General features: G+C 38.8%; 9 protein-coding genes and 1 pseudogene across 10 annotated transcripts; 4 read left to right on the forward strand and 6 right to left on the reverse strand.

Moving 5' to 3' along the window:
- Positions 1-4,533: 4,533 nt before the first annotated feature.
- On the reverse strand, positions 4,534-145,266 carry LOC134746643 (apoptosis-resistant E3 ubiquitin protein ligase 1). The gene is made up of 19 exons (XM_063681134.1): positions 144,989-145,266; positions 91,806-91,971; positions 31,206-31,414; positions 30,425-30,564; positions 30,070-30,210; positions 27,166-27,274; positions 26,840-27,018; positions 25,536-25,658; positions 25,106-25,184; positions 24,347-24,543; positions 23,723-23,884; positions 23,026-23,203; positions 22,411-22,556; positions 8,183-8,326; positions 6,967-7,140; positions 6,636-6,788; positions 6,049-6,243; positions 5,557-5,736; positions 4,534-4,731 (listed from the first exon to the last, which is right to left on the reverse strand). The coding sequence occupies exons 1-18, from the start codon at positions 145,152-145,154 to the stop codon at positions 5,566-5,568; spliced, it is 2,832 nt and encodes a 943-aa protein (XP_063537204.1). The 5' UTR covers positions 145,155-145,266; the 3' UTR covers positions 4,534-4,731; positions 5,557-5,565.
- On the reverse strand, positions 129,126-131,283 carry LOC134747828 (NADH-ubiquinone oxidoreductase chain 5-like; annotated as a pseudogene).
- Positions 145,267-150,103: 4,837 nt separating the features above from the next.
- LOC134741534 (peroxiredoxin-5, mitochondrial) lies at positions 150,104-153,315 on the reverse strand. Its single transcript, XM_063674358.1, has 3 exons — positions 153,109-153,315; positions 152,773-153,039; positions 150,104-150,528 (listed from the first exon to the last, which is right to left on the reverse strand). Exons 1-3 carry the CDS (start codon positions 153,208-153,210, stop codon positions 150,331-150,333), a joined length of 567 nt encoding a protein of 188 aa, XP_063530428.1. The 5' UTR covers positions 153,211-153,315; the 3' UTR covers positions 150,104-150,330.
- Positions 153,316-153,992: 677 nt separating this feature from the next.
- LOC134746019 (chromatin assembly factor 1 subunit B) lies at positions 153,993-167,068 on the forward strand. The gene is made up of 7 exons (XM_063680190.1): positions 153,993-154,221; positions 154,297-154,527; positions 155,064-155,272; positions 156,124-156,390; positions 164,210-164,413; positions 164,688-164,833; positions 166,245-167,068. The coding sequence occupies exons 1-7, from the start codon at positions 154,093-154,095 to the stop codon at positions 166,826-166,828; spliced, it is 1,770 nt and encodes a 589-aa protein (XP_063536260.1). The 5' UTR covers positions 153,993-154,092; the 3' UTR covers positions 166,829-167,068.
- A 6,820-nt stretch (positions 167,069-173,888) lies between these two features.
- On the reverse strand, positions 173,889-190,148 carry LOC134745678 (transportin-3). The gene is made up of 11 exons (XM_063679796.1): positions 189,870-190,148; positions 188,841-189,731; positions 182,065-182,244; positions 181,589-181,752; positions 180,921-181,134; positions 180,469-180,624; positions 178,089-178,291; positions 177,327-177,647; positions 176,753-176,931; positions 174,779-175,019; positions 173,889-174,473 (listed from the first exon to the last, which is right to left on the reverse strand). The coding sequence occupies exons 1-11, from the start codon at positions 189,990-189,992 to the stop codon at positions 174,413-174,415; spliced, it is 2,733 nt and encodes a 910-aa protein (XP_063535866.1). The 5' UTR covers positions 189,993-190,148; the 3' UTR covers positions 173,889-174,412.
- A 5,287-nt stretch (positions 190,149-195,435) lies between these two features.
- LOC134746603 (large ribosomal subunit protein eL42) lies at positions 195,436-203,134 on the forward strand. Its single transcript, XM_063681033.1, has 3 exons — positions 195,436-195,563; positions 195,705-195,878; positions 202,971-203,134. The coding sequence occupies exons 1-3, from the start codon at positions 195,474-195,476 to the stop codon at positions 203,106-203,108; spliced, it is 402 nt and encodes a 133-aa protein (XP_063537103.1). The 5' UTR covers positions 195,436-195,473; the 3' UTR covers positions 203,109-203,134.
- Positions 203,135-204,558: 1,424 nt separating this feature from the next.
- On the forward strand, positions 204,559-207,509 carry LOC134746613 (uncharacterized). Its single transcript, XM_063681043.1, has 3 exons — positions 204,559-204,709; positions 206,563-206,673; positions 207,230-207,509. The coding sequence occupies exons 1-3, from the start codon at positions 204,630-204,632 to the stop codon at positions 207,426-207,428; spliced, it is 390 nt and encodes a 129-aa protein (XP_063537113.1). The 5' UTR covers positions 204,559-204,629; the 3' UTR covers positions 207,429-207,509.
- A 241-nt stretch (positions 207,510-207,750) lies between these two features.
- Positions 207,751-218,974, reverse strand: LOC134746498 (gamma-secretase subunit Aph-1). The gene is made up of 3 exons (XM_063680911.1): positions 218,279-218,974; positions 217,794-217,967; positions 207,751-208,780 (listed from the first exon to the last, which is right to left on the reverse strand). Exons 1-3 carry the CDS (start codon positions 218,498-218,500, stop codon positions 208,454-208,456), a joined length of 723 nt encoding a protein of 240 aa, XP_063536981.1. The 5' UTR covers positions 218,501-218,974; the 3' UTR covers positions 207,751-208,453.
- A 379-nt stretch (positions 218,975-219,353) lies between these two features.
- On the forward strand, positions 219,354-233,459 carry LOC134741543 (ATPase family gene 2 protein homolog A). Its single transcript, XM_063674370.1, has 2 exons — positions 219,354-219,835; positions 231,146-233,459. The coding sequence occupies exons 1-2, from the start codon at positions 219,478-219,480 to the stop codon at positions 233,035-233,037; spliced, it is 2,250 nt and encodes a 749-aa protein (XP_063530440.1). The 5' UTR covers positions 219,354-219,477; the 3' UTR covers positions 233,038-233,459.
- Positions 233,460-233,526: 67 nt separating this feature from the next.
- LOC134741553 (DDB1- and CUL4-associated factor 7) lies at positions 233,527-242,609 on the reverse strand. Of its 2 annotated transcripts, none has more exons than XM_063674382.1 (8): positions 242,460-242,609; positions 242,128-242,213; positions 241,810-241,912; positions 241,002-241,137; positions 240,280-240,530; positions 239,887-240,012; positions 239,587-239,768; positions 233,527-235,822 (listed from the first exon to the last, which is right to left on the reverse strand). In XM_063674382.1, exons 2-8 carry the CDS (start codon positions 242,190-242,192, stop codon positions 235,624-235,626), a joined length of 1,062 nt encoding a protein of 353 aa, XP_063530452.1. In that variant the 5' UTR covers positions 242,193-242,213; positions 242,460-242,609; the 3' UTR covers positions 233,527-235,623. The 2 variants fall into 2 exon arrangements, with proteins under 2 accessions (XP_063530452.1, XP_063530459.1); XM_063674389.1 differs by having other exon boundaries at positions 242,128-242,206; positions 242,460-242,566.
- Between the last annotated feature and the right edge of the window lie 45,749 nt (positions 242,610-288,358).

The following is a 288,358-nucleotide window of genomic DNA, read 5'->3' on the forward strand; positions in this document are numbered from 1 at the left end:
ATACTGTTAAAACTACTGGTATGATCATCATCGGTCAGTAACAGAAGTGACGTACACGCCTAAATCGGCTAATATTTTTGTCTTAAGAATTCTGTTGAAGATTTAGTAAAAATAATATTCTGTATTACAGCAGTAGGTAAATAAATTCTATTGTTGTGTCGTTACTACATCATAAAAAATAAATAATTTCCATCGTACCAGATCGTACATAATACTTTAAACGCAGTTCTTACATAGGCAAGTATAATAACAAAATTCATGTTCCTCTGTATTCTAATAGTATTTTTTCTACTCGTCGAGTATAATCTGTGTATTACAACTTCATATGCAACACTACGACCTTACTCTTTTCAGCGTTGTATAGTCTATGGCACTTCCGACTCAAGCATAAGAATTTTAACGATACGGTTTAGTGAAATATAAAAATTTTGAAAATAGAACTTCATACATTTAGATAAAACACAAAACCAGTTCGGGTTTATGCCGGGGAGAGGTACAACAGACGCCATTTTTGCACTTCGCCAAATGTGCGAAAAATACAGACATGCCAAAAAGAACCTGCATATGGTGTTTGTTGACCTCGAAAAAGCATACGATCGAGTACCCCGAGAGGTTTTGTGGTGGGCTCTGAAAGAGAAATGCGTGCCTGGGAAGTATGTGGAGCTAAACCGGTCAATGTACAACCGATGTTGTACACGCGTCCGGTCAGCCGCTGGTACCACCGACAGGTTCAGTGTCACGGTAGGCTTGCACCAGGGATCGGCTTTAAGCCCTTACCTCTTCCTGCTAGTTATGGACGCTCTGTCGTCGGACATACAGGAGGAGGCACCTTGGTGTATGCTGTTTGCTGATGACATTGTGCTTGTAGGTGAAAACGAACTAGAGGTGCAGAGCAGACTTGAGAAATGGCGGCAAAAATTGGAGAATGTTGGCCTAAAGATCAGCAGATCTAAAACAGAACACATGTTCTGCGATTTTGGCGGTCTCTCTCTCCTGTTTTGCTGCCATAGAACTCGATAGCGTTACATTGCCGGTCTGCTCCGACTTCAAGTACCTCGGTTCGCTCGTACAGTGCGATGGCGATATTGACCGTGACGTGAAAAACCGGATTAGCACAGGATGGATGAAATGGCGACAGGTTACGGGAACCATTTGTGACGCCCGTATGCCCCTTCGGTTGAAGGGTAAAATTTATAAAACGATCATAAGACCTGTCGTCATGTATGGATCAGAGTGTTGGGCCCTAAAGATGACGGATGAAAAGAGATTGCATGTAGCGGAGATGAGAATGTTAAGGTGGATGTGTGGCGTGACGAGAATGGATAGGATAAGGAATGAGTATATAAGAGGAAGCCTGAAAGTTGCACCCATAACAGAAAAAGTAAGGGCAAATCGCCTAGCATGGTACGGGCATGTGATGCGGAGGGATGACAGTCATGTGACGAGAAAGGTATTAAGAATGAATGTGGAGGGAAGTACGAGGAGAGGAAAACCGAGGAAAAGGTGGATGGACTGTGTGAAAGATGATATGAAACTAACGCAAGTGAATGATGAGATGACGGGTGACAGAGATGTAAGGAAGAAAAAGACATGCTGCGCCGACCCCAAGTGAATGGGACAAGGGCAAGCGAATGATGATGACATTTAGATAAAATATTTTTTGTTTAAGGAGACTCGATTCAATGCATATGCGTCGCATCTGCTTTGTGATTGGTTGACCAACAAAAACATTTTATTTTATGTTGTAGTAGTAGTAGTAGTAGTAGTAAATCACTTTATTGTACAAAACAAAAATTGATAACATGAAATTCATATAAATAGTAGAAACAATAGCTTCATAAGTCAGAAACGCGCATGTGACATCCTTCATATAGCAACAACCATACCCTACGAATTTAGCAAGGAGCAGGTACCAGGGCCTCATGAGTTACGAGGAGGTGTCGTTGGCCAACCCGCCGGGGGCTCCGGGTCCGGCGGCCGTGCCGCGAGGTATCGCGGGCTGCGGCAGCTCGCGTATCTTAGCTGTATACTTTTGGTTTGTTTACTTATATGATTCTACTAGTTGAAAGTATTATTTTTTTATCTCGTAGAAAAAGTATTGTATACAATAGTGATATAATCAAGCTTTTCAATCTCGTACCTTAACTTAAGCAACTCAGCAAGCTTCGTTGCTTAAACACGGTACTCGACTGAAAAGCTCTCTATTATATCACGATTGTATAAAATACTATTATTAAATGCGTATAAGATCGCATAGGTATTAGGTACATTCGTTACCCATTTTAAGAAGACCACTGGGCTCACAGGGCTAAGTAGGGCTAAGTCGATTTTAAATAAAAATGATAATAATAATATCGTTACTGTAAATAAGTATTCGTTACTAAATACGCACATAACGCTGTGTGCACACACGCACACAGGACGGACACTTGACAGATTAAATTGTCACTGCTTTATTGCATTATTCCCATAACTTTCGACGAATATTACCAATAAATCGATATTTTTCTTTCAGTTTCAAGAAATAATGTACACTAAGTATATAGATTTCTAAAATGTAATTTAACAACATTTACTGTTCATATATGTACATTATACATTCCATGAACTAAGATGACAATATGGCGTGGTTACTTTATTGTCACTTACTTATCAATTCCTTGCAATGCTTTAATAATAATAACAATAATAAGCCCGCAGGGCAGCTTGTGGCGAGCTGTTGGGGAGTGACGACCCCACGGACCCGAGCGCTCCAGAGAGTCGGTCAGGGTCTCCGTCTTCGGCGAGTCTTCGTCGGTCGGAGTGGACCCCAAGGGGACCCGCAGGACTCTCAGCTCTGGCTTGCCTTCATTGGCCGTCCAGAGGGGAGTCGTAAGAGCTATATGCTCCAGGGGTGGAAGTGAAAGATGCATAAGACGCGAGTTGGCACAGTGGCTGGTAACAGCCACTGGGTAGAAAGCGGCGCACACCTCTCGACACCCCTGAGCCGCTCACACCGGTGTTGCTCCTGGTCGTCTTTACGACGGCAGTTTCAGGGGCCCATCTAGTCAGCGGCGTGTCACCGCCTGCCTCGATAACGTGTACAGACATTGTTATGGCAGGTGTCCGGACCTCTCAGCAATAGCCCAATCTTTTGACCAGCCAAACTTCAATCCATAAACCGGTATACTGTTCACTTTTTCTACAATAGTCCCAATGCCTGCTGCGACCGGTTCATGGGTGTCTATTGTTGCACCTGTGAACGGGTTCCAGCAGGCATTCTACATGACATTAAAGCTCTTCAAGGGGGCCTCTACGTGTTGGATCTATATCCCCAGGCAAGCCTATCAAAAGACCGGGATTTATAGGCCCGTGAAATCCAGAAGGAGATACAAATAATAATAATAATAATAGTTCTTTATTTACAGGTAAACACCCAATTTAAATACATGTACAGTGTAAAAACCTTTACACTGTACCTTTACACACAGCGCTTTAGGCAGGACTCGCGTTGTGTACCTTATATTAAATTGGGGTTTGCCTCTTGGCTTATTGAAGATAAAAAATAAATAATGCACAAACTTTGGTTTAGGCTGCAGTACGTATACATAATAATTTACTACATAAAAGTGCTAACTAGTGACAAAAGCATGAAGCATAAAAAAAAACCGTAACTTACGACTAGAGGCGGTGTACCTAAGTATAACAACCCGCTATGTCTTAGTAATCTATATAATATTGCACTTGGGTCTTTAAGACGCAATCAAGAATATTACGTAGACAACAACCTTACTAGAGATAACATATAAGTATCTAGCATAAATTTAATGTACCTAATATTGTGGGTAACATCGGTCGATCGAAATCTGTATGTTCAAATTTTGTTTTCTTAAATAATTGGTCTAATTGTATACTTCAGAACCTGGAACCTACCGGGCTAGCACATGATTGGCGCGAGAGTATCTCGCCGCGACATAGACTACCCGTCCCTCTTTAATTCATACAGTTAGTAAAAGATGGGTAGTCTATCTCGCGGCGAGATACTGTCGCGCCAATCATGTGCTCGGCCTACTGAGACTTCTTACATTCGGTTCGGTACAACCTTAGAGTATTTAATAACTGGAATCGCCTTTAAGAGCTTACCCCTTTGCCGAAAACCTTGCACAATTGGTCATACTTTTGTATGGACTGATGTTTATCTGACACGGTTATTTGTACGTTACGTACATTTGTACGTGTAACCATACATACATTTGACGTGCCCCTCCCTCGCAAAAATCGGCAGTCTGTTTTGTACAGAAAATGACAGACAAGGCGTCTCCAGTTACCAAATGCTCTAATGTAGGTACAATATATAACTCAGGCTGTAACATTAGACGGGAACTTTGTGCTTTTTGTAATTCTCAGAAACTGCACTAGTTTTTATTACCTTTTCACAACCTACGTTATTTACAACAGCGCAACCACACACAACTAGCAATTGCATATTTACGTAAAATACGTATCTATAAAATAAAGAATACTGAGTGAAAAGGGAAAACTTAAATCGTAATAGTTAATATAAAATGTTTCTTAGGTTGCCTTTGGTGCCAAACATATCTAAACATAAAATACGCAAAAATAAAAGTCTTTGAGACGTGACTAGAAGTAAATACAAGGTGGCAAAGCAGCACTACTCCCCGCTTCGCTCGCTCTTCTCCTCAATATCCAGTAACATCCGTGTTATATAGCTTCAATGTCCTCAAAATTATCCTGGAAATACAAGAGAGACATTTTAAGTTTTAATGTTGTTCATACGATACGGGGTTATTGCATCGGTGACGTAATTAGAATTTTATACGGTCTAACCAATTGACTCCAAACCACAGATCATATAATACTAGTCTCCAAACAATATAAAAGTCAGAAATTAGAGTCAACGTTGCACATTCCAATCGCGCTCTTAAAACACCCAGTGACAATAGTGGATGTCACCGATTGTCGTTTAACATGTTCAACATAAGTGTCGCAAATTCAAACTCGGATAAATCCACTCGACCCTCTCAGCAAATATCTACCATATTACCTTTTCTTAATACCAAAATAGCATAATCTGACAGATGGAGTTATCCGAGTTTGAAGTTAAGCGACTAAGGAAAATAAGTAAATTGCCATTTTTACCATATATTGCCACTAAGTATATAGTTGTTGGACACTTTATTTTTTATACATTTTTGTCCATGTAATAAATCGAATAATGCAAATATAGCCGGTCAAACAACAGTAATAAGGCGCGAAATTCAAATTTTCTATGGGACGATAACCCTTCGCGTCTACATTTTTTAAATCTGTCGCTCTTTTCTACTGACGGAAATGGCTTGACAGACTATATATACTGATATAGAAGTTATTTCATTTTAGTTTTACACACTAAGTAAATCTTAAAAATTCAAGAATAAGATTATTTTAATTTTTTGGTACCTATTTTTTCTACATTCCCATTTTGTTGCAAAAGATTGCTCATTTTCTTTCATTAGTTTGATTTTGGTATAAAATTAAAGATAAGTTTAAAACCTTTATATCTTTAATTGTAGCTACCTGACTCGCTCAGATCATGCCGAAGCCTTCGCCGCCCTCGTTGATGGCCCACAGCAGCGCGTGCACGAGCTGCTCGTACGAGTCGTAGTCGGGCAGGCACAGCTGGTTGAAGCACGTGTGCGCCGTGGGCAGCGCGCCGAACGTCGGCGCGGCCGTTATTTGGAAGCGAGGGTTCAGCTCCTGCGGAAAAACGAGAAAAATGTTCATATAACGTTAAAGACACTACATGATCGCAGGATTTGCAGCATAGAAAAACAGCGTGAGTAAAACCGGGCTAATCCCAATAAGGGATTCCCTTATGCTAAGGGATTAGTTGCTCCCCAGCCTCCCATGAACGAACGCATAAAGCTGGAATAACGCAAGAACATGATGAACGCTGGATTTTCGTCGCTGGAATACTTTGAAGCGCTCGCTCTTGTATAGGCACTTACAATAATTATAAAATATGTAGATGGCCGCCTATGTAACGTGTTACTAGGACGGGAGTTGTACCTGGAACCCGGCAGGCGGCAGCTGCGAGCAGCCCGTGGTGAACTGCAGCAGCCGCGCGCGCTCCTCCGCGCTGAAGTTGGCGACGGCGGCCCAGAACCAGCCGAGCAGCCGCTCCCAGCCGCGCCCCGAGCCCGCCACCAGCGCGTGCGCGCGCCAGTCCGCCACCGACACCTCGCCCGTGCCGCACACCAGCAGCTGGAAATTGTCACACATCCATAACTATCGTTATTAGCATGAGGCCGCGCAGGAAAACGTCGGTTTCGAGCCGACAGATTTGACTCAACCGAGTGCTTGTGTCGTGTGTAGATTGATTACCTCGAGCTCGATACCATCGAAGATGGCAAGCAGGTTGTCGGCCACGAACGGCGACAGCCCACGCAGGAACGCGTCAGCTTAAAGCCTACAGTTCTGACTCACACCCGAGTCCTTGTGCCGTTTGTAGAGTGGTTATCTCTAGCTCGTTCTCGTCGAAGATGGCGAGCAGGTTGTCGGGCACGAGCAGCATGAGGCCACGCAGAAAGGCGTCAGTTTCGAGCCTACAGCTCTGACTCACAACCGAATAGTTGTGTCGTTTGTAGAGTGGTTACCTCGAGTTCGTTCTCATCGAAGATGGCGAGCAGGTTGTCGGGCACGAGTAGTGTTAGGCCTCGCAGGAAGGCGTCAGTTTCTAGCCGACAACGCGTTGCCAGCCGCCATTGTGCCAGTGCGTCCAGGTATTTCATTTTTGTGCTGTTCGTTACCTGCCAACCAAAACACAGTTGAGTCCCATTAGTAAAAAGAAACAAAGCGGCTCATTTACTATTTTAAAAGCAAATAAAGACATAGTAGTCTTAAGCAATCAGAAGTTTATCTATATTTTGATAAAGTTTGCAACAGGTACTTGATCTTGGACAGGTATATAGCTCGTGATAAACTCACCCGTATCGTCGAGCCGTTGGGTATTAGATCGTGCGTCTCCACCAAGTGGCCGGACGAGTCGTACACGTCCTCCGCAAAGTATATCTCCGGCACGGACTCGGCCGAGTCCAGGTCCGTTTCCAACAGGTACTTGATCTTGGACAGGTACAGTTCAGGGTCGTCTTGCTCGAAGTACTGTAGAAATAACATGTGTGGTTCCACTTTATGTTTTATGACATAAGGCCTGAGTGAATACTGTCAATTTACTTAGTATTTATTGTAAATTGTGTCACTAAAATTAAATAAATAAACAGTTTTCTTCCTAAAACACGAGTTATCGGGTGTATTCACATTCGAGGAATTTCCGGAAACAAATATTAGGTACTGTCAGTCAGCTGCAGAGAAAAGGCACCCCCCCTGCATACAAAGTTCTGTAAATTAGTATGGACGTGGGGTACACCAGTTATCGTGAAATCGTATTTTAAATGTAGGTAACTTATAACTTTCGTGATGATGAGCATTTGGTTTGAGAAATTAATTCCTGGAAGGTCTACGTTCTGGTGACTCGACTGGCAACTTATTGGGCATCGTGCGACACGTATTGATGCACTACATAAATAGCGCGACCTCCGGAGCCAGTTTTATAAAACCTGTATCTTGAAATACCTACCTATATACGCGGAAGTCTCATTTTATCATATAAAGAAAAACCGGCCAAAAGTATGTCGGGCCACGCTCAGTATAGGATTCCGTAGTTACCCGTCCGTCAAAATATTAGACTTTCTTACAACTACTAAGCTTTACTTTCACGATTTATTTTCATATTATTTGGACCCATGGTTATGGTTTTTTTTCTTTTGGAGCGATAAGCTTTATCAAAAAATAAAACTATCAAAAAATGGTTCTTGAAGATCCTTATTGGTTTTTAAAGACCTATCCAACGACACTCCACACTATAGGATTAAAGCGAAAAAAAAATGTTATGCCCACTTTTCGTTTAGCCACTCTAAAAAAACATTTTTCTAGTTTTTAATTCACGACTTTGTCGGCGTAACTGATTTATATACCTATACGTGCCAAATTTCAGCTTTCTAGCACTAACGATCACAGAGCAAAGCCGCGGACGGACAGACAGACAGGCGGACATGACGAAACTATAACCTTGTTGACTACGGAACCCTAGAAAGTCTAGAAACGAATTGAACCCAGGTACTCTAGCTCGTACACATTAGATCACCTTGTAGTGCACGCGCAGGCCGATGATCTGCGCGAGGAAGGAGCGCGAGAGGCGCGCGCGCACCAGCTGGCGGTAGCTGCCGCCCAGCGCGCTCTCGTACAGGCACTTGCCCACCAGCTTGCCCGCCAGCTCGAAGTGCTTCAGCTGAGACAACGATAATCATATGTGTAATACCATTATATAAACAGAAAGCGTCGTAGAACAATGCGTCGAACAGCGTAACCACAAAGCAAGAGAACAACTTCAACCGTACTCCCCAGTTCACTATTGACAAATACTTACACATATTCATATTCATATTCATATTTTTTTATTTGTATTAATCATACATTGTCATGGATGCGTAATTTACATTATTAATATTATTATTTACAATAGATATGTCAGAAATATATACAATTAAAATTGGGTTTCATTGTAAACATTGGAATAATAATAATAACAAAATAATAATGCTTGTGGCGAGCTGTTGGGGAGTGACGTCCCCACGGACCCGAGTGCTCCAGAGAGTCGGTCAGGGTCTCCGTCTCCGGCGTGTCTTCGTCGGTCGGAGTGGACCCCAAGGGGACCCGCAGGACTCTCAGCTCTGACTTGCCTTCATTGGCCGTCCAGAGGGGAGTCGTAAGAGCTATATGCTCCAGTAGTGGAAGTGTTAAAGGGCATAACGCCGCGAGTAACTTCGGAGAAAGCGCAGCACACCTCTCGACACCCCTGAGCCGCTCACGCCGGTGTTGCGCCTGGCCGTCTTTACGATGGCGCATCAGGTGCCCATCTTGCGAGTGGCGAGTCACCACCTGCCTCGATAGCACTGTATAGCACAATGTTATGGCAGGTGTCCGGAACTCTTAGCAATAGCCCAGTATTATATTCCACCCAAATTTAAGCCAGACCAGGACTCTTTCCACTTTTCTATAATAGCTCCCAATGCCTGCTGAAACCGGTTTACGGGTATCTATTTATGTACCCGTGAATGGGTTCTAGCAGGCGTTCTACATGACATCAAAACTCTCCAAACGGCCTCTACGTGTTGGATCTATATCCCCACGCACGCCTTATAAATGACCGGGCCTGAAAACCCGAGAGTTTGTAACGGAGATACAAATAATAATAATTAAATTGTCAATAAAATTATCATACCCCGTTCCAACACGTTAGGAGTGATCCTAATTAGCCTTCCAGAAATTCCTTAACTGAGTAATACGCCTTTTGGATCAGGAAACACTTGAGTTTTCTTATAATATTTTTTAAGAAAAATTAAACTGACTTCAATGGGGCATGCCGTTGAGAGGTTACTTATTGTTAATGGTGCACTTCAGACAATGAAATGAAAAAGACAGCATCTTTTGCGTAACTAAAAGGACGTAAAACCACTCACTTTTCTAGTAGCATTTCGTTACTGTAAGGGTCACAGTTCAAACTTTTTTTTTTAGGGGGAAAAAATGCAATTACGCATACCACTCGGGCGCGGGGACGAACCCGAGTGGTTATGTGGGACTCCTTGGTTTGGGCTGATGGGACCCCAAGTCTACCCACTAAACAACCCCCCCGTCTGTCGCCTCGGTGCTGTAAGACGGGGCCACGGGAACACCAAGTGACCTCGCAGCAGCGGCCGGCTGCCAAGCCCCATCTCCGGGAAATTGATTTCCCAACCGGCATTTGGGGCGTGCCTACATTTTTTTTTTGACACACCCTTCGCCTCGAGGGCCTAGTTTTAGTTAGATGGCTGTCGTCCCCGTGACTGCCACCCCTAGGCCCTCGTTAAGGCGGCAGGCGGCGGTCATGGGCGACCCGCCTCCGCCCTGCTCTTTTGTGCCGCAGCGGGTGAGCTTCCGCAGCCTTTTCCCGCGCGCGCTCCGCTGCTTCACAAGGGTCACAGTTCTAACCTAACCTAACCCAATGTTCTGATAGCATTTCGTTTCTGTAAGGGTCACAGTTCTAACCTAACCTAACCCACTTTTCTGATAGCAGTTCGGTTCTGTAAGGATCGCAGTTCAAAAAAAAGTCCAGGTCCAAGTTTTAGTCTGGGTCCATAACGAAGAGAATAAATCGCCAAACGTGAACTATGTGTCGTTGAAGAGTTCCATTCTGATCATCATCAGCAATTCCACTTCATCAAATGTCACTTTTTTATGTAAATGCTGGATTTGTTGATGAAAATACAAAAATCACTATATGTATGCCTTTCACATTTAAATAAATAAATAATAAATTCATTTATTAAGGACCAACTTGGATCAATTTGTGTTAGTGACAGTTTTATCTTAAGGCTAATGTTAGTATATACATAATTATTTACTGACTAGCTAACTATATAAAATTCTAGTTTCTAAAATAAATAAGTAAGCAGATTTTCTCAAAAACCACTTTAAAGAAAATCTGCCCACCTACCCATTCCTGCGCACATGAATCATGCAGCAGTTATTTATATACAGGCTATCAACCCTGTCCGCAATCATGGTCAGGATGCTGTTGGAGCTGGCCCGTACTCTGCGCACCAGGGATGTGGCTCGTTTGCGCATCGTGGTGTAGAAGCAGTCTACCCGCGCTTCCGCGAACATCCCTGACGCGCTACAGAATCTGGGCAGCCCCATCAGCACCCTGTACGCGTTGTTATATTGAACGCGCAGAGCGTTGTACCGTTTATACGTATAGTCCGCCCACAGGCTGCTTGTGTAGAAACTAGTACAGTAGGCTCTGAACAAACAGATTTTGACTTCCTTAGAGCACTGAGCAAACCTGCGGGCTATCATATTCGCTCTGACGGACAACGCTCTGCGCTCGCGCTCAATATCGGCATCATCCTTAAGGTCAGCGTTCACCAAATGTCCTAGGTATTTAAATTGGTTAACGATGTTTAGCGGTTGCCCATTCAATTTAACCGATGGAAACGCTGGCGGGCATTTACCCTTGACCTTAAAAATAGCATTTGAGGAGTTCCCTCGGTTTCTTATGGATTCCATCATCAGAACTCGAGCTTGATAAAAATGTGTCTTGAAAACTTAACTTGCTTAACAAACATAAAAAAGAAGATAAATCGCCAAACGTGAAATATGCGTTATATGCGTCATTAAAGAGTTCCATTCTAATATTTCTGATCATCATCAGCAGCTCCACTTCTTCAAATGTCACTTTTTTTTTATGTAAATGCTGGATTTGTTGATGAAAATACAAAAATCACTATATGTATGCCTTTCACATTTGAGGAGTTCCCTCGATTCCTCATGGATCCCATCATCAGAACTCGAGCTTAACAAAAATGTGTCTTGAAAATCTAACTTGCTTAACAAACATAACGAAGAGGACAAATCGCCAAACGTGAACTATGCGTCATTGAAGAGTTCCGTTCTGATCATGATCAGCAGCTCCACTTCATCAAATGTCACTTTTTTAAATGTGTTCATCCTCACACCCTAGCACCTAAATGGTCGCGTACTGTGCGGTTTAAGAGGAATTTCCTCCCGCGTACGCTTCGGCTGTGGAATGAGCTCCCTGCCGAGGTTTTCTCGAGGGGCTACAGTATGGGGTTCTTCAAAAAAGGAGTGTACAGGTTTTTAAAGGGTCGGCAACGCGCGTGTAATATATCCGGTGTTGCAGGCGTCCATAGGCTACGGTAACTGCTTACTATCAGGCGGGCCGTATGCTTGATTGCCACCGACGTGGTATAAAAAAAAAGCTTGATTTGTTGATGAAAATACTAAAATCACTATAGGTATGCCTTAAACATTTATTTTTATTTTATTTTATTAAGGTTTGCCAACAGGTGTAATACATATACATATAAACTTATTGAAAACGTGACAATAAAAACAAATTGCTCGAGTATTCACCCAATAACAGGCAAACACAACATGCATATGAAAGTAATTGCTTACATAAATCTTAAACTAAGTAGTTTACAAACCAATTCTTGCTTCCATTATAAGCAGTAAATTTAATTACTAAAGTTACATTACATATATTAAGTAGCTAGAAAATCGCAAATCTAAGTTAATTAACAAACTGCATAGAAATTTTTGAAAGAAATGTTTAACGAATTTAAAATTATGAAGATGTTGATACATTATTTTAAAACTAACAATTGGCCTTGAGTTTGTGCAAACAAGTTTTAAATTGGTTATGTGACATTTTTAATAAGTCTACCCGATTGAGTTTAAATAATAAATTGTGCTGTTTACATATTCTTGGTATAATGCTATGAGATCTAACATTGGTTCTATATGTTTTATACGAGAATGGCCGAAGTTTGCTATCCGAGAGTGCGGGTGAGGAACTATCCAATTGATTGCCTGCAGAAGTTGTGGGTTGTCTAGCGTGCCAGACACAATTTTATGTAGCAACACCTGGTCAGCGATCCAACGACGGTCCTCGAGGGTTATCATGTTAAAATGTTTTAAACGCGCATTGTACGAATTTAACATTCGAAGCTTGCCCTGATGTGCTGAGAGGAAAAACAGGAAACGTTTTTGTATTTTTTCGATTCTCTCAATGTGACATTTATAGAATGGATTCCAGATCTGTGAACAGTACTCGAGCAAAGTTTTCAGCGCAGAGATACCCTTGAATTGCTTACAGTTTCGCCAAATAAAACCGAGGAGTTTATTAGACTGCTTTATAATGTTGTCAAGATGTGTGTTAAAGGACAATTATTTGTCCAGGGTTACCCCGAGATCTCTTATTTATGAAACTTCCTGCAAAAAAAAGGCAGTACAAGCTGCTATATTCAAGTCAAAAAACTCTGCTAAAGCCATCTGGAAAGTTGTAAATAAACAAAGGAATAAAAACACTCTAAAAGCACAGCCGAAACTAATGCTAAAGACAGACGACAAATTAATAGATGAAGCGCAGGATACTGTGGAGTTTTTTTTCGTCTTACTTTAATAGTAGCAAATGTCATATGCCTAATGGTGGTTTAAGCGGGGCGTAAGAGATTCTACAGGACTGTGCTTCACCTGTATTGAATGATATGTCGTGGGAATATGTAACTCCTGTCGAAAGAAAATGGAGATGAAGAAATCAACAGGTGTAGACGATCTTCCAATCTCTTTAATTAAAGATAATATTGATATACTGTCAGTACCATTATCAGTCTTTTTTAATAATTGCTACGAGGAAGGAATATTTCCTGAGCAGTTAAAGGTGGCCAAAGTAGTACCGGTTTATAAAAAAGGCTTGAAGAGCGATCCAAAAAACTATAGACCTATTTCACTCTTACCAATTTTGTCAAAAATATTTGAAAAGTTGATTAAAGTTAGACTTGTTAAGCATTTGGATTGTAATAGAGTTATTAAGAGGCCGGTGTCGATTTTAGTCGCAAAAATGTAAAATTGATAGATTTAGTCCGTGAAATTTTACACCTTTTGTTACCTAATTGAAATAACAAGTACTGGTTTCTATTAGCACGTCTTCTTATCTTACCTTTTATCAGATCAGTTTTTTGAAAACAGAATCACTAAATTAGTAATGTTTGCTTTTCTGATGGACGTTTAGGTAAACGCGCGTAAAACACTGATTTTGTCGCTCTTATTTGTAAATTTCGTAAAGTTTGGACTGCTAAACATGGTAATTTTGTATTACACATATCCTGTACTTGACGTTTATCAGACTACATTTTTATTATTATGACCTTGAAGTAGTGTAAATGAAAGTTAGACGAAATCAATTTTCTCCAGAAATTACTTCAAAGCAAGTGACAATTTCTCTGAAAATCGACTTAATTTCAACGTAATTTTGATACTTAAACAATCTACAACATTTGCTGAAACTATACTTATACATCAATTTGTATAATTTACCACCATGATTTTTTGATGAATTTTTAAAAACTGCCCCTTTTCTTCATGCATTACCGGTGACGCACGCTCGCGACCTCATTATTAAAAGGCAAGATGAGAAGACGTGCTAATAGAAATCAATACTTGTTATTTAGATATTACGTAACAAAACGTGTATAATTTCAACAACTAAATCTATCAATTTTACATTTTTGCTCTAAAATCGACTACGGCCTCTTAATAAAAGACAATATGGCTACCAAAAGAATAAAGGTACTAGTGATGCAATTGAGAGGCTTATTGATGACGTGGTTATTAACTTAAATAATAAATTCAAGGTCGCTGGTGTGTTTCTTGATCTGACGTCTGCATTTGATACAGTTGATCATGAAATACTACTGTACAAGCTGAATTACTGTGGCGTACGGGGCAAGGAATTAAAACTTTTCGCATCATACCTATACTTGTTAAATAGAAAAATGGTAGTAGAAATGAAATCGATAGAAGATGGTTGTCAAAAAGTATACCGGTCCAGGTTAGCTAAAATTAATAAAGGGGTGCCGCAGGGCTCTATTCTGGGGCCTATTCTTTTTGTAATATTTGTCAATGATTTAATTGATTGCATTTGTAAACAGTTTAGCGATGTTGGAGTAGTAGTTTTCGCAGATGACACAAATGCAATAGTTTCCTCAACTAATACAGAGGAACTGAACAATAAAGTAAATGCACTCCTTAGAAACTTTCAGACGTGGTTCAGTAGCAATAACCTAATCTTGAACATGACTAAAACAAAAGCTATGCTATTTAGAACAACGTCTAGGAATAGAGAGCCTCCATGTGAACTTGGAAGGTTCTGATGTGGCTACTGAAGATTGTGTTAGATTCCTTGGTATACATCTAGATAGGGATCTTAACTGGAAAGAAGAACTCAAGTCACTGGATAATAGCATCAGCTCAGCTTGCTATGCACTTAGGAGCTTACGCGATGAAGTAACTATAAAGCAACTAACGTCTGTATATTACGCATTAGTAGAGTCTCGGTTGCGATACAGCATTAAGTTTTGGGGTCAAAGCTACAAATATTAATATGATAAATATGATTTCGTATGCCATAAGCGACTACTTGCCAAATTATACAGATATGGTATACGAGGTCCCTCACTCGATTGGATTAAGGACTACCTTGATAACAGAAAGCAATGTGTAGAGATTCTCAAGTACTGTAACAATTCTCGAACTATAGAGTCTTATAGATCTTCCTATATGAATAATGGTTACGGAGTTCCTCAAGGGAGTATACTGGGACCTTTACTATTTTTAATGTATATAAATGACTTGCCGAATTACTTATCCCACAAATGTATTCTATTTGCAGATGACACATCTATTATAATTAAATGTAATGATTTGCTGACATATAATAATGATATAAATTTAACATTAACTCAAACAATTCAGTGGCTTGAAGTAAATAATTTAAAGGTTAATATTAAAAAAACTAATTATATTCAATTTCATACAGAACGAGCTACGCCGCCTAACTTAAATGTACACTATAATAACGATCCTATAGAAGAAGTTAAATGTACGAAATTTTTGGGAATAATGGTGGACTGTCTGTGCAAATGGCGAGAACATGTAGATAAGGTCTATTCAAAACTCAACAGTTTTGTGTTTGCCTTGAGACGAACAAGACAAACAGTTTCCACAGAAGCGGCTTTAATGGCATACCATGGTTACGTTAGCTCAACAATAAGGTATGGTTTAGTCATTTGGGGTAATTGTACACTAATAAATCAAATATTTTTGGCTCAAAAGCGGTGTGTCAGGGCTGTTTTTAATTTAGACCGAAGTGCATCGTGTCGGCCTTTCTTCATACAGCACAATATTCTAACTGTTGCTTGCGTGTATATAGCTGAGGTCTGTATGTTTGTTCATAAATATAAAGATGAATTCATAGAAGCACAACAGATGAGCTCTCGTAATGTCAGACAACAATATAAACATAAATTACACAAACCAGCTACAAAACTAGAATTAGCATCTAAAAATTCATACATCATGTGCATTACAATTTATAATAAGTTACCGGATGAATTTAAAAGGGAAAAGAATACAACATTTAAGAAAATGATGAAAGCTTGGCTGTGTGGGAAATGTTTCTACAGTGTGGGCGAGTTCCTTAATAGTTAAGTTAATATAATATGCATGGACTTAGGCTAGTTTAATCTAATTTGTATGCCAGTTTGTAGGCACAATGTGGAGATCCTATGTAATTACATATTGTAAATAGTTTTAAGACCTCTGTAACCCATATTGACAAATAAATGATCAATCAATCAATCAATCAATATAATATAAATAAAGCGTTTGTAGCCCAAAAACGTGCCATCAGAATCATGGTCCGTATCCCGTGGTGGCAGTCGTGTAGGGAACACTTTGTTCGGCTCAAAATCCTAACGGTACCGTGTCTCTATATTCTAGTTATACTGACTGGTGACCGAGGAAGAAAGAATCTCTAGAATGAACACACGCAGGAAGGACTTGGATAACTTGTTAGCGCCTAAATTGAAAGTTGTTCACCATTGTGTGCGATATCAACTAGTAAAACTGTATAATTGCCTCCCCACTGAGCTCAAAACAATACATAATGTGAACAACTTTAAATGCCGGCTAAGGGACCATTTAATCAGTAAATGCTATTACGAAATCAACGATTTTATCTGTAATCTGTAATTTATTCTTCGATATGTTCTTAAATTTGACTAAACTAAAAAAAAAACAGTCTTATACTGTGATTGTTTTTATCTTGTATATTTTAATTTAATCTATAATATGCATGTTATTTATAAAATTGTAATTTATTTTAGTAGCTTGTAAGATATTTCCGACATGATTGTAAAATTGTTATGGAATAAATTATCTTATCTTATCTTATCTTATCTAAAGGAACATCGTCCACAAAAGATACTGTGTTTAAAGGTAATCGTTTTTTCGTGAATTTGATGTGTTTGCACTTCTCTTTGTTTAAAGGTAGTTTATTATCTTTAGACCAATTTGTAATACGTGTCAAGTCGTATTGGAGCTGCCGGGAGTCTGTTGAATTTTCTATGACTTTGGTTATTTTTAAGTCGTCTGCAAAAAAGGAAAAATTTGAATGGTGAATCTCTTTTGCCAGATCGTTTACAAATATCAAAAATAATGTAGGTCCTAAGTGGGATCCCTGAGGCACTCCGGAAGTTGCCTCAAAACTCCTGGATTCGTGCCCACAAATTACAACTTTTTGTGGTCTAGATTTAAGATAGGAGGAAAACCAATCCAAAAGTTTTCCGTGCACTCCTGTGTTGAAAATTTTACTGATTAGTATGCCATGATTTACTCGATCGAACGCTTTACTTATATCAGTATAAACAGCATCAATTTGAGAACCCTTGTCCAAGGCTTCTGCTAGAGAGGAAACGTGAACTGCTAGATTAGATACGGTGGACATATTTCTACGGAAACCGTGTTGTTCAGGAACAATGAGAGATTTGACGTGGTTGGTCAATACAGAATTTACTAATGACTCAAAAACTTTACCGAGGATAGACAGCAAGGAAATCGGTCGATAATTTTGGACGTCAGTTTTATCACCACCTTTAGGGATAGGAATGACATTCGCTTGCTTCCAAATTAAGGGGAAAACCCCGGTCAAAATAGAAGTATTATAAATAATGTAGAGGGGATATGATAGACTTTTGGCAAAGTTTCCGATAAAGACTAGAAGAATAGTATTTTGACAGAAGAGAGGTCTTTTGTCTGGCCCCGGCCCCTTCTTTTTATCGAGCTTCATGAGTGACGATTCAATTGAGCAACGGGTAAGAGACAGAGAACTCAAAGTATTAATGTATGGATAACCCTCTGTTGGGGTTTGATCAGAAGTTGGAACATCATTGTAAACAGTAGCGTATACAGAAGAAAAGCTTTCGGCGAATGCTTCGCAAATTAATGCTGGTGACGACAATTTTGATCCTTGAAACACCATTTCGCTTGGCATTGTTCCTTCTGTTTTTTGCTTCGCTCTAATGAAAGACCAAAATGCTTACATGTTGTTTGTGGATATAGATGACTCAATAGATTTCATATAATTCGAGTAGCAAATCTCTATTTGTAACTCATCAAGGGGGTTTTTAAATCGTTTCATTTCATTCGCAATTTGTCTTTTTCTTTTATAAAGCTTAATTAATTTGTTTGTGTACCACACTGGATAGCGCGTGCTACTTGCTGATTTCGTAATAGGTACATGTTTGTTAATGATTTCTTGCAATATCCTATAAAATATAAAAGTAATTTCGTTTACATCGATCGAAGAACCCAAGGTAGAATCCCAATTTATTTTGTTTATTTCAGCATTTATTGACAACATTTGAGGGGTTCCCTCGATTCCTCATGGATCCCATCATCAGAACTGCGTTTTGACAAAAACGGGACCAATCTGTATGTATATACTTACAATTAAAAAAAGAATTTTCAAAATCGGCCCAGAAATGACGGAGTTATGGAGTAACAAAAAAAAACAACCGAATTGAGAACCTCCTCCTTTTGAAATCTATAATTTGGAAGAAGTTACCTGTTTTTGCAAGCCTGTGCCTAGGTATTACTCGTACCTGCGTTCGTCTTGACGACTAACGCGTAGTAGAGGTAGAAAAGTGTTTCCTGCTCCGTCGGATAAGTTTTCCCACCTCAAATATGAAGAGCGAGGGAACCGTTAGGATGCGTAATTTAATAAAAAGCTCTCTTGCTAGTTCGTCAGGTGGTACTCTGCACATAGACCGGACGACTTTTTTTTAAATAATAAAAGGGCGATCACGGTCTGCAGCTAAACCCCAAAGATCGATTCCATAGGAAAGATGGGAGTGAAAATAAGCGTAGTAGGCGGCTAGTAGATTCTTTTGAGACAAGGAGTCTTTGAGTCTGGTTACGGCATAATAAGCAGAGTTTAACCTAGCACAGAGCGAATCAATATGCTCCTGCCACTGCAGTCTACCGTCTAGAGTGAATCCCACGAATCTTGCGGAGCTCACGGCTTCAATGTTTGTGTTTTTTTTTTTTTTTTTTTTTTATGTGATGTTCAGCAAACGAGCAGACGAGCCGCCTGATGGGAAGCAGTCATCGTCGCCCATGGACGTAAGCAACATCACAGGAGCCACTTAAGCATTGCCGACCCTTGAGAACCCTAAATACCCGCTTCTTGAAGAATCCCATGTCGTAGCACAAAGGAAATACCTCAGGAGGCAACTCATTCCACATTCTGCACGTTCTGGGAAGAAACGAGCGGGATGCCCGCTTATTCATGGTGTGCCATGTGTCTAAGAAGTGAGGATGAGCTTTGCTCCTTTGGCGGGAGGTGCGGTGATAGAAACGAGACGATGGCACCAGATCAAAAAGTTCTTCGGAACATTCCCCATTGTACAGACGGTAGAACATGCAAAGAGAGCCAACGTCTCTCCGAAGACTAAGAGGTTCTAAGCCGTCAGTAAGTTCGGAATTGCCGACAATACGAACTGCCCGACGTTGGATGGAGTCAAGGGGAAGGAGCTGGTATTGTGGAGCGCCAGACCAGAGATGAGAACATTACTCCATATGGGGTCGAACCTGCGCTTTATATAACAAAAGTCGGTGACCCGGTGTGAAGTACTGTTTGGCTCTGTTAAGCACCCCAAGCTTTTTGGAGGCCAGTTTGGCTTTTTGTTCCAGATGACTACGAAACTGGACTTCATTCGTAATGTCGACACCAAGTATCCCGATACTTTTAGCGGTGGTAAGGGGAATGCCCTGAAACTTTGGCGCCGTGACAAATGGGGTTTTGTATTACTACAGGGTTTAAGTTTGTGGTCTTACTTGTAGCCAATGAGAAGTCCAGAATATTCGTTTTTTCGAGGTTGAGCTGCATGCCGTTCGCAGTAAACTAGTGCAAGAGGCTCACTATTACTGTTTCGACATTGATACGGAGCTCAACCTCACAGTCCCCACTCACTACGGCGCAGATATCGTCTGCATACATAATAAGCTGCGTGTGAGAAGATAAAAATGGCAAGTAATTCATCAGCACCAGAAATATCGTGTTACCAACATTGGACCCCTGAGGGGTCAGTACCTCAATCAGTCACCAATATCACCTGGTTCCGAAGCATCACCACATCACCAGCCACTTCTGTTCTTTGGGAGCGGTTGCTAAGGAAGAAAATAATGAAATCTAGGGTCAACCCACGTACGCTATAGTGTTCAAGTTTAGCTGCCATCAGTTTGTGATCAACAAGGTCGAATGCGCGAGATAGGTCGAAAAGTATAGTAGTCTAACCCGTTCGTATAAAAAGCAATTTTGAAAATAATTTCATTTAGATTTTTTTTTAAATTTCTCAATATTGTAATATTGAAAAATTATACACATGAAAAATATTTAAAAAAAAATTGTTATTGGTATTATTTTCAAAAATATTTTTTTTTTTATACTACGTCGGTGGCAAACAAGCATACGGCCCGCCTGATGTTAAGCAGTCTCCGTAGCCTATGTACGCCTGCAACTCCAGAGGAGTTACATGCGCGTTGCCGACCCTAACACCTCCTCTCCCTCGAGCTCTGGCAACCTTACTCACCGGCAGGAACACAACACTATGAGTAGGGTCTAGTGTTATTTGGCTGCGGTTTTCTGTATGGTGGAGGTACCTCCCCAGTTAGGCTCTGCTCTAGATCTGGAATGACATCCGCTGTCCTGTGCCCTACCACACAAAGCGAGATGTCATTCACAGTGCCCATACCTCTCTTTTGGACGTAGTTTAAGGACCTACCCCCGGGTCCGGACGTAGTTTAAGGACATACCCGGGTCCAAATTGCTTTCTTGGGGTTCGATATCAAGATATTACGTATCATTCGTGGTGTATTGTACAAAAAAAATCAGTAAGGTATATCGTAGCTGGAGGATACAACCTTGATATTTTGTGTCAATAACTAAACAAATTATACCAACTGATGAAAAGGCGCAGTTAAAGGGTTAAAGAGGTATTTCCCGTTGGATATATGGTTATTACGTATCATTTTATGATTAATATGTACCGTATCTGCAGTATAGTTCCATAAGTCTCGTGAAATAGATATTAAAGTAGAACTGTGTCACTTTGTAAAATTGAAAAAAAAAAAAAAATTGCTAATGATATTATTTTCAAAATTGCTTTCTTTGGGTTAGACATCAGGATATCACGTATCATTTGTGGTATATTGTACAAAAAAAAGTCTGCCATATCGTGTCTGGAGGAGCCCAAACTTGGTATGTTTCGAAAATTCTTTTTATTTTAATTAAAAAAAAAAACCAAATTTAATGATGTGATATATTTTTAGAATCGCCTCAAAAAGCCCTTTCGTATGATACCACACTCGATAGGTTTTGGAAAAAAAATTTTTTTTTTCCCATACAAAAAAAAAAAAATTACCCCCCCCCCGCAGCGAAATTTTTTTAGGAACTGCGGGTCAAAAATTTTGTTTTGGCCTCTAGTATGTGTGTGCCAAACGGCTAACCTGTACATCGATTTGCGGTATTCCTTTGAAATTGGGGTCGAGCGGCTTCCGCGATAGCGGCGACTCGTTTTTTGGATTCTAGCCTGCCTAGTACGTTCTTTACCACATCACGCGCTGCCTCAATCGTCGACCAGCCTGATAAGCACATACTGCTGAGAGCATAACGATTCATTCGACCTAAAGAAGCTCATCAGCCTATCACAAATTCCCGTCTCAAATATTTTTGAGATGGCGGGCACCAACGATATCGGACGATAGTTTTTGAATTCCTTCTTGCTACCTTTACCCTTATACACAGGTGTTACTTTTATACTTTTTAAAGTGTCAGGATAAGAACCGTTCGCTATTGAGGTATTAAGATGGTTGCATAGCAGATTTAGGAAAATGTAAGGTAGTTTACGCAGTGCAGATGTGGGGAACCCATAAACGTCTTTGGTGGCCTTCGATTTAATATTTTTAATAATTTTAACCAGCTCCGGTGCCGTAAATGGGGTCATAAACATAGTGTTCAGTACGGGTGGTCTTGAGGTGCGCAACAGTTTCAGAGCCTCGGGTATGTTGGGTCTGGTAGGTGTATCGCGCACCACCGCCAGGTAGTGCTGGTTGAGCGCGTCCGCCAGCTCGCGACTGGAGCCCTGCGATCCACACACAGCATGCCTAAGCACACAAAAGTCGTCTCCTGACAGTCTACCTTTATTTATTTCTAGTTTAATCGAGTTCCATAAGGCGCTACTTTTATTCTCACTGGATTCTATATTTTTATTTATAAACGACCGTCTAGTTTTAGTAAGTAGACTATTATGTTTGCATTTATGAGCGTTAATTAATCGATTTAGGTCAGCATTTAAGGGATGTAAGCGCTTGAGCATTCCGAGAAAGAAAATAAACATACACAGTTACGAGTACCTTGAGGTGCTTGGGTCGTTCGGGGTTCGGGTGCACAAGGCCGGTGGGTGAGTCGTGGAAGGGCGCGAACAGGCCGAAACGGGCGTCAAACAGCGTACCGCACAGTAGCGAGAACCACTCCCGCCTCACTCCGCCCCAGTCCACTCCTAACAAATGCACCAAAATAACATGATAGGTATGTAGTTAGTTTGCATTGGCGCTGTAATGTTAATTTAGGTTTAACTATTGTGACCATTTTTGGCAAAAAAAATACAAATAATAATTTTTGCGTTTTAGAAGTGTTTTAGGGCAAATGAAAAATAAAATTTTAAGTGATTCCCATCTAGATAACTGCCGTTATAGTGAACATGACACTATAAAACACAAATTATGCAATAATATTACCAATTATTTGTTTTTATTGTTCTATAGAACTGTGATGTGTGAGGTGATATAGCAAAATGACCTTGTTTCCGGTGGAAGGTGACTTCGAAGGTCTTGCACCAGTCGGCGACGGTGAAGTGTCTCGTGGCCTTGAGGCTGGTGGCGACGCGCTGATCTGCACTCAACACTCGGATGACCAGCTTCTCGTGCGGTTGCCGCGCGTGCACCATGTGGACGTATGTTGTGAGCTACCTTGTTCCCCTTGAAAGGTGACGTCGAAGTTCTTGCACCAGTCGGCGACGGTGAAGTGTCGCGTGGCCTTGAGGCTGGTGGCCACGAGGTCTGCCCTCAACACTCGGATAGCTAGCTTGTCGTGCGGGTGCCGCGCGTGCGCCTTGCGGACCTCGCTGTAGAAGAAGTCCTGCTTGTTCTGCCAGCAATAACCAACGCAATTAGTAGTAAGCTTAGCAAGCATAGCTAGCTAAACGGCCATAGAACTAGTAAATATGTCCTATGATAACGAATACTAGAAAATACTTATGATTCCAAATTGCAAATATCTCATTGGCGTTGTACAATATTTCTATCTTTCATTCTTGTAAATTTAACATCCCATCAAAAACATTACATGTAAAAAAGGTGCTAGTCACGCAACGCAATTCTTCTACTAAAAAAAAGTTTTAAGATGTAATGTGAAACCAAGTCGGACATTTTAGTTGTTAGGGGGATGTTAAAATAAAACCATATCAATATTAGATACCGTTAACCCGTGTCAAATTGTACTGGTAACTATGGTAACTGTAGGTTTAACCGGTTAACCCCGGGTTAGTCAATGGTGCAAGTGGCGCTTAATATCTTAAAAGTGAAAGACGAGCATCTAAGCTGCGCTGACAATGCTACTACATAATCCAAGGTTCATTCTCTCTCTCTTTCACACACACACACACACCTTGAAGGTGTCCTCGCCGCCGCAGTTGGCGACGAGCAGCTGCGCGAAGGTGGCAGCGATGAGGTCGCGCTGCGCTGATACTAGTTCTACTCGCGGCTGCACTCCATCGTCTAACGCGAACGCGCCTTCTTCCGCGCTGTCTTCACTTGGTTTGAGGATTAACTGGAAATATATTTATAAAAAATAAATAATAAATAAATATTACGGGATTTTACAGAATAGGGATGTTGACAATTTTTTAGAACTGTTTTCATTTTATAGATAGACACGTAATTATTACAAAAAAAAACATATTTACATTTTTTATTTATTAATTTTAAATAAATGTTTAAATTTCGCGCCTAAACGCTCCAAGCTGTCACGTGATCTTGATGACGTCACGATGTGATAAATAAACAAACTGCTGTCAAACTGTCGGTCATAGCGTAGATCAAAAGCTAGTATTTAATTTCTCTCTCTTTTTAAAAGATATTACGTACATATATAAGCTAAAATAACGAATAACAAGTTTTACAAGGTGTTATGCAGTGTAAAAGAACAACAATCAAGACACTAGAGTAGGTACATACACTTGTAGGGAAACATGTGTATGGCCGGCGCGGCGTTGTACCACACGTCACCAACCTTGGTGGAGGGGCACAGACGGAAGGCCGTGGAGCGGCGCGGGATGAAGCCGAGGATGTAGTCCTTGACGACGAGCTGCTTGCGGCTGAGGCAGCACAACACGCGGCGCGGCTTAGCGGGTGGCGGCGCGCGGCACGCGTAACACCACATGTGGCGTTTCGATGACATGTTGCGTTGAAGTGTTGCGGTGTCCGATGCTATAATTAAATCATAATGCAGAAAAATCATTCAATTACTAACCATGCGCGAGCGCTACTTTCAAACCGTAGTAGCTAGGACATAGGTTAGTGTAGATAGCAATCAGTTTCTTGGAACGTTTGGAATTGACATTTGTACAAATTACATTTGTACAAAATTGTTCATAGGTTAAGAAAAACATCGTGGTTTCCAGTGGTTTCACACCGAACTAATTATAATAAGTCAGATAACAGTCAGGCGCAGAACCCACGTAGCGGCGTGGCGGTGGTGCGGCGCAAAGATTTGTATCGCGGTGTTGGTGGCGCGCCACCGGTGCGCGCAGACGAGGCGGTTTACCCACACCGGCTACACCGCCATCCGCCGTACAAGGTTCCCGCCGCGCCGCCGCGGCGGAGACACGCCGCTATGTGGGTTTTGCGCCACACTTTTGAAAAAACCGGTAAGTACCTTTGCTCATTCTTGGATTAACTAAAAGGAACCGGGATATTTTAAGATACTACCAGAAAAGTGCTAAGATGAGGAAAACCGTGTGAAAAAGTCATCATTTACTAAGTTGCTTACCAGTTAGGACGATACAGTCGAATTCACCGTTGTGCAGCAATACAGATTCGTAATAGATGCCAGCTCTGTACAATCCCGCCTTGAAAACAATATAATTCAAAAATTAGTACATGCGAAGAACATGCGCATAGGCATGTTCTTCAAAGAAAGTCCTTCAAAATCACGAGAAAATAATTTAGTTATCAGATTCGGGAGTTGGTGAACTTGGTTTGGCACTTCATATTCATATACATTCAGGCTATAGATATTTATGACGACAACCTGTGAAAACCCTTTGACTGTTCGCTTTTAAAGAAATTAACCTTAGCCTTCCAAATGGGTGAAAAAGTGCAGGTGGCTTAAACGACACCTTCTACAGTTAAACAAATGCAAACCTTTCGATCCACCGTACGTATCAGATCTGGTATTTATGACAATGACGTCATATTACCTGCGGGAAGCACAGAGTCATGGAGACGCGCTGGTTTACAGCATCGTACTGGAAGGCGGCCGATGAGGAGAGTTGCTCATCCACCGTGCCGCCCAGCGGGCTGATCCGGATTGAGAAGCCTTCCTGCAAATATAACGAACTTCAACCGTTGTCGTCTCAAACATATATACACAACGATAAATAAATATTATAGGGACATTCTTACACAAATTGACTAAGTCCCACGGTAAGCTCAATAAGGCTTGTGATACCCAACCTATATATAAATAATATACAAACACTTAAGAGGCCGTAGTCGATTTTGGAGCAAAAATTTTAAATTGATAGATTTAGTCGTTGAAATTATACACGTTTTGTTACGTAATATCTAAATAACAAGTATTGGTTACTATTAGCACGTCTTCTCATCTTGCCTTTTAATAATGAGGTCGCAAGCGTGCGTCACCGGTAATATATGAAAAGAAGGGGCAGTTTTTAAAAATTCATCAAAATTTATGGTGGTAAATTATACAAATTGATGTATAAGAGTAGTTTCAACAAATGTTGTAGATTGTTTACGTATCAAAAGTACGTTGAAATTAAGTCGATTTTCAGAGAAATTGTCACTTGTTTTGAAGTAATTTCTGGAGAAAATTGATTTCGTCTAACTTTCATTTACACTACTTCAAAGTCATAATAATAAAAATGTAGTCTGATAAATGTTAAGTACAGGATATGTGTAATACAAAATTACCATGTTTAGCCGTCCAAACTTTACGAAATTTACAAATAAGAGCGACAAAATCAGTGCTTTACGCGCGTTTACCTAAACGTCCATCAGAAAAGCAAACATTACTAATTTAGTGAGTCTGTTTTCAACAAATTGATCTGATAAAAAGTAAGATAAGAAGATGCGCTAATAGAAACCAGTACTTGTTATTTCAATTAGGTAACAAAAGGTGTACAATTTCACCGACTAAATCTATCAATTTTACATTTTTGCGACTAAAATCGACACCGGCCTCTTAAATACATAGAAAACATGTATGACTGATCCACAATCAATTAGACGAGCTCTCATAGGCCTCTGATACCTACAACTCTACTCAACTTACTCAAGTCTTCTGCTGTTGAATAACATCTTTATCCAAATAAAATTCCTAGGCGATTTTTAACGTACGATTACTTCAAAAGGAAAAATATAAGAATCTTAAGTCGGCGTGCAGGCATTTGTTAGTGTTTTCTGCGTATCTGTCTGGCCGCAGTTAAACCTGAGTTGTAGCTTGACCCTTCGTGCTCACTGTTGACTGTACTGTTACACTCACCGCCGGCTGCGGGTGCGTGGGGTTGTCGAACTGGTCGCGCGGGTGCACGTGCAGCGCGCGCGCGTGGCCGGCGCACCACACCAGCGCGGCGCCGGCGCGCGCCACACGCGACCTGCGCGCCTCGACGCGCCCCGCCGTGAACCAGCGCCGGTACGGGCTGCCGCTGATGTTGACGCCGCCTGTCGAATTAAAAATATAACAACATTTTTACAAATATAGTCCGACCAGCATTAGTCGAATTACACGCGCGCTTTGTGCGCTGGTCACCGGGTTCCCAACTAGACACCTAATGTCATCTAAGTTGTACTGATAGAAGAGAGTCTCACCGATGGTGACAGCGATGATGTAGACGCCGGCAGTCCGGACGGTGAATTTGACGCGCGCTGTGTGCGCTTGTGCTGGGTCGCCAGACCCTAACTCGATGACTGCTGTCATCTGAAAACGGTGTTATTTCTTTTAGTAAATCGGCTATCTCGCAAACATATGAAAATATTTTTTCTTGCAAATCCTTGTCAGTAAATTCCTATATATCATTCACTTGCAAATTTTGTATTGCTGACAAAATTTAACACAAATACTCATTACCTATTATGTAATATTTGTTATTGTTGTTATCCTACGGCACCCCAGAGGTGCAAAGGGCCTTCACAAGCTCGCGCCACGCCTTCCTATCTTCAGCGACCCTTCTGGCCGCGCTCCAGCTCAACCCGACCGCTCGTAGCTCACGGAGTACATGACGGAGCGTTGCCAAGAGTGTACAGGGCGCCCGACGCCACGGCTTCCGTCCGGCGGTTTCCGGCATATTCTCCGTGGGTCTTCATTCCGAATGAGGGCTATCGTTTTTTTGCTCACCAGTTGGCGCCTCTGTTGATGGTGGTCCAAAAGACTAAAGAACAGCTGTCAGTCATTGAAGTGACAAGTGACATTTGACATTTCGAACTATGGAAAAGACCACCATCTACACTAGCGCCCCTAGCGGCGAATTCATACGGGTTAGCCCTCATTGTTTTTGTCCAGAAAACGCGAAGGATCGACCTGAGGGACCAGAGGCGTATTTAAAAATTTGGCGCCCCGGGCCATTGGGTCCCTGCCGCCCCCCATGACCCATGAAGCACCCATGAAGTAAACACAAAAGCATAATTTTTTCTTAGTGCCTTTCTGCAAAGCTTGGAATCGAACCTCTAGCCAATTGTGAGCGAGGCCGACGGCCGAGCTCTGCATAAGGGTGAAGGCCTGGAGCGTCCGATTGCGGTGTGCTGCCCTGTGAGGCTGAAGGCCGAACTGTAGAAGAAAGAGCTTAAAGCACTGGTCATGTCTAAGGGAGGCTGAAGGCTACGAATATGATTAAAGTTTTCTGCGGGCCCAAGAGACCGCCGGAGAGAGAGGCCGGGCGGAGGGCGAGCTTCAGTGGAGTTGAGCTGGGACAAAAATCTATGTCCAAGTAGACGAGCTCTGCATAGTGCTAAAGTCCCGGATCGTCCAATTGCGGCGCTCTTCCGTGCAAAGCCAAAGGTCGATGTGGAAAAAAATCTATGTTGGGATTGGAACAATGACCATGTGACACGTGACATCAAAGGCCGAGCTATGCAAGGCCGAAGACAGAGCTGGAGGAGGGGAGAGTTTGGAATTGGCTTGGAGCTTGGAACTAATGTGATCTCGGCTCTCCTGCTACTCGACCTTTGGCGTTCCCTCAAATTAAAGCGAAGGCGCGACTTGCTGGAAATGCTGGAATGCTTCGGGTCTTCTGGAAGGCGCGACTTTTAAGCTTTTCAGGGCTCGCAACCTGACCTTTTAGTTCGCCATTCTTATTATGACCGAAGCGTCAGCGAAGGTCTCCGTTTTAACTCGGGCATTTTGCTTTCGTATGTCCAGGTGTTTTCCTCTACAGGTCGCAAATCTTAACCGATTCTCGTGAAATTTTGTGACCTGATTCTATGATAAAATATTTTTTTTTGTCGATCCAGTTTTAGGAAATTTTTCAAAATACGTAAATTGGCATAAAGGACTTAGGGTCTCCCCAGATAAAGATATCTGATATCTCGACGCGCATTGAGCAAAAGCCGATAGGAAAAAGCTTTATGTCCGCGCAATAGGAGCGAAAAAGCAGGCGCCGGCCGATGCGAACCGAGCCGAATGACGACTTTTTCGCTCTTATTGCGCAGACATAAAGCTTTTTGCTATCGGATTTTGCCGATTCCGCATCGACATACGTGGGGAACCCTTAAGCGCTAAAAGCTTCTATATGGCGCTTAAGACCATTGTGAGTTCACTGTGATAACGACTCAACTAACTAAATATTTTTCAATTTTACATTTTCTAAGCTAATTAATATATATAGTGTACGGTTTCCGGTTGACGTCGGCAACAGCGTCTGGACGCTGTGCGCCACAGAGGTACGGACGTCGTACACAATATAGCGGCTGCTGACGCAATGGCCGGCGCCTAGACGTCGCTCACGGCGTTTATGCCGTCAAGCATGCAGCGCTAAAAAGCATTAACTGGAGCCCGCGGCCTTAAGGCGATGTGAAGAGCGACGTCACAGGGCGACATCATGAGAACTCGACGACAATCCGACGTGGGTAAAGATGGTAGAAAGCAAAGGGGCGTAAACGCACTGTAAAAATTGTAATGTCTACTGGAAGTAGACAACGAATAAGACAAGTAGTTACTTATTAAATTATGTCTAGTACCAGTAACACCACAAAAAATAAATTGGGGCGCCACAGAGGCACCCAAAATTGAAAGCAACTGAAAGGCAGCGGCGGCCTGCGCCGCCCCCCGCAGCCTGCCGCCCCGGGCCATGGCCCCCTTGGCCCTAGGGTAAATACGCCCCTGTGAGGGACTTGTTGACGAAGACTTGCAGTTTATTCGTTAGGCCCTGAGTCACTCTCCACGTTTCGCAGCCAAAAAGCAACACTGATTTCACAATTGATTCGAAGAGGGAAAGTTTAACACGTCGCGTGAGCACATTCGACTCCCAAACAGCCTTTAACTGAGCGAAAGCAGCCTTCGCCTTCTTTATCCTGTTGTCGATGTTTTCGTCCGCTCCACCTTTGCAGGATAATAATATTTACCTACCTATGATTTATAGCTGAGAATGCTACGTTCACCTCGTATTCTTTCATTCTGGTGCCTTTCACACTGACAGTTGCGCTTCAAACACTGGACTGCGAAACACCACATGAGGTGTCTTTTGACCCTTTCCACCCAAAACAACTGTCTCTCTGTACCTTCCTGGTCCCGAGCGAGATGGTGACGGCCAGCTCATCCGTATCACAGACTGGGTAGGGTTGTCCATTGCGCTGGTAGCACTGGACTGTGAAGCACATCGTATCTCCGACAGGGTGAGGCTCCTCCCAGCCCCATTCCACCTGAATCCAAAAAATAAGATTACTAATTGTCTCGTCTTCAGACGGACCTTACGGTCAGGTGCCTACGGCAGATAATTACCTTACATATTAAATCACATTTAGAAACGGGTCTATCGCGAATTTATTTTGTAACAAAATAAATTCGCGATAGACCCGTTTCTAAATGTGATTTCATATGTGTTCAAACCGCGAAAGTTTTAAATGTTATAATTACCTTACAGCTAGGCGGGTGCAAGTACTTCCCGGTGACGTACTGCAGCAAGGAATGCTTGGCCTCAGGCGCCAGCGAAGGCTGCGTCATGGCGGCCAGCGTGACCAGCCCACACACCGACACTGATACCACCAGCATGCCGCCTAAAATGCACACGTGTATTTTAATCCAGGCACATATCAGACGTATCTGACTACAGAATTCAGAACAAAAAACAATTGGAAGTAACAAGGTGTTGATAGTCTACTTTTAAAAGGTTTTGGCATCAAGTTCATATTTTTTGTTGTTTAGGGCATAGTATCTATAAAAACTTCCTAGGTTCAACTCGCAATGCGAGGTCAAACTAGCGTGTCGTATGTACGTGCGACGTAATGAACGTATGACTTATACTTCCACGACATGACGGTAGGTACTTTAAAATTATTCAGCACGTGTTCCGTGATGATGATGATGCTCTCCTGATCGATTTCGGCCACAGCGACTGTGTGCTCTGGAGTTGGCAATTATTTATTCGCGTTATTAGCGTGTGGCTGATCCGCTATCTGGTGCGCCCTTAGGTGGCTCACGTGCCCTATCTGTGCCGTAATGCTAATTAAGCAGTTGTTACGTAATTCCAGGGACTGATTCTCTCTCACTAAACCTTCAAAATTCGAAGAACTTTTTCATCACCCGTGCACGATAGGTTATTTTAGGGACAAATAGTTATAGAGGCGATTAATGTACCTACTAAGATAAAGTTGTAATGTAGATACTAAGTACTAAGGTTCGTTGTATTGTTAGTTACCCCAGGTCCAGGCATCCTGGTGTTTACTGTTCTTAACGACCGCGCTCCAGAGGTCCGATTTGAGGGTCTGTAGCTGGTCCTTGCCGGTGGGCAGACTCTGGCGCGCCGCCGACCAGGCGCCGAAGTCCTTGGGGTCCAGCACATGGCGCGCGGTGCTGTCTTCTAGCCAGTATACGTCTTCCAGAGAAGACACGTCTAGGCTCAGCAATCTATGGAAATATATTTTTTATTAAATACATTTTGGGTTATCGTCAAATGACGAGACTGGTATATCGCTATTAGAATGTCCAATAGACTATTTAATATAGTACCTAATTAGGTAGGTACATGTTTCAAATTATCCATTTATATACAAAAATACCTGTACATAACAAGAAACCCGCTGTACATAACAAGAAACTAGATTAAGAGTGAAATACAGGGTGAAATTGTTATCTCTGACCATATACCCTGAGGGGTGGATATGTAGGTAGGTAAAGAGAATAAAGTAGACATGGAGTGCACACTCCATACATCACTTTTGTTAACATAAATATTATTATTTTCGTAGTCGACATCTAGCATCAAGTAGCGGAATTATCAGTACTGCTACTCGAAAAGACGAAAGTGTATTTCTAAACAATTTAGAACTAATATTATAAGCAGAAGAAGTTGAAAATATGGAATATTTATTTGTTGAGGTTAACATTGGTGGGACTAAGGTAGCTTTAGGAGTGGTCTATTGCCCCCCTACCATCGACTATTTTGCGGACCTCGAAACCTTGCTGGCCCCTATAAGCACCGAGTACGCCCATCAGTTAATCATGGGAGATTTTAATACGGACCTTGTCAAAGACAACCTTAGAACTCGCAAATTGTATGCAAACGTAGAGTCAGTTGACTTAGCTGTTCTCCCACTCAGGCCCACTCACCACAATGTAGATACATCAGACTCCTGGTTAGACCTTATTATTGTCTCGTCTATTGATCTTTCGGATGCGGTCGGTCAGTTTCCGGCCCCAGGTTTTTCGCATCATGACCTTATTTACTTAAGCTACCGTGTCCGGCCTCCCAAGCCACAACGCGTCACTGTCCAAATTCGCAGCTTCGCTAAGCTAGACATTGAAGCTTTAAAACGAGACGCGAGCGCGCAGGACTGGTCGACGACCTTTTTGGCAACATCCGTTGACAAGGCTGTGGACACGTTCAACTCGACTGTATTAGAATTATTCAACACACATGCTCCCATCCGTACGGTTAAGTTAAAACGCCCACCTGCTCCGTGGATTACCCAGGTTGTCAGAATGGCTATGGCGAGACGCGATCGGGCATTTAGGAGGTACAAACGAGATCGTTGCGAAGATAAATGGAACATATTTAAAACAGCCAGGAATAAATGCAATCAGACGGTGAGAGCTGCCAAACGGAAATATATCCACGACAGTATTGCATGTTCGTCACCAGCTGAAACATGGAAATTCCTAAAATCGATCGGCATTGTTAAACCTACTTGCTCAACTCCCTCCTCTTTCTCTCTTAATGATTTAAATTTACACTTCGCTAAAACTTTGCCTTTAAATTCCGCTACCTTAACCAAAAGTTTAACCTACATTAGAGCCTTGCCCTGTCTTTCTAATATAACCTTCTCACTCAATCAAGCCACTGACGATGACATTATTAAGGTGATAAAATCGATTAGATCGAATGCTGTAGGCCATGATGAGTTGAGCAGATTAATGATCGTAAGCATCTTGGAATGCGTTCTTCCAGTTCTAACATACATAATTAACTTTTCACTCACTACCGGAGTTTTTCCTTCAGCATGGCGGAAAGCCTATGTCATACCACTTCCAAAAGTTTCGAACCCCATTACACTAAAAGACTTTCGTCCTATTTCCGTTCTTCCGTTTCTGTCAAAGATTTTAGAAGCAATCGTTCATAAGCAACTTTCGTCTCATGTTTATTCCAATCAAATTCTCTCTCCTTTTCAGTCGGGTTTTCGCCCAGGGCATAGTACTTGCACTGCTCTGCTCAAAGTACTCGAAGATGTTAGACAAGGCATGGAGCTGTCTCAGTTAACGTTGTTGGTACTAGTAGATTTCTCAAATGCATTTAATGCGGTTAACCATGACCTTTTACTAGCCTGCCTAAGTCACTTAAATATGTCATCGTCGGCGGTTCAGTGGTTTTCCTCTTATCTTCAAGATCGCCGTCAATCAGTTCGTGCTGACCGAACCTTCTCTGACTGGTGTGATCTTTCTGCTGGAGTTCCACAGGGTGGCATTCTCTCGCCTCTTCTTTTTTCAATTTTTATCAATATGGTCACCCCTAACATTGGCTGCTCCTACCATCTATATGCTGACGATCTGCAGCTTTATACACAAGCAAACGTTAAGGACATGGATCATGCAGTCTCTATCATGAATAGCAATTTAAGCCATCTTTCTGCATGGTCACGTTCTTTTGGGATCGTAGTTAACCCAACCAAATGTCAAGCGATCGTACTTGGGAGCCCACGCATGCTGGCGTTGATGGATTTACATAGTGTAGCACCTATCAGGTTTGAGGATGTCGTGATACCGCTATCACCTAAAGTGAAAAATCTGGGTCTGATTATAGACAGTGGCCTTACGTGGGAACCCCAGGTGTCTGATGTATGTCGCAGAGTGACGTACACGCTGAGATCGCTTTACAGGTACAAAAACTTTTTGCCAATTAGCACAAAGATCCTTCTCGTTCAAGCTCTTGTACTTCCCACTATCGATTATGCTGATGTGTGCTACTCTAATCTAGTTCAAACTTCACTTAACAAACTGGACAGACTGCTCAACAACTGTATTAGGTTTATATTTTGTCTTCGGAAGTACGACCACGTATCAGCTTATCGTAAGCAGCTTAATTGGCTTCCTATTCGTGAGCGAAGATCTTTGAGACTGTTAGGTACACTTTACTCTCTTCTATTTGATCCCAATACACCAGAATATCTCAGATCCAAATTTAAATTTGTTACTGCTCGCCCTGGTGGTGTTCTCCGTCCCTCCCGTAGCCTTAAGCTTTCCATTCCCCCTCATCGCACTGGTTTCCTGACCAACTCCTATACTGTTCAGGCGACACGCCTGTGGAACGACCTTCCACTCAATATCAGAAAAGCTCAAAGTAAATTCACGTTCAAGCGTATGCTGCGCAAGCATTTGTCTGAAAGATGTAAGTAATGTTTCACAGTAGGTACATGTATAAGTATATATGTAGATATGTATGTAAGTGTATCATACAAAGTATATGTTTAAGTTTATGATTTAAATATAATAGGTATACTATAATTAGTATTTAATTTGTAAATAGTAGGTAGTGATATCGTTTAATTATTTTCAAATACAGTACAAAGCCTGCACCAACAAACGTCTCTTTTTGGCCCAGTGGTTGACTGGTAGAGAATGCCTTAAGGCATTAAGTCCACCATTTGTACTTATTTTATGTGCAATAAAGTATAAATAAAAAAAAAATAGAGTCCCGGTTAATCCGGTTATAATATTAGTTGAAAATCGTTGAGCGCGAAAGCGTTTCCGTTCGTCTCGACATCTATTGTCGAGTAGCAGTACTGATAATTCGCTACTTGACGCTAAATGTCGACTACGAAAATAATAGTCTTTTTTGGTAACAAATATAATATAAACAAACAAATATAATAATAATATAAGTGAGCACTCTATATCTACTTAATTCTCTTTGGTCATACTGAACAATTTTTACTATGAGGCATAGAGTAACTTATACTAGAGCGGTACTGTCATAGTAAATTTTGTAACCCCAGTAAATTCACTGCCATCTGTCGACACACTTTAAAACTAAAAATGAAGATTTATAAAAATACGATAGAATGTATTTAAATATAGATAAATGATTTTTTTTATTTGCATTAATTATTTTTATGATTTTGACCCATGTTCTTTCACTGATATGCGTTAAAATTGTTAAATAACAAACGAAACCGTCAACGCCATCTATTCGACCGTAGGCCAAAACTAGTAGCGCCCTCTGAACGAGAATCAAATTTTCTTGATTTTCGAGGCACGTTTTTTCCTTAGACTGTATCTATCTATTACGGAGTTATATCTATCTGTGCTATGAGGCCAACCCTGAAATCGCGAAAAAAAATCTGCTGTTCTATAGAAAACATTGACTGATTCACCGAAATGTACGAAACGGCAGATTTCTTTTCGCGATTTCGGGGTTGGTCCCATAGTAAAAGTTGTTAATTATGACCTACATATTCAGTTCACCACTCAAGTTTGGTCAGAAATAACAATTTCAATAACCTGTATATTTGTCAGACAGAAGTAGTTGCAATAACAACACTTCAAACTATCGGGTACTTTGAAATCGCAAATTGTGTACGTGGTTTCATTATACCTATATGCTAATTTCGTTTTAAGGCGCCATTCATTTATTACGTTAGGCAACTTAGGGGGAGACGGGGTCGACCGAGTCTTTTTAATTTTAAGTTAACAATCTTTTTACGAAAGCATTTTGTTTTATCCTTTTGTGTAAAGTACTATATTTTTTTCTTTGAAACAAATGAATCTATCTATCTACTTTCTACAGACAAATTTAATAATATAACAATATAAACAAAAATATTCGTATGCACCCTCAATAAAGTATAATTTTATTAATTTGAGTAAACTGGGTATCAATATTTGCTGTTTATTTCGTTTATGTGCTATTTTGCTGTACATAATTTAGTTGCCGACTAGTCGCCGACTAATCGCCGACTACAAATGTGGCCGAATAGTCGGCTTTCCCGACTAGTCGGCGACTAGTCGGTACATCCCTAGTAGGTACCTAAGGTACTTAGGCGCCATTCATTTATTACGTAAGACGATTTTTGCCAGACTTTGATCCCCTCCCTCCCCTATGTAAGAAAAAATAAGAATATTCCGAATTCCGACCCCCACCCCTCCCCCCCTGTTTAATATTTATTACGTAAGGGTCGGAGGGAAAAATTATTACACATCGTGTTTGTTTTTATTTCGTTTTTCAAATAAACAATATTAGGTAATTTTGTGTTGGATGATGTTGGACATTCTGAGTATAATATGTTTTGAAAAGATGTGTCCCGCCGAGTTTGTTGCCGGTCCCGTATTGGGATACCCTTCTACAATTTAGGAGGGAATTAAATCTTCTCGGGTCAGAGGTGTAGGGTTGGAGCCGGCGTAGACTTATCGCGTATATACATGAGCGCGTATCTTTACCTGAAAATATTTGTATTGTATAACTAGCCTTATGAACCGATTTTGCATGTACAACCAGCCTTAAAGTTTATAGTTTATGATAGTTCATTATTTTTGTATGTGGGTATTTTTGCACTTTGTAGCTTTTCCTCAGTCACCCGTTGACCACGAACGCTGTAAAGGGTTCGAAACGCCGGGATGTATTATAAATTCAATATACGCGATATAATCCGTTTTCATAGTTATATTTAAATTTTAGGTAATTTTGTATCTGCAAAAGTACAAAAATATATATTTTGGCAATAATTTATTTTGGCTTAAGTTTATAGTTTTTCTTTGTCGGCACTCGCACGGATGCACGCGCTTTTTCGAAGTAAGTATAATCTTTACTTGCGCATTTTTGTGATCTTACGTAATAAGAACTATCAAGACTCCCTCCCACCCCCCTGTAAGAAAAAATAAGACACGGTCGACCCCGAGGCTAGTTTAATCTAATTTGTATGCCAGTTTGTAGGCACAATGTGGAGATCCTATGTAATTACATATTGTAAATAGTTTTAAGACCTCTGTAACCCATATTGACAAATAAATGATCAATCAATCAAAACAGCAATTTATGAAGCAAAATTTTAAAAGAAAAATATTAATAAATAAATTAACAATGTCGAACTAAAAAACAATGTTTACGTATACATAACTAGGGCAAACCTAGGTATTGTCGAAGTAATGTATGTCGTCGCAGTCCGTACAATATTATATAGTTGGTTACAATTGCAAACGTTTATTATGTAAAGCACCTTGGTTTTTTTTAATTTAAATTTTTTTCAAACATCTGTAATTAAATTACTACAAGATGATTGACCTCACAAAACGCGGGACACTTAAGGAAAGTCTACTTTGCTCAAAATGCTCAAAAAGGCTTCATGCATGAAGTCTGTATTTGAACAAAATATTTTTTATTTGGATATTTGTTGCCGTATTATCATGTTACATATATTGTGCATTTCATTTATTAAATCAAATGTACAAAAATTGCGCGCGAAAAGCTTATGTGCGTCACTTTGTTTTTCAAACAAATGTTTCTCAAAGCATCCGAACTTAGACAAAGCTGCTGCAGTGACTATCCGAATGCAAACTTTGAAGAGAGAAAATGATTTATGAATTTGGCCGACTAGCCGACTAGTCGGCCGACTAATCGGCCATCCGAGCGCCGATTAGTCGGCTAGTCGGCCAAATCAATAGTCGGTACATCACTAGTACCTACCTCTTAAGTATAAGTACCTAGTATTTCATAAGGTCTGTTTAGTTGTAAGACTTGTAATAATTCAACATAGGTAATACACACATGCTATTAGTTTTATTTTCTGTAGAATAGTAGAAATTCCTCCTCATGCAACTCATACCTAATAAACTACGAACAGAGTACGAGTTTACCCCAGATTCACAATCACGGAACAATTTATGAAGTTAAACTAAACTCGTGTGTAATTTAACAACAATGGTCATTCTGCGCAAGTGGGGTTTTCAACTCCGCAATAAAGGGCAAGTGGGCCGGGTATTGTGGGCTCGGAACTCAATTGGAACGTATTTTAATGACCCCTGGCGTGATATGGCATTCATAAGACGACATGTGATACCTGAGGATGATAACGAGAAACTGTTAGATTCGAAAAAAGAGAACCTAAAACTACCGCCTTATATGTGACGTTTTCAACCAAAAGGTACCACATTGTCGCTTGTTGATAAGGTTGATTTCTAATTGAATCTATATGGAAATAGCGCCTTACTGAGAAGCGACAATAAGTACCCTTTTGGTTGAAAATGGCACATATCATTCTATGTAAGTGTGGGTACAAATTTTACCGTTCGGCAGCGAAGGGCTAAAATATATGTTTAGGTATTATGTTGTAATTATGGGATTTTTGTCGGACATAAATAATCCGTCGGTCTCTTGCCACCATCAATGTACCCGCTCTTCTTGAGCCGACTGGCATTATCAGGGATGATGGCAAGAGGCCCGATGGGGTGTCCTTGGTTCCTTGGAGCTTGGGACGATGTTGGTGTGGGATGCTACCTGCGTAGACACACTGGCACCGTCCCACCTCTAACGGACTAATGTAAAAGCGGGCGGAGCGGCGGAAAGCGCCGAAATATTAAAACGTAATAAATATATGAGCCTCGGTAGAGAGTATCATTTCGTTCCATTTGGAGTTGAAACGCTAGGTCCATGGGGTCCCAGCGCGCACAAGTTGTTTGCAGAAATCGCGAAGCGTCTGGTTGACGTAACTGGTGACCGAAGAGCTGGCGGCTTTCTCGCACAACGTATCAGCATTGCGATACAGCGAGGAAATGCCGCCAGCATCCTTGGTACAATGCCTCAAGGGCCTATTTTAGATTTAAGCTAGTTATTAATTTCGTTTACGTAGTACCACTGTATATATCATGTATGTAAATAAAATCTAGAAACATATATGAATTAAAAAAAAAATGGAATTTATCTAGCAAATTTATCTTAGCTTGATAAAATAATTGGCAGTGGGTACGTCCGAAGCTCAGCCAAAGCCTCGCAAGTCGCAAAGTCCCTCGTATATTTAATATCGGCCGGAAACGCCGCGTTTTCGCGGGCCATTTATCATCGCGGCGTCGGGCTGTCACAAAAACGCTATTTTTTGTACCTAGTAACTTCATGGTATAGGCCGAGAGATAGAGAAGAATTAATGTACCTGAGTACACTACATAATTCCGATAAATGTTATGCCGAATTTCAGAATGCCGAATTTTATTATTCTGATTTTTAAATGCTCGACCTATCAAAAATTCCGACTGTCGTAATTACGAATGATGAAAATCACGAAGATTTATATTTCCGAAAAGCCGGAAAGACGAATTTTGACAATTCCGAACCACATAATTCCGATTATAACAATTCCGATGGTGACAAACACCGAATTTAACAATTACGATTTTTGAAATCACGAATTCCGAATTGCCATTATTTCGAATTTTTTTCTTCCGAATTCCGAACGTTATTCCTATTTTAAATATCCCAAGTTTTAAATTTCCGAATAACGATATTATACGTAGTCGTTAAAGTAAGTAGAAATGCCTTTTATCATTTCCTATTTTACATAATATAATAGATGGACACTCACAAACACCATTTTTCTACACAATTATGCGCTTTAAACATTAGTAATAAGGTAGCCTTCAAATCCATATCATTTCGTCACACCCATTTTCTGTAAGCAGGTCCCTTTTGTGGCGGGTTGCAGTTCTAACCTAACCTAAACCTACTCCTCTAAAAACAATTCTTTTCAGTGGGGGTCAACGTTCTAACCTTTTTTGTTTGTTTTGTTAGGAGGTAAAAATGCATTACGCATACCACCCGGGTGCGGGGGGTCACCCGAGTGGTTATGTGGGACTCCCGTCTAGGCTAATGAGGCCCACGGTGTACCCACTAAAAACCCCCGATATGCCGCCTCGCCGCCCTATTGGAGGGGTTACAGGAACGCTTGCGCTTGTCATCCGCGACCCCACCGGCGGCAGCCGCCCACGAGCGCGGCTCCTTCGCGAATGCCCGAAGGCCCTTCACTCTAGGCGCGCCAGATGGTAAGACGCGCCTTCCTCCTCGGCTTCCATTCTGTATTGTAGCGGACCCCCCGAGCCCGCCACAAGGAAGCCACGGGCGCCAGGAATTTCCCCGGCGCCCGGCGACAGATCAGGTCTATGGTTCTGCCGCAAAACCACAACTCGGCTGCAGAGGACAGGGAGAACGGCACATCGTAACACCGACACTCCTCTTCCTCTGCAGCCCATCCAACGCCGCTGCAGCGGAACGGCCCCGCCAAGTTCGCAAGGGATAGGGAGAGTGGCGCATCGAAATACCATCACTCCTCTTCCCCTGCGATCCCACCTCGGCCGCCGAGGATAGGGAGAACGGCTTACCGCAATACCGACACTCCTCTTCCTCGACGGTCCACCTACGGCGCATCACAAGCGGGCTTAACCAGCCCACTTGGAGCGTCCTCCTCGGGCCAGCCCCCGCCTCAAACAGGCCGGCCCTGGTTGCCTCTTCGCTTCACCGTGGGTGACCAAGCCACGGTTACTAAGCTCCTCCACCACGACAAGGTGAGCAACCCGCGGGGGGAATAAGCCCCTCCACCACGACAAGGTGAGCAACCCGCGGGGGGCGCCGTTCTAACCTAACCTAACCCATGCACTTTTCTGGCGGCAGTTCGTTTTCTTAGGGTCGCAGTTCTTATCTAACGCACTGTTCTAGCAACAATTCGTTATATTGAGGATCGTAGTTCTAACCTGACCTAACCCACTATTCTGGCAACAGTTCGTTTTCTCGGGGGTTGCAGTTCTAACCTAACCTAACCCACTTCTGGCAACAGTTCGTTTACTTGGAGGTCGCAGTTCCAACCTAACGTAACCCACTTTTCTGGCAACAGTTCGTTATCTTGAGGGTCGCAGTTCTGCCGAATTTATTTATGCCGAATTTTTATGCCAAAAATATTTTATGCCAAATTTTAGAATGCCGAATCTAACGTGATGCGGCACGACAGGCACCCGTAATAATTACTAAAACGTGAGTCTTCATTTGAATATCACGAATTTCATTTTTCCGACCTTACAAAAGACCGAATTTCTGAATACCGAATTACTAAAACGAAACGTGTCTTCATTTGAATATCACGAATTTCATTTTTCCGACGTTACAAAAGACCGAATTTCTGAATTCCGAATTATTTTATTTCCGATCGGACAATGGTTTTTCGGAATTTAAGAATTCGGAAAAACATTTTTTCGGAAAAGTGTTTAATCGGAACTTTAAGTTTTCGGTCAAATGACAATCGTATTTTAAATTTTCGGAAATAGCACATTCGTGATTTTCTTCCATGGTGTTTTTAAAAATCGTAATTTTGATATTTCGGACTTATAAAAAAATCGGGACCATGAAAATCGTGCTTATAAAATTCGGAAAAACATATTTAGGAATATTTGGATGTTCCCCGTATATATAAATTGTAAATGCTCCAATATTTCTGGAAATAAACTATTTGTATTTGTATTAGGTTTCGAATTGGTGACCTTGATGACGGTGATACTGGCGCAGTCGCTACAATCAACTAAGATGCCGCTATGCATGTTCCAATCCAAATAACAATTTTAAACACTTCCTCTGTGCTGAGACAGCTTAGGGAGGGAAGGAGGAGGAGGAGGCCTTTAGATCTCGTAACATCCAGCAACGTCATGATACATTTATATTTGAAATAAAACTTTCGACGTAGTTATTTCATATTATACACAGACTGGTTCTATTTTTGTCAAAACAGGTTCCAGTAGCAGCCTGCAGTGCAGTACTGCACATAAAGACCAGAATGGAAGTCCTCGACTCCACGACAAGTATACCACCTATTACGTATTGAGGCTAATTGTAGTTGTTATGAGAGCATAATGGTATTAATTAATTGTAGTAAATAATTTTAATAACATTTAAAACTGTTTTCTGACATCGGATATTTTCTAAAGATTATCTATATCGAACCGCATCTAATCGAAGGATTAGTCTCTAATATATTTCTTATATACCGCTATAAAATCAGCAGCTAAATCCTGCTCCTTTGTATAGATCTGTATAGTTTCTACAGGGACATCTAGGGTACGACTCGCTCCAGTTGCGGAGGTTGCTCTCTTTGGCGAAATTCACGATCGGTGTTATGAGAAACACAATAGATAGCGTAGCCCCTTGTCGAGGCCTTCATGCGATTATTTGTGCCTATATAACCAGTATATTCGCGCGCGGCGTCACCCGCTGCTGGCGGAGGGCACCACGCGTACGCGGGCGCACGCGCAGGCGCCGGTCGCGCGGGCGCACGCTCTGCTCAACTCCGTGCTCGAGGCACACCCGGAGTGTGATTTGTTTGTAAGTGCAATCGGACGACTGATGATTGAGTGTAAGAGAGTGATAGAGCGAGAGATGCCTGTAAGTAGTATTATATAAGTATAATTAATATTGTTATGTAAATACTTTTGTACCCAATGTGTACTGTCTCCCAATTTGTGCCGGTGTGGCTCTAGCTGTTAAGGTACAATTGTCAACTTAAATAATAATAAACAATAAACAATAGATGGTGAATACTAAAAATCATTAGGTAGTAAAGTGTTATAGGGCTCCTAGTCTATCCTCGTCCGCTCCATTACCATTGACCCGAGGTTGTGCCTCCTTTAGCCGCTTTGAATACTGACTTCCTATAAATAAGTATGTTGGTTTTATCGTGCCCGAGATATCCATTAGCATGGGTTTTTAGCAAATGAGCCGAAAATTACGTTTGATTTAGGATAAAGCGTGTTTCCTTCGATTGCATATTGTTCTAGCGCTTTTAGCTGACCCTTTTCCCGACTCTGCCATTCTTAGTTAGTTATACTCACATACTGGTTGTAATGGCTGCATTTAATATAACTCAAATAGCGATAGGTATGTATAATAATCTTGTTATGTATACTTTAAGATTAATATAATAATATAAGAAAGAAAATAAAATGTATAATCAACCTTCCAAACGCAAATCAGACATATCCATGACACCTAAATTCAAGAGCAACATAAACGGGTCACTTCGTAAGGTTATATTTAATTGCTCTCGAATGTATATCCCATTGTAACGAAACAAAGGCGCGCCGTCAAAGCCCGGCCCCTTATACAATTACATCGGCATTCACTGCAGATATCCAAGCCTCGTCAATGCCATCCGGCGCCGATCCCATCCAAGTTCAGGTTTATCAAAGGCTTTGGCAACGACTGATACTATAGATAGGATAAGCGGTGACCCCTTTGACTTTATATATACTGGATAATTATTCCACAACATTCGACAATGTTACAACTGAAACGGCCTTAATATTGGCAAAAAAGTAGATGTTCATAAGTACACCATTATCCGCTATGACAAATATCATCATCTACATAGCATTGTCCCGGCATTTTGCCACGACTCAGTCAAGTAACTTATAAATAACAGTACTGCTACAGCTATGAAATAATCATAGAACAACATTGAATAGTCGTTACGTCATTAGGTACAAAATGCTTTTAGTCGATTGTGTGGCGACCTCAGAATAATGACTAAAGCAAAGAAGCCGGGCAAAAATAAAAGCTTGGTAAAAGATATCGTATTCACAACACGTTATTACTTTTTGTCTATGAGTGAGTGAGACAACAATCCGCAAGTTCTTTCGTTTTTTTCAGTATTGTCATAAGATAAACTGAGGGAAATGTCAAATGGTCCTATGTGGTTCTATAATATAATCCAGCCAAATAAAATATATGTTCGTTATTTCACAGGTAGGTGACAACTGTAACAACTTGACATAGTCGTATTATTTTAGTTGAAATATTTCGGGATGTTTCAGCGGTCATGTTGGTTTATTTTAATTATATTGTTGCTATTCCTGAAAGATTGTTGGAAAACGTGCTGAGTTTTTATTTGTAATGGTTTGAAGTTCCCTTTGTGATAATGTCTTGTGTGATCGAGGGCTGTAAATCGCATACAGGAAGAAAAGAAAATACGCACGAACCGATAACCTTTAATCGGTGAGTTTTGTTCAATTTTGAAGAAATTAATTTATAGGACCTGACCCTAAACATAGAAATCGATATGTTGTTTATGTAATTATTACTTGCATTCAAGTCTATATAGATTTTTGCATATATTTTCGAACTTTTCTGCTAAGTATGAAAGGTTATATTTTTGGCATAGTGATGTATCGACCTCAGATCAATAACCTATCGACATTTACAGCTTTCTTATAGTTTGGCCCAGGACTGTCTCATTTTAATTGATGAGTACAGTCAAGGGCATAAATATATATACATTCCCAAAGTCTCAAAAATATGTGTACGCTCAGACAATAAAATCGTGTTCACATATTTTTAAGCCAGTTGTCTGGATCGATATTTTTGCCTTCGACTGTACCTATAGTTTTCTTTGTTCTTACTTACTGACAGATTGTGTTTGCCAGACTATAGTTTAATACTAAAAACCGGTCAAGTGCGGGTCGGACGCGCGCACCAAGGGGACCGTACTTTTTAGTATTTGTTGTTATAGCGGCAACAGAAATACATCATCTGTGAAAATTTCAACTGTCTAGCTATCACGGTTCATGAGATACAGCCTGGTGACAGACAGACGGACAGCGAAGTATTAGTAATAGGGTCCCGTTTTTACCCTTTGGGTACGGAACCCTAATAAAAAAGACATTAATGATCATTGATGAATGTTCCTTTTATTAATATTGTTGGTCACAAAACTCAACTTTTTATTTCAGATTTCCAAAGGACGAGGAATAGGGGATATTACTGCAATGTTCTGCCACCAGAGTGCAGCACTAGCTTTTTTAGTGCACCGTAGAGTAACTTATTCATACTGTACCTTTAACAGGTTTTTGACAAGTTTTCAGGGGACCTACCGGAAAACTCGAATCCGAAATTTCGTTATCTAGCTGCCTCTTTATCGCTCGAAAACGCAAGAGTGACAGAGATGTTAGATAACGAAAGTTCGATTTTCTTGTTTCGCGATAGACCCTCAGATTGTGATAGTGGCGCCACCTACGCCGAGTTTCGCGTAATATTCCCTATTATTAAATAAAAAAAAATATATTACACGAACTTTTTTTTTTCATTTCCTATTTGGTACAGTCAGCTGCAGAGAAAAGGTACCCCACGTCCATACTAATTTACAGAACTTTGTATGCAGGGGGGTGCCTTTTCTCTGCAGCTGACTGTACATGACTAGAAACTATACTTAGTCTTTTAGCATTAGAAAAAACGGTAAACCATTTCCACGTGTCTTTTTATTGACAAGTTTTTTTATAAATGTAGCAATATTTTACTTATGAAAGCAAAAGTATGTAAATGATCGTATATTATATTTGTTGTGACTTATTTTCAAAGTGTTTTTCGATAAAACGACACGTTAAGATCGCTCGCCTTCTTTCTAATGATAAAAAAACGAGAGGTATAGTTAGACGGTTCTGAGTGGTAGACTGCAAATGAGATAAAAGCTATATTAGGTACATGCATTATTCCTCATATCAGGCGTCTCTTTGATTCCAAGGATTGCATAATTTTTATACTTTTTAATGATTTTTAGAATATGAAAATTATAAAAAGTATAAAAGTTATGCAATCCTTGTATTCCACGCATTTCATTTCATTTCATTTCAACGAGCCGCCTGCTACAGATTTCTTGAAATTGCCGCGTTTTTTCAGGTTCAACTTTCATTAGCCAGACTATTATCAATTTGCCAATTTCGTGATTATTCTTTTACACGGCACATAAACTTATGCATAATTTATCGATATAAAAAGTCGACACAGTTACATCCCTAACAAATTATCAAACTTATGACACCGTACGTAAATGAGAAATAACAAGCATATATGCATCTCTTTTCGGCATATTATCTAATTCGTAAGGAAGTAAAGTACGGGTATACATATTTGCGAAGCATTTTTGCCCTACTTCTATGCTTTAGTCATTATTCTGAGGTGGCGACGACGCGCGAAAATGGCGGCGTTCCAGAACGCTTGCCCAAGGAAAGCTTTTATCTTTACGTTTTATTAACAATACCGTTTCTCAAGTAGGTACCTATACTCGTACGGACAATATTTGTCTGTACCAAATACTTTTTAGCTTTTAGTTTTTTTTTGCTGGTAGCTGTGTAGCTAGATGTACAAGAGGGGTTATCCCCATATAGCTGTAGTCTCCAGGCGGCTGGCATAAAACGGGTTGGGGATTTTACATTTGCCTTTGAATTGCTATGCGAGTGTATATTAGTATCTTTACCAATAGAAAGCCAGTGGTAAATATCAAAAGACATTTTGACAAGTCATAGAGGTTCAGAACCCTCGACCTCTACATGTAAAGTCGCACACCCGACTCACACGGACAACGCTCTACAGAATATGTTTAACAAACGAGCACAGATATAAGTACCTATGGGTATTTATATGAATATCAAATGTATAAAGGGGCCGAAGTGCAATAGTTATTGGCATACAAAGGCGAATGGCGAGGCGTGAACCTGGCGGCGATCCAAAACGCTTGCCAGCCGAATGGAGGCTTTCACCTTTACGTTTACTAACAATATCGGATATCGTGTAGCTATAGCTATACTCGTTTTTAACTTGGCCAGATTTAGGGCGCGAACGAAAGTTTCACATGCATTGATCACAGAGATCATGTATGCTGACGAACTATGCTTTTTTTTCAGAATCCCCAGATGGCCTGCTACAGCTGATGTCTGTTTTTCACCAAGCCTACTGCAAGTTCGGCCTCAAAATTAGTGTCAAAAAGATGGAGGTGATGTCTTTGGATCATTGTACTTACGTTTCGAAACAATGCCGTAGTTAGCGCAGCCCATGCAGCTTTTGTTTCAATCGTTTGTTGAGCGTGGGCGAGTTGATCGCTCGTGATCGGGTGAACCATTGCAGTACCTACAAGAGTGCCCTCTGCACTGCGCCATTGTCACGGGTCTCAAGGTCACGTTATGCTGGCTGAACTAAGAATTGGAATCACCGCTCTCGCGTAACCAATGGGAATCTATGGCCAGCATCCGCCAGATTTAATGGACCGCCCGCCTTTTTGTCATTCTTCTCGCGTTTAAAAGTATCTGAAAATTCTGAAAGCATTTTATGCGGTGGGCGTTTTTAAAGGTTGTAGTTACCTATTTTAGGATGTATACCTATACTATATGTACTAGTCTATTGTTTTTAACGACTGGTACTAAGCATTCAAACGTCTACGTCATAAACCATACATTTGTTATCAAATGTATGCTTTTGATACAAAGGCGTATGTTTTAACGAGTTAATTATGAACCCCTAGTTATAAGTCATACCTATATTATTTATCATCATCATATCAGCCCTTTATCGCCAACTGCTGAGCATAGGCCTCTCTTCTAGTAGGCCACTTGTCCCGGTCCTGAGCTAATCTCATCCAGAAGTGAGTAAGTGACCCGCAATCTTCCGGATGTCTTCCCCCCAACGAGCCAACGGACGCCAGGGGCTTCTTTCATCCGAAAGCGGCCACCATTCCGTTAATATTACAGTCCACCTGCCATCACTCTGCCTAGCAACATGTCCCGCCCAACTCCATTATAGTTTGGTAATGACGAAACCAACGTCTTACACCTTGGTGCGGCGACGGATCTCGACATTCCTTAATCGATCTTGAAGCTTGATACCGAGCATGCATGGCGCGCTCCATGGCTCTCTGTGCTACGCGGATTTTATGCACAGTCTCTTTAGTGAGCGACCATATCTCGGCACCGTATGTCATGGTGGGCAGGACACATCATTGGTTGAAGAATAGAATAGAATAGAATAAACGAAACGTCGGGATGTATTATAATTTCAATATACGCGATATAATCCGTTTTCATAGTTTTAGAATAGAATAACTGTAGCGCTAAGGGCAGATGCCTGTTAAAACGATGCATTCTGAATAATACGAGTGTAAGTGGGTCTATAGGTCAGTTCATTTTCAGATTGGTAGGTATATACAGATAATAATGAAGTGCATGCACGACGCAGCTGCTCACAATGTGCTACAGTCAGCTTTTACATTTAATTCCTGTAGGGAAGGTAAATAGTCTGAAAATACTAACGTCTGATTCCTATTCAGCCATGATCTTGACGTGTTACTAAGTGTCACTGTCAAAAATGGAGCAAGAGAATTATATGGTGGTTCCTGAAAGATAGAAAAAGAAAACAAGGACCACCAAAAATGAGATGGGAAGACGAAATTGTAAAATTCGCAGGGAGACATTGGACCAGACTGGTGAGAGACAGGGAAAAATGGAAAGGGATGGAAGAGGCCTTTGCCAAACGGCATACAGACCAAACCGAAACCGATGTTGTCTGAAACAGTAATATTATGTTAAATTATATACTTGGATAAGTTGTGTACAATAATATTTAAACTCTCAAATTGTATAAAAAAATGTCTGAATAAAAGGCTTATATTATTATATTATTTATTAAGTGTCACTGCGAAGGGTGTGCTACGCCGTAGCCCGTAGAAGCGTTTTCTCGATATATTTCGTTTTTAGGGTTCCATACCTCAAAAGGAAAAAACGGAACCCTTATAGGATCAATTTGTTGTCCGTCCGTCCGTCTGTATGTCAAGACCCCTTATCTCGGGAATGCGTGGAGGTATCGAGTTGATATTTAAATCATATACTCAGGCAAAGAGGTTATAATAAGATAGAGCGGTACTGTCATTGTCGTGGTCATTGTCATAGTAGATTTTGTAACCACAGTAAATTCACTGCCATCTATCGACACACCTTAAAACATAAAATGAAGATTTATAAAAATACGATAAAATGTATTTAAATATGGATAAATGTTTTTTTTTATTTGCATTAATTATTTTTATGATTTTGACCCATGTTCTTTCATTGATATGCGTTTAAATTGTTAAATAACAAACGAAACCGTCAACGCCATTAATACGACAGTAGGCCAAAGCTATTAGCGCCCTCTGATCGAGAATCAAATTTTCTTAATTTTAGAGGCACGTTTTTTCCTTAGAGTATCCATCTATTACGGAGTTATATCTATCTTTGACTCAGGTCTACGGTCCCTTGAAGCTGTAAAAAAATTGAACTTCTAAGTTAACGTAAAAAAAAGATACCTACGGCTGTTTATGCCGCAAAAAACGTATATTTTGACACTCAAGGGAATCAAAACTTTTATAGGGTACTTCCCGTTGCCCTAGAACTATAAAATTTGGCAAGTAATATCGTCTTACACTACAAGTACAGGGAAATATCTAAAAAAAAAAAAAACATAAATAAAATAAGAATTAAGTTAAATTTGTACGGAACCCTCGGTGGGCGTGTCCGACTCGCACTTGTCCGGTTTTTTAGGATTACTTAGGAGCTCCGCAGAAGGAAGTACGAGGTTCTAAATCGAGCACTTTATACGATATTTTTTTACTAAATAGCTAATGAATTTTTAAACGTACTTATTTAGATTATTTTATCATTATGCCACATAAAGTTGTCAAGACGTTATCTACTATAAATTAAGTTATTATAAATATGTTTACTCAGTATATTACAACCTTACCTTATTAAAAAGCTTAAGAGAAGTTACGAAAGTCAAGAACTTGCTAAAGTGGCAAAAAATTCCAAGGCACTATGGCAAACGATTAAATCCATAACGCATTGTAAGGCTAAAAAAACGCCAAATCAGGACTTGTTAAAATGTAAGGAAACACCACTAGACTCTGTTAACCACCTAAACCTCTACTTTGCAAACGTTGGTAAGAACCTTGCAGAGGACATTATAAATACTCATCCTATGGTACTTGGCAACCACACTCATGGTAACATCATACACCCGTCTTCATTTGTACTACTAGATACAGACGTTTAAGAAGTAGAAAATATCCTTATGTCACTTAAATCTAATAGCGCGCCTGGGTGTGATGAAATTCCTACGCAATTCCTCAAACTGGCTAAAGTCGCAATAGTTCCAGTAATTTCCCACCTGGTGAACTTGTGTTTTCATAAAGGTATATTTCCTGACGTGCTCAAACACTCTATCGTAACCCCTGTGCACAAGAGCGGGAAAAAAAGAGGGACCAAAAACTTAAGACCAATTTCTGTGCTATCTGCTTTGTCCAAAATCTTAGAAAAACTAATTAACAAACGTATAATAAATTACCTTAATAAATGTAACATACTTTCAGACTGCCAATACGGCTTTAGACAAAGCAAATCAACCGAGGACGCAGTGATAGCACTTACTTCTCTAATTACGGACATCGTGGATGAAGGTGAAAAATGTAGTTTTTCTTGACCTCAAAAATGCTTTCGACACGGTATCCCTGTGTCCCCGGTGTTCTTGTCAACAGGCTAGAAAGGATAGGTTTTAGAGATAATACTCTAAGATTACTTGAGGACTATCTACAAAATCGCTTGCAAAAGGTAAAAATTGGAGATCAAGTAAGCGATGATACGCGGGTGCAGTTTGGCGTTCCGCAGGGCAGTGTTCTTGGCCCCACTTTGTTTCTTGTATACATCAACGACTTAACAAACCTCAGTGTAAGAAATGGTCGGATTTTCCCCTATGCTGACGATACCGTGGTTGTGTTCAGGGGCAAATGCTGGGAAACAGTATATAGGGACGCGGAAATAGGACTAGATAAGCTCTCCAACTGGCTTGCATCAAATCTCCTAACTCTTAATACGTCTAAAACTAATTTTATATGCTTCTCTAAATACGATAGAAACCAGCCAGCTGATAAATGTACCTTAAAATACATCACTGTGATCCCAACACAACACTGCGACTGTCCTATACTTGAAAAACAAAATTCTATTAAATACCTTGGAATCCACATTGACCAGAGATTATCCTGGCACCGTCATATCGAGAACATAAATAATAGGATACGTAAACTAATATGGGTGTTTAAAATGCTACGATACGTTACCTCAAAACAATTATTAAGAGGCCGGTGTCGATTTTAGTCGCAAAAATGTAAAATTGATAGATTTAGTCGGTGAAATTGTACACCTTTTGTTACCTAATTGAAATAACAAGTACTGATTTCTATTAGCGCATCTTCCTATCTTACCTTTTATCAGATCAATTTGTTGAAAACAGACTCACCAAATTAGTTATGTTTGCTTTTCTGATGGGCGTTTAGGTAAACGCGCGTAAAGCACTGATTTTGTCGCTCTTATTTGTAAATTTCGTAAAGTTTGGACGGCTAAACATGGTAATTTTGTATTACACATATCCTGTACTTGACGTTTATCAGACTACATTTTTATTATTATGACTTTGAAGTAGTGTAAATGAAAGTTAGACGAAATCAATTAGCTCCAGAAATTACTTCAAAACAAGTGACAATTTCTCTGAAAATCGACTTAATTTCAACGTAATTTTGATACTTAAACAATCTACAACATTTGTTGAAACTATTCTTATACATCAATTTGTATAATTTACCACCATAAATTTTTGATGATTTTTTAAAAACTGCGCCTTCTGTTCATATATTACCGGAGACGCACGCTTGCGACCTCATTATTAAAAGGCAAGATGAGAAGACGTGCTAATAGAAACCAATACTTGTTATTTAGATATTACGTAACAAAATGTGTATAATTTCAACGACTAAATCTATCAATTTAAAACTTTTGCTCCAAAATCGACTACGGCCTCTTAAATCAACTTTATATTTCATTGGCTCAATCAATCATGTCCTATTGCATAACTGTCTGGGGAGGCGCAACGAAAACTAAATGAGTTGAGAGAGGACAGAGGTGTTTGTTAAAGGTTATGTATTTTAAGCACTACAGATATTCTACAAAGGAACTCTATGGTATCTGCGACTTATTAACCATGAGAAAACTTTATATTTTGCATATACTACTGAAGCTACACAAGACACTTAACTACAAACCCGTCACCCAAAACCGTAGAAGAAACACTACTATAGCGCCCTTACCTGCCTGCAAGTCCGTTTTTGCAAAAAGACAGTTCTCATACCATTCCGCTTATCTGTACAATAAAGTTAACGCGAAAACAAATATATACAGTGCAGTGCAGTGGTTGACTGGTAGAGAATGCCTTATGGCATTAAGTCCGCCATTTGTACTTATAATTTTATGTGCAATAAATAAATAATAAAATAAATAAATATACCCGATGTCATTTTTTGATTGTAGAAAATATCTTATGCAGTGGCTAAAAAATAAAAAAAATAAAATAAAAAATAAAAGGACACGCTATATGTTTTTCATGTAATGTGAAGTTGTGATTATATACTATGCAATAAAATTTGCAAATATGTGGTTTATTTCGGAAACAGCTATTGTAGACCGCAAATGGAAGAGCGGGGTTTCCTGACACAGATGTATACATTCATCTACTAGGAAATTCCAGCCATTATATTGTAATTGTAATTTATTTGTTACCCAAATAAACATCTTTTTCATTTTCATTTTCATATGAATTGTAATATTCTTATGAGAAATAATAGTACATTATGATACAAATGTGCTAAGTTGATCATTACACACGAGGCGATATTGTGCGCGCGAGCTGTAAGCGAACGCGCAATAAGAAAGCCGATGTGTGTAATGACCAATGCACACGCCTTTTGATACGACGTTTTTCAACACACTTGCGAGAAAAAAAAAGAAACTTTCATATTAATCAAATTTTAATAGTTAAAACAGTTATTATTGTGTTTCATCTGTCATACTCGTGCCGGCCGGCCCTCGCTCGCCCCATTCGTGCTCGCCCTAGCCGCGGGCGGCGGGCGGGCCGGCCGGGCCGCGCACTGCGCAGGCGGTCGGGCGCGCCGGTGCCCGCCAGTCCGACCAATTAAAGAAGGCTCCCTTTCCATGCATATTATTAGCAATCAGTTAGCTTCTTAACTCACTCGGATAATATAATGAAAAAGCACGGGTGGAGCACGCGTGTGTAGGATTATGACTATTATGAGCCAAAAATTGGTGGAATATTAAAAACGTCGTTTTGAGCAAGTGTGTTGAAAAGATTATTTACACCTAAAGGCCCCAAAAAAGGTTAACCAAAACTCTTGTTGATCCATTTACGCAGGGCAGTAAAGCGGTTTTTCGAAAATGCAAAGTGAAATAATATTCCTTGGTCCTAGTGAGGTCTGCAAGGCAACGGCACAGTGTGATTAGATAAGCGTGCAGGTCGTAATTTATGGCCAGCGCTGGCGCCCAGCCGCGCGAAGATAGCGATTATTACCTTCAGCCAACTTACGAGTGTTACCCACTACTCGTTATCAGCTCTGACCTAGCTCCGTAGAGCCTCTATTCACTTGTGCTAATGCTTGTGTATGTTGTGTAAATAAGAAACGAGGTTTTACAACCTCACTTGGCTGTAATAATCGTTTTACACAAACAATACAGAGTGCGTGTGCGTAACATGCCAATCGCTTACGCTCCATAGCGATCGTAACGCAACTGTCACTGTCGCACTAATATGGAAGAGTGATAGAAAGACACAAAGCATTTCGGATATCGCACTGCTTACTGCTACAGCTGCAGTCAAACTTCTTGATGGACTAGAGAGCTTATTACACTATCCTAATTTAGTGGCTAACAAGAGGGACGCCGCTATACGTGAGAAACGATACGATGTATCTCTTATCGCGTCTCACGTATATCGGCGTCCCTCTTGTTAGTCACTAAATTTAGGAAATTGTAATAAGCCTTTAATGCTAATGTACATGTATTAGATCACATATAAAAACGAATTATCATATTTAACGTGAAAGTGACCAACCAAGACAAGATTAGTCCATGAAATTTTGTAATAATCTAGAATAAATACATATTTATATTTGGTTAAATCACGCCTTATAACAGAAGCAAAAATGACGCGATAAAAACGGTCAATGTGGCCACGGCAATAACAAATGTGTCCCGCGTTATTGCTTCATGGAGCGGCGAAGGACAATGGATGTTACCACTAAATTGACCAAATTTGTGATAGACATTATAATCTCAGTAATATATTAAGTTTCATCCCTTAATGTAAGGATTGGAGTAGGTACTAGTAACAGTTTCTATAACCTATATACAGTGCATAGTTATTAGTTATGTATGCCGCGAACTATACCTCTGTAGGAGCTCTAATAGCACTTGCACCCATGAAATACAGTTTCCTTTATGCGAATGTCCGAATATCGGACCGGGTGACCCAGTTTCCAAGCACCAGGTAGCATTATTGATGAATGCAAATGCCGTGGTTTCCTTTTGGGGATTGCACATCAACTATTTGGCTGTAAGCGCATTAATTACACCCACACCGCGCTTTGTTCGTGGATGGGCGGCGGCGCTGTACTAACAGGAACACATTTAACTGAGCATTTAGAAACCTTATGTCTTGAAGTGAAGTGAAGTGAATGTCGTGAAGTGGCCAGTTAACAGTGTCGATGGTGGTACGGAAGATCGTGGCAAACTTAGAAATTCAGATTACACTGCTTCTATCAAACTTGGGACTACTTACACCGACGTTTTGCGAATTTAAACGTTCCACAAATATCGGTAGGTGTAAGTAATATTGCCAGCTACAAAGTAGCATACGGTTACGGAGCCTGACGTGCAATGTAAGTATATTTATTTATGGTTGTACGTTGTTTCATAGACTACATTTTTATAGAATTTTGCTTCATATAAAAGGATTCAAATATTATTAGTTCATTGAATAATCACTTCGGAGAATACTTACTTCGTAGAACTTTTAATCATAGATTTTTCAAAGAAAATATAAAGTTTCGATATTCATTTCATAGAATTTCTAATCATATATTGTTTATCCTTATATTATTTAGTTCATGTAAATTTTTTACCAACACATACGTTTTATAGAATGATGTTTCTCATAAACAAAATCGCATATTATCATTTCATAGAAAAATTCATTCGCAGAATACTTATTTTGTAGAAATTTTTAAGTATAGATTTTTGTTGCTAAGAAATTCTAATAAATGAAAATATTCATATTATACTATTTCACTAAAACGTGACGTAAGTAATGGAACGGAAATTTTGGGACATCTTTTTTTAATGGCAGGATGGAGAATGCTGTCAATTCTGAGTAGAATGAGCCCAAGAATGTCCAGATTTAAAAAAATCAGCAGACTTCTGGTAGCAGTTCGGTTCTGAAAGGGTTGCAGTACTCGCAGCTCCTTACCTAACCCACTTTTCCAGTAGCAATTCGTTTCTGTGGAGGTCGCAGTTCTAATCTAACCTAACCCACTTTTCTGATAGCTGTTCGGTTTAGTATAAGGATCGCAGTTCTAACCTAACCCACTTTTCTGCTAGCAGCTCGGTTCTGTGATGGTCGCAGTTCTAACATAACCTAACCCACTTTTCTGATAGCTGTTCGTTTTTGTATGAATTTCAGTTCTAACCTAACTCACTTTGTGTGTGCGTTTCTGTGAAATATGTTGCATTGTAGTAAATATATGTAAATTATCCATTTATTATATACAACACATAGTTCATGATCAGCAACGCAGGCTTCGTCAAGTGCTTACAACAATAAATCAGCTACAGGCTTCGTCACCTACTAACAAATGATATAATCCGCAACAGGCTTTGTCAATCTTAAACACTAAATTAAACTGGGCCAAGTCCCCACTTCGGACCGTAGCCGGTTCAAAAGTCACCATGACACTGGCAGCGTTGCCCCGTTGAATTGCCAAGGAGATCTGTTTTTTTTTTTTTTTTTCAATTTATTTAGGTAAACAAACAATCACTACAAGGGAAACTTAAATATAGTAGTTTTAACACTATTTACAGTATGTGTGACCAACACCGTTCACCACTTAATAAATACAATAATTTTGATTATTCGGAGCTTATATACCACTGGAGCTTAAGGCTCCGGGAGACATTGATAAAATAAAATATAAGTATTATTAATACATTATAAATTCATGAAAAAGATAAGAAAAAAAAAATATCCTTAACGCTAACCAGTTAACAGTGAAGTGTATGCAGTATTACGTTATATAAAAAAAATAAAATAATAGGTACTAACTTACGTTTTATATATGTATATAGATATTACATTTAGTTACTATCTCTAAGTACATCTATTACAAGCCAGACCAGTTGTGTGTTGGACCAGATACGATCCGGAGCTAGGATCGCAACCCCTTTACTCTTAGTCGCCGACCCAATTGCCACACAAACTCCTTAGCCTCCGCACCCCAAGATCCTGCAGTCTCCACCGCCACCGGTATGAACCCATACGTTGGTTCCAAGGCAGAGTACTTTATATGCTTCTGTTTGGCCGCATACTCCCCAGCCGAACCAGCAGTACTGATGGTGTGATTCAGATGGGACGGGGCAAAGGTGCTAACACACGTTGCGTCCCATAAGAGGCTCCGGCCCTTCTGCCAAGGAACCAACGTAAGACCATCTGGCCTTTTGCCGTCCGAACGGCACAAACCCGGAGGCTCCAGGACGCAGGGAACGTTGGCTGAGACCAAAGCCCTGCGAACTACCTCATTTATCGCGTGGTGACGCGAAAAACGACCAGCGCACCTCTGGCAGCTAAGCCCATGGTGTCCGTCCTCCTGAACCATGGCTCCACATATACGGCATAGCCATTTCTTATTCTCATACACATGTTGTTGTCAATAATGACATTGTCAAGTACTGCCATAGACAGTAGACAAGATGGCGCTGGTCGCTGCTGCAAAGGCTGCGTTCAGCTTATGGTTGGGCCGTGTCGTACGGCTGCGATCGTGACCCAAAATGGTCCCGCCGGAAGATCAGCGCTGACCTTCGGTTCAGCATTATGCTGAGGCGAGACCATTTCGTGGTAAACTTCAACTCCTACCTATTTTATAAGTTTCTATAGCTTTAGTATACTTTTGTATGTAATTTTAGTTTTAAGTTTATCATGAATAAAACATTTGAATTTGAATTTGAATTTGAATACATCTATGCACCTCGCAAACCTTCGAACCCAACCGTAAGGCAGCCGCAATCCTTAAAGAATCATTATCCAGCAGCGTGCCTAACTGGGGGGAAGGTAATGCATGAAGCCATGCTCCTGACTCACACCTAGATGCGGTCTTGAGGCGCGCTAAATCAGAGCCGACTGCCTCGCTCAGCAAATCCGTAACCACCTTCTTACACAATATGTCATCCCAACCTCTTTGAGTGGCAGGATTGCTTGGCGGCTCAGTACCATGACAAATAGAGGACCACTTGAGATATGCTTCAGCAGCAAAAGGTATTTGGGGATTGCCACCATTGCTAGACAATATACGAGTGACTAGCCCCAAAGTCCCATGCGCTGAGGCAAGGAAAGCCACCACACCGACGGATCCCAAGCCCACCATGACGCACCGGAAGAGCAGCCTGCGTCCACTGCGTCCCATTCAGATGCACATTTAAAATAGACTCTAACGCTAACTTGAGTGTGTCATCCATAGGTGTTGAAACAAGAATATTCAAAATAAAAATACAAGGACCATGAAACAGTTTCTTGTGAGACGAAATTCTGTGAAATTTGTGTCTTTTTTTGTATACCACGTCGGTGGCAATCAAGCATAGGGCCCGCCTGATGGTAAGCAGTTACCGTAGCCTATGGACGCCTGCAACACCGGAGATATTACATGCGCGTTGCCGACCCTTTAAAAACCTGTACAGTCCTTTTTTGAAGAACCCCATACTGTAGCCCCTCGGGAAAACCTCGGCAGGGAGCTCATTCCACAGCCGAAGCGTACGCGGGAGGAAATTCCTCTTAAACCGCACAGTACGCGAGCATTTAGGTGCTAGGGTGTGAGGGTGAACACCCTGCCGATGGCGAGCGGTGCGGTGATAGAAAGCGGCCGTTGGCATCATGTCAAACAGTTCTTCAGAGCACTTCTGCGAAACAAGAATACCCCAAACATAACTCTACTGTTTGATAAGTTTGCTAAATAAAAAAATTTGATTATAAAATTCATTGAATTGTGTTTCTGTGACATTTTTTTTTTTATACCACGTCGGTGGCAATCAAGCATACGGCCCGCCTGATGGTAAGCAGTTACCGTAGCCTATGAACGCCTGCAACACCGGAGATATTACACGCGCGTTGCCGACCCTTTAAAAACCTGTACACTCCTTTTTTGAAGAACCCCATACTGTAGCCCCATACCCATGTACATATGTTTCATTCAAGTAAATAGTCTTTGAAACAAAAATATTCACCGAAAAAAAAATCTGGTTGTTGTAACGAGAATTCGGTAGACCCTACAATTTTTATCGTAGTATATGTGACAACTCTACAGATAGTAAACTCAACTACTAACTATGATATTAACAAATTGAACATTGCCCGTTACAAACGAATTATAATCGCTTCAAATCAAATGGTTGGCTAAACAGAAAAAAATGTTAGGAAAACGCAAAATTAGTTACAAGAACAAATTCCCATTTACTATACATTCTGGTAGTATTGTAAAAAATATTTTTTTCCCTGTTCGACAAACTAAAAATACAAGGACTAAGTATTATACGAAACATTTTATGTGAAACAAAATTATATTAAGTTTCTGTCTGCGAAGCAAGAGATTACCATTTATTTATTTATACCTTTAAACGAGCAATTCTTGTATATATATTTATATATTTCGAGGATCTCGGAAACTTGCTATATGGGGGTTTTCGGGGGCGAAAAATCGATCTAGCTAGATCTTATCGCTTGGGAAAAGCGCATTTTAGAGTTTTTAGGTATATGCTTTACTTTACGAGCAAAGTTCGATCTCCCAGGTACTACCTATAAAATATGACTATATAAATCGCAGCGACTATAATGTTTCATCAAGAAATAAAGTATGGATGAAGAGCGGGGCGCTCATACGAGTAGAACTTTATTCCGACTAACAGCTAGCCTATTTTGTGCCAGTTGAGTAGCTTATATTTTTCATCAGATATGTGTCACTCAAGCGTAGGCTCATGGACATGTGCGTACTTCCAGTTCTCACCTACGGTGCTCAGACCTGCCGGCCTAGCCAAGGTGACAATCGCTATCGCTTCGACAACGAAACGCTTTGTGTCTCTCTATCACTCTTCCATATTAGTGCGACAGTGATAGTTGCGTTTCGATCGCTACGGAGCGTAAGCGATTGGCGTGTTGGCTACGCGGCCTGGTCTTTGACGGAAGCTCAGAAGTCCAAACTCGGGGTTTGCCAGAGAGCGCAGCATATTAGGTGTAAAATTAAGGGATCGAGTCCGAATCACCACGCTGCGCTCTAAGACTCAAATAATAGACGTAGCTCGGAAAGCGGCTAAGTTGAAATGGGACTGGGCTGGTCATGTCTGCCGAATGCCGGACGACTTGTGGGCCAAGTTAACCACGGAGTGGGAGCTCCACGAGTCTAACCGGGGATCCGGCAGACCTCGTCGGCGATGGCGGAATAACGTGGACTCCTTCTTGAGAGGCTGGCCAAATATAATAGACGTAGCTCGGAAAGCGGCTAAGTTGAAATGGGACTGGGCTGGTCATGTCTGCCGAATGCCGGACGACTTGTGGGCCAAGTTAACCACGGAGTGGGAGCTCCACGAGTCTAACCGGGGATCCGGCAGACCTCGTCGGCGATGGCGGAATAACGTGGACTCCTTCTTCAGAGGCTGGCCAGATATAGCACTAAACAGAGACGAGTGGAAAAAGAGGAGGGAGGCCTTTGCCCAGCAGTGGGACACAGTAGGCTCTGAATAATAATAATGTGTTTATGAAACATATTCATATCAATAATGCGCTTGGGTATGTACGTATCTGGGTAAGTACATTTCTGAATACTCAACTAGATTTTTGGCTGTAGGAGAGGAGTTTCCGGCTTTTGCGTGGTCGGATGTCGGGTGCCGCGAAGTTGCGCAACACATCGCGGCCAGAATGTCTGCCTTATTTACATTTCTGCCCCTTTTAGTTTTATATTTATGCGTTGTGATGTGGCTACATAAATGTATACTTACATATTCGTTCATATTTTTTCCTTTTTGTTATATTCGTCATATAAGTTAAATAAATAATTATTATAAACCCAAATTTAAAACTATCAACTAACCTAAGACCCGTTCCGTGGCATGCCTGGTCCAAAAGTCCCCATCACACTCGCAGCGTTGCCGCGCTGTATGGCAATGGAGACTTGTTGGACAAGCCAAGACCCAGATCGGGGATCGCTCCCCCTCTCTCTCAGCCGCCGACCCAGTTCTCTGAACAATTCGGACGCCTCGCTGCACCATGGTCCGGCTGTTTCGACAGCAACGGGCACAAAATCGTACGCCCCCTGTAACCCGGAGTATTTGGCATGCTTATTTTTGGCGGCAATTTCTGCCGCTGAACCTGCCGCTTTTACCGTGTGTCTTAGATGGGACGCAGCAAATGTGCTAACACATGTTGCATCCCATAAAAGACACCGCCCCCTCCGCCAGGGAACTAAGGTGAGCCCGTCGGGTCTTTTACCGTCTGACCGTGACAAGCCTGGTGGTTCCAATATGCACGGGATATTGGCCGACACCATTGCCCGCCGCACAATTTCATTTAAAGAGTGGTGTCTCGGGAGACGACCGGCGCACCTCTGGCAACTCAGCCCGTGGTGACCATTCTCCTCAACCATCATACCACAAATGCATCGGTGCGCGTTGCACACTTTGCATCCCAACCTTAGGGCCACTGCAATTCTCAGAGAGTCGTTGTCCAACAGTGTGCCCAGGTGCGGAGACGGCAAAGCATGCAACCACGCTCCCGACTCAGGCATGGTACCCGCCTTGAGGCGCGCCAAGTCGGTCCCCGAAGCCCCACTCTCCAAACTTGCACGCGCAAGCTTGCAAAGGATGTCATCCCATGCTCTCTGCACCACCACGCTATCAGGACGTTCACCGGTAGGGCATAATGTGGCCCATTTCGCCAAAGCCTCGGAAACGAATGGCACGCACACATCGCTACCCTGGACTCCCAGAATGCGAGCAACGAGACCCGCCGAACCATGCGCCGACGCTAAAAAGGCCACCAAACCGATGTCCTGTACTCGCCGAACACCAAGACCGCCGTATCGAACCGGTAAGGAAGCCTGACGCCACTGAGTTTCGTTCAGACTCACATTCAGCAGCGATTCCAACGCAACCCTGAGCGTGTCGTCCAGAGAAAACATATCCTGTTCAAAAAGCCAAGTGGGGGACGTGCGTAAAGTGTACACCATGCGGGGCAACGCGAAACAGTTCCGCAACAAAATGAGGGAGACATGGGCAGCCAGATGGGCCAAATGCTCGCGTACCCCCGAGAGTGCCTGCCTTTTAAGTTGTAGTACCGAGCTGACACCCTCGGAGAATATGGGAGCACCTAGCAAATGGAAGGAGGATTTATCAATCTGCCTCATTCCAGGCAAAACCGCTTCAAGTTCCGTAAAAGCTTCCCTGGTTATGCCCCCGCAGGTGAAACACTCGCATTTGGATGGATTAATCTCCAGGCCGATCCCTTTTAAAGCTGGTATTAAGGTCTTTAAACTCTCGACGACCACGTCTGGGCTACCTCCAATGACGCCGTCATCCAAATACCAGACATTTAACGGGGCTTTCACCTCCGAGATTATTCTATGGATGGCCAAGCAGAAAATAAGGGGCCCTAGGGGGTCTCCCTGCTGAGCCCCGACTTGCGACTGGATGACATTACCAGAGTAGAACAAGTTACTTGGAGCGGCATAGCATTGGTAAATGAAAGGGTATAAAGAGGGAGCTTTCTCCAGGACTTCCTTCAGAATGATATCTCTTTCCACCGTGTTAAACGCGTTTTTTATATCGAGCTTGATGATGACATTATCAGATGCATGGCGCTCAACAGCATAGTGACGAGTGGCATGAATCGCCGCCTCACAGCCTAGCACAGTGCCAAAACCCATCTGCCTGGGGAGCAAATAGCCCGACATTGGCTCCCTTACTGCTCGACAGCAAAGTTTAGCCGTGAGACGACGGAAAATGCTGCCTACCGCAATTGGTCTGATGCCACCGTCCTTCTTGGATAAAGCACAAAGCGATGCCCCATAGAGGAACGGCCTAACCTCTATATTCAGCATACCTCTCAGTAAAAAATTGCAAAGTTTTGCGAGGGAGTCCAACAAACGGGGACCGTTATCCCCCGCGGAAGGTGAAGTCAGTTCCTTTAGGTGCTGGGGCCTCAAACCATCGAACCCAGAAGCTGACCCGTTATAGAAAGAGGCAATTGCCCCAGCCACGTCCATTGGCGTTACGGACAAAAAAGGGTTTGCACTACCAGGCTCAGGAGGCATACCTACTAACCTCGACGGTGGCGGGTGTTTATCTTTCAAAGCCTGTAGGGTATTATCGTTATCAGGAGCCAGAGCAGAATCCGAGAGAAGCAGTCGAACGGCTCCCCTTAGGTCACCATCATGCACTTTAGTCTCAATAGCCCGGTATACTGAGGCCGGCCTGTTCGAGGACTGTGTGAGTGGAAAGCATTGATTGATGACATTAATGTTATTTTTTACCTTTGTTGTCAGCGATTGGGGTTCAGTGGCATCCGGCACCCTTAAAGCCGAGTAAGAAAAAGAAAGCAAACTGCACCAATCCTCAACACTATTAGTGCGCAAGCAATCATTTATGACCGAGCACAGTTTACCTGCAGCAAGGCACCTAGCTCCCTTAGGTATGTGTCTCAATACCCGAACCTTAGCCTTTAAAGCTGGTATATCAGCAAGGCCCAGTCCCGTTTGCGTTTGAGGCACCTCCCGAGACCCATCGCTTGAAACTCCGGTTGGATTATGATCAGCACGCGATGCATTTGAGCCGTGGACTCGGGTTAAATGAATGTTAAGCCCCTTTTGACCCTTGAAGAAACGAACAGGTGAGCAAAACGGACATGGCACTGGGTCAGCGTCGGCGTTCCCCCGAGGCGAAGGCTGGGGAGGGGTGACATTAGCGGCATTGGCCTCATTCGACATTGAAAGTATAAATAGCAAATAAATAACGTCTATAAATTAAATATGTCACAATTTGAATAAAATAAATTGAATATTATGTCACAATTCCAAAATTCTAAAACTAAAAAAAAAAAAAAAATCCTACCACACAAACAAAAAACAGTACGAATTATTAATTCATCAAAAAGATAGGTGCATGTATAATAATAATTCTGAATACAAAATTTTTTAATCCCTATATCCTAAAAATCGTTAGGTACACAAATAAAATCACGTATATTTTTTTTTTTTTAAACATAGAATTACTTCAAACGTTAAGATTGCAATTTCTACCAAACTAAAAACTGCAGCTTCACAAAGAAAAAAAATAAAGAAACCTAAGAATATATATATAAAAAAACTAAAATTGCAAAACACAAAGGAACAAACAAAATTCAGAAAGAAAAATCAAATAAACACAATAACAAATATCACCGCTACCGCAGGTTTGAACCCGGAACGTTAGTCTGACGTGTATTTTAACCCGACACCGTCTCCACGGGACCAACACAGTTGTTTGACAGCACGCCGAAATACGCCTCCAGCTCCTGTATAGCTTTGTAGTTTTATTTTTTCCTTTTTGCAATTACATTCCTTCAAGCCGTGGTTCCGTCGACGACAATAACTTCTACATTCGTACAGTCTTTAGTAAATAAATACAAAAAGTTCATCGTTGCTGGGGATCGAACTCGGGAAGTTGATGCTTACACAGCCAAAAGGAGTGGCGTAAGCCACTAGACCAAACGGCTCGATATAAGAACTGCGAATTTAAGAGTCTCCTTACTACAGGCTAAAGACGTTGCTCGTTAGCCGTCACGTCACGACCCACGTTTAAGTTCACCCTCAAAATAAGAAGATAAAACGAAATAGCACAAATCACTTTAACCGATAAATTGTAACTTTATTCCTTTTTGTACGCCACAACACAACTTAAACTTCCTGCCTCGCACTGCTGGTGTTGACTTGTATAAATAAATAAAAACTCCGTGTTATGTTCCTCTGCACTTCTTCTGCCTCCGTATCACTCCGGGTTTATTTAAGTTTTTATTACACATATGCGCACTTTCACTGCAAGATACCAATGTCGCCCAGTAGTCAAGCACTATTCTTTAAGTCTAACTCGTGTTTTAGCGCTTAGGCGGCAGCTTTCCATTTTTAACAACGAAAATAACTCGGAGCTGATGTGTTTACGTTGACTGCAGCGCATGTCTTTCGTTCATATTCATTGTGAACTCCAGCCTTATATCGCGTCAATTGGATAAGTAAAATAAGATTTAGGGCAATAATCCATATTATAAAATTAACTTTGTGTGTCACTAGCTTTTGTAGGTTGCAATTTAGAGAACATTGGTGTGGGACGGTACGTACGCGTTCACAGTTTCCATCGTGCAATTGTAATATGTTGTTAGTTACATCGTTTTATTTTTATATTTTTTATTGAAAATCATCACGACAAGAGAAAAATAAATATAGGTCGACATTTTGTCAAGGAATGCATACTTACTTAGGTAAAAAAAAATTATACGTCCTAAATAATCGTTCCCATTTTCATCTTTAGCGGCTGAGATAAAATAAATATAAAGTTATGAATGAAATGAATGTGTGTCCTTGTCCGAGGCTGACCCAGTCGCAGTCGCCAGCACTCAGCAGGGAACCGCGGCAACGTTATCGATACCGATACCGCATACCGGCGCGTCGATGCCCCGCCGACACTTCATTACGGCGTAAACACAAACAAAGGTGTATACCTACATGCGCCAATTAGCCTTTAGCGGTATATTGATTTCAAAATTATTTATTGCAAAACGGAAATTAATATATCGTACAAAAGGCGGACTTAATGCGATAAAGCATTCTCTGCCAGTCGACTTTTAAGCAGAGCAGATGATTTTTACGCGGTGCAATATCATGTTGAATTGATGAAATGATTACTATAAGGAGACCATACATCCAACCATAAATATAAATATATTAGATTAGATTAGATATATTTATTTCTTAAAGAAAAAGGCAGAGTATTTTATAAAAAGGGATAAAACAAAGGCTTTCACTAAAAGATCGTCAACTTAAAATTAGAACAGAAATCAAACAATAGAACATAAAATAAATAAATAAAACAAATGTCACAAAAAAAGAGATGTCAATTTATACAATCTAGGGCCAACCTAGGTATTGTCGAATGTCAAGAACAAGAAAAAAAACAACAAAAACCAAAAATATTTACAAAAAAAATACTAAGTTATAAAATAACTTTATCGGAGTTTATATCAAAAAATAATACACATTAGTACATTACGATACAAGTGCGAAAAGTAGGAAATTCTCAACGAGTTGCGAATTACCTATTCGCACGTGTATCGTACAACGTTTTACAGTTGGCCCTACATATAGCCCTTTAAATTTTCGACATATGCGAAAGTGCTAGTGCGGGAAAGTAGCACCATATGTGTTGTAAATATATGTAGAAAAAGTCCCAATCAATATCCTCCTATTTGTTTACGCCATAGTCGAAGAAAAAGAAGAGGTATCATCTTCTCAATCTTTGTGTAGCTAACATAGACGCCAATACAATTCTGATTTAACAATTTGTTAAGATTTTGATCGTGTTATTTGTATTTATTGGTGCGCGTGTGATGCGAGTCGTGTCAAAAGGTTGTATCAATACAAGATCAAAACAAACAAATTGTTTAACGGAATAGGCACATAGAGTATTATGGAACAGTACATTTCGATGCTAGTGCGGAAAGTACGTCATTACATCACGAGGACCGAGATATCTTGCCACGAGCCGTAGGCGAGTGGCAAGACTCGGGACGAGTGAAGAATGACATTTCCGCACGTGTATCGAACGACGTTTTTTAATACAGTTGCGAAAAAATAAGAAAAGCAACAAGTAAGGAACGGAATTCGAAACTTTTATATTATTAATTCTGTGACATCATTGACATTCACATTATGAAGAAGTGTTTTTCTAGCTTTTATTCGACTAGAATAGATTTTGTTATTATTATTGAACCCACTTCAATGAAAGTTTTTTTTTTTCAAATGCATGTTCTGTAAGACAGAAACAATTGTAAATATTAAAACATTGTACTATTATTACCTTTAGGTATACTTTAGGTAACGATATTTATATCGTTATCTTTGATTATTTGTGTATCGTATATTTATAAAAAACAATATCGAATGTTGCCTTTGGAAACTTAAAACATTCTTGCAGTAAGAAAATACGCCTCTTCTTTGACAGGCGTTCCGTTCCATTCAGACAACTTATTCAGAACGGTTTTTCAACATTAAAAAATAAACGTAACGTAATAATACTTATAATGATGAAGAGGTAAGTAATAAAATATGAAATATGCATATTTTTCGTATTATTACATTAACAGTAGGTTGGCTGCGTTATATCGCACCCAGTGAGTATGGAGGAAGAGGAGACTACTCCGAAAGAGGACGAGTGGCTACAGACACACGAGGTAATCAGCCTGCAGCGCACGCAGTGGGCCATAAACAGCTTTGACTCCTTCAAGTCTTCAGGAATGGACGGGATCTTCCCTGCGCTACTTAAATGGGGCGGGGAACATCTCACCCTGAGGCTGACCACCGTTCTGCGCGCCTGCCTGGCTCACAGATACGTGCCGAAACGATGGAGAGAGGTCAAAGTTATCTTCATACCAAAGCCAGGTAAAAGCGACTACTCAGATCCTAAATCCTTTAGGCCCATCAGCCTGACCTCCTTCATGCTGAAAACCTTGGAGAGGTTGTGTGACAGGTATCTGAGGGAGAGGGTGCTGAGTAATGTGCCCCTACATCCCAACCAACATGCCTACAGCCCTGACAAATCGACAGAGTCGGCACTTCATGCAGTGGTAAGCAAAATCGAGGTGGCGATTAAAAGCAGGTCCATGTGCTTAGGAACCTTCATTGATATAGAGGGAACTTTCGACAGGACCAGGTTCAGCAGCATAACAGCAGCACTGGTAAGGCACGGAGCGAATGCAGTTATGACCAAATGGATAAACAACATGTTGAGCCAGAGAGTCCTCAAACTCGGGACAGGTGAGACACAACAGGCACTAGTGGCAAAGGGATGCCCTCAAGGCGGAGTCCTATCACCACTTCTATGGAACCTAGTGGTGAACGACCTGATCACTACACTAAACAACAATCACTACTACACAATCGGCTATGCCGACGACATAGTGATACTAACGAGCGGCAACCATTCAGGTACGGTATGCGAGGTTACCCGCTCTGCACTAGCCATCGTGGAGCGCTGGTGCAATAACAACGAACTCACAGTCAATCCACGCAAGACGGAGCTGGTTATGTTCACCAACAAACGCAATTTGGGAAACTACCGCCTTCCCAAACTGTTCAATACAGAACTCCAACTATCTGCAGAGGTAAAGTATTTAGGGGTAATACTCGACAGCAAATTAAATTGGAGTAATCACTTAAAGGCCAAAATTGACAAAGCTACAATCGCATTCTGGCAATGTCGTAGAATGGTGGGTAAAACCTGGGGACTAACTCCCAGGATAACTCTATGGCTTTACCAGGCAATCATACGACCAATAATAAGCTACGACGCGATAGTATGGTGGCCACGCACCAAACTATCCACAGTGGAAGCTAGACTACAACGACTCCAGAGGCTGACCTGTATGGCGGCCACGGGCTGCAAGAGGACAACACCAACTGCGGCCCTGGAAGCCCTACTGGGCCTGCCGCCGTTGCACCTCTTCATACAACAGGAAGCGTTAGCTGCGGCGGTACGTCTCAAAAAATCTAATCTCTGGAGACCGCCTAGGGTGCCACAAACCGAGATCCTCTACGAGGCCATAGGTAAGGAAAATTGAGGCGGTGACTGACAGGATACCCAGGCAATTCGTCTTCGACAAAAAGTACAAAATACAATTATACGAAGAACCCCGTGAAGGACTCAACCCAAGGAAGCTGAGAATCTTCACGGATGGATCAAAGACAAGGTCAGGCACTGGCGCTGGGGCATTCTCAGAGGACCTAAACATACACATCTCGTCACCACTTGGTACACATAACACAGTCTTCCAGGCAGAATGTATGGGCATCATAGTGGCAGCACACGCAATCGTCTCAAGGAAAGTACTGGACTACCCCATCCGCATACTCTCCGATAGTCGGTCGGTACTACAAGCCCTGCAAAGTTATACTTTGACCTCAGGGCTAATCTACGAATGCCACAAAGCTCTGTCAGAGGTATGTACCACCAATAGCGTAACTCTGCAGTGGATTAAAGGACACAGCAACTCGCGAGGTAACGATGCAGCCGTCATATTAGCAAGAGGAGGCTCGGAACTAAAGGTGGCAGGACCGGAGCCAATCCTACCTCTGCCATATGCCTGGCTCCGGAGCATGCTGCGACACAACACCAAGGTAAAACACCAACAGTACTGGACTAACCTAGGTACTTGCAGACAGGCGAAGGAAGCCCTCCCGACGATCAACCCAGGTCTGTCACGGAGGCTGCGACTGCTGAAGAGGCCACAGCTCCGGCTATTAACTGGAGCTATAACTGGCCACGCCCCACTAAACAAGCACTTACTAACCATGCGTGTTACAGATGGCCCCCTTTGCAGGGCATGCATGGAGGCAGAAGAGACAGCCGCCCACGTCATCCTCGAATGTCCAGGGGTGGCAGAATACCGGGCACAATACCTCGGCTCGCCGGGGTCTCTCCCAGAAGTCGTCGGCAACATCAAGGGTCTGCTAGGCTTCCTGGAAGAGTTGGGTTGGCAAGAGTAGTGCCGTCAACCCATCACGCAAAATAGGCGCATTATATGACGTCGAGTTGCGGAAACCAAGCCCGCGATAACCTATAACCTATAACAGTAGGTTTTTATGTTGATTACGACGTTTAAATGAAACTAATATTAACACTCATCAATAAGTAGTTATGAATTGGAACAAGTAAAAATTTAAAAAAATTGGAAAAGTAAAAAGCACTAGTTCGCGAAAACCAACTTTCCGCACGCTAAACAGCCACGAAAAGTAGCACTTTTTGAGCAACTGTATTAAAAATAAACTTTTTCGCTACATCTTTTGCTACATGCTACGGCGTAGCACATATTGGCTTAACACATTCACTGCCAACGTTTTCGTAGCGTTACGCTCGTAGCTGATACCAGCGTTTTCCCAGTTTGTAAAGGAAAGCGACTACGAGCAGAGAAGCCGCCGAGCGGGTTCCCGGCAATCAATGTGTTAAGTATTTGTATTTCACAAAAAATATTATTTATAATTAAATAAGTTGTTTTTACGCCACAACATCCTAATTCCTAAGTGACTTCTTTGTAATTTGTGCGATCTCATCGCAACCTAAAAATGAACTGTTGCTAAAGTAGGTACTTGTCTAAATATACTTAAAAAGCCCGCGTAACGGGATAGCCTTTAACGACCGAGAGCAGAACTTTGTACATTAATAAATTAAACTTCAAGATGCTATTAACGAGATCCAATAACTTTGTACAAACTGAAATAAATGTCATATACGAAGAAAAAAATGACCAAAGCCTCCAGTGTCCAGATTTCAGTTTATAGATTAAATAGTAGTGTGTCTTCTTGAAAATTAAAATATTTTCATGGAAAATAATTTAATTTGTTCTTAGAACTTTGTATAACCTAACTTTTATAAAAAGGTGGCTTGGGCTATGTTGTTTGTAGCAACGTAAGTTAGATGAGCACTACTACTAGGTAAGTACCTACCACATAAAATAACATTTTTTTTGTTATCATACATACAACACCACATTGAACACCTCCCTATTACCGCCTTGGCCACCAGTGGATGTGGTCACATTTTCTTTAGTGTATGGTATCTATTTCAGTTTATACTACAGTGAAGTTTATAGAAACGGTAGATTTTACTAATTATAATTATGTTATCCTTATTAAGATGATGATCCACCGTAAGAATATCGCCAAAACTAGGTTCCAAAAAAAAGACAATGTCACAACTCTCCTCTGTCACAACTCACCTCGGTCTCCCCTACTAGAGAAATATTTTGTAATCATGTTACTTGTTTGAAGGAGAGTCTGGTCGCGCCCTTATACATTAGTTTAGTTAGTTTAGATAAGTACATTACATGATTCTGTGTGACTATGACTAACTAATAGGTATAGTAGTTAGTTACCCATAAGAATATAATAATAATAATAACTCCACGGCCGATTCGGCCACGGCGACTGCTGTCAACTCCGTTATTGTTGTCTCTGGTGTGCTCGCAAGTGGCTGACGTAGCCGATTTTGTTTCCAAAAGTTCGCGAGCATTGCGGGCATGTGAGCACACCATTTGAGTAATTATAATGTATTGCCGCAGGTGGTCTGGCCTTTATTTCGTCGCGCTTGGAATCCAGCTCTAAGCGCCGTCGCGATTCGAATTCAGCCACCCGGGCATTTATTGTATCCCGCCATTCTGTTCGTATGGCTGCCCGCTGCCCCCATCGCGAGGGCTCTATACGACACTTTTTCATGTGCCGCTTAAGCACATCTTTGTACCTGAGGAATTGGCCGCCCTGTTTCCGCTTGCCCTCCTCAAGCTCAGAATAAAAGATGCGCTTAGCCACACGCTGGTCGTTCATCCGTGAAACGTGACCACACCACCGAAGCTGACGTCGCATGAGGTATACCTCGATACCACCCACATTTGCTCTACGCAGTACTTCGGTATTCCGAACACGATCAGACCATCGGATCTTCAGTATCTTGCGTAGGCATCTGAGGTGGAACCGATCCAGCATGCGAATATGGCGGCGATAAACGGTCCACGTCTCAGCGGAGTATAGAAGGTTAGGCAGCACGACTGCCACATAAACGGATATCTTAGTGGCCAGTTTTAAGTCATGTGAGCTGAGGACCTAATATAATATAATATAATATAACCTAATAATAATATAATCCATCCAATAAAACCATAGTTCCTGCAAACATGGGGTTAACCTTTAAGTAAACAGCCATTAGCGAGTACGAGTAAGTTAGAAAAGAATAGCATTCAAACGATAGTAATAAAGAAGGGAGAAAACCAATGAATACGAGAACGGAGCTCGAAGGTCATAAAAGCAACGTGTAGCGGATTGTTTCTTTTTAGGGATCCGCTGGAGACATATCGCATAGTACCTATTTAAACTCGACTAAGGACCACTTGCACCATCCCACTAAACCAGGGTTAACCGGTTAAACCTGGAGTTACCATGGTTACCAGTACAATTTGACTGGGTTAACGGTATAACCGGTTAACACCGGGTTAGTGGGATGGTGCAAGTGGAGCTAAGTAAATCCGCGCGCATGCGAATTAACTTAGTGTTATGTCGAAGACATTTATAATAATTTATATATTCCCCTATAAATTCTGGGTTATACCTACCTACTAAAGAACAGAATTTGCTGTTTCGTCATTTTTATGCAGAACATACAAACAAACGGTGTGCCTATTCCCATTTGTCCCCGGCCCACGTGACCGTCACCATAAATGGGAATAATTTATTTGAACCGCCCATATATTCTCATCCGTGCCCGGCGGGGACAAATGGGAATAGGTATACCAAACAAACACCTTCTCCTTGAAAAAAAGAAGCATAGAAAACAAATCCAAATATACAGCCGTAATATGTAAGATATTTCATATTTCATATTTATTTATTGCAACCATGGTTTTATAGGTATTACAAATTCTTGGTAGTTCCACATGGACCCCGTGGGGGCATAGCATATATCATAACATATACTGAACGATCTAAAGTTATTCCTTTTATTTTTAGTTCCTTAATTCGTTTTCACGGTAATAATAGGGTGGTAGATTTACAACCAGGGTGAAAATTCATGAAGCTTGATGATGACTGCTTCGTTGGCAAACCAGTGTAACTGCCTTCCACGTATCGACAGTGGTTACAAATATTATTAGACTAGAAACGAGCTACTAGAAAAAGAGTTTATGAACAGGGTGGCTGGCGGCTCGCCTGTCTAGGCACCATTAACATACACAGCCAACCAAGACCATGCCACCTTGTAACAGTTAATAGTGGCAGTTTTAGCCGCGACTGACAGCATAATGAAGCGACATTGTAATAAGACGCGTCGTGGCGTGTCCGGGTGGGCGCGACTATAAATAATGTTCGCCTTAAACATTATACATACTAGTAAGACTTCGAATTTATATAAAATTGCTATGTATAAAATATTGGATATTGGCTCGCGGCGATGCAAAATGCAGTCATGGAAATGGACGATGAAGTTTTCTCCTCCAATATTAAAAACATTACATATTACGGAACGATGCTTTGATGCCCAGCTCGCGCTTGACTGGTTATCCTCCTATTTACATTTAATAGCCTCCTCGGGCCAGTTGGCGCGGCGATTCAATTTTTAAGCACGGCCCGGATTTGAACCCCGACCCGCTATGGGATTACATTTATGGAGACACGAGTATTTTGCATAGTAATGATTATAAGTTACGTTAAATTTACCGTGGGCCGTGGGCGGCAAGTTTATTCCACAGTATTTCAGCAGTATTTTTGATCAGATAAAAACTTTTATTTTAGCTTCACACAAAATCCTCTTCAATCGATACGGAACACTATTCTGCACAAGTTAAATTTGCATGCATATTGAATCGCTATCCTGCCTAACGCCTTTGTACATATTTTTGACAACGTCGAGAAAACCAATTAAGTTTATAGATAGTTACGTTTTCACATATTAAAAAAATTGGTGTTGAAGAGTTTTTAGAACAAATGACTAGACAGAAAGCGGATAATCCTATTAACATAATATATATAAGATCCATAAGTTATGTACTTTACTACCTATATGTAATAATGAATAAAAAGTTAGCATCTATGTTTAGAGACCTAATTAAAATAGGTTGGAAGCTGTATTTACGCAACTGACATTAAATTTTTTAAAGCGCGACCGAGAACCATATGGACTTTACTAACAAACACTACATATATAACTCAGCCCAAAATTGTATCAGAAGAAATCTGTTCTTGACGCTAACTACTCACAGTCAACGTCAACGTCAACGTTAGACATTTCTTAATACTTAAGCCATGTTAATAAGTGCACGATAGTATGCTATGCACATTGCACATTTAAACTCGACCGTACATTTATTATTTTGCTGCTGTATTCAGCACTTTCCGACGTTTCCTCCCGCAAATTGAATCTTGTGCCGTCATGCCGATCCAACAGGAGTATCGAGCAACATCGGAATATTCGGCTGAATCTACACATCTATATATATATATCTATATATATATATTACGCGAGGCCGATTTTTGTCCATCCCATCAGATCTACAGTTATGGTCCGATTTTAATAAATTATATGTCATTTGATTCGTCTCATGCTACAGATTTGCAATAAGCTCTTAGTTTTTTGATTTTTTCCCGAAAAAGTACTAAAAAGTTAATTTGAAAAAATGTACCACGTGACCTTTGTTCTGACTTGAGATTGAATTGAACTCAAACCTATATTCAATGTATGTAAGGTATCCAATCCATTCAAATATTTGTTTTGAGACTGTAACATGCATACACCACACTAAAAATTATATTAAAACTCCATAAAATTTTATTATTGTGTTTGGTAACATGTCAGACATGTGTCATCCACATCGTACTCATCAAGATGACACATGTTTATTTTATTGTTGCTTTGGCACATAGAAGGTTGGATCCTATAGAAGTGGCTTACCGCGTGTGCCCGTGAGGGACAGAATTTGTAGCCCACCAGCCCACCATAAACCATACAAAACGGTGGGGAAAAGCATCTATATTTACGGATCGGATACGGTCGGATCTTTAAGGTAAACGGTCAGCCAATGGGGTTGGCAACTGTCAAAGGTTTGCAGAGATGGCGCCATCATAGCTTGCCCCTTTTTCTATGAGAATTGGCTTAAAGGGCTGGCATCCAGGGAATTAAAAAAACAAAAATTTGTCTCAATTGTAGGGATTGACAGGGCAAGCTATGCTGGCGCCCTCTGCTAATTATGTCGACTGGCCAACCCCATTTTCCGCATCGGTCCGCGCCCTTGGTGCGGTGCGGCGTATGTGCGATCGTATGTAAAAGCCGTAACAGACTACCGCACCGCACCGCGATCTTGGTGCGCCACACCCATAAGAGCGAGAAAGAGAATATCTCGAAAAGCCGTATTGGTGCGGTAAAAATCTCTTACTCGCTCTAACTTATAGCTGCGTCCTTAACGTATGTACAGTGACAACCTTGCACTCTATCGATACGTGCGCCGCACCGCACCAAGGCCGCGGTGAGGTGTGGTAGTCTCTAACGGCTTTTACGATAGTCTGTTAAATACGGCTATAATATTCCTTTCTCGCTCTAACTTAAAGCTGCGTCCTTAACGTACGTACGGTGACCACCTTGCGCACTATCGATACGTGTGCCGCATCGCACCAAGGTCGCGGTGAGGTGTGGTAGTCTCTAACGGCTTTTACGATAGTCTATTAAATACGGCTATAAAGCGGCTAACACATTACCGCACCGCACCAAGGTCATTGTGTGACTTACTTATGGGTAAGTAAGAGCGAGAAAGCAATATCTCTTTCTCGCTCTTACTTACAGGTGGGGGCCGTACGCCGAGAGCGAGAAAGAGATATTTTGACGGTACCAGTCGTTGTACAGACTTTCAAAAAAGTAAATTTAAAAAAACTAAATTAGGTTCAAGGGCCTGACATTCTTTGATAGAGAAAGATAGTCTTATTGCGATTCCTATAAGAGGAAAGAGAAAATAGTGCCATGCTTTATTTTTATCACCGACCGGGCATTTTTTCATGGTCGGGTTTGCTATGATGGCATAACCCGACCATGAAAAAATGCCGAATGAAATGGAGGCGATGGCGAAATACCTAAATTTATAAGTGAAAGAGAAAAAACCGGCCAAGTGCGAGTCGGACTCGCCCACCGAGGGTTCCGTACTTTTTAGTATTAGTTGTTGTAGCGGCAACATAAATACATCATCTGTGAAAATTTCAACTGCCTAGCTATCACGGTTCGTGAGATACAGCCTGGTGACAGACAGACGGACAGCGGAGTCTTAGTAATAGGGTCCCGTTTTTACCCTTTGGGTACGGAACCCTAAAAAGGATTATGCTGCCATACATGAAACTGTCAATACATGAATATGTCTTTCTCTTACCCCTGGTCCATGGAGACTAGGGCTCGCGGTCGAATCCGTGTTTCGTTTACACGTTTCGAATACCCGTGTCCGAATAATACGTAAACGGTTTTCTGGCCCGTTCCGCACGTTTAATTAAGAAACGTGTAGTTAAGACCCGTGTACACGGATAAACGGGTATTCGAAGATACGTATCTTATTTATCCGTGGCTCCGGACACGTCCTTGACGATAGTAGCGAAGGAACGAACGCCAGCTACAAATGAATAGACAAAAGATTCATGACGAGTTTTTGTCATATTTAACCTTATTCCGAGGGTCATAGAGTCGAAATTCAATAAACGGTTTAGAAAACCCTTTCTTGAGCAGGTAGTTTTTGCTTGCAATAGGTATTATATACGAGTATTCACGCTTCTTATCAAAGTAGTATTTTATATAGCACTTTAAATAGCTACTTTTTTTACGTTGCAGGTTACCAATATAGTAAAAAAAACCTGCTAGTACCTATTTAAAAAAAATATTAGAACCATCGAGTTCAGTATGTAGGCAGGAAGTCAAACTAATGTTCGAAATTGGCATTAAGTAAGTATTTATAAAAAAAATACATTTTTAACTTGCTTCTTTATTTTTAGTTTAATTTGAGAACATGATATGAAATTGTATTTCTTGTCTTGTAGGTACTTACACCTTATAAAACAAAGTCCCCCGCCGCGTCTGTATGTTCGCGATAACCAGACCTCACCTATGAATGAAGTGTTTCTTTGGGAATGTTTATGTGTATATTTTGTTAAGGTTTTGTTTAAATTGGTAGAAATATGACGATGTTTGCTAATGAAGTTAGAATAAATCACGCTGGCTAGGAGCTTAATCGAAAACGCTGCCCAATCTATTTGAGATATAACGACACAATGTATGGTGGAATTGTCTATCTTTCATTGGTCTACAAAAAAGTGCGCGAAGGCTGTCTGTCTATATTTTAAGAATAATTAACCCATTATTAACTTCTAAAAAACCGGACAAGTGCGAGTCGGACTCGCCCACCGAAGGTTCCGTACAAAATTTAATTTTAATTTTTTTTTGTTATGGCGGCAACAGAAATACATCTGTAAAAATTTCAACTGTCTAGATATCACGGTTCATGAGATAAAGCCTAGTGAGTGGTGACAGACTGATGGATAGTGAAGTCTTAGTATTATTAGGCTTCCGAAGTGAATACTTGTTACAGAATGTATTTTATTATGCTTGACTCTCCATGCGAAGCCGGGGCGGGTCGCTAGTTAAACACTTTAAATCAATTTGATAAAATTGCACCTTCTCAATAAATTCTAATTGTTTTTGCTCTAGGTACCTCTTACCATAGTAAAACGCTTTTTAGTGGGGTGCGGCTACAAAACAATGGAAAACATTTTCTTGTGCAGATGTTTTGACCTTATTACAACGACATAAAGCTTATAATTGTCGGTGACACTTGTGATAATAGTTTGGGAACCTACATGTTTTCGACGATGATAAACAAAAGGATATTGGAAAACAATGGATGGATGGACCACCGGTCGGCAACGTGCGCATTTAAGTTTATTACCTGAACTCTAGTGAGAAAGTGACCAAAGTGAATTATGAATGATTACCAATTTAAAGATCTATCTTAATGTAATTAGCAATATTATCGCAAGTTATCCAAGGTAGTATGGGTTTTTATGGTTCTTGGGTAAAATTCTGCCTTTCATTTGAACATGATTACTCGATAATCCCGCTTTTGTGGTCCTAAGTTTTTTGCGCCGTTGGCAGGTTTGTTGTTTTCGCAAAGCAGTAATAGACCCGAGATAAAAATAACCACGAAATCATTAAACTGTTATTTTTAATTAATATTGTATTCTGTCTGCACACCTATTATTAACGAAAATACTATACCATTATGTAATTATAAAAAAAAACTATGATCGATATCAAATTTATGTAATTAGCTTAGAAGCAATCGGTTTTATTAAATGATATAAATAGTTTAAAATAAAAAATATGTATACCTACTATTAAACACAGGAAGATGGCTCAGTACCTATGTTTTATCAATACGGTTAAAAACAATTAAAAAAAAAGTAATTGTGCGGTTTTATGAAACCACGATGCAAGTGAAACTTTTTTCGGATTGTAGGTATTTAACTAAAAAAATTCGGAAATTAATTCGAATTACGGTATTAAAATCGCGGTTTTAATGTTAACTTAATAAATGGGGGCGATAGAATAAAAGTTTCACTTTAAAAATCGTACGACAAACGAATTCATCTGAAGTCAACATAATAATAGTGGAAAGTGGACCTTGTTACTATTGTACATTGGCTCAAACTGGTTCGGAGAATTCGGACCCGTTCGGAACGGTCTTAAGTACCCGTGTAAACGGAGATACGTGTCTGAGATACGTTTCTTGGGAACGTTCCTTCGAAACGTTTTCGAATCCCGGCGGTTCCGTGTAAACCGGGTTCTTAGTACCGCCGGGCTTAAGAACACGGGTATTCGTTTCGGCGTGTAACACGGATACCGGGAGCCCTAATGGAGACTATATAAAGGAGCCAAATCTGTATGTACGAAAAGTGTCCATCAAAAAACAGTAATTAGGCGGCGCCACCATACACCGAAATACTACTAAAAACAACCTACGTAATTTGGTCGGGTTATTTGTTGCCTTATATGGTTCATGTTATACACATGTTCCAGAGCCTAACTAGCGCCACCGGAGAGATTAGGAACTATTATTTATAGCTGAAAGCGGTCACTTTTGCAACAATTCTGCTACTCCTTTCTATACCATCCATACTCTGGTCGCTCGGTTTCATGTCTATAACTACGTGTACATACTATGTCTATTATTAGGTCAGAGGGTCTACCGCGAAAACCGAAATTCGCAAATTGCGGGGATCTTTCTCTTTTACTCCAATGAAGGCGTAATTAGAGTGACAGAAAAAGATGCCCGCAATTTGAACTTCGATTTTCGCGGTATAGCCCAGACACGGAATGTCACGCAATGTTTGTAAAATGTTTGTAAACTTCAGTCTCATGAATAATAGGAAAAAGAGAATTAAATATAAATTATACTCTAGCCCTATGAAATTTTAGGCATGAGAGCCAAATGACAAGAAGGCATCCTATCCACGAAATCTTGATTTACCGTATCATATCGCGGTCGCGTATCATGATTTTTAGTTTAGAAAGATGCGAAAAGATAGACAATAATTATGTCTTTTTTGCATCAAAATTAACGATCACAAAACATGCTGGTAGGTGCTACGCGACCGAATTATAATACGCTAAAATTATACAAACGTGTCGCCATTATATAAGAAATAATTATGTGTAAGATTTCATATTCTGTGGGTATAGTCAGCATCAAATAGATAGTGACAGCCAGTGATTCATCTGAAGACGTCACATTTCCCGATTTCATTAAGCGTTCAGTCTTAGGCTGCCTGTCCACAGGAGCGGAGCGAGGTGGCGGAGCGATGAGCGAGAAAAAAATCCACCGACTGAATGGCATAAAATCTCCGCTCTGAAATTTTAATGAAATTCTATTGCTGGATTTTTTCCCCGCTTACCGCTCCGCTTCAGTGGACAGGCAACCTAACTTTTAGAACCATACTCTAGCGGCGTTTTGACGCCGCAACAGGTCTCTAGTATATATATATTACGCGAGGCCGATTTTTGTTCATCCCATCAGATCTACAGTTATGGTTCGATTTTAATAAATTATATGTCATTAGATTCGTCTTATGCTACAGATTTGCAATAAGCTCTTAGTTTTTTGATTTTTTCCCGAAAAAGTACTAAAAAGTTAATTTGAAAAAATGTACCACGTGACCTTTATTCTGACTTGAGATTGAATTGAACTCAAACCTATATCCAATGTATGTAAGGTATCCAATCCATTCAAATATTTGTTTTGAGACTGTAACATGCATACACCACACTAAAAATTATATTAAAACACCATAAAATTTTATTATTGTGTTTGACAACATGTCAGACATGTGTCATCCACATCAAAGAGCAAATAATCACTACGTTCTAATCCACATCGTACTCATCAAAATGACACATGTTTATTTTATTGTTGCTTTGGCACATAGAAGGTAGGATCCTATAGAAGTAGCGTACCGCGTGCGCCCGTGAGGGACAGAATTTGTAGCCCACCAGGCCACCATAAACCATACAAATCGGTGGGGAAAAGCATCTATATTTACTTCAAAAAGCACGTACGGCGAGGTTTGTTCTTATGAGGATGTTAAATGATGTCGGATCTTTAAGGTAAACGGTCGGCCAATGGGGTTGGCAACTGTCAAAGGTTTGCAGATGTAACCTTCCCCATACGTTAACTCTACTTTAAATCTAAATAAATACTTATATAAACCCTTTACTTACTTACTTACAAATAATTTGGCCATGTGATCGTCTAGATAGAAGTTAGTAGGACCCCTCGAAGTGTACCGCGGTACCCTAGATTCTTTAATGAGTAACAGCTAAATTTTGGACTCTGAATCTATTACTATTATTACCTAAATTTTAAGGAATAAATATTTATGGTATTAAAGATATATTTTATTATGATACTAAGGAATAATTAAAGGAATATTTTAATAGTTACAAGAGTAGAAATAGTATATTGTGACACAAGAAAGCAAAATGACGTATTGACGGCGAGGAAGAACATAGAATCCTGGACAAAGCGAAGGATTCCATAATTGAATGCTGAGCGTAGTGATGCATTCTAAAATGGAATCTCGAGCGTAGTGACGTAAATAATTTTACATTTTTATTAAATCTATTCGTGTAAAGTAAATGCTGTTGAAGGTTTACTACATATGATGTTATTTAGGTATTTGCAGCATATATGGTTAATATGAGGTTAAAAATGTTGTTGGAAAAATGAGTTTAAAATTGTTTTTGGTGAAGTCCCGCTACGCCTATTAAGTTTTCGGGATAACATACAAAGCAGTACTCCTGGGATGAGCCCATTTACACCCTATCTTTTTAGGAAAGTTATAATTATACTATCACCTTCTAAGCCATGTGTGAATCCACACGTACTGCTTCGTATGCTCGATACGGGTCTGAAAACTCTTAGCCCGTTTCAAAACATCATTCGGGTCACCTATCCTAACATTGTAGCCAGACGGGCTATGACCAACGCTTCGCAATCCTATGCATTCCTAGATGATTTGATGAAAGAAGCGCCAAGTATCATCAATCAATCAAAATTACTTATTTATTTTTTTTATGTTCAAAAGCTAGGGATACTGATCCCTTTTTCCCAATCCCCAAAACTAAAAGAATAGACTGTATTTCTAGTCTTTAGACGCACAAACGAAGCACTAAGATCATTTACTATATTTTATGAGACAGAAATATCAAGTCGAGCATTATTCCACTCTGACTCCTCCCATTGGACTGCTCTTGCCTGCCAAGGGTTCCCTAAAACAAACCATTCTTCTATTCCAGAACAGTATGTATACCTAAACCCAGCTTGATATTTTAAGAATTTATTTTGTATATACCTTGGAAACCAGAATGAAATATTCAGTACCTCGTTTTTACATCAGAACACTAGAAATTTTAGCAAGATAAAACAAATAGTATAAGATTTTATATACAACAATACCTTTTTACGCAGATACATTATAAAATAGGAATATCTAGGCAATTAAACCCCTTGCCTATTACACGTACGCTTTTTAGGATAATGAAGCCATATTAAAAGTCTTTAATAGAGAAATATATACCAACCAGATTAGATTTCGATAAATAGTGTGTGATTCTACCCTACACCTACCTGGAGCCCTAGCTAGTACACTCAAAGCACAATCCGTACTTACCATAGGCCTAGTGCTTTGACGTGTACGCAAGTGTATCCCTAACTCTCTGTACAGTTCAGGAGGCGACCCTGAGGTATAGTAACTTATCGGCCAGTGTTGTGTGATTCCCCCCTATACAAGCTCGCAAGCCCGGTGGTATAGAGTAAATCGCTCTATTCCGTGTCTATCAGTGGATCGGCACCCTTAGAACACACCAGCACTACCCACATTGGAAGCTCTGCCGAGACTATGACTGTAAGTGTATGACATCAGTCGCGACAGAATCCTCCCCTGCAGCCAGCACTAGTATGAACCGGAGCACCGAAATATATAAGTATATTTAATAGAAGACCGGGGATCAGTTACTGCCGACTGCAATAAGCTTCGATTACTCGAAATGGCACGCACGTGATGCCCTTACATTCATCGGACAGCTGGACCCTGATACCTGGGAGGTGGTTCATCTCTTATGTAAATATAAACGAGATTCCAAGAGCCTCAAATCTTGGAACAAAGACTCCCAATCATCCACTTCTTAACACCGCAAGGGAACTGGATGTTTGGCTGGACAAACAGTCTGTCCAAACAATGATCTGGCTTATAAAATAGTAAAAGCACTACATAGCAAAACACTAAAATAATTAAGTTCACTTTTATGTAACTAATCTGGACAAATAAACCGAACAGAGAAATGAATTTCCTTCACTGTTATCCAAGCTCGACGTTACGAAAATTGCTTTCCGTAAAATCAAACCAAGACACCATTCTAAGTCCCTGATATGCACGATATTTACTATCTGTGCATAGCTTTACGGCACTATGAACAACACAGCGTAGGAAACCTCACTTCACAATAAAATAAATCAAACAGGTAAGTAAAGATCCTCCATCATGGTCCAGGCTTAATTCCACAAAGACAGGCCCATCTTTGTACAATCAAACACAGATCCAATGTCCTAAGTTTAACTTCGCTTAGATAGCTCTAAGTTAGGCTATACAAATGGACAGAGTGACAGAGTAATTTCACTTACGTAAGTAATGCACGCGCGAAGCCAGAGACACTGCTAGTTTGACGGATAGAAAATTAATGAAACCTACAGGCCCCGCTACAGCTATTTATAACCTTTAGTAGAGACATAGTAGATACTGGATACTGGAGACATAATGGATACTGAATACTTAGTGGGGACATATTCTAAAAGAAAGATCATAAGTCCTGGTTTGTTTACCATTAAGGAAAGGCATATGACCGACACTTTAATGCTTATAATCGCTTAACGCTGGCAAATTAAAATATTCTAATAATATGGTAATAAATCATACGAATTTAATTACTAAGATAAGGATTTAATCCCTGGTTTGTTTACTATGTCTTACGCCCATCATTTTAAAGACCATATTCTTCATAATCCGAGAAAGCAATTATTAAACCATAAAACCATAAAACCAGCGACACACTCCAAAAGGGAATAGTCTTAAATCCTACTTTGTTTGTTAAGTCATCTGTAGTACATATTAAGAATCATAATCTATTAATGCTACCAAAATAACCTACGTAGGCATTTCTGCAGGTGCGATCTTGGAATTGCATTTGTGTGTAAATGTAAAAGCGATGACAAAAGGTTATACCTGTCTTGCTTACTAAACTTTATGTCAAACATATTAAAGCTCCAAATCCATTAATGCTCACTAAGACGTCTTTCACTCACACAAGTTAAACTATCGACCAAAAGTTTCTCACGAACACATGCCTATAATCCCGCCTTGATTACTAAGCTTTATGTCAAACATATTACAGCTCCAAATCCCATAATGCTAACGAAGACGATTTTCACGCACACATGACAACGAAAACGGTATGTTCTAAAATCTGTCAAACTCCATTGTGCTGACAATTTCCCATTTTTAGATGATTTCTTATTTAGCTTGTTATTTCAAAATGATGCCCGTTTTGAAATATTTCATGTTTATTTTTAACATATTGTATTAAAACATATAAAAACTTAAAATTCAATTATGGCAACGTTTTATTTCTATCACACCTTTTCGACTTTATATTTCATAACGATTTTGGAACGTTACGTCACTTACGTCACCCTCAATGTCAACAAACAATCGTAATGTCAATATATTTTCTATTTTCTCAAGCGGATTTCTGCTTGTATTTTGTGTTTTTACTAAGTGAATTAGTAATTTATTTAACCTCAGTTATATGTGATAAAACGTAGGCCGTGAAAGCAGTGTTAGAAATATTATTATTGTTAAACTAATCGATGAAATTACGGAGAAAACCGGCGATGGAAAGGACCGACGAAAACGAACTTTGCTTCAAGGCTAAAAATGTAAGTTTTATATTGATAAGTAAGCTTTTTAGTGTGTAATAGGCTTCTGGCCAGTCACACAGAGATGGCGCCATCATAGCTTGCCTCTTTTTCTATAAGATTTGGCTTAAAGGGCTGGCATCCAGGGCATTAAAAAAACAAAAATTTGACACAATTCTAGGGATTGACAGGGCAAGCTATGCTGGCGCCCTCTGTTAATTATTTCGACCGGCCAACCCCATTTTCCGCATCGGTCCGCGCCCTTGGTGCAGTGCGGCGTATCGTGTGTAAAAGGCGTAACAGACTACCGCACCGCACCGCGATCTTAGTGCGCCACACCCATAAGTGAGAGCGAGAAAGAGAATATCTCAAAAACCCGTATTGGTGCGGTCAAAATATCTCTTTCTCGCTCTAACTTATAGCTGCGTCCTTAACGTATGTACAGTGACAACCTTGCACACTATCGATACGTGCGCCGCACCGCACCAAGGCTGCGGTGAGGTGTGGTAGTCTCTAACGGCTTTTACGATAGTCTGTTAAATACGGCTATAATATTTCTTTCTCGCTCTAACTTATAGCTGCGTCCTTAACGTACGTACGGTGACCACCTTGCGCACTATCGATACGTGCGCCGCATCGCACCAAGGTCGCGGTGAGGTGTGGTAGTCTCTAACGGCTGTTAAATACGGCTATAAAGCGGCTAACACATTACCGCACCGCACCAAGGTCATTGTGTGACGCACCCATAAGTAAGAGCGAGAAAGCAATATCTCTTTCTCGCTCTTACTTATAGGTGCATCGCACAATGACCAGTGCGGTGCGGTAATGTGTTAGGCGCTTAAGGTGGGCCGTCGTACGCCGAGAGCGAGAAAGAGATATTTTGACGGTACCAAGGTCGCGGTCCAGTCGTTGTACATACTTTCAAAAAAGTAAATTTAAAAAAAAACTAAATTAGGTTCAAGGGCCTGACACTCTTTGATAGAAAAAGATAGTCTTATTGAAATTCCTATAAGAGGAAAGAGAAAATAGTGCCATGCTTTATCTTTATCACCGACCGGGCATTTTTAACCGACTTTAAGATTTCAAAGGAGGAGGTTCTCAATTCGGTTGTATAGGTATGTTTTTTTTTCGTTTTTTTTTTAAATGTTTGTTACTCCATAACTCCGTCATTTCTGGACCGATTTTGAAAATTCTTTTTTTGATTGTAAGTATACATATACATACAGATTGGTCCCGTTTTTGTCAAAAAGCAGTTCTGATGATGGGATCCATGAGGAATCGAGGGAACTCCTCAAATGTGAAAGGCATACATATAGTGATTTTTGTATTTTTACAAACAAATCCAGCACTTCCGTTTTAAAAAGTGACATTTGATGAAGTGGAACTGCTGATGATGATCAGAACGGAACTCTTCAATGACGCATAGTTCACGTTTGGCGATTTGTCCTCTTCGTTATGTTTGTTAAGCAAGTTAGGTTTTCAAGAAACATTTTTGTCAAGCTCGAGTTCTGATGATGGGATCCATGAGGAATCGAGGGAACTCCTCAAATGTGAAAGGCATACATATAGTGATTTTTGTATTTTTATAAACAAATCCAGCACTTCCATTTTAAAAAGTGACATTTGATAAAGTGGAACTGCTGATGATGATCAGAACGGAACTCTTCAATGACGCATAGTTCACGTTTGGCGATTTGTCCTCTTCGTTATGTTTGTTAAGCAAGTTAGGTTTTCAAGAAACATTTTTGTCAAGCTCGAGTTCTGATGATGGGATCCATGAGGAATCGAGGGAACTCCTCAAATGTGAAAAGCATACATTTAGTGATTTTTGTTTTTTTATCAACAAATCCAGCATTTACATTTAAAAAGTGACATTTGATGAAATGGAAACTGCTGATAATGATCAGAATGGAACTCTTCCATGACACATAGTTTACGTTTGGCGATTTGTTCTCTTCCTTATGGACCCAGACCTAAACTTGGACCCGGACTCGGACCCGGACCCGGGTCTGAACATGGACCCCAACTCGGACCCGGACCCGGACGCGTATTTACAAAAGCTAAACTATTTCAGTCACGCCTCAGATTAGAATCGGGGAGCTTTTGTTTATGCATATTAGTTAACAATATCTATACCATTTCGGTAAAAAGTAGTCACTCAAATGGATTAGCTTTTTGCTTACATATTTTCAAATATTATTCACGACAAAACCTAGTCGAGTTTAGTAACGTCAGTATCGTTTGAATATGATATCTAAATTTTAATAATACTTATTTACTCAAATGGATTATTCCTAGCCACGGTTGGCAAATGTTTTGTACCTAACTGTCTACAAAATGGGAATCCAAAATTACACTAAATCAGTAGGTAGGTTAGGTTCGTTAGGTAGCTTTAAATGCCCGAAGGGCAAACCGCCCAGAAATAGGAGCCCCGCGAAGCGGGGCTCCGTCTAGTTAGCTGGAGTTCGTTGGACTGTTTCTTAAAAAAAAATTTACTTCACAACGTAACTAGACGGAGCCCCGCTTCGCGGGGCTCCTATTTCTGGGCGGTTTGCCCTTCGGGCATTTGAAGCTACCTAACGAACCTAACCTACCTACCTATTGATTGAATGTAATTTTGGTGTCCCATTTTGTAGCCAGTTACAAAACTTATTTACCAAACAATTCCACTCTGGCCCAATTCGTAACTGGCTACATACAAGGAATTTTAAATTCCTGTTTTGTAGCTAGTTACCAAATTTAGTTACCAAGCGGTAACACGCTGGCCCAATACGTAACCGGCTTCAAATTAACTGGGAATCTTGATTCCCATTCTGTAGCTGGTTACGAAATTTTGGTTACCAAACGGTACTAAATAAAGGCAGTACTCGTACCTATGAACTGAAATAATTCTAAAACTAAAAAAAAATCTTAGGCATTGTTAAGTAATTTGCATGAACGGTAATTTATTTAATACAATCGGAGTCGTTACTAAAATATGATTCAAATTTTAGATCGCAACAGACTAGCATTTGTAGTAACAATATCCGTATGAATTTAGTTAATAAAGTCTATACGATTTCAGTAAATTTCTATACTATAATAGATTAGGGTTTTGTTAAGTTTTGTCCAAACAAAAGCTAATCTAGTTCAGTTCGCATCTGAACCATATCAGTATAGCCTTTGTAAATACGCGACCCGGACCGAACTCTGACCCAAACTTGGACCCGGACAGCCGGACACGGACCCGGACTCTGATCCGGACCCGGAAATGCTACTAGATAATTTTTAAGAAAAAAAAACCGACTTCAATTGGGGATGCCGCTGAAAGTTCACTTATTGTTGATGGTGCACTCTTAGATTCCAGACAATGAAATGAAAAAGACAGCATCCTTTGCCTAATAATGTAGAAATGGAGGTAAAACCACCCACTTTTCTAGTAGCATTTCGTTTCTGTAGGGGTCGCAGTTCTAACCTAACCTAACCTACTTTTCTGATAGCTTTTCGTTTTTGTAAGGGTCACAGCTCTAACCTAATCTACTTTTCTGATAGCAGTTCTGTTCTGTGAGAATCGCAGTTCAAAACCCAACCACCCACCTAACCCACTTTTCTAGTAGCATTTCCGGGTCCGGATCAGAGTCCGGGTCCGTGTCCGGCTGTCCGGGTCCATGATTGGGTCAGAGTTCGGTCCGGGTCCGGGTCCGAGTTGGGGTCCATGTTCAGACCCGGGTCCGGGTCCGAGTCCGGGTCCAAGTTTAGGTCTGGGTCCATAAGGAAGAGAACAAATCGCCAAACGTGAACTATGTGTCATTGAAGAGTTCCATTCTGATCATTATCAGCAGTTTCCATTTCATCAAATGCCACTTTTTTAAATGGAAGTGCTGGATTTGTTTATAAAAATACAAAAATCACTATATGTATGCCTTTCACATTTGAGGAGTTCCCTCGATTCCTCATGGATACCATCATCAGAACTCGAGCTTGACAAAAATGTTTCTTAAAAACCTAACTTGCTTAACAAACATAACAAAGAGGACAAATCGCCAAACGTGAACTATGCGTCATTGAAGAGTTCCGTTCTGATCATCATCAGCAGTTCCACTTCATCAAATGTCACTTTTTAAAATGGAAGTGCTGGATTTGTTTATAAAAATACAAAAATCACTATAGGTATGTATGCCTTTCACATTTAAGGAGTTCCCTGGATTCCTCATGGATCCCATCATCAGAACTCGAGCTTGACAAAAATGTTTCTTGAAACCTAACTTGCTTTACAAACATAACGAAGAGGACAAATCGCCAAACGTGAACTATGCGTCATTGAAGAGTTCCGTTCTGATCATCATCAGCAGTTCCACTTCATCAAATGTCACTTTTTAAAATGTAAGTGGTGGATTTGTTTATAAAAATACAAAAATCACTATATGTATGCCTTTCACATTTAAGGAGTTCCCTCGATTCCTCATGGATCCCATCATCAGAACTCGAGCTTGACAAAAATGTTTCTTGAAAACCTAACTTGCTTAACAAACATAACGAAGAGGACAAATCGCCAAACGTGAACTATGCATCATTGAAGAGTTCCGTTCTGATCATCATCAGCAGTTCCACTTCATCAAATGTCACTTTTTTAAATGTAAGTGCTTGATTTGTTGATGAAAATACTAAAATCACTATATGTATGCCTTTAACATTTGAGGAGTTCCCTCGATTCCTCATGGATCCCATCATCAGAACTGCTTTTTGACGAAAACGGGACCAATCTGTATGTATATACTTACAATCAAAAAAATAATTTTCAAAATCGATCCAGAAATGACGGAGTTATGGAGTAACAAACATTAAAAAAAAAAAAACACAACCGAATTGAGAACCTCCTCCTTTGAAATCTTGAAGTCGGTTAAAAAGTGGGTTAGGTGGGTGGTTAGGTTTTGAACTGCGATTCTCACAGAACAGAACTGCTATCAGAAAAGTAGGTTAGGTTAGAGCTGTGACCCTTACAGAAACGAAATGCTATCAGAAAAGTAGGTTAGGTTAGGTTAGGTTAGAACTGCGACCCCCCGCGGGTTGCTCACCTTGTCGTGGTGGAGGGGCTTAGTAACCGTGGCTTGGTCACCCACGGTGAAGCGAAGAGGCAACCAGGGCCGGCCTGTTTGGGTCGCGGGCTGGCCCGAGGAGGACGCTCCAAGTGGGCTGGTTAAGCCCGCTTGTGATGCGCCGAAGGTGGACCGTCGGGGAAGAGGAGTGTCGGTATTGCGGTAAGCCGTTCTCCCTATCTTCGGCGGCCGAGGTTGGATCGCAGGGGAAGAGGAGTGATGGTATTTCGATGCGCCACTCTCCTTATCCCCTGCGAACTTGGCGGGGCCGTTCCGCTGTAGCGGCGTTGGTGGGGCTGCAGAGGAAGAGGAGTGTCGGTGTTACGTTGTGCCGTTCTCCCTGTCCTCTGCAGCCGAGTTGTGGTTTTGCGGCAGAACCATAGACCTGATCTGTCGCCGGGCGCCGGGGAAATTCCTGGCGCCCGTGGCTTCCTTGTGGCGGGCTCGGGGGGGTCCGCTACAATACAGAATGGAAGCCGAGGAGGAAGGCGCGTCTTACCATCTGGCGCGCCTAGCGTGAAGGGCCTTCGGGCATCCGCGAAGGAGCCGCGCTCGTGGGCGGCTGCCGCCGGTGGGGTCGCAGATGACAAGCGCAAGCGTTCCTGTAACCCCACCAATAGGGCGGCGAGGCGGCATATGGGGGGTTTTTTAGTGGGTACACCGTGGGCCTCATTAGCCTAGACGGGAGTCCCACATAACCACTCGGGTCACCCCCCGCACCCGGGTGGTATGCGTAATGCATTTTTCCCTCCTAACAAAAAAAAAAAAAAGGTTAGAACTGCGACCCCTACAGAAACGAAATGCTACTAGAAAAGTGGGTGGTTTTACCTCCTTTTCTACATTATTAGGCAAAAGATGCTGTCTTTTTCATATCATTGTCTGAGAGTGCACCATCAACAATAAGTGAACTTTCAGCGGCATCCCCCAATGAAGACGGTTTTTTTTTTCTTAAAAATTATTTCATGGTCGGGTTTGCTATGATGGCATAACCCGACCATGAAAAAATGCCGAAAGAAATGGAGGCGATGGCGAAATACCGAAATTTATAAGAGTGAAAGAGAAAAAACCGGCCAAGTGCGAGTCGGACTCGCCCACCGAGGGTTCCATACTTTTTAGTATTTGTTGTTATAGCGGCAACATAAATACATCATCTGTGAAAATTCAACTGTCTAGCTATCACGGTTCGTGAGATACAGCCTGGTGACAGACAGACGGACAGCGGAGTCTTAGTAATAGGGTCCCGTTATTACCCTTTGGGTACGGAACCCTAAAAACAATTATGCTGCCATACATGAAACTGTCAATACATGAATATGTCTTTCTCTTACCCCTGGTCGCTCGGTTTCATGTCTATAACTACGTGTATATACTAAGTCTATTATTAGGTCAGAGGGTCTATTGCGGGGATCTTTCTCTTTTACTCCAATGAAGGCGTAATTAGAGTGACAGAGAAAGATGCCCGCAATTTGAACTTCGATTTTCGCGGTATAGCCCAGACACGGAATGTCACGGAATGTTTGTAAAATGTTTGTAAACTTCAGTCTCATGAATAATAGGAAAAAGAGAATTAAATATAAATTATACTCTAGCCCTATGAAATTTTAGGCATGAGAGCCAAATGACAAGAAGGCATTCTATCCACGAAATCTTGATTTACCGTATCATATCGCGATCGCGTATCATGATTTTTAGTTTAGAAAGATGCGAAAAGATAGACAATAATTATGTCTTTTTTACATCAAAACTAACGATCACAAAATAGGTGCTACGCGACCGAAATATAATACGCTAAAATTATACAAACGTGTCGCCATTTTATAAGAAACTAGCTTTTGCCCTCGACTTCGTCTGCGTGGAATTAGTAATTTGGGTATCTTAATTCTTAAACAAATCTGCTTTTTAATCCATCCTTTTTTCACCCCCAAATTGGTCCACACTATACATTTCCACCCCATTTTTTACACCCTTAAGGGATGATTTCGGGGATATAAGTTATTTTATATCATTTCCCACAGCTCAAACCATCCCCATACCAAGTTTCATCTAAATCGGTTGAGCGGTTATTGATTCCTAATACAAATTTCCACCCCCCTTTTTACCCCCTTGAGGGGTGACTTCTGGGATAAAATGTATCCTATGTCCTTCCCCGGGACTCAAACTATCTGTATACCAAATTTCAACTAAATCGGTTTAGCGGTTTAAGCGTGAAGAGGTAGCACACAGACAGACAGACAGACTTTCGCATTTATAATATTAGTATGGATAATTTTATTATGTATAAGATTTCATATTCTGTGGGTATAGTCAGCATCAAATAGATAGTGACAGCCAGTGATTCATCTGAAGACGTCACATTTCCTGATTTCATTAAGCGTTCAGTCTTAGGCTTCCTGTCCACAGGAGCGGAGCGAGGTGGCGGAGCGATGAGCGAGGAAAAATCTCCGCTCTGAAATTTTAATGAAATTCTATTGCTGGATTTTTTTCCCGCTTACCGCTCCGCTCCAGTGGACAGGCAACCTAACTTTTAGAACCATACTCTAGCGGCGTGTTGACGCCGCAACGGGTCTCTAGTTTACAATATTATTAAATGCTATGCAGAGTTCAATCAAAACAGCTGTGACGGACGATATACTAGCTCCTACCTATTAATATCAAACTCCCAAATTAACTTCTGTAGTTTAATTAACTATTAACCAACAATTTTGTAAACTTAAATCTATAAGTTTTGTAGTTAATTACAGTGACCGTTGACCGCTAGTGTTTGACGTAGATAGAACATTATCAGGAATCAGAAGTTTATGAGTAATAAAAAAGATATATGAACATTATTAATTTTACTTGTTGCTAAGATCTTAGGTGCAAAGTTTAGCAAGGTCGGTCAAACACACGGACATCAGTGTGCTCCGGTGTGCTCTAATCAAATCTGAACTTATGAAGTGCGCAGGTATTTAGAATAAGCGCTGCTGGCCTGATGGTAAGGGGGTGACTTATATCAATGAGTTTCTTCTAACTTATATGTAGGTGTAGGTACAAAAATCATGCGATATTTACCAGTAGCTTTTCGGTGAATGAAAACATCGTGTAAGGAAACCGAACGAAATCCCAAAAAAATCTTGTTTCCTGCGAGCGTATGGTGGCCGAGTTTATCCACATATATGTTAAAACAACTGTAATGTTTTGGCAGACACTGTTTTTTACTTATTAAGGGGGGATTCCACCAGTGTGCGGCACTGGGCGGCACAAGCATTTTTGTACTGAGTATATACTTGTGCCGCACAGTGCCGCACACTAGTGGAATCGATCCCGCCTTCACGCTATCACGTAGACAAGTGTAACAATCACATACGTGTACTATATAGGGCAAAAGCTGGAGTGACTTCAGGATGCCACCTGAAAAGCGCTTAGATGAGTAGGAGGAATATACAATAGTACACACTTGGTATATGCATGCTGGAGGCGGTGCGTGGCCAGCCACTGGCGCAGCACCAGCCGCTGCTGCAGGACCTGGGCGGCGCGGCGCAGGCGCCGCTCCTCCGCTGCCGGTAGCTCCGGCAGCCGCTCGAACTGCTCCGGCGAGCCGCAGCCGGACAGTGTGGAGATGCCTGCAACAAACGGGAACATGTTGAAATATCAGCATTGTTCTGGCTGTTTGCCTCGTATCTTAGGGGCGCCTGTTGTCCCTTAGTTTTTAAGAATAATGTTTTTAAGAATAATAATAACTGCATCAATAAATTGGTCTGATATTTAGATTAAGGTAATATTTGTAAAACTTGACAATTTAAAAGTGCTTGTTGCTAGGCCTATTTGAATAAAGAGTATTTTGACTTTGACTTTGACTAGCACTAGTTTTTACGAAAGAGATTGCCATCTGATCTTTGAATCCTGTGAGTGAAATATTTAAGAATAAGAATAAGAAGAATAAATTTATTATCAATGAAATATATAACAGAGAATGTCAGGGGTCTCCGCACTAGGCTACGCCTGTATCGCGGGGAACCAGGTACAATTAAAATTATTAATAGTTAAAATATAGAGTACTACACAACAAAGTAGGTATTGAAAAACAAACTTAAATGAAGTACTTGAAAGTACGAAAAAAGAAAAAAAAAATATACAATATTGAAAACTAAACTAAAATATTTTAGTTATAATATGTTCTGTCTCGGCATAAGAAAGTGAATGTAAAAATTTAAATAAGAGTATCTTAGCTTCTACAATGGTGCAGTCTTTATGGTTACAATGTTTAAGCAAAGCGTTGTAAGTGGTCACTCGGATTCTTCCCCGAAACGTTTCCCAAAGGCGGAACGGACTTCTGGAATTGGTAAGTTAAAGGTGCGTTTTTTGATTAGAGAACTATAGCAAGGCAACAATTTTGAGAATGTATGTGTGTGTAAAGAGATTTTCATTAAAAATAACTGACGTACGGTCAAGACCTTTGCTTCGGCATAGAGATCTATGGATGGAAATCGAAAGGGTTTTTTAAGTATCACTTTTAAAACAGAGCGTTGAGCCCTTTCAATTTCCAGCATAGAGGTCTTAGCCGCACTTCCCCAAACTGTGATGCAGTAGCTAATCACAGACTGACAGAGCGCGGTGTAAACTAATTTAAGTACAGAATCATCGGCAGTGTTTCGGAGCTTTTTGAAAATATAAATGGATTTCCTTATTCTAGCGGAGAGTTTGTAAATATGGTTTTTGAAATTCAGTTTTTCATCTACTAAAATACCAAGATATTTTATTTCATCAGTATTTTGTATTGAATCACAGTTACAGGAGTTAGAAGTAGGGTAGTCTGTGCATGAATGGATTTTTATAATGGGAGAAAAAGATGGTTTTGACAAGGTGGTTTTATAGAAACAAAGGAATTTAGTTTTGTTGCAGTTCAGGGTTAGAAGGTTGGAGCGGAACCAGTCCGATGCAATTTTCATGCCCCTTTCTGCGGCAGCGACTGTTTCTTCCCAGCTTGTGTCATTAAAAAGTATAACGGTATCATCTGCGTAACAGAGAATTTCGGAATTAGGTATTTTTAGGTTTAGGACATTATTTATGTAAATCGTGAAAAGGGTGGGACCAAGAATACTGCCTTGCGGAACGCCGAAATTAATATTTTCCATAGAACTATTATAGGAACCTACTTTAACAAATTGCCTTCTATCTGTCAAGTAACTTGCGAACCACGACAGTGGGATACCGTGTATCCCCAGATTTTGAAGCTTACGCAGCAAAATCGGTATAGACACGGTATCAAAGGCTTTAGCCAAATCCAGGAAGACGCCAATACATTTAAGATTTTTATCTAAATAAGATGAAATTAGGTTGACGAGAGTTGAGGTGGCATCTTCCGTGGATTTATTCCTCCTAAAACCGAACTGTCGATTCGATAAGAGGTTGTAGCTCTCAAGGTACTTGACTAATCGTTTGTTGACTAATTTTTCTAAAATTTTTTAAAATACACTGAGCAGCGATATCGGCCTGTAATTACTGGGAATGCTTTTTGGCCCTTCTTTGTGTATCGGAGTGACAGATGCTGTTTTCCATTGGTCCGGAAAACAGCCAGAACCAAGGCTTAGGTTGTAGATATGGGTTAAGGGCACAATGATAGTATTTTTGGCAAATTTTAAAAGCTTGTTAGTAACGCCGTCAGGGCCTGGTGCACAGTCAACTTTTAACTGCATTATAATGGTTTCAATTTCACTAAAATCAGTCGGCTGCATAAAAAAGGACTTATCAGTGCAAACGTTTAGTTTAAGATTATTGGCTAATACTTCTTCTGATTTTCCGGATTGTGAAATGATATTATTAGCTAGGTTTTGGCCCACGGAGGAAAAAAATCTATTATAGTTATCAAGAGATTCTTCGGCATTAGTTGTAGATAAGAGTTCTGTAGGTATAGTGTTTTTTTTATTAATATTACATATACTTTTGACAACCTTCCACAGTTTCTTAGTGTCATGATTTAAAAGCTCATTTTTTTCGTATTGTTCTTTCAGTTTTTTAAGGAGATTGTTACAATAGTTTTTGTATCGGTTATATGTTAATTGAAGCTCAGTAACATGTGGATGTTGTTTAGATTTTAAATGCAGCTTATCACGATGTTGAGCACAGCGGAGGAGTCCTGGCGTCATCCAGGGTTTCAGAGTGAATTTGGATCGGGGAATCTTTACTTGCTTCGAGTTAAACTCAATAGCCTTCTTGATAATACTCGTAAAGGTGCTAGTTGCGATGTTCACATCAGATTCACATAACACTTCGCTCCAATCTGTCGCTAAAAGCTCCTGAGCGACGCCTTCGTAATCAGTTACAATTTTAGTTCTGTCTCGCTTTTTAGGTAACGACAATTGAGAAGAGATTTCGATAGCGACTGCTTTGTGATCTGTGATATTAAGTTCACACACCAGACCAGTTACTGACCGTTGAGTTCTTACGAATACATGATCCAGACAGGCTTGTTCACGCGTAGGCAAAGTAATCGCGGGTATGAGGCCATGTTCAGCGAGAAGACAGAGGTATTCTGTTGCGTTAGTGTGCTGTGAATGAGAAGGTAGTATGTCAATATTTATGTCACCTGTAATAATTAATTGAGCTACTTGATGGAGTGTATCAAGAGTGTGTTCTAGGTCAAGAAGGAAATTTGACGTACATCTAAAGGATGGGGATCTGTAGAAACCAAGAATAGTGGCCTGATTTGGGATCTCTACTAATAGACAGCAAGCTTCATTAAAACGGGGTTCTGAAACAGACACGCTAAAATGGTCCCTAACATACACTATGACTCCGCCATTTTGATTTATATTGTGTGTGTGGTATGATACGAGGAATATCCAGGAATATGATCTATCAATTCAGAGTCTTGTAGTCTACACTCAGTTAAAACTAAAATATCAAATTCGACCTGCGTTCGATATAGATTAAGGAGGAATAAGTCAACATTTTACTCCTAATATTATAGGTTAAGACTGTAAAATTCCGCTTTAGCTTAAAAATAGTTTTACAGTAGTCCGGGCTTGGAATTTCATAACAAGGTATATTAGTTACAGAGTCTAAATCTTCTGCAATTTCAGCACGATTCATAATCGAAAAAGAAGAAACTGTCAGTCCATGTAAGAAAAAAGATTTCAGTGTTGTGAATATTTATACATAGATTGCATAGCCCGAATTCCTGGAATAAATGTGTTAATATGGTTTTTGCATTAAGGTGTAATATGTGATTGTAGTTACTATACATACTATTAATACGTATCTGAAACTTGTACCAACACTCATTAAATAGTAACACGACATTGCTGTGAACTGGATTAGTGTACAGTTGGTTTAAAATATAATCGACATTAATTTCGTAATTGAAATTACTATTAGGTAACAGAAGTGTCATATTTTGGCTTACTCTGAAGCATCGTACGTATAGGACTAGGTTAAAAATTTTTAGCGTGATAATTATAAAAGATGTGTGTGTTATGTATAACATCGAGTAAAAAATAGCAACAAACATACAACTAGTTAAAAAGTAAAGGCTTAAAACGTTTCCGAGACGCACGAGACAGATATTTTTGAGATCCATAAGAAAGTAACTTAGTATTTATATAAAAATCTAAATTATAATTAATGACATGTAAAAAAGTGGCGTACATTGCCAATAGGGTTAAACATATTATAAAACCGCAATCAATTATTATTATTAAACAAAAAACACCACGCTGCGCTCAAAAACCGGCATCGCTGACGTAGGCGAGAAAACCGCTAGGCTCAAATGGGACTGGGCCGGTCACGTCCATCGCATGCATCCGGAGAGGTGGGCTAGCTTAGCAACCAAGTGGATGCCGGTAGAGGGACGTGGACGGGGCAGGCCCAAACGGAGATGGCGGGATGACCTGGACAGCTTCCTGAACAACTGGCCGGAGGAAACACCATATCGGGAGTCGTGGAAATCAAGGGGAGAGGCCTTTGCCCAGCAGTGGGACACTTAGTAGGCTAAAAAAATAAAAAAAAAAAAAAAAAAAAAATAAAAAAAAAAACAATTAAAAAAAAAATTAAAAAAAAAAAAAACAATTAGGCAGCCCTTGAAACGGCGCGGGTTGATTATTAGATGCAGGTCCCTTGTATAGTTTTTCTAACACTGCTTCCGACGAAATTCGTACTATTGAGCTAGTTTCGGAGCGACGCATATAAATGGTACCGTTTGAGGTCCAAGTGAATTTAAAGCTTAGTTGAGCTCCTGCGGCTCGGGCTTTACTGAAAAGAACCCTGTTAGCCTTTGTGAGGTGTTCGTTTATGTACACGCGACAAGAGCTTCCTGGAACTTCCAGCATATCAGTGGTGAGCCCGCGGCGTACTCTGCGCATTTGTACATATGTATTACTAGAGACCCGCCCTGGCTTCGCACGGGTTAACAAATTATACACTTAAAACTTCCTCAAGAATCACTCTATCGATAGGTGAAACCCGCATGAAAATCGGCATTTAATAGATAGAGTGATTCAAGAGGAAGGTTTATATGTATAATACATCAGCATTGCACCCGTGCGAAACCGGGGCGGGTCGCTAATACTATATAATACAGTAACTTTATACATTTAGCGTTTGCGTCAAATCCGGTAGTTCTGATGTTTTGCAGACTAGTTTATGATGTTGGCCCAATGAATAATCCAAGTTTGTGAACTCGAGCGCCGAACGCAACTTTGTCAAAAATCGAAAAATCAGGTTTGGTAAAGCATAGGCACCTAGCCTACATATTCTTTAACTAAAACCCTTATGAGATAATCTTAAACAAAACCTAATTTGACTCAGCCATGAGGTTGTCATATTAACGAAAGGGTATAATTATGCAGCATGATTAATATAAAAGTCGGTTTGTTGGCAGCCTGTTGCTCGGCAACTCTTCACCTTGGCCCGGCACTTACCGAGTAATTGAAGACACGCCGTCAACTTGCGACGAAATAGTAGTTTATGTGACTGCTACATAATGAAAGGCATTAAAACTCGAGTGTGGGTTTATGAAACGAACGTAGTGAGTTTCATAAAAGAATCACACGAGTGTTTTAATGCCTAATTATGTACAGTTACATACACTGCTTTATCTACACACATATTATAAACTTTCTATGATATATTCACTAACCTCATATTACAGCCGACATTGAGGCATAGTTGCTTTCTGGCGGAATTCGCGGATATAAGGTGGCGTCTCCGAAATATCTTTATCGCACATTTTACACGAAACTTTTGCTAGTTACTTTAAAAACAACAAAACAAATTATTTTTTACTTACAAACTAATTAAACAAATGCATTAGAAGTCAAATAGACACGTTATATATATAGATAACTAGCGGCCCGCCCCGCCTTCGCACGGGTTATATAAAACCTTAACAAGTTATACACTTAAACCTTCCTCAAGAATCACTCTTGATAGGTGATAACCGCATGAAAATCCGTTCAGTTGTTTTCGAGTTTATCGCGAACATACATACACACAGACAGGACGCGGCACGGCGGGGCATTTTGTTTTATAAGGTGTAGTGATATTAGATACAAAGGCTACTGAATAACGTTCAGTAACAACTCATATTTAATTTCTTACAGACATGAGTTTGTAATACTCAGTGCATAAGCGCTGCTGGCCCGATATTTCGACGCAGTTGCATGCATCTTGTTCACGGGTAAACTGAAGATAGATAGGGTGGGTGTCAAAGATGTGTAGACCGCGCTCGGTATACCCTCATTCGTGCGCGTCGGCTGCGTTCGCTTACAACGTTACCACACCGGTCGCATTCACACTTGTTGGTCTACAAAAGGTAATTACGGTCTATACCCCGGTCAATATAAGTTTAGTGCTAACTGGAGATCGTATCAAAACAAGATGAAAGTCTTAACAAATTGTGAAACAGAATTGGCATCTGAGTAATTGGGTAAACATTTGTGACTAATTGACTATCGATTATTAAAGTACTACCTAGCAAGTGTAAACAAATACGGATGCGAACGCACGCGGGTACTTTATTCAGAACAGAGAAACGAGACTGTGAACTTTTCTACCTATTTATTTGAGCACTTAATAATAACTTGCGACTTGCGAGTATTCTGCGATGAACAACACTTACATTTATAGGTATTAGCTGGGCAATATCTCTGTAAGATATACAGTTGAGTGCCAAATAATAGCAGGGTATTAGTACTATGGTTAGATTGCCATAAGTTACGTACATTTTGCTGTTCACCACGCCCTTAAGTTCTCATGTATTATGTAGGTATTTATATTCGTTATTTTAGGTACGTATGTAGCCCGCTCCAGACTACGCGGCGCGAAGCCGCGAACGCGAGTGTGGAGTCGATTTAGCTGATTAGTGAACTAGACTCCACACTCGCGTTCGCGGCTTCGTGCCGCGATTCGCGCACGAGTGTGGAGGGGGCTTATGACGTATGCTGAGCATGGCATTATGTAAATAACCGGCCAAGTGTGAGTCGGACTCGCGCACCGAGGGTTCCGTACATTAAACAATTTAAACAATGTATTTTTTATGGAAACGTGAGTGAAAGGTAAATTGCGGTTTACGATTTATAACGTATTAAAAAAACCCGCCAAGTGCGAGTCGGACTCGCGCACGAAGGGTTCCGTACCATTACGAAAAAAACAGCAAAAAAATCACGTTGTTGTTGTTGTTGTATGGGAGCCCCATTTAAATATTTATATTATTCTGTTTTTAGTATTTGTTGTTATAGCGGCAACAGAAATACATCATCTGTGAAAATTTCAACTGTCTAGCTATCACGGTTCATGAGATACAGCCTGGTGACAGACGGACAAACGGACAGCGGAGTCTTAGTAATAGGGTCTCGTTTTTACCCTTTGGGTACGGAACCCTAAAAACTACTTACTAGGTCTAATGTTGGTAGGAACTCGAGTCCTTTGAGTCTGAATTTGACTCAAAGGTATCATTATTCTTGCCTGATGAAACTGGATAAACAAGCTCTTGGGAAAATAATAAAACGTCGGAACGTAAGTAGTAATGGAAGTTAAGGTTTTGAAGATTTTATTTTAAATTAAACGTGCGTCGGTAAACATTTCAAATGGTTTTGCACTCATAAAACAACTCGTTTTCTTCAAACATATGTTCTACTTTGTTGTGCATACATATTTTCACCTCAGCAGCTCGAACAAGCCTACTTTCGTCACTCCCTGGAGTAAGGAAAGTGCGACTTTCCTCACTCCAGGGAGTGAAACAATGTAACTTTTTAATTTAGTGAAGGCCATGAACTTCATACTTTTATTACATTTTTTTTTATGGTACGGTACGGTACGGTACGGTACGGTCCGGTCCGGTCCGGTCCGGTCCGGTCCGGTCTCGTCTCGTATCGTATCTTATCGTATCGTACATATTATAATACTTTTTTTTTTTCTGTTTATTCTGTGTAAATCGAAATACATTTTAACCTTTAATATGTTCTCACTACTGAGGTGAAAAATTATGTGTACAACACGAGAGCAAAGTTATTTTACATCTCGTGTTTTTGAGTCCTTCGCTACGCTCAAGATTCTACCTTAGAATCTTGCGCTTTCTCGGGACTCAAAATAAACACTCGCAAGAAAAACCAACTTTCCTCTCTTGTTGCACAAATAACTATTACTGTATTTTTAACCGACTTCAAGATTTCAAAAGGAGGAGGTTATCAATTCGGTTGTTTTTTTTATGTTTGTTACTCCATAACTCCGTCATTTCTGGACCGATTTTGAAAATTCTTTTTTTGATTGTAAGTATATACATACAGATTGTTCCCGTTTCTGCCAAAACGCAGTTCTGATGATGGGATCCATTAGGAATCGAGGGAACTCCTCAAAATTTAAAGGCATACATATAGTGATTTTAGTATTTTCATCAACAAATCAAGCACTTACATTTAAAAAAGTGACATTTGATGAAGTGGAACTGCTGATGATGATCAGAACGGAACTCTTCAATGACGCATAGTTCACGTTTGGCGATTTGTCCTCTTCGTTATGTTTGTTAAGCAAGTTAGGTTTTCAAGAAACATTTTTGTCAAGCTCGAGTTCTGATGATGGTATCCATGAGGAATCGAGGGAACTCCTCAAATGTGAAAGGCATACATATAGTGATTTTTGTATTTTTATCAACAAATCCAGCATTTCCATTTTGAAAAGTGACATTTAATGACGCATAGTTTACGTTTGGCGATTTGTCCTCTTCTTTATGTTTCTTAAGCAACTTAAGTTTTTAAGACATATTTTTGTCAAGCTCTAGTTCTGATGATGAGACCCATGAGGAACCGAGGGAACTCCTCAAATGTGAAAGGCATACATATTGTGATTTATGTATTTTCATCAACAAATCCAGCATTTACTATTAAAAAAGTGACATTTGATGAAGTGGAACTGCTGATGATGATCAGAATGGAACTCTTCAATGACACATAGTTCACGTTTGGCGATTTGTTCTCTTCCTTATGGACCCAGACCCAAACTTGGACCCGGACTCGGACCCGGACCCGGGTCTGGACATGGACCCCAACTCGGATCCGGACCCGGACCGAACTCTGACCCAAAATTAGACCCGGACACGGACCCGGACTCGGATCCGGACCCAGACCCGGACCCGGAAATGCTACTAGAAAAGTGGGTTAGGTTAGGTTAGAACTGTGACCCTTACAGAAACGAAATGCTATCAGAAAAGTAGGTTAGGTTAGAACTGCGACCCTTACAAAAACGAAATGCTACTAGAAAAGTGGGTGGTTTTACCTCCTTTTCTACATTATTAGGCAATATTATAATAATTTAGGACATTAGGCAAAATTAGGCAAAAGATGGATTAGGATAATTAGGCAAAATATGCTGTCTTTTTCATTTCATTGTCTGGAATCTAAGAGTGCACCATCAACAATAAGTAAACTTTCAGCGGCATCCCCCATTGAAGTCGGTTTTTTTTTCTTAAAAATTATTTATCTTAGTGTTAAGCACAACCTAAAATACTCTTGGAAGGCCAGATCAAACTCTTTTATTGGTTACTTAAGGTAAGCGCATGGTAAGCGTGTAGAAGTGCACTAAAACAGCATCTTCTCGTATTTAGCCATTAAAAAGCTAATTTCTACAAATAGGAATCTCGGAGGAGCCGAGCTCGTAAACATAGCGGGCTCGTGCCTCACGCGATGGTGTGCTGTAACCCGCGATTGACCCGCGAATAATGTTGCCAACTTAAATTAGTAATCGTGCCCTACATTATTATATATTTGTCACCAGAAGCTCAGGCAGACAGGACACCCATACATGACTAGCAGTGCTGGTGAGGTGTGCGTAGTAATATAAGTTGTCGATGTTCTTTGAGTTAGTTACATTATAGACGCTCACGAGCAAGCACGTGTGTTTCAATTCTCCTCCGAGTCCCATACTTACCACACTGGGTAATAAATAGCATTAGCAACACAGGACGACCGATAGGGATGTTTCCTGTATTTAAAATAAATTATTTCATACCATGCACGAAATAAAGCACTAGAAAATTATTAGAAAAACGTAGAAAGCAGTTATTTTATTTTTACAATTTATATTTAATAAATCGGATAGAATAGCACTAACAGTAACAACTTCAAAAAAAAATTAAGTATGGTTTTTACATTGAAAAATAATAAATAATACATAACGATTACATTACATTTAAAATAATTTAACTAAAGCTATTTCATACCTTTTTTGGTCGTTTCATACGATAAATTTCGTTCTATTTATGTTCTATTGTTGTTTTTTATTTCTTATTGTTTTAGTTACTTTGTTAATTAGAATTTTATTTTAATTTGACTTTGCAATACTATTATTAATTCTGACATTATATTAACTAGGGTGCCCTAGCAATATATATATTTTGACCGCTTATTTATACTCTGAAGAGATAATTTTAGACATTGTGTTTAGTATAACTATCATTACTTTCTGTCATTTTATCTCACTGTATTTGACTTTTAATTTTTTTATTTTATTATGATTTGTTTGTTTTTATTTTATTTTTTAATATTATTTATTAATTGAATATAATAAATAAAATTACAATATTATAAAATTAAAACTAACCTATTAAACCTAAACTGTATACACTTAGTATATAAAAACTTATTAATCACAAACTAGTCCCGTCAAAAATTTCCTTTTAACACTCTCAGTGCCATAGAAGTTCTAACAAAATCGTTTGTTCTATGATAGAACAAACGATTTTGTTTTTATGGCAGGCCATGTGGGTTGCCGGCCGCCCCAAAAAAATCGAGTCCAGAAGGCCGCTGTGATATTTAGTAACTTTACCGACAGGCCAAGTAGGCCGCCGGCGGCCCACATTGATTTTGTTGTAGCAGACCAGTATGATTTTTTAACAACTTTACCCGCAGGCCATGTGGGTCGCCGGCGTACCAAAAGCAGAAACTCATAATCCTAATACATTTTTAGTCCTTGATAAGTCAAAGTTTTAACACAGCAGGCCAAAATTTCTATTGGCCAATTTTTTGAACCCGGCATTCAAAAATGTTTCACGCGACTGGACGGACACGTGCGTAAACCAACACTGTAAATCCGCGTGGATATACTCGTATGCACAGTTTATAAAAAAAAATACATTTTGTATTCCCCACCCCAGCTCGTAGCATGTAAAGCCAGTGCACACACACACATAGGGGAAACTGGGGAGTACCTATTGAATTTTTTTATAGACCAGAATTAATCTATTCATTCATTGATGTTGTCATTAAATTGATTTATTTGAAAAAATACAAATGTCTTCGCACGTTCTTAGTTTTATTTCTATGAACTCAAATTTGATTCTAGTAGGTATTTACCCACGTCTAACCTGGGCATTGTAAATTCGTAATATATTGGCACCTTGATAATACAAAACTTAGGGCAACGCCATTAAAGAGACCGTCGATTTTGTTAAATGAAAACAAAAGAAATATCTGGTTGAGCTTTAAATGACGGACACACTACATGATTCCGAAAAATATTATTCCGAATTTCAGAATGTCGAATTTCAACATTCCGATTTTTAAATGTTCGACCCATCAAAATTCCGACTGCCGTAATTACGAATGATGAAAATCACGAAGATTTATATTTCCGAAAACCCGAAAAGCCGAATTTTGCAAAGTCCGAACCACATAATTCCGATTATAAGAATTCGGATTTTTTTATCACGAATTCCGAATTGCCATTATACCGAAATTTTAAATTCCGAACTACATAATGCCGATTATAAAAATTCCGACAGTGACAAACGCCGAATTTAACATTTCCGATTTTAAAAATCACGAATTCTGAATTTTATTCCGAATTTTATAATTCCGAATTGACGTGATTCACGTGATTCCTATTTTAAATATCCCAATTTTTAAATTTCCTAATAACGATATTCCGAATATATTGTTTAAGTTCGTTTTCTTGAGGGTCGCAGTTCTAACCTAACCTAACCCACCTTTCTGGCAACAAGTCGTTTTCTTGGGGGTCGCAGTTCTAACCTAACCTAACCCACTTTCCTGGCACAGTTCGTTTTCTTGAGGGTCGCAGTTCTAACCTAACCCACTTTTCTGGCAACAGTTCGTTTTCTTGGAGGTCACAGTTCAAACCTAACGTAACCCACTTTTCTGGCAACAGTTCTTTATGTTGAGGGTCGCAGTTCTGCCGAATTTATTTATGCCGAATTTTTATGCCAAAAATATTTTATGCCGAATTTAACCACCGAAAATCGATGCGGCACGACAGGCACGACCTGTAACCATTACTAAAATGTGAGTCTTCATTTGAATATCACGGATTAAATTTTTCCGACCTTACAAAAAACCGAATTTCTGAATACCAAATTACTAAAACGTGCGTCTTCATTTGAATATCACGAATTTAATTTTTCCAACCTTACAAAAGTCCGAATTTCTGAATACCGAATTATTTTATTTCCGATCGGACAATGATTTTTCGAAATTTAAGAATTCGGAAAACAATATTTTCGGAAAAGTGTAAAATCGGAACTTTAAGCTTTCGGGCAAATGACAATTGGATTTTAAGTTTTCGGAAGTAGCACATTCGTGATTTTATTCGATCGTGTTTTTTAAAATCGTAGTTTTGTTATTTCGGACCTACAAAAAATCGGGATTATGAAAATCGTGGTTATAAAAATCGGAAAAACATTTTTCTGAATATTTGGGTGTTCCCTTAAATGACACAAATAGAATTGCATTATTTCAAAACAGAAGGAAAGTTACCTATTATTGACGCCGTACCACGCGTGTGCCTATTCTGCATCTGCATTATACGAGAAGAGGAGTCGCAAGATGAAAGGATGGTAATTCAATTTTTGTGGGATCATTGCGTACCACGTGGCCTGCCGGTAAAGTTTACACTTTGGCCCGCTGGCCGCCCACATGGCCTGCTGATAAAGCAAATTAAAACTGATGAGAAATCATAGTGGCCTGCGGCACTGGAACTTTTGTGGGCCGCCGGCGTACCATGTGGCCTGCCCGTAAAATCTTTAAAAAAATATAGTGGCCTGCTGCACTCGTATGCTTGTGGGCCGCCGGCGGACGACGTGGCCCGCTGATAAATTTATTCAAAAATCATAGTGGCCTACTGTACTCGAAAATTTGTGGGCCGCCGGCGGCCCACGTGGCGCTGAGAGTGTTAAGTCCCGAACTGTTCCCTACGTGGCCCAAATGTTCCAAATATGCCAGCTGCGTTGCCACGCTGAATGGCTAAGGATATTTGTTGGACCAGGTAAGATCCAGCACGGGGGTCACAGCCTCTGTCCCTCAACCGACGCCCGATCACCCTGACCAGCTTTTTGGCCTCGGCGCACCATGGCCCAGCCGTTTCGACAGCAACCGGAATGAAGTCATACACTGGTCCAAGGTTGGCGTATTTGCTGTGTTTGACCTTAGCAGCGGCCTCAGCCTTATTTTATTTTTTAATTATTTTACTGAATTATTATTTTTTACAATTTGACGATCTTTTTGTGAGTTCGTGTTATTTAGATACATTGTGACATTGTTAAATATCATGTAATTCCCAATAAGAAATAAATTAATCTAATCTAATCGAATCTAATCTAAATATCATTTCGGTTATTAACCGGTTGTTGGGTTCAAAAACCGGTTTTTAACCGAGCATAAAATGTCTCGGTTAACCGGTTTTTCGGTTAACCGGTTTGCATTCCCTAGATGAACTAAAGAAAGTAAGTATGAGACTTGACCGTGACGTCATGTGCTGTTTCATATAAATTCATATTCTGTGCACAGACTAGTGGCTATTCGTTTTGACAGTTCGAAATAAGAAACTGATTTGACTAGCAGGCAAGTACCCTATTAGGACCAAAAAAAACATATTTTGTGAAATTTAACTAAGGCAGAGAAAAATGATAAATTTTATCACAATTATAATGAGCCCACGACCCCAAGCAGAAGGAAACTTTTTTATTCAGATCACAGATGCCTAAAATCGTATATAGGTATCTAAAGTATTGAGCGCAGAAACAAAGTTAGACAAGATATCAAACCTCGTGTATACGTCAGCGTCGAAATGGCAAAGGCCAGAAACTTCGTTGGTATATACAATCTTGAAAAGAAAACTTCCAGCTAGGCCAATTCAATTAATTCCAAATCTTGGAGTTATTTTGAGATATTCCTATAGAAGTTTGTAATAAGTTTTGCCGATAGCCATCTAGTTAGTTAGTGGCATATAGAGTTTAATAAAAACTCAACTCTACATTTGAGAAAAAACTAGTGAACGATATATATATACTTCTCTTCTCTATATTTATAAATCTGATTACTAATACCCTTAGCTGCTCTCACCATATTTGAATGCCGATGACTTGCAACTTTATACGCAAGCAAATACCAAAGACATTGGGTGTGCAGTCGCTAAAATTAGAGACGATCTTAACCGCATCGCTGTTTAGTCCCGTGCGACTTTTGATTGATTTTTTTTTAATTCACCACTCTCCCCTCCCCTCCACCTGACGCTACACCACCCCCCCCCCCCCCACCTTGAAATGTGTCCCCGTTGGTGGATTTTTGACATTCTCACGAAAACTATAATAGATATCAAAAAAGTGTCAAGGACAGAATTAACCCTCATTAAATTTGGAACCAAAAAGGCTTTATGTGTTTTTGTACAAGTTGGACGGTATTCAAGCTATAAGTACTTGTATAACCTTAAAATTACGAAATATCCATAGGGCGGTTAATGGAGGGTTGTATATGTACATTACCCTTCAGAACAATTACCGGTTACACATTCTTTGGCGACTTATTCAGGCATTTGCGCTAATATGGATTGCGCAATATTGCATCTAAGCACTAACGTAGTGTTTAAAGATTTTTAAGCCGTCGGTAACTGCGAGTTACCTCCATTGCCTGATTGTTTACAGATCAAAAGCTTCCTTAGAGATGGTAATTCAGCAAACGGCACTATAACCTTCTAAAGGCTCTCGGCTCGTTAATCGTTAATGTTTTTATTAATGGTATCATCTTGATCAATATTGTTTTGAGGATCAAATGTCTGTCTACATAGGTATAAATGGGACCCAGTGCATTATACAAAAGTCAGGAATGAAAGTAAAAGTCTGACAATCGTACTCTATGCACGAAACACCCTTACTAAACGTACTCGATCATGACATCACGATCAAGTTGAAGCTGTCTTAAAGTACGGAAAACAAGAAAATTCTGATTTTGATACAATTTATTTATTAGTAAAAATGTAAGGAATTTAATGGTAAAATAATTTTACGGTTTGGTCACTCACAGAAACGTGGTTTAGTCACTCGCGCGACATGTTTCGGAGAGCCTGGGTCTAGGTAACCACGCGAGTCTAAACCGTAAAATTATTTTAATGTTAGTATGTCTCACCCAGGGGTCGGAAACCGGTATTTGCTACATACAAAAATACCGGTATTATTACGTTCTTTTTCGTTCTTTTGTTTATAATTTCATTTTTAATGGGACGTTTTAATAATGCAAAATTGTTTCCTAAATACATGATTCAGTCCTACGTAATGAGCATAAAAAAATTCAAAATATTGGGCTATTTCGGGGTTTTTAAAAATACCGGTTCCGAGCCCTGGTCTCACCAGTTTAAATTTAATGGTATCATTTTTATTAATTCGGAAGTTAACATTTTTTTTTATTTTAAATTTTTGAGGTCTTGTATTTTTTTCCGTTCCATTTCTTTGTGCCCAATATGTATATTGTGATAAATTACTCATTATCCATCTATTCAACTAGATTTTGTTGTAAAATTCAACATATGTCTTCATCCCTATTGTTATTAATGCATCCTGCCATATCCCTATTTGTATGATCATTGCATAATTGAAAGATACACTGGTTTCGCAACGAAAGCACGTGCGTGGCAGACATGCAATTAGTTACTTTTTGGTTGACACGCGCCATCTCTGCAACTGTGCAGTGGCGCCCTGCAACCTGTAGGGGCCGGGTCGCACTTCGCCATGTCCGGATCGTTGCAACAAGTGCTGCCCCCAAAATCCATCCGACATCCGTTGATCCGTCGCAACCGCACGCATTAAATCGAGAACCCTATGGAACGAACATTCTAAGCTTGCCAAAGCTACATGTTATTGGCCTTAGCTTCAACACGGTAATACAATAATGACTCTTCCACCGACCAATTCCTAGCGCTGCGCGACCCATAGAGCCGGTAAATCTCCGTCGACTAAAAGCCGAACTACACCGGAATTTACCGGATGTAACCGGCTCCCAGCGTAGTAGAGTCCCTCTAAGCGCCACTTGCACCGTTCACTAAGTCGGGGTTAACCATTTAAACCTGGAGTTACCATGGTTACCAGTACTATTTGACACTGGTTAATGGTTTAACCGCTTAGTGGGATGCCGCAAGTAGCCCTAAGCTTACTTTGCACCGACTTGGATAAAGTGCGAGTGTCATTAAAATTATATTTTCATATAGATTTGACATTAATGATGACATTGCCACACTTTCTCATTGCAAATGCCAAGCAGAGTTAGTTTGGTCCAATTCTATAGTTATCGTATGTTCTCAATACGCTGATTTTCATGTCACCATTTTTTGTTTATCAAATTATCAGACAACGATTCGCCATTAGCGTGGATACGCTCATTCCGGTGATACTTTCTAAAGTAAATCAATCGTCGTCAATAAAGTGCCGTAGGGCCCGTAGGTTCAACCAGAAGTTTAAGAAAAATCGTAGCGCTTTTTTAGATAATACGGTTGCCAAAAAATAAGCAATCTTGAGGCCTTTTTCTAGTAGGTAACTTCATCGATTCAAAACCTGATTTAACAACTTTCGGTCGATAGAAAAAAAATACGACTACATAGGTCTAAAACGGACCATTAAAAATTTGTATCGATTTTTGCACAAAAACTAAAAACATAAAATTTTTTTCTAAAAATGCGCAATTTTATTTTTGATTTTTTGGAACGAAGTTCCTTATCGGACGATTTGCAGATAGGCGAAAAAAAGCGTAAGATTTTGCCGTCACAAGCCATACTAGTGCGATAGATGCAAATGTTTGATATTGGCGTCAACAAAACAAAACAAAACATTAACATGAGCATGAACATGAACACGTATCCAGCCTTCCAACCGAGGGTATCACGACACTCGCCACTTAAAAAACCGGCCAAGTGCGAGTCGGACTCGCGCACGAAGGGTTCCGTGCCATTACGCAAAAAACGGTAATAAAATCACTTTTGTTGTATGGGAGCCCCACTTAAATATTTAATTTAATCTGTTTTTAGCATTTGTTGTTATAGCGGCAACAGAAATACATCATCTGTGATAAACTCAACTGTCTAGCTATCACGGTTCATGAGATACAGCCTGGTGACAGACGGACAGACAGACAGCGGAGTCTTAGTAATAGGGTCGCGTTTTTACCCTTTGGGTACGGAACCCTAAAAAATTACTAAGAAATAACGATTTAATGTATAGCAGGCAGGTTTCAGTACAATCGATCACCTACAGGTAGCAGATCAACTCATCTCTATCTTGGCTTTATTGATTATCAAAAAGCTTTTGACTCTATCGACCACGAAGCAATATGGAACTCTTTGACTGCAGCAAAAGTTCGTCCTACATACATAGACATTATTAAAAACATCTACGAAAATTGCAAAAGTAGAGTCAAGCTTGAACATACCGGCCCTGAAATAAAAATAGAGAGGGGAGTACGACAGGGCGACCGGCTATCTCCGACCTTATTTGTAATCGTCCTAGAACAAACGACTAAGAGCTTAAAATGGAATAATAGAATGTCACTACAGGAGCTTACACATCTCTGCTTCGCCGACGACATCGTGCTAGTGGCCGAAACAGCTAGAAATCTGCAGTACATGATCTCATCACTAAGTACAGCTAGCAGACAAAGTGACCTGGAACTTAATTTACAAATAAAAACTTTTATAAAAAAAAGATAAACCTACTTCAAAAAGGATGAAATAAAATATTATCCTTTTTAGGGTTCCGTGTTTAAGTATATGCGTTACCAACTGATATGTTTGAAGTCGGTGCCAAGCCAAATTTTAAACCAAATATTCATAGTGATTTTGGTGCAATTCGATAAAGATGCGGCTATATAAGTATGTACGTTGGATTACCTAACGCAGCGTACTACGTAGGCGAACAACACGCGAATGCGAAGCGGCGCGGCACGGCGCCTTAATTAATCCTTTGATACCTATATAGAAGTGTCCTACGTGGGCGATCTCGTTGCGAATGCGAACGCCTTGGGCCGGCCGCGCCGTGCCGCGTCGCTTCGCTTCGCATTCGCGAGTGTTCGCCTATGTAAAACGCAGCGTTACACGACGATAATAAACGAACTTTCTGTACACCTCAGAACAGAACACACGGTTGAACCTTCTTGGCGCAGTTCGTACTATGCTTGTCGGCACGTTAGTGTAAATCTAATACGTTTTGTCGTCGTATTTTTTTAAAGAGCATTTCTTACTAATTCTTGAACAGTCCATAGCACGCAAGTGTGGGATTGGGACTGAGTTATTTTCTGTCGCTTATCCAGAGGACTACATTTCAAAATATAAAACAATTCAAGGAACCTTCATGCAAAATTTCAGCTAAAGCGGTTCAGTTGTTTAGCCATGAAAAGGTAGCAAAGAGGCAGACATAAAAGCTTTCACGTTTATAACATTTGTACAGTTGTAATGGGATTTATAGACATAAAGCTGATTATTTTTGACTGGTATTGTTACTACTTGGAGTACTTGGCTTGGCACCGACTTCAAACATATCAGTTGGTAACGCATATACTTAAACACGGAACCCTAAAAAGGATAATATTTTATTTCATCCTTTTTGAAGTCGGTTTATCTTTTTTTTATAAAAGTTTTTATTTTTCCATTTTTAGTTTTAAGACATTGTTAAGAGCGTGACGCATGAATGAAAAACATAATCATGTTTATCTGTAAATTCGTAAACTTTATTAAATAATCAGAATTTTCCTCGAGTCCGTCTGGGAAATCATTCCTGTCAGTAAATCCATTCTCCGCCCCGCCACTGACCCAATCCCTCAAACCCCCCGATCACTCAACCTCACAGCACATCAACCCCTGATCACTGAACCCCTCGACCCTAAACCACCAACCCTTCAACCGCCATTCCCCGACCCCTAACCCCAGACCCCTTAACTCCTAACCCTAACCCCCAATCCCTTAACTCCCAACCCCTCAGTCTCCGACCCATCCACTCACCTCCCCTCAACCCCCAACCTCAAACCCCCCAAACACTAATACCCTCTACCTTCACCTCTCAGTCTCTTTGGTTGTTTCCAACACTACCTACATCAAAAATCATAATACACATACGAGGGAAGTTATCAGTAGCCTTACCACGAGTTTGACATTGATATATTCGCTATCGTGTGCGTAACTTACTGTTTATGCATCTCGCTCGTACTGGCGTATTAGTGTACAAAGTAAGTTACGAAGAATATTTAGTGCCAAACTCGTGGTTAGGCTACAGTTGCACTACATCAAATTGGAGGTATTGGTGAGGAAATGCTTGAGTTACTTTAGAAAACACCGAAATTACCATACACGTGCCTTTAAAAATTGAGGAGTTCCCTCAATTCCTCACGGATTCCATCATCAGATCAAAACCAAAAATATTACGAAAACACCTTGGAGAGGTAACTTCTTTCAAACAGCAAAAGAATAACTCAAATCGGATCATGGGTGCCGGAGTAATCGCTGAAATCATTATCATCAAAACAATCATCATCATCAGCTCCACTTCATGAAATTGGTGGTTTTCTAGAAAAAATGATCAAGTTGCTTAAGCAACTTCCTTTCTTAAGAAAACGACCAAATCACCATACATGTGCCTTTAAAAATTGAGGAGTTCCCTCAATTCCTCATGGATCCCATCATCAGAACAGCACTAGATTAATGTGGAACCACCTTGGTGGTAGTTCCTTTCAAACAAAAAAAGAATTGTTCAAGTCGGACCACGGGTCTCGGAGTAATCGCTGAACATCCTACATTAAAAAAATCATCATCACTATCTTCAAAACAATCATCATCATCAGGTCCACTTCATCAAATTGGTCGTTTTCGAGAGAAAATGCTCAAGTTGCTTATGAAAACACCCAAATCACCATACATGTGCCTTTAAAAATTGAGGAGTTCCCTCAATTCCTCAGGGATCCCATCATCAGATCAGAACCAGATTAATATGGGACCAACTTGGAAGTAGCTCCTTTCGAACAAAAAACTACGGGTCTCGGAATAATCGGTGAACATACATAAAAAAAAAAAAAAAATAAAAAAAAAAAAAAATAAAAAAAAAAAATTGAATTCGGTTAAAAACAAAATTGATGACAAACTTCAAGGAAACCCCGATCATCATAGAAAACACAGAAATTGAATACGTAAAAAGCTTCGTGTACTTAGGCAAACAAATTTCTTTCAACCCATCAAATAACTTAGAAGAGGTAGATCGAATAATTAAGAAAACTTGGAACTACATGTTTATATGAAAGAAGTTCTAAAAAGTAGTCTCCCACTGAAATTGAAAAAGGTAGTAATAGACTTGCCTACTCCCGTCCATGACATACGGCAGCCAAACTTGGAAATATACCGAAGAAGCAAAATTAAAAATAAGAAGTTGCCAAAGGGCTATCGAACGCAATATTATGAAAACAAAACTAAAGGATAAGATAAGACATAGTGATATTAGAGCTAAGACTAGAATAATAGATGCATTAGAATACAGTTTAAAGTCCAAATGGAAATGGGCCGGCCATGTAGCTAGAATGCACGCCAAAAGATGGACAAAAGTGGCCACGCTGTGGAAAGGACCAGACGGCAAAAGAATACACGGCAAACCAAACGCCAGATGGTCAGATGAACTCCGTGACATGGATAATGATTGGCTCAATACTGCGCAAGACAGGAAAAGATGGCAAGAGCTGGAGGAGACCTTTAGGAGTAAGGAAAGTCCGACTTTCCTCACTCCAGGGAGTGAAGAAAGTGCGAATTTCCTCACTCCAGGGAGTGATACAAAAGTAGCTTTTTAATTTAGTGAAGGCCATGAACTGCCACTTCATACTATTATTACAATTTATTTTTTTGTTTATTCTGTGTAATTCGAAATACATTTTTCCCCTCACTAGCTCGGAAAGTTGTCTTTTATCCTTTAAAACAAGCGGGGAAAAACGCATTTTATCCACTAGTGGGGAAAGTAATTTGACCTTGGATGGAGCGTGTTTAAGTAGCTTGACAGATAACAAAACGTAAAACGCTCATAATAATGATTCGTTTGATATTAATTATAATTAAACAAATGGTTTGAGAATCTAATAAAAAATACCAAATTTAGCTTTATTTAATGATTTTATGTCATAAACCTTAAAGTTCCATAAGAAACGTTTGTTTTTTAATAATGATGTTAAATATAATTCTGAACGCACAAGTTGAGTCGATGCAATTTCAAAACGCATCATTGACATTTCATACGTCAGAAATGTCAACATTGTCAACAAAATTTTTACTTAAAATTTCTCACGTAAAAATACAGAATTTCCAGAGTTTTTTGTTATAATATCGTAAAAAATGAGTGATTTCAGTGATGAAGATGATCTAACGCCTGTGGATGTTGTACTTTCCTCGCTATAGTGAGGTAAAAAGTGTTGTGTTACACACGGGTGCAAATGTATTCTACTTCTCGTGTGTTTAACACTTGCTACGCTCAGGATTCTATTTTAGAACCACTCGCTTCGCTCGTGGTTCAACTATAGAATCCTTTCGCTTGCTCGTGTTTCAATTCCACACTCGCGGGTAAAATACAACTTTTCACCCTTGTATAACAAATAACTATTAACCTTTAATATGTTCTCACTACTGAGGTGAAAAATTAAGTGTGCAACACGAGAGCAAAGTTATTTTACATCTCGTGTTTTTGAGTCCCTCGCTACGCTCAAGATTCTAACTTAGAATCACTCGCTTCGCTCGTGATTCAATTATACAATCTTTAGCTTTCTCGGGACTCAAAATAAATACTCGCAAGAAAAACCAACTTTCCTCTCTTGTTGCACAAATAACTATCTTTATTACTAGTTCAGTTATTTTTTCGGCTATGCTAGCTTTATTTGACGTTTACATAAGCGCATTGTAATATGCCTACTTGAATAATAAATTTTCCTTATGTCTTTATCTTTATGAGTTCGGCTAATTATTTTTTTCAGTAATATTGTCTTCGGTTACCGCGATAGTTAGTCATAAAATAAAAATATGAAAACGGATTATATCGCGTATATTGAATTGGGAATATTGGGATGTTTAGTATAAATTTAATATACGCGATATAATCCGTTTTCATAGTTTTATTTTATTATTTTCAGTGTTTTAATAATTATTGAAATTAATACCAAATAGTCACCAAGCCCATGTTCTCGAAATTCGAAACAAGGCAGATAAAGTAATTAATAACTTTAATAAGGTTTAAATAGATATTGCGGTAACTATAGTCAAATATACCTACTGCAAAAGAGAAAAATGGCACATACCAAATGCTATCGTTCCGCTTGGCGAAAGCGAACGCCTAATGGAAAATCGTTTTCTCTAATTCCGGGATAAGGCTTCTACGGGTTAGGGCTTATCAGTCTTATCACAAATACCTGTTCTAACGTTGCTTACCAATGAAAGTTACGGGGATCAAGACGGAAAATACGAAAATTATTCATCCTTCCGAAAATATTTATTCTTCCTAACTACACAAGTATAGGTATATACAGGACGTAATCGTAAGTGTTAACATGCGATTATTCCGTAAATTAACACATATAAACTAACATCAAGGCCATCGAAAGTACGTTATTCCAATGGGCAAAATTACATCAATTACTGTTTTTTTAATAAAACTAGAAATATCCAAAATATTAAGTTTACATAGCCCCATACATTTAGTACGACGTTCGTTGAGTGTTTAATTATTGTCTAATATAGTAAGATATAGAAATATGATTAATTTTTAACATGATTAGTCTGTAATAAAGTAATAAAAAATTTTTTATTAAATAAAAATACATTATTTATAAAGGGTTAATTACATTTTTTGTTTTACAGTTGCTCAAAGTGACGCTTTTGTTGCGCGATACATACATTGACGTGTTTCCAAATGCGAAAAATGTCAGTTTATATATTTCTGTACCTAGGTACAAATGCAATGCACCAGTCTTTATTACTCAAAAGTGTTCGTCTTTACTCCTACTGGTAGCTATACAATTGAAAAATGCAGTATGAATTAGCCCGATAGCGACAGCAAGATTAGCGGGAGTGGATGTAGTATGGTTATATGGTAATGCGGCAGACCGTGTAGCTGTCGGGCGAATGTTCATTGCATTTGGAACACTAAATTACGTACGAAACGGATATAAAGTCGGATATATTATGAATCTGAATATTCATGTAACTTATCAGGGCATTTAAAAATAGGTACCTATAGGTAACCTACCTATAAGTAATTACTTCTATTGGCAATAAAAAAATCCTTAAAATAGTAGGCATAATCTCATAGGCCAGGCGGGTTCGCTGTTCGTAAGCGCTTTTCGCTACGTAACGCGTAGCTTGCTCGCAGTAAACGTGTTAAGTACCTACATATATGGAATTAAAACCTCGGTGCGCTCATTTAAATGTCTCCTTCGCATGAGTGCAATTTTTCCTGCTTCATAGACGACATTGGCAGACTCAGTATTTGTCCGCGACCTTACATAACAAGACTCTCCTTATGTCAAATTACTTATTTTTATTAGTTACTAAATCAACAGGAACATGTTCACTTCTGTTTCTACGCAAAGTCCAACATAGAAAAAAAAAACATAGGCCTCTCTGTAGCTCAAATACCTATGCAAGAGCGATAGAGAGGCAGATACCGATTTTCGATATATCGATGTTGGCGGTTGGCCCTCAAATCTACGTTGCCATATTATATTAAGGAACATATAGTCCAACAAGAAATTTTAGAAAATTATTGAGGGCGCCACTTCCTACGTAACTGTCACTTTTTTGATGTAAAATGCTGAAATATGGCAACAATTTAGTATGGATTTTTTTTAGTTCCATTTTATTTAATTTCTACTATTTTATGTCGCACTATATACTAAACACACATTGATTAGGATAAGACAAGTCGTGCGCACATAGACAAATTTAGAAAGCATACAAAATTACTCGATTATTGAAAGGGTGCTAAAGGTGGTGACGTGGGCGCTAACAATGGGCCTCATAAGAAGGCTCAAGGTCACGCAAAGGGCAATGGAGAGAGCTATGCTCGGGGTTTCTCTGCGTGATAGAGTCAGAAATGATGATATCCGAAGTAGAACTAGGGTCACCGACATAGCTCGCAGAATTGCAAACCTTAAGTGGCAGTGGGCGGGGCACATTGCTCGCAGAACTGATGGCCGGTGGGGCCGGAAGGTTCTGGAGTGGCGTCCGCGTACCGGAAGACGAACTGCCGGTAGGCCTCCAACGAGATGGAGCGACGACCTGGTGAAGGTCGCGGGAATTCGGTGGTTGCGAGCGGCACAGGATCGGTCGGAGTGGCGAGCCTTGGGGGAGGCCTATGTCCAGCAGTGGACGTCTATCGGCTGGCATGATGATGATGATGATGATGATTGAAAAGGTAGCTGAATGTACTAAAAGTATGCTTGTGTAAAAGTGATCAGCCCAGAGACACCGAACGCATCGTCAATGTTTACGATCGACTATCCGCTGCCGATAACCGCTTGCCGAGTTTTATGGCTCTCATTTCCCTACGATAGCCGAGCATATTACAATTTATGATGGCTTTTTATTTATTTATTTAAACTTTATTGCACAAACACAGAAAAATTTACGAATGGAGGACTTAATTCCTAAAAGTATTCTCTACCAGTCAACCATTGGCAAACTTATGTATAACAGATATAATGTATCGGCATGATTACCGGTTATCAAATCGGCTTCGGGATCGCCCATTGGGTACTCATTCACAGCAGTTACATAAGAAAGTACCCACTTGTTTGTGAGTATAACTTACGGACACTGTCGACAGTCGACACTGAGGAAATTGAGGTTGTTATTTCAGTGAAATATAAAATGTCTCCAAAGACTTGTTACTCGTAACATTTTATTTCGCAACACTTTGTTCTCATTTTAATTATAGGTATGAGTGTCAAATTCTGCAAAGATAGAGCCGGCGCTGCGGCGCTGCCAGTAGCTGTAACAGTGCCCAACTGTAACAGTTGAGTGCATTAATGCAAGCTCGGTGTTTTAATATCGCATTCGTTTAGGCTTGGCCCGCACCCAACACGCCATTGCAGATGGACACTCGCCTCTGTATTTCTGATTAAGTTGCAGTGTATAAGTTCACATAATCCACGCTTAGCTTTGCATGCTACTTCGCATGGTATGTATAATGGATTATTTATACCTATACATAACTAATTATTCATTATAATAACCCTACGAGTAATAAACAGTTTCAGTGGCCCCACGTTGGGCGCCATTTGCACGCTTCATTATAAAACATAAAATTTAATGAACTAATTATAATTCCTTGAAGCATTATATTAATGAAAACATTGAAAACACATTAAACTTTGGCATACATAAAAGCGCTTTCAAAATTAAATGAATATGTAGGTGAATAAACATTTTAAAGTTAAAATTAAAATCAATGAAGACGAAAACGTAAACATTTGGCATACTTATCTAAGTATGATTATCCAAACTCGGAAAGCGAATGAAAAAGCTATTTTGAAAATGTAGTTTAATGCTTTGTCACACAGTTGACAGACACGACGCCACGTCACGTAACGTATAAGCCAATAGCGTGGCATACAGAAAGGCCATAGCGAAGGCCGTGCCCAGTGGACGGAGACCTTTTTGAATGAGTTCCAAGTGTCCGCTCGCTCGTGACTCGTGGCTGCACTTGAGGGCTGGCCCGAAGCTTAACCCGTGGAGGGTCCATTGTTGGTTGTGTACACAATAGGTACAATACAGACGATAACATGCTGCCACTCAAACATGAAATACATGTGTAATGAAACATGTTTAAGGGCGCAAAGTAGCGTTTAAGAGATTAACTAAATACCACTTCTTAGGAATATGTATTATCAAAATCGTATCTGGTGATTTAAATGTTAAATGTTCAAGAATATTTTTGAAAGTTTGGTTCTTCTTTCATTTATTTCCCATCATTGTGTAGAGCACGATAATTACGTGAGTGATAAATGTCAATTCGCTCAACCAGGAATAAAGTGTAGGTATTAAGTATAATTAATTTTATATCATTTAATTCCAGCTTTGTCGAGTCGGGCCAAAAGACGACAGTGGGGTTGCTGATGCTGTAGGTAAAAGTAAACTAATGGGTTACGATAGAAAATACTTCTTGCAGTCCCTCGCCGTTTACACCACGCGCAAACATTACGGCCAGAGTGCACTCGCCAATTAGTTACAGTTGCTTTTTACTTTTTTACTTTTTGCAGTCCCCCTAAACTGGTATGTAAAATGTTAATTGCATTGCGCAACGTCTTGCCAACTTTAGCTCATTAATATAAGTTTATTGATTTATAGACTTTACATTTCTTTGGCGTAAAGATTATGTTTATATTGTGTCCGACCGAATTTTCGGTTGGGGCATAAAAACCATGTTTCGGCCGAAAGTTCGGTTTCAGTCAAAAATCTGTCGAACCGTTAGGCCGCACCGTAATTTACAACTGTAGTAAAGCTGTCACATTTCGACTTTTGGGCAGCAGGCGCAGGTATCCAGGTGGATACCTGCGCGACTTATAACAGTTTTAGTGTACATAGACATATCTAAGTAGAAAAAAAGGCCTACCTCTTGACATATTATTCAACTATTTTAACAGTTTTTTCGTATATGACATTTATGTCAGTTTATAATTTTAACAGGCCTATAAAAGTTCCAGTTTCGATTCCGACCGAAACTAGAGCAAACCCGAACCTATGGGTTCGGCAAAAAAAAAAGATTTTGGTTGGACACTAGGTAAATACTTGAAAAACATTAATCTCCTTCTGATGCAGTCGGGTAAAAATACCATTTTTTTACTGGAAACGTATTATTACCCGACTGCATCTGAAGGAGTGTGCATCTGAATTGTGGTAGTGACATAGGCTATATACATTTTAAAATGGCGCCCGCAAATGGTAAATGGTGTTTTTTTTACTATAGCAATATGGGTTTGGGTACCAAACGAAAGCTAGTGAAAAGAGCATTTCAAAAATATATGTAAACAGTCAGGTTTTTTGTTTGTTTTAATAATAGTTGCAACAGAAAATTATACTGTTTTTCAACTTGTTGTACTTTTCTTATTTTTTGATACATCTGGTTAATTATTTTTAGGCATTATATAGAGGATATTCACACTATTTACAGTCATTTGGTATAAAATTTGGAATAATCCATGTAATGTATTTACCTCAGTATATCATACGATGTAATGTATTTCCAACGATTCGCCAACACAAACATCACGCGGTACGTCCGGCTCTGCTCACGGTATAATATCGACTGGCCCTAACTGTCAGTGACGTCACCATGACGTAAGCGCTCGAAGCGTCAATACACTACATCCCTTCCTTTGTTTATTTTTCGAGAACTAAGTTAATCATAACAATACATAATTACATACCCAACGTTCTATGAATGCGCTCCTAAACCGTTCCTAAAATGTAAAATGTAAAATGTTCGTGATATGAATAGTGGACTACATCATCGGGTAATGCCTAACAAAACAATCCGTAGCCAACCCAGTCTGTGAGTTTATTATCTGTATTATTTATGAAATGATTTCATGAAGCTCCAACTGCTCCAAGAGTTAGTAGTTTCCCTCTAGAAACATCTCATCTAAGTCACTGCATGAGCTAATGAGCTTATCATTTGGGAGTGGTCTGTGTGGAAATACTATGATGCAAGGCCTTTAATTTTTCTTCGCCTAGTTGTCCAAAACAGTTCTACCAAATAAAACTGTGGCCCCAATTATTTATATTTGATTAGCTAGACAATAAGAGCTGAACAATCATTACAGTATTAATGACATTCTTCAATTTTGGTGACAATGACGGTTCATTTTTTTTCTATAACCCATGACGATTGAATGCTGACATGATGATCATGTTTTAGTTTATCTCTGGTCCGTTTGTTATTTATTTACATTTCCTATTGTTAAATTTAATTTTTCTACACCTTGTGTAGCTTTCTACGACCCGAAAGTGACTTAACGAATCCTATTTGAGTACTCGATAATGGCTCACTATCTTTTCAACTTTCAATACTGTACAAGTGTACTTACAGGTTACAATGCCACTAAAGCTATAAGCTACACTGCCAACCTAAACCAAGTTGTGCTTATATACAATGCATTATTATTAATACAATATACAGAACTCCAACCAACTTTGACAAGGTAGGGTTGTGGACTAAACAGTATAATTACAAAATTCAAAAGTTCATTTTTTCAAGTGGGCCTCAAGACTTGGAAGTTTTTTATAAGAAAGGCAAGCAGGCAAGGTCACTCTTATACTTCTGTGTAAGTAAGTGGCCTTACAGGACTCCATGTACGCTTCTAGTTTTTATATGCATTTAATTATGTTGAAATTCTCCTTTTCTAACTGCATGTTTTAACTTCTGACACAATTAACAGTCTTACAGAAGCGAATGACAAATCATCCGAATAAAAAGATCTAATTATGCTTACACTAATAATATGAGATATTATAACCACATTACAAGATACACAGTACCCACAGTGCAGTGTAATTACCTTGCTACTTTCATCTTTATAGTGAATACAGAACGGAGCTACGGAGCTGTATCTTTTCTTTCAGTGCTACGGATTAGCTATTTAAATTCCAAATTCCTTGTCTCAGAAAATCAAGAACCCATATGTGATTGTTTGTAGCACATCTCTTTCTTTTTTTTAATACATAGAATTAATAATTAATTGACAATCATCAGTATCACTTAGATCAATCTAACATTGATTCTGGTGAAATTCATGTTTACCTTTTTTATTTTGAAACGTGATTGTTTAGTTACATACGCTTTGTGCACGTACATTTTCTGTTTACTTTATTATGTGCAACATTTATACAATTTCATGAAGATAAGCTTCCTATGCAATTTGTGCTGAGTCAGTGATACAGCATGTTATACATTAAATATTGAACCAACATTAGTTTTATTTCTATTATCACTTTCAGAAGGTCAATGATAATTGCTAGCTTGTGCAACTTTCTGTGTATGTTCAAATAACATGTATACCTACATTTTAGACCAATAAAATCTTATTTTATAATATTTATTTATTGTAATCTTATATTTTATACACAAGATGCTTTATAAATCGGTGTTCAAATGTGTTAGGTACTGAGTTTATTATCTGTATTAATTATGAAATGATTTCATGAAGCTCCAACTGCTCCAAGAGTTAGTAGTTTCCCTCTAGAAACCTCTCATCTAAGTCACTGCATGAGCTAATGAGCTTATCATTTGGGAGTGGTCTGTGTGGAAATACTATGATGCAAGGCCTTTAATTTTTCTTCGCCTAGTTGTCCAAAACAGTTCTACCAAATAAAACTGTGGCCCCAATTCTTTATATTTGATTAGCTAGACAATAAGAGCTGAACAATCATCAGTATTAATGACATTTTTCAATTTTGGTGACAATGACGGTTCATTTTTTTTTCTATAACCCAAGACGATTGAATGCTGACATGATGATCATGTTTTGGTTTATCTCTGGTCCGTTTGTTATTTATTTACATTTCCTATTGTTAAATTTAATTTTTCTACTCCTTGTGTAGCTTTCTACGACCCGAAAGTGATTTAACGAATCCTATTTGAGTACTCGATAATGGCTCACTATCTTATCTCATTCTTTTGCTTATTTTCAACTTTCAATACTGTACAAGTGTACTTACAGGTTACAATGCCACTTAAGCTATAAGCTACACTGCCAACCTAAACCAAGTTGTTCTTATATACAATGCATTATTATTAATACAATATACAGAACTCCAACCAACTTTGATTTGACAAGGTAGGGTTGTGGACTAAACAGTATAATTACAAAATTCAAAAGTTCATTTTTTCAAGTGGGCCTCAAGACTTGGAAGTTTTTTTATAAGAAAGGCAAGCAGGCAAGGTCACTCTTATACTTCTGTGTGAGTAAAAGAGGCCTTACAGGACTCCATTTACGCTAGCCACTTCTAGTTTTTATTCTCCTTTTTCTAACTGCATGTTTGAACTTCTGACACAATTAACAGTCTTACAGAAGCGAATGACAAATTATCCGAATAAAAGATCTAATTATGCTTACACTAATAATATGAGATATTATAACCACATTACAAGATACACAGTACCCACAGTGCAGTGTAATTACCTTGCTACTTTCATCTTTATAGTGAATACAGAACAGAGCTACGGAGCTGTATCTTTTCTTTCAGTGCTACGGATTAGCTATTTAAATTCCAAATTCCTTGTCTCTCAGAAAATCAAGAACCCATATGTGATTGTTTGTAGCACATCTCTTTCTTTTTTTTTTAATACATAGAATTAATAATTAATTGGCAACCATCAGTATCACTTACATCAATCTCACATTGATTCTGGTGAAATTCATGTTAACCTCTTTTATTTTGAAACGTGATTGTTTAGTTACATACGCTTTGTGCACGTACATTTTCTGTTTACTTTATTATGTGCAACATTTATACAAATTCACGAAGATAAGCTTCCTATGCAATTTGTGCTGAGTCAGTGATACAGCATGTTATACATTAAATATTGAACCAACATTAGTTTTATTTTTATTATCACTTTCAGAAGGTCAATGATAATTGCTAGCTTGTGCAATTTTCTGTGTATGTTCAAATAACATGTATACCTACATTTTAGACCAATAAAAACTTATTTTATAATATTTATTTATTGTAATCTTATATTTTATACACAAGATGAAGATAAATCGGTTTTCAAATGTATGAGTCCCGTCCATTAACTACGAGTTATATACATAGTATCTATAGACCTGCAAATGTGTTTATGTATATATATATATATATATATATATATATATATAAATATATATCTACAATATAACGCATCGTCCATCAATCGAGAGCAAATTCGTTAGATACTTGTGGTAATGTGAAACCAGGCAGTTGCTTATTCATTACCCATATTACATACCTATATATGATAATGACTGCACTGTTCGCTATGTTCTTTGTACATACATATAAATATTTTGTACATGGTATCGTGTGGTATCGTTCACCACTAAAATGGACTTCATGTTTTCTCTAGAATTCTTTATTTTCCCGCATGTAGTCTAGTATGCGCGTGCAGACGGTTAAAACTACGAACTACATACATACATAAGCTAGCTGCATAGCTTAATTATTTAGTTTTTATTTTATATATTAGTTGGATTTATTTTTATGGCTATCCACTTAAATTTAAACATATATTCACATTTTCAACCTTTGACATACCAACTCGTAGGTAGCTAACAATATGCCTATGGAAGATATCGGACGTAGGTTTACTAATAAAACATTCAATGTTTATTATTTCATAATTTCTTTTTTTTTTATAGTAGCCGTGTGACACGTGACGTTTGGTCTGAAGTCACAATGTTATTTTAATATCACTGGTACTTATTTACAAGTATCCATTTATGTACCGTAGTTGTGTAATGAAACGTTCACAATTTAGTTTTTTGCTATACACTGTATTCAAAGCTCCGTTTTAACTTGAGCCAAATGCTTTCGTTTCTCCTCTACAGGTCACAATTTTCGACCGATTATCATGAAATTTTGTGACCAGATTAAATATATTTTTTCCGATCCAGGTTTTGGTAATTTTTCAAACTGCGTAGATTGGCATTAAATAACTAGTGCCAATAGCGTCCATGGCGCTTAAGACCCTTGTGAGTTCACTATGATAATGACAATGACTCAACGAACCAAGTGTTTCACACATAGCCACTAGTAACTAATTATAGTGATTATTATGAATTTGCTAAATAAGGACGACTTCAAGCAGACACCTTCATCCCTTCCTTTTTTAAATGAATGCAGTGTCCATGTAAAGTTCTGCGAATTTCGTTTAAATCTTCGAAGCTTATTAGCTATGTAATATAAACGTCACGAATGACCAGTAAGTGTTTTCCTGCAACCGTTTTTTTTATATAATTATTGGATGTCGCTGACTAGCAGCCAAGTTAAAGTATTTGCAATTGATATCCACTAGATTATGGAATAAGCTTACTTAACTCATTGTTTAATTAATTTATATCTTTATATCGGCAATACTCCTTTTTTTATTACATATTACTGTATTAGGTAGCTGTTTGATTAGCTAACCTCATTTAACACTTTAAACTCTCGCGTTTTGTACACATAATTAATGTCTATACCGGGTCTAACGCGATTAAATTTCATTATTTTACCTTTTTTCCGACGTTTCAACTAGGTTGCACTAGCTGTGGTCACGGAAGACTGACGTCCCAGCAAATGTCAATTGAGATTTGAGATATTGATAAACAACACTAAACTACCCGACATTAGTTTATATAAATGTTCGGGGTAGACAAATAAATTTTACCTCACCTCATTTATTTAAAAATTTAATCAAAAGTATACTGACTAGATTGTAGACTATCCAGTTTTTTTTATCAGTATAACTGGATGGATGGTTATGCCAGTACCTCAAAATCAAATCTATAAATAAGCCAGATACATTTTACTTTATTTGCGTTCGCTGATAATTTATTATATCTGCACAGTTCACTTATTATTGTTTTTTTTTTTAAATATATACATATATATAACTTCGTTTGGATTATAACTTTACCCCGCTCTTGAGGTCTTCAAGCGATTTCTTGCGTCATATTAGAAACGCTTTATTGGATGACCTATTAGAGGGTATACCCATTTATTTTAATACAACGTGTGACCTTGCTGTCAATTGTATGACGATATAATACAACATCAATGTATTAAACAATAGGCCGTACTATAGTACGATGCCGATTTAATGAACCTGTGGATTGACACCAATTTTGCTATACACAGCATGACTATTTAGTCCTGGCTTTAAAACCTGGTGTTTTCAGTCTATATTTATATTATTTAATGAGCAGACAAAAGATATGCCTATTTGCATTGACCGATTTAGTAATCAGATTTTAATATACACGTGACAATTAAATGTCTAGGATCGGGAACCTGCTAGGGTACTAAGCACCTATGTCAATTTAATGAACAAATCAATTCATCTGTATTAACCGATTTTGTAATCAGATTTGTTATTTCCGTGACAATTTAATGCACAGGTGCGGGAACCTGCTATCTCAATTTAATGGTTAGATCAGTTTATCTGTTCTAACTGATTTTGTTGTCAGATTTGTTATTTACGTGACAATATAATGTCCAGATACGGTAACCCGCTATCTTAATTTAATGGCCAGATTAATCTATCTGTCTTAACTGATTTTGTTATCAGATTTGTTGTCCACGTGACAATTTAATGTCAGGTCTGGTAACCCGCTATGTTAATTTCATGACCAGATCAAATTATCTGTCGTGACTGATTTAGTAATCAGATTGGTTATTTAATGTCCAGGTTCGGTAACCCGCCATGTCAATTTCATGACTAGATCAAATTATCTGTCGTAACTGATTTTGTAATCAGATTGGTTATTAACGTGACAATTTAATGTCCAGGTTCGGTAACCCGCCATGTTAATTTCATAACCAGATCAAATTATCTGTCGTAACCGATTTTATCGTAACTGTTATTTGCGTGACAATTTAATGTCCAGATTCGGTAATCTGCTAGCTGCAGCTGTTTTATGTCTATCTAATTACCAGATAAATTTATCTGCTATGATTTCATAAATCATGACAATTTAATGTCCAGATTCGGTAATCTGCTAGCTACAGCTGTTACATGTCAATCTAATAGCAGCGTTTTACCTTACAATAAAACGCTTAGAAGTTAATGACCAGATAAATCTATCTGCTATGTTTTCATAAATCGGTTTCATTATGCCATCCATAATGTCACGTGTTACAATTTAATGTCCAGATTTTGTATCTGCTGTTTCAAAATAATCAAGTCACTTGGGCTCCTGATTGGGAATCACCTTACATATTCACATTACTCCTAGCAAAGTAAATATTTTCTTCCTCTCACTACAACAATATTTAAATAAACCAACTATGTATTACATTTGCATCACACAATTGCATTCTGATGGAACTAAGTTGCAATAATAAAGCTCCAATGTGAACATGTCAACCATGAATGTAGTGTCATTGTACGTACCTACCTACGTTTAAAAGTGGAAGTCAACATGCAATTATTTGCAGTGTTGATGCCTGGCAGGCTATAAGCTTTAAACAGTGCTATTAACACTGGCTGCCTCCGAGATGTTTTTTTTATTTGTAGGTAGATCTAATTGTTGTTAGTCGCACATCCAACTTTAAAGCCTACAATTATAATTGTAACGTTCAACGCTTCAAAGATCATATTGCTAGATGGCGTTACCGAATGGAAATATTGTTTTCTTTGTTTTTTAGAAGTGAGTGTGAAAGGTGTACCACCAGTGCGTACTCTCACTTATCACTTGTTTGAAACAGTGGATTCGATTTTAACCCAATTTTTTTTTGCACACTGACAAAACTTGATAATTAATCGAGATCGACTGACCTGTCTTCCCTTTCCTCTTTTCTTGTTTTCCTCGTCGCCACATGTAATGTACTGTATTTACCTCAGTATATCATACGATGTAATGTATTTCCAACGATTCGCCAACACAAACATCACTCGGTACGTCCGGCTCTGCTCACGGTATAATATCGACTGGCCCTAACTGTCAGTCACGTCACCATGACGTAAGCGCTCGAAGCGTCAATACACTACAATCCATTCAGTCATTTTTAATTTATAGCAGTTCAGAATCAACTCTGGATAGTCTGGATTGTGAAATTTTGAACGTTTTATAATAATTTGTTAGACCAAGTAGTGAAAATGTTACAGTATGTTATATATTTGATGTTATACATATATTTGTGACCTACTCACAAAGCCCTTTCATTTGGTACTCCACATGGTATGTTTAAAAGAAAGAAAAAGTTTGTACTGCCGACTTTACGACGTCACAGTAACTACCCCCACCACTTTCTAGCTTGTCATCTCAAATATTTTTGTTCAGGACATCACACTGAATGCACTGATACCAAATATATCCATATCCGAGATGACATGAGCGAAAATCGATTTTTAGAAGACTTTTCGAGAAAATACCAGTCCACTAACACTAATAATCAAACTAAATTGCGAAGCGTTCCTAAATCAAACATATTTTATAAACAATTAATATCAACCCAACGCCGTTCGTAAATCAGGTATTGCTAAAATACATTTAAGAATACTACTCGCATGCTATGTCTAGTTTGCCTCCAAAGAGGATATAACAGGATAGAGCGGTACTGTCATAGTAAATTTTGTAGCCACAGTAAATTCACTGCCATCTATCGACACACAATTAAAACTAAAAATGAAGATGTATATAAATACCATAAAATGTTTTTATTTTTATTTTTATTCATGTATTTATTTAGGGACTTTTAATCTTAAGATTACGCCAGTCCCATCGTACCTTAATCTAAATTACACTCATCTACGGCCTGTAGTAGTATACTGACTAATATAATTATACACAAATAAATATATCTCCTTTGCCTCTTCTGAGATTGGTGCCGCCAAGATGCTTTGAAAAGCGCCTACATCTAACCTATTAATATTTAGTAACTTCATCAACAATTGTCTTTTACCTTCGTTCCGTACACATTCTACCAGTATATGTTGAACATCCTCTACAATATTGCAAGCTTCGCAGTTCGGGGATGGCTCTTTTTTCATCATAAAAGCGAACTTCTTTAGAGGAATGTGTCCTGAACGAAGTCTTAACCCTATTTTAATTAATTTCCTACTTAACCTAGCACTCATAAACCAAGGAATATGAGGAGGTTCACATTGCATAGTCCTGTACCATATACCTTTTTCTTTGCAACGCTCATCAAAATGTTCTTTCCATATCCCACGTACTTTCATATTGTATTTATGTAACTTTTCTGTAAAGTCTGGTGTAATATAAACTTCTGCTCCAATTGTGCGGGCTTCTTTTGCTAACATGTCAACCTCCTCATTTCCTCTTAATCCTATGTGTGCGGGGGATCCATTGCAGTCTCAAAGACATATCAGTAGGTAAAGAGTACAATTTATCAAGCACAGTGTAAGCTATCGCTGTACCTCTGTTTCCAGAGGCGCAGCGAGCTACATGTTACAAAGCGCTTTTACTGTCTGTAAAAATGACGATATTTTTGCATTTTAAACTAACTGCATAAGATATGGCCTCTGAAATCGCAAATAACTCCGCCGACAGAATACAAATTTCTGAAATTATATTGTAACAACTTTTGGTTTTAAACAGTGGGTCTAAATATGCGGCTCCTATACTAGTTTCATTTTTTGATGCATCTGTATAGATTTTGTGCCAATCTCCGTATTTTTGACTTACTTCCAATAAAACATTGTTTCTTATATCACTAGGATGGTATAATTTCTTTGCACATTGCACTAAATCTAAATTGGTAAAAATGACATCTCTGAATTGTATATTAGAAACCCAAGTATTCAGACTGAACATTTTAAGGGGATTTGAGGTAAATATCCGTTCATTTTTTACATCGGAGTATACAGTTGCAAGCAGTGGTAGTTTTTTCCTTATCCAATACCTACCTCTAGCAGATAATTCAAGTACTTCTAGAAATTCGACAGTTTTATTATTGGTCCATGTTAAACATTTAAGACAATATTTGTAAGCCAAATATGATCTACGTATATGTAAAGGTACTATAGTTAACTCAGACTCCATTACATGAATCGGAGTAGTTTTTATAAAGCCACCTATTACTCTTAAGGCTTGATTCTGTAGCTTATCTAATTTCGTTACATGGGATTTGGCACTACAGTCATACAGAAAACATGCATAGTCCATCCTACTGCGAATTAGCGCTATATAAATTCTCCTTAAATGAGAAGGGTGTACACCCCACGTCGGCCCGGACAGAACTTTCAATATGTTATATCTCCCTAATATCTTCAATATCATGCTCTACATATAAGCTATTTAAATAAATAAATAAAATAAATAATATAATAATTATTCATAAAACAAATCTAAATAAATAAATTTTAAAATTATTTATTTGATAAAAATAATAAAAAATAGAATATTTCTTTAAAATTAAAAATATTCCCTGACCTCTATATATTTCTCTTCATCCCATATCAACAATTTTTAATAAGTTTTGACCAAAATTTAAAAAATTATATCTTAAACCATAAGTTGATAAATTAGGCATAAATCATATTAATCTTAAAAAATTTCTTAAAGTATAAGTACATAAAAAATTATTTAAAGAATAAATTTTTATATTTCTAATTAAATAACCCATCAATATACCCAATAAACTCACATAAATAACTATTATTTTCATATTAAAAGATAAATAAATCATGTACGGATATGAAAAAATTATTCATCTTAAAAATCTTCCTCTTACAACTCTTATAAGTAATAAAGTAAATATACTTTTTAATATAGTAAAATCCTCATCATATAAATTATAAACTCTTAATAAATTAAAATCATTAATTATTAAATATATTATCAAACGAAATCTATAATATATAGTTAAACCAGTAGAAATATAATATAAAAAAAACAAATATATTTAAATATCTCATAGAAACTATATCTAAAATTATATCCTTAGAATAAAACCCAGCTAAAAAAGGAATCCCACATAAAGCCATATCAGAAATATTTAAACATAAAGAAGTAAAAGGTAAATAATATCTAATTCCCCCCATATAACGAATATCTTGAATGTTATTTATTATGTGAATAACTACACCAGCACATATAAATAACAAAGCCTTAAATATAGCATGAGTTAATAGGTGAAAAAATGCCAAATCTGGTAAACCTATTCTTAAAATTCTTATTATTAATCCTAATTGTCTTAAAGTAGATAATGCAATATTTTTTTTAAATCAAACTCATAATTCGCAGTAACACCGGCTATAAATATAGTTAAACCAGATAATAATAATAAAATTTTTAATATAAATAAATCTAATAATAAATTATTAAATCGAATTAATAAATAAATTCCAGCTGTAAAAATGAAGATGTATATAAATACCATAAAATGTATTTATATATGGATAAATTATTATTTTTATTTGCATTAATTATTTTTATATGATTTTGACCCATGTTCTTTCACTGATATGCGTTAAAATTGTTAAATAACAAACGAAACCGTCAACGCCATCTGTTCGAGAATCAAATTTTGTTGATTTTCGAGCCACGTTTTTTCTTTAGACTGTCTCCATCTATTACGGAGTTATATCTATTGCCTCTCTTGTGACATATTTCCACGTGCCGTATATTACGGCTCCATCGACCCGAGACGATTTATTTCCCGCGTCGGGAACGAGGGTTCGACTGTGAAAAACTATCGCTCGGGACTATCCCGCCCATGGCGCCGATTGTTTGTTTGGGCTATAAACACAGAAGCTAAATGTTTCCTTAACAAATGGCTTTCTTATGTATAGAAAGTTGGACAAACTTGCAATAAAGGCGAAATTGTTTTTGTGGTATAAAAATGTTGGTTAATCTATCTTGGACGCCCAACAGCTACATCCATTAATTACGTCACACGAATTTCTAGGTTTTTTGACCCCTTCCCTCCCTCCTTGTCACACTTGGTCACATTTGGCAAACCCCTCCCCCCCTGGTGTGACGTCACATTTTGTCAACGAAATCGGCAAATCGAATTAAGTAATTATTAATATTTCATCAAAATATTTTTGTCAAAAGGGGTACACTACATAATTCCGAAAAACTTTATTCCGAATTTTAGAATGTCGAATTTTATCATTCCGATTTTTAAATGCTCGACCCATCAAAATTCCGACTGTCGCAATCACGAATGATGAAAATCACGAAGAATTATATTTCCAAAAACCCGAAAAGCCGAATTTTGTGAATTCCGAACCACATAATTCCGATTATAACAATTCCGATGGCGACAAACACCGAATTTAACAATTACGATTTTTGAAATCACGAATTCCGAATTGCCATTATTCCGAAATTTTAAATTCCGAACCACATAATTCCGATTATAACAATTCCGACAGTGACAAACGCCGAATTTTAAAATCACGAATTCTGAATGGACCTTATTCCATCATCAGCTTCCTCACGTTGTCCCGGCATTTTGCCACGGCTCATGGGAGCCTGGTGGGGTCCGCTTGACAACTTATCCCAAGAATTGGCGTAGGCACTAGTTTTTACGAAAGCGACTGCCATCTGACCTTCCAACCCAGTGGGTAAACTAGGCCTTATTGGGATTAGTCCGGTTTCCTCACGATGTTTTCCTTCACCGACAAGCGACTGGTAAATATCAAATGATATTTCGTACATAAGTTCCGAAAAACTCATTGGTACGAGGCCGGGGTTTGAACCCGCGACCTCCGGATTGCAAGTCACACGCTCTTACCACTAGGCCACCAGCGCTTTGAATTGACCTTATTCCGAATTTTATAATTCCGAATTGACGTGATTCCTATTTTAAATATCCCAATTTTTAAATTTCCGAATAACAATGTTCCGAATATATTGTTAAAGTTCGTTTTTTTGAGGGTCGCAGTTCTAACCTAACCTAATCCACTTTTCTGGCAACAGTTCGTTTTCTTGGGGGTCGCAGTTCTAACCTAACCTAACCCACTTCTGGCAAGAGTTCGTTTACTTCGGCGTCGCAGTTACAACCTAACCTAACCCACTTTTCTGGCGACAGTTCGTTTTCTTGAGGGTCGCAGTTCTAACCTAACCCACTTTTCTGGCAATAGTTCGTTCACATTCGTGATTTTATTCCATCGTGTTTTTAATAATCGTAATTTTAATATTTCGGACTTATAAAAAATCGGTATTATGAAAACCGTGATTATAAAAATCGGAAAAACATATTTTGGAATATTTGGGTGTTCCCTGACAAAAGGAATACATATTAGTAATTTTATAACCCAGAACTGATTAGGAAAGTAAATTAAATGAATAAAAACGATTATCGTTCCAAAAACTTATTGTTTAACTGTACAGGGAATAAAATAATTTTAATAAGTTAAAGTGACGTCCCAAAGTTTGTGACTCCCCCCTCCCCCTTGTCACAACATGTCACATTTTCTTGACCCCCTCCCCCTAAACGTGTGATGTAATTAATGGATGACCCCAAAGAAAGAAGAAAGTGGGTAAGGTTAAGTGTTTGATTGTTATCATCCCGGTCCCTAGACCTGGAACCAGCCCCAGACCCGGACTCGAACACGGATCCCGACTCGGACTCGGACCCGGACCGAACTCGGACTCAAACTTGGACCCGGACACGGACCCGGACCCGCATCTGGATATGGTCCTGGACCCGGACTAAGACCCGTACCCGGCCCAAGACCCGGACCCAGACCCGGACCCGGAAATGCTACTAGAAAAGTGGGTTAGGTTAGGTTTGAACTGCGATCCTCACAGAACCGAACTGCTATCAGAAAAGTGGGTTCGGTTAAAACTGCGACCATTACAGAAACGAAACCACCACCACCATTGAAGACAGTTTTTTTTTCTTTTATCGTTAGAAAAAGATCGGAAGGTTCGGAAGAGTCGTGGAATGTATGGGGCGCAATAAGTACATTGCACGAACTCTTTCCGAACAGACTACTAGATTAGACTATTAAATAAAACCTATAAACTGTTACCAATTCACCAGCCTTGCTTAAGCTTTTGTGCTTACATAATTGTACACTGTTTGCAGTTGCCGAAATTAAGTTAATAAATCAAAATACGAAAGGTTTTGTTTTGCTTCATTCACTTTCAATACATTATATTATACGAGTAGGCACATGTGGGACTTTGTCCTGACAGTCCGATTTTCGTCGCAAAACATTCGCTTAGATTTAGATCCTCCAACTTATGTTCAGCGACGTATTCAACATTTATTATATCACCAATATATTTCAATACGATAGTATACGTGTGGGAAGTCTCGCAGATATTAGGTACTAGCTTTTGCCCGCGACTTCGTCTGCGTGGAGTTAGTCATTTGGGTAGCTTATTTTTTATCCAATCCTCTTTTTACCGATTCCCCATACAAACTTCCACCCCCCCCCCCCCCCCCCCCGCCCTTTCACTCCCTTTAACGATAACTTCTGGGATAAAAACTACCCTACGTCCTCTATCTCTATACCAAATTTCAACTAAATCGGTTCAGCGGTTCACATAACTACAGTATCAAAAACAGGCAGTATCAAATAACTAATAGCGACCAAAGTAGCCAAATTAATCGGATCTTATTGTACCTGTGCTAGAATTTTAGTAATTTAGAAAATTAGCTTCATTAAATATATGCGCGACTAACTACGTGCCTTGGAACAAGTAGGTGTAAATGTAAACTAATAAAGCCCCATCTAACATCCTGGACGCGAAAGTTGCGTATTTGTAGATATAACCACTGACTTATATGTATAGACAAGCTGTCGAGAACAAATTGTGTCCGCGAGGTGTCCGCCATTTTTTGCGTTTGACGTCTGGCACTAAGAAAGAACGTCGGTGACATACTAAACGCAATTAAGTGCATGCACTTCATTGAGGTGCGGAAACATTTTCTTAGAGAGGCCGCCTCTAGTGTATACATATTACCTCAATGGATACAACAAATCTCGACGATTACACCGGTAGAATCTCCGGATGCGAATAAATCCTTATTTAACATAGGTATTGACGTGGAAGCTTGTCTCATATGTAATACGACAAATGCCCGGAATTTGTACGATAGGAACTGGTACTAACAATACTGAGTGACAGACTTTTAATAGGATTTAACTTGAAACATGAACATTACGTGTGTGAATCGGAGTTTGTGTGTAGTCTTTCATTAATTCAACCGTGTGTGAAGTTACGATTATCGAGGATGAAACCGAAACTCCTTTTTTTAACTTTTATTGTAAGGTAACGTTTTTAAAATAAATAAAAACCGACAAAATTCGATCAAAATTGACACTTGGCGCGTATGTTCTTTCCCGTTCTTTCTTGCGAAATGTGACAAAGACAGCGGCAAACCGATGGAACGGCCTTAACGAAATTCTGTTGTACAAATGTAACTGGTTCCCCGCGATACAGGTGCAACCTAGTGCGGGGGCCCCTGGTAACTATGTTTTGTAAATCTGTTTGTGAAATAAACTATTCTATTCTATTCTAAATAATCGACCAAACAATAAATAAAGCAACCACTTTACTTTTATAAGTTTTTTTGGCGCATCTTAACTTTAAGTTCTTTGTATTATGTTTTGTGATATACATAAAATAAAACTTAATAAATCCATGCATTTCCAATAGCAAATATATATATATATATATATATAATTTATAAATAAATAGGATACCTATATCTTTAATTCTTTGTGCATTGTTTTGTTATTGTGGTGCCGACGACCATCAGCTCTCGCGAGTCGCGAGCGTAGGTTCTAATTGAGACAAGCCTACCTGAGAACTGTGTCACCCCGGACAGCATCGACAGGCCTGAGTTGCGGCTGTGGGAAGGATGGATCATCCCTATGGAACATATCTCAGAGTCCTCAAACTGCCACATATTGAACCTCGATAAAAGACTAACACATCCAAATCTTATACTTTAATGTTATTAACTAAATATGAATATTGCTTTGATTAATAGATCTTGAGCTATTGATGATGTTTGTATCACATGACGAGTTAAAGCAGTTTCAGTGATGTGTTGCGGATATGCATGTGGAACGTCCGCGCGGCGCGAAGGCTGCGGCGAGACTGAGCTTGGTTGGCCGGGTGGTTGTGTTGCCCCCACCCTGCCCCCTGCTTTTGTGTTAGCGGCAAGGCACGTCATGGGACCGGGACGGCCTGTACTGAGGTATTATCGCTATCCTGTCGCATTGTTATCGTTTTCATTAGGAGAAGTAATTTGTTATGAGATGAAATTTGATTCATTAATAAGGATGTTATTGTTTGGTCATTTAGCTTTACATGCCTTCATTTATACTTAAATATACGTGTTTCTGGCGTTTAACTTTATTTTGGATTTAATTGATATGTACCGTATATATATATATTTTTTATTAACATTAACTGGATACGAGATGCACTGAGTTACATATTTATATTATGTACATCATCTAAAAAAAAAATGTACTCATAGTTCAAATGCTGCACGATATTTGTTGACTAATGTGTGTAACACAAACTAGTATCATCTACAACCATGTGCTACGTCGTAGCCCGTAGCCCTTTTTCCCGCCTTACAGTGAAAATGTTCGTAGACTTTGGATTTGCCTAATATAGACCTGTACCGCTGGCTATATTTTGACCCCTAGGTTATAAAAATATTAAAGTCAATTCTGTTTTCGCTTATGAATACTTTGTTAAGATGTAAATCTTACATTTTGTTTTGTGTCATATATATAATTTGCTTTTCTAGTAATTTGTTATTTTGTGGTAATTATTTTTTATTTTGAATTATTTTGGAGAAAAAAATATTCGAGAGAAAACATGTAACTGTGTTGCATTTAGGATAGTGTTTTTAGTGTGAAAACATAGTTTGTGTCAATTACGTCCACTGCAAGCTGATACTATGTCATAATATTCTAAATGACACAAAAAAAAATTAGAGTTAAAAAAAATTACTTAGGTCGAATTTAATTGTTTAAATAGGTCCATTAAATGATTTTGTGTCTTATTAAGGCATAGCTTCATAAGATATTTGATGATTTTGTTGTAACAGGCTGTCACCGTTACAAAAGAATTTTAAAGATATTAGAGTTTACATCTTATTAATTTGAAATGCGGGATAAATAAGATGTATGAATTTGTGTCACTTGCATCCACTGCTTAATCAAATATTACAAAAATATTATTTGCGTTCGAACGAAGCTAGCGGGCGGTCTGAATGGGCAACGGAGGCCGTGCAGGGTGGAGCCGCGGCGTGACCTTGCCGTACGCAACGCATGTTTACTTCGCCTGTGCGCCAAATTAACGCAACTTATTCAAAGAAGTTACGCAAACAACACAACAACAAGCAACAAGCAAGCAAAGAATGCGTCGAATTATCTTTTACCTATTTAAAACTTATAGATATTGTACAATGTCACCATTATGCAAAAGAACTGTAAGTACATGTTTGATTTGCGAGCGAGCTGGCAACATTGCGCAGGGAAATCTTAAAAATATCGCGTTTACGTGAACGCCACATACATTTGTGACAGTGATAGGGAAAAGGTACCACTAAAGTAAAATTTGGTTATTAATACCGTGACTTTCTTTCATTCTTTGATAAAAAAAATTGCTATTTATGCAACAAGTGCGGAAATCATCTTTACGCACGTGTATCATACAATGTTTTACTATGCATTGTGCGAGTAAATAAAAAAACATATCAGGGCAAATAAGTTTAATTATTATAAGGAGTGTCTTAAATCGACACGAGTTGCGAATTACCTATTCGCACGTGTATCGTACGTTTTACAGTACATATGGCCCTTTAAACTTTCGACATATGCACGGTAAGTGCTCTTTTCCGCACTAGTGCGAGAAAGTAGCACCATATGTACTGTAAAAAAAAATTGAAAACAAAAAGCACTAGTGCGGAAAAGCAGTACTTTCCGCACGATATGGCTCCGTAGGAAACGCACTTTTCGAGCACATGCATTGTAAAAAAAAATATAGGACTGTATCTCCTAAACCATGCGTCGTAGCGCAAAAATAATAAAATTTTCGCTCCCCTTTAAGAAGCCCCTAATTAAGATTTAAAAACGCAAAAAAGAAAAAAAGAGGAAAAAATCTTTATAGGGCTGTATCTCCTAAACCGTGCGTCGTAGCGCAAAAATAAACGTTTCGGTCCCGTTTATGTAACCATTAATTTATATTTAAAAACAACGCAACAAAAAAAACAAACAAAAAACTTTATAGGGCTGTATCTCCTAAACCATCGTAGCGCAAAAATAATCAAATTTTCGTTCCCCTTTATGGAACCCCAAACTAATATACAGAAAACACAATGAAAAAAAAAACAAAAAAAAATCTTTATAGGTCTACATCTCCTAAATCGTGCATCGTAGCGCAAAAATAATCAATTTTTCGTTCCCCTTTAAGACCCCCTTAATTAATACTAAAAAAAAAAAACAGGAAAAGATCTTTATAGAGCTATATCTCCTAAACCGTGCGTGGTAGCGCAAAAATAACAAAATTTTCGTTCCCTTATACGGAACCCCAAAGTAATATACAAAAAACACAATGAAAAAAAAACAACAAAAAAATCTTTATAGGGCTGCATCTCCTAAACCGTGCATCGTAGCGCAAAAATAATAAAAAAAAACTCTTTAAGAAACCCGTAATTAATACTTAAAAAAAAAAACAAAAAAAACCAGGAAAAAAAACTTTATAGAGCTGTACCTCCTAAACCGTGCGTGGTACCGCAAAAACAATAAAATTTTCGTTCTTTGCGTCGTAGCGCAAAAATAATAAAATTTTTGTTCCCCTTTATGCAACCCATAATTTATATTTAAAAAAAACGCAAAATTTAAAAAAAAAAAATATAGGGCTGTATCTCTTAAACCATGCGTCGTAGCGCAAAAATAATTAAAAAAACCCCTTTAAGAAACCCGTAATTAATACTTAAAAAAAAAAAACCAGGAAAAAAACTTTATAGAGCTGTATCTCCTAAACCGTGCGTGGTACAGCAAAAACAATAAAATTTTCGTTCCCCTTTATGCAACCCATAATTTATATTTAAAAAAACGCAAAAACAACAAAAAAATCTTTATAGGGCTGCATCTCCTAAACCGTGCATCGTAGCACAAAAATAATCAAATTTTCGTTCCCCTTAAGAAACCCTTAATTGAAACTTTAAAAAAAACCAGGAAAAAAACTTTATAGAGCTATTATAGCTATATATATAGATATAATATCTCCTAAACCGTGCGTGGTGGCGCAAAAATAATACAAGTTTCGTTCCTCTTTATGCAACCCATAATTTATATTTAAAAAAAAAACGCAAAAAAATCATTATAGGGCTGTATCTCTTAAACCATGCGTCGTAGCGCAAAAATAATAAAAATTTCGTTCCCCTTTATGAAGCCCCAAAGTAATATACTAAAAACACAATGAAAAAAAAGAAAAAAAATAACAAAAAAACTTTATAGGGCTGTATCTCCTACACCGTGCATCGTAGCGCAAAAAAAAAACCCTTTAAGAAACCCCTAATTAAGATTGAAAAACGCAAAAAAGAAAAAGAGGGAAAAAATCATTTTAGGGCTGTATCTCCTAAACCGTGCGTGGTACCGCAAAAACAATAAAATTTTCGTTCTTCTTTATGCAACCCATAATTTATATTTAAAAAAAAACGCAAAATTTAAAAAAAAATCTTTATAGGGCTGTATCTCCTAAACCATGCGTCGTAGCGCAAAAATAATAAAATTTTTGTTCCCCTTTATGCAACCCATAATTTATATTTTAAAAAAACGCAAAATTTAAAAAAAACATTATAGGGCTGTATCTCTTAAACCATGCGTCGTAGCGCAAAAATAATTAAAAAAAACCCCTTTAAGAAACCCGTAATTAATACTTAAAAAAAAAAACAAAAAATAACCAGGAAAAAAAACTTTATAGAGCTGTATCTCCTAAACCGTGCGTGGTACCGCAAAAACAATAAAATTTTCGTTCCCCTTTATGCAACCCATAATTTATATTTAAAAAAACGCAAAATTTAAAAAAAAATCTATAGGGCTGTATCTCCTAAACCATGCCTTGTAGCGCAAAAATAATAAAATTTTCGTTCCCCTTTATGCAACCCATAATTTATATTTAAAAAAAACGCAAAATTTAATAAAAAAATCATTATAGGGCTGTATCTCTTAAACAATGCGTCGTAGCGCAAAAATAATTCAAAAAACCCCTTTAAGAAACCCGTAATTAATACTTAAAAAAAAAAAACAAAAAAAAAACCAGGAAAAAAAACTTTATAGAGCTGTATCTCCTAAACCGTGCGTGGTACCGCAAAAACAATAAAATTTTCGTTCCCCTTTATGCAACCCATAATTTATATTTAAAAAAACACAAAATTTAAAAAAAAAATCTATAGGGCTGTATCTCCTAAACCATGCCTTGTAGCGCAAAGATAATAAAATTTTCGTTCCCCTTTATGCAACCCATAATTTATATTTAAAAAAACGCAAAATTTAAAAAAAAAATCATTATAGGGCTGTATCTCTTAAACCATGCGTCTTAGCGCAAAAATAATTAAAAAAAACCCCTTTAAGAAACCCGTAATTAATACTTTAAAAAAACAAAAAAAAAACCAGGAAAAAAAACTTTATAGAGCTGTATCTCCTAAACCGTGCGTGGTACCGCAAAAACAATAAAATTTTCGTTCCCCTTTATGCAACCCATAATTTATATTAAAAAAAACGCAAAATTTAAAAAAAAATCTTTATAGGGCTGTATCTCCTAAACCATGCGTTGTAGCGCAAAAATAATAAAATTTTCGTTCCCCTTTATGAAGCCCCAAAATAATATACAAAAACACAAGAAAAAAAAAAAAAATAATAATAACAAAAAAACTTTATAGGGCTGTATCTCCTAAACCGTGCATCGTAGCTCAAAAATAATCAAATTTTCGTTCCCCTTAAGAAGCCCTTAATTAAGATTTAAAAACCTAAAAAAGAAAAAGAAAAAAATCTATATAGGGCTGTATCTCCTAAACCGTGCGTCGTAGCGCAAAAATAATCAATTTTTCGGTTCCCTTTATATAACCATTAATTTATACACAAAAAAACGCAAAAAAAAGAGATTTTTTTTATAGGGCTTGATCTCCTAAACCATGCGTCGTAGGGCAAAAATAATTAAATTTTCGTTCCCCTTTATAAAACCCCAAAGTAATATACAAAAAACACAATGTAAAAAAGAAAAAAAAACAATAAAAAAAACTTTATAGGGCTGTATCTCCTAAACCGTGCGTCGTAGCGCAAAAATAATCAAATTTTCTTTCCTCTTTATTCAACCCTTAATTTATATTTAAAAAAAAAACGCTTTGACTAAACTGCTGTAACTCGGAAACTTAGAATCCACAAAGGGGACTACTAAATTATGACACATATTAAAGCCTATATGTATATACTATCAGTAATATATGATCATTGTCAAGAGGGCGCTGTTCATTCTCATGTATAGGGTGACAGTTCAGTATAGTATGAAAAAATATTGTATTTAATGAACATCATCATCATTGTAATTAATGTTGCTTGCCACGCTTAAACATAACAAAAATCGCAATAAATTGCGTCTTAAAATAAACTTAAAAAGTCTACTAAAAATCGAAACAAAAGTATTTTTTAAGTCGCTGATGTGACATTCTCAATCAAAAGGTAGGTACCACTTTGTCGTTTACCATAAAGACGAAATTTGATTATATCTTTATACAAATAACCTGTCAGAGAAATTGGTACCTTTTGATTATGAACGTCACAAATGTTGGTCAGTATGAGGAGTGCAGCCTACAGTTTATTTTTAATTATATTTATATACCTACTACGGTAAGATTGATAAGACAATGTAATTATGCCTCCGAATGAAATAAATACACTGTATCGCAAAACTAAGTGGCGAGACAGCTCATAATGCCATCTCTTTCACTCTTGGTTGGTCTTAACAAGGGTAAAGGAGATAGTATTAAGATCTCAGTCGCCAGCTGATATTGCGGCAAGTATAATAAGCACCCCACCCGCGTAGGTACCCTTCCCCGCGCACGCCCTTCTTGCTCAATTGAGTTTTATTTTGCCAGATAGTAAAAAACCGTGGATCAAAATGACCCAAATTATGAATGATGTCTCAATGTGGTATTATAATATTGTAGACGTAAACTTAATAATATGAATTTTTTTTTGTGGCAGATACAGGGTGTTAATTAGAAAAAAAATTTTTTTAAATAAAAGCGGTGGATGAATTTGACACAGATTTGTTTGAATAACATATAACAATGTTCTGTAAAGTACAACACTTCACTTATCGACTCTAATATTTTTTTAGGCGTTTTAGGATCAATATTAGGTATTTATTAAATGCCATTATAGCCGTGGATGAAAATGACACAAAATGCGTGTGTACGTCGGAAGCCACTTTGCCTTTACAGGGAAACAAAGAATTTCGTCTCTAATATTTTTTTTACAGAATGCTGATTGAAAAAAGAAATACCTAAATTTCTACCTAAGCAAATACCTAGGATGACACAAAATATTATTTTTAGGTTTAGTATATGGTCTGGAAACTATATATAAAAAATAAGCAACATTAATATTCTTATAACCTCAGAAGTTATTGGTACAGGTCTAATAGCCTCTGTACGGTGTGGTAGCAGTCACAGTATATGTAATTATGTACCGTGACTTGTACCAAGTACCTACCTAGTTTAAGATAATGTGTATTTTATTTATCCTGTTCCTCATTAATACAACGGTGGTGTATTGACTTTACTGTTAACCGATTTAATACATATAAGTATTATATCCTTTCGTAGGAAAGGATCATCCCATCCTTAATTAATTTGATTATAATCATCGCTCCTATAGGAGCACAAAGCGAATTAGTCCTGATGATATTTTTAATTGATCTCATGGTAGCGGGCGTTATTATGATGGATCTGAGTCGGATTAAATTGAATGGTCAAACCGGCCCGGGACGTATCAGATTCGCAGAGTGCCCCACAATTAACTGCTCATCAATGAAGCAAACGTTTTGTGGAGAACATAAAGTCAATTCTGGATTGAGAAATCGTCGTGTCTATTGGTGTAAGGCTGGTATTAAACGACGCGTTTTGTCGGCAGGACATTTCACCTGATTAGGTGTTTTTTTTTTTGTTAAGACATATCGTTACATAAATAGTTTAGCAAAGAGAACGGAGTAGGTATTTTGTGTTGTATCGGAAATTAATCAGCTATATATTTTCGTACATAAAGCAATTCAGTGACACTTTTCGTTATAAAAATAACGGCAAGTATTTTTTTTGTTTACGTGCATCGTGCATGCCAATTTCGATCCATTGCGCGTGGACCCTAATTAAATATGCAAAACATACCTACCTAATAACAAAGAAAAATATGTATTAAAGGAAAAATTCACCGCACCCGCAGGACTTAAACCAGCGACCTTTGATATACAATTTATATTTGTATATGATAAATAAAATGGAACAGAGAAATAATAGGAAATAAGTAAATCATTGTAGGTACGTTCGTGTTCAGTATGATTATCACATTTATGACTTAATCCTGTTATCCAGTGTTCCTCAACGTTTTAGTATTTATTTAGCTAAATTACTGACTTGTTTAGATACAAAGCACTACAGAAAGACCCAAAAAGCAGAAAACGCTGCAGAATTAAATCAAATAAGAATTTCAACTAAGAAAAAAATCGACAAATAATAGAACACTGAATAATTACGACATCCATACATATATCAATCGTCACTATCGCTTTCTTTTCTCGGTATATTATTTTATTTTACTTCAATAAGTAATAATATTTTATCAACGGCTCTTCTCTCACTCTCACTGAGCGTAAGCGAGAGCGAGATGACTGTGCGTTGCGTGCCCGGGATCGCCGATGTCATGGATTTGAATTTTAATGTTTTGTAAGTTTAACAAAAAAAAAGTAATCGATGAATGTATGAACAAAAATAAAATTTGTTCATTTTTATAAACAATTTTCATATTATTAGCGTTTGCGCAAAAATTGTTACAAATTTTTAAGGTGCGTTTTAGACCTATGTTCGGGATTTTCGCGCGAAAAGTCAAGAAATCAGGTCTCGAATCGATGAAGTTACTACATAGAGAAAGGCTAGGAATATTACTAATTAATTTATTTGCAACCATACCATATTTTTAGAGTTCTATACCCAATGGGTAAAAACGGGACACTATTACTAAGACTCCGCTGTCTGTCTGTCTGTCACCAGGCTGTATCTTATGAACCGTGATAGCTAGACAGTTGAAAATTTCACAGATTATGTATTTCTGTTGCCGCTATAACAACCAATACTAAAAACAGAATCAAATAAATATTTAAGTGGTATAATAAATATTTAAGTAAATCCCATACAACAAACGTGATTTTATTGCCGTTTTTCGCGTAATGGTACGAAACCCTTAGTGCGCGAGTCCTACTCGCACTTGGCTGGTTTTTTTAAACTCTGCTGGCTGAACCCACTGCACCTTAACTAGGGCATTGGCCACTAACAAAGTAGGTAACTAAATTGTCATTTGTCAATAAGTGTAGTTTTTTATTGGAGTTTTTTTTAATACCACGTCGGTGGCAATCAAGCATACGGCCCGCCTGATGGTAAGCAGTTACCGTAGCCTATGGACGCCTGCAACACCGGAGATATTACACCCGCATTGCCGACCCTTTAAAAACCTGTACACTCCTTTTTTGAAGAACCCCATACTGTAGCCTAGTATTAGTACTAGCATAAAAGCCTCTTTGAGCAGCCTCATAACCAGAATCATAACCTTTAGGCCTATATATTTTTGATTTATTGAAATTTTATTTATTCCTACTATATTCCAGTTTATACAGGAATTTTCCAGACAAAGGGATAAGCTTTATCTATTACTTAAAAATTAGATATATAATGTACCTCTGCTTGAAATAGCTTCTACTCATTATTATCATTACATACACAAAATGATCCTCGAATTTTGATTTAGGAATATATACACAGTGGCTAAAAAATAAGTGCATTTCCGTTGCCGGGGAGGTTTTGGGATTATACTTACTGAGCAACTTTTACTATGGGACCAACCCCGAAATCCCATTGTAAAAGTTGCTCAGTATAATACCAAAGCCTTCCTGGCAATGGGAATGCACTTACTTTTTAGCCACCCTGTATATTTTAATTTTCTTTTCTTTAGCAACCCTTGTATGGGAAAAGGGAAACCATGACCATGTCCCTCAAATTTTCATGTAGGGCATGTAGGGCTGTAAAGGATATGTATACTATCAATGGTTATAATAACTACCTCGAATCATAGAGTGCCACCTCACTCATAGAACATGAAAATCCTAAATTTGGAGGATTTTTTTAATAACAAGATTTTTATAGAAGCAATACTTTTCAGAAGTCAGCCTATATTGAATACATATTATATACATCCTACAACAAGCCTCATCTTAATAAATAAGAGAGAAGTTTTTACACTGTTTGCCTTCTAGACAATAATTTGGTATTAAACACAAAACTTGCATTTTAGGTCGGGGGGAGCCAATGGATGAGAGCAACACAAGACCGGTCATTGTGGAGATCCCTGGGGGAGGCCTATGTCCAGCAGTGGACGTCTTTTGGCTGATATGATGATTGCATTTCAGATAAGAAAGATGCTGTGGGTAACCAGCACACATTTGTTAAGAAACTGAAAGATGTCAAAATATGCTAAATTTTACATTACACACCATTTTCATAAAGAACTGCATTATCATGGCTCTAGTTGAAATACAATTGGAACTAGGTACAAAAAAAAGGAAGATGAGGCAATCCTCAAGTGATTATTGTAATATTTATAATAATATAAGTAGTAAAAAACTCAAGAATCTCAAGAAATTAAATCCTTCTGTTAAGTGTATTCACTAGACAATCTTATTTGTCTTGACTCTAGGAATGTACATGGTATCATTAATATTCTGCGATAGCTAACAACAGTAACAACTTTCCCTTCCATTTGTTTGTGGCATAACAGAGTGCGATACGAAGCGCGGCGATTGGTCTGAATAATAGATAAATTACTTTTCAAGTAACAACTCTACATACTTACAACTGACTACTTATAAATCTCCATAATTTTAGCCGTAATTTAGTATAATTACTCACCATATTCCTTAAATAATTTCTTGTATTCGCCAAAATCGTTCTGGTCCAGCCACTCTTCCACTTGCGCCGTCTCGTCCTCAAAAATCTCGGTCAGCACAACGTTTGTTAAGTAAGTTAACGAACACAGAAAGAATACAGTACCGAAGTATTGCATCCGCTTTGGCATTATCGAGAATCTTTAGTCATAATTTTAATGTTTTTGTAAGTAAACAAACGAGAAAGGTACAAATTAGTTTTTGACAATTCGATTAACGTTCGGAAATGCGGATCAATAATATAGCATTGACAGTTCAACAAAACTCTACGTTTAAGTAGACGGCAGATAAGTAACAATAATGGTCTCTCCAAACGTCACCGATTTGCGATACATTGCGGAAATAATGATCGATCGATTGAATTCGTAGCTCCTACTCCTACTGAGGGCCGGTACAGACGGACTGCAACTTGTATAGGAACTGCACGTCGGCGTTGCAATTGGTGTGCAGTTCCGCAGTTCCCATACAAATTGCAGTCGAGTTGCAGTTGGTCTGCCAGCAATTATATAAACGCATAGGTAAAACTGTGGAAAAGGTAGTGGATAGCGAAAAATGTTAACTACTTAGGTACTTATGATCAACTTGTCAGTTGAAACCTATTCCAAGGGCTGTGTTGATTACTTTCCTGCCCTTTAAATTGAAGTGTGCATCTATAAATATGCACTTGGGAGCACTCTTATTTTTTTATTATTATAAACTGATGGGCGATTGGCCCTAGTCACACCTGATGGAAAGTGAAGACCTTAGGCCATCCTAAGATGGAGCTCACCGGTTCAGTAACAGCCTATTCTTATGGGGGTTCTGGGTTGAATTCATGGGATTAGGTTGCCGAACGAACCTCAGACTCCCCAAGTGAGCCGTGGCAATATGCGTACAACGCTGGGAGGATGATGAGATGATGACTGATGATGTCACGTTGACAAGTCTGTCTTTGGGTTATTGAGTTACATATTATATTATGTACCAAATTTCAGCTCAATCGATATAATAGTTTCGGAGCAAATCGGGTGTGACAGATACACGGATAGACAGACACATGAGAGTGAGTATCAGTAGGTATTGTATTCTTTGCACACGAGTTCCTAAAAAACAAACTACCTACAGTCAGTCTCACGATAGCGATATTACGACATAAATAACACATAAGGCATTTAATTTTAAACTTTTATCTTATTCCTCAGCCAAGTTAACAGATTTGATAATTTTTGATAATCATAATAGAAGATGGTGTGGTTAATGGTTATTTTTAGGGTTCCGTACCCAAAGGGTAAAAACGGGACCCTATTACTAAGACTCCGCTGTCCGTCACCAGGCTGTATCTCATGAACCGTGATAGCTAGACAGTTGAAATTTTTACAGAGGATGTATTTCTGTTGCCGCTATAACAACAAATACTAAAAACTACGGAACCCTCGGTGCGCGAGTCCGACTCGCACTTGGCCGGGTTTTTTTTATTAGCCTATTAGTGTGTCGGTGTGTCCCACTGCCATTTGGCTCTGTCCAATGCACAATGCCCAGCGTTCTGAGTGCATTCGACAGATGTGCCCTGCCCAGTTTCATTCCAGCCAATTCCAGCGTAGCGGCCTTCATGCCCACATCCACAACGCCAGTTTTGGAACGCAGTTCGGTGTTTCTAATACGCTCGGTTCTATCAAAGAGAATTAAGAAGACAGTGTGCTCACTCCATACATCGGTGTTAATAGATGTAGCGGCAAACGGAAAGTCCAACGATTTTCAGCTAATATCATAACTGGAACTCTATTTTCAACTTCTGCTTATAATATCAGTTAACAATTGTTGAGCAATACTTACACTTTTCGTCAGTCGCGACCCACGGGATATCTAGTGTCGAGTAGCAGTACTGATAGTTCCGCTACTTGACGCTAGATGTAGACTACGAAAATAATAGTCTTTGGTAACAAAACCGATGTATGGAGAGAGCACTCTTCTTCTCTCTTCTTTGGCCAACCCTCTTCCCAGCTCATCTGGGGTCGGGTCTCCTTGTACGTTTGCGCCAAAGAGCTCTGTTCTGGGTTGTCTGCGTAGTTAGGCTGTCCTGGTTCATCTCTTTTTGTATTTTGGTCCACCAAGTAGCGGGGGGTCTACCTCGTCCTCTGGGTCGGTTTGGTATGTTCAGGACCTTTTTGACTAGATAGTCATCTTCTCGCTTGGAAATGTGTCCGAACCAGCGTAGTCGGCTTTCCTTTATTTTTTCAGCTATTGGAGCTACTTTAAAGGATCCCCTCACGTGTTCGTTGCGAACTTTGTCCAGACATGTCACTCCACCTGCCCATCTAAGCATCTTCATTTCGCTCGTATGTAGTTGTTGCTCGTGTACTGCTTTAGTAGCCCAGCATTCAGCTCCGTACATTAATGCAGGTCTCACTACTGTCTTATAGAGCTTTCCCTTTGTTCTTATGGGCATTTTGGGATCACAAAGCGTCCCGGAGATTGATCTCCATTTAAGCCATGCGGTGTTTATGCAGTTTTTTACACCTCTATCGATGTTGGCATCAGGTGTGATTGTAGAACCAAGGTATTTGAAGCTATCTACTTTAGGTAATGGTGCGTCATCGAGAAATATGTTGCAACCTACATTTTCTGTACCACCGTAGTTACACTCCATGAATTCCGTCTTGGTTCTGCTGATTCGAAGTCCGTGGCTTTCAATTTGTGCTACCCATCTGTCGAAAGTTTCTTGCAGGGCAGCTGCACTTCTGCTTAGTAGCACAATGTCGTCTGCGTACAGCATGCACCATGGGGTAGGTCCTTGTATTTCCCGTGTAATATAGTCCATACAGAGATTAAATAGCAAGGGGCTAAGTGCTGATCCTTGGTGGACTCCTACCTCTACTGTAAATGGGTCGCTGAGCCCAGCAGGGCTCTTAACGCAGGTGGTGGTGTCGTGATACATGTCCTGTACTATGGCTACGTAGCCTTCAGGTATATTTTGCGCCCTCATAGCCTGCCAGACTAGTTCTAGTTGTTGCGTTCTTGGATCTTAATGAGGAATTGCTGAATAAACTTGAGCGCTTACAAAATGTCTGTATCAGGTATGTGTATGGCCTCCGTAAATACGACCACATTTCTAATTTTCGTAAGCAGCTCGGGTGGTTACCGATCCGCCAGCGCAGGGATGTGCATGTTCTGTCGTTGCTTTTCAACATACTCTTCAACCCCTGTTCCCCATCTTACCTAACCGAGAGATTTAACTATCTAGCTGAAGGAAGTGATCACCGCTTACGTTCTAGTGCTAATCTTACGCTTGCATACGCAAATTCATTCACAGTGCGCGCGGTGAAGTTGTGGAACGAGTTGCCCCTGTCGCTCAAACGGTCCCGGTCTGTAGCATCACTCAAAGTTAATCTGAAAAAGCTTTGGCTTTCCCACGAACTGTGATTTGGTTGAGTGCTAATATATATATATTATTTATATATTATATATATATATATATATATTTATTTAATATTTATTTAGTACTATATATTTATGTATGCTAGTACATATTTATTTTATTGCATAATGCAATTGATGTATTTTAGTTATTCGTAGACGTTAATATTGTAGTTTTCCTTTTTAAATATTATTGTACGTTCTGTAAGTTTGTCTATCTATCTAATTCGAATTTTCCACTCATTTACTCTAAGGTTAGCTGGAAGAAATCCCTTATAGGGATAAGCTCGCCTTTGTACCTAAATTTATATGAATTTCATGTTATCAATTTTTGTTTTGTACAATAAAGTGATTTACTACTACTACTACTAGTTTCCGAGGTACGCGATCAAATGCCTTTTCCAGGTCTATGAATAGTAAGTACAGGTTGTCTTTGTTTGCACGGTGTTTTTCCATTACTATTCGGATGGTTTGTATAGCGTCGATCGTACTTTTACCTGGGATAAAGCCAAATTGATTCTCTGAGATGTTTGGTCTGATAAACCATTATTCGGCCCGCGATTATTCTCTCCCACAGCTTTAGAGTGTGCGATGTCAACTTTATCCCTCTGTAGTTTCCGCATTGGGCTATATCTCCCTTGTTTTTATATATAGGGCATAGAGTACTTATTCGCCATGATTCGGGAATGTTACCCTCCGTTAGGATATAGGTATGGAGAGAGCACTCATGTCTTCTTAATAGGGTAGTTGACACATGTTGAATTTTATAACTTAATCTAAATATATAGATAGAAAATGAGCAATTTATCGCAATAAATTGGAAACTTAAATATATGGGAATAATAAAAAAATACAAGACCTTAGTTTCGTAAAAAAAACTTTTTTTAAACTTTTAAATATAGTCTGTCAAGGGACTGTCTCATTTCAAACATAGACAGAGAGAATCATACTATCTTTGTCTTACACTAGTACTAGCACCCAAAAGAAAAGGATGAGTATAGTTTTTTTGTTCTTATTTACTGACAAGATTTGCTTGACCAACTATAGGCAAAAATAACGGTACCATTCGATTCCTTACATTTTATTAAAAATATTGTATAGCAACAATATACATATACGCAACAGTTCACCGACAAAATCGCAATTTCCTTGTTTTCCATACATCGGAACGGCTTCTAGGCAAAGTGACACAGTGACGTCACGATGTGTTGCCATTTGTGTAGCGTTTGCTCACTAAAGTGGCGATGCCAGAATTCGGTTTTGCTTTAAGACAATGGGTCCCATACAGACATGTGATCCTCAAAACAGACCTGATCGACAATCGACTGATACCATTAAAAAAAAATGTCAACTACCCTATTCTCTTTGGTTCTACGAACACTCAGTAATCAGTATGCTGCATTCCATTGCTCTCTGGCAAACCTTAAGTCTGGACTTTTCAGTTTCAGTTTGAGACCATGTTTGGGCGCCGTAGGTGAGGATAGGCATGATACACATATCGAGGAGTTTGCGCTTTAAAGAGAGTGGAAGGTTGCCCTTAATTAGCGTCTTCATGGATCAGAAGCTGTTCCAGGCGTTCGCGATACGGCGATCAATTTCTTTGAACTGCCTGTTGTCGAAGAGTACTAACTGGCCCAAGTAGATATGTTCGTTATGGTTCATATTATTACATAAATAAAATATAAAGTTTATTGAGTATTGACATGTTTAATTCGTTATTGGATATATCACAAAGGAGTGCTCCAACAGTCTACGACCTGTTTAAACTTATAGGTGTGTATTACAGTCACAATAGACCTGACCGCTGAAACAAAAACCTAGCTTCACTAGTCTGACATTATTTTCCAAATATAAACTACATTATTAATAAACTATATTTTTATTTCAACGGTCAGTTATAAATGCTCAAACATTTTACTTCTTAACTTTAAGTTTGTCCGCAAGGGAGCATGACAGACCAGTGCCATCTGGCTCAACATTCAGCTGTTCAACTTTGTTGTCGTTGAGGACCATAGAGAATCGTTTGGAACGGAAGCCACCGAGCGGTGGCAGGTTAGTTCCAAGGTCCAGGGCCTTGATGAATGTGCCATTGGGATCAGCTAGCATGCGGATCTGAGGACAAGAATACAGCAAATTAATGAGTAGTTTGTGATAACAATATTATTAATTAATTATATTGTAGAATTGATTGGTAATTTCAATTTCAGACAGAGCTTTCATAATAAATATTATACCTATTTCAAAGTTAGTTTATGCTGGGTACAAATAAAATAAAGTCAATATTTAAAACAATCTGCCCAATCATGTGATGGTTGTAAAATTAACTTTATGAATATTACAATCAGATTTATAAAAATCCGGACAAATGCGAGTCGCACTCGCCCACCGAGGGTTCCGTACTTTTTAGTATTTATTGTTATAGCGGCAACAGCTAAAAATACATCATCTGTGAAAATTTCAACTGTCTAGCTATCACGGTTCATGAGATACAGCCTGGTGACAGACAGACAGACAGACGGACAGTGGAGTCTTAGTAATAGGGTCCCGTTTTTACCCTTTGGGTACGGAACCCTATAATAACCATACCTATGCTACTAAGAACAAACTTAAGATTGCCATGAATACCAGTTTATAGTTTTACTACATATAATAAGGTAAGCTGTGTGATTTCAATGTAAATACATATCAAAACAATCACAGTTGGAGTATAATTTACCAGACACTAATGACTTGCAAACCATATTCATGCGACCTTGAAGTTAAGTAGTGAGAGGTATTGTGTTTCCAGTCTGTGTTCTTATTTATAACAAGCAAGTAATAAAATGTTGGTCTAGTGGACAATACAAAAAGGTTTTTAACAATGCCTGACATGCAACTTAATTGAAAAGTAAAAATAGCATTCTGTTTCGCGAGTCTTATCACAATGAGAATAAAATGCTAATTGACAATAATTTATACATATCTTCCATATAATGAAAGAAAGTCAGTGAATTTCACAAATTAAATCAAGGTTAATGTTAACCAAAAAACTAAAAATGTTGTTAACAATGATGTTGGTGGGAATTCAAAGTCTAATTAGCATATGAATGTGTAAATTGTCAAGCATAAAGGTCAGTTGCCTGCTTATGTTGTGGCAAGATGCCGGAAAATGGTTAATTATTTAATTAAATGGATAAAGTTATCATTCAACAATTTAAAAATTATATATGCTAACTGAAGGGATAATATACCTGTGTAGAAAGGATTTCAAGATTGTATAATTTATAGGATTAGCCACATTCTAATGATTTACAATTCTAGTAGTTCTACACATTAACAATTGATGAATGCAAATAATAAATTCTTCTCCTTTACTCATTCTTGCGATGAGTTAGTCTAAAGGAAATTATGAATATTAATTAGTATTAGTATCTACTACAGAGGAGGACATTTAATGTTGACAATGTTGTCATGTTGTTTTATTATATTAGTCAAGTTTTAATGATCTACATTAATAAATGATTGATTAATTTTTCCCCTTTACTCATCTTATAACGAGTTGATGTCCGAAAATGATAAATCTTAATTAGCAGTACTACAGAGAATCATTTAAGGAAGTCATGTTGTTTATCCCCATTAGAAAAATACATTTTGTTTGTAATTAATTGCAAAATTAATTATAATTAAATTAAATATAATTAATTAGTATAATTTTAGATTTAATTGTATAGTTTTAGGTTAAGTTTGATCTCAATGCGATGCTTTTAGTCAATGTTATGTACTCCATAATTATCATATATATCAGTATTTATTACCTTTTAAAATGTTGTTAGTGTAAGTTATAATATGTATGATGTGGATGTTCTTTAATAAATAAATAAAAAATAAACCCCTGTAAAAAATCTTAATAGAAATAAATTAATAAAATCATCCCACTTTTGGATTGTGATACTGTAAAGTAAATGATTACCAGAGGTCGGCGGGGGTGAGCTATTTGCCTTATAATAAGACGTAGCATGTCAAATTATAAGATAAATATAGCTGACCCCCACCGACCTCTGATGATTACTGTTACTGTGCAATACCTAACTAGGTAACATGAGAGCATTGATAACCTATGACATCAATAGCTTATTTTAGCATTTAGATAATGTAGCACATGAATACACCAATTAAACTGCACAGAATGGTAACTATCAAATATTGATGCATGAAATCAATAATTGATGCACTATGTGAAACATTCCTGAGTTCCTAGACATACTGTCATATTGATTTGCTAAATTGCTAGTAATTATAAATATCAAACCAGGTATTTATAAACAGACAGGACAGATTCCTAAATGCATATTTGTATCACAAACATTTAATGCTTACCTTTCCTTTAGTATTGTGTTGGGCCCCCCATGCAGCCATCACATAAGGATCGTTCACGGAGATACACACGATCTCATCAACTCCATCTGCCTTGATCTTGTCGGCATTTTGGACGTAGCCGGGCAAGTGTGTCTTCGAGCAGCCCGGAGTGAAGGCGCCGGGAACGGCGAACAAAACTACCTTCTTTCCCGAACCCAACTCGCACGTATTCACTTTATTCGCCGGCGAATCCTCGAATAAATCCGCCGCCGGTAAGTTGTCTCCAACCTAAAAATCAAAACAAGTCCTTTTATTACCTTCCAAGTTACATAATAGCAACTAAGTTAAATTTACAACCTTTATTGGTGCCATGGCTAGTTGAGACGTGTGCAGCGCTCGTGCTGTTCGCGAGGTAAATGCAGTAATGCCTCGAGTAATTAGAGAGGTCGTGGGAAACATTGGCGATGGCGATATTTTTATTGAGTTGAGTTTGACACTTTTGTATCGATTGATTTGCCGGTGCGCTAATGAAATGGAACGAATGACCTTCAGTATGTCTATATTTTTAAATATACATAGGGAAGAATTAAATTCACTTATTATTAAGAATATTGTATTTTAGTTTGAAGAAAAGGTATATATTTTAAATTAATAATATAAGGATTATGTTAAAATTGGCAAAAAAACCGTATAAAACACATTTTTCAACCATTTTACCAGCGACATCTAGGGACTAGTAGGTCGTAGCACTAAACATGGTTTGAAGGCCAGTGACAGCTGTCTAGAAACAGTGACAGCTCTATCCATAGACAACGAAGTGAACGAAGGGTGCCTGAACACGATTATTATAATAGACGTGTGTCCAAGGTCCAAGGCAAAGAGTAGTATAATATATAGGGTCCAAGGAATATAATCAAAGAATATATAGTTGGTCAAACCAGATTGTCAGTAAATAAGAACAAAAAAAACTATACTCATACTATCTTTGTCTTACACTAGTACTAGCACCCAAAAGAAAAGGATAATTATAGTTTTTTTTATTCTTATTTACTAACAATCTGGTTTGACCAACTATACTTATGTTAACTACCTTAGAATAATTCTGAGTTAACTACATTTCTAAGTTCCCCCCCCGTGAGTCAAAGTTGAACAAAGAGGATATAGTAAGTTTTATCTATCTTTGAGTTGAACAAGGCGCCAAAACTGACATTTATAGTGTCACTAGTGTCAGTCGTGTCAGATTCAGAATATTCAGATCAGATGATCCGTTTGTTTAGGGTATATTAGTTTCTTAAATTATTTATAAAATATACCTATAAATTTATAAGAAATCCTTCCAAGATGAAGTTTGCTATCCCCGAGATTTCTTGGCATAATAGGGATCCTGTACTTAGTGTAGATTTTCAGCCAAAAACTGAAACAAATGGTCCATTGCGATTAGCAACTGGAGGAACAGATTCTCACGTTTTGGTAAGTTTTCCATTCCGATGTAAGAAATACCTTAATAATCTCCCATTCGTATTATTGTAAACTTTTCCTTTGTAGATATGGTACGTGTCTCCGTTGGAAAGCGGTTCAGTGAACTTAGAAGTAGCAGCCGACCTCACGCGACATCAGAAAGCAGTGAACGTGGTACGGTGGTCGCCCAGCGGCCAGTATCTGGCGTCGGGGGACGATGAGTCGATCATATTCGTTTGGCAGCAGAAGACAGAGAAAGACCCCATGCCTGCTGATCCTAATGAAGAACAATACAAAGAAACTTGGGTCATTTATAAGGTAAGGGCGCAGACTTTGTATATTTTATGGTAATATGAAAGAAGTTTCCTTTCGTTCAATGTATCCCATGTTTTTTTTTTTTGTGAGTATTAATATGACATTATTTTTTATTTCAATAATAATTGTTAGGTTTACTACTTGTTAGGGTGTGTTCCTATTTGTCCCTACCAGATACTGATGGGAATAGGTGTATTCATATGAATCATTCCAATCTATCCCTGCCTCATATGGCGGCAGTATAGCTATGCTTTGTCTAATTTATTTTTAAACTGGTTCACATTTTGTGCCAAAACCTTGTCTTCTGGGAGTTTGTTCCAAATCCTCACTGCTTGGTTGCTCAGAAATTGTTTTCATGGGTTACTGTGGAACCTGTGCCTTTCTAACTGTAAGTAATGACCTCTCAGATGGGTGCTGTTGCACTTAAACATCTTTTGAAAATCCTTGAGGTCAGGTGCAAATCCCGGTAAGGCTATATATTTGTGTGATGAGCACAGATATTTGTACTTGAGCTGTAATACAGCTTTTATTAATTTCAGACTCTCCGTGGACACTTAGAGGATGTATTAGACCTTAGCTGGGCTTGTAACTCACTGCACCTGGCCTCCGGCTCTGTGGACAACAAGCTGGTGGTTTGGGATGTGATGCGGGGGAAGTACAGCTCCATCCTCAGTGACCACAAGGGCTTTGTGCAGGGTGTGGCCTGGGACCCCAAGGGGCAGTTGATTGCGTCGGCTAGCACTGACAGGTAAGATGTTTTTATGATTCCACAAGGCATTGACATTATTTATCGGAGGTCAATAGTTTTTAGAAGTCAAAGAAAGTCAATTTAGTTAGCTAAATTGACATTATAACCAAATTAAAAGATGGTTTCTGGGAAGTACTACTATGTATAAACTGTACGAAGTTGTAGGAAGCCAAATTTTGATACTTTTCCTATGTAAATAAAAAAAAAAAAAAAATTGCCTTTATTTCTACTATTACATTTGATTACATAATAATATATTTAATCAGTTTGACAAAGTTTATTCAGGTAATAGTAGTGCCTCTTTGGCGTAGGCCTCCCCCAAGCTCTTCCTCAGTGCTCTGTCACGAGCCTTACGCATCCAATCCACACCCGTTATTTCAGTGAAGACATCCCTCCATCTCTTCCTCGGGTGTCCTTGACCTCTGTTCCCTTCGTACGGGCACCATTCCACCAAACGCTTTGTCCACCTGTTTTACATACGGCATATGTGGCCTGCCCATTGCCATTTTAATTTCCTCGTTTTGGTTTTAACATGTACAACTTTCGTTGTTTTTCTTATTTTGTAGTTGTTTACCCTGTCTGCTAGCTTTATCCCGAGCATACTCCTTTCCATCTTGCGTTGGCAAACAGCGATTCTTTCTTTATCTTTCTTTCTTAAAGACCATGTCTGGCAACTATATGTTAAGCATGGAAGTATAGTCATGTTGTGTAGTTTTTTCTTTATATTAATACGGACAGAGCCGTTTTTCATGATCTCCTTTAATCGCCAGTACTTTTTCCACAATGTAGATATTCTTCTTTCCATCCAACACTTGTCCTATGTAACATAGTTATAATGCTATTATTTTTAGAGTATTCCGCACATTCGACATCACCACAAAGAAGGTGACATCCCGCAGCAGCAAGGCCTCCCTCCCATTCCCCGCAGTGCACCCCCTGCACGGCGTGCCAGTGCGGCTGTACCACGATGACACCCTGCAGACCTACTACAGGCGCTTGCAGTTCAGCCCCGACGGCATGCTCATAGCCGTGCCCGCGGGGAGAATAGAGGCGGAGGTGAAGATGGAAATCAAGCCAATAAATGCCGTTTATATTTATACGAGATATAGTTTGAAAGTGTGAGTATTGCGTATTTATAGTATCTCTTCCCTTTGATTGCGTGTGTCAAGCATAATAATTCTAAAAACAAGGTTTATTTTATCAAATAAACCTGGAGTGAAGAGTTATGTACATTTACATTATTACATTTTTGATACTAGCTTTTATCGCTGACTGTACTTTTCTTTTAGCAGGCAACTAATAGGTTATAGGTTTTTGCGGGCTTGGTTTCCGCAACTCGACGTCATATTATTGCGCCTCGCCTATTACTCGTAATCGCGTCAATTCTAACAAGCCCAAATGGTTTGCTTTGTTTTATCACAGAGTTCCTATGGCCACCTCCTGCGTCCATCATCAGATCAGTTTGATGGTACCCATAATATTGCATTGTCATCCAATTTACATATGTATGCAAATTTTCAGCGTAACCGGAAACCAGGAAGTGGGTCAAATTTACTACGGTGGGGCTGTACTGTAGGTACTACGCCATGTTTTGTGGTAACTGGGTTGTCCAACGTCAACTTTCGACAATCCAAGTTACCGTATTTCGTATTGATGGAGCTGTACAGTGCCATCTACATCAGCTGTCAAATTTGAATTTATCTTAGAATTTATACACCGATTTCAATTTCATAGAAGGAGGAGGTTCTGTATTCGGTTGTGGCTATTTTTTTTTTTTATGTATGTTGACCAATTATTCCGAGACCTGTGGTCCGATTTGAGTAATTCTTTTTTTGTTCGAGAGGCGCTACTTCCAAGTTGGTCCCATATTAATCTGGTTCTGATCTGATGATGGGATCCCTGAGGAATTGAGGGAACTCCTCAATTTTTAAAGGCACATGTATGGTGATTTGGGTGTTTTCATAAGCAACTTGAGCATTTTCTCTCGAAAACGACCACTTTGATGAAGTGGACCTGAAGATGATGATTGTTTTGAAGATAGTGATGATGATTTTTTTAATGTAGGATGTTCAGCGATTACTCCGAGACCCGTGGTCCGACTTAAACAATTCTTTTTTTGTTTGAAAGGAACTACCTCCAAGGTGGTCCCACATTAATCTGGTGCTGTTCTGATAATGGGATCCATGAGGAATTGAGGGAACTCCTCAATTTTTAAAGGCACATGTATGGTGATTTGGTCGTTTTCTTAAGCAACTTGAGCATTTTTTCTCGAAAACCACCAATTGGATGAAGTGGAGCTGATGATGATGATTGTTTTGATGATAATGATTTCAGCGATTACTCCGGCACCCATGATCCGATTTGAGTTATTCTTTTTCTGTTTGAAAGAAGTTACCTCTCCAAGGTGTTTTCGTAATATTTTTGGTTTTGATCTGATGATGGAATCCGTGAGGAATTGAGGGAACTCCTATTTTTAAAGGCACGTGTATGGCAATTTCGGTCAGCATTTCCTCCCCAAAACAACCAATTTGATGTAGTGCAACTGTAGCCTAACCACGAGTTTGACACTAAATATTCTTCGTAACTTACTTTGTACACTAATATGCCAGTACGAGCGAGATGCATAAACAGTAAGTTACGCACACGAATATATCAATGTCAAACTCGTGGTAAGGCTACTGATAACTTCCCTCGTATGTGTATTCAGGGACCGGCCCGCTATCCCTTATCGGGGTTTTATAAGGGTATTGCATAAGGCTTAACTCACCATACGCTTTGCCAGACGAAACCCTTTGTTTTGGTTTTAAAAACCCGTATATAAAGCTACCACATTTGAGTAATCGGTAGCCCAAATACCCTTACAAAACCCTTATCATCCGCTCACCAACACCTTGCATATTGCTTATAAGGGTTAGCCTTATAAAGGGCTTCCCTTTTAGCATATAAGCGTGCTAATTTAAGTCGTCTACCTTGTTCATAAAGCACACATTACTTCGAATCCGAGCGATCGTCGGCGGAGACGGCGGCGTTCTTTGACTAGGCACGTATTTTCTTTCCTTTTCATACACTACCGTAGATATATACTAATCCTGTCTCTTTCACGCAAAGGGAAACCTTTATAAAAAGCGCTTAAAGATAAGGGTAACCCTTATTAAGAGCTAGCCTTATTTTTGGTTAGCTTTTCGGTAAGGGTTAGTCAAAGGTAAGGGTATGAATGGGCTTGCAGTTCAAAAGGGAAAGTCTTTCAATGTGTTAGCCGTGTTTAAGTGTTGCCCATTGAAAGGGTTTTATCGCGGAAAGGGTTGTCCGGTCCCTGTGTGTATTATGATTTTTGATGTAGGTAGTGTTGAAAACAACCAAAGAGACTGAGAGGTGAAGGTAGAGGGTATTAGTGTTTGGGGGGTTTGAGGTTGGGGGTTGAGGGGACGTGAGTTGATGGGTCGGGGACTGAGGGGTTGGGAGTTAAGGGATTGGGGGTTAGGGTTAGGAGTTAAGGGGTCTGGGGTTAGGGGTCGGGGAATGGCGGTTGAAGGGTTGGTGGTTTAGGGTCGAGGGGTTCAGTGATCCGGGGTTGATGTGCTGTGAGGTTGAGTGATCGGGGGGTTTGAGGGATTGGGTCAGTGGCGGGGCAGAAAATGGATTTAGTGACAGGAATGATTTCCCAGACGGACTCGAGGAAAATTCTGATTATTTAATAAAGTTTACGAAATTACGATTATGTTTTTCATTCATGCGTCACGCTCTTAACAATGTCTTAAAACTAAAAATGGAAAAATAAAAACTTTTATAAAAAAAAAGATAAACCGACTTCAAAAAGGATGATATAAAATATTATCCTTTTTAGGGTTCCGTGTTTAAGTATATGCGTTACCAACTGATATGTTTGAAGTCGGTGCCAAGCCAAGTACTCCAAGTAGTAACAATACCAGTCAAAAATAATCAGCTTTATGTCTATAAATCCCATTACAACTGTACAAATATTATAAACGTGAAAGCAATTATGTCTGCCTCTTTGTTACCTTTTCATGGCTAAACAACTGAACCGCTTTAGCTGAAATTTTGCATGAAGGTTCCTTGAATTGTTTTATATTTTGAAATGTAGTCCTCTGGATAAGCGACAGAAAATAACTCAGTCCCAATCCCACACTTGCGTGCTATGACTGTTCAAGAATTAGTTAGAAATGCTCTTTAAAAAAATACGATGACAAAACGTATTAGATTTACACTAACGTGCCGACAAGCATGGTACGAACTGCGCCAAGAAGGTTCAACCGTGTGTTCTGTTCTGAGGTGTACAGAAAGTTCGTTTATTGTCGTCGTGTAACGCTGCGTCTTACATAGGCGAACACTCGCGAACGCTAAGCGAAGCGACGTGGCACGGCGCGGCCGGCCCAAGGCGTTCGCGTTCGCAACTCGATCGCCCACGTAGGACACTTCTATATAGGTATCAAAAGATTAATTTAGGCGCCGTGCCGCGCCGCTTCGCATTCGCGTGTTGTTCGCCTACGTAGTACGCTGCGTTAGGTAATCCAACGTACATACTTATATAGCCACTTGAAATCGTTGTCACCCCGGCGCAACCCGGAAGGGCTACAGTAGTCGAGCCAAGTAACATCAACCCGAACACCGACTGGAATTTTGCAAGGGCCGACTTTCCTATGTTGTACGACCGAGTCACCAAGGTTGATTGGAGTGCCGTGCTGGCTGAAAAATGCGTTGATGGGGCGGTTGAGCGATTGTATGCTTTATTGTACAAGTGTTTCGATGCATGCGTTCCCAAAAAGAGTCGTAGTAGGAAAACTACCAGAGTATCCCACCTGGTTCTCCGCAGACATAATCAAGGACTTAAAGAGGAAGGGTGATTTGCACAAGCAGTGGAAAGTCACCGGTGACTCGTACGTATATAGTCTGTATAGTGAGCTTAGGGCTGATATAAAAAAAAGAGTTTCCGCAGCGTATGATGCCTATATTTATGATATTCAGCGACGCCTAAAAACGAACCCAAAATCCTTTTGGCAACATGTGTCGAACCTACGTAACAAAGGCGGATTTGAGTCCAGTATTATTTGCGGGGACCGGATGTTTGGTGGGCCAGCAGCGGCGGGGGCCTTTGCGGACTATTTCAGTAGTGTATTCCTCTCCTGCGATCCAAAGCTAAGTGCCGAATTAGCAGGAGCCACTGGCAGCGATCATCTCATAAGTATTTCTGGGTTTTCTGAGTGTGAGGTGGGACTCGGAGTTGATAAACTGAAACCGAAGTGTGCGCTTGGACCGGACAATGTGCCCGCGTTCATAATTAAGGCCTTTAAATCTCAACTTTCGGGTCCTCTAGCCCATGTATTCAATCTGGCGCTCAAGTCTGGCACCTATCCTCATAGTTGGAAAACCTCGAGTGACACCAATCCTAAAGTCGGGTGAAAAGTCGCGAGCCGAAAACTACCGTCCCATCGCCATCCTCAGCTCATTTGCTAAGGTATTCGAAAGTGTTTTGCACTCTAAACTGCACACTTTAGTGGATCCTTATTTAAGTGATGCGCAGCATGGGTTCAGGAAAGGCCGCTCTGTCAACACTAACCTTCTCTCGCTCGTAAACCACGTCTCGGATAAACTGGACGAAGGATGCCAAGTTGATGTTGCATACCTTGATTTTAGGAAAGCGTTTGACCAGGTTGACAACGATATCCTTTTGGAGAAGCTGTCTGCGATAGGTTTTGACCCAACACTCCTTGGATTGTTTGCCAGCTACCTGAAGGATCGTAAACAATTCGTTCGGCTCGGTTGCTTCGACTCCGATCCGTACCCAACGAGATCTGGTGTTAGTCAGGGATCCTTGCTAGGGCCCTTTCTCTTCTCTATCATGGTGAATGACCTCTCGAGCTGTCTGGTTGCTGGTAAACTTCTAATATATGCTGACGACATAAAAGTCGTGGTAGATGTCAAAACCCCATCTGATTGCCAAAACATGCAGCGTAACCTGGATGCGATATATCGATGGAGTGTTAAAAACCGCCTTTCTCTTAATGTGGCCAAGTGCCATGTCATGAGTTTCACCCGGGCTAGGCAAGGAATATTCTCTGACTACCTCATTGATTGCGAGTCTCTATCCCGCACACATTCTATGAAGGACCTGGGGGTGCTCTTTGATCCAGGTCTTACATTTCATGACCATGTACGGTCGCTGGTTAAAGAAGGGTTAAGGCGCTTGGGGTTTGTTACACGTATCTGCAAAGACTTTACGCATGTAGGTGTCTTTAAAGTTTTATACTCTGCTCTGGTACGATCCAAACTGGAAGCAAGCTCGTGCGTGTGGAGTCCATACGAGACAACCTACATGTTAATGCTAGAGAAGGTTCAGAAATGTTTTCTGCGTACTCTCTTCAAGAAACTGTACGGGTACTATCCTTTCATGTATCCGACAGCTTACTTGCAGGGCACGCTAGGATACAACGCACTAGCGACGCGCAGACTGTTCGACCAGCTGATAACCGTGCTTCGTATCCTGCGTCGTCGCCTGGATTGCCCCGAGTTAGTCGGCGAGGCATGTCGACTATTTGTCCCGGACCAGCGTGCGCGGTTTCGTGCTTGCCGGGTGCGTCTCTTCGCGGTCCCTCCCGCCCGCACGGTCTCGCGGCGCAACTAGCCCGTTTGCCGAGCGTTGAACACGCTCAATAAGCTCGGTGCTGTGCAACACTCCTGCGATTTGTTTGCGGACGGCTGGATGGTTATTGAGAGGGATTGTTTAAAAATATGCGAGTCACTGACCTATTATTGAAATGATTTAATGTATCTTTGACATGATTTTTATGTACTTAGTCCATACATTTATTATTATTGTTTTTTATTTTATTATTATTATTATTTATAATCAAACCTAGATGTAAGAAATGTAATGACTTAGGCTAGTCCTGTAACGTTGCATTTTGTTTAAATAAATAAATTGAAATTGAAATAGCCGCATCTTTATCGAATTGCACCAAAATCACTATGAATATATGGTTTAAAATTTGGCTTGGCACCGACTTCAAACATATCAGTTGGTAACGCATATACTTAAACACGGAACCCTAAAAAGGATAATATTTTTCCCCTCACTAGCTCGGAAAGTTGTCGTTTATCCTTCAATACAAGCGGGGAAAAACGCGTTTTATCCACTAGTGGGGAAAGTAATTTGACCTTGGATGGAGCGTGTTTAAGTAGCTTGACAGATAACAAAACGTAAAACGCTCATGATAATGGTTCGTTCGATATTAATTATCATTAAATAAATGGTTTGAGAATCTAATAAAAAATACCTAATTTAGCTTTATTTAATGATTTTAAGTCATAAACCTTAAAATTCCATAAGAAACGTTTGTTTTTTTATAATGATGTTAAATATAATTCTGAACGCACAAGTTGAGTCGATGCAATTTCAAAACGCATCGTTGACATTTCATACATCAGAAATGTCAACATTTTTTTTACTTAAAACCTTTTCTTACCGACTCGCGTAAAAATACACAACTTCCAGAGTTTTCTGTTATAATATCGTAAAGAAATGAGTGATTCCAGTGATGAAGATGATCTAACGCCTGTGGATGTTGCACTTTCCTCGCTATAGTGAGGTGAAAAGTTTTGTGTTACACACGGGCGCAAATGTATTTTACTTTTCGTGTGTTGAAACACTCGCTACGCTCAGGATTCTGTTTTAGAACCACTCGCTTCGCTCGTGGTTCACCTATAGAATCCTTTCGCTTGCTCGTGTTTCAATTCTACACTCGCGGGTAAAATACAACTTTGCACCCTTGTATAACAAATAACTATTTCCCCTCACTAGCTCGGAAAGTTGTCGTTTATCCTTCAATACAAGCGGGGAAAAACGCGTTTTATCCACTAGTGGGGAAAGTAATTTGACCTTGGATGGAGCGTGTTTAAGTAGCTTGACAGATAACAAAACGTAAAACGCTCATGATAATGGTTCGTTCGATATTAATTATCATTAAATAAATGGTTTGAGAATCTAATAAAAAATACCAAATTTAGCTTTATTTAATGATTTTAAGTCATAAACCTTAAAATTCCATAAGAAACGTTTGTTTTTTTATAATGATGTTAAATATTGAACGCACAAGTTGAGTCGATGCAATTTCAAAACGCATCGTTGACATTTCATACATCAGAAATGTCAACATTGTCAACAATTTTTTTACTTAAAACCTTTTCTCACCGACTCGCGTAAAAATACACAACTTCCAGAGTTTTCTGTTATAATATCGTATAGAAATGAGTGATTCCAGTGATGAAGATGATCTAACGCCTGTGGATATTGCACTTTCCTCGCTATGTTGAGGTGAAAAGTTTTGTGTTACACACGGGCGCAAATGTATTTTACTTCTCGTGTGTTGAAACACTCGCTACGCTCAGGATTCTATTTTAGAACCACTCGCATACAACTTTGCACCCTTGTATAACAAATAACTATTTAAACACGGGGCCACTTGTGGGGGGTAAATGTGAAAATTAAAAAATAAAGTTTTTCAAACTATATCGTGTCGCCTATCAAATGAAAGAGCTCATTGTGAGAATGTCAAATATATTTTTTTTTATAATTTTAGGAGAAACAGTTTAGAAGTTATTCAAGAAAATATTTCCCCCTTTATCTCTGAAACTACTGGGTCTAAAATTTTGAAAAAAATACGCAAAATAGATCTTTACCACACACACACACACACACACACAGGACACAGATCACAGGAAAACCTTTTAGAAATGTGCAGTCAAGCGTGAGTCGGACTTAATTACTTAGTTTTTGATCCGGCCCCTACGGGTTTTTTAAAGACGTTTCACTCACGTTTCACATAAAAAATACATTGTTTTAAATTGTGTAATGTACGGAACCCTTGGAACGCGAGTCCGACTCGCACTTGGCCGGTTTTTTAATGCACCTTTCCTTCCCAGGCCGGCGTGCATTCTGCCCTGCGGTGATCCAGCGCTAGTGACGCGCTGGAGCCCCGTGTCGTACAGCCTGCGGGCGGACGGGCCGCGCGGCCTGGCGCTGCGCCGGCGCATGCTGCTGGCCGTGGCCACGCGCCGCTCCGTCATGGTCTACGACACGCAGCAGAAGACTCCCATTGCCGTTATATCCAACATACATTATACGAGGTCAGTTGGGACGTGCTAATTGTATGTGACCCTTTCAGTATCTCCCCAAATAAGTTGTTTATGCTTTGCGGAAGCATTTCTGTTTTGTAGATAGAAGAGCCTTATTATCCCCGTGGTCTAAGAAAGGCTGGCTAAAGTTGACATCGACATCTTCTATTTCTAGCTACGTGAAGTTTTCGAGCTATCCAAACTTCGTCTTATTTATTAACATTTCTTGGCCTTTTTAGGGAATAATACGTAAGAATCGTGAAAGTTTAAATGAGTGTATCCGCAGACTGACGGACCTGAGCTGGTCGCCGGACGGGCGCACGCTGGTGGCGTCCAGCACGGACGGCTTCTGCTCCGTCATCTCCTTCGCGGACGGCGAGCTGGGACAGGTGCTGCCAGACGCACCCGAGGAAACTCCCAAGGATATGGCGGGTACGCAGTTACGGCAACTTTATTTTAAGCACTAAAGACCAGTTGCACCAACTATAATCAGCAGACTGATCAACATCACTCAGTGGTGAACTATGAAACCTCATAGGGGGAAGCGGGTCAGCTTGGTACACCTTTTTTTGAAATTGATTTTAGGGTCCCAAATGTTAAAAAAATTTTTTTTTTGTACTTAGTAGATGCCAAGTTTACTAAGATATACAAAGTATATATTTTTTGTTACATTTACGGCCAGTAAAAGAGATATATGGATTTTAACAAAAAATGGGATTTGTCAATTCTGCCCCACCTGCAGGGCACTTTGATACATTACATGGGATACTTTGATACTTATTACATCATTTTGGGGTACTTTTACACGTGAATCAAAGTGCCCCATAAGTGTTTCAACGTTACAGATCAACTCACTGAGCGTGTAGTGCTATTAGTACATGCTACAGTTATTAGTTATTAAGCAGGTGTACTAAAACTAAAAAAAAAAACTGAAATCAGTGTCAGTTTTTAACAAAAAGCTACTTGCGTTGTTTTTACTTTTCTTTGTTAATTTTCTTTCGCTTTGTACGTTCGCACTGTTCACTACAATTTTTTTTTAACTTTTCCCAACAAAAAAACTGGCAGGGGCATTTAGATACACTAGAGGGGCACCCTAATTGGTCAAATAAATTAAAAAATATTTTTTTTTACTAGCCTATTATGGTGTCCCACTGCTGGGCAAAGGCGTCTCCCCTTGTCTTCCACGACTCCCGATATAGTGCCTCCTCCGGTCAGTTGTTGAGAAAGGTGTCTAGGTCGTCCCGCCATCTCCGTCAGGGCCTGCCGGGTCCGCGCCCCTCTTCTGGCATCCATTTCATTTCAAATCATTTATTAAAAATATAATGTTAAGTATTAGTATTACTTTAAAATGATAAGCTAACTTTATTACTGAATAAACATACTAAGTATGTTAAGTTTTTAGCTCTCATTATGTATAATGTTCATCCGCCGGTAAAGTCTATAATTTCGTTCCAAAACTTGATTTTTATCAAATTTTGGAACGAAATTATAAATTATCGTATCGTAATTTATTTACTATGCGACCGCGGAAACATGTATTGACGCGCCTAGCAGCAACGGCTGGCAGACCAGCTGTGCCGAAGCTGGTACCTCACTCACACATACAAAGCCACGTTATAGTGATGTTGCAGAAGGTGAACATAAGTTTTTAGTTAAGGAATTAGTGTGGGTGTTCAAAACTGTCCCTTGTGCCTATCTGCCCCGCTTCCCCCTACAGTAAAATTTAGCGAACGCTGACAAACAGTTTGGTGCAACCGACCCAAAGTTATTCGGAACCCCGTTCATCAAATATTTATTGATGTTCCTGGTACATTGAACGTTAGAAATTAAATAATCTTTACAGATCAAATGGAAATTGACACCGAAGAGCAGGCTGAAGCAGACAAAGCTGCCAAGGGCACGAAAACAGCGGAGAAAAAGGAAGAATCTACCCACAGCCCGAAGTCGAAGACACGTAAAATAGACTCCTTCATAAAATTTAAAGCACCTTCTGAAAAATCGCCTAAAAAGCGAAAGTCTGAGCCCAAACAAAAAACACCAGTGAAAATAGACCTCCTCGTCGAAACTGCCATGCCCTCGTGGTCAGACAACTCCAGTAACGAAATCATTAACCCACCCTCAGACGGAGATAAAAAAAGTAAAGATGAAGTGATGGTAATTGAAGATAGTGAAGATATAAAACTCGTATACGAAGAAACTGAACAGAACAAATCTAGTGAAACTCAATTACCACCTAAAACGTCAAATGAAAGTTCTCCCAAAGCAAAGGTTTCTCCTAAAAATACAATGAATTCATTCCTAAAGCAAGCCAAGGTGACGGACATGAAGGAGCCCGTGGCGGTCGCATCTGTTCCTAGCCCGAAGGCGCCCAGACGGGTCAGTTTCGTCACGCTGTCAAGCCCCAAGAATTCTAGGAAGAACCTATAGAATGGAATTAACAATGAAAGTTATTTTGATATGCCGAAATAAGAATTTTGTACTGTCGACACGTATCATTTTGTTTAAATAAGTTTCATATTTAAATGATGTTTAGTCTTGATAGATCTTGATGTTGAAGACTGTTCATGTTTGTGAATTTTAATAATTAGGGTAATCGATAATTATATGAACTTGTAGTACACAGTATACCCACATTAAGGAAGATAATTAGTTGCAAGTACTTATGACAATACTAATAAATATAATCAATAAAAAAAAGATTGTTCAATTATTTTACACCATAATTTGAAGCTGGAAATTTGGCCCAGAATACTAAAAAGTTCAGCTTATCCTAATAAGAGTCCGCCGCAACGCAAGCTCGGCCGAATTTCACCTTCCCATACAAAAGAAACTGAGTTTCGTTCTCATTTTAAAACTACGTATAAGATTGTAATGAAACTTTGCACGTACAATGACATGACGTTTTAAAATGAAAGCGTAACTAGCTACCCTACGCAGGCACAGCCAGAGATGGGCATTAATCGATTAATCTTTTAGTTAACTAATCAATCTATTAACTCTTTTCGTTCTGGTGGTTATCTGCAATAACCACCTTTTATCGACCGATTATTTAGTAACAGAGCCATCTATGGCCAAAGTATCGTATTACGTGGTCAACAAGAAGGCCTAAGTTAGATAACAATGTCATTCGCAGTTCGCTCGACGGCTGTTTGTGGAACTAAATTTTTATTCGAAAACCGCCGTTTACGGAAATGTGAAAGTGTGATTTTGCTGGTAAGTAAAAAATTATAAATAATCGTTTTTTTGCTGTTTTGTGATACGTATTATGAAATATACTTATTCATTTATTTTAAGTGAAAAATATTTACATTTAGATTTATAACTTTTGGTAGAAGTGGACTTAGTCAAAGTGGTTAAGGTGGTTCGACTAGGTTACCCAATGCTTAAACCCCGCTAGATGGCGTCACTTTCGCAAATTTTCAGGTTTTTTTTTTGTGGAATAGTGTTGGTATCTGTATACTTAAAAGTATGTTTAGCGCACTCTCTACATAAATATTGAACTATTATAATAAACATTGAATACTTCATTGTGCAAAAATCACCTTTAATGTCGACAGAGTGTTTCTCTCATGCTATTTCCTACTATTACTCACACATGCAAACAGTGTTTCCGTGATGCTTGTAGTAGACAATTTCATGCAGTGTAAGTACGCTGCAATGGCGTTGCGGTATGTTCGTGGAAATACGTGCAAGAGGATTCGGGTTCGAGACTGGTACGACAGGGGTACTTTTTTTTGTCCTTTTTGTGTTATCTTATCTTTCTTATACCTTTTCTTCTTCGAATTCTTGTCCGATTCCGATATAACCGAAATATATTTCAGTGATATCGGAAACAGCTCTAACGATTTCGATGAAATTTGCTGTAAGGGGTTCGATCTAGCTAGGTCTTATGTCTGGGAAAACGAGCATTTTTGAGTTTTTACTTATGTTTTCCGAGCAAAGCTCGGTCTCCCAGATATTCAGTATTATTAATAAATTAGTTTATTAACGTTTTATAAAAATATGTGACGTTTTGAACTAAAACGTACCACATTGTCGGTTGTCGATTAGGTTGATTTCATTTTGAAGCTTTATGGAAATAGCGTTGTACAATACACGGGCGAAAAGGTAATTCGCAACGCGTGTCGATTAAAACACTTCCTTCGGTCGTGTTTCAATTTATCGCCACTCGTTGCCAATTTCCTACTTTTCGCACTTGTATTATAATGTACTAATAATAAAGTAGTAATTGTAAAATAAAATTAAAACTTTTTTTATTTTTTTATTTTTTTTGGATTCAAGTACAGTGAGTAACAACATTGCATGGCCTTCTAATTATAACTATTATAGAAAACGGGGTATTTATCATGTTTATTTATATTAATTATTTCTCGATATTTTGGCCAGTCTTGCAAGACCGGTCGTTGTGGAGATCCCTGGGGAGGCCTATGTCCAGCAGTGGATGCCTTGTTGGTGTAGATGGATTCACACAACAAATGAAATAACATTTTTTCATATTTGTTATCCGTAGTTGTCCCTGTACCTGAAAGAAAAATAATATCATGATAGCACAAAATCTCTAATGTTATAGGAAGAAAGATGATGCAACAATATGGATTCTAATAAAGTTATCATTTACTTACCTAGTAAAAATTGAGTTTTTCATTCATATACAAAATTCCATAATTTTCAACCCCAGGAAATGTTTTATTTTACTTTATTGCAGTGAGGATGTCCTGATTTTTTCTGGCTAATGAAGGAAAACATTCAATTAGGTAGGTAAAGTTTTTTGAAGATAGGCAAATTATATTTTTGACCGATAGTATTCGTCATAACGATCACGGAAATGCAGCTCTTTTATTTTTATTTCGTATTATTTATTAAATATATTTTTTTAAGTGACCGAGATGACGTTTGTGAAATTTAATAGCAGATCAGGCACTAATGCCTTTGCACGTGATTTAATTGATGAGATAGAAAAAAAACGATGTCAACTGTCAGTGGCACTTAGCTGTCATTGCCGAAAAATAACAGACAACGGCCCAACCCTTTCTGTTACCTTGCGATTTAGAGTTATCATATGGTTATCATTGAGATTTTTGACGACCTCAGCACGACCCAAGGACTTCTGATTCCCCTCGACATCTGCGAGTATTTTGATAAAGATTGAATCTACTTTCGACAACTTGGCACTGCTTATTGGACAACGTTTTCTTCCCTTACGACGACCCGACCCCTGCGCTGACCCTTGGACTGAGTTTTGCAAGAAGGATGAGCGAGTTTATGCAAGCAGATTCTACAAACTTGCCCCACATGGACCTAGGTTTGATTTTAAATTATTATCATAACAGCGATAAGCACAATGCCGCCGAAATTAGAGGAGCGAAGGCCCTCCTGTACGTATCCGTGAAATACATACATTAAACATTTCTTCTTCTTCTTCTTTTAAAATTATGGCTTCAGCCCAGTGGGACTATTTCGCCAGTGTCAAGGTATTAAGAGGTTTACAAACGACAAAAATTTGTACGGTTGTACAAGACAGTGTACGGTGATTTGTTAGCTCTTGTAAATCGATAACTAGACTTTACAAAAAGCACGTGGACTACCGGCCGTTGACTCCAAGATGGTGGTTAAACGCGCTTCAAAATTAATTCTCCATTCACTGCACACTACCACATTAGTTTACTGTATAATAAGCTATCGATATTACACTTTAAACAATATTAATGAGCAAAAAACAAAGTAAATAATCACGATGCTAACTATCAAGATGGCGCTCGAACCGGAAGTCCCCATTAAACATTTTCTTCTTCTTCTTCTTTTAAAATAATGGCTTCAGCCCAGTGGGACTATTTCGCCAGTATCAAGGTATTGAGAGGTTTACAAACGACAAAAATTGTACGGTTGTACAAGACAGTGTACGGTGATTTGTTAGCTCTTGTAAATCGATAGCTAGTCTTTACAAGAAGCACGTGGACTACCGGCCGTTGACTCCAAGATGGTGGTTAAACGCGCTTCAAAATTAATTCTCCATTCACTGCACACTACCACATTAGTTTACTGTATAATAAGCTATCGATATTACACTTTAAACAATATTAATAAGCAAAAAACAAAGTAATTAATCACGATGCTAACTATCAAGATGGCGCTCGAACCGGAAGTCCCCATTAAACATTTTGTTATTAACATTTTTCGGCAATGACAGCTAAGTGACACTGACAGTTGACATCGTTTTTTTTTCTATCTCATCAATTAAATCACGTGCACAGGCATTAGTGCCTGATCTGCTATTAAATTTCACAAACGTCATCTCGGTCACTTAAAAAAATATATTTAATAATTAATACGAAATAAAAATAAAAGAGCTGCATTTCCGTGATCGTTATGACGAATACTATCGGATAAAAATATAATTTGCCTATCTTCAAAAAACTTTACCTACCCAATTTCCAAGATTGCCTATTCATTTTACACAATACCTGAAAAAAACCTAGAGTTAGTGACACATTGACTATTCGGCAACCAAAACAGTAATAATTACATTATATGGGTATTGTTCACTGCTTATTATCCTACCATTACGGAAGAAGTGAGAATTATTTTTTAAAAAGATCGGCACGAGAAAATTACAATGTACAATGAAGGAGTGAAACTGTACCTTACGAAACTTCACCATCATGAATTCCGCTTCATTTGAGTGAATTTTCCTGGATTTTCGCGGACCAGAACACCGATGATTTTTGTAACTTGATTTAGACGTTGCTATCATTTTCAATTTATACAAACAAATTGATAAGTCAAAATAAACATGACCCTATGTGTCAGTGTCAACACTGTCAACAAAAAATGCACTAAACATGACGGCACTGCAAAACCTGCCAGGTCGGCCAGGCAACGTCGCCATCGTCATAGAGTGGCAACGCCGCACGCAACGTATTTGTACACGACATTTGTGACACACATATACGTAAAATTGATGAAAAAATTACGTTGATTTATGTATGATTTCTGTATGAAACAAAGTTTATCTATTAGTTTAGCGCAAACGAATATTTGAAAGTAGATAAATGAGCAAATATTTGTGTAGTAATAGTGTGTAGTAATAGTATGTAGTGCCTTAATTAAAGCAGATTGAATTTTGTATGAAAATCGAACCACCTTAACAGCGATAACCACCGTGGCACAATTGTTTTTTGTTACTCGATTTTTTTTTTTGTAAAAAATAGTTTCACATATAATAAAAAGTGTTAAATATTCAGGTTTTAAAAGGTAACTTTAGGTAAAAGCAGACTTATTCAAGGTGGTTAACAGCGATGACCACCGTGACACAAATATTTAGGTAATAAAAAAGGTTTAGGTAATAATATACTTCAAAACGGTCATAAATATAATAATTATTTCTGTTTTAGATAATGTATAGAAAAAGATTGACCGATCGAGATATCGAAAACGCTATATGAAGATATACCTTCAGACAATGATAGTTTTGCCGATGGAGATGAGTTAATGCCAGCAGCGGGAGAGCAAACAGCAGTTCTAGGAAAAGCTACACTAACTCGCCGACTTATGCATCTATAATAAAACACAAACCCTTTGTACCAACTTCTATAAGGCATGCAGTAGCCAATCATCTATCAATAAGAGGTACATCGCGACGATGCAGCGTATGCAGCACAAAAGCCAAACCTGTCCGCACTGTGTGGAGCTGCAAAATATGCAAAGTACCACTTTGCTACTGTAAAGAGGGAAATGCGTGCTTTAATTCACATCGTGATGTGAATTAAAGCACGCATAAGACCGTGGTTTTATGTATTAATTGATTTTGTTTTGTATATAATACAATATTTTTGCAAATAGGACTGTATACTTGTTTCACGGTGGTTACACCTACTAACCACCCTATAAAACACCCCCTTCAAACGGAAAATGAAAAAAAGTCATGGATTTTCATATTATTAGCTCAAATCAATAAATAAATGCAAAAAATAAGTTTTTATTATAATAAACAAAAATCTGTGACACAAAGAGTTAAAAATATCAATCGTCATTTTTTAATCGCGATTAATTTAGTTGCGATTAAATTAGTTGTGAGAATGTTCGACTAACAACTAAATTAGTTTTAGTTTCAATCGACTAAATTTCACGATTAAATCTATATTAAAACTACGTAGTCGCCCGTTTTTGCATTTTTTATCTTGCAATATGTAACTACAAGTACGTATGTATGTAACATACGGAGGTACTCGTATGTTGTAACTATGTTAGTTTGGATTCCCCAGTTCTTATTTACCCTTAGATAAGAGAAATTTAATTCAATTTCAGAGAGATGCACTACTTTAGTAGCAAAATTATTATTATTATTATTTATTATTATTTATTATTTAAGTTGACAATTGTACCTTAACAGCTAGAGCCACAGCGGCACAAATTGGGAGACAGTATTTATACATTGGGTACAAAAGTATTTTCAAAACAATATTAATTATACTTATATAATACTACTTACAGGCATCTCTCGCTCTATCACTCTCTTACACTCAATCATCAGTCGTCCAATTGCACTCACAAATAAATCACACTCCGGGTGTGCCTCGAGCACGGAGTTGAGCAGAGCGTGCGCGCGCGCGACCGGCGCCTGCGCGTGCGCCCGCGTGCGCGCGGTGCTCTCCGCCAGCAGCGGGTGACGCCGCGCGCGAATGTACTGGTTAGGCACAAATAATCGCATGAAGGCCTCGACAAGGGCTACGCTATCTATTGTGTTTCTAATAACACCGATCGTGAATTTCGCCAAAGAGAGCAACCTCCGCAACTGGAGCGAGTCGTACCCTAGATGTCCCTGCAGAAACAGAGTAGGGTACATATACGGATAATAAGTGTGTATTTTTTTGTATATAGCCCTAAGATACGACTTTTGGACTTGCTCTAGCATAAGTATATATTTACTCTCATGCGGACTCCACACCACTGCATTCGTTTCGAGAATGCTGCGCACGAGTGCCGCATACAACACGCGTGTGGCTTCCACAGTCAGGGGCGCGGAATTGCGCAGAACGAAACCTAGTCTTTTGTATGCAGTCTTGACCACGGCCTGGACATGTTCGCGAAACGTTATATTTGAGTCAAAGAAAATAATAGTGAGAACAGATCTCACTCCTTAGAAACGGTCAAAATATCGTAAGTAATACATGACTATTTTATTTTTAAACATCCGTTAAGATGTCCTAATCAGTCTGTCAACATAGCCATACCGAGGTATTCTATTCAATTTGCTTCTAACGTTAGTCGCGAGAAAATAGTCTAACTAATTAGTCGATTACAAAATTTAGTTATCCGAAATCAATCGGCAACTAATTTAGTTGCACTCTATACAACTAAGATTGATCAATCGTCGTTTTCAATCGTCAGTCGCAATTAATTCTTGTAATCTTAATCGTTAGTCGATTACATTTTGCCCATCTCTGGGCACAGCTAGTTACAAATGTCTAATAAAAAAAAGATCAAGATATAAAGTAAACATTTTTAATAAATATTTACAATTAAATCGCATTTGAAATAAAAGAGAGTATATAACAAAATATATTTACTTAGAAATAAAACTGCATACTTACCTAACTCGCACCGAGTTGATTCATTGGTTAATGGTTTCATTCGAAACACATAAAACTCAAATCAATCTTTCACAGTCGTCAATAATTCAGACAAGAGTAGTGAGATTGCTACAGTGGAATAATTTATATATTCCAGTTTATTGTGTCAAAATAACAATGATTTTGACAGTGAATAAATCATATGTCTTTCTTTATTATTGCTCGTTCATAATATTTATTTATTTAATAGGGAAAGGCTAAAGTAGTTCTACTTTACTTAGTTACAATATTTCAAACAGTCTGGTTAGAGTACATACGTACCTACTGTAATTATAAACGACATTCGTAGTTGTCAGTTTTCCGAAATAATGAAATATAACTTTTCATTAATTCTATTTAATACATATAATGTTGTTTTAGGTTGAGCTGAGTTTTCTGTCAGTTACCGATACAACCTCGCGAAGTCTCGCAGTAATCGCGTCATTTCCTTGCATTTCTCCGCCCTGTAACAAAAATACACTTTATATTATCTGTGTTGGACTGTTTTGCTTTTTAGACTAATTGAAGTCAGTTTTGAATACCATGCTTCTCTTTGCGGCCTAGTAAATTAGGCCGTTTTTGCGAATATTTGGTGCTCGTACGCCTTAAAAAACAAAATTTTCTGTGTTGAAAAATTCATTGCTCCAGCTTCAAAAACCACGAAGGAAACAGTCGAGTACGTTTGTATGAAGAAATGACCACTCCTGTTGCCTCTTAACAGAGGTTTGCTACATTTTATGAATAAGGTGGTTGTAATGTGGGCTGATACCTCGTGGCGAGCTGGTGGAAGTTCCAGCACTGGTGCTCGGTGGCGGCGACGGGCCCTCGGGGCAGCCGCGCTAGCGCCGGCGCCAGCACGTCGGCGCCGCGCGCGCGCTGCCAGCGCACCAGCTCCAGCACCACCTCGCCCACCTCGCCCAGCATGTACGCGTGCAGGTGCAGCACCGCCGACTCCAGCAGCGCGTACGTCAGCGACCCGCCGTACTCCACCAGGATGCCGTCCGCTAGCACTGACAACAGATTCACGCATTATTCCAACCCTCCTACAATACAATACATTATTATACCCGACGAGTTGGCGAGTTTTTCTATTCATAAAGTGGGTATGCACTTTGGCAGCGCGTCGCGCCGGCGTCACGCTCGCGGCCCGCCAGCGCAGCGCTCACAACCCGCGCGCACCGTTCTCTCGCGGGAAGCAATCAGCTTTCTTAGAAACCTTTTAGTAATTTATAAAGTCCTATCAAATGCTCAGTTAAGTAGCATTTAGAGTTCCGTAGTCAACTAGAATTTTACTTACCTCCTCGCGCTCAGTCTCGGCCCTCAGCAGAAATAGTTTTTGGACATTCATGCCTTTTAAAGTTTTCCCTACGTTTCGACAAAATAAGATAATTGCAGTAAATTAAATCGATTGGATTATCTTATATATGAATATGAACGTAACATTCTAAATGTCTAACAAATATGAACGATACAAATGCCCATTTGGACAGTCTACTACTACATGCAAGAGGAGCCCTTAGGTTAGTTTTTGGACATTATAAATTATGTTTAGGTATGCGAATGATTAGGGTGAGGATTTGGCATAATGAAATCGAGACAAATTCTTAAATTTAATTATTATTAAAATAAGTAGACTTATGACTGTTTTGTTTATCAATTTAGTACCTACTGGTTGGGTGACTACAACAATTTCTTTCACATTGACGTGCATATCGTCAGGTGACAACCAAAACTCACGCTCTGGCAGGTTTTTCATATAAAGATACATGCAATTTTCGTCCTTATGGTAAGCGACAATGTGGTTCCTTGCTACAAATAAAATAACTATACGCACCATCCGAATTTAATTGTCTACCTATGTTCTCCCACACCCGATTTTTGAAAATCACATTTTTGTCCCGTGGCGGGGTGGCCTAGGGGTTCATGGCGTTAGCCGCGATAGCTAAAGACGCCGGTTCGAATCCGGCCTTCACCACTGGAGGGCTTCGTCACTTTTTCTTTAATATATGACATCTATCACAGTTTTTAATTTATATATAGTAGTGTGACTACTTAAAAAAATTTTTTTTATAAAATAATTGTATTTGTTCTCGAACTTATTCACATTTTTGTAGTCTTTATTCGTCAAATCATATAAAACGGTTTTTTTTTAAACTAAATTAATCAATTTTTCAACGTCCATATTTCCGAAGTCCAAGCAAGAAGTACCAAACCGCTCGCAACGCGCGCTGTGTTGTGTGTGACTGCGCGGGCGCGATCAAAGCGGGTGGAAGCGCGCGGCGCGCTGCGTCCACGCGCGGATCGCGCCCGCGATGCGCTCGCGTCGCGCCCCGCTCACGCCCCGCCCGCAAAACGCGCCTGTATGACGGAGCCTTAAACCGGCATCATATAACTAGAATTCAACCATGTAGAGCTAGATGATCAAAAGTAGTCCCACTATAATAGTGTTAGATTGACGACAGACAATAAGGACCACCTAACAGCCGCACTTACCTTGTTCTGTTCCCGGGTGGTGGTGGCGCGGGAGACCAGGTCGAGCAGGAACTTCGTGATGGACCAGTTGTCTCACAGTGTTCCAGCGCTGGGGCCATCACACCCAATAGTCGCACTTACCTTTGATCTCCTTGTTCTGTTCCCGGGTGGTGGTGGCGCGGGAGACCAGGTCGAGCAGGAACTTCATGATGGACCAGTTATCTCACGGTGTTCCAGCGCTGGGGCCATCACACTCAATAGTCGCACTTACCTTTGATCTCCTTGTTCTGTTCCCGGGTGGTGGTGGCGCGGGAGATCAGGTCGAGCAGGAACTTCATGACAGAACAGTTAGCCTCGCGGTGGTCTAGAGCCGTGGCCAGCGTGCCGCACTGCACGATCGCCGGCATCGCACCGGATGAGAGGAACTCTAGTGGGATGCGTTGCAGGAACCTGGCGAATAAACGGATTGAAATTTAGACAAGTATAATAAGTATATCGATAGTTTGACTTTGAAGAAATAAAATAAATAAATAAATAAAAGAAATCTAGATTTACAAGTTTAAACAAGTACAGTTGCGGTCGACAATATATTATTGTATGAGACAAAGGCGTCATAATTCATTATTTCGACAATCCACAACTTTCTAGAGCCATATCGTGGTTCTGGTCAGTTTGCTTGTTGGCATTCCATAAGGTGCGTCCAAATCTAGCTGAGTACACCATTCGTGAGCCATTTGTGAAAGGATGTGTCGAAATGACTCATCCCAATTGTCTCGTCCCTTCCTAGCCGCCAAGGACTAGGAGGGAACGTTTCTCATCGATCCTTACACGCTTTTATAACACACCTGATACAGAGCCTGAAGAGATCGTCGACGGTGTCCGGGTTATCCTTGAGGCCGTTCTCCCGCTGCAGCAGGTCGAAGGCGCGCGGCATGAGCGCCTTGAGCAGGTCGATGAGGTCCGGCACGCACTGCGGCTCGTGCGCCAGCTCGTCCACTAGGATGCTGGCGAGGTAGAGCAGGCACGAGTGCGGGTGCCGCGCGTAGATGTCGGCCATGGCGCGCGCGAGGTGCGGCAGCAGCGGCGCGGCGCGGCGCGCGCAGCAGCGGAGCGCGAACCGCAGCGCGCGGCAGCCGCGCTCCATCACGCGCCCGTCCGACTGGTACCTGCCCCAGACGCACAAGCACAAACACAATAACCGCGACGTTCCATTCCAGCACAAGGTTTATATCGAATGCGAAAACTTACACTCGGACCGTACCGTCGGAATAAAAATCTGCCGCGGACGTCGGCGTCGTACGCTCGACCGGCATCAGCGACCGATGTCAGCGTAGGAGGAAATCAAGTCCCTTGCACCATTTACTAACCCGGGGTTAACGGTTTAATAAATGTGAGTTACAATGGTTCCCAGTACAATTTGACGCTGAGTTAAGCCAGGTTAGTGGGATTGTGCAAGTGGCGCTAAGGGTCGGTTGCACCAAACCGTCTATCACCTTTAAGGTATTCGCAATATTGTATTGTAGTTTATAGGTAGTTCATAGTTTAGTCGGTGCACCTGGCCCTAAGTACATAGGTATCGGTAGTTAAGGCGGAGAGTTAAACAGTACTTGATCAAGACGTCGTGCAGCACGGGCCAGGCGTCGCCGAGCGCGGGCACGCAGGCGTCGGCCTTGCGCGGCGACAGCTCGCGGAACAGCGCCGCCAGCAGGTCCAGCGTGGGGCAAGGGTCCGAGTCGCCGCCGCTGCCGGCTAGGATCTCCTTCAGCGTGCCGAGTTGGATGGAGGCGGCTTCTCGCATCGCCACCGTCAGCTGCAGGTGAAATTACGTGTTTATGCCAGAAAAAAAATAAGATGACATGTGTCTGCTATAAAAATAAATAAATAAAATAAAATATCGTTTATTTCAGGCTTTTAGCCCATAATACAAGCACATGACGACACAAAATAATAATAAAAGCAAAATTAAGAAGAAGAATGTCAACAATGATTACTAAAATATAACTTAACTAGTATATACCCTACGTCATTTAGCCCAGTTATGGGACACTGGTGCATGCAATGACAACCAGTGTCCCATAAATGGACCGTCAAGCCTGTCGGCGACGACTGCCAGCAGGGCGCTGGCGCGCACACGCCGCGCTGCTGAGGTCGCTCTCTTGCGCATGGTGGCGTAAAAACAATCCACACGCGCCTCCGCGAACATTGCCGAGGCGCTGCAAAACCTCGGCAAATGCAGCAGCGCCCTTAACGCATTATTGTATTGAACACGGAGAGCGTTGTATGCCTTCTGTGTGTATTTAACCCACAGGCTGCTCGTGTAAAAAGTGGTACAATATGCATGGAAAAGTAGCCAATGAGATAGGTTGGTAGTTGGATTTATCTCCAATATCACCCGTCTTGTCCTTAATAATCGGCACTACTACCGTTCTCATTAGCTCCTTTGGTAGGTATGAGTGTTTAATACACAGATTAAACAGCATGGCCAAAAGTCTAGGCAGGTGTGAGCCCGCATACTGCAAATGCTCAATGCTGAGCCCGTTATGACCTGGAGACTTGCCTCTAGACATTGTCTTTATAGTTTTAGCAAGGTCCTCAGGAGTGAATTGTACTATCCGGTCTTCATTGACGAGCTCAGCACCGGGCACCCAACAATCCCTAACCTGTCCCGTTAGGGGTGATTTCATGGCAAAGTTAGACTTAAACCTGTTGGCTATACACTTATGATCACTTATACCATCAATGCTCACAGGGAGGCCGGGTTTACCATTCAACCTGGCGGTATTCTTCCAGAAACCTCGAAAGTCGAAAGTCGCGCTTGGAGTGCAGTTCGGCCAGACGATCCATTTTAATTTGGTCACTATGATTTTGACACCATTTTAATTTCGACTTAAATACGCGCCTTGAGCTGCACATCTCATCGTAAATACGACCAGACGTGGGCTTACCATTCCACAGCCAAATCTTGAACTTGTCCCGAGCCTCCCTATGAGCTAAGCCAGGGATGGATCCCATCACGTGAACTGGTTTTTTTACACGACCCCCTCGCCCACCCTCACGACCTGCCACTGCTGCCGCCCTCAAAGCCGATACCACCTGTTCAAATAAATCATCAATTATATTCCTGTGATGTACATTATTACACAATTTATTATTACAGCATACATTCGGTATATCAATTAGTTTTAACCTGTTTTCACATTCTACAGTATACATATCAATTTCATAAGGGTTACGCTCACCCCATACATCATTATTATTTGTTACGTGTAATCTATGCACCTTAGGTCTAATCACACTTAAATTACATTTTAACAGGAGTGGGAAATGGTCTGATCCTAATATGTCATGGTTCACGTAAACATTGCTAACAGAGTCTAGGGCCGAGTTAGTTACTACACAATGGTCTAACCATCTAGTCGTCCCATGCGCTTCACACAAAAATGTAAATGTATCGGACCCCACACCTAGCCTCACTATGTCAACACAGTTCCAATTATGATCCACACAAAAATTATCTAATTCATAATAAAATGGATTATAAGGGTGTGCATTGAAATCCCCTAATATAAACACCGCTTCAGCATTACAACTGTCTATGCGCAAGGTTTCCTCGAGTTGTAGGACTGATCAGACTAACAGTTTTATGGCATGTAAACATGTAGCACGGAAACTTCAGATAATCATAGGATATTTAGCAATTTCAGCATTGCTAATTTGTTGAAAACTTTCTGACGTTACGAGCGGCAATTTACCGAAGTGACTGACATCCAGCAAGTTAGTTGTTCTCCGACTTACAACTCCGAGGTACATTTGCTTATTCGTTCACTGGTTTACTATATATATTCAATGTCCACGTACACACTTGAGGTCGTCGCGGTCGCATAAGAATCAAATTACGGCCCACGTGGCAGCGCACCGCCACGATTACAATCGCTACTGTTTACGGGACCTATAAACCTAACCTGAGGAGCTCATAACTAAGGTTACCTGGTCCTGCGGCAGCGAGGCGAGTGCGCTGGCGAGCGCGCGCACCAGCGAGGCGCCGGCGCCGGGCGGCAGCGCCAGGCTGTCCAGGTGTCGCGTCGCGCGGAGCAACGTCACGGCGTGGGAGGCCGCCTCTTTGCTGCAGGCCTTGCAGATGTTCTGCCGTGAAGAAAGTTTGCTAAATTAGACTGGCCAATAAATAGTGCACAAAATATATATTTTTAATGTATTACGGCCCTAAAAGTTCACCCCACTCAATTAGTGGCAAAGCACAATTAGGAGGGGTAACCCAATTTAAATAGTATGAACGCGGGTTTTAATGCACCAAGATACAAAATACTCTCTATCTATTAAGCCCTTTTATTCTGAGTTAGAGTATGTCTCGTAGCTCAGTGTGCCGCTTGACAAAATACTATCAACTAAACTTAATAATCCAACATTAAAAAAATTCGTACTTGTAACGCAGTAGCAGCCGCCGGAGCCAATTTGGGCTCCTGCAACGCCGTCACTAAGGTCTGCAGACAAGGCTCCAGGCATGTGGGATGCCTCTCGATCCAGTCGCACAGCTCTCCCAAGAGCAGGATGCACGTTTTCCGAACTGCCGGGTGAGCACCTTCAGGCATGGAAAGTATTGCTTCCACCACTTTTGGAACATATTCATATTCGTCCCTATAAACACAAAAGTAAAAAAAAATAATTTTAAATTTACAGCAGCACCATCTTTAATAAAATGTCGTAGAGTGGAAACCATAACACTGCCTAATAGCCATTGTTAGCTTTAATTATACCAGTTTATTTAAACAGAAAAACCTTCAAAATCAAGTTAAAGGCAAGGAATGAGTGTCTAAGCAGTAAGAGATATAATACATTTTTACCCAAGTACAGGAAGAGGATTTTATTATGTTGTGTGATGTGTTCTGTTGTAGTGTCAATACTACTAAGCTGATTTCGTTGAGGTGGCAACTATACGTTTTTATAATTTTGATTACCCAGATGATGCTAAACTTTTTATCGCAGTAAAAGAGAAAGCTTTTCAATGAAAAACCATACTTGGCTTAAAACTTTTGATACATTTAGCTTGTGCTACTTATTTCGCTACTACATAATGTACTACATAACTCACGGTAAAATATTTTTGGCGACAGCTTGCATGACAAAGAGTGCAGCCTCAGTGCGCTCCCAGGACAAGTCAGCCTGCAATGTGGCAAACATCTGCCGGAACACAGAGCTCGAGCCCACAATGAACACCACATCTTTGATCAGTTCCATTACCTTCACTCTGAACTCCTGAAAACAAGAAAGCCGTATCTTACTAGATAGTAATCAAGTTGAAAAATTCAACAAAGAGAATAAACTATAATAGAAGGCAATCTATTTATCATTATAAGGCAGTGCACGCGAGGGACAATGTCTCTCATTGCGAAGACCGCATTTGTGGCAGCTGAAGTAGGAGGCCATGTCAGCAGCAACTTCTGAAGGAATGTCCCTGTTAGCGAGTTTTCGTTATTGTGGGTTTCGTGACCTTTCGCGATGCTACCCCTATCATCAATACAATACAGATAATTAACATTAAAAAATAAAAGTTTTTATTATACTTACATAGAAATCATCCCCTTCATCCAGAAGCTGTGTGCGATCAGGTTCACACTGGCAATGCCTCGCCAGAGCCTCAATAAGGCGCTCTATATGTGGTTTAAATGCATCTGTTAGAGGTTGATAGTCTCTGCGGTAGACATCTTCAGACAAACGGTACCATAGATTAAATGTAATTTCAGCTACCTGAAATATAACACATGTATGACATACATTTATAACATTGTATGACACATTTATAACAATGTATAACAGACATTTAATAGTATTGGGCTTTTGTGGTTGGATTTTTGAATTTTATAAAAAAATTTGGAAAAGCATGTAATGCTTTTAAAAAAAATAATGTGATATCAAAGTAGAGATAAATAATTAGAAGCCAATATCCTTAACCTTAAGATTTGGAAATAAGATAGAAGTATATGAAATAGTTATTTGTGCAACAAGAGAGGAAAGTTGGTTTTTCTTTCGAGTGTTTATTTTGAGTCCCGAGAAAGCGAAAGATTCTACAATTGAATCACGAGCGAAGCGAGTGATTCTAAGGTAGAATCTTGAGCGTAGCGATGGACTCAAAAACACGAGGTGTAAATAACTTTGCTCTCGTGTTGCACACATAATTTTTCACCTCAGTAGTGAGAACATATTAAAGGTTAAAATGTATTTCAAATTACACGGAATAAACAGAAAAAAAAGTATTATAATATGTACGATACGATAAGATACGATACGATACGAGACGAGACCGGACCGGACATACAGAGAAGACAACAACTACAAAGAATTTCAGGAAAATCTAGGTCGGAATAGAATGAACTATGCGCTCTATATAAACTCACTAGTAAATATACATATAAAATCGCATTACAAGAACTACAGATTGAAGACATTCCAATCCTATCTTGATCAAGGCATTGGGGTTTAAAAAAGGCATACAAAAAGCTGCAAACAAATAAAACCTGGATACAAGGCTTAAAACAGTCAGGCGAAACAACACAAAACCGCACAGATATTATTACCATTGCTACCAACTTCTACAAAAAGCTATACAGTGCTACTCAAGACACAGAAAACAATAACGTTGAAATGGAATCATGCTTAAATCAAGAAAATCAGATACAACAAATTGATGAGGCTGAGATCATTCAAGTTGTAAAAAAACTAAAATCTGAAAAAAGACCCGGCTGTGACAACATAAGAAACGAAGGCATAAAATTAGGAATTGAAATATTAGCTACTCCACTCGCATTTTTATTCAACTTAATACTAGAAACAGCAGAAACTCCCTCGCAGTGGTCAGAATCTGAGATTATATCTATATATATAAACGTAAGTCCTGACTGACTCACTTAAATCAACGCCCAGCCCAAACCGTTGGACCTAGAGAGCTGAATTTTTCACAATGGGTAGTTCTTATAACGTTAGTATCCACTAAGAAGGGGTTTTTCAAAATTCATCCCCCAAGGGGGTGAAATGGGGGTCCAAAATTTGTATGGGGTTCAAGATTTATTCTAAGCTGGCAATTTGAAACTTCGTTAAAAGATATATTATTAAAATACAAGAAAACTAATTTCAGCGTTTTTGAAAATTCATCCCCCAAGGTGGTAAAAAAGAGGTTGAAAGTTTGTATGGAGATCAAACCTTTTTTTGAGTACAGGACTTCAGTCTTTGTATAAAGGCATATTATTAGAATACAAGAAAAGTAGTTTAGGCGTTTTTAAATAATCATCCCCTAAAATGGTTAAAAAGGGGTTGAAAGTTTGAATCCATTACAAATGCTTATTGAAACTTCTAAGAAAGGCATTGTATAATATTACAAAAAAAGTTATTTCAACGTTCTTAATAATTCTACCCCTAAGGGTGTTAAAAAGGGGATGTAAGTTTATATGTAGTACAAGTTTTCGTTTTAGCTAGAGACATGAAACTTGGTAAAAGGGCATTATATTAAAATAGATGAAAACTGATTGCACCGTGTTTGAAAAGTTTGTATTAATTAAGTTTGCAGCGGGAGCGAACATTTTTTTTTAATAGTGCACTTGAAAATCGAAGTGTTGAGAGGGATTATATGGAGAACAATTTTTTTCAGTTAGGACTTAGAAGCTTGAAACTTCGTACTTTATGAAAGACAAATTTCATGCGCTGTATAATTATTAACAAATGATTTACCGTCCTTACTGATATCTTTTGCTGCATAATGTTCTATGCTCATTAAAATATATAACAACCAACATAAAAATCCACGCGTACGAAGTCGCGGGCAACAGCTAGTTATTATGTAAAAAAACTTTTATAAAAAAAAAGATAAACCGACTTCAAAAAGGATGAAATAAAATATTATCCTTTTTAGGGTTCCGTGTTTAAGTATATGCGTTACCAACTGATATTTTTGAAGTCGGTGCCAAGCCAAATTTTAAACCATATATTCATAATGATTTTGGTGCAATTCGATAAAGATACATAGATATAGAAGTGTCCTACGAGGGCGATCTCGTTGCGAACGCGAACGCCTTGGGCCGGCCGCGTCGCTTCGCTTCGCGTTCGCGAGTGTTCGCCTATGTAAGACGCAGCGTACACAACGACAATAAACGAACTTTCTGTACACCTCAGAACAGAACACACGGTTGAACCTTCTTGGCGCAGTTCGTACCATGCTTGTCGGCACGTTAGTGTAAATCTAATACGTTTTGTCGTCGTATTTTTTTAAAGAGCATTTCTTACTAATTCTTGAACAGTCATAGCACGCAAGTGTGGGATTGGGACTGTCGCTTATCCAGAGGACTACATTTCAAAATATAAAACAATTCAAGGAACCTTCATGCAAAATTTCAGCTAAAGCGGTTCAGTTGTTTAGCCATGAAAAGGTAACAAAGAGGCAGACATAATTGCTTTCACGTTTATAATATTTGTACAGTTGTAATGGGATTTATAGACATAAAGCTGATTATTTTTGACTGGTATTGTTACTACTTGGAGTACTTGGCTTGGCACCGACTTCAAAAATATCAGTTGGTAACGCATATACTTAAACACGGAACCCTAAAAAGGATAATATTTTATTTCATCCTTTTTGAAGTCGGTTTATCTTTTTTTTTATAAAAGTTTTTATTTTTCCATTTTTAGTTTTAAAACATTGTTAAGAGCGTGACGCATGAATGAAAAACATAATGATGTTTAACTGTAAATTCGTAAACTTTATTAAATAATCAGAATTTTCCTCGAGTCCGTCTGGGAAATCATTCCTGTCACTAAATCCATTCTCCGCCCCGCCACTGACCCAATCCCTCAAACCCGGTGATCACTCAACCTCACAGCACATCAACCCCTGATCACTGAACCCCTCGACCCTAAACCACCAACCCTTCAACCGCCATTCCCCGACCCCTAACCCCAGACCCCTTAACTTCTAACCCTAACCCCCAATCCCTTAACTCCCAACCCCACAGTCCCCAACCCATCAACTCACCTCCCCTCAACCCCCAACCTCAAACCCCCCAAACACTAATACCCTCTACCTTCACCTCTCAGTCTCTTTGGTTGTTTCCAACACTACCTACATCAAAAATTATAATACACATACGAGGGAAGTTATCAGTAGCCTTACCACGAGTTTGACATTGATATATTCGCTATCGTGTGCGTAACTTACTGTTTATGCATCTCGCTCGTACTAGCATATTAGTGTACAAAGTAAGTTACGAAGAATATTTAGTGTCAAACTCGTGGTTAGGCTACAGTTGCACTACATCAAATTGGTGGTTTTGGGGAGGAAATGCTTGAGTTACTTTAGAAAACACCGAAATTACCACACACGTGCCTTTAAAAATTGAGGAGTTCCCTCAATTCCTCACGGATTCCATCATCAAATCAAAACCAAAAATATTACGAAAACACCTTGGAGAGGTAACTTCTTTCAAACAGAAAAAGAATAACTCAAATCGGATCATGGGTGCCGGAGTAATCGCTGAAATCATTATCATCAAAACAATCATCATCATCCGCTCCACTTCATCATATTGGTGGTTTTCGAGAAAAAATGCTCAATTTGCTTAAGAAAACGACCAAATCACCATACATGTGCCTTTAAAAATTGAGGAATTCCCTCAATTCCTCATGGATCCCATCATCAGAACAGCACCAGATTAATGTGGGACCACCTTGGAGGTAGTTCCTTTCAAACAAAAAAAGAATTGTTCAAGTCGGACCACGGGTCTCGGAGTATTCGCTGAACATCCTACAATAAAAAAATCATCATCACTATCTTCAAAACAATCATCATCATCAGGTGCAATTCATCAAATTGGTCGTTTTCGAGAGAAAATGCTAAAGTTGCTTATGAAAACACCCAAATCCCCATACATGTGCCTTTAAAAATTGAGGAGTTCCCTCAATTCCTCAGGGATCCCATCATCAGATCAGAACCAGATTAATATGGAACCAACTTGGAAGTAGCTCCTTTCGAACAAAAAAAGAATTACTCAAATCGGACCACGGGTCTCGGAATAATCGGTGAACATACATAAAAAAAAAAAAAAAAAAACATCCACAACCGATACAGAACCTCCTCCTTCTATGAAATTGAAGTCGGTTAAAAAGGAGACCCTAACGACATGGGCAACTACAGGCCTATAAGCCTCTTATGAACCTTATACAAAATCTTATACTATAGACCGCAGAATAAGCAAACAACTAGAAAAAACACAACCTGTAGAGCAAGCGGGATTCCGAAAAGGCTTCTCTATATCGGACAAAGCAATCAGTGTTTACCACTTTATTGACCTCTCCCTTGAGTAGGGAACTATGATAGCACCCATAAGGCTGACATGTTCACCTAGTGTCCAAAGCCTCCATAAAAACCAGATAAAAAAAAAAAAAAAAAAAAAAAAAAAACAATAGATCATATACACAAACTCGAACTTGTTATCGAAAAATACCATGAAAAACGAAGATCCTTATACATAGCTTACATTGATTACCAAAAAGCATTTGATACAATCTCACATTCCAGTATCTGGCAAGCACTGAAAACCCAAGGAGTAGAAAGAGAATATATAGAAATAATAAAATACATATATAAACAAAGCACAAGTAAAAGCAAACTAGAGACAGCAGGCTGCAGCTTTCCCATAAAAAGAGGAGTTAGGCAGGGGGATCCATTATCGCCAAAATTATTTATTTCTGTACTGGAATCAGTTATAAGCCCACTAGACTGGAAAAACAATGGCTTAAAAATCAGAGGAAGATGCCTTACACACCTAAGATTCGCAGACGATCTGGTCCTATTAGCTGAAACAAGTGCAAATTTACAATACATGATGGAAACACTCCAAGCAGCTAGTAAAAAAGTAGGCTTGGAGGTCAACCTATCAAAAACCAAAATCATGACAAACAGCATAAAGAAAAATATCACCATAGAAATGAACCAGTACAGTATGTTGAACAGTATATCTATCTCGGCAAGCAAATCGGATTTGAAAGCAACAACAACAAGCTTGAGATAGAAAGAAGATCACGACAAAGCTGGAACAAGTTCTGGAGCTACAAAGAAATATTAAAGAGTAATATGTCAATTGAATTAAAAAGAAAAATAATGGACTCCTGCATACTTCCGTGCCTAACATATGGATGCCAGACTTGGAAATGTACAAAAAAGGTCTCGAACAAAATCACTACATGCCAAAGACCCATGGAACGCAGCATCCTGAAAATTAAAAAAATTTAGAAAGTTCGGCACACTAAAATAAGAAGTGCTATGCGAAAAAATTGAAATTTCGACGGGCAGGTCATGTGGCACGACTCGATGATGATAGGTGGACATCTGAGATCACAAAATGGGGCGGCCCTCTAGGCAAACGACGTAGTGGCAAACCATGTACAAGATGGGACGAAGACATCAAAAAAACGTCTGGAAAAAACTGGATCCAAATGGCTTAAGACAGAGACAAGTGGAAATCGATGGAGGAGGCCTTCACCCAGAAGGGGTCTAACGCACAAAACAAGAATATTTAAAAAAACCAAATTTCAAATAAAATGTTTTGTATACAATATATGCAATGTAACTAGGGAAACTCAGTGCTTAGAAAAAAAGGCTTTTTTATTTTATTTTATAGGCGGGTCGACACAGAACGAGCCGCCTCGCGAGGAAATTGCAGCGCACAGCAGCTGTCTGTGGAGACATGCCTCGCCAGAGGCAGTGTGGCCGTGAATGCGTTTGCCTGAGTAATTATTCGGTATGCAGCATATTCAACAAGTTTTCCAATTTGAATAACAAAACTTCAGCGAGACAAAGAAATATTAAATATATTAATAACAGGTCACTCACATATTTTAAGTCGAAGTTTTTCGACTTAAAATACGTGAGTGACCCGTTATTAATATATTTAATAAGTTTTCCAATGTTCGTATTCCGCCAAATTATTCAGGTAAAAGTGCCAAATATTCGGCAAATATTTTTTATTATGTTTGTCTTGTTGCAACACTGTAAAATGTGATGTGTGCTTTTAAGTTCTCTTTTCATCAGGTTATGTTTTTGTTTGTTTCTAGGGAATTGCCTAGGAAGGTTTAATAGAATGATACAAATGAACTGAATAATTCGGCCGAATATTCAGTTCGGTAAGATCTGAACACAACATTTGGCCAAATATTTGTATTTGGCAAACTTCATATTAGGCCCAGCTCAAGTATATACATATCATCATCTTCCTCGCATTATCCCGGCATTCTGCCATGGCTCAAGTATATACATAGATGTATTAAAATTAAATGCTTAACCTAATTTAACACAATATTACCTCATAATCATGATGTCCAACACATACTAGGGCCAACTCTAGTGATCTCATTGCAAAGTGGGTCTGCCCTGTTGATGTGGCAGAAATGATCTTTTCCAAGAAAGTCTCTGCCAATTCTGTGAAGATCCTAGCAAAGTTTGAAGCCTTGTCCTCTTCTTCATGAGCCACAGCTAAATGATAGCACTCTTCTAAAGCTGCTATGCTATCAAATAATAGTCTTTCTATCTCTTCATTATTGTTATTTTCTTCTAGTGTGTGCAGCAATGAACACAGGCAGTCTGATGCTGCATCATGAAGTGTGTTTATACAATTGTAATCTCTTAGAACTTGCAAACAGTATGCTATTACAGCATTCTGAGGAATTTCTTGAATGTTCACTGCCCTAACATGTATCCATGATGTCATGCATTTTATAATTTTAAGTGCTAGCTGTGTGTTCTGTGTACTTGTTATGCTTTCTTTCAAAAACATAGTAACTAGATCAGTATTTGTCCGTAATTCCTGTCTTATATCTTCACGTCGGTTTTCTCCTAATTTCAAACTAGAAGAGTCAATTTCTTGCGGTAGTACTGTTAAAATTTCTAATAAAGCTGGGTTACTTCTGTCAGAAAATGATTTAATTAGGTCACTAGTACAGTTCTTCCATGTAGGCATTTGTAATGCTAGGTCAGCAAGGGCCAGGCACAGTTGCGTGAGGATGGCTTGACTAGTTTCTGACATGTCTCCTCTTAAATGGGCAATAAGGGAGTCCCTAAGAGACGCACGGGCTTCCTCTGGAAGCTCTGATAGGTTATGCTGCACTTTTGACCTCATTGTCTGAGCAGCAAAATAACACGAGTGAATATCCTTCTTCTGTTGTAACAACTCATCAGCTATTTTCCATGAATGAATCTGAAAAAAAAAACAAAACTAGTTTTGTTTAGACTATAAAAACGATTATACTACATTATGAACTTATTAATTAGCTATTACTGAATGAACGGATTAAATTAATTAACTATGGACTCTAAGGTACGGAAAGCGGCTTACCGATTTTTGCACTTCTCCTAGCCATTTGGAAGCCTTTTCTTTAATTTCCTTATCATTAGGATTGGAGTTATCATAGAGAGCACTTATGGCCTGGTATATAGTTTCCATTGACGGCGTATCCATGATGTTTTCACTTCCGAATCGAGGATGATCCTCTACACCACACTATCAAAACAGTAAAAGTTACATACTACTGTATGTAGAAAACCACGAAATATCGGAGTAAAATAATCAAACAAACAGTCCAATGAAAAATGCCCGAATGAAGGAAACCACAAACAAGTAAATTGCAAGATCTAAATTTGACGTGTTGATACTTTTTTTTATTTATTTACCGAAGTTAAAATGTTAAAATGACACACGTAATTAAATTAAATAACATAAAAATAGAACCTCATAAGATATTTATGAGGATCTCCAAAAAATGGTAAAGAAAAGAAATTGATTTCAGTAATTTATAGTTGGTCAAGCAAATCTTGTCAGTAAATAAGAACAAAAAAAACTACACTCATCCCCTTCTTTTGGGCGCCAGAACCAGTGCTAGACAAAGATAGTATGGCTTTCTCCGTCTACGCCTGAAATGAGAAAGTCCCTTGACAAACTATAGTCTGGCAAAAAAGAGTAAAAATTGAAAAGTGGCAACACTATAGTGTCGTCCCGTTTTTCTTAGATTGATTTGAAAGGGACGACACTACACTACTGATTAGCAAACTTCGCCGCGATTCGCGCACGAGTGTGGAGGGACCTTAAGAAACATGTATCAACAAACAAGATCGGATCTAGCCGAAAGCCCGGAACCATTAATCTAGTATAACTGGATCGGTCATGAGGGGTGGGGGAAAATGACCGAACGGGATAGTCTTATGTATCTTTCAGTAGGAGTAGCAGAGAAAGCGCTGTTATTGTTTGCCCTTGTCATAGTTTCACTTTTCCAACGCTGCCACAACCGAGGTTGTGGCAAACAAATAAGTACGTGACACGTCATGTTTGTTCGTTGCTTGTTTAATTATTGTTGTTTTGTATGAAATTGTGCTTTCTCTTATGAAATATAGTGATGGTTGGCGTTTTGAATGCTTGAACTTTGATAGAATAATGGTGAAGTGTTCTGTAATCGGCTGTAATAGCCCGTCTGAGCAAAAATATGAGAACATAACCTTTCACACGTAAGTACGGTATTTTACACCTTCCTCTTAACACAATATGTGAGAATAACATCGTAAAATTAGGTACGTTACACTCAAAGCAATGTAGAATCAAACGATTTCAATAAAAATATCACAATTATTTAGTGTTATATTATCTTAGTGTCCTTCGCGTTGTCTACCATGCCCTGTGCCAATCTGTTATACAATATTGTATTGCAGTTTGGGGCAGCGCAGGCAAGATGGCACTCCTCGAACTTGAGCGTGCGCAGCGTGCTGTTATCAAAGTCATGCTAAGAAAACCTTTCAGATTTCCTACCGCGAGTCGGTAGGAAATCTGAATGAAACATGAAAAATGTGAAAATGTATAATGAAACGGGGTTCCTTAGAGCCAGACAATTATTTATTCTCAACGCAGTGTGTAGAGTTCACAAAAGTATTACAAACTTACCGTTAAGAGACCTTATTATGAACAGACGTATATATAGAGTCCCAATACCTGCTGTCCAAACATCTCACGCCAAGAGATTTGCTTCGTTCATGCACCCTTACATTTATAACTCTGTCTGCAAAATAATCGATCTAAAAACATGTACCTTATCCAATGTTAAATTTAAACTTAAATAAAAATTGTGGATTTTACGGACTGTCTACCTATCTAAGATCAGTGCAATAGTTGAGGATAGTGACATTCAAATCGCATATGACTATGATGTGACTTTAACGCGCACCCTACCGCGAGGTTCGGACGCGAACTCTTTCAATTCTGTGAAGAAAATGATATGTGGGAATGCGCTGACTTTAAATTTTTAGGTCGCGATGCAGACATTTATACCTACCTCAGCGAAGCACACGGTAGCCGCAGGTGGTTGGATCACTGTTTAGTAACGGCAGCGGGATGGGACACAATTAAATCAATAACAGTTAAGAATGACGTGTTATGGTCAGATCATTTTCCAATGATAGTTAAAAGCGATATAGGATTGGTGGCTCGTGATCCTTCAACCTGTAGCTCTAATGATGTATTACCCCAGAGAAATAATGTGCTGTGGGGAACGCGTAACTCTAGTCAGATAAAGAAATATGCTATGATCTGTGATATTAGGCTAAGTAAAATGAAAGAGGAATTTGAATGTGAGAGATGTATAAATGAAACGTGTAATTTGAAAGATCACTATGCATTTGTAAATGACTATTATACTAATATAATAAATATTTTACAGAAAGGTGCGAGCTGAGTGCACGGTCGCATTTTGGTAGCAGAGGACAGGCAAAAAAGGTAGTTGGTTGGAATTACCATGTCCAAGACCACCATCAGCGGGCGAGGGTCAGTTTTCAGTGCTGGGCGGAGGCCGGTAAGCCCTCTACTGGACCGGTATATGACAAAATGAGGTTAGATAGAAAAACATTCAAAAATAAACTTAAATGGTGCCAAAATAACGAAGAGAAAATTAAACTTAGTATACTGGCTACCCATCAAAGAGGGAAAAACTTTGTTAATTTCTGGAAATCTGTTAAAAAACTAAATTTCTCCAAGAAGTCACCGGTCTCAGTGGAGGGCTTATAGGAAATAGCGGGCATGTTTGCTGGCAGATTCAAGGTTAGTCCCTTGTCCGTGGAGAATGTGCCCAACCTTAGCATTAGAGATGAGACATTTAAAAAGACTGATGTAAAGCAATTCAATACTGAGGATATTATTAGCGTCTTAAAAGCGATGACCAAAGGCAAGTCACCAGGATATGACGGTCTAAGTCTTGAGCACATTCTCCATGCAGGACCGTGGATTGCTACTAGGCTATGCAACCTGTTTAATATGTGTATTCGGTATAATTTTATACCGGATGCACTTATGAAGACGGTTGTAGTGCCTATTGTTAAGAACAAAACCGGGAATCTGGGATCTGCCAGCAATTATCGTCCAATATCTCTAGGTACAGTGGTCGGTAAAGTGTTTGAGAGGCTGCTGCAACCTTTGATTCAGGAGGGGTGTATTATAGATGACGCTCAGTTTGGTTTTCGTCCTGGTCTCTCAACGGATTCAGCCATAATGAGCCTAAAGCACACGGTCAACTACTACACTACACGTGAAACATCAGTGTATGCATGTTTTCTCGACCTTAGTAAGGCCTTTGACTTGGTAAATTATAACTTACTATGGAGTAAACTTAGGAACACTACAGTTCCTACGGAGGTCACCAATCTGTTGAGATACTGGTACGAAAACCAAACGAACTACGTAAAATGGGGTGAAGCGACTTCTAACGAGTATAGGTTAGAATGCGGTGTTCGCCAGGGGGGAATAACCTCTCCGGACCTTTTCAACCTCTACGTGAATGACCTGATTGTGGGGATGAGGAGCACCAGAGTCGGATGTCACATAGGTGGCGTCTGCGTTAATAGTTTAAGCTATGCGGATGACATGGTGCTCCTCAGCCCCTCGGCTGAGGGCCTCAGGAGGTTGCTTCATTTCTGTGAGAAATATGCGATTTCTCACGGAATGAAGTATAATGGCTCTAAAACTGAATACCTTGTATTTAAGGCGGGAAAGGGTCCGGAGAGGATACTGGACGTATTTTTAAACGGGTTACCTGTTCGAAGGGTGCAGCAGTTTAAATACCTCGGGCATATTATAACCGAAAACTTGAAGGACGACAAAGACATCGAGCGAGAGAGAAGAGCCTTATCAGTGAGGTGCAACATGCTCGCGCGCAGGTTTGGCAGATGCTCCGACGAGGTCAAAGTGACGCTCTTTAGAGCATTCTGTCAATGCTTCTACACAGGGCAACTTTGGACCAACTTCACCAGGAAAGCAATTAACGACGCCTTCAGAATCCTGATGAAGTTGCCAAGGTGGTGTAGTGCGTCGAGTATGTTTGCGGAGGCTCGTGTCCCCGATTTCTTTGCCGTAATTCGTTCGAGAGTGGCGTCCTTTTGGAGTAGGATGCGCAGCACTGAAAACTGTATCCTTGCCGTAATTAGTGAGGATTTGCAAAGTCCAATTTGTAGGTTTTGGCTGTCTCTGCATCAAGATGCGAACCGGAAGTAGTAGGTTATTTTATTTTATTTTAAATTGTAATTTTAAATATATAATTATTGATTTTTAACTGTTATTTTTAATTTTAACTTTTTACACTTGTCTCATAGGTAATTCTGTGTGTTATATGGGTGCTTGCCTGAAATAAAATCAATTTATTTTATTTTTATTTTATTTTATTTTTTAAAACATGGTTTGTGACCCTATCCTACAATGATACTGAAGGTATAATACATTCTTATTTTTAGGTTTGTCTTCTAGTTGTCCTGCCTCGCTCGCTTCGCTCTCCTACACTACACCTTACACACTCATACACACACTAACATTCACATACACACCCTCACAAGCACAACTTCATCATCTTATCACCCATTCTCACACATAATTTTTAAGTTATCTAGATTTAATTTGTCCAATGTTCCAACTGTTTCATACTCTTTTTGTTTTGGTGAGTCCCAAGATACAGGCTCAGCCTAGTTTGGGGCTTACCGGACACCCTTTTGTGCATGCCACTTTCTAATTATTCTCAATAAATTTATTCTTATTCTTATTTACGCAAATTAACAAAACATTATTTGTAAAATTATCCGCCCAAATTACGTAGGTAGGTAGGAGTCTGAGGTCAGCCATTTTTAAACTTCTTCTAAATTTAGCTGCATAACAATCATGTTAGGGATACCAGATGAAAATATCATAATTTTATGGTTAATTTTGACCTTGAAGTTTTTTCGTACTTCTAATTCCAAAAAAAATAAATAAACAAATGTTGTGAAGATTAAATGTGGTGTACATTAATTGGTGTGATTGCGATTTGTGATTTCTTTAAATTAAAACTCATAATACATTTTATTTACTAAACATGTTTAGTTGTGTACCACCTGCGCGAATTATAGGAGGTATTTCATTGTTCATACGCCTAAAAAGAACGGCCCATTGACATTTTATTCAACAATTTTATTACCGTCAAACAATAAGCTAACTTTGCCTCCAGGGTAATCGCCCCAACGTGATATCAAATATTGGGGTAATTTTTACCAATATGGTATCCCCACGTTTATGACGTCATCTATGTCTATCCCTTACGGGCGCACGCGGTAGGCCGCATCTATAGAAAACAAAGAAGAGACGGGATGATAAAATCAACCTTTGAGAATAAAATCAACATTTGAAAATAAAAATGCCCCCAAACGAAAATGCTAGTCGTCACAAATTGTTATTCTTGCGTCCGCACCTCCATTTTATCGGTTTTATTTATATCGGTCATAATCGGCGGTCAAAATCTGCGAGCCAAATTGACGTTTGCATCCGCACGGCCTGATTTCATCGGACAATTTAATCAGATTGGCAATAAATTGTTCCGTTGTCTGGACTGCATTAATAGGCCCACTGATATTATTGTAGCCTGGTAACGTTAGTAGTTTTTACGACATGATTACGACCTCATACGACAAAGCACAGCAACACTGGCCTGTTCTTTTTGACGTTTCTTTGGATCGTGCAAAGTCAAACACAAAAATGGTGTGTAATTTTCCAATTTCCATCCATATAAATCTTGATTTACGTGAATTATAATGCTGAAAACTATCGCTAATCGTGTTCCCTCTGATATGGGTTGTGAATTGCTGAAGATATTTCAACGACGAACCTTGTTATTTTCAGGTGAACGTACCTAAACAGCGCAGGACGTACTGCAAAAAATGCAAGGTCCACAAGACCCACAAGGTGTCTCAGTACAAGAAGTCCAAGGAAAGGCACGCCGCCCAGGGCAGAAGGCGTTACGACCGCAAACAGCAGGGTTATGGTGGTCAGTCCAAGCCCATCTTCAAGAAAAAGGTAAACAACATAACCTCCAATCGCAGATATTGATTACTGAATTTATTAAACGGTATCTAATAGTGTTATATTAAACCAGAAAGTAAGTTTTTATTGCTTTTAATTTCTTAGGAACATCAATTTAGAACCTAGTGCTTATTTTACTACACAATTTAGGTACCTTACTTAAATTCACAGCTGAATTCAATTTATTCATGCTGTATGTCTATGTATTTAAATTATTTTTTTAATTTCTACCCTGATTTACGGATGCATTTGCCTTACTAGTTATTATAGACTGTGCTACAGGGCTCTACCGACTTGATCATTTCCATACAATATACAAGTTTCCCCTGGTGTGTGATGTTTGATGGTGTTAATGGTTTACTATACATTTAAATTCTAGATAGGTACAAATAGAAGTAATATGTACTTGATTGGATATAAATTTAAAAAACAAATCTTGTACTCTTGCACAGGCAGTCAGGCAGCTTATAGCTGATACATGCACAATGCACCTCAATCTCCTGCACCTGTGTTTTGTCCATTCATAAAATGTTCGTAGAGTCTGTTTTTAAAAGAGTTCACTGAAGGTGCACTGATTACAGATTTGGGAAAACTGTTCCACACTTTCACTACGCGGTTAGACAGGAAGTGTCATGTTGGGTTGCTACTACTCTGCGTCTGTATCAGCTTCAGAGAATGTTCTCTCAGTCTGTCATTCATATTCTGAGTGAAAATGTCACAATTATAGTGTCCCGAGGATACATTGTAGTGTCCTGAGAATATTTTGTATGTTTCTCCAAGGTTGTCAGGCCCAATTCCTTTAACCTATCTTTGTAGGATCGGTTGAGAAGAGATGGTACCAATTTTATTGCTCTTCTTTGGACTTTCAATAAGATTGATGTCCTTTGGAAAATATGGATTCCAAGTTTGAAGGGCATATTCCAATAAGGGTCTTACCTATGTTTTACAGAGATTAATGAAAATATTCTTGTCCATATAACGACAAGCTTTCCTAATCTTCTATATATATATATATATATAAACGTAAAAGTCATGACTGACTGACTCACTTAAATCAACGCCCAGCCCAAACCGTTGGACCTAGAGAGCTGAATTTTTCACAATAGGTAGTTTTTTAGAGTTCCGTACCTCAAAAGGATAAAACGGATCCCTTATAGGATCACTTGTGCGTCTGTCTGTCTGTCTGTCTGTCACAGCCTATTTTCTCCAAAACTACTGGACCAATTAAGTTGAAATTTGGTACACATATGTAAGTAATTGACCCAAAGACGGACGTGTAACGTAAATAAATTAATTTTAAACATGGGGGCCACTTTTGGGGGTAAATGAGAAAAGTAAAAAATATAATTTTTAAACTATATCGTATTATATATCAAATGAAAGAGCTCATTGTGAGAATCTCAAATATATTTTTTTTATAATTTTAGGATAAACAATTTACAAGTTATTTATTATTATTATTATTTTATTTTTTAATAAGCAGGCAGGCAATTATTATGGCAACTGATATGGCTGATATTTTTTTATAATTTTAGGATAAACAATTTACAAGTTATTTGTATCTCCTTGGATATCACGGGCCTATAAATCCCGGTCTTTTGATAGGCTTGCGTGGAGATATAGATCCAACACGTAGAGGCCCCTTGGAGAGCTTTAATGTCATGTAGAACGCCTGCTGGAACCCGTTCACAGGCGCAACAATAGACACCCATGAACCGGTCGCAGCAGGCATTGGGACTATTGCAGAAAAAGTGAACAGTATACCGGTCTATGGATTGAAGTTTGGGTGGGCAATGAGACTGGGCTATTGTAAAGAACTCCGGACACCTGCCATAACAATGTTAATACACGTTATCGCGGCAGGTGGTGACTTGCCGCTGACTAGATGGGCCCCTGAAACTGCCGTCGTGAAGACGACCAGGAGCAACACCGGTGTGAGCGGCTCAGGGGTGTCGAGAGGTGTGCGCCGCTTTCTACCCAGTGACTGTTAACAGCCACTGTGCCAACTCGCGTCTTATGCATCTTTCACTTCCACCCCTGGAGCATATAGCTCTTACGACTCCCCTCTGGACGGCCAATGAAGGCAAGCCAGAGCTGAGAGTCCTGCGGGTCCCCTTGGGGTCCACTCCGACCGACGAAGACACGCCGGAGACGGAGACCCTGACCGACTCTCTGGAGCACTCGGGTCCGTGGGGTCGTCACTCCCCAACAGCTCGCCACAAGCTGCCCTGCGGGCCATTTATTATTATTTTATTATTTAATAAGCAGGCAGGCAGTTATTATGGCAACTGATATGGCCTGTATCCAGTAATCATAAAGATATATTATTATTATTATAGCCCTTTATTCCATAAGAAGTTTTATATGGTTTTTGTATTTGTAATTTTAAATGTTATCTTCTATATGGATCCCTCTTTGGGTGTATGCCTCCTCCAATTTTATCCAATCATCTCTCTGCTTCGCTTTCTCCATCCATTGTTTTCCAGCTGTATGGACTATGTCATCTGCCCACCGTTTTTTTGGTCTTCCTATGGACCGTTTGCCTTCTGGTGCTTTCCATTTAGTGGTTATGTTGGTCCACCTTTTGTCAGTCATTCGGGCTACATGTCCTGCCCAGCCCCATTTAAGTTTTAAAGCATTTGTGAGGGCGTCAGCAACCTTTGTTTTTTCTCTTATTGTTGTGTGTTTTATTTTTTGTATCTTCCTGAGTCCCATCATACTCCTTTCCATGGCTCTGTGTTGATCTTATTTTTTCTTTTACTTTATTTGTGTACACCCATGTTTGTGAACCATAGATCAGGCATGGCAGAAGATATGTGTAACTCACTACTTTCTTTAGGTTCAGGCTGTAGTCACCTTTTAGTGACCAGTACTTATTCCAGGTAATATTCGCCCTTCTGGTAACCTCTTCTTCGTTGCTTTATTTTGAGAATGATACCTGCTTTCCTAGGTATATGTAGCTATTTACATCTGTCTCTCTCTCTCTCATCTCAATTGTTTTATTTTCCACAGTTATAGGTTTTTCATAGCTATTGGTCATTACTTTAGTTTTACTAGTATTCATCTCGAGTCCAACTTTACAGCTTTGTTCGGTTAGTGACCTTACCATGTTTTCTAGGCTTGTGGCGGATTCTGAGAATAGAACTATGTCGTCCGCAAATCGTAAGTGGTTGGTTTAGGTAACGACCATTTATCCTTATTCCGGAAACTTCGTAATTCTGGGAGTTTGTTCCAAGCCCTTACTACTCGGTTGCTCAGAAAGTGTTTGTAAGGGTTACTGTGAGACCTATGCCTTTCTAGCTTTAAGTGATGACCTCTCAGACGATCGCTGTTGTTGCGCTTGAACATCTTTTGAAAATCCTTGAGGTCATATTGCCCAGATAGTATTTTGTAACTCTCTATTAGGTCTCCGCGTTCTCTGCGGTGCTTTAGGGTAGTGAGTTTCAGTTCCTTTAGTCTTTCCTCATATGGCTTGTTTTTAAGTTGCCTTGGCAGTTTCGTGAAACTCCGTTGGACCTTCTCCAGCATCTTAATGTCCTTGGCAAAGTAAGGACTCCAGACTTATTCAAGAAAATAGGCAAAAAATGACCATTCCCCCCTTTATCTCTGAAACTACTAGTTCTAAAATTTTGAATAAATACTCAAAATAGATCTTTACCTATAGATTACAGGACAACCTATTAGAAATTGCAGTCAAGCGTGAGTCGGACTTAATTACTTAGTTTTTGATCCGACCCCTACGGGTTTTTTAAAGACATTTGACTCACCTTTCACATAAAAAATACATTGTTTAAATACTTTAAATTGTGTAATGTACGGAACCCTTGGAACGCGAGTCCGAGTCGCACTTGGCCGGTTTATAACGTTAGTATCCACTAAGAAGGGGTTTTTCAAAGTTCATCCCCTAAGGGGATGAAATGAGGGTCCAAAGTTCGTATGGGGTTCAAGTTTTATTTTAAGCTATGAATTCAAACCTTGGGTAAAAGATATATTATTAAAAAACATGAAAACTACTTTCAGCGTTTTTGATATTTTATCCCCTAAGGTGGTGAAAAAGGGGTTGAAAGTTTGTATGGAGATCAAAAATTTTATCAAATGCGGGACTTAAAATTTTGTATATAGGCATATTATTAGAATACAGGAAAAGTAATTTCAGCGTTTTTAAAAATTCATCCCCTAAAAGGGTTAAAAAGGGGTTGAAAATTTGAAACCATTACAAACTTGCTTTGCTTGCTTGATGCTTTGAAACTTCTTCTTTGAAATAGCCGCTAACAAAAAAAAGATTTCGTCGTTTTTGGAAATTTAACCCCTACGGGGGTTAAACAGGGGATGAAAGTTTGTCTTGGGGTTCAAATTTTATTATAAGCTATGAACTTGAAACTGTTCACAAAGGTATTATATTAAAACTTCTCCACAATAGACCACATCTCAGTCATCAAACAAATTGTTGAAAAATGTCATGAATACAGAAGACAATATTACGTGGCATTTGTAGATTACAATAAGGCGTTTGACTCACTTAAGCATAACAAGATATGGGAAGCACTTAAGGAACAAGGAGTCCCGGAAAAATACATTAGGATTATAAAAGAAATATACTCAAAAAGCACAGCAAAGATTAAATTAGAGAGAATAGGTGAAGAATTTAATATAGGAAAAGGAGTCAGACAGGGTGATCCTTTGTCGCCAAAGATATAGAAACCTCAGACACCCCAACAGATTTTTTAAATTCAGAATTAGTCTAGTGTGTTTATTCTCAAATCGGTGTATTATTTCCAAAGATATTGCTAGCGTAAATTGTTAGCGTAATTGCTAAAGTAACCGTTAGCGTATCATCGCCCACACAGATTACTGACAATTCGTAAACATTATTGCAAAGACAGGGTTCATCGATTGTCAGTTAAGAGTGTTGCTGTTAATACAATATAACTTTGTCATAGTAAACTTCAAGTTTGACATGCAATGGCAATAAGCGAACGCAATACTTAGTTTAAAATGACAAGGTTGTAAGACTTGTAAGTATGCTCAACATGTTCTTGGGAAGATTGTTCTTAGCACACTTATCTAGGTAAATTTAATTGTCTAACTACTTAGGCGAAAAACAACACGCAGTATTTTTTTTTAATTTAATTAAACATGTGCTTATTTACAACTTGTATACCTCGGGGTATTTGTGTTCGCTCTACTTCAACAGCTGCTCAAAATGCCTACCACCCTGACAAGAGCACAGCAACGCGCGTTTTCTTAAATTCATTTTAAGAGAGTTTAGCACTTCTGCGTTGTTTTTCACTGTTTCGAATGCAGCTGTAATTTTGTTTCGAAGCTCGACGACAGTCGCTGGGCTATTTCCGTCATCGTACACCAAAGAGTTCACTTGGCCCCACAAAAAAAAGTCTAGTGGTGTCAAATCAGGTGACCTGGCTGGCCACTGGACTGGACCTCCATGCCCGATCCAATGCTGTCCATACACATCATCTAAATGTCTCCTTACGTTTAGCTGAAAGTGAGCTGGAGCGCCATCTTGCTGGTATGTAGTACATTCGTCTTACATATTGCAAGGGTACTTCGATATCGAGTAATTCAGGAAGTGTTCGTGATAAATTGCAGGTAACTATCGCCATTTAAACGTGGTAAAAACACTGGCCCCAGTATGTATGGTCCTATTAATCCCGCCCATACATTTAGCGAGAACCGATGTTGGAACGAGTCTTCTTCTGCTAGAAAAGGGTTTTCGTGTGCCCAAGCGTGTCTATTATGTTGGTTAAACAAACCTCGCCTCGTGAATGTACATTCATCAGTCCATAAAATGTTCCTGTTCCAGTTTTCCAAGAACCACTGGCAAAACTCAACACGGGGTTCAAAATCGAGAGGGTTTAACTCTTGACATCGCCGGTAGTGATAAGGATGCTGGTGGTCGTCTTTCAAAATACACCAAATCAGTGGTTACAATTAAATCGCCGACCTGCTTGTCGTGTGCTAGCCGTAGGATTATAGCGAAAGAATTCCAAAACTGCCGCCTCGAAATCAGGATCGCGTTGGATATTTCTTTAGCCGCAAACATTGTGCCGTTTGAAACGGCAACCCCAAACTCCTCTTGAAAACGTCGTACTGCTAAATTGACGTTATCGTTGCAGCGTGCTAACATCCGTACCATTTCGCAGTTTTGAACTTTAGTGAATCTAAATGCCATTTCGAAAATAATCAATATCTCGAGAATACCGAAACAATGACACCGAGTCATGGAATTTTTTGACACACATGACAACTTCGTGCAGCGAAAAAAGAATCGTGAAAAAGAACAGCCAGTATTAAAAACAGTACCTAGTATGCAACCTCTACCAATGATACAGTAGTAAAGTGTTGCGTTTGTAATTTTTAGACCGGGCACGCTAACAATGGGAAACGAAATACAACCTGCAATAAAATATAGTGTAATCGATTCTACTCTTGATTCTGAACAAACTGTTTTCAGGTTTTCAGTGGGTTGTGTAACACGTTGTATAACCACCAACATACAAATCCACGCGTACGAAGTCGCGGGCAACAGCTAGTTGTATATAAAACGGAGTTCGCCTTTTTGGTAAACCCCCATTTCTTGCTGGGAAGCAATACTTTATAAACTTTTGAAGCCAATATTATAAATATGTCTTTATAATATTGGCTTCAAAAGTTTATAAAGTTTGCAAGGCTTCTAACATTTAATTTGGACAATCTTTCATGAAGTATCAAACTATTTAAAACTACTAGATACATTTTAATTATTTTAATCACCCTAGTAGAGCAGTGTGTGGCATGAGGAGCATAGTGTGCTATACCGTGTCATACTATAACACATTCACGGCCACTGTGACCCATCGCTTCATAGCGAATAACACGTGTTATCGGGTATGCTCGTAGCGCGTAACTCACGCAGCCAGTCAATGTGCGATCTCATGTCTAATTCGAGAAAAACCCCGTAAATAAACAGCCATGCATAGATAGGTAATCTCTACAAAAAGTGTGTAACATCTCAATCTTAATTATTTTAGGTATCAAGTTAAATTAGGAAATGATTATTGGGATTCATTTATTTTGTTATTGTTCTAGGCGAAAACCACCAAGAAAATTGTGCTCCGTCTGGAATGCGCTGACTGCAAGGTTCGATCCCAGGTGGCGCTGAAGAGGTGCAAGCACTTCGAGCTTGGTGGTGACAAGAAGAGGAAGGGACAGATGATCCAGTTCTAGGCGCAATAATAAATAAGAACAACTAATATGACTTTGATTTTACTGTTTGACACCCTAGATCAGCGGTTTTTGGTGACGGAAGGACGGAACCCTTTCGGAAAGCGAAATATTTGACAGAGCCGCAAATTAAAAAAAATCTTTCGTCACCATTGAACTGTGAGTGAACCAGACTTAGAAGAGCTGGTGTTTGATTATTTTTTTGCCCTAGACGATTGGTTAAGATTCTGACATCAAAATTTTGGTCTAACCGGTATACCGCCAAAAGCAAAAGTACATTTATTGTTGGTCAAGCAAATCTTGTTAGTAAAGAAGAACAAAAAAACTATACTCATCCTTTTCTGTTCGGTACTAGTGTAATGGCCGTCGTACCACACCATCGCACCGCACCAAGATCATTGTGCGACGTACCCATAAGCAAGAGCGAGAAAGAGATATCGCTTTCTCGCTCTTACTTATGTATGCGTCGCACAATGACCTTGGTGCAGTGCGACAGTGTGTTCTTAAGACAAAGATTGTATGATTCTGTCTATGTTTGTAAATGAGAGTCCTTTAGCCCGCTCCAGAACGCGAGTGTCGAATCGATTTCTCTAATTAGCAAACTAGACTCGCGTTCGCGGTTTCGCGCCGTTATTCGCGCATGAGTGTGGAGGGACCTTTTGACAAACTATAGTTCTATTGTCACGTAGTTTTGTAGCTATTGGTCACACTGCTGAAATCTGAGGTCTGAGGGGCGCCCGCGAGAACCGAAATTTGTAAATTGCGGGATCATTCTCTTTTACTCCAATGCAGGCGTAATTAGTGGCAGAGAAAAATTTTCGCGGTTATAGCCCTGTTTCCACGGCACGGTATCTATTCCAATAAACATTTCCTTTTGAACTTAAATGCAGTTTGCCTCTCGGGCATTTGAAGCTACCTATTGATTAAGTGTGACGTCCGTAAAAACATTACACTTTGGCTAATAGCTACAAAACTACGATGTGACTTAATAGAACTAAATATCTCTTACTCGCTGTAACATTTATAGCACATGATTCATGAATCTAGTATAAAACTGGATTAGCATGAGTGGTAAGGGGAACTGTCAGAACCGGATAGTCTTATGTATCTTTTAGTAGGAATAGCAGAGAAAGCGTTATTATTGTTTGTCCTTGTTAGTTTCACTTTTTTTTTTTATTCCATACCGTAAATTTGTGTGGTTTTATGGTGGGCTACAAATCTATAATACTCGACCAATCATATTGTCGCATTGCGTATGTTCTGTCCTCTATATACTAATACTACTCTTTGGTTCTGTCCATCACAGGCGCACGCGGTAGGCCACTTCTATAGGATCTTACCTTCTATCTTCTATGTACGTCTGTACGAAGACATGACTTTGACACTTTTGACAGTAGGTCCTTCAAAAGTGTAAACAAAACAAATAAAATAAGCGAGATTCATTTAATTCTGATTTCCGATGCAGTATTAAAATCCCTAACATTAAAAACTACGTAGGTATATGTATGGAAATTGAGTTTCAAAATGAATGAGCCATTCAGCTCTAACGCACCGGAACCGAAGATAGTAGGTGTTTGGACCGAGGGAGCCCGCACTGAGCCGAAGTGAGTTATGCTATGGAAGTTATGCAACTACTAGCTTTTGCCCGCGACGTCGTCTGCGTGGACTTAGTAACCGCAGCTAGAGTAAGAATAGCGCCTGGAAAAAATTTCATAGCAATCTAAATTTAAGCATATTATGCACACAAATTAGCAGGCACTTCGTTAATTATCTCAATTCCACCCCGCTTTTTACTTTCTTAAGGGATCATTTTCGGGATAAAAACTATCCTATGTCCTTCTCAGGTACTCAACCTATCTCTTTGCCAAATTTCATCTAAATCGGTTCAGCGGTTTAAGCGTGAAGAGGGAACACACAGACAGACTTTCGCATTTATAATATTAGTATGGATTTTGCTTTTCTATACTTTAATAAATATAATCATATAATGATAATTGGCCTAGTTTCTCCACAACCGACCACCTCCATACTTTAAATCAATTAATAGAAAAGTCCAACGAGTTCAGCGTGCCTCTATACCTTGGTTGTGTAGATTATAGCAAAGCATTCGACAGCGTCAAACACTCCGCTATATTTTCCGCCATGCAGAATCAGGGTGTAGACCCGACATACGTTGGACTCGTTGGAACAATTTATAATAACAGCACAGCCAACATTAAATTACACGCATCTGGTCCTATATTTAAAATAGAGAAAGGCGTTAAACAGGGCGACCCGCTGTCTCCTAAACTGTTCACCAGTTGCCTAGAGGAGATATTCAAAAAGCTGGCGGTCTCGTGGGAAGGATTGGGCATTGTCGTCGGTAATAAACGGTTAACTAACCTGCGTTTTGCCGACGAAATCGTCCTTTTCTCCCACACGGCATCTCAACTACAACACATGCTACAAGATCTCAGCACAGCGAGCCTTGAGGTTGGACTCACAATGAACAGAGCGAACACTCAGTTGATGACCAATGGAGCAAAACACAGGGTCACGGTAGATGGGCAGGATATACAGTATGTTGATGAGTACATTTACTTGGGCCAGATAGCCTCCTTCGAAAACAGGCAAACCATAGAGGTCAATAGACGTATTGACAACGCCTGGAAGAGCTTCTGGTCCATGAAGGCGCTATTGAAGGGCGACCTTCCCCTGTGTCTCAAGCGCAAACTCATCGACATGTGTATCCTGCCTATCCTAACCTACGGTGCTCAAACATGGTCATTAACTAAGGCGTTAAAGTCCAAACTCAAGGTTTGCCAGCGAGCGATGGAGCGCAGTATACTAGGTGTTCGCAGAACTGATAGAATCAGAAGCACGGAACTGAGCTCCAGACCTCGAATTGTAGATGTAGGTGTCCAGACCGCTAAGCTTAAGTGGGACTGGGCTGGGCATGTCTGCCGCATGCACCCTGAAAGGTGGGCCAAAATGGTTACCGAGTGGGACCCACGGAACACCATAGATGGTGCTGGCCGGGGTGCAGGCAGGCCGAAAAGGAGATGGCGGGACGACTTAGACGCATTTTATCCGGATTGGCGGGACACTACAAACGACAGGGTCGAGTGGAGGAAACGAGGGGAGGCCTTTGCCCAGCAGTGGGACACTAAATTAGGCTAGTAAAAAAAAAAAAAAAAATTATAATTGGAGTCTTTTTCGTTCCGTATTCTGAGGCAAATCCATACAAAGTATTTTGAAGAAACTAAATTTGGTCAATTTGTGAACTTGTTGGTTTACTTCGGTACTTAGTTAATAATTCACTAGAAACAGGTTCTCTTGGAATGTACCTTATCAACAACTAACAATGTTGTAGTTTTAGCCTGAAAACATCACATTTACTTTAACTATGTGAAACTAGATTCTAAATTGTATAGATAGCACTGAATGAAATATTAATTTATGTAAATGTTTATTACAGAGAATTCATAATTCCGAAGAATTTACCAGAGTCCAGTGATGATATACCAACTATACCAGACCTGGATGACTTGCAGGATATTCTGGAAAAGGAGATAGCCAAACCACCTCCGTAAGTTTAAGAACCACATAAATATTGCATTACTGTGTTACTTACAACTCTTACAAGATGTGTTAAGAGGGCTTACTGCAAACATTGATTCTCTTTTACTACCTATAAACTGTAACGGATGTTATATACAAAAATGTAACAAAAAAAACATTTTTAATACCAGCCAACTGTAGTCGGCAGCAGACTACCTTGACACACTCTTATGGTCTTAACAATAAAGTCGCGTCAAGATCATTTTGAACACCTCGCCCACTTAGCAACTTCTGCTGCTGACTGTACATACTTTTCTTTCAACAGTAGTTTAATACTCAAATAGGTTCTAGAATCTTGCCTAGACAATGCCACAGAATAAGTTATAACAATGCTAACAAACATAAAATAAAATCAAATGAAGTTGCAGTGTTTTGTCACAGAGTTACAATGCCCATCTCCAGTCTCCATTATCAGATCACCTTGATGGCATCATAAAATGCAACAACCGTGTCTTTATTCATATTATAGGTACACGTAAGGATTAATAAACATTTCAATGCAATTTAAAGATAAATGTTTTCAGCTCGGACCGCAAAGACAGCGAAACAGTGAACACCCTGGCTGCCGTAGGCGACGGATACTCGGGCTCCGCGGATGGAGTGGAGGCCGCGCTGGCGGCACTGCGCGCGCGTGTACCCGCGGTCCAGTCAGCTCCTGATGCTGTCTGGACCATTGACTCACTACTAGCACAATTGGCCGAGGAGGGGACTGACCAGGAATAGGAAGTCAATTGCAATACTGTTTATTTATTCTTTGTCACCATTGTATGTCCTCAAGGAAAGGTAATAACCGCTGTCTTTTGCAGAGTGCACATGTGGCTAGAATTGACATAATAATTATATTGTGTGACTTATAAACCTTATCCTTGACATAATTATTATTTATAATGAAATTACTATTTAATTGTGTCATCACTAAAGCAGAAGTTAGTCTGCAACAACAAGTATTTAAAATAATTCTGTGCAGAAATTGGAAACTCGTAAAACATATAGTAGGTGGCATTTGAATTCTTCAAGACCGTATTTCTATGAAATAAAAAAGGAATGGTATTTAGTATGTTTAATTTTATTTGTGATAATTAAGAATTTTCCGTCCAATTTGTACAATTAAACTTGGCCTAGTTTGAATTTATAATAAATTAATGTTAAACCTAATTTATAAGCTTTTATTATCTCATCTATCTATCTCATTAATTTCATTATTGTCTCTCTATACATTGGCTTGTTAAAAAGAAATAAATTCCTATTAAATACATATCATTGCCCAATTTTAAGGTAAATACACAAACCCGTTATGCATATTTCATGAATTTCATAATACTAATAAAAAAAATATGAATATAGTTTAATTAGGAATGGATTAACATCTTATATTTTAAAACTTATTAGAAAATAATTAAATTAAAAGATATAAATTCCGACACTGTATAAATACAAAACCCAACGGCAGTCCTCCGATTAGGAGTACCAATCGATTTGAAGGATATTGGTAGGTAATGGTGCTATTGGTACTCATTCTCCACAACACATTCTTTTGTCAGGTATCACAACTTCGTAAATCAGGAAACAAGTCCTTGTTTCAAATGCAAACTTGATTGATGATTTAATACCGAAAAGGAATCTAGTACTTCCGAAAATGAATCTTTTGACGCGTAGGAAGTTCAGCATCTAAATGTACAGGCCAGGTTATCTCACGAGATCAATGATCATTTACAATATAGGCACTGGGCCACTTAGTAACTCCTATTCTATGTTCTGGAAGAAAAGCTTTGCAAAAAGCTTCTACCAGTACCTCCTGCGGACCTGTACGCTAAATACGCTGTTACTATCAGCACTATATATGATGGTATAATAGTAGCTGCATACAGTTCATTTCTATTTAGTAAACTTAATGCTGATACAAAGAAATGGGACCCAACCACCCAGACTATCTTTGGATAGTATTTGTCATCAAGGCCACTAAAGAAGATGACGCTCCAGAAAGTGTTGAGCAGGATCATGCAGAGTGTCATGGCAGCACTTGTAACAAAAAAATATTCTGTGCCGTTGTGAAGGCCTAGAGTACCTGGTCCAACCTGAAACAAATTCAGTGGTTATTGTCAAATTACTTGTAGTCCATTTTCAGCTGTGTGAAATTACTTGGTTCATTGTAGCATAGAGTAACTTATACTAGAGCGGTACTGTCATAGTAAATTTTGTAACCCCAGTAAATTCACTGCCATCTGTCGACAGTTGACACGCTTTAAAACTAAAAATTAAGATTTATAAAAATACGATAAAATGTATTTAAATATGGATAAATGATTTTTTTTATTTGCATTAATTACTTTTTTGGGTGATAATAATGGATGATTTTAACGCTAAAGTAGGCCAGGGACTACAAGAAGAGAGAAAGATAATAAAAAACAATGGGTATGGAACAAGAAATGCAAGAGGTGAGAAACTGGTGGAATTTGCATTTGAGAATCAACTGTCAATTATGAACACATACTTCAAAAAACTTTTATAAAAAAAAGATAAACCGACTTCAAAAAGGATGAAATAAAATATTATCCTTTTTAGGGTTCCGTGTTTAAGTATATGCGTTACCAACTGATATGTTTGAAGTCGGTGCCAAGCCAATTTTTAAACCATATATTCATAGGTATTTTGGTGCAATTCGATAAAGATGCGGCTATATAAGTATGTACGTTGGATTACCTAACGCAGCGTACTACGTATTAAAAGGCGGCGCGGCACGGCGCCTTAATTAATTCTTTGATACCTATTCTTTTAGAGAGAAGTGTCCTACGTGGGCGATCTCGTTGCGAACGCGAACGCCTTGGGCCGGCCGCGCCGTGCCGCGTCGCTTCGCTTCGCGTTCACGAGTGTTCGCCTATGTAAGACGCAGCGTTACACGACGACAATAAACAAACTTTCTGTACACTTCAGAACAGAAACAGAACACACGGTTGAACCTTTTTGGCGCAGTTCGTACCATGCTTGTCGGCTCGTTAGTGTAAATCTAATACGTTTTGTCGTCGTATTTTTTTAAAGAGCATTTCTTACTAATTCTTGAACAGTCATAGCACGCAAGTGTGGGATTGGTTGGGACTGAGTTATTTTCTGTCGCTTATCCAGAGGACTACATTTCAAAATATAAAACAATTCAAGGAACCTTCATGCAAAATTTCAGCTAAAGCGGTTCAGTTGATTAGCCATGAAAAGGTAACAAAGAGGCAGACATAATTGCTTTCACGTTTATAATATTTGTACAGTTGTAATGGGATTTATAGACATAAAGCTGATTATTTTGACTGGTATTGTTACTACTTGGAGTACTTGGCTTGGCACCGACTTCAAACATATCAGTTGGTAGCGCATATACTTAAACACGGAACCCTAAAAAGGATAATATTTTATTTCATCCTTTTTGAAGTCGGTTTATCTTTTTTTTATAAAAGTTTTTAGTTCTCCATTTTTAGTTTTAAGACATTGTTAAGAGCGTGACGCATGAATGAAAAACATAATCATGTTTAACTGTAAATTCGTAAACTTTATTAAATAATCAGATTTTTCCTCGAGTCCGTCTGGGAATTCATTCCTGTCACTAAATCCATTCTCCGCCCCGCCACTAACCCAATCCCTCAAACCCCCCTATCACTCAACCTCACAGCACATCAACCCCTGATCACTGAACCCCTCGACCCTAAACCACCAACCCCGACCCCTAACCCTAACCCCCAATCCCTTAACTCCCAACCCCTCAGTCCCCGACCCATCAACTCACCTCCCCTCAACCCCCAACCTCAAACCCCCCAAACACTAATACCCTCTACCTTCACCTCTCAGTCTCTTTGGTTGTTTCCAACACTACCTACATTAAAAATCATAATACACATACGAGGGAAGTTATCAGTAGCCTTACCACGAGTTTGACATTGTTATATTCGCTATCGTTTGCGTAACTTACTGTTTATGCATCTCGCTCGTACTGGCATATTAGTGTACAAAGTAAGTTACGAAGAATATTTAATGTCAAACAATTGGTTAGGCTACAGTTGCACTACATCAAATTGGTGGTTTTGGGGAGGAAATGCTTGAGTTACTTTAGAAAACACCGAAATTACCATACACGTGCCTTTAAAAATTGAGGAGTTCCCTCAATTCCTCACGGACTCCATCATCAGATCAAAACCAAAAATATTACGAAAACACCTTGGAGAGTAACTTCTTTCAAACAGAAAAAGAATAACTCAAATCGGATCATGGGTGCCGGAGTAATCGCTGAAATCATTATCATCAAAACAATCATCATCATCAGCTCCACTTCATCAAATTGGTGGTTTTCGAGAAAAAAATGCTCAAGTTGCTTAAGAAAACGACCAAATCACCATACATGTGCCTTTAAGGATTGAGGAGTTCCCTCAATTACTCATGGATCCCATCATTAGAACAGCACCAGATTAATGTGGGACCACCTTGGAGGTAGTTCCTTTCAAACAAAAAAAGAATTGTTCAAGTCGGACCACGGGTCTCGGAGTAATCGCTGAACATCCTACATTAAAAAAATCATCATCACTATCTTCAAAATAATCATCATCATCACGTGATGACTAAGTGGACGTCCACTTCATCAAATTGGTCGTTTTCGAGAGAAAATGCTCAAGTTGCTTATGAAAACACCCAAATCACCATACATGTGCCTTTAAAAATTGAGGAGTTCCCTCAATTCCTCAGGTATCCCATCATCAGATCAGAACCAGATTAATATGGGACCAACTTGGAAGTAGCTCCTTTCGAACAAAAAAAGAATTACTCAAATCGGACCACGGGTCTCGGAATAATCGGCGAACATACATAAAAAAAAAAAAAAAAAATAGCCACAACCGAATACAGAACCTCCTCCTTCTATGAAATTGAAGTCGGTTAAAAAAGACCAAATCGCAAATGGACCTGGTGCTCACCAAATGGAAAAATAAAGAACGAGATAGACTACATATTAACAAACCAACCAAAAATGTTCCAAAACGTTGAAGTCCTAAACATAAACTACCCATCGGACCACAAGATGGTCAGGTCTACTATCAACATTCATTCTACTAGAAAGAGCAGATCCCAGTTCAACAGCAAAATAAACATCAAATCAACACTATGTAAAACAGAGAATATAGAGAAATACAAATTGAACCTTTCTAAATACATACCGGACCTTCTTGCCCCAGACCACAAAGGAAACAACACTGTACAAACATACTATGATAGCCTAACAAACGCAATATACTCCAGCATACAACAAATTGAACGACTAAGTCAAGAATCTCAAGAAAACCTGGTTCTGTCAGAACGAACAAAAGCACTTTTGTCCCGCAGACAGCAATTACAAAAAACGAAACCAAAATCACGGTCCATGAAAAACGAGCTTAGGACGTTATACAAAATAACAAATAAATGTATCAAAAACGACTACAAGAACTATAAACTTAGAATACTAGAAAAGCATCTCACCCAAACAAGCAGCTTAAAAAAGGCTTATAAACAATTACAAACACACAAAACCTGGATTAAAAGTTTAGCAAACCAGCAAACAACAGCTCATAACCGCAAAGAAGTCTTCGACGTAGCCACAGCATTCTACAAAGATTTATATAACACAAAAGAATATGAGAACACAAATATAAGTACAAGCCAAGATCATACAACTCTGCAAAACAACAACATACAACAACAAGATGAATTAGAAAATATCACGAAGAACGAAGTATCAAAGGCCATCCAACTTCTGAAACTTGACAAAAGCCCAGGCCCAGACAACCTGAGCAACGAAGCCATAAAAGCCGCAGAGTCTCTCCTGTGTACTCCACTGACATTCCTATTTAACCTTATATTGAAAACTACAGAGATTCCAAGTCAATGGTCGGAATCAAACATAATACTGCTTTACAAAAAAGGGAATCCTAACGATGTTAACAATTATAGACCGATAAGTTTAATGCCCATCCTATACAAACTCTTTTCATCAGTTATAGAAAAAAGAATAAGCACCATCCTAGATAGACACCAACCACTTGAACAAGCGGGTTTCAGACGGGGTTTTTCAACAGTAGACCACATACACTCGTTGGAACAAATCATAGAAAAACACCAAGAATTCAACACACCACTTTATATAGCCTATATTGATTACAAGAAGGCTTTTGACACTATACTACATTCAGCCATTTGGGAAACACTAGAAAAACAACAAGTTCACAACACCTACATAGCTGTAATTAAAAACATTTACATGAATAGTACCAGCAAAATACAACTTGACAAAATTGGCCCATCATTTCCCATTAAGAGAGGGATAAGACCGGGAGACCCACTATCCCCAAGAATTTTTATAGCCGTGCTAGAATCAGTTTTCAGACAGCTAGATTGGAAATCACTTGGCATAAATATTGGAGGAAAAAACCTGACACATCTAAGATTTGCGGATGATCTGGCCCTGTTTGCAAGAAGTAGTAAAGACTTAGAATATATGATGAACACATTGAACATAGAGAGCAAAAAAGTTGGACTTGAAATGAATTATAGCAAAACTAAAGTTATGTCAAATAGCAACAAAAATCAGATAACTAATAAAAAATGAAAATATAGAGTATGTCGACCAATACATATACCTGGGAAAACAAGTAAGCTTCAACCCAAATGCAAACGAACAGGAAATTGAGAGAAGAACTAAAAACAACTGGAATAAGTACTGGAGTCTAAAAGAAACCCTAAAAAGCGACCTACCTATCAAGCTTAAGAAGAAGGTAATGGATATGTGCATACTCCCAACAATGATCTATGCATGCCAAACATGGAAATTCACTTCAAAGCCAAAAGGACGATAGTTTCATGCCAAAGGGGCATGGAACGGAGTATACTTAAAAAACTTTAATAAAAAAAAAGATAAACCGACTTCAAAAAGGATGAAATAAAATATGATCCTTTTTAGGGTTCCGTGTTTAAGTATATGCGTTACCAACTGATATGTTTGAAGTCGGTGCCAAGCCAAATTTTGAACCATATATTCATAGTGATTTTGGTGCAATTCGATAAAGGCTGCGGCTATATAAGTATGTACGTTGGATTGCCTAACGCAGCGTACTACGTAGGCGAACAACACGCGAACGCTAAGCGGCGCGGCGCGGCGCCGTAATTAATCCTTTGATACCTCTAGAAGTGTCCTACGTGGGCGATCTCTTTGCGAACGCGAACGCCTTGGGCCGGCCGCGCCGCGCCGTGTCGCTTCGCTTCGCATTCGCGACTGTTCGCCTATGTAAGACGCAGCGTTACACGACGACAATAAACGAACTTTCTGTAGGTATTTAAGAACACACCTCAGAACAGAACACACGGTTGAACCTTCTTGGCGCAGTTCGTACCATGCTTGTCGGCACATTAGTGTAAATCTTAAATAAAGTGTAAATCTAATGCGTTTATTTGTCATCGTATTTCTTAAAGAGCATTTCTTACTAATTCTTGAACAGTCCATAGCACGCAAGTGTGGGATTGGGACTGAGTTATTTTCTGTCGCTTATCCAGAGGACTACATTTCAAAATATAAAACAATTCAAGGAACCTTCATGCCAAATTTCAGCTAAAGCGGTTCAGTTATTTAGCCATGAAAAGGTAACAAAGAGGCAGACAGAATTACTTTCACGTTTATAATATTTGTACAGTTGTAATGGGATTTATATACATAAAGCTCATTATTTTTGACTGGTATTGTTACTACTTGGCTTGGCACCGACTTCAAACATATCAGTTGGTAACGCATATACTTAAACACGGAACCCTAAATAGGTTTATCTTTTTTTTTATTAAAGTTTTTATTTTTCCATTTTTAGTTTTGACATTGTTAAGAGCGTGACGCATGAATGAAAAACATAACCATGTTTAACTCTAAATTCGTAAACTTTATTAAATAATCGGAATTTTCCCCGAGTCCGTCTGGGAAATCATTCCTGTCACTAAATCTATTCTCCGCCCCGCCACTGTCCCAATCCCTCAAACCCCCCCGATCACTCAACCTCACAGCACATCAACCCCTGATCACTGAACCCCTCGACCCTAAACCACCAACCCCAGACCCCTTAACTCCTAACCCTAACCCACAATCCCTTAACTCCCAACCCCTCAGTCCTCGACCCATCAACTCACCTCCCCTCAACCCCGAAACCCCCCAAATACTAATACCCGCTACCTTCACCTCTCACACCTACCCCTCACTTCTCAGTCTCTTTGGTTGTTTCCAACACTACCTACATCAAAAATCATAATACACATACGAGGGAAGTTCCACATTTCGTCCGTAGTCTTCATCATCCGTAGCCTTACCACGAGATTGACATTGATATATTCGCTATCGTGTGCGTAACTTACTGTTTATGAATCTCGCTCGTACTGGAATATTAGTGTACAAAGTTACGAAGACGCTAGCGAATATTTAGTGTCACACTCGTGGTTAGGCTACAGTTGCACTACATCAAATTGGTGGGTTTTGGGAGGAAATGCTTGAGTTACTTTAGAAAACACCGAAATCACCATACACATGCCTTTAAAAATTGAGGAGTTCCCTCAATTCCTCACGGATTCCATCATCAGATCAAAACAAAAAATGTTACGAAAACACCTTGGATGTAACTTCTTTCAAACAGAGAAAGAATTACTCAAATCGGATCATGGGTGCCGGAGTAATCGCTGAAATCATTATCATCAAAACAATCATCATCATCAGCTCCACTTCATCAAATTGGTGGTTTTCGAGAGAAAATGCTCGAGTTGCTTAAGAAAACACCCAAATCACCATACATGTGCCTTCAAAAATTGAGGAGTTCCCTCAATTCCTCATGGATCCCATCATCAGAACAGCACCAGATTAATGTGGGACCACCTTGGAGGTAGTTCCTTTCAAACAAAAAAAAGAATTGTTCAAGTCGGACCACGGGTGTCGGAGTAATCGCTGAACATCCTACATTAAAAAAATCATCATCACTATCATCAAAACAATCATCATCATCAGGTCCACTTCATCAAATTGGTCGTTTTCGAGAGAAAATGCTCAAGTTGCTTATGAAAACACCCAAATCACCATACATGTGCCTTTAAAAATTGAGGAGTTCCCTTAATTCCTCAGGGATCCCATCATCAGATCAGAACCAGATTAATATGGGACCAACTTGGAAGTAGCTCCTTTCGAACAAAAAAATAATTACTCAAATCGGACCACGGGTCTCGGAGTAATCGGTGAACTAACATAAAAAAAAAAAAAATAGCCACAACCGAATACAGAACCTCCTCCTTCTATGAAATTGAAGTCGGTTAAAAATAAGAAAAATTTACAAGATCAGACATTCCATAATCCGAGAAAAAACTAAGCTTATAGACGCACTAAGCCAGGCCCAGAAACAAAAATGGAGATGGGCTGGCCATGTTGCCAGACTCCAAGACGAGAGGTGGACTTTTCACACAACGGCCTGGAAAGGTCCAGACGGAAAGAGGAAAAGAAGACGGCCATTGACACGATGGTCGGACGACATAATTAAAACAGTGGGGGCCAACTGGATATGGGAGGCCCAAAACCGAAGAAAGTGGCAGATTCTGGAAGAGGCCTATACCTCTTAGGAGGGTTCTGGAGTGATCATTAGATATTAGACATATTGGGTTTAGAAAAACTTAGATTAAGTTTCAACCCAGAAATAAAAGGCTTTTTTTTTTATAATTATTTTTATGATTTTGACCTATGTTCTTTCACTGTTCACAATTGTTAAATAACAAACGAAACCGTCAACGCCATCTATACGACAGTAGGCCAAAGCTAGTAGCGACCTCTGAACGAGAAACAAATTTTCTTGATTTTTGAGGCACGTTTTTTCCTTAGACTGTATCCATCTATTACGGAGTTATATCTATCTTTGATTGTAGTATCAATCCACTAAATAGAATAATGACCCAGAATTTGTGTAGTGTTATTGTGGCTTAACTAATTACATGTTACAAATACTTTATTGACAATGATTCATATAATCATATAAATTCGTATAGATTAAGTTAAAATAATTTATAATGTAATTTAATATTATGAAATAAATAAATCTAAATCTATACCACCAGTGGCCACTGGGTCACTGAGGACCTCTCGGACAATATGGACATAGAGAGGGAGAGGAGGGCGTTGTCCGTTCGCTGCAACATGTTGGCTCGGAGATTTGCAAAGTGTACTAGAGAAGTAAAGCCAACGCTATTTAGGGCATACTGCCAGTGCTTTTACACCTGCAATCTCTGGGTCAATTATGCCCAGAGGACGTACAGCGCACTCCGTGTGCAATATAATAACGCATTTAGAGCGTTGCTGTGGCTGCATCCGAGGTGCAGTGCTTCGGGCATGTTTACGGAGGCGGGAATTGATGGCTTTCATGCGATCATGAGGAAGCGCTGCGCCTCATTGTTAGAAAGGATGCGCGGGAGCCCTAGCAGCCTTCTAAAGGGGTTTGCCGATAGGTGGGATTCACCCATGCAAAAACGATGGATCGGACTTCACTCGACGTTTGTAAATTTTAATTGGTAAATTTAAATTTTAATTGGTAAACTTTAAATTTAATTTGGGATTGACATGTTTTATTATTATTGTTTTTTACTTCTATTTTTATTATTTTAATCCATGATCCTATTAATTGATTTTATTTTTACCTATGTCTGACGTACCTAATTTTGCAATGCTAATTTTAATTTTGAATTGTCCAAATTAAAATGTTATTAAGTAATACTAACTCATTTTAGTTGTAGTATCTTAGTTTTTTAGTATTTAGTATTAATAATTTTAGTTTTAATTTTTAGTTAAGAACTTACTAACAATGCTATGGACCTATGAGTTGTCTGAAAATAAACGAATTTTATTATTATTTATTATACATTTTGGAGTAAATAAATAATACTACAAATTGATGCAGTTGAAGTAATCTACTTAATATTGGCTCTGGGAAAGGCCCTAGACGTTGCCAGTTCTTTCTATGTAACTAAACTATATAAAACTTTTATAAAACTCAAAGGAGATAATAGAATTATAAAGTGTTTTACCGAATCAGCTAGGACATTGACAAGAGCAAATGCACCACTCATTGCTCCAAATCCCAGCCCAGAAACGTAAGCCATCTCCAACTTGTTACTGCCAATCTCATGATTCTCCGAGATCTCCTTCAGGCCAGCCTCAGTCTTCCGGAGAAGCACATACATGCCATAGCGGAAGAGCTCCTGTAATAAGTATTAATTAGATTGTAAGAAGATATGATCAAATCTTATCATTACACATACATTTAACATTACATTACATTATTTTTACATTTTCAATCTTCATCATATAACTAGGGACCATTACTGGGATAACTAAAAATCAAAATATAACATTTATTTCAAACCTTAATATTTAGTTTACACTAGAATTTCCGTGTACTTGACCGTTGATCTGTTATAATAATAAATATAATATAATATAATATAATATATTTATTGCTTTCACATTGGTAAAATTACAGATAGAATAAGTTAATAATCAAAATGTTTACCTGAAATATAATAGCAAACACCATTCCAAACACTAAATATGTCCGTAAAGGCACTACAGCGAACCACACAAGTGACGATAACAGGAATGACAGTAGCCACCCAAACGCTGCTGCGATCATAATAATAATCCTCACAGGATCATTGGCGATTGTCATTGCGAACATTACGAGAGGAGGCCCAAAGGCCAGCAGGGAACAGCTGAAGAATTCGGCGAAAGTCATCTTACTATACTTTTACTTCGAATACACTTAAAATAAAGTAAAATTATCAATACTATATTGATGGTGAATAACTGACGCTATATGGTTCAATTCATTGATGCTATACTAAAAATAGTGATTCTTATGATAACATTCTTCTTCTTCTTCTTTTAAAATTATGGCTTCAGCCCAGTGGGACTATTTCGCCAGTATCAAGGTATTGAGAGGTTTACAAACGACAAAAATTGTACGGTTGTACAAGACAGTGTACGGTGATTTGTTAGCTCTTGTAAATCGATAGCTAGTCTTTACAAGAAGCACGTGGACTACCGGCCGTTGACTCCAAGATGGTGGTTAAACGCGCTTCAAAATTAATTCTCCATTCACTGCACACTACCACATTAGTTTACTGTATAATAAGCTATCGATATTACACTTTAAACAATATTAATAAGCAAAAAACAAAGTAATTAATCACGATGCTAACTATCAAGATGGCGCTCGAACCGGAAGTCTTATGATAACATTAGTCATGAAAAATCGCAACAAGCCACCTCTAAACTGCAAACGTCATGTTGACAATTCATGTGCATTTATCATTATCAATCATATAGGAGCGTTTGTGTTCCAAATATAATTGCGGTTAAATTATTTAACCACGACGACAATTCGATTTGCATTTAAAAAATAAAAATGTTAAAACATTAAACTTTGCAAGTTGTGTATTGTTAAATATATTTTAAAATTTTTGGGATCCTGCTGAAAAATTAAAATAGGTTGCTAGTCTTGTAGCGTATTGTAATGGTAAAGTTTTAGAACGCTCGTAAGGGGCCCGGGGCCCTACTCTACTCGGAGTACTCGGTTTTTTGTTTTGATTTATTTGACACCTCGCGTCGCATCAATTTTTGTAAAGTTTTATTATATTATAATAAGATTGTAATGTTTTGTAATCTGTTTTACATAACAAAGTTGTATGTATTATAAATTAAGATCCTATTATGCCTCCTAAAAGTAGTCAACAAGTTAAGAAATCATTATGGGTGGAGTGCGAACACTGTGGGAGAAGTATAACCTCCAACGATAAGAATACTCACGTGGAATCTAAATGCGAGAAAAACCAAGTGAAGTGTCCATATGTGGAAGATGGGAAGCTCTTCACTTGGCTGGAGCGGGCTGGCTCTCCACCGGAGGGTACGCCTAAGGACGCTGTGTTTGTACATCCGTCTGCTGGGTTTCTCATAGGTGCTGTGATTGGAGGGCCTTTAGAGTTGAGCAGGCAGGGAGCGCCAAAACTGGTGAAGCGTATGTGGCCGTCTAAAGCTTCGGCACCAGCTGCCGTTATTCTGCCCGCTGCTGGTAAGTGGTGTATTCTTGATATTTCTTATTAATAGAATGCTTTGTTGACTACTGGGTGATTAATTATTCGAATTGTCCGGATAGGGATCAAATAAATTTATTTATTATTTCTACTCTTTTTTTCATAATTTATAATTCGTTTATTGTCTGTTGAACATGGGTATATACAATGATGGAACATAATGATATGGAATCACCATGGTCTTGCCATTAGGCGTACAAACAGTTAAACTTATAACTACTTACTACTACTTAAAACATAAGTCATGCAAATTACAATATATTTACATATAAGTTAACAAAAGCGGTCTCATATGTAATATTACGCTATAATGTTAAAATTTGTCACAGAGGTACTCTTGAATGGAGTAGTAGGCTTTTTTTTGATAAAAAGTCATGCAAAATTTTCTTAAAATGTTGTAAATTATTACAGTCTAAGATGGATTTTGGGAGTTTATTATATAATTTGGGTGCCATTCCATATACACTTTTGGAAAGTAAGGCCGTTTTATATGGTTTCGCGTATATTTCTCCTTGATGTCTAATGCTATTAAGTTTTGTATATTGATTGTTAAGTTTTACGTGTATAGCTACTTCATAGATGAAAAGGCAAGGCAAAGTTAATATTTGATGTTTTGTGTACAGGGGTTTACATGGCTCTAAAGGTTTTTTATAACATGCTGCTCTAAGACATTTCTTTTGTGCTCTAAAAGCTCTTTCTCTATCTGTGGAGTTTCCCCAGAATATAACTCCATACCGTAAAGTGGACGTTACATATGCGTGATACGCTGTAAGCACAGTAGCCTGATTAGCTACTTTCCTTAGGTTATATAAAGCGTAGGAATATTGGTCTAGTTTACTACATACTATATCGATTTGATTCTTCCATGTCAATTTATTGTCTAAATGTAATCCTAAAAAGCGCGTCATTTCAGTTTCGTCAATCTGTGTATTCTTATAATTAATATTTAAATCAATTGTGTTATTAACTCTTTGTCTAAAATGCATTATTTTTGTTTTAGATAGATTAATTTTTAAATTATTTTTGTCCATCCATACAATTATTCGTTCAAGCGTTCTATTAATGTTCAATTGGTACGTCTCTAAATCTGAATCTTCTCCTGAGATAATTACTGTGCTGTCATCAGCAAAGAGTATCATAGGATAGTCAACGGCTAGTGGGAGGTCATTAATATATACGTTGAACAGTAAGGGACCTAAAACGCTACCCTGTGGTACCCCGCGTATTATTTCTTGTGTATCTGATGACAACGTTAGTTCAGTTTTACTATCTAAGCATATTCTATTCACTTGAGTAATTTGTTTCCGATTACTTAAATAGGATTTGATCAAATCGTGGGCGTTACCTCGTATACCATATCTGTATAGCTTCTTTAACAATAATTCATGGTCGACGAAGTCAAAAGCCTTCGTCGTATCCATGTATACTGCGCATACCGGTATTATTTTGTCTACTTTTGCCATAATTATCTGTAGTAATTCATATATAGCCATGTTTATTGATTTGTTTTTCCGAAACCCTTTCTGTTCTTTAGCAAATAAGTCATTCTTTTCAAAGTACGAACTAATATTATTATAAATAACTTTTTCAAAAACTTTTGAAAATATTGGTAATAACGCTATCGGTCGATAATTATTAATATCCAGTTTATCACCTTTTTTATAGAGGGGTTTAATAATAGATGTTTTCAACCTGTCTGGAAATACTCCTTTTTCAATGCATAAGTTTATTATGAAAGCCAAAGGTTTCGAGATAACGTGCTTTACTCTTTTAATGACCTTGGTTGTTAGCCCATCGATTCCTGTTCTATGTGTATTTTTTAATGAATCTATAATTATACGGATGTCATCGCAATTTATTATTATTTCTATTATTATTATATTGATTACTATTATTCTTTAAATTCGGCTTGTCGTTATTATTATTATTATTTGTATCTCCTTGGATATCACGGGCCTATGCATCCCGGTCTTTTGATAGGCTTGCGTGGGGATATAAATCCAACACGTAGAGGCCCCTTGGAGAGCTTTAATGTCATGTAGAACGCCTGCTGGAACCCGTTCACAGGCGCAACAATAGACACCCATGAACCGGTCGCAGCAGGCATTGGGACTATTGTAGAAAAAGTGAACAGTATACCGGTCTATGGATTGAAGTTTGGGTGGACAATGAGACTGGGCTATTGTAAAGAAGTCCGGACACCTGCCATAACAATGTTAAAACACGTTATCGAGGCAGGTGGTGACTTGCCGCTGACTAGATGGGCCCCTGAAACTGCCGTCGTGAAGACGACCAGGAGCAACACCGGTGTGAGCGGCTCAGGGGTGTCGAGAGGTGTGCGCCGCTTTCTACCCAGTGGCTGTTACCAGCCACTGTGCCAACTCGCGTCTTATGCATCTTTCACTTCCACCCCTGGAGCATATAGCTCTTACGACTCCCCTCTGGACGGCCAATGAAGGCAAGCCAGAGCTGAGAGTCCTGCGGGTCCCCTTGGGGTCCACTCCGACCGACGAAGACACGCCGGAGACGGAGACCCTGACCGACTCTCTGGAGCACTCGGGTCCGTGGGGTCGTCACTCCCCAACAGCTCGCCACAAGCTGCCCTATTATTATTATTATTACGAGCCTATTGTGTCCCACTGCTGGGCAAAGGCCTCCCCCCTCTTCTTCCACTCCTCCCGGTTTTGAGCTACATCTGGCCAGTCGCTCAAAAAGGAGTCCAAGTTATCCCGCCATCGCCGACGAGGTCTGCCGGATCCCCGGTTTGACTCATGGGGCACCCACTCTGTGGTTATTTTGGCCCACAAGTCATTCGGCATGCGGCAGACATGACCAGCCCAGTCCCACTTTAACTTGTCCGCTTTCCGAGCTACATCTATTATTTGGGTTTTAGAGCGCAGCGTGGTGTTCCGGATGCGATCCCCGAGTTTCACACCTAATATGCTGCGCTCCATACCTCTCTGACAAAACCCCGAGTTTGGACTTCTGAGCTTCCGTCAAAGACCAAGTCTGAGCACCGTAGGTGAGGACTGGAAGTATGCACATGTCCATGAGCCTACGTTTGAGTGATAGAGGTAGGTCTCCCTTCATGAGGTGTTTCATGGACCAATAGCTCTTCCAGGCGTTCTCGGTCCGTCTGTCGACCTCTTTTTCTTGTCGCGCCTGGAAAGAGACTATTTGGCCCAAATAAAGGTATTCATGGACATATGCAATGTGTTCTCCGTTTACCTCAATCCTACGTTTTGTGCTGTTAGTCATGACTTTGGTCTTTGACATATTCATCTTCAGTCCAACCTCGAGGCTTGCGTAGCTAAGGTCTTCTAGCATATGATGTAGTATTCAAATCGTTATTAGTATTCAAATGTGTTTGGTTGATAAAATTACTATTAAACGCCTCAGCTAGATCTTTCGGATTTGTGATAACTTTGCCAACTTTTATTTTTTCGATAGTCTCCTTTGGGCGTCTAGTTTTCGGGTTGTTGATAATTTGCCAGGTTGCTTTTGATTTATTTGCAGAATTCTGTATGTAATGGTCGTTTTGCGATTTTTGTGTTAACAATATGATGTTTTTCAATTGACGGGAGTAACGCTGAAAGTTCTTTTTATTCTTTATGTCTGGCTGCAATCTATATTTCCAGAGGTCTCGCTTTTTCTTACAACATTTTTTTATACCTTTACTTATACATCTAGGGCGACTGTGCGAGGTTACTTTAATTTTTTTGAAAGGAAAACACATATTGTAAAATAGTGTGATTTCGTCCATGAAATAATTAAATGCTATATTGGGATCATCTGTCATATAAACGTCATTAAAACTGAGTATTTCTACGCACTCTACAAACTTAGACAAATTTTCTTCACTATAATCTCTCTTCACAATATACCAGTTAGAAAATCTACATGTTCTTTTGACCGGGCATCGCATTAACTGTGCTGTGTGATCAGAGATAGCCAATTCTAACACCTCTGTTTTAGTTCCGGGTACATTGTGTAGGATATTATCTATACAGGTGTTACTACCAAGCCGTGTCGGCTCTAGTACTCCTATTTTTAGATTGAAGCTCTCTAAGAGGCTTTTAAATAGAATAGATTGTTTCGTTCTTTGTAACAGGTCTATATTAAAATCACCGCAAACGATAACTTTTTTGTTTTTGTAACAGACTTTGGTTAGAATATTATGTAATTTATTTAGAAATAAGTCTAATCTTGATAAATTATTATTAGGTATTCTATATACACAAATTACTATTACCTTATGTTCTACTAGTTCTATACCCGAACATTCAATAATATTTGAGATGGAGGCTTGGGCAATATCTGGTAAAACTACATATTTATGAGTATTTCTAACTAGTATGAATGTCCTCCATTCCTGTTATGTCTTGAGTAATGTGCAGCTAATTGATAATTACAAACAGCGAGATGTACCTCGTCACCAGTTTTCATATTATGTTCCGTGATTATGCATCACGTCTACAAGCCTATTCGATTCCATTAATGTTTGTAAAATAGTTTATTATTACGGATGACAGCGTATTTTCCGCTTTCGCGGGCATTGCGGAGACAGTCTCTTAGTTGTTGTCTATACTTTAGAGCGTGTCCATCTAGGACTTCCGAAATGGAATATCCTGTATTCCTAAATGCGCTAGAATTTTTCATGATGTAATTTTTCATGCGTCTACTTATCAGCTCGATGACAAGAGGACGGCGGTTTCCTCGTTTTCCGATTCGCTTTACACTTTCAATAAACCCGTTTATGTTAATATTTAACAAGTCGTAAAACATGTTATTGAGTCGGTAACATATGTCATCCTCGTTTTCATTGCAAAACTCATCCAAGCCATATAAAACGATTGTCCTGTGATTGTTATGATAATTAACATTGACCGTTTGATTCAGACGATTCTGTAATTCTTGTAGCTGTGTTTTAATGACTTTATTTTCCTGTTGTAACATATTTATTTGAGCGGTTGTTTCTTGCAATTGCAGTTCCAGAAGATCTTGGCGACTAGTGAGCTGTAAGCTCTGTTGGTTGAATTCGTGCTTGAGCTGATTGACTGTGCTGTTTATTTCTGATATAATTATCCCCTTCAGTTCATTTATAATTGAAATGTTGTTATTTCTAAGCTTAACATCTAATAGAGCGCCGATTTGTTCTAAGCTGTCGCCGGTCATGCTGCAGTTTTGAAAGCGCCGTTGGGACAGTTGGAAGTTCTGAGTGTCGCCCGAGTGGGTAAGGTTGGTGTGGTCCATATGTAATAAATGATCTGTAGACATGTTTGTTTCATTCAGGAATGTATTATCCAGTTGATTGTGCTCCGGATTGATAATATGTTTGCGTCGGGATGTGACATTTGTGCAGATGGCGCAGCGCCAGTCGCGTTTCATTTCATAGTTTGCTCTCATAAAAACGGCTGTGGTTATATTCAGGCATTTGTAATGATAATTTTCTTTACAAGATATACAACTCAATAACTCCGAGGTGTTGGCGATAATTATACCACATTCGGAACAGTTCATTATTATTTTGCGTAAATTACTTATTAAATCGATGGTATATAATCGATTTGCAGTTTCTGAACGAACACTGTTTTATTTTTTCTACTGGTATCATTAATTTTGCTTTTGCGGTTGGTAGTAGTGCACGCCTGTCAAGCGTGACGTCCAATCAGAAATGAGTATGGCATATACGTAAGATTTGTTGTCAAACTTCGAAGTAAAACGGTCAGTTGTTGATTCTTACCGGGATCCAATTTTGATGTAAATCCGTCTATTGAAATCCTTTGGCTATTAAAACTTTGAAATACACCAACACTGTTTTTTATATGATTTTACATATTGATTTCGAATAAAAAGTCGCAGAGCTCCGAGTACTTTGTGTATGCTAGCCTGGGGTTGCCAGCTGTAGCTGAATGATTTAGCCCAATCAAATAGGGGTCTAATTCTTCTCAATGAGGGCTAACGCGTATGAATTCGCCGCTAGGGGCGCTAGTGTAGATGGTGGTCTTTTCCATAGTTCGAAATGTCAAATGTCACTTGTCACTTCAATGACTGACAGCTGTTCTTTAGTCTTTTGGACCACCATCAACAGAGGCGCCAACTGGTGAGCAAAAAAACGATAGCCCTCATTCAATTCAAAAAATCTTTTCTATCTGTGGCTCACTGTTTCTATGTCACTATTGTCACTACCTTTTTTGCTATTCTCTAGTTGTAAGTTTTATCTATCTATCTATAATTATATTCTATGAAATAAAATAAATTGAGTGGTTTACAAGTTAACACACTCACTGCGGCACTTTCAACTGGGCCAGACTTGATACAAGGTTATTGCCACTGCAAATGTGTTAAATGATTTTATATTAAAATATTTCGTTCTAAATTTCTACCTAAAACTGATATACCTATGGTTATTACACAAATCATGCAATAAATAAGACAGGAGAGACAAGGACTATTAAAGTCAGAGACGCGTTATTATATTTTGGAAGCAATGGAGACTACCAGTATGGAAATTAATATGTATTATAAATTAAACGAATGCTCTAAAGAAAATGTACAACATATATATTGAATCGAAATAGTTAGGTAATCTGACACAACTGTTAAAAAAACATTGTTGCTTAGCAACCATCATTCTGTGTGAAGAATGAGGTTTTAATACTTTCCCTCAACAATGTGTGTAAGGCCGATTCTTTTTCTCAGCAGAACAAGCCTTGGTCTTGGCATTGGTTTTGTAAACATGTCTGCCAGTTGGTCCGTTGTGGATATCCTTTCCACAGTTAATTGTCCATCGAGAACCTTTTCTCTTACGAAGAAGTGTCTAATCCGTATGTGTTTGGTTCTTTTGTGGAACTCGGGATTATAGGCAAGGCGAACAGCAGCCTCGTTATCAACGAAGAGAGTCGGAATCTCCTTGATCTGTGTTAGTTGGCTGAATATTCTCTGGAGCCAAATTAATTCTTTTGTAGCTTCACTGGCTGCAACAATCTCAGCTTCAGTTGTAGAGATTGAGACTGATGGTTGTCTTTGACTCAGCCACGAAACAGCGCCTCTCGCGTATAAACAAGTCACACCAGTAGTCGATCGTCCTGTTGTCTGATCTCCTCCATGGTCAGCATCACTATACCCAACAATAAAGTCTTCGGGATGGTTTGATTTGTACTTTATACCGAAACCGCTTGTTCCCTTTAAGTATCTAAAAATATTTTTGACCATGAGCCAATCCGACTCGTCAGGGTTCTCAAGTTTTCTAGATGCGATCCCAACCGCATATGCTATATCTGGACGAGTTCCTACCATCAGGTACGTCAGAGCACCTACTGCTTCTCGATATGGAAAGTCCTTTTTCCGTTCTACTACTTTCCCTGTTTCAGTAGTCAGTGTCACTGATTCCTTTTGAATGGGAGTTGATAGGGGATTACAGTCAGCCATATGAAACCTCTCTAGAATTTTCTTAGTGTAAAATTCCTGTTTTATGCTGATAGATCCATCGTCATCTTGTATAATTTCTAAACCTAAGTAGTAGGATGCAGGTTTTGTAGTTATCTTCAACCTTTTTTGCAAGTCTTTTAGAAATTCGTTAGTAACTTCTGCATCTGTAGCAGCAACTAGCCCATCATCCACATACAAAGTTATAAGAAGCTTCTTTCCATTCATCTTCTTAACAAATAGGCAACTGTCTGCATCACTCTGTGTGAAGCCTAAATCTAAAAGAATTTCAGCGAAGCATGAGTTCCAACAGCGTGGTGCTTGTTTCAGACCATATAAACTTCGTTTTAGCTTCCAGACTTTCTTTGAGCTATCATTGAAGCCATCTGGCTGATCCATGTATATGTCTTCTTGAAGTTTTCCATACAGGAATGCTGTTGAGACGTCGAATTGCGTGAGTACCAGTCTTTCCTTAGCCGCAACGCTTATGAGCGCTCTTATTGTTGCCATCCTTGCGACAGGACTGAATGTTTGGTCATAATCAACACCTTTTCGCTGCTTAAAGCCTTTTACCACAAGGCGCGCTTTAAATTTATCTACAGAGCCATCAGGGTTTCTCTTGATTCTATACACCCATTTTGAAGAGAGCGCCTTTCTATTTGATGGTAGTTCACTGAGCGTCCACACATCGTTTTCTTTTAAAGATGCTAACTCCTTTTTCATGGCATCCTCCCATTTTTCTCTCAGAGGGCTCTTTATAGCCTCTCTGTAAGACTGAGGATCTGTAAAAGTGTCAATATTACATACATAGTCGTCGAATTTCTCTGGAGGTCGAAGGGTCGATCTTCGTCTTAAGTCGTATCTGGCCTGTACCGTATCAGAGTTTACGGAGTCAAAGAATGCTTCTCCCTCTGGTTCTTCTTCAACAGGAACAGACGCAGACGCGATTGGATTCATCTCCTCAGCTGATGCTTCGTCGTCAGCTGTCATGGATCCTTCTGGTCTTTCCTCATAAAGCTCTAGATGTTCACCAGCGCTTAGCGAATCTTCGACTTCTTGTCTTTCATCGTTTAGACATGGAATTTCACCGACTCTTATCGAATCTTCGACTTCATTTTCCTCCCTAAATTCGAACGGCGATATATTTTCTTGGCGATATATTGGTAAGTCGTTTGGTACTGGTACACCAAAGTTTAATGTTGGACGGTGTTCTGGTGACACTATCTTTATCTCCAGTTCATTGGATTTCAAATCTCTAGATTTCTGTTGAACTTTAATCTCAGTTTTCTCTGTTGAGCGGCTTTTCCTCAAATATGACATCGCGAGATCGTATAAGCCTATATTTGTTGTTTTCTATTGCTGCCCATATACGATAACCGTCATCATTATCGTATCCGACGAGTCTTCCTTTAAGTGCTTTCTTCGAAAGTTTCTGTCTCTTTTGTTTTGGAATGTGAGCATAACACATGCTGCCAATTATCTTTAAGTGGGATATTTTTGGCTTCTTACCATTCCATATTTCAAACGGCGACTTATTTTCGACTTTGGAGGGGCCCGTTCTATTAATGACGTATGTCACCGTGTTCACGATCTCTGTCCAAAGCGCTTGAGGGAAACCTTCGCCGCTGTACATGATCGTTCTTGCTGCTTCGACTAAAGTACGATTGTCGCGTTCACAGCAAGCGTTTTGCTCCGGCGTGTATGGCATTGTCAGCCTCTGTTTGATTCCATTCTTAGCAAGAATCTCTCTGACATCTTTATTGTCATATTCACCGCCATTGTCACTTAAAAGCGTCTTTATTGCGTGACCAGCATTGCGTGCTTCTAAAATCATTTGTTCAAGTTTCTGTTTTACTTCAGACTTGGCTCTCATAAAGTATATCAGACGATATCCAGAGTAATCGTCACGAAACAGAACGAAATAACGTAAATTTGTGATAGAGTTGGGAAATGGTCCGCACACGTCGCTATGAATTAGCTCACCTGGCTGTGATGCTCTAGTTCTCGTACCAAATTTCTGTCTGTGCGATTTACCAAATATGCAGCTTTCACATAAAGTATCATCTATGGGAAGCTCTATCCCTAATTCTCGTTTCACAAACGTTCTAATATGCCGCTTATTCTGGTGGGCAAATCTCTCATGGTAAAGTTGAGTCTCTGTTGTTAGATAGGCCACCATCTTCTTTGGTATGATATTTTTGACATCTAATTTATAGAGACCACCACATTTTTGTCGTCTTCCGATAGCCTTGACATTTCCATTGATAGATATACTGCAATTTTGAGTTGTAGATATAAACTTGCTATCGGGATTCTTATCGTGAGCCGCTAGGACCGAGAATAGATTTTTCTGGATACCTGGAATATACCATACATCTTGTAATGTGACAGTAGAGACTTTATCATTGACATTTGCTTCTAAGACTACCGATCCTTTTCCTTTGGCTTGTAAAACATGACCATTGGCTGTTGTAACGGTATGCGTGTCATCAAAGTTATGAAAAGTTGTGAACAAGTCACCTCTATTAGTAATATGGCTGGTGGCACCATTATCTACGTACCAATTGTCCTTGTCGTGCTCAACGGCTGATACTTCTTCCTGCACCAGCATAACTGTCATATTTACCACTGACGCTTGGGAAGTAGATGGCGTACTTTCGCCCTTCTGTGCATTGCTGTTCTTCGGAGGTTTGCCATCTCGTATCCATTTTTGACAGTTCTTTACGCGATGACCGATTTTTGAACAGTAATTACATTTAATCTTCTTATCTTTGTTCTTCTTATCAATTACTCGTACATTATTCGAGTGAGCAACTAATGCTTCTTGTTCAGGTACGGAATTACCTTTGATTGATCTTTCGTAAGCACAAAGATGATTTGTTAAACTCTCTATTGTTCTATCTGCTTTCGGAACCAAGAGCCAGCTACTTTTAAATGATGAATATTCCTCGCTTAGTGTGTCAAGAATTTTACAGATCAAGAGGAGTTCGGGTAACTCATTTTCATCTTTTTTCAAATCTTGATTAAGTTCGGACCAAATATTCTTTAATTTACTCATATGCGTCGCTATGTCATCTTCTGAGTTCCGTTTGAATCCGAAGAAGCTCATGCATAAGTTATAGCTTTTATCTTCACTAGTCCCGTCAAACAATCTGTGGAGTTCTAACCAGACTTCTCGAGCAGTGTTGTACCGCATGACTTTTTGAAGAGTATCATCAGTCATGTTGCTTGTTAAGAGGAGCAAAGCACTACAGTCAGCCTTCGTATAGGTAGCAAGCTGGTCTCCTGCCCCCGCTGCCGCTGCTGCTTCCTCTACATGAGCGGGCTTCGTTAATTTACCTTCGACAACATCCAACGCATTTGGAATGCTCCTTAAGGCGATACATATTTTATATTTCCAAGTTGACCAATTACTTTTGCCTTCGAGATTTCCGATCAACAATTTTGTAGTCGTTAAATTATGATCCATTATGCTTGGCACATCACCTATTAAAGTCAGAGACGCGTTATTATATTTTGGAAGCAATGGAGACTACCAGTATGGAAATTAATACGTATTATAAATTAAACGAATGCTCTAAAGAAAATGTACAACATATATATTGAATCGAAATAGTTAGGTAATCTGACACAACTGTTAGAAAAACATTGTTGCTTAGCAACCATCATTCTGTGTGAAGAATGAGGTTTTAATAAGGACAACAATATATATAATAGATAATTATATATAAATATGTACATGTATACATAAAAAAACATCTATAACTCAGTAACAGAGCCATGACAAAGACAAATAAATGCTGTAGCTGTTGTTTTATAATTGATAAATGTTGGTGAAGTAATATACAATACATTTTCAGATCTTTCTGGAGCTTGGTGCAAGGACAGCATAAAGGATGTAACAGTGTCAGTACTTGAAGGCCAGATCCCCAATGCCAGCTATGTAACTGTTAGGATAAAAAACCACAAGACAGACACTGATATTTGTGACATATTGAAACACCATTTTTACAACCACTTTATCAGTGTTGGTACCATTTTAGTGTACTATTACTTTGGTAAGAAGTTACAAATAGAGGTATTAAGTGTAACATGTAATGAACAAAATGATAAGTTTATTACAAATTGGTTTGTTCTCAAAGATAGCACCATATGGTTTATGGAAAAGGAAATTGTACAGAAAGTTAAGAAAAAACCAGTAGCATTAGGAGGTGTTGGTGATATACTAGAAGAAATACAAACATTTATACAGATATCCTTCAACACTGAGGGGTTTGCTTCTAATTTTCAGCCAACCAGAGGTCTTTTGCTCTATGGGCACTCTGGTATAGGTAAGACAGCCTTGTGTAAATATCTAATAGATACAATGAATTGTTTTCATGTAGAAATTAATGGGCCAGCCATATTTAGTAAATACTTTGGTGAAACTGAAGGTACTATGAGGTCTTTGTTTGACAAAGCAATACAAAATGAACCAGGTATTGTTTTTGTTGATGAAATTGAAACTATTTGCCCAAGGCGAACTTCAAGTAGCACGGAGCAGGAGAGAAGAATTACTTCTGCTTTTGTAGCACTCTTAGACAGCTTGCATGAAGAAAATCACAGAGTTTTCATATTAGCTACAACTAGAAAACCTGACGCAATTGACCCTATGCTAAGAAGGTTTGGCAGACTGGATAAAGAAATAGAAATACCAGTTCCAGATAGAGTAAGAAGAAAAGATATTTTAAGGAGTATGCTTGTAAATATACCTAACAAGGTATCAATACATGATATTGAGTCCATTTCAGATTTGGCCCATGGGTATGTGGCAGCTGACATAGTAAACCTCTGTACACAAGCATCCCTAAAGTGTGTAAAAAGGTCTGGTGAAGCTATTGAGAAGACTGATTTAGTAGCAGCACTCACTATAGTAAGACCTAGTGCCATGAGAGAATTATTGATTGAAGTGCCAAATGTAAGGTGGACTGATATAGGAGGTCAAGATGACTTGAAACTTAAGTTACGACAAGCTGTTGAGTGGCCCCTCAAGCATGCTGAAAGTTTCCGTCGCCTGGGGATTCGTCCGCCAGGTGGCGTTCTCCTTTACGGACCTCCTGGTTGTTCTAAAACTATGATCGCAAAAGCGCTAGCAACTGAAAGTGGACTTAATTTCCTGTCTATAAAAGGTCCAGAGTTATTTTCTAAGTGGGTGGGAGAATCGGAAAAAGCCGTACGGGATTTGTTTACAAAAGCGCGGCAAGTAGCCCCATCGATTATATTTTTTGATGAAATGGACGCCATAGGGGGCGAAAGAGGAGCAGGAGAGGGTGTGCATGAGAGAGTACTAGCTCAGTTGCTGACAGAATTGGATGGGGTGGTGCCTTTGAATTCCGTGACAATATTAGCTGCTACAAATCGTCCTGACAGGATGGACCGAGCCTTACTTCGACCAGGGCGATTAGACAGATTAATCTATGTTCCTTTACCAGATTTTGAAACAAGATTACAAATTATAGAGTTAAAGATTGAGAAAATGAGTACTATGGAAGTAAACACACATAGCTTAGCAGTTAGAACTGGAGGTTTTTCTGGGGCCGAGCTCCAGGCTTTGTGCCACGAGGCGGCCTTGAAAGCTCTGGAGAAAGACTTGGATTGTCCTGCAGTCACTATGGAGCATTTCGAGAACGTTTTGAAGGACTTCAAGCCTAGAACGCCAGAAACATTATTGAAGGTTTATGAAGAGTTTGCCTTGGGGCAAAAGTCTGGATAATGAGTTCCTGTGTTCTTTAGTTGCCTATACTGCACCCCGAGCACTTGTACGAAGGTATAAGATATGTCAATGTCACGCGACAATAAGATAAGACTACCAGTCTCATTCTAACTGTATTAATTAGAAAGAGGGGCTGTTCATCTTGCGTGCTAGATGCCGTCACTCGTACTAGGGGTTTTGGACCAAGGATGTAGTTTCCACAAAACTTGATCTTATAATTATAAGTGATGTTATAACTGTTGTTAGCAATGAATTATTATTTTATTAATATTTTGAGTGTATATGATATATCTACAGTAAATGGCAGTTGTTTAAAATGTAAAATAATGTGGTTCAAGTTCAAGAAAAGCCTATTTACTATCAAGTAATTTATTTAACATGTAAGAAATCTTAAAACTATTTGAATATAAATAATACAATCATTCTGTTTATTATTAACTTACTCAATTTAGCGGATAAAGTGAATAATTTACTAATACCCAGCTAGATATAAATTTGCCTGCAATTATAATGTAAACTCCATTGCAATTTAATAGGTATATTGCTGCAGGTTACATCACAGGCAATCTTTATAAAAATAATCACATTTAAGAAAACCCTTTACGAAAGTATTTTTTTACATAGGTACAGCGATATTTACGACTGCGTAAATAAAAATCGCTATTTATGAACAGTCAATTGTTGTTTCATTATACTACTCATTATTATGGAAGATTTTATCAACTTTAAAAAACTATATAAAACATATAACCTCATGTTCGTTCAGGAGTCTTTATCTCACACAAATGCCGATGGACGAATTCCAACTATATTTTGTAGTTACTATGTTTATAGCGTTTTTTGAAGTATATAATGTCTATCTAGAAAAATTGTATCTATAGACACACACTGACAACAATCCTAAAATATATTTTGGGATTCATTTGGTTCAAGGTAGGGATCTTATTTAAATCAAATTTAAATGCATAGTGTCATTTACACGATTGAGACCGAATTATTATCTCACCTTATATTTTAAACATCCACGTCAATATACTTCAGTGATACCAAGTCTTGTCTATAGGCTTCAGACCATTCATAGTTTTCCCCTTTAAGGTTTGAAGGATTCTTTATCTGGTGTTTTACCAGAAAGTGTCTATCAGAGGACACCGCAGTAGGATAAAATACAAACCATCTCGCGCTTCGCTCCTTTCTGAGATTACGTAAAAATAAATACATTAGTGAAAACGAGGTCAATTTTACTACTATCTTGGTGGTTGTTAGTTGTTACGATTTCCACTATTTCACAATCCTTATACATTCCGCTGTTGGGCTCCCTGCTTCTTTTTTTGGAAAAAAAAAACTATTCCACATTTCAAGTATAAATAGCAAAGATTCATTGGATTTTTGGTAATTGTATACAAATTTATTCACTACTGATATAAAATAAATAAAATAATTATACAATCATCATGATTAATATACAACAAGGAAGTAAGCAGACATGATGATGATGAACCTCAGAACAGAAGGAACAGTGATATTTACAAGATTGCACTATAATTCTATAAATGAGGTTTTGCCTACTAATGTGAGCACACATTCGACAGCAATCAGATTGTGTACCTACATTTTGTATGAAAATTCTATACAAAGTAGATACACGCATTACCATTGCTTTTGAATGCATTCACATAAAACACGTCCGGAGGCTCTACCAGTCGCACATTCCGCTGGCCTTTTTGTCACTCGCCTTGGGATTTGACTCGAGCTAAAGCGTTATCGAAGTTCGTGGTGGTAGAACTAAGAGCGATGACAACGCACTGCGTATCAATGTGAACTTACATGGTCTATTGCCGCTACAGTGGCGGACATAACGAATAATGTATTATGACTCAAAGCCAGGGACCGGCCCGCTATCCCTTATCCGGGTTTTATAAGGGTATTGCATAAGGCTTAACTCACCATACCCTTTGCCAGACGAAACCCTTCATTTTGCTTTTAAAAACCCTTATATTCGTGTACACACATTTGTGTAATCGGTAGCCCAAATACCCTTACAAAACCCTTATCATCCGCTCACCAACACCTTGCATATTGCTTATAAGGGTTAGCCTTATAAAGGGCTTCCCCTTTAGCATATAAGCGTGCTAATTTAAGTCGTCTACCTCGTTCATAAAGCACACATTACTTCGAATCCGAGCGATCGTCGGCGGCGACGGCGGCGTTCTTTGACTAGGCACGTATTTTCTTTCCTTTTCATACACTAGCGTAGATATATACTAATCCTGTCTCTTTCACGCAAAGGGAAACCTTTATAAAAAACGCTTAAAGATAAGGGTAACCCTTATTAAGGGCTAGCCTTATTTTTGGTTAGCTTTTCAATAAGGGTTAGTCAAAGGTAGGGGTATGAATGGGCTTGTAGATCAAAAGGGAAAGTCTTTCAATGTGTTAGCCGTGTTTAAGGGACGCCCATTGAAAGGGTTGTCCGGTCCCTGCGTCAAAGCACCCTCAGAATTAGCGTCAAATACAGCAACGCTACCTACTGAAATGTTATCATTAGAGGTGGTTTTCCATTTTGCTCTAAACCAATGGCGACGTGGTGGCCTAGACGCGGAGTATCTCAGCGTGGCGGTTGTAGCAGATGGCGATCCAGTCGGGCTGCGTGGCGCCCCACTGGATCTGGTTGACCTCGCCCTCGGCCGCCGTGTACGCGAGGATGGGGTCCTCGATGGCGCGCGGCATCTGCTGGATGTCCCAGATCAGCGCCTGGTGGTCGTCGCCCGCCGTGCAGATGTGGCATGAGCTACAACAAAACTTGATGTTACGACGTCGCGACGAACGAAAACTCTAATGCTCAACAATTTTCAGCTAATATTATAACCGGAACCAGGGGGGCGAAACTTAAAAGGGGGGTACCTTATACATGGAAGCTAGCGCCGTCGGCATCAGATTCCCAACAAAATTTCCTCACCGGATGGTTCCAAAGAAATCAAACAGATGGTGTCACCGCGGAAAAATATGTTTACTCCTTAATCTGTGGTGTCTTAAAAAACTCGCATCCAGGCCATAATTGTTAAACAGAAAAAAAAAACTTTGTCTTTCCATTTTTAACCATAGACCTAGCATTACATAGACCAGCTATACGCGTGCGCCCGTAAGGGATAGACATAGATGACGTCATAAACGTGGGGATACCATATTGGTAAAAATTACCCCAATATTTGATATCACGTTGGGGCGATTACCCTGGAGGCAAAGTTAGCTTGTTTGACGGTATTAAAAAATTGTTAAATAAAATGTCAATGGGCCGTTCTTTTTAGGCGTATAAACAATGAAATACCTCCTATAATTCGCGCAGGTGGTACAAAACTAAACATGTTTAGTAAATAAAACGTAAAATAAAATGTATTATGGGTTTTAATTTAAAGAAATCACAAATCGCAATCACACCAATTAATGTACACCACATTTAATCTTCACAACATTTGTTTATTTATACAATATAAAGGAAGAAAAGACAGAACATCTATTTGTAAGAAAATTAAAAGAAACCCTTATTAACAAGAGCTATTACACTGTCGACGAATATTTAAATGATAAGTTTTAAGATGTAATAAGATTACAATTTAACATTTTTATTTGTATTAGGTATAAGTTAGGTTAAGTAATATTGCTATGCCCTTGCAGGGCTCATGTTTGAAACCACTCATTGTTATTTGATACCCATATGTACGTTCAACATGAATGCAAATAAAGAACTTGAACTATTTTTTGGAATTTTAGAAGTACGAAAAAACTTCGAGGTCAAAATTACCCATAAAATTATGATATTTTCATCTGGTATCCCTAACACGATTGTTATGCAGCTAAATTAAGAAGAAGTTTAAAAATGGCTGACCTCAGACTCCTACCTACGTACGTAATTTGGGCGGATAATTTTACAAATAATGTTTTGTTAATTTGCGTAAATAATTGTGATATTTTTATTGAAATCGTATGATTCTACATTGCTTTTAATGTAACGTAATTTTACGATGTTATTCTCACATATTGCGTTAAGAGGAAGGTGTAAAATACCGTACTTACGTGTGATAGGTTATGATCTCATATTTTTGCTCAGAGCGGCTATTACAGCCGATTACAGAACAATTCACCAGTATTTTATCAAAGTTCAAGCATTCAAAACGCTAACCATCACTATATTTTATAAGAGAAAGCACAATTTCATACAAAACAACGATAATTAAACAAGCAACGAACAAACATGACATGTCACGTACTTATTTGTTTGCCACAACCTCGGTTGTGGCAGCGGTGGAAAAGTGAAACTATGACAAGGACAAACAATAACAGCGCTTTCTCTGCTACTCCTACTGAAAGATACATAAGACTATCCCGTTCGGTCATTTTCCCCCACTCCTCATGACCGATCCAGTTATACTAGATTCATGTTTTTAACACAAATTCCGTTTCAAGTATAACACGTTTAATTTTTTTTGTTATTAAGGTACCTCACATTTTTTTTATAGTTTTAATATAATTTAATTTATATGAACATAATATAATCGTTTTTATTAACAACAAGTAACTAAATAGTTTCATTTCACCAAGTGCCCTACGTGAAACGAAACATTAAAAAAAGTCATAGTAACCGTCAAACTATAAACGTCAAACAGAAAATTTAAATTTTTTGAATTTTAATTAATAATTTAGGTATAATCACTATAAATTGTTGAAAATGAGTGCGCCTGGGAGAAAGAAACGATTTTGCCTCTTCGACTTTGCGAATTAAAACAATATCACTCCGAAACGCGTTAATGCTTCGTGGCTCGTGCTAACTAGTTACATTATTTACGTCCCAGTTTTAAAAGTGGATTTATATTATTTCTAACTAATTTACTATAAGTGCTAACCGTAGAAAATATCTTTTGGTCATTATGCATGCAAGTAATGAAAAATAAACGACATTTTTACACATCGTGTTTTTACTTTTGCGATTAAAATATTGTTTCGTGATACCATTTATAAAAGACTGGTATAGTAAATATAAAACACGCCGTTCGCTTCCTGAGTATTCAGATAGACTAGCAGCATATAATTTACAATCACTATCGTCCCGACGTGATATTGTCGATCTGGTTACACTTCATAAAATTGTGCATGGTGGTCTCGACAGTAACCTCATGGATTATGTTTCCATCAGAGCCAACAGTAAGAGAACACGGAACCTCAAATTGTTTGCCATGCCTACGGTTCCTAATAACAATGTATCCAGTAATGCGCCCGTCTTTAGAATGTGTCGTTTATATAATAACTTAGATATTGATTTTGATATTTTGAGTTTTTCATTACCTAAGTTCAAAAATGTTTTGCTGTCTCAAAATTTGTAAGTAAATACTTATTATCTTGCCGTGCTAACAATTTATTGTGTTTTTACTATGAACTTTAATAACAGAAGATTTTATAGTCAAATTAGTATTTAGCTTAATAATTATTCCACGATAATGTAGTGTACAATTGTAATCGTAATGTAAGTAATGTGTAAGTTGCTTATGTAAGAAATATTTTACAATGTTGTTTGCCTGCATTATGTTATTGTACCTATCAAAAAAAAAAATCGTCACTGAATGTGAATAGGTATTACATATTGGCGCCTTTTTCCTTGACCGTGTGCACTACAATAAGGTGTATTCATTTTTCACGTGATTGCTTTGCAATAAGGTGAAATAATGGAAACCTCATTGTAGTTCACTGTAAACGGTCAAGGAAAAAGGCGCCATAGTTTTTATTAGTATGCATGTGTGCCACGCACACATACGTAAAGGTTAGTTGATCCAGTATCCGCTTGGGGCGTTTGTGTAGACGTTTTTTGACATTTGCTCGCGAGTTGGCTCTCTTTTACTATACATATACTATTATACTCTTTGACCGGAACTCTATTTTCAACTCCCTCTGCTTGTAATATTAGTTGTAAATTATTATAGCAATACATTTTTCGTCAGTAGCGACACTTGTGACATGTGGTGTCAAGTAGCGGTACTTATAATTCCACTACTTGACGTTAGATGTCGACTACGAAATAACTCGCGTTTTGGGAAGAATTCTTGTTGAGTTGCATTCCAATTTAGCTCGAGCCTGCTGTGTGCAACATTTTTTCGGGAACAATTGCTATTTTACCTTTGTTGCTAAAGAAGAGACGCTTTCCACATATATTTCCGTACATTGACCCGCCTGTTGCTATCTCTATTGCACGCGCATAATTATATTGCTGTCAAACTCGCACAGTGACATTGACAACTGGGACCATGGGCGGGACAGCAATATAATTATGCGCGCGCAATAGAGATAGAAACAGGCGGGTCAATGTACAGATATCTATGTGGAAAGCGTCTTTGCGTTAGACAAACTTAGCCCTAGATATTTTCTCAAATGTTATTGTTCTCTTTCCTTCATACCGCAAATATCGCGGAACATGTTACGAAAACCTAATATGGGCGTCGACCCTAAGCAGATATAACTACTCAAAATGACTGTTACCGTTTTCAAAAAGTATATGCGGATACACACCTGTGCGGCGCCCACGCGATACCGTTGACGCACGCTCGGTGGTTGTTGAGGCGCGCCACGGGCGTACAGGGCACGCGCACGTCCAGGATGATGACCTCGCACGCGTCCATAGCCACCGTGGCCAGGTAGTTCGGGTCCTGCTTGTTCCACGCCAGCCGCAGCAGCGGCGTGTGCTGCGGGTCCTGCGGCAGGACAACAATACCAGATCGTATTTGGAGTTTTATATATCAACAGTTAAACCACAGCTGTTGGTTAATTTGTAATTTGTACCTATAGAGTAAGTTGATGAACGTTAATTACCTCGTATATGATGGTGGAGTGCTCGAGGTGGCGCAGGTCGAACATGCGCACGGAGCCGTCGGCGCCCACCGACGCGAACATGTCGCGCCCGCCGCCCGCGCGGCTGAACGCGATGTCGTACACTTCCTGAAACGATATAACATTTATTATTAGCTGGCTCTACACTAGGTGTTCGTAAAATCAGCCAGACAAAGTCAGCCTTAGGCCTTGTGTCAAAAATCAAATAGATAAAGGCATCATTATCTAAGCACAAACTGAAACCTACGGTGGATAAAAGAATGATTAGCTACTACAACTAGAAAATTATGAAATTAAATTATTTTGGCATTACATTCTTTTCATAAAAGGCTAACAAATCAAGGACCTCAAATATGTATTGGACACTGCACATACCTTGTCATGAGCTATCAACTGTGTTTTCACATGTCCCGACACCTCATTAACTCTTCCCAGCACCTGTCCCGTCTCCAGCCCCCATATAGTGCATGTGGTGTCAATGCTGCTCGTCCCAATGAGGTTTGGATCAACCTCATTCCAATCAAAAGAGGTAAGTGGGGCGCAGAAATCAGAGTTCTTGTTGTTATTCAGGACACACTCAAAGAGAGTGTAGGGTTCTCCTGCGCGCCATATTCTGAGATAGTCGCCTAGAATTTTATATAATTTTTGTAAAAACTTTGGTGCCATATCATATCATAGAACTTAGAAGAATTAATAGTCAATAGCCGGGTCCACACAGCGAGCATACGCGCGAGGCGCGAAGAAATTTCCTCGCGCGTATGCTTGCTGTGTGGACCCGGCTAATTTATTTATTTATTTAATCTTTATTGCACAAAAGAAAAAAAACCTTACAGTACAAAAGGCGGACTTAATGCCATAAGGCATTCTCTCTACCAGTCAACCATAAGGCTAAGCAGAGAGATTGTGGGCTAATGACTGTTTACTAGGGATACTATTAGGGAATAAAAAATTGTTAATAGATAAAGCATTTTTAAATAGGTATCTAGTAAACAAATATTGTATTATTTGTATTACAGAGAAAGATAATATAAAGCTTCTTAAGTTGCTGATAGACCAAAATTTTCCTAAATGCAGATAGATAATAAAATAGTCCTTACCGCTGGTGGCCAGAAGGTCTGGGTATTGCCCCTTGCTGTCAGGGATCCACATTATCTTGGTGGTGGGGTATGGATGGTCAAACGTCGATTTCGGACCAAACTCACTTGTCTCCTCATCCAGCGATATGATTTGCACCTGAAATAGTAGAGTTGGTTCACAAATGTGACGTGTTCAAGCAAACTGTACCTATTGCATTGTTAGTTATGTGGCAGTGATTTTCAATTGCATCTTTATGGCACTGACAACCAAAAACAAATTAATATTTGGTTGATTGCGAACAAAACTTAGACCTTTGCTATGCTTCGGTCAATAAAATTCAGCAACTACTTTTTATTATGTTTGTCTTGTTGCAACACTGTAAAATGTAAACTCCAAAACTCTTCAAGTACTTTCTTCCAGGATACGTTTTCCCGCCTTTATCATTAAAATACAGTAAATACACGATGATACATGTTGAATCTATAGGATGTTTTGATTATTCGGCAATTATTGAAAATTTGTTTGCAAACAATTGCCTTTTAAATTGTTTGTTCCTATGGAATTGCCTGGGAAGCAGTTGCCTGTAGCTGCTAATGTATGTATTTGAAGCGTTTTCGAATGGCTAGTTATAATTTTATAGATGAACCAAATAATTCGACCGAATAGTGGTACTCGGCAAACTCCAAATTCTGCCCAACTAAGTTAAATAATTTTCTGGACAGACCAAACAACACTAATTAAGACAAATGTGCCACTATGTAGTTTATGAGGGATACTTCATATTTATTTAAATGTGGATATTAAACACATGGCTCCATCATTACATACCTTATTATTATATTCTTCCACAAAGCTGCCTAAGGCTAAGCGGAATCTTTTGTCTGGCCGTACTGACCAGTTCATGGAGTAAAGTGGCCATGGTGCTTGGTATCTGAAAATATAAATATTAAGTATAGCTATCTAATCTAATGATTTAATTGGATGAAGTTGGGTAGTATAATTGAAACAATTACATTTCTCAGATTACTATGCCTTTTTTTCTGAATTAGTCATAGACAGGTATTGTTTTTATTATTCTGGTTGATTTCAATTTAGGACATCTAGGTCAACAGAAATAAATTGACTAGGTTATGTGGATCCACTTACTTGTAAATTTCCTTGCGTTTTGTACTAGAACTTGTCGTACTGGAACTGCTGTGTGGCATCGACATCTTGATATAGATGTCTTGATGCTAAATATGAAATTAATAAAACAGTAGGTTTCAAAAATGTGCACCAGATAAATTCTTGGTAATTAACACGAACATGGGCTTGGAACTTGCATTATTAACTGTTATTAATATATTCTGTTAGAAACTTGCGTCGTAAATTTGATTTAGTTTACGAGTTACGATTAAGATAGGGTAAAAAAATCATTGAATCGAATGTATTATAATAGTTAAGCCTTCTTTAATAGTAAACGGAAATTGTTTACTTACCAGTTGCTAAGTACGGTGTATGAGTCACGGGAAACCCTCTTTAGTTATTATTTACAATTTATTTCATATGAAAAACAAACAAGCATTTGCCTGAAATTGTCGATAATGCATACCAAAGAGCATATAATCACTACGTTCTATGCATACGCGATACGCGATTGCAAGAATTGCACATTGTTTGGTTATATTATACTCTACGTTATACATTGTTCATAAATGCTTCAGTTATAAAACATACCTTCTTGCTTGGTAATAAGGACTTATGTATTGTCAGCGGCACAAAAAAGACTTATAAAATAATGAAACTAGCTGTTTGAAGTCGTTTTTGACGTATTTGACATTTAAAAATGTTGCTATAGTAAAAAAAAGGCGTCTCGATTCATAAGCAACGGAATGGTGGTCTGTAAAGTCCGGATTTACATTCGCGTGCGAGACACGAGCCGAGCCGCGCCACGAGACGCGAGTGTAAACCATGAATCTAGTATAACATGGATCGGTCATGAGGGGTGGGGCGAAATGACCGAACGGGATAGTCTTATGTATCTTTCAGTAGTAGTGACAGAGAGCAATATATTACTTTTTGTCTTTGTCATAGTTTCACTTTTCCACCGCTGCCACAACCGAAATTGTGGCAAACAAATAAGTACGTGACATGTCATGCTTGTTCGTTGCTTGTTTAATTATTGTTGTTTTCTATGAAATTGTGCTTTCTCTTATAAAACATAGTGATGGTTAGCGTTTTGAATTGATAAAATAATGGTGAATTGTTCTGTAATCGGCTGTAATAGCCGCTCTGAGCAAAAATATGAGAACATAACCTTTCACACATAAGTACGGTATTTTACACCTTCCTCTTAACGCAATATGTGAGAATAACATCGTAAAATTACGTTAGACTCAAAGCAATGTAGAATCAAACGATTTCAATAAAAATATCACAATTATTTACGCAAATTAACAAAACATTATTTGTAAAATTATCCGCCCAAATTACGTAGGTTGTTTGTGATAATATGTCAGCTACTCAGACGATCGAGTCTGAGGTCAGCCGTTTTTAATCTTCTTCTTAATTTAGCTGCATAACAATCATGTTAGGGATACCAGATGAAAGTATCATAATTTTATGGGTAATTTTGACCTCGAAGTTTTTTCGTATTTCTAATTCCAAAAAATAAAATAAACAAATGTTGTGAAGATTAAATGTGGTGTACATTAATTGGTGTGAATAATGTGATTGTGATTTGTGATTTCATAAAATTAAAACTCATAACACATTTTATTTTACGTTTTATTTACTAAACATGTTTAGTTTTGTACCACCTGCGCTAATTATAGGAGGTATTTCATTGTTCATACGCCTAAAAAGAACGGCCCATTGACATTTTATTCATCAATTTTAATACCGTCAAACTTTGCCTCCAGGGTAATCGCCCCAACGTGATATCAAATATTGGGGTAATTTTTACCAATATGGTATCCCCACGTTTATGACGTCATCTATGTCTATCCCTTACGGGCGCACGCGGTAGGCCGCATCTATGTAATGCTAGGTCTATGGTGTAAACGGTGGGCTCGTGGCTCGTCTCTCTCCCTCCCTCTACCCTCGAGCCAAGAGCTCAACGTTTACACTCGCGGCTCGGCTCGTAGCTCGCACGCAGTGAAAGAACATGGGTCAAAATCATAAAAACAATTAATGCAAATAAAAAAAATCATTTATCCATATTTAAATACATTTTATCGTATTTTTATAAATCTTCATTTTTAGTTTTAAAGTGTGTCGACAGATGGCAGTGAATTTACTGGGGTTACAAAATTTACCTACTATGACAGTACCGCTCTAGTATAAGTTACTCTATGGTTGCACGAAACCGTCTGTCACCGTTAAAGCGTTCGCTAAATTTTATTGCATAGGAAATTTCATACTTTACTGTTGTTTAACGTTAATTGGTCTGTTAAATGTAGTTGGTGCAACTGGGCCACAGTCTGGTGACAGACAGACGGACAGTGGAGTCTTAGTAATAGGGTCCCGTTGTTACCCTTTGGGTACGGAACCCTAATAAAACATGACCTGTTAGAGGACTTACGTATTTGCATTTCAAAGTTCTGATTTAATATTTAGGGATATGTTGTTTAGCTGTGTATAAGCAATTAATCTCAGTTATTGCAAACTACCTACCTAAACAATTTATACTCGTACTACACGAGTCATAAGTAGTGCCAAATCTCCAGCAAAATGATTTAGGAGTAAATACTAATTATATGCGGCCTAGTTATAGGACGAAAAGCAACTAGTGGCGACACTGTCGTGTCGTGTGTTGGTACAAATGCAAATGTGTAGTACTTGCCAGATCGACCTTATCAATTCAACACACGTGCAAAGCCCGGTTAAGGACATCGCTTTCTTTCTTACGTCAACACTTGCTTATGAACTAGTGATATAATTATTTGCGCAATGACTGCTTACCTTTAAATGTAATGTGACTATTAGGTGACATTAAAACAAATTTGTTTTACCTATTTATTTTTAGCACTACACTACTAAAGGACATAATTAATACTCACATAACTCACATTTCAGGCAAATCAATCAAAAATCCCTGTGTTCATCCCGGTTGCATTCTCAACTACCTACTGCTTAGAAGAAGTCGAATTGGTCGAGTCGGTTGAATTGATTTTAATTATTTTTAGCCAGATCGTGGTCAGAAGTGAAGGCGGCGCCGCAATCGAGTTTTTAGGGCCGATATAGATTTAACATTCGATTAATTCGAGATTACAAATTACTCCTCCTGCATCTTGCTCTTACTATCTGAACAGATTCTAATTATTGTGTGATGAAAAAGTGCGTGTTCAGTTTATTTTGTGCACATCTATCGTTTATTATTGCCTCTGCCAGTTCTGCAATCTGCCGCTGCTGACTGTACTAACCTATTGTATAGGTATTGGTGCGAGCGAGATGCGCTACCAGTTGGTATCATATCAATAACTGATTTCTAAACTTTGAATTCCACGCACGATGGATATATAATATTTTTGTATGACACACGTAATAAGTTTGAACATTTATTTTCTTTCGGATGTCTTTCATTTGAGTCGTGACAATACTTGTCATATTGTTAAATTTCATTCAAATGTACATTAACACAAAATAGTACCTAGGTAGGTATAAGCCAATCTTTAAAATAACACGCCACCAATATATATGTATATACAGTCAGCAATACTATTCGCTTAGAACCTTTGCATACAAACTTCTATAAAGGGCCTGCAGGGGGCGTACCTTCTCTCTGCAGCTGACTGCATGCTACATGTATCATACACTTTACGATTATGATGAAGTAGAAATAGGTACTAAACTTTAACCTGTGACTCTATGGTCAAAATTAGGAGTGAATAATATGAAGAACAAAACTAATAAGTACCTATTAAAAAACTGCGACAGTCAACACGTTAGCGTCAGGGGGTTGACCCGGCTGACCTCTCACTAGTCTCACTGATCAGATTAGGTCAACAATGGAGCGGGAACCTTGACCGAAGGTCAGGAGTAATAATTAGCAAGAAAGGTTGACCATTGGCTTAAGAGATTGTACCAAGCTACGAAGCGTGGAAACTTGCGGTAGTCAATAGAAGTGAGAACAATTAAATTAGAGCCGGAAACGACATACAAGAATAGTTCATTTGCTGGAGCTCCGGTATCACGATTGCATTTGTTAATCTAAGAAACCCGTCGGTCTGAGATAAGAGCACTGGCGAATGAGCCTTTTACCTCTTCTGTCTTAGTTCTTAAATTATACTATACCCTGGGAAAAAAGATGCCATGGCCCGGGGAGACGGCCTGTTTCGGGCGGCTATGGAGATGCAAACCTTTAAAGGCCCAGGCCCAGAGCGCTAAATATTTGAATACGCCGGTGCTTTTAGAAAATAGCACGCGAAAACGCATTACTTATTTCTTGATCAAACCATTTCCGATAGTATTGTATTGTCAATTTAAAAGTTTTGCTGATTACCCATTTAATATCGTAGAGGCCCATTCTATCGTACATTTTGATACTTATCTATACGTAATTTTGTTATTATATATTTTACGCGTGCATTTCGCTTCTGTTCGTACATGTACGAGCGCATGGCAGAATAATAACAAAATGACATCATTTAGAAATCGTAATGTACGTTTGAATAGACCTATCTTGGATATAGAGCTTATGAAGTATAATTTAAAGCTTTATTTAAGTACAGTAATGGCAATTGTTATCATGTATTCAAAACAGGGCTATTGGAAAAAAAAAACTCGAAATTTCGATCTCTTTTAATGGGTAAACTCTGTCCAGAAGAATAGAGAGTTGGTAAAGCAATTATTGGTCCAAGTATTGCAACCTCTAAATCGGAGTATTAAGTATCTAGTAAGGTAACTAGATGGGTACCCTTAACCTATTTAGGTAGGTACCTAATAAAATTCGACCTTCGACAGACATCTCTTCGAACTACCCAGTTCACTTACTAAGGAACTATTTAAATCCCAGCCTAGTGACTGAGTACACGTTCATAGTGTTCAGTGTTCATACCTGTAGGTCAAGGCTCTACTCATACTTATCTTTTGTCCGTTGGCCTGATCTACCATTCGTCATGTTTAGACAACTGCCTTTGTTCGAAAGGTTAATTCTTTATATTGAGGTATATCACTTTGAATTAATTATTTTGATTAAATTACATACGTACCGGGTATAATTTCGCCAGTTGTACCCTGTACCTACAATGATCAGATACCGATGCTACTATTCAGATTTCTTCCTCTGCATGATATGTTGTAATGGTTATAACTACAAGTAAACGCTAATGAGTTGTGGTTGTGACAATATTCTATTTTTATAGAAGAATTTAAAGAGACTAGAAAGTGAATTAAGCAGGTTATGTGTTGTTCTTGAAGACTGTCTCCAATATAGGCCCAAGCACTATTAGGATCCCGAACAAGACACTGATTCCTAAGACGATGAGGAGGTGTGCATTTTGACAGGGTTGAAGTCTGGTGTTGAATTAGATTTACCTAAACTAGTCCACTTTATGATTGGTCTCGAAAATAACTTATTTCTCCGTTGTCATATTATTGAGTAAGTAATCTGAAAAAAAAAAAACATTTATAAGACTATAAAATTTCAGTTACAAGAAAATAACTATAAACCTTACAGACACAACTCGAATGATTCAATGAATTAGTCTGTAGGTTAATGCAATGTTTGCGCCCACGTTGACACATTATTTACATCTTTTTACATAAATCATTACGCTGTGCTGCCTAATTTTATGAACTGCAGCTCAGTTTAGGTAGGTACTTTTGTGTGTAAGGACGTAATTATAGTTCTGGCAATCTCCATCTTTCGTGAAACCAGAAAAATTCAAGAACTAGCTGCACGTAATGTCGTAACAGATAAAGTACCTTCTTTTCCAAAGCTAGAGCAGTATCTTCAACGGCTTCTTATTCGCCCCGTACATCTTGATGACTCCCTCTCACATAACTTTTGGTACAGATAGCTGCATATCAATGCCATCAGAACCAGCGCTCCCATATACACTAATGCAGGGCATACTTTGATGTGTACTGCGCATGCACACTCCTCAGAAGTATTACTAACGGCTTGAGCTGGGCAAAAAAAAGAATAGTTGTATAAGATTACAGTTGTTTAAGATCATTGTTATCTTTATTTTATAAATGAAATTGAAATTACGCAAAAACAGCTATTTTTAACCGACTTCAAGATTTCAGAAGGAGGAGGTTATCAATTCGGTTGTGTTTTTTTTTTTAATGTTTGTTACTCCAAAACTCCGTCATTTCTGAACCGATTTTGAAAATTCTTTTTTTTAATATAAGTATATACACACAGATTGGTCCCGTTTTTGTCAAAACGCAGTTCTGATGATGGGATCCATGAGGAATCGAGGGAACTCCTCAAATGTTAAAGGCTTACATATAGTAATTTTAGTATTTTCATCAACAAATCAAGCACTTAGGTACATTTAAAAAAAGTGACATTTGATGAAGTGGAACTGCTGATGATGATCAGAACGGAACTCTTCAATGACGCATAGTTCACGTTTGGCGATTTGTCCTCTTCGTTATGTTTGTTAAGCATGTTAGGTTTTCAAGAAACATTTTTGTCAAGCTCGAGTTCTGATGATGGGATCCATGAGGAATCGAGGGAACTCCTCAAATGTGAAAGGCATACATATAGTGATTTTTTGTATTTTTATCAACAAATACAGCATTTCCATTTTAAAAAGTGACATTTGATGAAGTGGAACTGCTGATGATGATCAGAATGGAACTCTTCAATGACACATAGTTCACATTTGGCGATTTGTTCTCTTCCTTATGGACCCAGACCCAAACTTGGACCCGGACTCGGACCCGGACCCGGGTCTGGACATGGACCCCAACTCGGATCCGGACCCGGACCGAACTCTGACCCAAACTTGGACCCGGACAGCCGGACACGGACCCGGACTCGGATCCGGACCCAGACCCGGACCCGGAAATGCTACTAGAAAAGTGGGTAAGGTTAGGTTAGAACTGTGACCCTTACAGAAACGAAATGCTATCAAAAAAGTAGGTTAGGTTAGGTTAGAACTGCGACCCTTACAACAACGAAATGCTACTAGAAAAGTGGGTAGTTTTACCTCCTTTTCTACATTATTAGGCAATATTATAATAATTAGGCAATTAGGCAAAATTAGTCAAAAGATGGATTAGGATAATTACGCAAAATATGCTGTCTATTTCATTTCATTGTCTGGAATCTAAGAGTGCACCATCAACAATAAGTAAACTTTCAGCGGCATCCCCCATTGAAGTCGGTTTTTTTTTTCTTAAAAATTATTTTGTACATTTTTGTCGGTATGACGTACTCACATTTTCAAAGTATTTATTTTTATTTTCGGAGACGATGACCTTAAATTTTCTTGAATGTTTGTCGATGCCCATATCTTCAAGATATTTTTAAATAGTTTTACTGCCACATTTGAATAATCTCATGACCTCTCTGTAAGATTTTGAGACTCAGCGGGACTGACTAATACTGGAATGTTTCCCTGAACCAGACTTTCGAGCGGTAGTTTTTTTTTAAAGAAAAAGGATGTGAAAATATTATAAACATACCTTCACTTCTAACCCGCTTCCACAAAATGTTCCACTATCTTCGCTTTCGGCCATAGAGAAATAGTACTGGAGAAATTAAATGCAGTTTCGCGATGCTGTTCTTCTAGATCAGTGTTTTTCAAACTGTTGGTCGCGACCCCTCCGCGGCACTTATCCAAGGGGGTCGCGAAATTCAGCTTCGAGAGAAGATTAGATTTTTGTAAATCCTTTAAAATTTAAAGGATGTAAATGTACTTACAACAAATCATTTTTTAGGTAGGCACACAAACTGAATTTATTTAATTGTATTCAGTGTCTGTATTCAGAAAGAGCTTGTTTGATTTACGTTTGTTGAAAATGTCTGCTCGCATAAATAAGAAGTACCTAGCAAATGATATCAAAATTTTAAGGGTTTATTTTGCTAGATTAAGGGCCGGTTGCACCAAACCGTCTGTCACTGTTAAAGCGTTCGCTAAATTTTATTGCATGGGAAATTTCATACTTTACTATTGTTTGACGTTAATCGGTCTGTTAAATGTGGTTGGTGCAACTGGACCTAAGATATTCAGCCATTCTTTAAACCTAGAACGCACCAATCGAGATGGATACAAACTTCAATTTCAGCATCCTTCCCTTCCTGCAAGTTCCAAAAGAATTTTTAGGGTTCCTTACCTAAAAAGGAAAAAACGGAACCCTTATAGGATCACTAGTCTGTCTGTCTGTCTGTCTGTCTGTCTGTCAGTCTGTCTGTCTGTCTGTCCGTCTGTTACAGCCTATTTTCTCCGAAACTACTGGACCAATTAAGTTGAAATTTGGTACACATATGTAAGTTTGTGACCCAAAGATGGACATGTAACGTAAACAAATTAATTTTAAACACGGGGGCCACTTTAGGGGGTAAATGAGAAAATTCAAAAATAAAGTTTGTCAAACTATATCGTGTTACATATCAAATGAAAGAGCTCATTGTGAGAATCTCAAATATATATATTTTTTATAATTTTAAGATAAATAGTTTAGAAGTTATTCAAGAAAATAGGCAAAAAATGACCATTCCCCCCCTTTATCTCCGAAACTACTGGGTCAAAAATTATGAAAAAAATATATAAAATGCCTGGTTTGGAATGGTTTTTTAAAGACATTTCACATAAAAAATACATTGTTTAAATTGTGTTATGTACGGAACCCTTGGAACGCGCTTGGCCGGTTTTTATTAATGTAAGTGCTTGATTTGTTGATAAAAACACAAAACTCACTATGTGTACCTATGCCTTTAAGATTCGAGGAGTTCCTTCGATTCCTCAAGGTTCCATTTTGATAATGGTATCAAAATGGAACCAATCTATATGTATATGTCGCAGTCAGATCGTATAATCCGCCGGATTACTTTATAGCTAGCCTTTCAATAAAAAAAAATTCAAAATCGGTCAAAAATTTACGGTTATAAAATAACAAAATTTTAAATTAAAAAACACAACTAAATTGAGAACCTCCTCCTTTTGAAATCTTGATGCCAGTTAAAAAAATAGTAGTATGTGAAACAGAAAGCTACCATCCTATAAAAGTAGCTTGCGTATGCGTACCAAAACGCATACTATGTAAGTTATGTAACTGATTGAATGATAGAAAGGTGTATGCCAGATTTTTTAAACAAGGTTTTTTGAAACAGAGTGTTGGGGTCACAAAAGAATTTTAATGATCATAAAGGGCCGTGGCACCGTAAAATTTGAAAAACACTGTTCTAGATTGACCACAATTTCAAGAGAAAGAATCCAAGGCCCATGAAACTTACCGGATTAATTGACAGATATATAGACTTTAAATTGGCAGTTAGATATAATTTCAGAAAAAATTTTTCTTTACTTTTTACATGTTCAAAATGTTGTCCAGAATTCACTCTGCATACGTTAAGTGTTTTTCATACCTACAACACACCACCTCACGCATTTAAATTCTATATTCTACTGACGCGAGGTAGGCTGGAAACAAAATCCTATAAGGCTTGAAATGCACTGCGATTAATTTCTTGCGATTTCAGAACCGCAAAAAATGTAACGTACGGCATGTTTCATTTTAAGCGCACGCACTTGCAAGACTGAAACCGCAAGAAATTTGACTGAAAACCGCAAGAAATTAATCGTAGTGCGTTCTAAGTCTTAGTCATTCTAACACTTCATGCAAGCACTGACGACTTGACAAGTCATGTCGTCACTTCGTCGTAACAACCAAAACTCGCTACAAGTTCAGAGCCACATTAGAACGTACCAAAGCAAGATTGATTTTTGTTAAATTAATTATTTTTTTGCAAATAACTTGAGGTTTAGTTGTCAGCTGACGATATAGGTAGACAAGCATTTAGATACGAGATCAAGTTAGGCAGTGCTTTCTACACTGCGATTAATTTCTTGCGGTTTCAGTCTTACAAGTGCGCGCGCTTACGAAGCATGCCATACGTTACATTTTTTGCGGTTCTGAAACCTTTAATCGCAGTGTGTTCCAAGCCTTATAATTCTTATAAATATTACTTGTGTTGTATGCATATCTCAGACTAACTCTTGCTTGCGGTAATATAAGTGAATACTGCAAAAATACGTATCTAAATGCTTGCCATGTTGCAAAGAATAATTTAAAGGTAATTACTTATCTATAGTAATAGTACCTATACCAAAAATTAGTTATTGTGCCGATGGCGCGTCAGCGAAACTTGTCTATAATCGCGTTTAAAACGGATAGGTTACATAACACGATGGAGCTGTATCCTTACCACGAGTTTGACACTAACATATCATAATATTCTCTAGCGACTGCGTAAACTAACTCACAATACATCTCCCTTGTACAGACATTGGTGCAAGCGAGATGCACTGTGTTTTGAGTTAACCCAGCCGTTTGCGTGTAAAACTCATGTGAGGGTACCGAAATGAGCCACGAAAAAAAAATGCATCAAGCGCTGACACCGCCACGCTGCCGCTGGCTTCGTAAGGGCCAATTAGATCCACACTAACGGGCCTGATGTCAGGCCTGGGCTATAACCGCGAAAATCGAAGTTCGCAAATTGCGGGCATTTTTGTCTGTCACTCTAATTACGCCTTCATTGGAGTAAAAGAGTAAGATCCCCGCAATTTGCGAATTTCGGTTTTCGCGGTAGCCCCACTGAGCAAGAGTCGTTTTCCGTTTCACGAAATACCAGGAACATCTTTAACAATATTTGACATGTAAAAATACTTTGTCTCCAATTTCCAAAAATGTTCAATGTTTGATATTTTTGCATTTGAACTATTTTTTACATTTCAAATATTGTGCTGATATTTGGTGAAACGGAAAACCACTTGTTCGGGCCCGACATCGGGCCCTTCGTCGGGCCCGACATCGGGCCCTTCGTCGGGCCCGTTGGCAAGTGTAGGTCTAATAGGCCCTTAGTACTAGCAAAGCAAAGGTGTATTTATTGTCGGTAGCCAAGGCCGCAAGGCCTTGCATTAAAACAGCGAACCAACAAACTGAAAATGATTTTTTTTTCACAACTATAAGGTAGCCAACAGCGTTGACACTAGCACTACCACTTTGAGCGAAATCGCTCGTAGCGTTGTTTTTGGCGTTTGGGTTAGAATTTCTTTAATCAAACCCAAAAATGGAATACACTTTGGATAGTTTAGAGGTAGGTCAACTGGACTTACAAAGGGATTCAGTGGATTTGGGGATGGGGATGGGGACTGTGTGGCATGATGCGGGATCGGTAGTTGCACCCACATCAGTTCGTGGGTTTGGGCTGCATAACTTTGTGTTTTTCTTATTTGCTAAAATTATAAGTAAAATGTTTCTAACTAACACTTGGATAACAAACGCTTTAGTTCCTGCTAGAGGAGCAGCAAGTGTTATGTTGTAAGATAAGACTAATATGATTATGATGACCACAATAGGTGAGTAGTACGTATGTTTATTATTACCTTAATATTCACGGTTAAATACCAAACTCGTGTTTTGGTCAGATTGGACATGGACGGGTGGTAAGTCTACTTATACCAAAATTTGGAAATCTATTAGAGGATAATGAGTAGATATAGGAAGGCACTTACTATTTTTACGACTAGGTTTAGAGTTTTTTGCACAGCACATTATGATCAGTGTTGGTTTTGATTCATGGTCGGAACATTGTTATTTATTTTATTTATTTTCTGTTTACATCGTACATTTTACATGACGTCGTTGACATAAGGCCAGGATTACACTTGTAAGTTTTACTTACTTAAGTAGTAGTAGTCACAGCTATACTACAGAATGAGATATGAATATCGTTATCTCATTCTAGCAAATAGCTTTGTCCCTACTTACGTAAGTAAAACATACAAGTGTAATCCTGACCTAAGTGACATAACACAAAGCGACATTGACTAAACATTGGCTCCATATTGGCTCTACTTGGGTTGGGCTCTACCCACAGAACTATCAAGGAACTAGATGACAAAGAACGACTGTCAAAAGTGCGACCATAAAAGAATTGTAAGTGTGTGCGTATATTGTCTAAGTGTGAGATCAAAACTAGTGATGTCATGTTACAACATGTTAATAATCTATCGGTGATTGACTGCTTGTGTCACAGGAAAACCTATAGAGTTAGACCAAGAAAAGTATGAAAATATGCCATTTATAATGCACTCCCTTACTTTGATCTGTTCGTCGCACTTACAAAGTTTAAACGGAGTCTAATACCGATGTATCAAATAATGGACAGGTAGAGTCTGTTCGGAAAGAGAAGAGCCATAGAATGTAATCGTTCCCTTAGGTATATTCCATGACTCGTCTCTTTCCGCACAGACTCTATAAGTAAGGACACTTACATTTTCGATTGTCAATGGAACCGGATCTGTGACCGATACGCCGAATATCTAAATGTTGTCATCGAACTATAAGATCTACTAAGGACATAGAGTTAGACCAAGAAAAGTCTGCAGCGACTTTGATAGCATACGCAGTGCAAGTGTTATTTTAAACGTCAAACGTCTAATGAAATTATGACGTATAAATAACACTTGCACTGCGTGTGCTATCAAAATCGCTGCAGACTTTTCTTGGTCTAACTCTAGGTAATATTGAAGGAAAGTATTTTTACGAAATGGTCCTTGACACATCTAGAACGACCGAAACGCTGCTGTAGCAACTTCGCTTCATATTACCGTTGACAATCTTAAACGTGCATTTTGATAAGGACCTGTTCTGTGAGACTTACGGTTCAATGTGTCCCTCGCAGCACTATATTGTGGAAAATTTACTTGAGATTCTGCTCGCGGCTAAGCAAGCGTCTCTGTTTTTGAACGCAACATTCTGCTGACTGAATAATCAATAACACTTGGCCAATCTAATGCCTAGCTGTTTGTTTAATGCTAATATCGAAAGAATGCATGTTGCTGATGAAGCTTTTTTGAGGGGACACTCCTCCTTTCGGGCAAACTCGGCTTCGTTCGACTCAGAATTGCTCCGAGCAATTATGAGGGTTGGTACAACTTGACGTCCCTTTGCATGCACGACCACAGATAAGATAATGACTTGAATTCCTAAATAGCCGAAAGGGATAGTGCCATACATTAGAAAGGGACAGCATGATGCGACCCTGAATCGCTGTCAAACTTCGGGTTTGTAGGAAGTGTCCTTTCTGTACGGTAGTACTATTACTTCTTCTGTGGTTCCGTAAGCTGTTAATATTATCAGTCCTTATAGGGGAGAGCGGGAGGGGACAAACGCAACACATCCGCAGGAGCACTTATACATGTATAATTATATGTAATAGATTCAGAATCAGAGACCAGAAAATTAATTTTTAATACAGTTGCTCAAAAAGTGCTACTTTTCGTGGCTGTTTAGCGTGCGGAAAGTTGGGTTTCGCGAACTAGTGCTTTTTACTTTTCCATTTTTTTTTTAATTTTTACTTGGTCCAATTCATGACTACTTATTGATGAGTGTTAATATTAGTTTCATTTAAACGTCGTAATCAACATAAAAACCTACTGTTAATGTAAGAATACGAAAAATATGCAAATTTCATATTTTATTACTTACCTCTTCATCCTTATAAGTATTATAACACGTTTATTTTTTAATGTTGAAAAACCGTTCTTAATAAGTTGTCTGAATGGAACGGAACGCCTGTCAAAGAAGAGGCGTATTTTCTTACTGCAAGAATGTTTTAAGTTTCCAAAGGCAACATTCGATATTGTTTTTATAAATATACGATACACAAATAATCATAAATAACGATATTTAGGTAATAATAGTACAATGTTTTAATATTTACAATTGTTTCTGTCTTATAGAATATGCATTTGAAAAAAAAACTTTCATTGAAGTGGGTTCAATAATAATAACAAAATCTATTCTAGTCGAATAAAAGCTAGAAAAACACTTCTTCATAATGTCAATGTCAATGATGTCACAGAATTAATAATATAAAAGTTTCGAATTCCGTTCCTTACTTGTTGCTTTTCTTATGTTTTCCCAACTGTATTTAAAAACGTCGTTCGATACCCGTGCGGAAATGCCATACTTTCCGCACTAGCATTGAAATGTACTATTCTACTCAAGCATGCTCTATCTATCAACTTGACTTGACATTGTCATGAAATGTAAACTACTAAAGCACTGGACGCTGAAATTTACGTAAGGTAACAGTATCGTTTTCAACGCTGTGGAATTTTAACCGTTACGTAGACTGCCATTACCTATCTATAACAATAAAGTGAGCGCGATTTCTTATCAGGACCCGTAAGTAGGTACTGTCGTGTGACAATTTAATTTACTATTCGGCCCTGAGCGGAAATAGTATCATTTTACGTAATTTCAAACCATATTGTCGTAAGTGTAGCCTATTATTATAATATTATAAAAGTTCGCTGCGGAGCGGTATTCGGTTTTTAAGAATCTCTTACTGATCTGATAATGAAATTATTCTCAGTGAATTTTGCTCGTGTTTAATTTGAATTTTTAGTGCTAGATCGATGCATATGGATGGTTTTATAACATCAATTTTAAAATAAATATTATTTTTTTAAATCAGAATGCTACTCGCGGTCGAGGATAGGGCTTATTAGGTAGTCTTACCAGTACCACGACTGTCTTAGCAGTGTCAAACTGACATATTCGATAACGTCTGCGTAACTTATCTACCTACTTTCTATACATCTCGCTCGCACTAATTTGTTGATGCATAGAAAGTAAGTTATGCACACGCAACCGTAGGTATATGTCAGTGTCAAACTGGTGGTAGACGTGAAGGTGTCAATAAATGGCAGGCTAGCCAGGCTATTACTTTGTTTCCAGTTTGTTTCCAACACAAGTAGTCAAGGTTATAAGTTGTTGCTATAGTTTGATAAAAAATATAGTAGGTGGTAAAGTAGGCAGCAACTGGAAATAAATCACTTCATGTTTAAGTGCTTTGTTTAATTATTGCAATTTAAAGTTCAATCTTACATAGTCCTTATTGTGTTTGGGACTTTGAATCGTATAAAAAACATTTGGTAATATGTACAGTCAGAAGTAGCTAAGCGGGTATTGATGTGTCATCGGAAAAGTTCCATTGTGTCTCAGCGCGTGGCGCACAATGGCCACGCACTCAGACACAATGGCCACGCGCTCCCATAAAAGAAACAATGGCTTTTGTTTAACAGATTAGGGTCTTTGGCGTAAAAATCATTTGAGAAGATTTAAACTATAGCTACTTCTGCTGCATTTTACGCCGCGTCCTAGACCCTATGTCCTACAGTAGGACATAGGGTCTAGGACGCGGCGTAGGACTCCTACTTATGCACAGCCAGAATTTAAGTGAAGCATCTATGCGTTGGTGGCTTATCTGCAGGCGACTGTACATTTATATTTACAGTAGAAATCCTGTACGATAAATAGCCGTGACATGTGATGATCTTACTTTTATCTGTGAATCGCTGCAAACTTAGCTTGGTCTAACTCTACCTACATTATATTTATGGTACCTAACTTACGCTTCGCGTACGCTCCACTAAATACTTTTTCTTTGTTCACGTTTTTAATCTAATTCAATCAATGTCTTAATGACTGTAAAATTTGCGGTCGAGTGCGTTTCCCACGCCTCGTGTTGTGCCGAATCGAATGATTTATCGTGTCGTGACATTGCTTACTCGTATTATACTGTTTCATGTGTAGAGTGCATTACATATAGCTATAACATTTTTAAGTTTCCAAAATATTCGTAGTGGGTGGTTGGGGATTACTTTATGCTAGGTACACTGAACTGACCTCTCTTCGCTACTTAGTAGGTACGGACATACGGTATGGCTCCATATTGTACGGACGACTTGGCTATGATAAGGATAACTAATAGTCGCTTCTTGCTTTCTGTAAGGTATTGGTCGGTAGAGTATAAAGGTTGGTACCTACATGCCGTTGAAATTAGTATCTTAACTGACAATAATTTTCTTCGATTTATACGAGTATGGCTGTTTATAAACTTTGCCTTTTATGCGTCTTGATATGCATATTATGTCGTCCCACCATCAGACACGGTATAATTTTTGTTTAACAGAAGGAAGACTTCTAAGTCGCACAGTAACATACAAATTCAGTTTAATCTTTAAAGCATCAATTGGAAACTAAAAACCTTTATGTATCAGACCCTTAGCATCAGACCGGACCGGAACGGTCACGCGTAAATATATATATAGCGAGGTAACTGAAAGCGAAATTCTTGCAATAATTCGGCAAATAAAGAATAAAAAAAGTTTTGGTATAGATGAAATCCCCGCGGCGCTTTTAAGACTGTGTGCAAACGAGTTGGCTACACCGTTATGGGTACTCATAAATCAATCTTTTACCGAGGGCGTGTTTCCGGATCAATTAAAACCTAAACCGGGAGGCGACAAGAAAGACCCGAGTCAGTATAGGCCTATTGCACTCTTGCCTGCTATTTCTAAGATCTTTGAGAAAGCAATGGTAATCAGAGTATACAATTTTTTTGAAAAGTTTAACGTGTTAGATAAACACCAATTCGGTTTTCGTAAGCGTCATTCTACAACGCTTGCGGTCTACAATTACACACAGCATATTCTTAGCAGTATACTTACGGGATTACTTCTTGACATGACCAAGGCATACGATCGCGTCTCACATAACATCCTTTTGGCAAAATTAAACCTTGTTCAAATCATACCTTGAAAATCGTAGTCAATATGTACAGGTAAACTATTTTTGCAAAGATTTCGGTGAAATTAAAAACATCATGTCTGAAGTACGAGGCACTTCATGTTCCATACCCCAAGGAAGCGTCGCCGGATGTTTATTATTCTTAGCCTATGTTAATGGCTTGCCTAAAATACTGGACACAACCTGTATAATGTTCGCGGATGATGTCTCCTTGTTATTTAGTTGCTCGGAAAATGGAGATTGCAATGAGAAGTATCGCAAACAACCCAAAAATGGCTCATTGATCACAATCTCGAAATGAATTTAAAGAAAACAAAAATTATTCAATTTAAGCCCCCGCATAAGAAATTGTTGGATATGTCATTAAAAATTAACAATGTATGTATTGAGGAAGTGACTGAATTCAACTTGCTAGGAATAAAAATTGACTGCAGTTTGAACTGGAAATCCCACGTGCAAAAAATAAAAACAAAATTGTCCCGTTTTATATACGCCCTAAGCATTTTGAAAGTAAATACAAACTTCGAAACTGCTTTGTCAGCATATTATGCGTACGCGAATTCTTGGCTTAGTTATGGTATAATACTCTGGGGTGCTAGCACGGACGCACACCAACACGCAGATACCTAACAGCTGCCGTCCGCATTTTGAACAACATAAAATTCTTACTTTACCAAGTATCTACATAATGGAAGCGGCAATGTTCGTTAGGAATCACCCGAACTTATTCCCATTGCAATAAATCATATCAAACAGACTTAATCCTAATCAAAATGAAATCCAGTACTTCTTACCAATCTCGAAACTAACTATGTACAGAAACGGTCCTTACTGTAGATGCGTCATCATAGCGAACAAACTACCCGAAATATTGAAACAGGAAAATAATGACAAAATATTTAAAAATAAGTTAAAAATACTGCTCACCGATAAGTCTTACTATTCAATTGACGAATTTTTAAATGATGACACTTTGTTGAAATGGAATCCGTTAAGTTAAATATAGTAGGAATGAATATGATTCTGTAAATATTAAAATAGTTATTTGTTATACAAGGGTGCAAAGTTGTATTTTACCCGCGAGTGTTTCAACACACGAGAAGTAAAATACATTTGCACCCGTGTGTAACACAAAACTTTTCCCCTCACTATAGCGAGGAAAGTGCAACATTTACAGGCGTTAGATCATCTTCATCACTGGAATCACTAATTTTTTTAGGATAATACAATATTATAGCAGAAAACTCTGGAAGTTGTGCATTTTTACGTGTCGGAGCCGGTGAGAAAATTTTTGTTGGCAATGTTGACATTTCTGACGATGCGTTTTGAAATTGCATCGACTCAACTTGTGCGTTCAGAATTACATTCAACATCATTTAAAAAAACAAATGTTTCTTATAAAATTTAAGGTTTATGACTTAAAATCATTAAATAAAGCCAAATTTGGTATTTTTTATTAAATTCTCAAACCATTTATTTAATGATAATTAATATCGAACGAACAATTATTATGAGCGTTTTACGTTTTGATATCTGTCAAAAGCTACTTAAACACGCTTCATCCAAGGTCAAATTACTTTCCCCACTAGTGGATAAAATGCGTTTTTCCCCGCTTGTTTTAAAGGATAAAAGACGGCTTTCCGAGCTAGTGAGGGGAAATAGTTATTTGTATACAAGGGTGCAAAGTTGTATTTTACCCGCGAGTGTTTCAACACACGAGAAGTAAAATACGTTTGCACCCGTGTGTAACACAAAACTTTTCCCCTCACTATAGCGAGGAAAGTGCAACATCCACAGGCGTTAGATCATCTTCATCACTGGAATCACTAATTTTTTTACGATATAACAGAAAACACTAGAAATTCTGATTTTTACGGGAGTCGGTGAGAAGAACAGTAAAAATTTTGTTGACAATGTTGACATTTCTGTTCTGACGTATGAAATGTCAACGATGCGTTTTGAAATTGCATCGACTCAACTTGTGCGTTCAGAATTATATTTAACATCATTATAAAAAATCTAACGTTTCTTATGGAATTTTAAGATTTATGACTTAAAATTATTAAATAAAGCTAAATTTGGTATTTTTTATTAGATTCTCAAACCATTTATTAATATCGAACGAACCATTATTACGAGCGTTTTACGTTTTGTTATCTGTCAAGCTACTTAAACACGCTCCATCCAAGGTCAAATTACTTTCCCCACTAGTGGATAAAATGCGTTTTTCCCAGCTTGTTTTAAAGGATAATAGACGGCTTTCCGAGCTAGTGAGGGGAAAATAATTATAATAACAGATTACGACATCGCATTGTATACTTCTTAATTTAATTAATATTGTTTTGACATACCTTTGCTTTGCATGAACTAAAGTATATTAATTATTTTGATTTTCGCTAGAATTGTAAGTACCTAATGTACCTATCTATCTGTTAGCATTTTGTGCCCTATCAGGGTGTCATGTACCAACTACCTGTAACTAACATCTTTTGTAATGCACATGACATGTAATATTGAATAAATATAAATATAAAAATATAAATATACTTCTCACAAATCCTAATACTAATACAATATTATTATACCTATAGAGTTGAATATCTCATTGACGCACGTACAGACGTATAACTATAGGTATAACCGGACTTGGGCGGCCTTGCTAAACCCAGCTTTGTCCAGTGGCTCTATTCTCGAAAGCATTAATGACGCATTGAGATGATTACTGAAAAATTCACTGACAGTAATGCCCAAGGCGTACAGTCGAAGGCAAAAATATCGATCCAGACAAATGGCTCAAAAATATGTGAACACGACTTTATTGTCTAACCTTAAACTCTTACGAGCGTACACATATTTTTGAAACTTTGGGAATGTATATATATTTATGCCCTTGACTGTACCTAATTTGATTGAATTTGATATAAAACCAAATCGAATTGAGTGTCTCAGAATACAGCTACAGTCAGCGCAACTAAAGATTTAATATTTTGTTAAGTACTTCCGTATACACGAGTAGTAGGTATATCACTAGAAAGTGACAGATTGGCATTCCTCTTAGAAAACAGAGTTTAAACGTTGGTTTAGCGTTTAGTTAATTGTAGGATGAATTATGATTTCAGCAGTCCATAAATATATATACTCGCAGATGTTTGTCTGTGTCATCACTGCCACCGCATCGACTATACTTAGCGTCAAAACTATTGAGCCTATTTTGATAACCGCGTGACCTTTAAAAAGGATTCCCCCTTCAGCCGAGTTGAGCTTTTTAAACTTTCTACTAATTTAATACCTTATATAGGGAGAGGTTAGAGTATATAAAACTTACTCAATCGGCACAAAAATGCAAGCCGGTAGTGACATAAATGACATAATTGTATGTTGCCGTAAATTTATGTTATTTTCCTGAATTTCCCTTGTTTTAAGGTGAAATAAATTCCCTTGTTTTGCTTTCATTGATTTTCCTTGAAAGAGTTGAAAGGCTCGTAAAAGCCAAATAAGTTAGCGCTAGACTGGATACAACGTAAGTTACGTAGACGTTAGCGTTTATGTCAGTGTAGATGTAGACACAGTACGTACGTAGGTACGTGGTACGGGTACAGGTGTAGGTAGTGAAAATTAGGTATTTTTAACCGACTTCAAGATTTCAAAGGAGGAGGTTCTCAATTCGGTTGTATGTTTTTTTTTTAATGTTTGTTACTCCATAACTCCGTCATTTCTGGACCGATTTTAAAAATTCTTTTTTTGATTGTAAGTATATACATACAGATTGGTCCCGTTTTTGTCAAAAAGCAGTTCTGATGATGGGATCCATGAGGAATCGAGGGAACTCCTCAAATGTTAAAGGCATACATATAGTGATTTTAGTATTTTCATCAACAAATAAAGCGCTTACATTTAAAAAAGTGACATTTGATGAAGTGGAACTGCTGATGATGATCAGAACGGAACTCTTCAATGACGCATAGTTCACGTTTGGCGATTTGTCCTCTTCGTTATGTTTGTTAAGCAAGTTAGGTTTTCAAGAAACATTTTTGTCAAGCTCGGGTTCTGATGATGGGATCCATGAGGAATCGAGGGAACTCCTCAAATGTGAAAGGCATACATATAGTGATTTTTGTATTTTTATAAACAAATCCAGCACTTCCATTTTAAAAAGTGATATTTGATGAAGTGGAACTGCTGATGATGATCAGAACGGAACTCTTCAATGACGCATAGTTCACGTTTGGCGATTTGTCCTCTTCGTTATGTTTGTTAAGCAAGTTAGGTTTTCAAGAAACATTTTTGTCAAGCTCGAGTTCTGATGATGGGATCCATGAGGAATCGAGGGAACTCCTTAAATGTGAAAGGCATACATATAGTGATTTTTGTATTTTTATAAACAAATCCAGCACTTCCATTTTAAAAAGTGACATTCGATGAAGTGGAACTGCTGATGATGATCAGATTGGAACTCTTCAATGACACATAGTTCACGTTTGGCGATTTGTTCTCTTCCTTATGGACCCAGACCTAAACTTGGACCCGGACTCGGACCCGGACCCGGGTCTGAACATGGACCCCAACTCGGACCCGGACCCGGACCGAACTCTGACCCAAACTTGGACCCGGACAGCCGGACACGGACCTGGACTCTGATCCGGACCCAGACCCGGACCCGTAAATGCTACTAGAAAAGTGGGTTAGGTGGGTGGTTGGGTTTTGAACTGCGATTCTCACAGAACAGAACTACTATCAGAAAAGTAGGTTAGGTTAGAGCTGTGACCCTTACAGAAACGAAATGCTTCTAGAAAAGTGGGTGGTTTTACCTCCTTTACTACATTATTAAGCAAAACATGCTGTCTTTCATTTAATTGTCTGGAATCTAAGATTGCACCATCAACAATAAGTGAACTTTCAGCGGCATCCCCCATTGAAGTCGGTTTTTTTTCTTAAAAATTATCTTAGAAATTTTCGTATTCGTCATGCTACTTCAGTCAGCCTCAGTACTTTTTAGGGTTCCGTACTTCAAAAGGAAAAAACGTAACCCTTATAGGATCACTCGTGCGTCTGTCTGTCTGCCTGTCTGTCTGTCTGTCTGTCCGTCTGTGACAGCCTATTTTCTCCGAAACTACTCTTCTTCTTCTTCGTTTCCTGTTACCCTCTGCTGGGGTGTAGGGCTCGAATCTTGTTTTTCCATTGACTACGGTCTTGGGCAGCTTGGGTAATCTCCTCCCACCCCATCCCCAATATACCCAGCTCTTGCTCCACAGAACGACGCCAAGTGGATGTGGTGGATCTCTATGTTTATTGTACAAAATTGTATTTGACGTGTATCTGTATTGTACCAATAAAGATTATCTTATCTTATCTTGTCTTGTAGTTAATGCGCAATCCTTCCTTTTCAGCCTCTTCTGCTAGATCTTCTGCCTTGTCTTGGAGTTGCTCACGCGTGGTTGCTATAAGGCAGAGGTCGTCTGCAAAGTCGATATCCTCGAGGTCTTTCTCGGATGTCCAAGGCAAGCCTCTTCGACCTCTGCTGGTAACCCTGCACATCACGTCGTCGAGCACCATCAGGAATAGCAGTGGGGAAAGCAAACAACCCTGTTTGACGCCTGCTGTGACATCTATACTCTCTGTGAGTTTTCCCTTGTGAAGCACTCTACACGAAGATCCATGATAGAGTGCTTTGATAATGTTGATCAGCTTCTCTGGCACACCGTTAAGCTTCAGAACCCTCCATATGCTAGCCCATTTTACCCTATCGAAGGCTTTTTCAAAGTCCACAAATAGAGCAAAAACCTCACAATGCATCTCCCGACATTGTTCTAGGATCATTCGCAAGAGGTTGATCTGTTCCGCACATGAACGCCCTGGTCTAAATCCTGCCTGTTCATCTCTGAGCTTGCTGTCAATCACTTTTGCCATCCTCGAGAGTAAGATCTTGCACAGCACTTTTGAGCAAATGGGTAACAGATTTATACCCCTCCAGTTAGAGCATTGGGATAGGTCTCCTTTTTTGGGTAGTTTTATAATGATGCCTTCCTTCCATGATGTTGGAACTTGCTCCTGTTCCCAAATGCGCGTCAGTAGTGGCTCGAGAATTTCACCGGTGAGATGTACATCCGCTTTCAGAGCCTCAGCCGTGATCCCATCGTTACCGGGTGCCTTGCCAGACTTTAACGATGTAACTGCTTTGATGATCTCGCTTATGCTTGGAGGGTCTTCATCAACATCGGGCAGAGTCTGGCAATGTACGACTGTAGTCTCCCTTATAGAAGGCGGGGTCCTAAACACTTCAGCGAAATGCTCTCGCCATGTACAAAGCTGCTGCTCCAGAGTAACCTGCAAGTTTCCAGCCAGAGTAACGCAATGAGGCTCATTTAAAGTATAGGAAGTCCAAGTCAGAGAATATAGCAAACAATACTATAATGACCTAAAAAAACTTGTAGTACAAAGCATTTATAATGAAAAGCGAGTCTATTATAATAACCACATCAATTCACAATACAAAGACTCAAAGTCACTATGGAGGAACCTTAAACAAACTGTTTTATCCGACACGAACAGCCGAGAACGTCTTCCAGATCGTTTTAATGATCCAAACCTGATCAACGACAATTTTTTGAATGTTCCTGGATGTGATAGGGTGCCGCTGTCCACGATTTTGGACTTTGAAAGTAATCGATTTGGAAATTCCCTGTTTAAGCTTAAGCCGGTCGACGAACATCAGGTAGGTAAATTTATTTTGTCTATTACTACTAATGCAATCGGTGTAGACTCCATTAATAGAGATATGGTTTTACTTACACTTCCGTGCACACTTTCTGTGATTACGGCTATCATTAATAAGTCAATATTGTCTGGCAAGGTGCCAGCTATATGGAAGTTTGCTTTGGTTACTCCTCTGCCTAAGGTGGAAAATCCATATGATCTCAAAGACCTCAGACCAATAAGTATACTTCCTTTTTTGTCTAAAATCTTGGAAAGGGCGGTTTATGAGCAGCTTTATAAATATGTAGAGGAGAACAATATCTTACCTAGGGTGCAGTCAGGATTCCGCAAAGGAATGGGGACGGTAACCGCATTAATGGATGTAGTAGATAATATTCTTTCCGAACAAGATACTGGTAAGGGCACCTGTTTAGTGCTATTGGACTTTTCCCGCGCATTTGACTGCATAAATACTGCATTGCTTCTTTCTAAATTGCGTTTCTACGGAATAGACTCAAATTCACTGCCCTGGTTTAACAACTATCTAGATGGACGCAAGCATTCTGTTAAAATAGCGAAAGACGATGGTACTGTAATGGTATCCGACTCTAGACTAATAACTCGAGGAGTGCCTCAAGGCTCTATACTTGGCCCTTTATTGTTTATTATATATGCTGCAGACATTACACAAATTATCAAGCACTGCAATTACCACCTATACGCAGATGACGTCCAACTTTACTGCTCAGCCCGACCAAGTGAGTTTGACGAAGCACTAGTTAAAATAAGTGAAGACCTGGAAAATATCTCCACTTGGGCAGATAATAACGGGCTACTATTGAATCCACTCAAATCAAAGTTTATGATATTGGGATCCAAGGTGCACATATCTAGGATTTTAAATAATGAGCCAAAGATCAGCATAAGGGGATCACTGATCGAACGCGTAGATGAGGCAAGAAACCTGGGGTTAGTGATGGACAGCCAGCTAAGGTTTGAGAAGCATATAGGAGAATTGGTGAAGTCGTGTTTTTATCGCTTGAAGGTTTTGTACCAAATTCGAAACCTTCTAAGCGAGGAAATACGTAAGTTGCTGTGCGAATCGCTGGTTCTCTCCAAGTTAAACTACGCAGATATTGTGTATGGGCCACGACTGCTGGAAAAAACTCGCCGTCTTATCCAAAGAGTCCAAAATGCTTGTTTCCGTTTTTGTTGTTCAATCTCGCCGAGAAGTCATATCACACCTGACTTAAACAAAGCGTCCATATTAAACATGTCCTCTCGTAGACACCTACATCTTGCGAGTCTGCTATTTGGCGTTTTGAATGACAAAAAGCCCGAATACCTGTTTACCAAAATTCGTATATCCTCTTTCCATAAACGACACGGTACTCGTTCCACCAGACGATGTCTCCTAGAAGCACATCCTCACAAAACCGTTGCTTTTACAGGCTGCTTTCGGTATCTCGCAACCAGGTGTTGGAACAATATTCCTCCACCTATTCGTGTTATGAAAACTAAGCGTAGTTTCAAATTTCATTTCAAAAAATTCCTTTTAGAGAAGCAGTTTGGGAATTCCTCACGGTTACCTGGTTGCTGATTACCGAATTTAGTCTTAGTAATCCTGCTTAAAAATAAAGATTTTCTCTAAATCACATTTGACACTACATACATGCTAACCACACTGACACTTCTATGTCACAACTATGTGCAAGCATTAAATGTCTCTATAGTTTAAACTGTGTCACTAGTTATTTATTAATAATTAATTAGGTAAGACTAACTTTCGACTATTTCATTATTTTCCACTGTTTTTTGTTGACGTGATCAGGTCCTGGCAGAAAATCAGTGCTTTTCCTAATGGGTGAAGCGTAATACTGAGCCAGAACCTTTTTGTTTTGCTGCGACGCACACAGGATTTTTATTTGTATAAAACAGTATTTTTATGTATTTTTCCTTTTCCTCTACATATTATGTAAAAATCGGTGTGACTTATTTGTTGTTGTAATTTTTATTCATTTTCTGGATTGTTCTGTGTACCTATGTCATTTCTGTATTTGAATATTTTGTGTGTATTGTGGCAAACAAATAAACAGTTTATCTATCTATCTATCTTTCCAATTCATTCATGTTTCCTGAATACGCAGCCAGCTCCGCCTTTTGTGCTGTGGCTTCAGTCCAAGTACGTTTGTCTTTTTTAACCGACTTCAATTTCATAGAAGGAGGAGGTTCTGTATTCGGTTGTGGCTATTTTTTTTTTATTTTTTTTTTATGTATGTTCACCGATTGTTCCGAGACCCGTGGTCCGATTTGAGTCATTATTTTTTTGTTCGAAAGGAGCTACTTCCAAGTTGGTCCCATATTAATCTGGTTCTGATCTGATGATGGGATCCCTGAGGAATTGAGGGAACTCCTTAATTTTTAAAGGCACATGTATGGTGATTTGGGTGTTTTCATAAGCAACTTGAGCATTTTCTTTGGAAAACGACCAATTTGATGAAGTGGACCTGATGATGATGATTGTTTTGAAGGTAGTGATGATGATTTTTTTAATGTAGGATGTTCAGCGATTACTCCGAGACCCGTTGTCCGACTTGAACAATTCTTTTTTTGTTTGAAAGGAACTACCTCCACGGTGGTTCCACATTAATCTGGTGCTGTTCTGATGATGGGATCCATGAGGAATTGAGGGAACTCCTCAATTTTTAAAGGCACATGTATGGTGATTTGGTCGTTTTCTTAAGCAACTTGATCATTTTTTTCTCGAAAACCACCAATTTGATGAAGTGGAGCTGATGATGATGATTGTTTTGATGATAATGATTTCAGCGATTACTCCGGCACCCATGATCCGATTTGAGTTATTCTTTTTCTGTTTGAAAGAAGTTACCTCTCCAAGGTGTTTTCGTAATATTTTTGGTTTTGATCTGATGATGGAATCCGTGAGGAATTGAGGGAACTCCTCAATTTTTAAAGGCACGTGTATGGTAATTTCGGTGTTTTCTAAAGTAACTCAAGCATTTCCTCACCAAAACCACCAATTTGATGTAGTGCAACTGTAGCCTAACCACGAGTTTGGCACTTAATATTCTTCGTAACTTACTTTGTACACTAATACGCCAGTACGAGCGAGATGCATAAACAGTAAGTTACGCACACGATAGCGAATATATCAATGTCAAACTCGTGGTAAGGCTACTGATAACTTCCCTCGTATGTGTATTATGATTTTTGATGTAGGTAGTGTTGGAAACAACCAAAGAGACTGAGAGGTGAAGGTAGAGGGTATTAGTGTTTGGGGGGTTTGAGGTTGGGGGTTGAGGGGAGGTGAGTTGATGGGTCGGAGACTGAGGGGTTGGGAGTGGGATTGGGGGTTAGGGTTAGGAGTTAAGGGGTCTGGGGTTAGGGGTCGGGGAATGGCGGTTGAAGGGTTGGTGGTTTAGGGTCGAGGGGTTCAGTGATCAGGGGTTGATGTGCTGTGAGGTTGAGTGATCGGGGCGTTTGAGGGATTGGGTCAGTGGCGGGGCGGAGAATGGATTTACTGACAGGAATGATTTCCCAGACGGACTCGAGGAAAATTCTGATTATTTAATAAAGTTTACGAATTTACAGATAAACATGATTATGTTTTTCATTCATGCGTCACGCTCTTAACAATGTCTTAAAACTAAAAATGGAAAAATAAAAACTTATAAAAAAAAAAGATAAACCGACTTCAAAAAGGATGACATAAAATATTATCCTTTTTAGGGTTCCGTGTTTAAGTATATGCGTTACCAACTGATATGTTTGAAGTCGGTGCCAAGCCAAGTACTCCAAGTAGTAACAATACCAGTCAAAAATAATCAGCTTTATGTCTATAAGTCCCATTACAACTGTACAAATGTTATAAACGTGAAAGCAATTATGTCTGCCTCTTTGCTACCTTTTCATGGCTAAACAACTGAACCGCTTTAGCTGAAATTTTGCATGAAGGTTCCTTGAATTGTTTTATATTTTGAAATGTAGTCCTCTGGATAAGCGACAGAAAATAACTCAGTCCCAATCCCACACTTGCGTGCTATGACTGTTTAAGAATTAGTAAGAAATGCTCTTTAAAAAAATACGACGAGAAAACGTATTAGATTTACACTAACGTGCCGACAAGCATGGTACGAACTGCGCCAAGAAGGTTCAACCGTGTGTTCTGTTCTGAGGTGTACAGGAAGTTCGTTTATTGTCGTCGTGTAACGCTGCGTCTTACATAGGCGAACACTCGCGAACGCGAAGCGAAGCGACGCGGCACGGCGCGGCCGGCCCAATGCGTTCGCGTTCGCAACGAGATCGCCCACGTAGGACACTTCTATATAGGTATCAAAGGATTAATTAAGGCACCGTGCCGCGCCGCTTCGCATTCGCGTGTTGTTCGCCTACGTAGTACGCTGCATTAGGTAATCCAACGTACATACTTATATAGCCGCATCATTATCGAATTGCACCAAAATCCCTGGTTTAAAATTTGGCTTGGCACCGACTTCAAACATATCAGTTGGTAACGCATATACTTAAACACGGAACCCTAAAAAGGAAAATATTTTATTTCATCCTTTTTGAAGTCGGTTTATCTTTTTTTTTATAAAAGTTTTTATTTGAGGTTGCGCTTGATTTTGGACTCCGAAACTACTGGACCAATTAAATTGAAATTTGGTACACATATGTAAGTTTGTGACCCAAAAACGAACATGTAACGTAAACAAATGAATTTTAAACATGGGGGCCACTTTTGGGGTATAAATGAGAAAATTAAAAATAAATTTATTCAAACTATCTCGTATGTATCGTGTGTATCAAATGAAAGAGCTCATTCTGACAATCTCAAATATATATTTTTTTATAATTTTAGGATAAACGGTTTAGAAGTTATTCAAGAAATTTGGCAAAAAATTACCATTCCCCCCTTTATCTCCGAAACTACTGGGTCTAAAATTTTGAATAAAATACACAAAATAGTTCTTTACCCATAGATCACAGGAAAATCTATTAGAAATGTGCAGTCAAGCGTGATTCGGACTTAATTACTTAGTTATAGATCCGACCCCTACGGGTTTTTTGAAGATATTTCACTCACGTCTCACATCAAATAGTACATTTCGATGTTAGTGCGGAATGACATATCCGCACGTGTATCGAACCACGTTTTTTAATACAGTTGCGAAAAAATAAGAAAAGCACCAAGTAAGGAATGGAATTCGAAACTTTTATATTATTAATTCTGTGACACTGACATCATTGACATTGACATGCTGAAGAGGTGTTTTTCTAGCTTTTATTCGACTAGAATAGATTTTGTTATTATTATTAAACCCACTTCAATGAATGTTTTTTTTCAAATGCATGTTCTATAAGAAAGAAACAATTGTAAATATTAAAACATTGGACTATTATTACCTAAATATTGTTATTTACGATTATTTGTGTAGTAAGTAATAAAATATGAAATATGCATATTCTTCGTATTCTTACATTAACAGTAGGTTTTTATGTTGATTACGACGTTTAAAGGAAACTAATATTAACACTCATCAATAAGTAGTCATGAATTGGAACAAGTAAACATTAGGAAAAATTGGAAAAGTAAAAAGCACTAGTTCGCGAAAACCAACTTTCCGCACGCTAAACAGCCACGAAAAGTAGCACTTTTTGAGCAACGGTATTAAAAAATACATTGTTTAAATTGTGTAATGTACGGACGGTACTTGGCCGGTTTTTGTATGAAAATACGATGGAAAAAGATTATTAACCTCATCTGTATCATACAGATGTAGATATACATTCGAAACCATTTCGGAACAATAATCATAACTATCTATCAAGTATTTTACAAAAAAGGATTGTACATTTCAATTGACTGGGTGTGTCGTGAATGCTATTGCCTGCTGTTATGTGAATGACTGTGTTGATAAAAGTTGCACAAGTTTGATAAGATCTTTGGTTTGTCTGTGTCTCTGGCACATGGTGAAACCACTCTATTGTAAAGATTGTAAGGTGTACTGATAACTGGACAGTGGACGTGCGTCACATACCTACTAAGTTAATACCAACGTATGTTTAGATACTTTAGATAATCACATGAGAATTATTTTCATACCCGGATTTAGAGTACGAGCCACATTTGCGCAAGGTTTTCCGTATCCGTTTTTATTTTACTTACTAGCGACCCGCCCCGGCTTCGCACGGGTTACACAAAACCTTAACAAATTGTATAAGTACCTAAACCATACTCAGTAATCACTTTATTGTTAGGTGAAAACTGCATGCAAATCCGTTGAGTAGTTTTTGAGTTGAGCCGCGACAGACGCGGCGGTGGACTTTGTTTTATAGGTACACTAGCTTTTTCCCGCGACTTCGTCTGCGTGGAATTAGTAATTTGGGTAGCTAATTTTTTAACCAATCAGATATTTATTGTTTCCCCATACAAACTTCCACCCCCTTTTCACCACCTAAATTTTACCTGCTGCATATTCGGCTTGTGGTAGGCCTGGTCTCCCATCAGCAGCGTTTTTAGCAGAGACTTGTTCAGCAGTCTTGCAGGCACCAAGGGACGCGTGGGAAGTCACCTCCAGGTGTTCCAGGTCTTGGAAAACTCAACTTGATTACAGCAAACAGTACCTACAGCACGTTAAACGTGTGGTAGCTCTGGTCAGGCGCCTGCTTCATCTGGCAGTCCTCCAGGTGTTCCAGGTCTTGAAGAACTTAACCTGCCTGCAGCATACTCTATCAACTTCAGATTTAAGGAGTTTTACCCCTCATCCGATTCATCCAGCAGCACTCCACGTGTTCCAGGTCTTGAGCTGTCTCCATCATACACTACCAACGACACGTTGAGCGAGTGTTACCCCTGACCATTTGCACTCAGCAGCACTCCAGGTGTTCCAGGTCTTGAGCTTCCCCATCATGCACTACCAGCGGCACGTTGAGCGAATGTTACCGCTTACTTTTTGCACCCAGATGCACTCCAGATGTTCCAGGTCTTGAGCTTTCCCCTTCATACACTACCAGCGGCACGTTGAGCGAGTGTTACCCCTGACCCTTTGCACCCAGAAGCACTCCAGGTGTTCCAGGTCTTAAGCTGTATCCATCGTAGACTACCAGCGGCACGTTGAGTGAGTGTTACCCCTGACCCTTTGCTCCCAGCAGCACTCCAGGTGTTTCAGGTCATGAGCTTTCCCCATCATACACTACCAGCGGCAGAGCGGCACGTTGAGCGAGTGTTACCCCTGACCCTTTGCACCCAGAAGCACTCCAGGTGTTCCGGGTCTTGAGCTGTTTCCATCGTGCACTACCAGCGGCACGTTGAGCGAGTCGTGTTACTGTTACCCCTGACCATTTGCACCCAGCAGCACTCCAGGTGTTCCAGGACTTGAGCTGTATCCATCATACACTACCAGCGGCACGTTGAGCGAGTGTTAGAAAAGAGAACAGAAGAGAAGAGAAGAGAAGAGAAGAGAAGAAGAAAATCACTTCGGGAATAAAAACCAGGGATGTTGCGGATGCCGATTTTTTGACATCCGCGGATATCGGTTCTATTGGAATCCATTATCCCATACAAATGTCCACCCCCCCCTTTTCACCCCCTTTAGGGTTGGTTTCTGGGGTAAAACCTATCCTATGTCCCTGCCTAGGAGGCTAGATGTCAAACTATGTCCATACCTAATTTCATCTTAATTAGTACAGCGGTTATTATTTCCCCATACAAATTTCCACCCCCCTTTTCACCCCCTTAAGCAAGCGTGAAGAGGTAACAGACAGACAGACAGACAGACATTCAGACTGACAGACAGACACACTTTTGCATTTATAATATTATAGTATGGATTTTGATTTTTGCTAGGTATAGGTAAGCTACGAGTATAACCTAGAATCACTTTTTGTCTTCTGAAAATTAGGTGATCAGTTGATCACCTATCATTCATCATTCATTCATTCGATCATTCTTGATTCTGGTTAATATGCATCCTAAAACAATTGCTGTATATAACTAATCTATTATTAGGGTTCCGTACCAAAAAGGTACAAAAGGAACCCTTATGATGCGACTGTCGCCTGTGACAGACAGACGTCACATTGCTAAATATCTCGAGAACTACTGAAGCTATCGATTTGAAATTTGGAATAGTTATTAACAGCGCTAACCTTAATACATTGGAAGTGTATAGAATATGTTTTACAGTACATATGGTGCTACTTTCTCGCACTAGTGCGTAAAAGAGCACTTTTTGTGCATATGTCGAAAGTTTAAAGGGCCATATGTACTGTAAAACGTTGTACTATACACGTGCGAATAGGTAATTCGCAACTAGTGTCGATTTAAAACACTCCCTGCGGTCGTGTTTTAATTTATCGCCACTCGTTTCGAATTTCCTCTTTTACGCACTTGTATCGTAAATAACTATTACAGTACATATGGTGCTACTTTTCTGTAAATTAGCACATTTCGTAACTATGTCAAAAATTTAAACTGCCATATGTACTGTAATATGTTTAAAAGATGTAATCAAGAAAGAACGCGTATAAAGTTCAAAACAATTTTTATCTGTAGTTCTAAAAGCGAGAACCCACCAGAAATGAGCGAAATAGCGGAGCGGTTCATGGCCCGTGGTTGCATCTCCATTAGTATGCAACAGGAACGGAACCTATACTCTATATGGACGCTAATAGAAACACGCGTGCATACTATGCGTGTTTCTATTTAGGAGTGTCTTTCCTCACACAACGCTCTGCTTCTCATCTTGGCTGGATGCTCATCATTGCACTAGGTCCGTCTGGAAAATTTGGGGGCTTTGAACTTTACTAGTCTAGTACGAGTAAAACTATGCCCCAAAACAGAGGTAGTTAATACTGTCCAGTATTAGGTACCTACCTCTACTTTGGGGCATATATGCTCATGAGCATCTTGACCACACTGATTCAGAATTTAAAAAAAATTGTACTATGTTCTAACTAGTCCTTACGATGAAAGGCGTGCATTCGGATACATAAAATAAAAGCACAGTGCCGGTGGGCGGCATGATTGGCCGAGACGCGTGACCTTGACACGGCGAGCGCGGGCGCGGCGAAAGTGAAATGAAAACTGGCTGACAAAAGATCTGCATTGTATATGTATCGATACATATTTATAAAGCAACGATGTTTGCAATGACTCTTTTAAGATGACGAGTTTATGTTTGGAATTTTATCTAGCTGATTTTTTTGTGCTTGTAAATTTTGACAAATTAGGGCATAAATTACATAGTTAAGGCACATTACTTGTATTGATTTATTGAAAAGTGCAATTGTATACACATAGTTACTTAACAATATTCGTTATCGTCCACGATAATATTAGCATTTACGTATCGAGGTCTTGGACGCGATGTGGTCAATTTCGAAGGCAATCAAGGAGAGGTCTATAATCTAAATTTTATTTAAAGAGGTTCAATAATTTCCATTAGGCGAGCGGGAATTTTTTCTTTCAGTATCGGGATATCCCGGGAAATTTCAACTTTTCGGGTACCGGTTCTGGTAATGAAAATCCCGGTTCTTCGTTACTTTTCGGTACTAAAAGGTTAGTAAAGTAAACCGCATTAATCACTATAAAATTTGGCGCGTAATCTCCGTAGCACCCGTGTAGTACTCTCGGCAGTCTCGGCGGCCCAAGGTTTGTCCCGGTCGGTATTTTCCGCCTACGATTTGGGCTTTGGTGCGATAACTACCCAAAGTCCCAACCTTGACAGTGCGGCTAGAGTAGTCAGATAAATACTTATTATTATAAGTATTGTAGCTGTTGTAGTTTGATGGTCTGTATATGTGAATTAAAACAAAGAAGTTAAGGCGGTTCCCTGAGCCAGAAGGCGAAAAATCTCCTTATATGATCATGTTTTTCTAAGAGGCGTTGATATTCGTAGACGTGGAAAAAATATATGTAGTTCATGATTATATTATCTTTAATATCATAGCTTCCGATACACGAATTGTGACACTTCGCTCGATACAATTAATTCCCAAAGTAACCTCTAACTCGGACTTTTAATCCAATTTTACTCGGTTATTTATCATGTGATACTATAAACAAAAAAAGAGAAAAAACAATCTTAACTTAACTTAATTTCATAGCGTTCGAATTTCGATATTGTAGGGTAACGTTTTTAAAATAAATAAAAATCGACAAAATTCGTTCAAAATTGACAGTTGGCGCGCATGATCTTTCCCGTTCTTTCTTGCGAAATGTGACAGAGACAGCGGCAAACCGATGGAACGGCCTTAAGATTAGGGGCCAATCCGAAGGTACATTTTGATATTTCATTTATTTTATTTTTCTTATTATTCGCGCGTACATTATGTGAAAAAGAAAAAGACAAACTACACACATCAGTGCGGGAAAGTTTTAAAAACGTTAGGTGGATCAACTAGTGCTAGTGGATTGCGTAATCCACTAGCATTTAAAAAAAGGTTCATTTAATTGTCCTTGACGTGCAGCCAGACCCACAACCAGGACCCAGTACAAGAGATGATTCTTTGCACAGACGTTTTCCCAACGCAAACTACTCAAGGACGTGAAGCTTATAGTCTACTTAATGAATTTGATTGTAAACCCAAAAATAACAAAAACGACAGAATTTGCCGCATGGCTGCACTCGACAGAGTTCCTTTGAAACAGTTTACCATATCTCTCGATTTGACACCGCTGTTTGAAGGAGCTGGTCAACCGCTGCCTAATAAATCTCCCAGCACAATCAGGGAAATTTCACTCAAGGAATATGACACAAAAAGAGAACGCCTTCGTGAAGGTCTACAAAAGGTAATGAGTGAAGAAAGAAAATATACAATTTCTCTTAAGTTATGAAACTTAAGTTATGAAACTGTTGTTTGTTCTTATGAGTCATGAATTTGCTTTTCCATTTATTGATAATTTAAAATAATAATATACATATTTTTTTATAGATCTTGTGCGTAAAATTTCGCATTTTACGAAGATTATTGAATAAAGTAAGAAAGCTTAGGTACATAATTGTGATTTTTTGCTAGTGCCGATTTTCATCATTTTTTTATTTTCTAATAGGTTGTATTTGTATTGAATTACACATAATTAAATCTTTACTTTCAGTTTCATATAAGTAATTCATCATTTAACAAAAAATATAACAGTAAATACTCAGTACCGAAAAGTACCGAAAAACCGGGAAATCCCGGTTCTTTCCCAGTACCGGAAATATCAGTCCCGGTTCTGGGAACAGTACCGGTTCCGCATTCCCTAGGCGAGACGGATTTGCCATAATTAATTGACCGGGCGAACGCGAAGCGTCTCGGTTTCAGCTTGTGAAAAAAAACCGGCCAAGTGCGAGTCGGTTCCGTAAATTACGTGAAAAACGGCAAATAAATCACGTCTGTTGTATGGGAGCCCCACTTAAATATTTATTTTATTCTGTTTTTAGTATTTCTTGTTACAGCGGCAACAGAAATACATAATTTGTGAAAATTTCAACTGTCTAGCTATCACGGTTCATGAGATACAACCTGGTGACAGACGGACGGACGGACGGACGGATAGACGGACGGACAGCGGTCTTAGAAATAGGGTCCCGTTTTTACCCTTTGGGTACGGAACCCTAAAAACGCTTATTTTTAAAATGGCCGAGCCGTGTACGTAATAATATTGTTTAACAAGTGCGCAGTCCAGCGAAACAACATTGGTATCTACAGAGATTTAGACTGCATCTAAAATGATAAGGATAATAAAAACCATACCTACATACTCTAGTAAGGTAGGTAAATTAAATGTCGTTTATCCTAACCTGTTTTGTTTGTCGTTAATTCTAAACCTTGAAGCGGGTAATTAGTATAAAAACTTACAACATTAACATATAAGATGGCTAGTGAGACTTAAGATTATTATTATTACACCTTCAAGTAAACTTGATTTGTCACATTGATCGCTTGTGTAATAGTAACTAATACACCGTAATTACAAGATATTGGATTTCTCGCCACCACCAGTAAAGTAGCAATACTAATATCACAAAATGTCAGTGAATTTTAAACGTTAGGCACAAAGTTCGGCTACATTCTATAAACGATGCTAATGGTAGACATATTGCTCTAACTAGGGTTTATATGATAGCCTAAGGTACGTTATATATGGTCGAACTTCTTCGACACGTCTGACGGATGAGTATATTTCTGAACATGAATAAATAGGGTTGCGTAAAGAAATATGATCAAAGCTAGTTTTAAATAATTTTTGAAAAAAATACATTTTTTTCTTCAAATTTCACCAACTTGTCTGACGAACGAAATAAGTTCCAATCAAAGGTATACAGCTTGTACAACATGAATCAATTAGGTTGCCTATCTTTTTCCGGTCACTATTATGTGGTTGCCGTGTTGCTTTCTCGTAGCCGTTTATGACTTATCGCTAAAAGTCTTCCCTTCTTATTTTAAATCAAGCCTGGCAACCCTTATTTGTTATTCGCAATACAATTACTTACCAAAATTTTGACATACACATAATTCAAGCGTCAGACAGATGAGTGCAATTATCTATATAAACTCACCTGTTTAAACACGGCAACCCCATAATAGTGACCGGATAAAGATAGGCAACCTAATTGATTCATGTTGTACAAGTTGTATACTTTCGATTGGAACTTCTTTCGTTCGTCAGACAAGTCGGTGAAATTTGAAGAATTTTTTTTTACAAAAATTAATTAAAAATAGCCTCTTGACCAAATTTTTTAAAGAAAATATGTTCCTGGACATAAATAAATACATTTATGTCCAAAAACATATTTTCTTTCATAAAATAAAAGTTTCATCCGACAGACGTATCGGTGAAGTGAAGGTCGACCATATATAGCGTATATTTTACTATTATTGTTTTAATATATAAACTGACGATCTAGTGATCCTCGTCTCACCTGATGGATAGTAACGACAGAGCCTAAGTTAAAACTTACTGGTTCAGTAACAGTCTAGTAACAGTATTTACCATATTTTTGGTACAGTACTTACCAAGTAGTAGTTTAAAAAAAGTGTTCGATTACCGAGGTTTCATTTAACTTTTAATCTATTACTTTGAAGAAAGAAAGAAATAAATACATTTATTTAACATCATAAACATTGGACAATACTTTAAAATACCAATACAACACAAACTAAATGCATCCCCACTCAGCATAATGCCACGGCAAGCCATGACGCTAATTTTCAGTGGGTACCTGACTTAAAACTAAGCTACAACTAAACTAAAACTAAACGAGTGACAACACACACGTCAAGCACAGATTACAGAATACCGACACAATAATATATAATCGGTCCAGAAATGACAAGAGTTATGGAGTTTTCACCCCTCAACTTCTTATTTTCTTCTCTGACTACCTCAGGAACCGCAAACAATATGTCCAATTAAACTGTTACCAATCTGAAAGGTATTACACACGTTCCGGGGTTAGTCAAGGTAGCACTCTGGGGCCTACTCTTTTCTTAATAATGGTTAATGATCTACCAAGTAATATATCAGGTGTGGAATCACTATTCAATGCGGATGATCTTAAAATAATTCAACCGGTCGTAAATGCATCCGACTGTACGGTACTACAGCAAACAATCAACGAGGTCGACAGCTGGAGTAAAACAAACCGCTTGTACCTAAATGAATCTAAGTGCAAAGTAATAAGTTTTAGCCGGTCTCTAGATCCTATCCTCCAGACATATACTCTTACAAACATTCCCCTTGACCGAGTAACAGAAATAAAAGATCTAGGGTTAACACTCGACACTAAGCTAAACATGCACTCTCACATTATAAATATCTGCAAAAGTGCCTACAAAATTTTAGGGTTAATTATAAGAACGACTTCAGAGTTTCGTGACCCAAAAATTGCAATAATTCTATATAATACCTATGTCCGTAGCAAGCTTGAGTACAGTTCCATCGCATGGGACCCTCGGGAAGCAAAGTATAACATCATGGTCGAGCGCGTCCAACGTAAATTTACTAGACATCTTTACAAAAGGTATTATGGATACTACCCGTACTTATTTCCGTCATCCTTTGTACTGGGAATGGTAGGGTTGGAGTCTCTCGAGCTAAGGCGTAAGCAAACGCTTGCCTTACACTACTGTCTACTTCTAAGAAATCAAATTGACAACCCATCTGTTCTGGAGCGTATGCGTATTTTTACCCCAGACAACTACATAGCTGCAGTAGGGCGTAGCGCACGTAGAGCCAGAAACCTTTTCGCATATCCAAATGTCCGCACCTATCACGGTTCAAACGCACCCACGTACCGAGCAATAGAATTACTAAATAACTTCTTAGCTTCAATCCAAAACGCAGACATATTCGCAGACAAGTGGCCGTCCTTACAAAGTAGTGTCAGGATTTTTTTAAACTCTACCTATGTAACTTTGTAGTATGTATGTTTAATTTAAGTTCCTAGAGATACTCGTAGTTCGAAAAATGTATACACGTTTATGATACTGACTATGTATTAACAGTATAAGTGTCTTGGCGTAGGTCGCTGTAAACTTATACTTGTGTTTGTTTGAATAAAGAATAAAGAACAAACATTTAAAAAAAACACAACCGAATTGATAATCCTCCTTTTGAAATCTTGAAGTCGGTTAAAAATAAACTGAAATTAGGCGGTAGTTGGATATTTGACATTGGCTTGCATATGAAATAAAACTATGATAAAAACGGATTATTGACTTTTGACAAATTAAATCTAGACCTCTTACATATCCAGCGATGGTCTGAGAAGTTCGGTCTGTTTGTTAATCCGTCTAAGTGTCAGGCCATTGTCATAGGTAGCGAACGCCAGCTCGCGAAAATCGATTCTACCTACACCCCCCGTATATTTTAATGTTACTCCGATTCCTTACAGCCAGTGTGTAAAAAACCTAGGCGTCTATCTGGACAGCACCCTGAGTTGGAAGATACATAGTGCACTGCCTTATGGGAATATAGTTCAGATCCGGAAACCGCTTTCAACTTTTAGTATGTGGCTGGGCATGGTACTGGATCTCCAAAACTGCCGGGAGACATCGGCGCCGGTCATCTACTTCAGCGGAATGACGTCATCAAAATGACTCCCGCCTCGTTGCGAATAATGCATTTTGCACCCAAACTATGCATTGCACATACACGTGTGGGGTATTAAACGAAAGCCAATAAAATATTATATATTTCACTAATACACTATGTACCAAAATATACAATAGTTTAAGAGAAATTTAAAAATAAATCAAAATGATGAAAGAAAAAAATCGATTATTTGGGTTTTTCAACCAAAAAAAAGTCGGACGTTAAAGCAATGTACTACAAAATTAAAGCTGATATCAAAATAATCAAAATCAGACCCAAAATGTGAAAATTTTGCATCAAAATGAAGGTATTTGCTAGAACAAATGCATTAAAGTTAAAAAAAACCGAAATTGGTCATTTTCAGAATAATCCGCATAAGCTTCTAGTATGTTATTAGATTTATAAAAATGATCATAAAACTGCTGGGAGACAATCTCTATAGTGCCTGAGTGACAAATAATGGCGTCATACATGTGACCGCTGCCGAAATTTGATAAATCTAAATTATACCATGAGTCATATATACACGTGTGCTACATCAGACGAAAGGTTATTAAATATATTATGATTTGTTAATACATTATTTGTAAAAACAATGTATATTTTAAGAGTTAGAAATAAAGAAAAAACACTTTTTATGAAAAAAGTTAATGTATATATATTTTATAACTCAAATAAAAACGTTATAACAATGTTGTGTATAATGTAAAAGAAACCAGTTATTCAACTATACGTCACAGCTTAAATTTTTAATTTCCGATAAAAACTGTGGAAGTTATACCAAAAAAAACCGGCCAAGTGCGAGTCGGACTCGCGTTCCAAGGGTTCCGTACATTACACAATTTAAACAATGTATTTTTATGTGAAATGTCTAAAAAACCCGTAGGTGTCGGATCAAAAACTAAGTAATTAAGTCCGACTCACGCTTGACTGCACATTTCTAATAGGTTTTCCGGTGATCTATAGGTAAAAATCTATTTTGTGTATTTTTTTCAAAATTTTTGACCCAGTAGTTTCGGAGATAAAGGGGGGGGAATGGTAATTTTTTGCCTATTTTCTTGAATAACTTCTAAACTATTTATCTTAAAATTATAAAAGAAATATTTGAGATTCTAACAATGAGCTCTTTCATTTGATATGTAACGCGATATATTTTGTCAAACTTTGTTTTTTAATTTTCTCATTTACCCCCCAAAAGTGGCCCCCGTGGGTAAAATTAATTTGTTTACGTTACATGTCCATCTTTGGGTCACAAACTTACATACGAGTACCAAATTTCAACTTAATTGGTCCAGTAGTTTCGGAGAAAATAGGCTGTGACAGACTGACAGACAGACAGACAGACAGACGGACAGACAGACAGACAGACAGACGGACAGACAGACAGACAGACAGACGCACGAGTGATCCTATAAGGGTTCCGTTTTTTCCTTTTGAGGTACGGAACCCTAAAAACTAAAGCGCGCCAACAATTCTACCTTAATGCGCTCATATTATGCAAAGAATAGTCCTAATTATCGGGTATTAAATGAAACTAATGAAAGAACATTACATAAAACACATGAAAACGATATTTTGGAGTGGAATTATAATTTATAAATTGAATTTGTTTGATAAATAAGCAAAACAACGGTTTCTTTTCGTACCTAATCTCCTCCTTTGAAAGTCGGTTAAAATTTAAGTTTTTGCACCTGGGCTACAAAGGCGAATGAATTGACGCATCATTTATCAAAATCAGTTCAGTAGTTCCATGTAAACAATACATCACACCTAGACAGCAAATTCTGCCTATTTCTATTGTCTGGGAGAGGACACTGACTTCTGTAACAGGTTTTTTTACCTAGCTCAGAAGTCAGGGACATTTTTTTTTTCAAAATCATTTTATAAATTATGATTCTACTCCAAAATGTCGTTTTCCTGTATTTTATGTAATGTTCTTTCATTTAATACCCCATAATTAGGACTATTCTTTGCATAATATGAGCGCATTAAGGTAGGATTGTTGGCGCGCTTTAGTTTTTTTTGGTACAACTTCCACAGTTTTTATCGGAAACTAAAAATTTAAGCTGTGACGTATAGCTGAATAACTGGTTTCTTTTATATTATACGCAACATTGTTATAAGGTTTTTATTTGAGTTATAAAATATATATACATGAACTTTTTTCATAAAAAGTGTTTTTTCTTTGATTGTAACTCTTCAAATATATTTAATAACCTTTTGTCTGATGTAGCACACGTGTATATATGACTCATGGTATAGTTATAATTTAAATTATGCAAATTTCGGCAGCGGTCACATGTATGACGCCATTATTTGTCACTCAGGCACTATAGAGATTGTCTCCCAGCAGTTTTATGATCGTTTTTATATTGCTAATAACATACTAGAAGCTTATGCGGATTATCCTGAAAATGACCAATTTCGATTTTTTTAACTTTAATGCATTTGTTCTAGCAAATACCTACATTTTGATGCATAATTTTCACATTTTTGGTCTGATTTTGATTATTTTGATATCAGTGTATGGCTTGAGACATTAGCTTTAATTTTGTAGTACATTGCTTTAACGTCCGACTTTTGGTTTGGTTGAAAAACCCAAATCATCGAATTTTTTTTTCATAATTTTGATTTATTTTTAAATTTCTCTTAATTATTGTATATTTTGGTACATAATGTATTAGTGAAATATATAATATTTTATTGGCTTTCGTTTAATACCCCACACGTGTATGTGCAATGCATAGTTTGGGTGCAAAGTTCAATATTCGCAACGAGGCGGGAGTCATTTTGATGACGTCATTCCGCTGAAGTATATGGCCGGCGCCGCTGTCTCCCGGCAGTTTTGGAGACCCAGTACCATGCCCAACAGCATACTAAAATTTGGTAGCGGTTTCCGGATCTGAACCATCTCTTCGACCGTTTCCCATAAGGCATAGTACTAACAGGTAGCTGAAATTTGCCGAAAAGTCACTGGATCTCTACATGCCCTTAACAGACTTAAACACTTTTTACCCGTTAAAACAAAAAAAATATTAGCACAGACATTAATCCTACCCATAATTGACTACGGTGATGTGTGTTATCCAGACTTAAATGAAGAGCTCTTGAACAAGTTAGATCGTTTAATAAATAACTGCATTCGTTTCATTTTCTGTCTTCGTAAATACGACCATGTCTCCTCTTTCCGCTCTAAACTCGGCTGGTTTCCTATACGTGTTCGTCGAAATATTCGTATGCTTTGCACCCTCTTTTCTGTTATTAATGATCCCCAATCTCCCGAATATCTCAAATCTTTCTTCAACTACTATGGTGTTTCTCGTGTCCGTCAACTTCGCTCTACTGGCAACCTTTCTTTGTCCATACCATCTCACCGAACAGGTTTCATGTCCTATTCTTTCTCTATTCAGGCAGCTCCCCTTTGGAATAGTCTCCCTGTTAAAATTAGACAGTGTCCGAATAGATTTGCATTTAAAAAATCCTTACGCGAGTACTTTGCTGGCAGAACGTTGAATTCTTAGTGTTTCTGTTTTGCAAGCTTCATCTGATATCTTATGTATTTGTATGTATGTATATTGTATGTATTTATATGAATATTATATATACAGATATATGTATGTATGTCTATGCCTATGCATTATTTAAGTATACTTGTATATATGTAATCACTATGTTGCACCACCTACAAATTCTCTGCTTTGCCCGAAGGTTGACTGGTAGAGAATGCCTCATAGCATTAAGTCCGCCTTTTGTACGATTGTATTTTGTTTTGTGCAATAAAGATTAAATAAATAAATAAATATATCGCGATACACACCACACGACAATATTATTGGCTTGCATACTGAAACGACAGACACCATTAAATATCAACAAGCAAGTGAGAAATAGCTTGGTAGATACGAATTGATTTAATAGCAGAGAAGATGGGTTGCTTTTTCTGTCAGTGAGACACAACAGGTAAATTAACTTACGCATATATGTGTGTGTATGTGATACTTTAACTTATGATGAGATTGAGATGACGGGTGACAGAGAGGTATAGAAGAAAAAGACATGCTGCGCCGACCCCAAGTGAATGGGACAAGGGCAAGCGAATGATGATGATGTGATACTTAAAACTTTATTAAGAGAGTTGGTTGATTTGATCGTTCAGAAAGTATGCTCGACATTTAGACTTAAAAGTGTTAAGCGATTTCAGTGCACGGATCGGCGGCGGAATTAAGTTCCAACACTTCGTGGCAGCATATCTAAAACTACCACGAAAAGCTGCTGTCTGGTGAGGAGGACAGACAAGCTGAAGAAACCTTGCAGACCTAACCTCGTTGGACCTGGAATTGCGTGACAATAACAGCTTTGTCTAGACATTGTTGGTTTAGATTTGAATCCAAGGTCAAGCGACTCAACCCTTATTGAGTTTGGGCTCTTTAGTATCGTCTCGCTGATCAGTAAGTAGATAATTATCTAAAGAACAGTACAATCGGCAATAGATCTTGTATCGGAAATACAACACAAAGTATTTATCTATGTTTTCGTATACCTAAGTATCTATTTTTCAATATAGATACTTTATGATCGACATCGTCCACCCTATCTACTCATCAACCTACTCAGTATTTTTCTCTAAAATACTGGAACCATAAAAACTTAAGCCAATATTAACCAGATTATTTACTTTAAAATTTAAATAATCGGATCGAATTAAGAACATGTCGAAATCTAGCGTATTTACTTACCTAAGTAGGTACATACTTAGTTGGCATGCATTTCCATTATTTTTTAGGGTTCTGTACCTCGAAAGGAAAATACGGAACCCTTATAGGATCACTCGTGCGTCTGTCTGTCTGTCCGTCTGTCACAGCCTATTTTCTCCCAATTAAGTTGAAATTTGGGATACATATGTAAGTTTGTGACCCAAAGACGGACATGTAACGTAAACAAATGAATTTTAAACATGGGGGCCATTTTTGTAAATGAGAAAAATAAAAAATTAAGTTTTTCAAACTAAATCGTGTTATATATCAAATGAAAGAGCTCATTGTGAGAATCTCAAATATATATTTTTTATAATTTTAGGGTAAACAAATTTAGAAGTTATTTAAGAAAATAGGCAAGAAATAATAATAAAAAAAAACCGGCCGGTTTTTTTTCCTAAACCTTTTCGAGAAAATCACATTAGGACAAGAGCTAAGGTTAGTTGAATTTGCATTACCTACAACATTCCTTCCTATGCCAATAACTTTTAAAAGCATCGCGTCTGGGAAAATAACGTGTTGCGATCCAAAAACCCTGGTTGTCTCGCTCGAATCACATCTCGATCCACAGTCTATGACAACCGTCCATAAAAGGATCAAGACAAATCAGGTCGTAATGTGACCTGCGTACAATACGATGCAACAAATTAGACCCACTAGGCAGCTACCCGATACATTAATTATAATCTATTAGCATGTGCTGTTACGAGTTACGAGTGTGTTGTAAGCGAAAGACTAATGACTAACTAATTAATTATAGTTGTTTAACTGTAAATAAGCTTAGACACGATTTAAGTATTTCAGGATGAAGGTAAAATCCGCGCGTGCGTGTAATTTAGGTCTATATTTTATCATTTATATATTCCGTTAAAACTAGTTTATGGGAAAACGCGTTTTACTAGTTAAGTTAGTTTTCGCAAAGAGCCTTGGTGAATACTAGTTATAACTGGGATTTTACAGTCAAAAATGGTTATCACTATTTAAGCGGCTTGTGTTACATACCTACTTTTGACTAATTTCATCAGAACTAATCTTAGTAATGTTCTCTTATACTTAGTTCCTGGTTATTCCTCATTGCATCATTTGGAATTAACAGATATAAATAAGAGTTGTACTAGCGAAACCTGTTTACTGCAAGTACCTAATATTAAATAAAACTTATTAGGTTTATAATGTTCTTATAGGTATAATGCAGCTTTAGTTAATGATGATAAATTTGTATAGATGTTATAAATATTATTGTATCCTGACAAAACCAAAGGACAAAAGGTATCAACGAGCCTTTTTTTAACCGACTTCAATTTCATAGAAGGAGGAGGTTCTGTATTCGGTTGTGGCTATTTTTTTTTTTTTTTTTTTTATGTATGTTCACCGATTATTCCGAGACCCGTGGTCCGATTTGAGTAATTCTTTTTTTGTTCGAAAGGAGCTACTTCCAAGTTGGTCCCATATTAATCTGGTGCTGTTCTGATGATGGGATCCATGAGGAATTGAGGGAACTCCTCAATTTTTAAAGGCACATGTATGGTGATTTGGTCGTTTTCTTAAGCAACTTGATCATTTTTTCTAGAAAACCACCAATTTGATGAAGTGGAGCTGATGATGATGATTGTTTTGATGATAATGATTTTAGCGATTACTCCGGCACCCATGATCCGATTTGAGTTATACTTTTTCTGTTTGAAAGAAGTTACCTCTCCAAGGTGTTTTCGTAATATTTTTGGTTTTGATCTGATGATGGAATCCGTGAGGAATTGAGGGACTCCTCAATTTTTAAAGGCACGTGTATGGTAATTTCGGTGTTTTCTAAAGTAACTCAAGCATTTCCTCACCAATACCACCAATTTGATTGAACAAAAGTCGGACAACGGGTCTCGGAGTAATCGCTGAACATCCTACATTAAAAAAATCATCATCACTACCTTCAAAACAATCATCATCATCAGGTCCACTTCATCAAATTGGTCGTTTTCCAGAGAAAATGCTCAAGTTGCTTATGAAAACACCCAAATCACCATACATGTGCCTTTAAAAATTGAGGAGTTCCCTCAATTCCTCAGGGATCCCATCATCAGATCAGAACCAGATTAATATGGGACCAACTTGGAAGTAGCTCCTTTCGAACAAAAAAATAATGACTCAAATCGGACCACGGGTCTCGGAATAATCGGTGAACATACATAAAAAAAAAAAAAATAGCCACAACCGAATACAGAACCTCCTCCTTCTATGAAATTGAAGTCGGTTAAAAGAGTACAATACATTACAATATATAGAAATGAATTAAAAGTAATTGTTGTCAATAAAAATAATTATAAAATTTCCCTTCAATTCATGTCAATATTACAGTTTAAATATTCGGTCACAGAGTAGAAGGCATGCTTCCTGAAATAATTAGATATTTTAGTTTTAAAGCTATTTATTGGCAGGTTAGTTATTTCCAATTGCAGTTTATTGAACATTTTGATCTTTAAGGTGACTGTCCATTTCCAACCGCAGCTGCACTGCTGCTCCGACACTACTGCGGCGGCCCAAACGCGTTGGTGTTAAGGTGACTGTCCATTTGTAACTGCCGCTGCACTGCAGTTGCGACGTTACGCGGTGCCGCACTACTGTAGCAGCACGACTGCGGCTGTTGCGGCGTGCAGTCGCGACAGCGTTCGTTAATGGCTTGTCAATGTCAAGTCATATAATGTCAGACGTACAAATAAAATACTAATTTACTTTTGTATTTTTTACGTGAAGAAGCGAGTGACGATAATGCTACATGCTACATGAAAAAGAAGACCAGTTTGCCTTTCTACAATAGTCAGAGTCCGACGAAGGCAGCTACGCAATATTAATAAAAAATCTGATATTTAATGGTGATCCTTTATTCAGATAATATTGCCGATTAAATGAAAAGCAATTCAACATTGAATGAGACTTAATAATTGACGAAATACAATCAAATTACTCAAATAAAATTAATGCACAGGAAAAATTATTCTTAACATTAAGGTAAGTTCACAATGTGAAATTTTCTTCCCCATCCTCTTGCCTAAATGCGTGACCACCAGGT

This window comes from Cydia strobilella, chromosome 1 (genome assembly GCF_947568885.1).
Source record: "Cydia strobilella chromosome 1, ilCydStro3.1, whole genome shotgun sequence".
NCBI classification, from domain to species: domain Eukaryota; kingdom Metazoa; phylum Arthropoda; class Insecta; order Lepidoptera; family Tortricidae; genus Cydia; species Cydia strobilella.

What these genes read in the sequence shown, in the direction of transcription:
- LOC134746498 (XM_063680911.1), bottom strand. Translation starts at nt 218,500, where the DNA reads ATGACTTTCGCCGAATTCTTCAGCTGTTCCCTGCTGGCCTTTGGGCCT. An exon ending in TGTTTGCTATTATATTTCAG is followed by an intron (nt 217,968 to 218,278) that starts GTAAACATTTTG and finishes TACTTATTACAG; the next exon opens with GAGCTCTTCCGCTATGGCAT. An exon ending in TCAATGTCCTAGCTGATTCG is followed by an intron (nt 208,781 to 217,793) that starts GTAAAACACTTT and finishes AATTTGTTTCAG; the next exon opens with GTTGGACCAGGTACTCTAGG.
- LOC134746613 (XM_063681043.1), top strand. Translation starts at nt 204,630, where the DNA reads ATGAATGAGCCATTCAGCTCTAACGCACCGGAACCGAAGATAGTAGGT. An exon ending in GGAGCCCGCACTGAGCCGAA is followed by an intron (nt 204,710 to 206,562) that starts GTGAGTTATGCT and finishes TGTTTATTACAG; the next exon opens with AGAATTCATAATTCCGAAGA. An exon ending in GAGATAGCCAAACCACCTCC is followed by an intron (nt 206,674 to 207,229) that starts GTAAGTTTAAGA and finishes AAATGTTTTCAG; the next exon opens with CTCGGACCGCAAAGACAGCG.
- LOC134741553 (XM_063674382.1), bottom strand. Translation starts at nt 242,192, where the DNA reads ATGTCGATGCCACACAGCAGTTCCAGTACGACAAGTTCTAGTACAAAA. An exon ending in AAACGCAAGGAAATTTACAA is followed by an intron (nt 241,913 to 242,127) that starts GTAAGTGGATCC and finishes TTATATTTTCAG; the next exon opens with ATACCAAGCACCATGGCCAC. An exon ending in AGTTGATAGCTCATGACAAG is followed by an intron (nt 240,013 to 240,279) that starts GTATGTGCAGTG and finishes ATATCGTTTCAG; the next exon opens with GAAGTGTACGACATCGCGTT.
- LOC134745678 (XM_063679796.1), bottom strand. Translation starts at nt 189,992, where the DNA reads ATGGATACGCCGTCAATGGAAACTATATACCAGGCCATAAGTGCTCTC. An exon ending in CCTCGCTGCCGCAGGACCAG is followed by an intron (nt 178,292 to 180,468) that starts GTAACCTTAGTT and finishes TTTCACCTGCAG; the next exon opens with CTGACGGTGGCGATGCGAGA. An exon ending in CTCTTCAGGCTCTGTATCAG is followed by an intron (nt 176,932 to 177,326) that starts GTGTGTTATAAA and finishes TTTATTCGCCAG; the next exon opens with GTTCCTGCAACGCATCCCAC.
- LOC134741543 (XM_063674370.1), top strand. Translation starts at nt 219,478, where the DNA reads ATGCCTCCTAAAAGTAGTCAACAAGTTAAGAAATCATTATGGGTGGAG. An exon ending in CGTTATTCTGCCCGCTGCTG is followed by an intron (nt 219,836 to 231,145) that starts GTAAGTGGTGTA and finishes ATACATTTTCAG; the next exon opens with ATCTTTCTGGAGCTTGGTGC.
- LOC134746019 (XM_063680190.1), top strand. Translation starts at nt 154,093, where the DNA reads ATGAAGTTTGCTATCCCCGAGATTTCTTGGCATAATAGGGATCCTGTA. An exon ending in AAACTTGGGTCATTTATAAG is followed by an intron (nt 154,528 to 155,063) that starts GTAAGGGCGCAG and finishes TATTAATTTCAG; the next exon opens with ACTCTCCGTGGACACTTAGA. An exon ending in ACGAGATATAGTTTGAAAGT is followed by an intron (nt 156,391 to 164,209) that starts GTGAGTATTGCG and finishes TTTCCTTCCCAG; the next exon opens with GCCGGCGTGCATTCTGCCCT.
- LOC134746603 (XM_063681033.1), top strand. Translation starts at nt 195,474, where the DNA reads ATGATTACGACCTCATACGACAAAGCACAGCAACACTGGCCTGTTCTT. An exon ending in CAAAGTCAAACACAAAAATG is followed by an intron (nt 195,564 to 195,704) that starts GTGTGTAATTTT and finishes TGTTATTTTCAG; the next exon opens with GTGAACGTACCTAAACAGCG. An exon ending in AGCCCATCTTCAAGAAAAAG is followed by an intron (nt 195,879 to 202,970) that starts GTAAACAACATA and finishes TTATTGTTCTAG; the next exon opens with GCGAAAACCACCAAGAAAAT.
- LOC134746643 (XM_063681134.1), bottom strand. Translation starts at nt 145,154, where the DNA reads ATGCCAAAGCGGATGCAATACTTCGGTACTGTATTCTTTCTGTGTTCG. An exon ending in CCAGGATGCCTGGACCTGGG is followed by an intron (nt 30,565 to 31,205) that starts GTAACTAACAAT and finishes TGTGCATTTTAG; the next exon opens with GCGGCATGCTGGTGGTATCA. An exon ending in CCACGCACCCGCAGCCGGCG is followed by an intron (nt 25,659 to 26,839) that starts GTGAGTGTAACA and finishes TTATATTTGCAG; the next exon opens with GAAGGCTTCTCAATCCGGAT.
- LOC134741534 (XM_063674358.1), bottom strand. Translation starts at nt 153,210, where the DNA reads ATGTTTCCCACGACCTCTCTAATTACTCGAGGCATTACTGCATTTACC. An exon ending in TAGCCATGGCACCAATAAAG is followed by an intron (nt 153,040 to 153,108) that starts GTTGTAAATTTA and finishes TTTGATTTTTAG; the next exon opens with GTTGGAGACAACTTACCGGC. An exon ending in AACACAATACTAAAGGAAAG is followed by an intron (nt 150,529 to 152,772) that starts GTAAGCATTAAA and finishes TCTTGTCCTCAG; the next exon opens with ATCCGCATGCTAGCTGATCC.